The 287,526-nt window shown below is 30.7% G+C and overlaps 24 protein-coding genes and 4 long non-coding RNA genes across 43 annotated transcripts; 14 read left to right on the top strand and 14 right to left on the bottom strand.

Annotated features, from left to right (window-relative positions):
- The first annotated feature begins 25,105 nt into the window (after positions 1–25,105).
- Positions 25,106–26,708, top strand: LOC122534945 (28 kDa heat- and acid-stable phosphoprotein). The gene is made up of 5 exons (XM_043666052.1): positions 25,106–25,288; positions 25,437–25,534; positions 25,908–26,036; positions 26,107–26,237; positions 26,314–26,708. Exons 1-5 carry the CDS (start codon positions 25,279–25,281, stop codon positions 26,528–26,530), a joined length of 585 nt encoding a protein of 194 aa, XP_043521987.1. The 5' UTR covers positions 25,106–25,278; the 3' UTR covers positions 26,531–26,708.
- A 355-nt stretch (positions 26,709–27,063) lies between these two features.
- On the top strand, positions 27,064–29,764 carry LOC122534942 (lysophospholipid acyltransferase 7). Its single transcript, XM_043666047.1, has 6 exons — positions 27,064–27,331; positions 27,926–28,197; positions 28,271–28,422; positions 28,502–28,710; positions 28,785–29,103; positions 29,175–29,764. Exons 1-6 carry the CDS (start codon positions 27,123–27,125, stop codon positions 29,394–29,396), a joined length of 1,383 nt encoding a protein of 460 aa, XP_043521982.1. The 5' UTR covers positions 27,064–27,122; the 3' UTR covers positions 29,397–29,764.
- On the bottom strand, positions 29,760–34,657 carry LOC122534946 (serine/arginine-rich splicing factor 2). 2 transcript variants are annotated; one of them, XR_006308020.1, is made up of 5 exons: positions 34,341–34,657; positions 33,383–33,526; positions 32,541–32,738; positions 32,329–32,418; positions 29,760–30,774 (listed from the first exon to the last, which is right to left on the bottom strand). XR_006308020.1 is itself a non-coding variant. In XM_043666053.1 (4 exons), exons 1-4 carry the CDS (start codon positions 34,520–34,522, stop codon positions 32,412–32,414), a joined length of 531 nt encoding a protein of 176 aa, XP_043521988.1. In that variant the 5' UTR covers positions 34,523–34,657; the 3' UTR covers positions 32,233–32,411. The 2 variants fall into 2 exon arrangements, 1 of the variants encoding a protein (XP_043521988.1); XM_043666053.1 differs by lacking the exon at positions 29,760–30,774 and having other exon boundaries at positions 32,233–32,418.
- Positions 34,658–41,812: 7,155 nt separating this feature from the next.
- Positions 41,813–47,391, bottom strand: LOC122534939. Of its 3 annotated transcripts, none has more exons than XM_043666042.1 (8): positions 47,254–47,391; positions 46,282–46,437; positions 45,201–45,655; positions 44,548–44,794; positions 43,524–43,706; positions 43,195–43,444; positions 42,914–43,113; positions 41,813–42,831 (listed from the first exon to the last, which is right to left on the bottom strand). In XM_043666042.1, the coding sequence occupies exons 1-8, from the start codon at positions 47,389–47,391 to the stop codon at positions 42,697–42,699; spliced, it is 1,764 nt and encodes a 587-aa protein (XP_043521977.1). In that variant the 3' UTR covers positions 41,813–42,696. The 3 variants fall into 3 exon arrangements, with proteins under 3 accessions (XP_043521977.1, XP_043521978.1, XP_043521979.1); XM_043666043.1 differs by having other exon boundaries at positions 45,201–45,652; XM_043666044.1 differs by lacking the exon at positions 47,254–47,391 and adding an exon at positions 46,643–46,754.
- Positions 46,051–47,867, top strand: LOC122534949. Its single transcript, XR_006308022.1, has 2 exons — positions 46,051–46,320; positions 46,670–47,867. It is a non-coding gene; the product is annotated as an uncharacterized LOC122534949 (long non-coding RNA).
- Positions 47,868–48,568: 701 nt separating this feature from the next.
- On the bottom strand, positions 48,569–53,050 carry LOC122534938 (thioredoxin domain-containing protein 11). The gene is made up of 10 exons (XM_043666041.1): positions 52,836–53,050; positions 52,416–52,626; positions 52,114–52,344; positions 51,822–52,028; positions 51,507–51,704; positions 51,004–51,443; positions 50,639–50,948; positions 50,347–50,577; positions 50,053–50,246; positions 48,569–49,986 (listed from the first exon to the last, which is right to left on the bottom strand). Exons 1-10 carry the CDS (start codon positions 53,048–53,050, stop codon positions 49,488–49,490), a joined length of 2,736 nt encoding a protein of 911 aa, XP_043521976.1. The 3' UTR covers positions 48,569–49,487.
- A 168-nt stretch (positions 53,051–53,218) lies between these two features.
- LOC122534941 (phosphatidylinositol N-acetylglucosaminyltransferase subunit Q) lies at positions 53,219–55,401 on the top strand. Of its 2 annotated transcripts, none has more exons than XM_043666045.1 (5): positions 53,219–54,249; positions 54,316–54,596; positions 54,664–54,856; positions 54,941–55,055; positions 55,130–55,401. In XM_043666045.1, the coding sequence occupies exons 1-5, from the start codon at positions 53,392–53,394 to the stop codon at positions 55,318–55,320; spliced, it is 1,638 nt and encodes a 545-aa protein (XP_043521980.1). In that variant the 5' UTR covers positions 53,219–53,391; the 3' UTR covers positions 55,321–55,401. The 2 variants fall into 2 exon arrangements, 1 of the variants encoding a protein (XP_043521980.1); XR_006308019.1 differs by having other exon boundaries at positions 53,236–54,249; positions 54,928–55,055; positions 55,130–55,298.
- On the bottom strand, positions 55,387–56,144 carry LOC122534948. The gene is made up of 2 exons (XM_043666055.1): positions 55,877–56,144; positions 55,387–55,754 (listed from the first exon to the last, which is right to left on the bottom strand). The coding sequence occupies exons 1-2, from the start codon at positions 55,939–55,941 to the stop codon at positions 55,427–55,429; spliced, it is 393 nt and encodes a 130-aa protein (XP_043521990.1). The 5' UTR covers positions 55,942–56,144; the 3' UTR covers positions 55,387–55,426.
- Positions 56,145–56,291: 147 nt separating this feature from the next.
- LOC122534944 (myb-like protein X) lies at positions 56,292–57,514 on the top strand. Of its 2 annotated transcripts, none has more exons than XM_043666051.1 (4): positions 56,292–56,394; positions 56,492–56,723; positions 56,815–56,998; positions 57,101–57,514. In XM_043666051.1, the coding sequence occupies exons 1-4, from the start codon at positions 56,313–56,315 to the stop codon at positions 57,374–57,376; spliced, it is 774 nt and encodes a 257-aa protein (XP_043521986.1). In that variant the 5' UTR covers positions 56,292–56,312; the 3' UTR covers positions 57,377–57,514. The 2 variants fall into 2 exon arrangements, with proteins under 2 accessions (XP_043521986.1, XP_043521985.1); XM_043666050.1 differs by having other exon boundaries at positions 56,812–56,998.
- An 83-nt stretch (positions 57,515–57,597) lies between these two features.
- Positions 57,598–58,392, bottom strand: LOC122534947 (thioredoxin, mitochondrial-like). Its single transcript, XM_043666054.1, has 3 exons — positions 58,083–58,392; positions 57,897–58,020; positions 57,598–57,817 (listed from the first exon to the last, which is right to left on the bottom strand). Exons 1-3 carry the CDS (start codon positions 58,253–58,255, stop codon positions 57,704–57,706), a joined length of 411 nt encoding a protein of 136 aa, XP_043521989.1. The 5' UTR covers positions 58,256–58,392; the 3' UTR covers positions 57,598–57,703.
- A 4,762-nt stretch (positions 58,393–63,154) lies between these two features.
- LOC122534950 lies at positions 63,155–67,174 on the bottom strand. Its single transcript, XR_006308023.1, has 3 exons — positions 66,891–67,174; positions 64,102–64,241; positions 63,155–63,472 (listed from the first exon to the last, which is right to left on the bottom strand). It is a non-coding gene; the product is annotated as an uncharacterized LOC122534950 (long non-coding RNA).
- Positions 67,175–73,807: 6,633 nt separating this feature from the next.
- Positions 73,808–76,488, bottom strand: LOC122534951. The gene is made up of 3 exons (XR_006308024.1): positions 76,077–76,488; positions 75,757–75,954; positions 73,808–74,340 (listed from the first exon to the last, which is right to left on the bottom strand). It is a non-coding gene; the product is annotated as an uncharacterized LOC122534951 (long non-coding RNA).
- Positions 76,489–80,565: 4,077 nt separating this feature from the next.
- Positions 80,566–83,132, top strand: LOC122534943 (protein yellow-like). Of its 2 annotated transcripts, none has more exons than XM_043666049.1 (2): positions 80,566–82,256; positions 82,299–83,132. In XM_043666049.1, the coding sequence occupies exon 1, from the start codon at positions 80,945–80,947 to the stop codon at positions 82,238–82,240; it is 1,296 nt and encodes a 431-aa protein (XP_043521984.1). In that variant the 5' UTR covers positions 80,566–80,944; the 3' UTR covers positions 82,241–82,256; positions 82,299–83,132. The 2 variants fall into 2 exon arrangements, with proteins under 2 accessions (XP_043521984.1, XP_043521983.1); XM_043666048.1 differs by having other exon boundaries at positions 80,566–82,264; positions 82,305–83,132.
- Positions 83,133–93,480: 10,348 nt separating this feature from the next.
- LOC122534960 (ubiquitin carboxyl-terminal hydrolase 22) lies at positions 93,481–98,920 on the top strand. Its single transcript, XM_043666069.1, has 7 exons — positions 93,481–93,670; positions 93,788–94,471; positions 95,542–95,674; positions 95,768–95,983; positions 96,078–96,492; positions 96,570–97,136; positions 97,212–98,920. The coding sequence occupies exons 2-7, from the start codon at positions 94,352–94,354 to the stop codon at positions 97,267–97,269; spliced, it is 1,509 nt and encodes a 502-aa protein (XP_043522004.1). The 5' UTR covers positions 93,481–93,670; positions 93,788–94,351; the 3' UTR covers positions 97,270–98,920.
- A 411-nt stretch (positions 98,921–99,331) lies between these two features.
- LOC122534961 (hexosaminidase D-like) lies at positions 99,332–101,762 on the top strand. The gene is made up of 9 exons (XM_043666070.1): positions 99,332–99,421; positions 99,510–99,564; positions 99,962–100,177; positions 100,248–100,596; positions 100,669–100,743; positions 100,812–101,007; positions 101,064–101,339; positions 101,425–101,511; positions 101,588–101,762. Exons 1-9 carry the CDS (start codon positions 99,393–99,395, stop codon positions 101,760–101,762), a joined length of 1,458 nt encoding a protein of 485 aa, XP_043522005.1. The 5' UTR covers positions 99,332–99,392.
- Positions 101,704–104,811, top strand: LOC122534966 (ankyrin repeat domain-containing protein 26-like). The gene is made up of 6 exons (XM_043666079.1): positions 101,704–101,842; positions 103,346–103,478; positions 103,545–104,028; positions 104,099–104,311; positions 104,373–104,561; positions 104,649–104,811. The coding sequence occupies exons 1-6, from the start codon at positions 101,836–101,838 to the stop codon at positions 104,706–104,708; spliced, it is 1,086 nt and encodes a 361-aa protein (XP_043522014.1). The 5' UTR covers positions 101,704–101,835; the 3' UTR covers positions 104,709–104,811.
- LOC122534965 (centrosomal protein of 112 kDa-like) lies at positions 102,637–103,203 on the top strand. The gene has a single exon (XM_043666077.1). It carries the CDS (start codon positions 102,724–102,726, stop codon positions 103,054–103,056), a length of 333 nt encoding a protein of 110 aa, XP_043522012.1. The 5' UTR covers positions 102,637–102,723; the 3' UTR covers positions 103,057–103,203.
- A 255-nt stretch (positions 104,812–105,066) lies between the features above and the next one.
- On the top strand, positions 105,067–110,120 carry LOC122534959 (intraflagellar transport protein 140 homolog). Its single transcript, XM_043666068.1, has 6 exons — positions 105,067–105,459; positions 105,537–105,784; positions 105,879–106,197; positions 106,275–106,491; positions 106,611–109,581; positions 109,668–110,120. Exons 1-6 carry the CDS (start codon positions 105,196–105,198, stop codon positions 109,978–109,980), a joined length of 4,332 nt encoding a protein of 1,443 aa, XP_043522003.1. The 5' UTR covers positions 105,067–105,195; the 3' UTR covers positions 109,981–110,120.
- A 43-nt stretch (positions 110,121–110,163) lies between these two features.
- On the bottom strand, positions 110,164–127,630 carry LOC122534962 (nuclear autoantigenic sperm protein). 2 transcript variants are annotated; one of them, XM_043666073.1, is made up of 4 exons: positions 127,377–127,630; positions 111,498–112,238; positions 110,569–111,251; positions 110,164–110,498 (listed from the first exon to the last, which is right to left on the bottom strand). In XM_043666073.1, the coding sequence occupies exons 2-3, from the start codon at positions 112,236–112,238 to the stop codon at positions 110,598–110,600; spliced, it is 1,395 nt and encodes a 464-aa protein (XP_043522008.1). In that variant the 5' UTR covers positions 127,377–127,630; the 3' UTR covers positions 110,164–110,498; positions 110,569–110,597. The 2 variants fall into 2 exon arrangements, with proteins under 2 accessions (XP_043522008.1, XP_043522007.1); XM_043666072.1 differs by having other exon boundaries at positions 110,164–111,251; positions 127,377–127,629.
- On the top strand, positions 113,923–126,689 carry LOC122534964. Of its 2 annotated transcripts, XR_006308027.1 has the most exons (6): positions 113,923–114,324; positions 117,031–117,255; positions 123,624–123,731; positions 124,096–124,233; positions 125,005–125,683; positions 126,047–126,689. XR_006308027.1 is itself a non-coding variant. In XM_043666076.1 (5 exons), exons 1-5 carry the CDS (start codon positions 114,246–114,248, stop codon positions 125,262–125,264), a joined length of 810 nt encoding a protein of 269 aa, XP_043522011.1. In that variant the 5' UTR covers positions 113,923–114,245; the 3' UTR covers positions 125,265–126,689. The 2 variants fall into 2 exon arrangements, 1 of the variants encoding a protein (XP_043522011.1); XM_043666076.1 differs by having other exon boundaries at positions 125,005–126,689.
- A 1,512-nt stretch (positions 127,631–129,142) lies between the features above and the next one.
- LOC122534937 lies at positions 129,143–130,479 on the bottom strand. Its single transcript, XM_043666040.1, has 4 exons — positions 130,218–130,479; positions 129,995–130,136; positions 129,547–129,780; positions 129,143–129,465 (listed from the first exon to the last, which is right to left on the bottom strand). Exons 1-4 carry the CDS (start codon positions 130,308–130,310, stop codon positions 129,143–129,145), a joined length of 792 nt encoding a protein of 263 aa, XP_043521975.1. The 5' UTR covers positions 130,311–130,479.
- A 2,143-nt stretch (positions 130,480–132,622) lies between these two features.
- Positions 132,623–135,709, top strand: LOC122534958. Its single transcript, XM_043666067.1, has 4 exons — positions 132,623–132,664; positions 133,425–133,757; positions 133,960–134,113; positions 135,605–135,709. Exons 1-4 carry the CDS (start codon positions 132,623–132,625, stop codon positions 135,664–135,666), a joined length of 591 nt encoding a protein of 196 aa, XP_043522002.1. The 3' UTR covers positions 135,667–135,709.
- A 16-nt stretch (positions 135,710–135,725) lies between these two features.
- On the bottom strand, positions 135,726–141,153 carry LOC122534963. Of its 2 annotated transcripts, none has more exons than XM_043666074.1 (7): positions 140,799–141,153; positions 139,646–139,880; positions 137,007–137,139; positions 136,715–136,926; positions 136,509–136,655; positions 135,981–136,157; positions 135,726–135,902 (listed from the first exon to the last, which is right to left on the bottom strand). In XM_043666074.1, exons 1-7 carry the CDS (start codon positions 140,812–140,814, stop codon positions 135,794–135,796), a joined length of 1,029 nt encoding a protein of 342 aa, XP_043522009.1. In that variant the 5' UTR covers positions 140,815–141,153; the 3' UTR covers positions 135,726–135,793. The 2 variants fall into 2 exon arrangements, with proteins under 2 accessions (XP_043522009.1, XP_043522010.1); XM_043666075.1 differs by having other exon boundaries at positions 135,981–136,154; positions 140,799–141,138.
- Positions 141,154–144,179: 3,026 nt separating this feature from the next.
- LOC122534953 lies at positions 144,180–190,240 on the bottom strand. 4 transcript variants are annotated; one of them, XM_043666056.1, is made up of 4 exons: positions 189,999–190,240; positions 179,292–179,939; positions 151,866–152,923; positions 144,180–147,712 (listed from the first exon to the last, which is right to left on the bottom strand). In XM_043666056.1, the coding sequence occupies exons 2-4, from the start codon at positions 179,528–179,530 to the stop codon at positions 146,520–146,522; spliced, it is 2,490 nt and encodes an 829-aa protein (XP_043521991.1). In that variant the 5' UTR covers positions 179,531–179,939; positions 189,999–190,240; the 3' UTR covers positions 144,180–146,519. The 4 variants fall into 4 exon arrangements, with proteins under 4 accessions (XP_043521991.1, XP_043521992.1, XP_043521993.1 ...); XM_043666057.1 differs by lacking the exon at positions 189,999–190,240 and adding an exon at positions 189,829–189,846; XM_043666058.1 differs by lacking the exons at positions 179,292–179,939; positions 189,999–190,240 and adding exons at positions 161,314–161,679; positions 162,758–163,775.
- Positions 190,241–190,268: 28 nt separating this feature from the next.
- Positions 190,269–207,384, top strand: LOC122534957. Its single transcript, XR_006308026.1, has 2 exons — positions 190,269–190,397; positions 207,090–207,384. It is a non-coding gene; the product is annotated as an uncharacterized LOC122534957 (long non-coding RNA).
- Positions 206,837–254,732, bottom strand: LOC122534954 (inward rectifier potassium channel 2-like). Its single transcript, XM_043666061.1, is given in 11 exon segments — positions 206,837–207,172; positions 209,412–209,693; positions 209,696–209,708; positions 209,782–210,059; positions 213,649–213,884; positions 216,863–217,084; positions 218,913–219,105; positions 223,248–223,521; positions 226,213–226,451; positions 228,515–228,629; positions 252,162–254,732. Coding segments are annotated over 10 exon segments (2,133 nt in total). The 5' UTR covers positions 252,443–254,732; the 3' UTR covers positions 206,837–207,172.
- A 3,035-nt stretch (positions 254,733–257,767) lies between these two features.
- On the bottom strand, positions 257,768–260,145 carry LOC122534956 (oxidoreductase-like domain-containing protein 1). Of its 4 annotated transcripts, none has more exons than XM_043666063.1 (3): positions 259,724–260,115; positions 259,447–259,647; positions 257,768–258,234 (listed from the first exon to the last, which is right to left on the bottom strand). In XM_043666063.1, exons 2-3 carry the CDS (start codon positions 259,486–259,488, stop codon positions 257,848–257,850), a joined length of 429 nt encoding a protein of 142 aa, XP_043521998.1. In that variant the 5' UTR covers positions 259,489–259,647; positions 259,724–260,115; the 3' UTR covers positions 257,768–257,847. The 4 variants fall into 4 exon arrangements, 3 of the variants coding, with proteins under 3 accessions (XP_043521998.1, XP_043521999.1, XP_043522000.1); XR_006308025.1 differs by lacking the exons at positions 257,768–258,234; positions 259,724–260,115 and adding exons at positions 259,262–259,362; positions 260,122–260,139 and having other exon boundaries at positions 259,447–259,514; XM_043666064.1 differs by lacking the exons at positions 259,447–259,647; positions 259,724–260,115 and adding an exon at positions 260,122–260,145.
- Positions 260,146–260,556: 411 nt separating this feature from the next.
- Positions 260,557–262,471, bottom strand: LOC122534955. Its single transcript, XM_043666062.1, has 3 exons — positions 262,228–262,471; positions 261,053–261,209; positions 260,557–260,985 (listed from the first exon to the last, which is right to left on the bottom strand). The coding sequence occupies exons 1-3, from the start codon at positions 262,385–262,387 to the stop codon at positions 260,598–260,600; spliced, it is 705 nt and encodes a 234-aa protein (XP_043521997.1). The 5' UTR covers positions 262,388–262,471; the 3' UTR covers positions 260,557–260,597.
- Between the last annotated feature and the right edge of the window lie 25,055 nt (positions 262,472–287,526).

The raw sequence follows: 287,526 nt of genomic DNA, 5'->3' as shown, positions 1-287,526 counted from the left end.
ACTGGATAGAAATTATTGAGAAGTAATAAATTCATTATCTGTTTTGCCCGGGTTATACTTAAATATATTTAAAACTGAGAAAATATTGCAATTTTGGGCCAAATATTTCCGACGCGCGTGGCAAGAGGTTAACCTCCGGCAACTGATTGCGGACCACAACGAGTGATCAAACCGTACACAATAATTTGTCGCTTTCTTTTTCTTTTGAACTCGTCGGTATTATAATACTGGATAGAAATTATTGAGAAGTAATAAATTCATTATCTGTTTTGCCCGGGTTATACTTAAATATATTTAAAACTGAGAAAATATTGCAATTTTGGGCCAAATATTTCCGACGCGCGTGGCAAGAGGTTAACCTCTGGCAACTGATTGCGGACCACAACGAGTGACCAACCGTACACAATAATTCGTCGCTTTCTTTTTCTTTTGAACCCGTCGGTATTATAATACTGGATAGAAATTATTGAGAAGTAATAAATTCATTATCTGTTTTGCCCGGGTTATACTTAAATATATTTAAAACTGAGAAAATATTGCAATTTTGGGCCAAATATTTCCGACGCGCGTGGCAAGAGGTTAACCTCTGGCAACTGATTGCGGACCATAACGAGTGACTAAACCGTACACAATTATTCATCGCTTTCTTTTCCTTTTGAACCCGTCGGTATGATATCACTGGATAGAAATTATTGAGAAGTTATAAATTTATTATCTGTTTTGCCTGGGCTATACTTAAATATACTTAAAATTGAGAAAATATTGCAATTTTGAGACAAAAAGTTCTCGACGTGCGTGGCAAGAGATTAACAGATGAAATTTCGTTTTTGTTTCTTTGAATTTTTGTTCATTCATAAAACCGTGAATTTACGAATCATCGTAATATCCATTAATAATATAACGACTTGCGAAAGGAAACGGAGAACGATTGAGAGACAACGCCCGAGGAGGATTCGTCAAAGATGTTTAATAAATCTTTGAGAAGAGAAAGGACTCCCCTGGCGGTAAATATTAGGCGCACGTGACACGATCGCGGGCCGTATATCGGGCTTGTTGACTTTAATCTAGGTAACGAACAAGAAGAACGAGTTATCCTTTCTCCGAAAGGACCGTTAGCCCGATTTCCACCTCATTTCGGATATGTCGGAAGGGAAACAGGTGCCTGTTTGACGAGGCCATGCAAAACTCTCTCTCTCTTTTTCTCTTTCTCTTTTTCATCCTCAATTATATCTCATCGGCCCCCGACATTGTCCTTTCCGATCAAAAATCGATCTCCTTACTCGTCCTACTTTATCAAACGAAAGTAGTACGTACAACATGTTATTTTGCTTTCTGCACACTTCACACGCGCTAAATCTACATCGTATGTGTTCACTGATGCACGAAAGTATTCTCACAATAGAATCGTATGTATATACCGACTGAGTCACTTACAATTGAAGAAGGAAATCAAAAAGTATTTTGAACGAGATTTCTCAGATTACTCGGAAAGAGAAGTAATTTAATGTAATTAATTATTTTACAGTTAAACGCGTCAAGGAACGTGTGATAATCATAATGTGAAAATGAAGATACGTATGTGTTCGTTTGAACATTTAAAATCGTAATGTCTCAGAAACCACACGCAAAAATGTCAACACAAAAGTTACATGATTTCGAGGATGTAATACAAGTATCCTATTTGTGTTTTTCAATTAACCGACAGAATTCAGCTCTAGTCAAATATTAATCTATTTATGTTGTAAAATCAACATTTCAATCAAAATTGTAAAATTTTCAACATTTCAAATAAAATTCGTACCTAAAACTTATTATTATGGAAGATAAAGAAGACGATTTAATTATATAAATAATTTATATATATGACAATGCACTAAATATTAATAAAATAATTATTTAATACAATAAATAAAAATTATATTTTAATTACGTAAATTATTTATATAATCAAATTTTTATATGCTTCACTAACTTATATGCTATGTATATTATATACTTATATATAAAATTCAGTATTTAATAATATACACATATAATATACACTTATATTAAATATTAAGGTAAAAAAAGAATTATATTATAAATATAATAAATAAAGAATTATATTATAAATATAATAAATAAATAATTACATATAAAAATATTAATATATAATATAATAATAGCCATTTATAAATCTTATGATATATTAATAATTAAAATAATTAAATAATTAAAAATCTTGGGAAATATTAAATAATAAATATTTATGTATTTAAACCATACGTGTATCATAATGAAATATTATTCTAGTGTTATAGTATAAAAATTATATAAATAATTTATATATATATATATATATATATATTAATATAAAATTCAATATTTACGTATATTAAATATTAAATTAATAAAGAGACTATATTAATGTAGATAAATAATTACACATAAATAATAAGGACAACAAATACAATACTCGCGTGTTTTCTTATATTTCAATATGATCAGAATCCTAAGCACAACGAAAAGTATATTAAAGTATCCAGAATGAAATTTTAAATTTTAAATTAATCAGGAAATAACTATAATTTTATGACTAGTGTCTTTCCGAGAAAACTCTTATAGAATGCAGTGCATTAACTGAAATTTCTATTCCATGCATTTTAGTGTAAATAAGAAGCTTATATTTTCTTGAAGGCAAAAGAAAGTGTTAATTAAACAACAATATTTATTCAGCTCTGAAAAAGTTATGGCAGACAGTCATGCAGACTTCCTGGAAATGAGAAAGATGGATCTGATGTTGAAATCTTAAACTATTCGATAAAGATGATTTAAAAGTAAATATATTAAAATATTAAAAAATTGATGGAAGATTTAAAAGAACGTTTCCAAGTCATTAGTTCACAGTATTCGTGCAAGTTAACGAGGAACGAGCATTTTGTTGTTGTTTAATGAGAACAATTTGAAAAACATATTACTTCTTAAACTAAATTTCGAAGCTCTAAAAGTGGATATAAAATTTTTTGTTTTCTTTTCGTTTTTCTCACTGTTAATAAAACAGAACAATTATGTGAAAATCACAATGTGCTTTCTCCTCTGTATTTATCCCGCTTTCAATTTCTTAAATAACGATTAACTAAAAAAAATACTTAATTTTTATATTTTGTTTGTTAAATATCTGTTCAGAAATATATGATCCTCCAGAAGTTTTATTAATCGAGTATAAAATAATTGTTGAAACGTATCTCAACGGACAGTAGAGATAATGTGCAAAGTTGATTTAAAACAGAAAAATTAAAAGTTCGATAAATAACTTTTATATATAATATATTTAATATATAAAAAAACTTAACAATTATATATAAATATAAATATATATATATATATATATATATAATTATAATAATAAAACATATTATATATATATTTTATTCAATTCCTGATTATACGATCCACACAGAGTTAGAGTATCTCAATTTCATAAATTCCAAAACTATCCATTAATATCGACTCTTGAATTGCTAAAATAAACTGGAGAACAACTGAATGAAACTCATCCTACTTAATTATTTGGTAATTGAACCTAAAAGCTATTGTACAACAAGTATTAGAAAGCTGTCAAAATTGATTTGATTACAAAAAATATAATGACTTGAAAAATGAACGAACAAATTATTTATATAGAATATAAGTTTTAATTATCTAAAATATTTCTACTGTGTTCATTCTTTGTGCATCTTGCAATTAGCATACATTCACGGTAATAAGAAGATAAGTGTTTGCACGAAAACTGTGATTAGTAGTTCAATTATGTTCTGAAATTAACACTTTTTTATCGATAATACTGAGATGCATAAAAAATTATATGACTCTATAATTGACGGATGTGATTTTCACATGCTCTCTCTCATGTGCATACACATACAGAAATGCTCATTTTTTGTTTAAAACATTCTTCAACGTACTAATCAATAATTTCCATATTAAAATTTTTCAACTTCCAGTCTTTGGTAATTATTCCAGTATATTGTGTTTTAATCATAATAGATAATAAATGTTATACAATCTCCTATTACTAATGTTGATAAAAATCTCCTGAATTAATGATATTACCTAATAAATGGTTTAATATTTTTTTATAGGGAATGAAGATCAAAGAAAGTTTGACTTATATGCATTAATATTAAAAGATAATAATTATATCAATTAATGCTTTTCTAGAAATCATTTAATTTTTGTCTAAACACATTTTTTCTCTAATTCTCTCTAATTTTAATTTCAAATGATTTATCCACCTAAGCATCTTTAAATCTTGATTGCATTTTTAATTCTCAAAAATTACAAGATTACTTGTCTCAAACGTAAAATTCAGTAAAAAATTAATATACAACATGAACAGCATAAATATGTAAGATAGTATCACTAATTAATCAATATAATGATCTATTGTATTATTATCGTTTAAATATAATATTTTTGTATTAAATGCCTTGTAATTTTCATATATTGTATGTTTTCAAATTGGTCTCATACTTGTCAATATAATCATAATATTCAAATCCTACTACAATATTAATAAAAATTTGTCGAATAACACAGACAACGTTCTTACGTTGTGGCATGGCAACAGTAGATAACTGAATTATAATTTCAATTATTTAATAATTCTTTCTGTTATATCTTCTTGCAGTACCAACATTAGAATGTCTTAACATTTAATTTTTTATTGGTTTCACTGATAAAAAAAAAAACTAGAAAAAGTCTAGAATATCTATTATTTTTGCTTCCGACTAACTGAGAATGTTCATAGAGTTAACTATAAAAAAATACTAAATGAAAGTAGCTGAGTGAAGCGACCTTTTCACATTATTTCTATTCCGGATAGAATTTACTTTCGTTGGAAGGAAAAGCCAACGACCGAGCATCTTGCCCGGAGAAGAGAAATTTTGAAGATGAAGCGACGACCGCGCAGCTCTAAAAAAAAAAAAAAAAAGAAAAAAGAAAACGTTTTAGCCAGATTGGCAAAGTTAAAAACGGCAGCGCTTCTCGTGAATCAGTCTGTTCAAAGTTCGACGACACCGCCAGTCTAATTCGAGCAATTCCAATCGACTCACGGGGAAATTGCACCACCGGCGCCTGACACTGTCCCTGAAACGCTGCACTGTGTTTGAATCGAATAAAGCGCTCCCGAATTAGAATCCTCTGTGATGAATAATCCAAGAAAAACATATTTTTTCAACGTGGAAGATGGAGACCGGCAGTCTGATCCTTCAAATCGATAGTACAAACTAAAACGAAAACACTTACAAAAATATGGAAAATGTTACATAAAAACAGGATGAAAGAGGCCAATCGTTGTACAGAGATCAGAAATTTTTACACCGTAGTGAATAAAATACGTCTTATTCATTATCCAGAACCTGTTATGCCCAACGATCTTGTTGAAAATTATCCTTGTTGGATAGCGAAGAAGAAATCGTCTTCACCAATTATCATAAACCTACCTCTGTTTAAAATGATCTCCAAACATCAAGTTAGTTACAAAATACTACTCGTCAACTTCAAATTTCTATTAAAAACAATTCTCCAATTCGTTGTTCTGAGATTTCAAAATGCATTCGCTGCTTGAAACTTGTCAGCTAATTAGCCGAGAGAGCTAAAGAAAATTGCAGCCAAAGAAAATCCTGTCAACTAAAGACTCCCGAGTACATGGCTGGTGAATCCGGAGAAACTGTTGCAGCTGTTTCTAAGCATATCAAAGTAATCGTTAACCGAGGGCTAACAGGATGACATCGAGATTAGCAATGTGGATCGGTGTGTCAATGTTGCAGCTGGCAACGCGGCTGGTTGCCTCGGCGCTGCTACGTCGTGTCGGTGGTGTTATCGACTGGCTGAGAGGCGCATGCGTGCCAACCAGCCCCCGTCCTTACAACGGGGACGTCGACGAGAACATCGTCGTTTCTAGGAGACGACTTTTAAATAGTCCAAACAAATGGCACCTGAACCCTTCCATATCCTGCTCTGACTGCCACCATATCATCGCTTTAACACTCCTCTTCTTTTTTTTTTTTTCCTTCTTTTTGAACACTTCTCCGTCCCCGGACTGTAAACGTTCTCTGAACTTCATTTGATTTGGCGAATGCCTTTTTTCCTCGACGAGCATCCGTAGGATTGAACGAAGAATGAACGACAGCGGAGAATGTTCTCCGGCTGTTGCTCTTCATTAACCTCTTGCGCTGGAATTTTTTGTCCCGAATTGCAACATTTTCTGAGTTTTAAGTATATTTAAATGTAACCCAAAGGTAAAACAAATGATAAGTTGATTACTTCTCAATAATTTCTATCCAGTGATGTCATACCGACGAGTTCAAAAAGAAAGCGACGAATTATTGTGTACGGTTTGGTCACTCGTTATGGTCCGCAATCAGTTGCCAGGGGTTAACCTCTTGCCACGCACGTCGACAATATTTGGCCCAAAATTGCAATATTTTCTCAGTTTTAAGTATATTTAAGTATAACCCGGGCAAAACAAGTAATAAATTTGTTGCTTCTTAGTAATTTCTATCCAGTAATATACCGATGAATTCGAAAAGGAGACGAGTTATTGTATACGATTTGGTCACTCGTTATGGTCAGCAATTAGTTGCCAGCGTAAGGAGTTACCCTCTTGCCACGCACGTCGACAATATTTGGCCCAAAATTGCAATATTTTCTCATGTTTAAGTATATTTAAGTATAACCCGGGCAAAACAAATAATAAATTTGTTGCTTCTTAGTAATTTCTTCTAGTTACTAGCGCAAGAGGTTAATATTACGATGAACAGTACTTTTTAAATCGTCAGGATTTGAATTGACTGAATTTTAAATCTTGTCTTGAAAGAGAATTCTTCTTTAGCCTTTGCACTCTTCTCCTTTTTGACTGTACAGGTCAGGAAAAGTTTAATAACTGGCTCGAGATTCATAAGATGACAGGAGTTTCCTCCGTTGAGGAAGAATTCGTAAATGAAGACGAATTATTGTATACGATTTGGTCACTCGTTATGGTCCGCGAACCAGTTACTAGCGCAAGAGGTTAAATGCGAGTATCAGTCTCAAACGAACTGAAACACATTCGCGAACGTGAAAATTTTGGATAGGTTCGAACGATGATTGTCCGATCGGAATCGCGTTTATTGCTGACTACATCGGTAGTTGTAACGCAGCTCGTCGCCTGAAAATATTGATTTCCTATACATTCGCGTCGCGAAAATTGAAATAAACGATGGAAGTCTGTCTGTACTCAAGCCGACGTTCTATCTTCCACCCTTTCGGACTTGGGAAATTTTTGATTGAACTTTGTTTTGAGTTAACGCTGGAAATCGTCGCTTTTAATGCAATGTCCGCGTTTTAACACTTTTAAGTGTTCCGTCTCATTTTGAGAGTGTGCCCGTGTGCTCAATTATTTTTGAGCTGCGATGAGTATACTCGACAGGAGCAAACTACGTGCACTTGCCGTAAAATTGAAACAAATTACAATAATAAGTTGTTTTTTTAAATCATATTTTATCATAAATATTTACTACAAAATTGTATTATTTCGTTATATTACTTCACAAAAATTTTCTTTCTTTTTTTCTCCACGCATTCTAAAATCCTAAAGTATCCTAAAATATTCCTATCCCAATTATCCTACAACAATAATAAATCTAATAATAATCTAAAATAATAAAGTACTCTAAAATTCTAAAGTATTCCTATCCTAATTATCCTACAGTAATAACAAATCTAATAATAATCTAAAATAATAAAGTATTCTAAAATCCTAAATTATTCCGAAATGTTTTTTATATGTTTTTATATGTTTTATATATTTTTTATATGTTATTTTTTGAATTTTACTCTAACAGCAAATGTAAATTTTCTTTACTACACGACGAGACACTCGTCGTTAAGCAACCAAAAAAACCATCTCTTCATGACAAGTATACTACGACATAAACAGCAAAAATTAAAACTAGCAATTCTTGCACATCAGAAACTTTCATATTTTTTAAAGTCACGAAACGAAATTCAATCAGTGACAGTTACCGAATGAAAACATGAAGGTAAGAAATATTCTCATACAACGTCGTACGTGTCTAAGAAGCTACTTTATCACTGTATAAATTATCTTTCGGGTTAACGTATCGCCGAGTTATTCTTAAACAGAGCAAAACGTAAGGCGTGCCTCGAATTACATTTTCTACCTTCCACGGTAAAGATCTTCCCCAGGAACTGATAAATAGATCAAACATATTTATCAGTCGCTCCAAACGGGCGACTACAGGCCTCGAACATGTTTATCCAATCTGGTTCGAACTATAAATTAATAGGAGTCACGCTGAATTTATTTCCAACAAAACTTTGTTTCAATTTCTTTACTGAGCGTAAATAGATAAATAAATCAATTGACTTGATAAAAAATTTGTGGAATTTAATTTTGAAATTGATAGCCTGCGGATTTTTATGCATTTATGGAGAAAGAATGCAAAAATGCAGAGAACGCGATAACATAGGCAAAAAATAGAATGCTTTGTTATAATATTCAGCAACGAAAACAAATTACTATCTAATTCACAAATCCCAAGTCTAGAGAGAATAATAAATAAACTGCAAATTCTTATGCAAATTGGTATTTTTAAAAAAATAATTTGGAAAACGGTACTTTGAAAATTAGAAAATTATTTCATGTGTCAAACATTACTTTGGATATTTTATACATTTTTCATATGAAGTGCATCCTGTACAATTCTGCACGTCTATATTTTTTATAAATGCATAAAAATCCGCAGTCCAGTAGTAAAATTCAATTTAATTAAAAAATTCAAAATTAAGTAATCTAACAAATCCTCAAGTTATTATGATTAAAAAGCGGTTTCTAGATCAAACGAATAGCATCTAAAAAAAATTTGTTTCATCTACTATATATATATATATATATATTATATTATATATATCCAATTCTGTTTTTACGTGATACGAAATATTATATATAAAAAAATATATTAAATTATATACATTAAATTAATAAATAAATATATAAAATATATAAATATTTAAAAATAAATATATTAAATTAAATATATTATATATTATACTGTTTTTACATGATACAAAAAAAAAATCGCGTGAAAAAACTATATTCTATCTATGGAAAAACAAAAGATTGGATCTGAAAAATCGGCAAAAATAAGACAATGAATCATATAAAAAATTCTTGTTAGAATCTTATCATTTTTACACAATGTGCTTGTACATTTTATTTCATAAAGATTGCACATGTAATAGAAATTTATTATATAAAGTGATTTTTCCATTTTTATTTGACAATATCTCTTGTGTGCGATGATAACTTGATTTTGTTCTAAAACATACTGAAACTTCGTTTTCCTTAAGTTCATGTACAAGATGTAAAAAATTGAATTTCAATATGCAAAAAGATCGCTTTCCTTTTCCTCTTTCTTTTGAAGATGAATTAAGTGACATTATGTAAGGAGCAATTGAAAAATATTTCAATTGTAAGTAATCAAACAGAGGTTTGAAAAATTATGTGTAACAACTTCCCATTTATTGACTTACGAAATTCATATGTGCACGAATTTTATTTTAATATTTCATTAAATTCTTTTTAACGACAACATCGAAAAGATACTTTTCATTTCTCAACGTCAACTTCAAAACAAATTTCATATTGAGATTGTGCAGACGCAAATAGACATTGCAAATGTAACGAACACAATCAGGGTAAAAGCTCGACCAACTGCCTGAAATGTATTATTGTGTGTGATTGTGGAGAAGTGTAATACAGAAACATATTTTTTTCCTTAAAATTCAATCGTGTTAAATTAAAATTCGTGTAAAAAGAGAATGAAATTTTTTTTAATTCGTGTTAAAACCAAATCGTGTAAAAAATTGCATTATATGTACATTTTTACAGCTACGTATACTATTTTCTGCATAAATGCATAAAATCCTGCGTAGTTACGATTAATCATGGCTCAGTATCAGTTACTGAAGCATTCTGAGAACTTTTAACATTAGAGCACTACCGATGACTATAACATAAGATTTCTGTCGGAAACATTAAAGTAAAAAAAAAAAAAAGAATGGAAAAGCTTTATATTACAATAAATTAGACAAGCTTTTATTTCAAGGAAAATTTTACGAAAAATCATTTAAATTTTTAAAAATATATTATTTTATGTCTAACAAAATTTTTAACAAAAATTATAATAAGAATGATTATTTAATAAAATTTAGTAATTATTATTTAAAAACTATTTTTTTAATAAAATTTAAAATTATTTAAATTATTATTTAATAAAATTTTAATTTTATAATTATAATTTATAATTATAATTATTATTATATAATTATATATTATTATTATAATTTATAATTATATATTATTATTATTATAATTTACAATTATAATTATTATTTAATAAAATAATATATATACGATATATATGATATAATTATTATTAATAAAATTTTAATTTTATAATTATAATAATAATTAATATATTATTTTACGTCTAATAAAATTTCTAACAAAAATAATGAATTGGTCACTTTGATCATTTTGATAGCTCTAGTGTTTGGCAGTTCGATTGGCAAACACGGTGATCAAGAAACGCGTGAATCATGAAATTTCCGGCGGATCGATGACCGGATGATAGTCGTGTTTACAGAGGAAAAGCAATCTGGAAACTCCTTACCCGGTCAATGGGAGTTGGTAATCGAGAATCGCAACTCCAGACTGGGTTCTGTCGACCATCTAAGCAGAGATGTCGAGCCAGCGAATAAACCTGCTTCTCCGTTTCCGCTCTTCGTTCTCTGTATTGCGGCCAGAAGGGGATTCGATCATCGCCCAACTATCCACAAAACGGTTTTTGACAATATACTTTGTCAAAGTAAAGCTTATCATCTTGAAGTTTCACAAGACTACCGCCGCTTGCTTTACTATTTCTTGTGTTTTGCTTGTGTCAAAGCGTTTTATAAACTAATGATCTGTAACGTTTTATTTACATTAAATTTAATAATTTTTTAATTTTTAATTTAATAATTTCAAAATTTTTAATTTAACAATTTCAAAATTTTTAATTAAAAATTTTTATTTTTAACGTAAAATAGATACAAATTTACTTTCACACGATAAATTTTTAAACAAAAATGCCTAGTTTCCTTCTTTTAGAGATTTTTAAAAATCTTTTAATATTATTTGAAAATTGTTTTACAATATTCTGGAACATATTATTGTAAGAATATTGTCTCTCGATATTCTTTGGATGCAGATATTATAATTAAAGTATAAGTAATCTCTTCAGAAATTATGTACGTCTGACTTTTTTCAACGATCATGTACTGTGAACATTATTTTTTTTTTATGTGTATATATTCAGTTTTATTATATATTTTCTTGTGTATATTTTTATCTGTAATTCCTTTTTTTCTGTGTATATTTATAATTTTTTAAATCACTTTTTCTTTTGAACCAATCATTCTTTCTAAATCACTGAATTACTGTAAATATAAAATGAATAAACAATTATTTCTTTCTTCCTACTTTAAAAAATTTATCTCTCTAAAAAGGTTAAATTTGATTATATTCAAATTTCGCAAAAATGTTCCCAATCGCCGTGTTTGTTCGTAGACTAAACTTTTGAGGTCAGATTTTATTTGAAATTAACGGTGTGACAAAAAGTAATTGCTATTGATTTTACTATCTGATTTTCTAGATGACGTTCGTACGGTCCACGACCTCCTTTTTATTGAGTTATTAGACTTATCCGCACCTAGAGGGATCCCTTTGACTGTCTTATTTGTTTAACGGGACAGCGAGTTCGTGTCGTATTAAATTCTATTACATAAAGATTTCCGGCTCTAATTGGTCGCTGGATTATGCTTAATTACGCCCCCGAGATGATATCGACCAGGCGAAAACGTAGCCGACGAACGTAAAGATGAAAAATAAGTACGTATAATTTTGTAAATCTGTTTTAATCGAGAACGAAACGCTTGCTCTTCTCGCCTTTTATCTTTGCATCTGTTTCAAAGAAGAATTTTCGAAATACCGAAAGACTAAGAAACATTTAAAAAAAAGAATGTTTCGAAGTAATAAAAAGCCAAAAGGAAATTTCGAAGAGGGAGCAGCACCTCCAGGGAAAAAAATTTTAAAGCGGAGAGGGTATTCTTGGATTTATCACAAACAACGAAAAACTAACACTTGTAGAAGAGAGCTAAACAAATCTTAGACCATCCACTTGTTTCTCACCCTCGCTTGCTGGAGACAGCTTGACTTCTTCACACTTGGCCTGACCTTAACCCAGACGAGTTTTTCGAATAATTAAACAATTTACTTGCCCGTTGCATCAACTAGAACTACACAGAAAATATACAACACTTCGTTATTTATATTTTCCCTACTCGAGAGCTTTGCTCAACCTCTTACGCTGGAATGACGCACATCGAGAATTCTTTGTTCCAAAATTGCAATATTTCCTCAGTTTTAAGTATATTTAAGTATAACCCGGGTAAAACAAATGATAATAAATTTATTATTTTTTAACAATTTCTATCCAGTGATGTCATACCGACGAAGTTCAAAAGAAAAGGAAAGCGACGAATTATTGTATACGGTTTGGTCACTCGTTACGGTCCGCAATCAATTGCCAGCGCAAGGGGTTAACCTCTTGCCACGCACGTCGACAATATTTGTCTCAAAATTGCAATATTTTCTCAGTTTTAAGTATATTTAAGTATAACCCGGGCAAAACAAATAATAAATTTGTTGCTTCTTAGTAATTTCTATCCAGTAACATGCCGATGAATTCGAAAAGAAGACGAATTATTGTATACGGTTTGGTCACTCGTTACGGTCCGCAATCAGTTGCCAGCGCAAGTGGTTAAAAAACCATCTGAATCTACTATAACTTTTTAACAAAGCATTTAAAATGCCAACTAACATTTTTTCCTTATTTTTACTTGTAGAATAGGCTGATAAAATTTTGCGGAAAAAAACTGGGACAGCTTGTAACAGTCACTAAGGAGATAAACACGGAGTCGTCGAGCAATTAAAAAAGAAAGTTTGAGCAGTAGAGAGTAGTTAAGTTAATTCGTTGTGATTTACATTGTATAAGAATATATATTTTGTTGCATACATCTTATTTAACACGCATTCTAAAAACAAAATACATGCATTATTCTTTCTCTTTGCAATATGGTGATTGTACCAAGTTATGAAACAATATGAATATACACGAAATGAATCATTTGTTGTGTCATGTTTGCATGTACTTTTTCTGACCCAACTTTTATGATCCCAATTTTACATTTTAAGAATATAAAAAAAAAATAATTGTAAAATAAACGTATGTATTTAAATAATATATGACTAACGGAATATGTAATTGTTTGAGTGAATTGGCATTCACTTACGTCCAGTTCAAATGAGATTTGATGGAATTATGATCGATAAAATATTCCGGAGGCGCCTATAGGCGCTTCAACGGATCAATGTAGAGGTTAAGCCTTCAGCCCTCAATATCACAAGAGCAATTTTTAGGCGCCTACAGTATCGAACGCAAATTTACCGAGCGCCTTTAGGCGCCAATATCAGTCAAACAGTTAATTGCGACGTGATTACATTTGGAGTACATATAACATGTAATTTTGATAGAGAAACTGGCTTTTGAAATGTATATTAGCGTGGGTCAAAGAGACTCGGAACACACGTCGACATCCGCAAACATCGTTCGGAGGTTAACTGCGGCCAATAAAATTTAACTTCAGTTCTTAAAACGAAAAATTTCTCTTAGAGAATGAAACCAACAGTTCAAGTCACCGAGCTTCGGGTTCGACTTTCGAAAATTAAAAATTAATTTCGTATCCATCCCTAATTCTGATAATACTCGATGAACAGAAACGAGAATATAACAGTTGTGAGTGTCGGAATCTACTATTTTTTTTTTTTTTCTTCCTTATGTGTGTTGCAGTTCCTTGGGATTTGTGGTTCCCTATAACCTGCATTTAACATAAATACATTTGGTGTTGATTAATGAATGTTTTCTCGTTGATTTGTGTGAGTAAGAAGGTTGTAAGTTTTTGCAGGGGGAAAATTTTCAAAAACCTGCAGTGTGACTTGGTGTGATGATTCTTATAGTTGTGCATTTTTATGCAGTTATTTGTTGAGCATTGCGTGTTTTGGAAGTTTTGTCCTTATTTTTAGTGGGATTTTGTCTGTGTGATAGTCTCCGATAGCCCTGATTAAAAGGTTTTCATAATTGGGGTGGTATGCCTTTGCAATTGAGTTGTGTATGTACTCTTCTATTGGTGGTATGTTGGCAATTTGATGTAGTATTTTTACTGGTGTATCGTATGGTTTGTTTAGTATAATTCTTAAGAATTTGTTTCGCATCTTTTGAACTTTGTTAATGTGAGTTTTGGCAGCAGCCGCCCAAGTCGGAATCTATTAGTTTAACCTCTTGCGCTTAGTAACTGGTTCGCGGACCATAACGAGTGACCAAACCGTACACAATAATTCGTCTTCTTTTTGAATACATCGGTATACCACTGGATAGAAATTACTAAGAAGTAATAAATTTATTATTTGTTTTGCCTCGATTATATTTCAATATAACTTAAAACTGAGAAAATATTGCAATTTTGAGACGAATATTCTCGACATGCGTGACACGTCATTCCAGCGCAAGAGGTTAAAAGCTACGTGTTGTTGGAGTTTTGTAATTTTGAAATACTGCACTTTTCTTCGGTTTATGTGTATCATGTTGCCAATGTCTGAACAGTATCTCATATAATGGACATACAGCGTTAAATTGTATTAGAATCTGGTTCTCCAATTATTATTCAACTATCTAATTTAATAGAAAATAAAAAAATATGCGTAACAGTACTATATCCAAGGTAGATAGATTAGACAGGGTGTCTTGAATTTAAATAAAACGAAAAATTTCAGAATTGTAAGTGTAAAGGACTAACTTGAAAAACTTAGCCGTTTTTGCATTTTTGGGAAAATCTCGAAAAATAAGATAAAAGAAATTTTCGTTCCTTCACTCATTTACTTACACTTGTTCGTATTATTGTTTATGTTATTATCTTACAATATCATTTATTATTGAACATTGTTTACTCTGCTTGTATTTAGTGTAGTTTGTTTGTTCTCGTGATGTTTTTGGTGTACTGTTTGGTCTCAGTTGCTCTCTTGAGTTGAATAGCATCGAGTAATCTTACTGAATAAGCAAGAAAATGAAAACGTTTTTATGCTTCCATTTCCACAAGTTTCTCCAAAATGGAGCAAAAACGAGGAACTCTCTAAAGTTTTTTTTCTAAAGAACGGGTTTCCAAAGTTTTGACACTTAAATTTGCCATATCTTATTGCTTAATTTGATAAATTTTGCAGTCACAAATTGATTTATTATTTGAAATTTTACAAACTATTTATTTATTTATTACGTGATCCGACAAATAATAAAATTATCACTAGACCGCGGATTTTTATGCAAATTCCTATTTTTTTTTAGAGATAATTAAAGAAGTGAGATCTAGGTAGACTTTTTTTTCATAATAGCTATTGTATTTTGGATATTTAATATATTCTTGCGTATTTTATATATTTTATATATTTTATATATGTACGTTCGCATCATTTAATTTTTTCGTAAATGCACAAAAATTCGTGGATTCCAACACTCAAAACTGTTATATTTCATCTTCTTAAATATTTATCAATTACTATCAAACTGTAAAAAAAGATTCCAAAAATAGCGATGCTTTAAAACAAAGTTTAACCTGTATGTATAATAAGTTCAATTAGTCTTTACAAAATTCGAAATTCCGATACTTTTTAATCTTACGTTCAAATGGGTCTTAATATTCCCGTTCCCACAACGTCTATAGACACAAAAGAATTAATTAATTCTCGAGGAGCTGCTGCATAAATTTTAATTTACATCACAGATATCTTCATGTGATACATGATCGGTAACGGAATATAGTAGATACAGAGACACGTAATATAATTAAATTAATTCGATGCAGAAACACTGGGCACTTATCTGAATATGTATATCGTTTATCACTGTTGAGAGTTCCGAGAAAGTCCACCTTGAAATAAATAACTGAGAATCTTGTCCGAGCTAATCTAATCTAACACATCAATATCATATTCCACGATACAATTTATCGCTGATTTATGCACGTCAATAACCGAAGGACTAATCACTTGGGTCAGAGACGGCGAACTTCTTTCTCTTTTACTTTTTAATCATTGTCAGTCTGTCGGTTTCCTCACCATAGAAATTAATTTTTAATCTGTGCATTATTTCCCACCCAGCTATTCCGATCTTTAACCCCTTGAGCTGGCAACTGATTGCGGACCATAACGAGTGACCAAACCGTACACAATAATTCGTCGCTCTCTTTTTGAACTCGTCGGTATGATATCACTGGATAGAAATTATTGAGAAGACAATAAATTTATTATTTGTTTTGCCTGGGTTATACTTAAATATACTTAAAACTGAGAAAATATTGAAATTTAGGGACAAAACACGTGGCACGTCATTCCAGCGCAAGAGGTTAACCCCTTGCGTTGACAACTGATTACGGACCGTAACGAGTGACCAAACCGTATACAACAATTGGTCTTCCTTTTGAATTCATCGGTATATCACTGGATAGAAATTACTAAAAAGCGATAAATTTATTATTTGTTTTGCCTGGGTTATGTTTCAATATACTTAAAACTGAGAAAATATTGCAATTTTGGGCCAAATATTTCCGACGTGCATGGCAAGAGGTTAACCTCTAGCAACTGATTGCGGACCATAACGAGTGACCAAACCGGCAATAATTCGTCGCTCTCTTTTTGAACTCGTCGGTATATCACTGGATAGAAATTATTGAGAAGTAATAAATTTATTATTTGTTTTGCCTGGGTCATACTTAAATATACTTAAAACTGAGAACATATTGAAATTTTGGGACAAAACACGTGGCACGTTATTCCAGCGCAAGAGGTTAACCCCTTGCGTTGACAACTGATTGCGGACCGTAACGAGTGACCAAACCGTATACAACAATTCGTCTTCTTTTCGAATTCATCGGTATATCACTGGATAGAAATTAATAAAAAGTGATAAATTTATTATTTGTTTTGCCTGGGTTATGTTTCAATATACTTAAAACTGAGAAAATATTGCAATTTTGGGCCAAATATTCTCGACGTACGTGGCAAGGGGTTAACCCCTTGCGCTGGCAACTGATTGCGGACCATAACGAGTGACCAAACCGTATACAACAATTCGTCTTCTTTTTGAATTCATCGGTATATTACTGGATAGAAATTACTAAAAAGCGATAAATTTATTATTTGTTTTGCCTGGGTTATGTTTCAATATACTTAAAACTAAGAAAATATTGCAATTTTGGGCCAAATATTCTCGACGTACGTGGCAAGGGGTTAACCCCTTGCGCTGGCAACTGATTGCGGACCATAACGAGTGACCAAACCGTATGCAATAATTCGTCGCTTTCTTGTTCTTTTGAACTCGTCGGTATGATATCACTGGATAAAAATTATTAAAAAGCGATAAACTTGTCATTTATTTTGCCTTTAATGGTTATATTTAAATATACTTAAAGCTGAGAAAACATTGCAATTTGGGACAAAAAAATTCTCGACGAATGAATGTTAAATTCTATTTATCTAAAAATCTAAACCTCTTGTTTCGAGATGTCAAGGATAGAACGAAGAGCTGAACGTAATCTGCCGACTAAGGATTCGAGGAACAGAGAAAAAAGAATCACAGTTGACGTTTAACGCGTCATCCGTCAATTCACAAGCCTTTATCATCGTCGGAGGAAAGAAAAGGGCTGTATCCAATCTCTCTGACTCTTAACCCTGTGCCCGTGCATGTATGCAATATTCTTTGACTGGTGGTTTTAGTTGTGGAGCGTAATTATTGGAAATCCATTACTTCTGAATGAAAAGACTTGCGCGGGCTCGCATACCCGTGTCTTGCCTTCCTCGATAACGCCAAACCGACGAGTATATAACGTATTTACTTCCGACAAGATCACTCCGTGTTTCGCCACGATGAAATTCTTAAAATAAACGTGTCCTTCCATTAATCGCTCTGTCTTTCCATTAAAAGCTTACATTTCCCCCTTTTGGGGGGAATTTATGAGAAAAATAAGAATAGGAAAATTAACAACCAAGGATTCCTAATATTCTAAAAAGAATTTCTATGATAACAATTTTTGAAAAAATTTGTAATCTTTAATTGTAGTCGGAAATTATTCGAACGTTAATCTACTTCTAACTTAAATCGGTAACAAGTATGAAACAGTTTAATTCTCCAATGGCAACCGGAAATTCATATCGAAATCTGGTCTAATAAGATTGAAATTTCTGACACTCGGTTGCAACGTATCTACAGTTTTCAATACATATAATATATAATTCTAATATGTATATGTATATGTCTAATAATGTATGATGTATAATATAAATTTTTTAATAGGTATAATATATAATTTTAATATGTATAATAATGTATAATGTACATTTTTTAATACATTTAATATATAATTTTAATTATAAAAATATATTTAATTATAATTTTAAAAATCTCACCAAGGTCTCCGGCCTCTGGATTTCTTTTTTATGGGGGCATATTAAGAAACAAATTTATAAGGACAATATTTCAAATATTACACACTTTGAAGCAAAAGATTATAGAGGAATTTGAGAAATTAAAAAACGATACTTAGCTTACATTCTGTTAAGATATCATTAACAGTTCGTCGAGCAAACTTATGTATGCAGCAACGAGGAGGAAATTTTCAATAATAGTAATAGTTGTAATAGTGTACTGTATTGTAGTATTGCAACAGAAAGTAGTAATAAGGAATAAAAAATTAATTATCAGTAGGAACACTTTGTAACCACACAATAAATAATGTTTGTAAACACTATCTCCGACGGAGACAACCGCGGTAGAAGAATAGACAACTAAATCGTTCACAAACATGAACAAACTTTAATGTCGACTTTCTCGAAAACCGAGCCCCGGATAAAAAAATGTTATACCAAATTTTTTTCTTATTTTTTTGCTCGGTTGTCCTACGAATCCCGGCCTACCCTTTATTACAAGTATGTCGAAACTTCGGGAGTCTGTAGAAAATCGATAATGGAGCCAAAACGAGCAAATCTCCAAACGACTTTTTTCCCTGCAGTTTGTCAGTCACACGGAAGTTTTGATATTTAAATTTGAGACGTTGCATAATATATTAAACATTCTTAACTATATTGCCATAGGCAATAATATGAAATCATTCTGTACGTATCGTTCAACTGACCATTCGTCACTCTAACGCGGAGACAATACGCTCGTTACATTTATGAGAACAATTAAGGACAGGCTAGAACGTGGCGCAATTACTGTGACGAATATGCAGATGCGGCGCAACAATCAAAACATCGTAGCTATGACGAGACACGCACCGGCAAGAGGAAATGCTGTATCAATGACGAGAATGCATCATACGTGAGTATACATGTGCATACGTACTCGGTTCTTGGTGGTAAAGATGGTAAAGAAACGCAACAGAGAAGCGATAGCACGTGAAACGATGCTTAGCCGACGAGACGCGGCTTTATAGAACGGTTGAATATTTATAAAGCGCGACAATGACTCCAACCGAATGCTAAACGCATCCACGCTACGATAAGTTCATCTCCCTGGTAAATATGTCAGGGGGATGCTCTTACACGCGGGATTAAAATTGAATTATCGTTAGGAAGAATTATTCATATTTGCGTTGAATGTCCAGAAAAAAAATAATACTCGAACGTGGGATGTTATAAATTTCAATGTGTGTTTAAATTAATTTAAAGGTAAACGTGTATGTTTAAATCGATTTAAAGGTAAATTTCTAATTTGGCGGTTTTTTTCTAATTTTGACTATATATATATCGTTTACAATTTTTTCAATGTGATAAATATGATAAATATTACATGACAAATATGATAATATGATAAATATAATATAGCAAATATGATAATATGATATAATATAATATGACAAATATGATAATGTGATAAATATAATATGATAATATGATAAATATAATATGACAAATACGATAATGTGATAAATATAATATGACAAATATGATAATATGACAGATATGATAATGTGATAAATTTAATATGACAAATGTGATAATATGATAAATATAATATGACAAATACGATAATATGATAAATATAATATGACAAATACGATAATGTGATAAATATAATATGACAAATACGATAATGTGATAAATATAATATGACAAACACGATAATATGATAAATATAATATGACAAATATGATAAATTTTTTTACAAAGTAACAAGAACTGTACAACTCTTTCGATCTTCCTCGATTGATTTTCTATTTTAGTGACAAAATGCACCTTTTATTAAAGAAACGGTAGCAAAATAGCCAAAATTTGGAAAAGCTAAACTAAAAATTTATCCAAATTGAAAATATTTATAATATGCTTAACTTATTCAATAAATTGCAAATTAAATATAATATCGACAAAGAAGAGATTAATATACAACATATTAAATATACGAGATTCTTCACATTCTCATTTTATAGTTGTATGTGTAAAAAATTGATACCATTCAAGTCGAACAATTTAAAAATTCTAAATATATTTGACAAAACTGAAGAGTTGAAATAGTGATTAATATTTGGTAATAAACAGAAAGAGAAAGAGAACGTAAATTAATCTAAATTCTTTTTCAGATACAGAAAGTAACTAATCTATTTAGTAATAAATAAATAGAAACAGTTCTTACATCAAATTTAATTTAAAGTTGTTGCTACAAATGTAGAAACGAAATTTGTATTTGTCTGATGAATTTTGGATCAAACCTATTTATGTAAAAAATTAATAAAACGAAGGCAAATATACACATGCAACAAATATTTTAAATATTCACTTTATGTGTTAATTATAACAAATGAAAACCAATAGATGTTGCATGTTTATACATTATAAATACATTCTCTTTTAACACAATTATATATATAGGTTCCTGTAATTGATGGTACAACCCAGTAGGAAGTGATTCTAAAAAAAGAAGAATAAAATTTCTTCATTAAAGCCTTTGTTTTCAAGAGAATCGAGTTTGAAAATTTATGTGCTGGACAGGCGCGAATGATCGACACGATAATATTCTATGGGCAAAAATAAGTGAGAAGTAAGTGTAAAATGAAATTTTTTTATTTCGCGCCATTTTTACGAAAATAGATTTTGAATATATTTCTTGGTACACGTGTACTTGATAAATATTCAAACTTGATTTTCTCGAAAGCAAAGCGTCTTACAAGAAAAATTGATTCAATATTGTTTATTTATTTTCGCGCGTAGAATAATCTGCTGTTAATTATTTTTTTTCTGCCGCATCTAAAATTGGCTAAATCCAAGTATACTTGATAAATTTTCAAACTCGATTTTCTTGAAAATGAAGGCTTCGACGAAAAAATTTTATTCTTTCTTTTCGTTTCATTTTAATCACTTCCTATTCCGTTATACAAGTACGGAACACCCTGTATATAGCAAGAAGATAAAAGAACAAAAATATTTAATCGAAACTTCTTATTAGTCCGAATTTTCGTACACGGAATAATTAACAAAATGTCGAATTTTCAAATTCAATTTTTTTAAAAGCGACATCTTAAATGAAAACATATTCCTTTCTTTCGATTTATTTTTATACGCGGAACCATCCGTGATCGGTTGTACAACAATTTCAGAGACACGTGTGATTTTCTATTAAATACAGAATCCGATGATATTTCGAGTATTTTTTATAATGATTAAAGGGCAAGTAGAATAGGTGAGTACCCATTCATGAGGCATAGTGAAGGAAACGAAATAACCTTGACTCTACAAGACTGTCACATCGATGCACAAGCTCCTTTCAAGATTCATTCAAACGCGATTCTGGCGATCGAATTAATCCCCTGTCTTGTCAATATTTTTCTCTACACTACTCTCTTAATGTTAGCAATTCATTTCTTCAATTCTATACTAAGAACAAATAGATATGATATTAAATAATGTTATAATGTAATATTAAATAAATATTAATATTATGCAATATACTAATAATATAATATATATTATTAATTATATATTAATATACAGTATATACATATATATATTTAACGTAATATTTAAAACAACAAAATATTTGTTTGTATAAATGTAATGTATAATATAATATCCATTCGATGACCGATAATTTTACAATCCTGAATTAAGATTAGAAATTTTAATACAAATATCATTCATCGTCATTGTTCCTCTAATATATCAAGTAATGAATTCTTCTCGAATAATAATACATCATTTAAACGAAATATTGAATTCGCATATTGTGCGAATTCACTCATTTTACACTCGCTAATCCATGGTTATTCCGAATTAAAGTTAAACGTCAAATCTGTTTTCATTGTATGAAAATTTCATTGTATAAATTGATTGATTTCTTCCAAACAAGATATCATGTAATCATTTTTAAATAACACAAAGTCTAAAGCGAGATATTGAAACATTCAGCAATCCATAATACTGTGATTATCAATTCAAGTTAAATGTAAAATTAAATTTATCACAGTTAAACCTCATTCCACGTAACGAATGTGATGCTTGTGCAAATCATCAAATGTTTTTATAAATATTATAACAGGTGTTCTGCTACATATTTTACACATTTCCGGTATTATGTGTATTCTGTAGATTTTTTTTTAAAACCTTAAATTTCTCAGATACGGCAAGGGGATGAAAAATAGGACGAAATTTTTGACAACGATACACTTTGACAGCAGCGATGAAAATGATGATCAGGATGATTTCCTCCCCTGTGTTAGTTACATAACTGATGATTTCAGTATTATGAAATTCCAGGCAGAAGTTTTCGTGACTTACCATTTTTTATTGGAGAGGAACCGTATCCGAAACCCGTAGACACTTACAGCTACAATTGACTATGGACGCACAGAAACACGTTACATCGACTTTGACACACTTCTCGTGAACCACGGAAGAGCAATCGAATTATCGGTTTTGAACGCGACAGAAGTAAAAAACGACGTATTCCACGATTATAATACAACGAACACTGATGAACAAATAGAATACGTTTTCACGGCTTGTTCAAGTGAATGACAGAGCACACCAAAACAGTCGGGCACCGGCTAACACTCGAGAGTACGATCTATCTACATCCAACCAGTTTAAATACCCGAAACAGACTGGCTGCTTCCTTTTCGAATTGTAAAGTACTTTTTGAAAACGCCGCCAGATGGTAGTCCGGTACTGAAACGCGCCATATTGAATTGTCACTACGAGCGGTTTTATTCGAATGCTATTTGCAGCAAAACAATAAACGAATTTAATAAAATATAGATATTTGTTAAAAGGATTGCTTTGGTCTTGTAACAAATAATTTAATAACTAGCGATAGTTTTAATTTTAACTAGATACTTTATAAACATCGTAAAAGATCTTCGTTATTTCTTGAAAGATCTTTGTCATTCCTTCATACTGATTAATTAATCTATTGGAAAATAACTTTCGTCTTATAATATTATCAAACGATTAATTATTATTTTACAATTTTCTAAAAATAACAAAGAATGCATAACACAAAATAGCTGATATTAGCAATATTTCAAATCTTTTTGAAATTACGCAATATCAATAATTAATATATAATAACATCCAATAAAATTATGAATAAAATTAACAATTTATACTGAGATAAAAATGTACTGCAAGTTGTATAAAATATTGTACGAAATCATTTTACGTATGATTCTTTTGGTATTATAAACGGCCAGAACTCCCAATCGACCCCCCTAAAAAGCAACTAGCCAACCAATTATTCTTAAATAATATAAATTGAAGACTAAGAGAACGTCAGCCAGTAGTGACTAAGCAATGACAAGCAACCGCCTGTCATAACGTAATAAACGAAAGGAAGCAATACCAATCATTAAATAATTTTTTGCAAGACTCTCAAAGTAACCAGACACGAATCTTATATAAAACACTTCACAATAATCATATACAAATTTTGTTTCTCAGTTAAAAAAAAAAAATTACGCAACAAATGAAGCATTCAAAGTAGCAATAATTAAAATTAAAATGAAACCGACAACTAAATTTTGCAATTTAAATTTAATAATGGAAGTTTAACAACGTTTCAATTCAAATTCTAAAAAATTAAAATATTTTTGTAGGAAACTGAATTGCTATAATAGAGACAGTTGTTTAAATTAAAAATTAAAAAATTAGTCTACAAATTTAAATTGGAGACAGATGCATGATAAATTGCGTTTCGACGTGTTATGGAATAACTTATAATTGGTACTCAATGCAGACCGATTGGTACCCATTTGATGTGTAAAAATGTATTATTTTATATTGCAAAACGGAATAGGTTTAAGAAACCATTACAGTCACGTAATAGTTTTACTATCTGCAAAAAAATTAATTGGACTTGAATATCAAAAATGAAAAATAAACTGAACAATTTTAAAGGGGATTTTGAGAAAATAAATTTAATTTCTTCAGTTTTATTTGGCAATTGACGTTTATTAAGCGATTGAGCGATAACACATATCATTCGTTGAAGCATGAACTATGTTGTTCAAGACCAACAAACACGATGCAGTTCAAATTTCTGACACTGCAAAAATTATACAATCAAATTTATATATATTTTATAGCAAAAATTCTAATTGAAATGGCATTCAAATATAAATATTAATTATAGTAGATACATAAATAACTATGGAACTTATGTTAGTTATTAATATTTATCATAGATAGAAATAAGTATTAAATTCTAGCCAAGTCGTACAATATTTAAATAACTTTATATATTGTCACAAAAATAAGGATCAGTTTATTTATCTGTAACCATAATTAGATTGCATAAAAATTTGTTTCTATCCTTGAGTTATTTTAATGAATCTACAAATGTTACCAACCATACACGCAAATATTCTATGCAATGGTTTATGCCGCTAGAGCTCGTGGCTGACGACTAAATAAGCAGCAGCGCAGTATTAATTTGACGTTAAAAGTAATTCCTCTTTCTCTTTCTCAAAATAGAGAAGAGGAGTGTTTCTTCAAATTTTCGTATAGCCATTAAACTGCTGTGATCGAGCTGGTTCGAAAAAATGCCGCGCGGTAAGTAGACAAATTATTATTAATTTCACACTCCATATACAGTTAACATCATCTTTTCCCCACCACATTTTTGTGCGAGAAAAACGCAATTCCGTATGTTTTAACGTCAACGAACGAATTTCGATTTGACAAAATAATTTTCTTTCAGGTAAATATGTTAGTTACAAAGGCCGGAGTCGTCACTTCACTAACCCTGAGGAGCTGGAGGAGCAACGACGCCAGGAGGAAAAAAAGCTCCAATGGAGAGTCAGTATTTTTAAGTTAACCAACAGCACGACGGCTTAGATATTATTATTAAGTACGTAAGGTCGAATTATCCTTTGACGGTCGAGCGTGATTGTGTGCACCATATTACTGAGATTTTTCACGGAGCACAATACTCCATGTCGGTGCAACATACCGTTTGAGAGAACCGGGCACAAACCTTCAGAAAATTCTTAAGAGAATTCAAAAGCGATGGATAGAGCCTAAGATGATTTGTTTCATCTGTTCTCTCCACTTGCATTTATTCTTTCAAAAATGTTACATAAATTTTACTTAGGGGGCTGGTAAATAGAAATTCATTAATACAAACGAGATCTTTCATATTTAAAAGTTATAATAATATTGTTCTTTTTAGAAGAACAAAGGAAAGGACAGTTCTAGTGAAGAAGAAGATGAACCTAAAGCACATGGTGATTCAGTAAAAAATCATAGTTCATCGGGGACAGATACTGACAGTGAATCAGAATCAGAATCTGAAACTGAGGTAAATTAGTTGATAAGGGATTCGTGGCAATCAATAAGTGATAATTTTCCTTTTCTTTTTAAATTTACAGGGAAAGACGAAAGGTGTAGAAAATTTAATTCAAGTTGAAAATCCAAATAGAGTACAAAAAAAAGCAAAAAAATTATCCCAATTAAATCAATCTTTAGATTCGGCAAAACCAGATTTATCTCGCAGAGAACGGTAAAAATCAATGAAACACAAATTGAAATTTATGTATTATAAAGATTAGAAAATTCACTTTTCTGCTTTGTTTCAGAGAACAACTAGAAAGACAGAGAGCATATGCAAACTATCAAAAATTACATGCAGCAGGCAAAACGGAAGAAGCACGCGCGGATTTAGCACGATTAGCTATAGTTAAACAGCAACGAGAAGAGGCGGCTAGAAAACGAGAAGCCGAAAAGAAACAAAAGGAGCTTGCCCTGCAGAAAAAAACGGAACTTAGGCAAAAAGCACTCGGCAAAAAATCCTAGAACGTTTTAACTTGAGTCAATTAAGAACTATTTGATGTCACAGCTACTATTAACAATAATGAACAGTTAAAAATCTACTTTCATATTGATACTAATTGATTAAACGCATTTAAAATATGCGTTTAATGGAAATGTCCTTGTTTAATTATATATAAATATAATTATTAAAATAACTAAATTATATTTGTGTCGTTATTTAATATCTCGCCTTTCATGTATGATTTCATTTTACTAAATCATTGACTTAAAAGTCAAGAAAAAATCTGTAAGGAAAATATTTCTGTTATTTAAATTACACATCATTAAGATATAAGTAACATAAAATTTTATTTTACTAAATTGACAAGTTACGCAAAAAAAATTACGTTCGTCAGTAAAATTTGCAAAAACAATAAAAATATAACATTCCTATCATTTCCTGCAGCTGAAATTTAAATACAAAGGAAATCCAGTGTAAACAAGTGTAAATTACTAGAATTGTTTCGTAATAATATTTATTTACGTACAAAGTTCACCGATTGATTGTAGTCGGTGGGACAGGATAGGATACAAGTATAGGAGACATAGTAGTTTGTGCAGTTGAGTTGATACAATGTGGGCTGATGTAGTTTATGTTGCATTGCTGTTGTTCTGTGTATTTTTCGGATTTTATTATCGAAAAATTGAAGATCCAGAAGCAAAGAAATGGATTGGCACGATTATTGGCATCCTATTGACAGGAATTGTTTCTGGACGTCATATATTTTTTCCTTTGATTCTGACTATAATTAATGCGGTTATTATAACCAAGATTTCCTTAAAGTATGACATGTTAATTTATTAATTATATTTATTTATTAATCTAAGTTGAGAGTATTTTATCATTTATATAATGTGTTTCAAAATTAAGTTAATTTTAAGTGAAATAATTTTAAGATTATTTTCATAATATTTTTTAAGTCATTACTTATTTATTTAATCATAATGTTATCGTATTTTGCTTGATGTGATTTTGTTATTTAAAACTATAAATACATTACACAAGTGCGTCATTCATAAATATATATATATTTTTAAGAGACACAATCAGTACTTAAATATCAAATTACTATCAATTGCAATTTGATCGCCGACTGGCAATCTTAATATAATGAGTCATGATTTTCTTTTTTTAGTCTTAATCATGTGTACAAAAATGTATTATTATTATTGATTTATCATTAAATTATAAAAATTTATTAAATAGATGAAAAATTTTATTATTTATTGTATCCGATATTGAACGTAAAATATAAAAATTAATTTAATAAAAAATTATAATTTAAATATACTTAAATAACTTATATATTTTCTTTTTACATTCTATTCTTTTATATAAAATTTACTAATAATATTTCCAAATTTTACTATTTGCAGGAAATGTCACATAGTCAGCTTTATTTTTTCGTTTTTTTACCTACTTGTTATATGTCGATTAGGGGATTACATTGGTTTGCCTGTACCAGCAAATCATACAAATCTTATACTGATGATATTAACATTAAAATTATCTGGTCTAGCTTTTGAACTAAATGCATCTATTAATCCTCCAGTTGATGATTTAGAAGGTGTACGTAATGAAGCAATGAAAAATGTTGGATTCTTAGATGTCTTTCATTATGGCTTTGGATATATGGGACTTTTAACTGGTAATTCTATAATACTTTAACTATAATTAATCTAATTTTTATATAAAACTAAACACAATATTTCTCTCCATAGGACCATATTACCGATATAGAACGTATTGGGATCATCTATATAGACCATTTTCTAAAGTAGTAGATCCATGGCCATTTACATTATACAAACTGAAACAAGTTGCATGCTTTCTTGTGCTTTTTTTTATAATGGATTATTATTACCCCACTAGAGTAATATCAACTACTAAAATATAATATTGAAATCATGAGAACTATGAATGATGAACTATGATTCTACTTTATATTTCAGTATATTTTAACAGAGGAATATGCAGAAAGATCTTTTCTTTATAGACACTTTTATATGTATCCTACATTTGTACTTTTTCGAGCACGAATGTATATTGGAATGAGTTTAGCAGAATGTGGGTGTCAAATGGCTGGACTAGGAGCATATCCTACAAGATGTAAGCCTATACAAGGACTAGGACCTAAAGATTATAAAACAACAGAGGAACTGTAAGAACAACAAATTTATCATCTCTTGATAAATTTATCATTTGAAAGAAAAATAGAATATACAAATATTACAGATGTAAAACACCTGAGAAATTGGAAAATGAAGAATTGGATTTTGAAACTGTATACAACATGAATGTTTGGAAATTAGAAAAATGCAATTCGACAAGAACAGCTATGAAAATATGGAACAATTGTGTTCAATATTGGTTTGGTGTCTATATCTATAAACGATTGCCAATAAAAAGTATGCGAGCTGTCTTAACTTTGCTGCTTTCTGCTATCTGGCATGGTTGGTCAGCTGGTTATGTTGTTTGCTTTTGTCAAATTCCTCTTTTTATGTTATCCGAAGATATATTCATCAAATTTTATCAGCAAACAGAAAACAGTATTGTAAGTTCTATTCTCGATATTTGTTCATAATTATTAATTGAACTTTAAATTCATCTAACTTTCCTTTGTAGGCAAAAAAATTGTGGTACTTGCTAGGATGGTATGAGAAAACAACTTGCATGGCATACTTGGGAATGTCATTTTTACTATTAGATTTCAAAGAAAATCTGGTTTATTACAAACTTGTTCATTTCTCCGGGCATATTATAGCTCTTGTATTATATATTGTAGCTCTTTACTGCAAATTATATATTTGGAAGAAACCTACAGGAGATAAGATTAAAGATAAATAATTTGTAACATTTTTTATCTTATATATACATTTGCATGTCTTAATAGCATTTAGGAATATTTAAATGAAATATATATGATAAAGTTTTGCGTAATTTTACGCATCAAGCCATTTAAGATATTACATTTTTAATATAAATGATAGAAATATTTATCACAATTATGAATGATCATGCATGATTACAGTTAAGATTGTAAGAAAAATGTAATATATTTTTATTAATATTGTTAAATTATTCAACTTGTAGGACAATGGAAATTTTAGACTAATACTATTTAGAAAGTCGAGTAAAAGATTGTTCGTGGATATTGAGAGGACTTGTAATCTTCCATTTGTACAAATAAGAAATAAAAAATTCTATTTCTTCAATAAGAATTCTTTATTGATCGAACTCTTCATATATCTCTACAAAAATTTTCATTCTTCCCCTTAAAAAGAAATCCTTTATTTACTGTAACATTGCCTTACCTCTAAATAATACTTACTACTTTATTGATGTTTGCTGATACCTGAAAAAAAAAAGAGTACAGGAAAAACGAAAGGATCCCATTTGCCCACCCTTAAAATGTTCCCAATTATTTAAAATGTGGCGGCAAGTGTTTCAAGCGATGATCACTATACGAATAGTGATAAGATCCATGATAAGAACTGGAATCATTGCAGACTTTATAGAAAACGACGTTAACGAGTATTATGTTCTGAATTTTAATAACTATTTTTAGAAAAATAGAAATCAAAGTTAAAAGATTTGTTTTTAAAATTAGATTAGATCATGTTGGAAGAAATGAATTTAAAAAATGTATAAAACGAACCATTGAAATGAAATGAAATATATAGCTGACGTTACGTAATTTTGGAAAAGGATATTCGTACTTAGAAAATCGATATTTAAACATTCAACTTATGAATGAGACCTATAGCTGAAAATAAGATAATACATAGCTGATTTTGAATGGACCATTACTGGAGAAATTATTTGTTTCAAGAAATACGCGAAGCAATTGGTAGATATAACAGTTGAAATGTCGAGTCGTTGCTCGCGAGGTCTGGTGATGCTCACGTGCTACCTGCAAACCGGACGATGGTCGAGATCAGCAACCGCGTGTAGCTTTTCGTTGAGCTCTCTGCATATTTCTCTGCATTCTCGAGACCGTACCCTCTGCAATTTCTGCATGCCGACCCCCCACAGAGAGAGAAACAGCTTTCGCTCACACACTTTCTCTCTTTTTCTCGCCCTGATCGACTCGCGCGAACCTGCTTTCACCAGACCACCAACCGCTCGCTACTGCAAACTGCTTACAGCCCTGCTACTCGGCTTACTGCTTACTCTCAGCTACCCCATCATCAGCTACACTCGCCACGCCACTCCTTTCCACCGCCTGTGGCACCATAAAATTACAACTTAGTTATAAGGAATAAACGTGTTACATCCGTGTGTGAGGATTTTTATATCTTTCTCTCTCTCTCTCTCTCTCTTTTTTTTTTGTTGAAATATGTTTGATTATAATATTAAAGATAAGACCAATGGTTAAATGCTAAATTATCTTAAATTCTAGCATTTGGTTTATCTAAGCTTAACAATAGCGTACAAGATTCGAGGAAGTTAATGACATTCAGATATAAACAATTAAAATATTTTAACAGTAATAAGTAAACATAGAAGAGTCAAGTTTCTTAAATTTATAATTTTAATTGGGAACATTGCGTTTTTATAGTCTCATTGTACTCGATAGAAGAAAATCTATAATTACGATGTCGGAATATTTTCGTAGATAAATATAAATAATACAAAATTTTGCGAGTAACTTATCACTTTGCTAATAGTATTATCTGCATCTATGTATATGTGGTTTTTAAACACTCTGTAAAATTATGTGAATAGTTCCGTCTTCTGCATTTTATTATACTTTATTATAAATGGCAAACTTACATAAATAAACTTGTATACTGTTACAGAAACGCAGAACTTATGTCTACAATCTATATGTATCGCGACTTTTAATTTTTCATTTTCTTTCGTGTCATAATCGTAACTTGTCAAGTTATAATCACAAACAATAGAAAATTATTCAGAATGTTACGATTTAAAAATTTAGCTTAAACTTTGTACAGAAGTCGGACTCAAGTCGACCACATACAGTTTACATTACCTGCTAATTACCATATCAACACCCTCATGTATTTCCAGGAATATTTAATCCACCTTGCTTGGTTCGAATAATTTTATATAATAACGGAAACGATTTCACAATCGGTAATTTTATCGAAACAGTTGGTTTCATGTTATTACTTATGTATACGACATAGTTTAAACTATTCATTCAGCTACTCAAGAAACGGAAAAAAAAAGAATAAATTGTAACTGTAATCATTTATAACTCACTTATATCGAAATGTACTAAAAATTGTGCACGCTATATTTCAACATAAAATAAGAACAATGTGATCAAATCAATAACCATTTCTTTTATTTATTTATTCATAGAATGCATGAACTCGAATATTATTTGCTCTGTTTGAAGCGTCAAAATTCCAATTATTATTTCAGAGCAAAATGAAAGATCATAAGTGTTAGAAAATTTATTTCGAAGCTCTTAATAGGATAATAACAAACTTTAATTGATTGATTAAAACAAGCTGTTTCGGTCGCATCAACACGTTTACAGAAAAACACATTTACTTTCTTCTGATCAGAAATAAGTATTACTCGAGATAATATATCACTTAACAGAGCAAGAATAATTACGAAAACTTGTAAATGAAAATTTCCGTGAGCTTGTTAAACTCACAGTTTAGATACATTACATTAAAATTAGTATTGGGTTATTTTTTTTTCCAACCCAAATAGTGCATCGTCATAATTAATATGTAAGTGACAGAAGAAATGTGAACGTGCGACAGTGTTGCTCTAGATATAGAGGGTAATAGAATACCTTTTTGTTCTCAAGAAACGATTATTCTGCACTCGCGGCACGTGCATCTGTTCACAGTTGTACTTGTATATGGTTCAATTACTTCAGTCCCTGTATGAAAAAAAAAACGATTATGTTGTAAATATTTATCATTACATATAGTTAGTATCTTATATCACAAGTTTATAATTTATAACTAAATTTTACGAAACATTTATAGTTATAAAACTTACCTTGATTTGGAGCGACTGTCTTTTTGCCTATCTGGAGATTTGCTGCGAGAACGGGACTTTCCGCGCGAGCTCTTACTATCAGAACGCGAGCGACTACGACTACGGCTATACGAACGCCTACGATCTCTATCGCGACTCCTTGATCTACTACGTGATCTGGAACGTGAGCGTCTTCGATCCCTGCTTCTGCTACGTGATCTGTGAACAAAACGTAACAAAAAAAGAACTTTTTGATTTTATAATCTCTTTCGTATTTTTAATTACTAACATTTCCTGTGATTCGTAAATATTCAGATACTTCTTATAAGTATTACTTACTAGTAATAATATATTATATGTATGTATTATACAAGTCTTGAAATTTTATAAGTATAATTATACTTATAAAATTTCAGATTATACTTATGATTATAGCAATTAAACTTGAAACAGATCTGAAAATCTACATAGAAGTTAGAAGTCATTGCAAATATGCACACTGCAGAAATTACCAAAAAAATTCATAAAGTATCACTAATCAATTTTTCATTGCAATATTTACTGGAATCATTTTCAACACTAATTGTACGTTTAACTATTAATGCTATATATTAATTTTTTATTAAGCATATATTTGCAATAAATATCTTGTAACTTTTATGTAATTCCCAGATTTGTTTCAAATTTTACCAATATAAATAATTGTATTTCATTACAATGCCAATGAAATTTTAGAAAAATTACCACAATATATACACAAGTGTCTGAACGTTTTTATTAACGATGTATGCAACAGTGTTTGTCTGTATTCTAGCATAAACATAAAATAGATTGTGTATATAATAAAATTCAATAATAGTTACCTTCCTCGCCTACGGCTGCCACGACTTCGGTGTGGTGATGTTGGTCGTCCATACCGTGCCATTTGAACTCGAAGTTCCCTACCATCTAACAGCCTTCCATCCATAGCATCCAACGCATCTTCTGCATCACGCTTGTCATAAAATCTTAAATAATAATTGAGAATAATGAAAACATTATTGCTGATACATAGAACATATATATACAACACACACATAAGATGTCCCGTGACTCGTGATCAACCTACTGGGAGATGATTCTATATGCAAAATTATGTCAAAAAGAAAAAATGAAATTTTTTTATTAAAGCTTTCGTTTTCAAGAAAATTTATCGAGTATACTTGAATTTAACTAATTCTAGACTAAAAAAAAAAAAATAACAGGAGATTATTCTACGTGCCAAAATAAATAAACGTAGAATAAAGTTTTTCAGCAAGATGCTCCATCTTTCGAGAAAATCGAGTTTGATTACATGCGTACTTCAGGTAATCTTCAATAAAACATACATTCAAAGCATATTTCTTTGAAAATGGCGCTTTCAATGAAAAAATTTTACTCTACATCTTTATTTTTGCGCGCAGAATATTCTGATTATTCGCGTTTATCTGATATGGAGTTAGCCACATTCAAGTATAATTGATAAATTTTCAAACTCAATGTTCTCAAAAACCAAGACTTTAATGAAATAATTTTGTTCTTTCTTTTCCAACACATTCTTACATGTAGAATCTAATTGGTTGACCAAGAGTCGCAGGTCAGACCCTGTATAACATAAATAATTTATTAGATAATATATACAGTTTGTATAAAATGTTTGTTAGTAGATACAAGCTTTATTATCTAAATATGTACTAAAACATGTAGTAAAAGTGACGTCATATTGATAAATCGTAATTAGCAGAACATGGACGACGAATTAAGAAATAGGAAACAAAAATCTAGATTCTTTTGCATACGTACCTGACAAACGCGAATCCACGACTTTCTCGAGTAAATCGGTCCCTCGGTATGTAAATGTCGCCGACCTCGCCACATCTTTCGAACACGCGTCTCAGATCCTCCGGCGTCGTTCTGTACGTGAGATTGTCCACTTTTAAGGACACCATCCCATCAATTCGAGGCGGTGGTCTACCGTAACTCATCTTCTTCGATCGCTTGAAATCCTTAATTTGGACAGGAGCAACGCTCGGATCGGGAAAATCTGTTTCAAATCGAGGAACACAAATCTACACGCAACCTGCACAAGATGGCGAGTAGCGGAAGAACGAACTACGCGCAGTAAGGTTGGAAATGACGTATTAAAATTTCGTACTACGTGCATCAAATTACCATTGTATAAAATATTTTTTTCTCATCCGTAAAACAATCGAGAAAATGTTTTTATCAAATTCGGTAAAATAATGATCTTGTGGATAAAAAAATGACTGTTCATTAAAATTAAATTGCAATGAAAATTAAAACAGCGGGGATGATTATTCTCGATGAAAACAAAAGTGATCTATAAACAACGTTTGTTCCAATATTTGTTCCAGTATTTCATATGAATTAAACGTTTCTATATTTTTCTTTAATTTATCGTTTATAAAAATGTAAGATATATATATATATATATATATTTCTGTTTTCTTTTTGTTGTCGCGTAGAAGTGAAATGACTCACCTTGATCACTTCCGGTCAATTTCAAATTTAAACTCGTAGCAATCTGTCGAAGAAAAACTTGTCGAAAAAAAAAAAGAAAATATCTAAAATTGCTTTTAATTTGTCTAAAACAAAAGACAGTGCATGAAAATGTTGATAAAACAAAATTGTTTTACATAAAAAAAAGAAGTCATGAAAAAAAAGAAACAGACATGAATTTCGGTAAGAAAGACATCGACTCCTTTTTGATGTTTCATTTCTAAACAGATCTTTATATAAAAAAATTAAATTCCACGTACAATATCGGACACACGCGGTCAATGATGACATTGATCGCAACAAATCGTTAACGCATTACTTTTTTTAATTTAAGTTTCAATGAAGCTGCATCTGTGATATCACAACAATGCCCTTGCAGTAAGATGCCCCCCCGAAAATAATGTCAACATTTTTTCGCTTAAAAATCCATCAATACAATTACAGCTTCGATCTCGTTTCACACGTTTAACGAATCATACCAACCATAAGAATGGGCAAACACAGTTGTTGTACATTTTGGTCCTTTGCCCGCCGATCTGCTGTGTCTGTTGCATTGACACGTTTGCACGTTACGAGAAATGATGAAGAACAAACGTTAACTTTTGACATATTTAAAGGAGATTAGATGAAAAAAAATTTTTTTTTTTTTAATGAGTCGAAAGGCAAACGTGTTAACAACAAACACAGTACACACAATACTTCTTTGACTTAGCTAGGCGGTAGGTGCAAAAATAAGAGACGTCGAGTGATCGCAATTCTCGCTCTGTTCTTTTTTTATTTTTCTATCTTCCTTTTTTTTTTTTTTTTNTTTTTTTTTTTTTTTTTTTTTTTCCTTTTTTTTTTTTTTTTTTTTTTTTTTTTTTTCTAAAGAGATTCATCAATGAACCATTGGCAGAGTCACAGGTATGCATATGAAGCATGGTTTCGAAATAAAGACAAGAAAAACATGTAGAAAATAAGTCGTTGAAAGAATTTTTAACAAATTACATAGCAATATTCGATTCAATAAATAGCTTAAAAATATTCAATAAAGAAGAAGAGAAAAAGAAAAAGAAGAAGAAGAAGAAGAAGAAATTCAAAAATATGGTTCTGATTAAAAAAAGAAAAGAGAATGAGAATGATTTCGAAATCAGATAGAAACAGTATGCGTATAGAGTTACATGAAGAGTACGAAGTTTGAAAAAAATTAGACCCGTAAGTTAGATTCGTCTGTCATGGACAATAAATGTGCTTCACGGTAATTACAAATTAAAAAAAAAGACCCCAATGATCTCGTGTATGGGAGACACGACTTGTTACAAGTACAATTATTTTAAAAAATACATATACATGTTATATGTATATATATATAAAATACAAGTAAAATAAAATATGATCGATCGATACGGGACGAGAGTTTTAAATATCTTGGATGACGAAGAGAAAAAATGTATATCTGACAATTGTTGAAATATACTTGAGACCGAACTTGGACGACGCGACGTCTCCTCATGGTGCATTTTGTGGGCATGGGACGTCGCCCCGTTCAAGCCACCGCTTACACTAATTACTATTCAACAATTCAAAATACTTATAATGATACACACAACCATGAATAATCTCAACAGCTGCTGGCCTTAACCCGACTAACTTATTATCATAGATAACTGCGGATACAAAAGTAATTCATTTTCTTTTTATCATTTCCTTATCGTCGTTCTATTGCTGCATCATGTATGTAATTAACGTACAACACCGTTGTTACATATCGAATTCTCTTTCTTTGTTTTTGTTTTAAGTTAGTTTCCGGCCGATCAAAGCTTCGTATCGCAAAAAAAAAAAAAATTCTGGCATTCATCGGATCTTGCATCACGATCTTCCATCGTTAATTATTTATCTTTCTCCTTCTATTTCTTTGTCGCTTCTCTCAATTCGTTCGCAATTTTTTCTCACTTCGCGTTGTGGTTGTATACAAAATATTGTAATCAGGGCGCTCGCAATCATTAGTCGCATGCGTTTTCCTTCTCCTCTTTCCTTTTTCCTTTAAAATTTCATTTCTCTTTTTCTCCTTCTTTTTAGTCTTTTCAATTCGTGTTTAAACAGAAAAAAGAGAAAGTCGAAAGAAGAAAAAGAGAACGCATCTGTCATCTCGCTGTCTTTACAATAGTTTTCTCTCGGTTTTCGCGTACGATTCAACCCATCATTCTCTGTCTCGCGTTTTAATTTATATTAATTTTATTAATATTATTACGCTCGATATAAAAATAATACTCAGTCGATTAGTTCAGATTTAATACTCAGTATAAGAACTGGGAAAGGGGTCTTAGCGTTTCCAGTTTTTACTGCGTGTGTTTTACTCCTTTTTTTCTTTTTTTTTTTTTAACCTTTTTACAGTGTGTTTCACGATTTACGCCTCCGTTATCGCTTCTTCTCTTCACCGTTTATACATATGTAATTATCGTGTGTGTACATAAGTTTTCGCTTATGCATTAAAGTACGTACAATGTAAATTATGTACGCCTTTAATGCGTGCCTACACGTGCAACGTGTGTACATGTATGTACTTATGTATGACTTAGGATCTCAACGAGGGAAACTCGGTGAAATCAAAAAGTTCACGGTCGCGCAAACGGACGGAACAGTGCTGCGAGTTAATAATTAATTACTTCTCAAGCCGCAGAGAGACGATTGACGATTCACCCCTCATTTATTTTATTTTTCTTCGTCGTTCCGTGTAAATACCTTTTCTTTCTCCACCCCCCTCCACCCCACCCTCTCTCTCTCTCTCTCTCTCACGCATACATACACACTATACATTCTCACTCTTACTCTCTCTTGCTCTCTATCTGTCATGTACAATTATGCATTTCTTTGTCTCATTTCATTTTTGTTTCTTATCCTCGAGACTTTTTTTCGTATACACTTGTTCATTGTAGACACGAAATGCCTCGTAGCCACGATTTTTTTCTTTTTTCTTTTTAAATAAGTTACTTTTGTTTTATCGAAGATCTGCACGTGACGACGAAGCACTTCGAATTGATCTCGTCTATTCTCGATCCACCGCTTTGATCTCGTTCCTGCTCGTCATTTTGGTAATTAATTACCAAACACTGTACATAGTTACATACACAGTATACAGAATGTTCCAAATTTAAATATCAAAAACTTCAAAAACAGGAAGGCGATTGATAAACTGAGAAAAAATGTTCTTTGAGAGATTTGCTCTTTCTCGCTCCATTTTGGAGAAAAGCGAAAGAAAAACGTTCTCGTTCCAAAGCTTTTTTGTCAAACAAGACCGAGCAAATTTCTAAAGGATTTCTTTTTTTTTGGGGGGGGGGGGGGGTGTTTATCGACGTTCCACGCATTCTCGAAGTTCTGACATTTAAATTTGGGACAGTTTGCATAATCAGATCGTCATTGACCATTTTTCTTTTTTTTTCCTTCTTTTGTACCCGTTAATAAGCGATTTGAAATTGAAGAAATATTAGTAATATTAATTGTAGAGGCACACGTGTTTCGTCAAGACGAAAAGGGAAGCGAGTGGATCGAAAACAGAGAACTACTAGTTACAATAAACGGCGTCGTAGATGTACGCGTATCTGTATTCAACAAAATCTCCAGGCGAAGGCACCTAAAGCATTGACCGTCCGCGTCTCGTACCGCATAAAAACCGAGCGTGTCTCGCAGAAAATGAGGGAAATGACCATATGCATACTGCCTGATCATTATCAACTGATGTGTGTAAATGTTTTGTTTCTCTTTTTTTTTTTTTACAAAATAAAGGAAAAGAAAGAGAGAGAGAAAAAAAAGAAAGAAAGAAAAAGGAAAAAAAGAGAGCGAAACTCGTATAAAGTACAACGTAGAAACAATAAATTAAGCCAGTCGTTGCCAAAAAAGAAAAAAAGATGTCTTACATAAACGTTGGTGCAAAAAACGGTGAGTACAATAAATTATAGTTTAAATAATTACTTAGGGGATGGTCGCTTATGTAAAAATAGACGTACAAAACAAGGATGAAGGAAAAGGACGGGGGGGAAATATGGGTAATAAGGGCACAATAGGGACACAGGAGGGAAGATAACTAAATAATTTAATAATTAAGTAAGACAAATCTCGCCGTCGGGGATTTCTTTAAGTAGTGATGGTTAAAACTCTTAACAGCTAAAATCAAACGCGTAGAATACTGATACATAAAAAAAAAAAAATCTATAAGAAGCCTCAGCTTTTTTTTTCTTTCGTTCTCATTGTAAAAAAAAAAAAAAAAAAAAAAAAACGAACCGTGACGAGTGGCGCTTTTGCAACTAAATCTTATTTAAAAAAGATCGTTATATCGTTAACATTTAATGAAATCGATATATTAATTGTGTGTGTGTGTGTGTTTGTGTGTGTGGGGGGCGCGCGCGTATGTATGTTTTGTATATAAATATATATAATAGCAATACTCGATTTCTCAATTCTAATAATTATAAAAAATATGCTCTAGCTTCAGAATTAGTAGAGAGCTCAAACCTAATTCTACTTACGCGACTACAATGGTAATAATAATAATAATGATAATAATAATAATAATAAAAAATATAAGGATAATAATAATAGTTATACCGTTTTTGTTATTTAACAAGCTACCGCGAGCCAAATATTTATAACTGAGAGAAAAAAAATGCCTAACAAAATAACTGTCCATTGCTTTCACTTTTTAAAAAATCAATATTATTTCATAAATAAGTTCATTCTTCTCACGTATGGTACACTTAAAAGAATGGTATTTTACAGTGTTCTGTTAATAAAACTTTTAAAAACTGGCGTTTTATAACCTGACCAGAAGAAGTCAAACTCGTAGTATGTATTTTAATTCATTTTCGATTTCATCCGTTAGTAATGCGTGTAACTCTAAATATGTATCACGTATCTTTTAAATAAGTATAATATACCACTTAAAAATAACAGTTTTTTTTATCTGAAATATGAAAATTCACAATCAAACAATACGCAATGATGACTGCAAATAAGACATTCAAATTTTGAAAGATATTTACAAATTCGTTTTACAATAAAAGTAAATAAAATACATAGAATATACACTTGTTGAAACTTATTTAAAAGATATGTTACCTCTTAATCATTTTGTAAAAGAGGAAGTATACGAATATGTACTAAATGGAAGGATCATTTCAACGTACAAGAGAAAAGTTTAGCAATCTGTTATTCAGATTGCAACTAATGTGAAATTACATCATCAGTATATTCTCCAATACTCGTGATGCCATGTTTTCAATGCCATTCATATATAAAAGATATAAAGGAATATAACAATAGCTTCAAAATAAGTTAGCTTTTGTTATGTATTAAATATGTCTAGATTTTCATTGAAAATTCCAAAAAATTTTATTAGATAAAAATTTAAAAAAAGAAAGGGAATAACACTGATTTGTGGTACCATTCATATTCGTATAGTAGCGTAGAACACTGTATTTATGTATGTATGTAGTACTTATGTATGTAAGTTTATGTGTAATGTGTGTATGTCGTGTGTAAATATATATATATATATATATATAAATATATTGTATATAAATATTTGTTGTATTTATAAATATATTTGTTGTATTTATCAATATATTTATAAATATTTGTTGTATTTATATACAATGTATATATATATGTATATATACATATATATCTATACACACAAGTGAGTTCATAAGGCTCCTTTGATAACGACTAAAACTAAGTTGCTCCACCAATTACTGTAAGTGAATTTAAAAGCTCTGTAAAGCAATGTATGCCAAGAGATATCACTGATAAGAAGAGCTGTAAGAAGAGAGAGAAAAATAAAGGAGAAATATGTAAATGCTGTATATGAGGTTTGTAAAAGAGAAAGATAAAACATTAATTTTTATCGTATGCCCTTAACTATATTCTATGTTACATAGACTAAATCTATTTTTGGCAAAGTTGTTTAGGTATACAATGTTAGATATAACAATACATGAGTAGATGCACTGGCCATTGTATTAAGTGATATTTAATGTTGCTTAATACCTCTTTATTAATGTGTGATCTGTACATTCTGGAAAATATAGATCAGTGATAACCCTTAGGAAAACAAGTAATTTTGTTTATCTACATCAAAATATCATCAACATTTTCTTTGTTTTCTTCTTTTACAATATGAAAATAAAATGAAATAGATAGAGTTAAGGAAGAAATTTAAAGGGAAATTGTGGAATACCTACAGCAACTGTGGAGCAATAAAATTTGTTACTTTTAACGTCTGGTATAAATGAATGTTATCTAAGTATTAGTTCCTGAAATTCATGTATATTCAAATTGTCGTCGAGAGAGCACGCAAACGAGTATTGTATGACGACAATCTATCCTACGTACCATCGCGTTTTTATTGCTTTCGGAGTCTTAGCTTATATGGTGGTGTGCTGCTTTGCCTATTAAGTACAAATTCTTGGCAACTGTATAAACAGTCGAGAAGCTTGTCAACACATAGAGAAAAAGGAAGGAAGAATACGTAAATGGTAGAAAGAGTATTTAAAACCGAGTGTTTACACCGGCAGTTTCGTGCTCATGTAAAAAAGTATCTACGTCATCTAAATTAAGATTCGTAATTAAATTATCTGCACTTACTGCAATAAGAGCTAAAAAAAGGAAGAGAAAAGAGATGAATCACTGAAAGGCCACTAGAATATGATATTTAAAGATGATACTGGCAAAAATGTAATTTGACGGCGCTCAAATTACAGAATATGTATCGAATGTTTTTCTCTTTAATTTGTCACATTGTGCAACCGTTTTTCTGTTCCATTCATTTTTTTTCCATTTTTTTAGTGAATAATAAGATTCCACTCGTTATTAAAACAAATTAAAAAATAGGTTTTGTTTACTAATTAAGTTTAGCTGAGACGTTTGTTTTTTTTTTTAGATTAAATATTTCGCAAAACAACGAGACTATTATGATTGTAACATCACTGACAGCTAAAAGCCCGTGGAACAAAACGGTTAAATTTTGTTCACTAATTTTTTAGTGACAGATCATTTTTTGCTTCTTCTTCTTTATTTCTAAGCCTTCCCGAACAGTAATCTAGCACCGTTCTAAAAACTTTCACTGGTGATTAAATTTCTTACGTCACTAAAAAAACAGACAACTACCACCATTCTTTTTTAACGCGTAAAATACGTGCGACACCGAAAGAACAATTTGCGCGTGTATGTACAACGATCGCCCGTCGCTCTCCATAGCTGCAAGCGTAGAAAATTTTGTATAAAAATATTCTTCGTATTCGTGTATATTATATATGTACATATTTTGAATAACCACGTAATTAATACTGCGTACTTAATATCATCGTTCCTTCGTGCGCTCTGCACCACGGGCTTGGTAGCTCAAGGGATAAATACACATCCCAATATTCTACCATCTCAAATTTTTCGAGACCGTGGGAAGAGAGGGAAATAAAGGAGAAAACAATCCAAAAAAGAGGATTATGGACGAGAGTCAGTGAATGACTGAAAGGAGAAGAACAATCTCGTCTTTTAAACCCTGTGTATCGCCGGACAGACTGTTCTGTCTAGAGATTCCTTGTTATATATAACGACTTATATGTATATACCTATACAGATAGAAGTCGTTCTGAAGCTGGTCGGGTTTTCAATGTGCCACTTCGGATAACGATGTCGCAACTAAGTTTAATGGTACGTCTGAAACATTCTCTGCATCTCCTTCCTCTGTTTCTTCTGTTTCTGTAGATAAATGACATTGTTCTCGCCCTTCTGCCTTCACATGCTGTTACAATATATAAATATTAAAAAAATGCAACAAAAGTGTAAAACTGTTATACAATCACTGATCGTTGAATGATACTTACGTGCATCATATAACTAGGTAAGGGAAGAGGGTAATTGAGTTGAGCGGTTGGGGTTGGTGGATGGCCACCGGGTATATGCGGTGGCGTTAGTGCAGCCATCATTAAGTGGGGTTGAATTTGTCGCCGAAGCGCTGCTAACATGTCTGCACTTTCTGCATCCATTTGTTCTGACTGTGGTGCCAAAATTAAGTCACCTTTTTCTTAAAAAAAAAAAAAAAAAAAGTTATATTGAAAAAGAAACAAAATATTTGAAAACGTTATGATATGTATGTAAAGCCTACTTCTATGCCTCGTTGGTTTCTCGCCTTTGGGTCTACGTCTGCGTGTATGTATCGTATCCCTTCTCATAGTAACTGGACGATTTACCCCGTGAAGTTTATAATAGAGTCCACAAGCGTTGCAAACCATTTCCCCCTTCATATTCCTTCTCCAAATTGTTGTGGTCATAGTGCCACAATTTGTACACGACATATCTACTTTTTTTGTCATATTACCACTATGTTGATCAAATTGTTGTTTCTGATCCTCTACCTACACAAATAATCAACAAATATTATGACATAATCATGACAAATATATTTTGTTTTACATAATGAATTTCCGATCATACCTTCACTTTTATTTTATTTGACCATGCTGTAAAATCTTGTGCTTGTTCTTCGTTAGACTCGTGTTGATAATTAACATCTGGACTCATTGGAGCTTTACTAGGATAGCTTTGTTTTCTACGACCTTTGGTCTCTTTTCGACCAACACTGGCAGGACTCGACGGATTGCTATCCACAGATGTACCCTATAGATTAATAAAGAAATTATTACATATCTACTATATTACATTTTTAATTCATTCAGTAATTATTTTAATTTCGCATTTGTAGTTCGAAATTCTCTTGATATAGATAATTTGCCAACGAACAAAAATAATTTTCTCCGAGTATCCATTATCGGAATAAAACCATAAATAAAGCCAATAAAATGGAAAATAGTACAAAGGATAGTACAATCCTGTTTCATACCGGAAGAAATTGAAAAATTCCTCGGAACAAGACGCATTTAAAAATCTGTAGAAACCCAACTTATCTGAACATCTGTTAACAGCAGCTTGACATGGTGGACTTAGCGCTTATAGACTATCACAAAGACTTCTCAGTTATCTATTATCTACAAGGCCTACTACATTTCTTACCTGCAAGCAGATGGGACCTGAATAGGTTCCAAAGGGATCCCTTGACACCCAAGGGTCACCTGACCTATCTTCTTTTTTATACCTGCAGTTCTTTTCTAGTATTTGCATTGAACAAACTGCAAGGACTTCTCATGGAAAAACTTTTATTTGCAGGAAGATTTAGAGGTCAAAGGAGTATGAATAACAAAGAAAGTAAAGATTTTCCATTTTTCTATAAATCTCAGAATTTTGTTAAAAAGGTATAATTTCGAAAAAAGAGAATTTCAACTTTTATTACTATTTCTATATTAACGTTATATATTTTAAAAATATCCAAAATATATTTGAAAAATCTTAGCGAGAATTTGGCAGAAGTTTTTAATGACATTTTAGAACGCACTCAATCTGAACATGATAGCTACGATTTATATTATTGAAATATTCAAATATTATTTTAAAATTCACGAACCTTGTTTTCTATACAGGAGATATTAGTACGATTGCCGAGTACAGAACAATCAGGTATGGTACGTTCGATTGTTGTCCCTTGGGTGTCCCTATAAAACCTAATCTGGGGTGATACTCTGTCCGCATCAATCGGCGTAATACCAATTTGTCTGTTGTTGATCAAGGAACGCAGTAAATTAGTCGCTTCACCAGTAAAACCATTATTTAATTTATCACCATTTGTCCTGGTAATCTCTAAACTCCTGTTGCTGAAAACAAACACAAAGATTATATCGTTTCAAATCTAATAATATAAGTAGATACAGATGTAATATATCAGTAGTTAGTCAAGTATTATCTTTAAAGATACTCTAATTTCTAGACGAAAAAGTTACTGCAAACAGTAATTATTTTGAAAGTCCAAAGGTAAATATGTTAAGCACAAGACTATATTTACAATCTTAACAAAGAATAATATAAACTGTGAAGTACAGTGTAATGTGATAATGTAAACTTTACATTATCTATTTACATTATACATTAAATTGATTAAGTGAACATACGTATTAAATAAATAAGTACACACAAACAGAAACTGCTATACAATGTAGATTTATGCTCTCATACTCTATGAAATAAACTTCCTTACAAACAAATTTAAAATTTTGTACTTACTTTGCTAATGCTTGCCATAATTTTGTTGTTTCTTGATCAATATTTGTATCTGAACAGTTGCTTTCTGGTGTATCCATTCTATTTACTGGACTCCGATTAGGGGTACTTGTTTTTGATTCTTCATAGTTTGTTTCTACTTTTATTCTCTTGTTAATAGTCATATCATAACCATTTTCTTCCCCCTCAGTATCCTGCTCATCTCGATCTTCTATTTCTAATCTGTCTGGATCAGAGCTATTTGAACACGTGTCATCTTCTGGTCCACACTTAATATTATCATGTTCAGGCATGTCATTGGTGCACAACTCCAAATGATGTGTTTGAGTCTGAGGTATAACGTTTTGATTAATGCTGGCCGGAGAATTAGGCTCCTCATTGAACAATGTTTTGTTCAATTGGAGAAATGACTGTAGAGGATTTAAACCTGCTACTTTGGCAGTGGAGAAAGATTTCTTCTGAAACAAAACAAATTACTATTCATTAGAATTGTTTAAATAAAATATACAAATAAAAAATGTATTTAAAAATATCTATAAAAAGAAGACTATAATATTTAATACATTCATATGTCATTTTTATTAAAATTATACTGAGCAAACATTTATTGACTTCAGCATAAATTTTCATCTATTAGAACGAATTAAAAATATTTTCACATTTGTACTTTGTACCTGATCAGAATACACTCACAAAAAAATAATTAGCTATGTGCATAAATTTTTCTATTCTGTAATCACTATCAAATTAATCAGGTTAAAGGTGACTGCATTAAAGGAAACCTTGAAGTGTCTTACATAATTACTGATAGGCACAAAGGCATATAAATATCCTGTATGTATTAAATGTATGTTTACAATATGTGGAATGTACATGTGCCAAAGCACATTCTTATCTACAATCACATATTGCATGTTTTCAGTTGCATCATTACTTAGAATGGAATGACTGCTCATTGGTGCTACTGTGTTAAATTGTCTTATTCTTTTAACTGGAAAATGATGTGATTCATATTGTATAATCTGATTTATGTCAATAATATCTCTTTATCCATGGCATTCAAAAAAATATATTTAATAACTACCTGATCATCGTGTGATGATAACTGCTTGGCATAATCCAGGTACTGTTTGAGTATGACATCAGATTTGTGTGACACTTCACGAAAGTTGTGCAGTACATCCAACTTGTATACGCATCGGTGACAGATGTTTGGTGGCAAAGAATCCCCATCTTTTACCTGAATAAAACGCAATTGTGTCATTGGTTTTTTTTTGATCGACAAGTCTATAGCTACTTCTATAATATTTATGACAATATTCTCATTTGTATAACTTCAATTAATTTCTAATACTTCCTAAAAAAGATCAAATAACAATTACAAAATGAAGTTAACATAGAAAGCAATGCTAACCATTATTACATTTTTAATTACATATAAACACGTAAAACATATCTTAATTTCTGTTTAGGTGAAAATTCAAAATAAACTTCAGGGAGGAATAAAAGGAGCGACTTTTTTCTCTAAGTAGGTTGAACGGAAACGGAGTTTTCCTCCAGAAGAGACCGTATGTACCGTATATATGCGAAAACAGATCGCGGATTACGTGGACAGAGAAGAGATATATAGGATAGAATAAAATGTGACAGCGGCTCGTGGAATCCGCGTGTGAAACCTGATAACAGGCCGTCTAAATAAGGAGTTGCTCCCCTCTACCATGAGATCCGCACAACAGCGAGGAGCACACAGCTTATCACTGCCATTTTAAATCCCCCGTGAGTCGGCTTATCTCGCGGACACATCTCTTGCCAAACTTTCTCCCGTGGCACGCGCACATACACACACGCACCCTTGAGATAGTGAGGTTGAATAGAGATAGAAGACAATATACAGAGAGAGAGCAAGCGAAGAGCGAGCGAAACGAAGGAAAAGTGGATAGGAGTGCGCGTAGGAGAGAGGGAGACACACCGACGAGTGCGAGGACCACAGATGGTCGCGTCTGATTTATCTTCGTCTCGGCACGAGGACCCGGTGAAAACTCTAGACGAGACTCACCGTAATCGAGAGGCACGTCAGTATCTTATCGGCGAAGTTCCGCTGGGCGCCTTCCTCTTCGAATATGGACAATTTGACACCGTCCGACGATAAACAAAGGCGACACAGCTCGTAGAACTTGGGCGGTACATCGAACATAATTGTGAGCTCCGGCTACGTTGCGCCTTGCGTAAAGCGCGAGTCATCAAGAGGTAGACTCTTTTCTTGGCCGACGTACTATCTTTCTCCACTGCCACTACGCGTTTAGCGACAAGGAAGGGTACGCGATCACTTATCACAGTCACCGCCGCGGCTCATTGTCAGCGGCACAGTACACACGGTCATACAGTTATGTTTCCACATAGAAGGGAAACTACCAAGGGAAACCGAATGTTTCTCCGACTTCCTTTCTATGATCCTGCTCGCTAGGGGGCGTTGACGAACATTTCCGAGGTTACCGAATTTCACTGGAATCTCAGACTGAACCTGATCGAATCCATCTCTTGTTCCCTTTCTTGTCCCTCTCTATCTTGTCTTTTTTTATAGTAGTTATATTTATCAAGATAACTAACTAATCTTATGAATAATAAGAAAACGTACTTGATACTTGTGAATATATAATTAGAACTAATAACTTTGTTATTCGCATTTATTACACGATTATCAGTCCTGCCCTTCTCCTTCGCAGATTTTTTTCCGACTTCTTTCGTCGTGGCAATCGAGAAAAAAGATTCAGGTTCCAATTTTCAGATTACACTATTTATCTTATTCGCGTAAGAAATATTTCTATTTCGTGTCTGTATACGCCTTGTAAAATATAACTGTACTTTCGTGAATTATGAATTTAGGATATAGATTTGCGCTATAGATGCGAATCAATGATTAGCAGCAAAATGATTTAAATACATTTATTAAGTTTGTCGATCCATTTTTATATACAATAAAAAAGATTTGAAAATTTATTTCTTGTACAAAATGTATTGCGTTATTATTAACGAAGCGTATTAAATGATATAAAATCATTAAAATTATTCTATTCGCATAACATTATTGGAAATGATCAAAAACCCAAGTGACAATTCAATGCCGTGTACTGATCAAAGATCAGCAATTAAATCGCTAGAAAAAAACGAGTTTCTTATCACACGTCATTTTACTAGGAATTTCATTACATCGAATAAGTAGCCCAACCCATAAATAAATCAGGCAAACGGAGAGAATGACTAACGCAAGATTACGCGACCCATCGACCACTTTCGGCCCACGCTATTTTATCACTTTTAATCCGATCTTCGTACATATAAGGTCGTGGTACAGTAAATATAGATTTTTTTGAATTTTGTTATGAATTCATTATGCCACCAATAAGTCTTATACGATTAAAATCAGAGTTACAATAGTTACAAAATGATATGAATTAATATTTTAATTGTTCGTTGCAATCATTATATAATTGTAATTAATTATTTTACACTTCTTTTTCTCTATTCATAATCTTTTTATATTTTTTTTATATCAATGTATAGTTTTTATTCTTATAACGTATAACAATATTTACACAAATGTACAAGTTACATACATTTTTAATAAATGTATGCACGAATCACACAATAGAACCAAATAGAAACTCAAACTGATAATCTCACTTTGATGTAGAGATAGGACTTACTTAATATTGCCTAAATATCTTGTATTTTAAAATAAATTCTGAAAGTTAGAATTTACGTGCTTTGCTATTGTACATCTGCAATAATACATTTTGCTTCTCTGGTCTAACATTAAACATCATGAATATTAATGAAAGGTGAGTAAGTCTAATGTACGTACACTCCCTGTATAGGATCATGATGCACTGGAAAAAATAGTCTTATCAATGTGTTACTATCTTTGTTTGAACGATAGTTATAAATATCTTTTCCTTGCAAAATTTTTATAAAAATTTAAATAAAAAATAACGAATGTACATTTTTTACAAGTACATAGCAAAAATTGCATCCATAATATTTTCGCACCATTAAATGGGGAATGTTTTTTTTTCGCACTGAAGTGATAAGTATTTTCCTAATACATATTCACAAAAATATTTAAATAAGTTGTGATATCATTTGCGCATGATACATACAATTCAGCTGAATGTATTTTACATTCGTAAAATAAAACCGTTTGTGAGGTATATACTGTACATTTAGTACAAAGTCATAAAAGAACTTAGGTAAAATAACATTCATTGCAATATATCTATCTTTAAATCGATATCACAATTCGCTTCTAATCATTTTCCTTTCGAGAACATTTTGTTCTTGATATAAATCTTCCACTTGATTGCTATTTATTTTGCTATCTAACTCAAGTGACCTAATATTTTTATAATATTTTCTATATTTTTTTCTGATGAGTTTTACTTTGTATTGATCCTCTCTGAGGTCGATAGTGGAACTCAATATTAAGTGTATATCTTTAATGTGTGCCAATTTTAGTAAAATGACTTTTCTTTTATTCCTGGCACTTGTTCTTCCTAGTATAGCAATATGCCTTATTAATTTTCGATAATCTCGAAGCAATTGTTGAATAATATCTAAACACAGCCAACGAGTTCGAGCGATACACGCATCTGGAATCATACCGGCTCCAGACTGACAAATATTTACAAGCGCTTCAACATGCGAATCTTCGTCCAAATTTGCTAAAATAAAATTCACAAGATTCGGTATTGTAATTGACAAAGAAAATGGATACACCGTGCTATCCTCTTTTCTGAAATGAAAGAAACAAGAAAACTATTAAAGAATACAATACCAATAGCAATTCAATTCTACTTACCTTTTGGCAGGAAAAAAAAGAATGGATGGGAATCGATTCATATTATATTCCCACGGTAAATCATTATTATCACCGTCTACTCTTACAAATAACAGATGATCCATTTTGTGTAAGTAATGAGCTACTGTTAAGTATACATAAAATATTGCGCTACAAAATGCACAATAAGGAGAGTGGTACATTATGACCACATCCTAAAAAAAAAAATCATTCAATTTAATATCTCTTTTATCTTATAACTTTATCTCTTTTCTTATAAACTTTAAAACATGTTTATTATCCCTCTTAATTTACCTTCGTTGGATCTAATATAGTATCTAAGAATGTTTCAGTTGTTAATTCTGGTATGCATATATTTTGTACATTTTTCGTTTTACAACTAACTTTAGTTTTAAATTTTTGTACAAAACGTCTCGAATTATTAGAACGTAATGTACGTTGTAAAAAACCTTGAGTATAATTATTTATAAACTGTATAAGTGTATATCGATTAAAATCTTCCTGCATGACATATTGACTTTCATGCTAAAAGAAAAAATAACAAATTATTATATGTGACAATAAGAAAATACATTCAAATACTTACAACAACATCTAATATAACAACAGCAGTTTTATCTTTCCTTTTTAAAAGGTCTATGCCCAGGCCTTCCGCGAAATAAAAATAATGTAAACTATCAATTGCTATTAATGTCAATGTTTTATTAATTGTACACACTGATTTTGTTAAATTTATATTTGGATATTCGAGATTATCTCGCGGAAATATAGGTTGATGATATCTGTTTCCAATTATCCATCTTTTACACTCAGATCTTAAATGTGCTTGTTTTATTGCGTTTGCAGATCGTACATCCTCTTCGTTTGTAATAAATGCCGATATTTTGTATTTTTGACTGAAAAAATAAATATATTAGCTGATGAAATAATTACAATCAATTTCATTTATACCTCTTAAATTTAAAGTTGTCTTCGTATTTTACTATAGTAGGATCTTCATTACAACAAATTTCATATTTCTGTTGTGAATCATGTGTAGCTGAAACTTTGAAAATATCAACGCCTTCGCAAACGTGATTAAATTTATTACTATTCAGTTTACAAATAGACATTTTTTTGTTTGCGTTGCTGAATATATTCTTTTTACACAAAGAACATTTGTTCATTACAACATTAACACAGCAACTATCGTTAATCCATTTTTGGATTGAAGTGCTGGTAATGAAATCATTTCTTTGATTACTAATTTCCTTCAAAAGTTTCGCACAAAATTTGTTTTGCTCCGAATGCCTCGCAATAGCAGTACGACGCTTGAAACTGAGACGATTAATTATCTCCTTAGTTAAGATGTTATCTGCACAATTATAATATTGTAGTCCAATTTCTCTGATCTAAAAAATCAATGTAATTGTTATTATATATTGTTTCGCGTTTGAGTCTATAATATTACATACCAGGTTAAAATTATAATTTTCAGAATGCAAAGGATTACGAGGAGTGAAGAGAAAAAGCACAGGCCCTTCTCTCAAATATGGTGCTAATGTTAGTGCTTTTACTCCAGGAGGTTGCAGCCACAGAACTGGTTGGTGAATAAAGCTGCTAATCCAATTTAATATGTTTTCGGAAGTCCATTCAGAGTCTTCTGGATACCTCTACACATTTGAATTCTCAAACTCATTTAATTGTGCTATATATGCAAATGTTTCTGCTTTATGTATCCAATGTATTTACCATTACTCAAGTATAAGACTTTTGTTTTATGTACTTACTAGAGACTTGCTCCACATAAATAAATTTGCAGATGGAAATTTATAAATATTATAGTCCGTTTCACTAGATAGTGCACTAGTAACAATAGCAAAAGCCAATTCTCTATTAGGGTCCTCTTCTAATGTTCGTAAAGCAGCCTTATAAAATTCTTTGTAACCAGGAGTTTTATCTAACCGAGTGAAATTAAAATAACCTACTACTACAATCTGCAATGATAATAACGAACAATTCATCTCTTTATAAAAATATATGTCTAATTGTAGATTGTATGAATCATTTATTTATACTTACATCATAATTCACACGTAAATCTGTTAATTGTTCTTTATGTGTGATCCTAACAATTGGATTCATAACTGTATTAAGAAATTTTATCATATATGGCCATGTACGTATACCTCTGTATTCTATACCAGAATCTCTCGAAGGATAAAGCATTAGCACTGGATAGCTTTGTATTTTGTTATATTGAGCTTTACATTCTGAATTTGGATGCCAGCAATTAATAGCAGCAAAAAAAATCTAAAAATCATAAAAATATCTTGGTCTTGTTATGTGATTAAAAGAAGCACTTGTGAATATATATTTGGTACCTGTGAATGATAATATTGAGCAACTGTTTCAAATTCTTGGCGTACGGCTTGGCTTTCTGCGTCCCACGGGGCATAATACATAACAAAACTGAAGTCTGCTTCCGTAACTCTTTCTATCATAGCTCCTAAATGTCCTTTATAAAAATCCAAGACGATTGAACTTTGGTTGAAGAATGGTTTAGCTAATGGAGGTTTTGATACTTTGGGAGAACTGTAATAAAAATAATAACTATACAATACAACATACAAAATAATAAAAATACATAATACTATCAGACAGAAGTATGCTTTTATTATCAATACGGTACTTTCAAATTACCGCACATTATCACAATGTAAAGCCACGTTTCAGTGCGACAGCAACATGACATGAATGTTAATAAATTTTTAACTAGAAAATCGTTATAACCTAAAACTTACGAACTATGAAGAGCAGCTAAGGTGGTAAAAATAATTGCAAGGAAAAAACGAATGATTTTCCTGGCATATGAAAACATCTTGTTGGCTAGTCTCTCTTTTATCGCGATCTTCTGATGCGACTCTTTGGCCACGTCGTTACTTCCTGAGTCCGGTGTAGTCGTGTGCGAGTTATCACCATTTCTAGGCCTGCTCGCTTCAACCTCTTCTTTCAACATTATCCGTCCAAACCAAAAGGAAATTAAAAGGAAGAAGATACCACGCGCTAAAGCTTCATCACACGTTAGTTGTTTACTCCGGTGCTGCCGATCCAAATACTGCTTATTTAATTAAAACTAATTAGCCGGGATTTTCACAGATTCCTGTCGAGCCACCTGTATTTTTGCAAACCGGAAACAGCTGACCGCTTGTCAACATATCGTCAATGCACGATTTGAAAATGATTATAATTTAAAATAAAATGAAAGAGATTGTATTATTATAATGGAAGATTAACTGATGATATAAATAAAACATTTGAAAAAGTGGAATAAAGTATTAAAAGATTCATACATGATTAATGCATAAGAACAATATTTTCATTAAAGACATGAGTGTACCCTATACTAATGAAAAGTCTGCAATGAAAAGTGTATTAATTTTCTTACCAAACAGACTTTATAAAGAAAAGCCTGGATACATGTTTGGTAAAGTAATATATGATGATAATACAGGAGTAAAAAAGTTTTATGTCATCGGTGTACGTAAAGTAGACAATATAGAAACAATTAAATGCGTTAGTATAATTGGATATTACTTTGGTACAGAATACAAACGAGGATATGTGGATAAGAAATATTTAGATTGGATTAATGTGTGCTTGCATCCTACATTTTCCTCTAAAGACAATATCTATGACTACAGTTTGAAAAATATTATTGTGAATAATAAAAAAATTTCCACCTTACACTATCATACAGTCATTACAGTGTATGATCAGTCTGTATTCAGAGAAACAGAATTATTTGCTCAAAAAGCAATATCTGGAGACCACTTTTATGAGTTAATGAAAATCATACAAAACAAGCAAGTTGAAAGAGAAATACAGAAAAAAGGAAAATGTACTTATATAAAGGAAACACTGCTTGTGTATCATATGTTTGTATACTTTTATCCAGTTCTTTTTCTTGCCAAAATTACCAACAAATTACTACCAGTTTTAAAATATTCTTTTCTTGGCTTACATGTTAATGGATGGTTGAAGAATGTTAAATGGATGTTAATCACCGTAATAAAGAACAAAAGATTTACTTTGAAAACTGGCAACTATGTTTTTGCATTAATAATAGACATGTTACTGGGAATTTCTGTATTGCAATTGTTGTTGCACAACTTTGAATATATATCTCCATCTCAAATACTTTTGGATAATGCGGAGGTAATGTACATTAAAAATTACGTGAAATTAATAGTAAACTTAATGTAACCATATGTTATTTTATAGAAGGTAGTAACGTTTCTGAAAGATTTAATCAATTGGCTAATGGGTGTACCAGCTGGCTTAAAATTAAATCATGCCTTAAATAATATGCTTGGAAAATTTTTTTTATACCATATACATATGTGGTGGACATTCTTAATATTTATGAAACCTGTGATGGATTTTACATTTGAAGTATTGCTATTATTTGGAAAGCTTGGCATTACATTTCAAATAGCAATAGCAGCTGATCTTTTAGCACTTGTCAGTTTTCATGCTTATTGTATTTATGTATATGCTGCAAGGTATTAAATACATAAGTTACAGAAACTACAAAAATGCGATCAGATAATAACTTAATCTTTTCAACAGGCTTTTCAACATTCAGTTGAGAGGTATTACTGCTTTGTTTCGATTATTTTTGGGTAAGAAGAAAAATCCATTGAGAGAAAGAATCGATTCTTGCCAATATCAACCTGATCAGCTGTTTGTTGGAACTTTATTGTTTACTATTCTGCTATTCCTTATGCCAACAACTTGGGTTTATTATGTAGTTTTTACTATGGTACATTATAAATAATTATATTATATATATATAATAGATTATGACTATGATTGTTATTTAATAATTAATAGGTTCATTTTACAGCTCAGATTGGTATTAATTAGCTTTGGAGGTTTGTTGACAAGAATGAAGTTTTATTTTCAAGTTATGCCTGTATATGCATTTTTTAAGTGGTTATTCCATTCTTATAGCACATGCAGTAAGCAAATGTTATTGATTTACAATTGATTTATAATTGGATCACTTACAAATTATATAATTTATATATTCTAGGTGTCGTTAATATTGAAGTACATTCGTATAAAACAGAAGGGCCAATAGTATTAATAATGACAATGGTTATAGCATCATGGCATTATACATGGGACAAGTGTATACCAGATACAATTAATCGTCATCCACCAATAGAATGGAATAAAATAATAAATAATATAATATGGGGTGAATTACTTTATCCATTATAGATATTTACTTATGGTTTTATTTAATAAAGAATTTATTTATACATGTTATATTTAATTATTAAATAAACATTTTCAACTACATTATATTCTATTATATAATTCAATTTTATTTTACATTTTTCTGTTTTCCATATATATGTTCTACGACTGCCGGATCCATATTTTTTATCATAGCCTCATCGATATCATTTTCTTCCCTCAAGATACCAAAGTATATAAAAAAGACAGCTAAGCTTAAAGCTATAATTGTTGGTTGAAAAAATGGTTTATTTCTCGCTTCTGCACTTGTATATCTAGCAGAAAGTTTTGCTGCTTTAGATGTTGAAAATTTATAAGGTTTATCATAATCATCAACATCGTCATCATTTTTTGTTTTATTTTTCTCTGAACTGGCACTATATTTTAAAACGGAACATATTTGAGGAAAAGAAAGCCTAAAACAATTAAGTTTTTATTATAATTTTAAAATATTTAAATTATCTACCTAGCCTTCTCTAGTATACACAATTTAATGTTGTAGTACAAAAAAAAAGAAGTATTATATATTTAAACATACCTCTTTTCTAACAATGATTTATTATTTCTAAGTTGTAAAGCACTTTCAATCAATCTCGAACGCATTATTATTAAAAATAAAAATTGCACAATTTATGTATGAAATTTTTAAGTTTTAATATGTTAAAAAAACACCAAATGTTGTGTATATATTCTATTTGGTATTATTACTGTTCTCCTATATCCTTTTTATTTTGTAAAAGACAAACATTAATTAAAAGATTTTTTATAAATATTATTTTGATGTTCTTATATTATTCATTGTGTTGTTATTGTAATAAGTTGTGTGAGTAGATGTGCTCACACATGTGTACAACGGTAATTAAGTTTAGAATTCTTATTTGCTATTAATTGGAAGAATATTATTAATACTCTAAATGTTGCAATTTTATAAGTTTAAAATTATATTTATATAGAGTATCTAAGTGAGCAATAGAATGGAATTTGATAGTACGTCAAAATTTGGGGTTAGGAGTTCAAAATCGCATAAACGAACGAAGAAAGGGTATGAATCTAAAGGTAAATATTTAATAAATCTTATTTATATTTTTACATTATATATACAGTCCATTTAAATTTGTATAATACAAGTTTATCTTTAATTTATCATTTGCAGAAATTACAAGTAAAATAGATAAAACTATTACCTCAGAATCTGATACTAATCAAATGGAAAAAGTAAATAAGCAGGAGTTAAAATATACAAGACAAAAAAGAAAAAGAAAGATTTCAAATAATAATAACAACAATAATAATACTAATAAACGTACAATTAATGACAATGATGAGGAAAATGTCTTTGCTGAAATAAAAGAAAACCAGGATAAAAAAGATGAGAAAAAGACAAAGTAAATATGACTTTATATGCATATTTACATTCTGATTGTTTTGTAGCTTATGTAAGTTATATGTATATAAATATAAACTTTTTGTTAATAGTATATGCACAAGAACTAACTTAAATGATACAGAAAAGATTCACAAAAATGACGAAAAAAAGGTTCGGACAAAACAGCCTTCTAAGAGACAATTGAAGAGAGAAAAAGCTGAGAAAAAAGAGAATGAAAAAAGAATGAGCAATAGAATGGAAACAATGAAGAAAGGACTTAATTATGTTTCAAAGGTTTTAAAGATTTCTTTTATAATATTACTTTATTACTTAAAATGTAGATATTCGAGAACAAGGAACAGTTTCTAATTCTTTCTATGATAACATCATTTACAGTGGAAACATGCACGATCTGAATGGAAATTTGAAAAATTAAGGCAAATTTGGTTAATTGACAATTTACTGGATGAAACTTCTATACCAGATGACATTTTTCCAACAGTTTTGGAGTATTTTGAAGGGTGTAAAGGAATGGCTAGAGAACAACTTTTAAAAAAAGGCATGGATATTATAAGGAAGGTAGAAGAGAATGAAGAAAACAAAGACGAAGTAGAATCTATTGCTTATCAAAGGGCAAGGGAACTTCTACAAGCTTTACCTACGGAAACTTAATTAATTTGCAATTATACTTAAAATTTATCAACATTTGACAAAATGAAACATTCTTTTATATGTTGCTAATCATTGTTCTTTCATTCATAAAATAGTTGTATTAAATTTTGGTAAATAATTAAATTTATTTGTTTATTATGTTAAAAATAATTTATTTTAGAATTTCATATATATATCATATATATCATATATATGAAGTTTATAAAGTTAATGATATATAGAAATAAAAAATTATATATTGTACTATACACTTATAAGCATACGATATACAAATATCTCAATAACTACAAATACTCCATAACAAAATTACACTTAAAGTAAATTACATTATTCTGAATACTTGTCTACAAATTGTTTAAGTTTATCTACATCTTGAAGACCAACAATTCTGTCTAATACTTTTCCATCCTTCATTGCAATCAGAACTGGAACGGAACCAACCTATACATAACATTAATTTCTATTATTTTCATTACTTCAAAATAAATGAACAATTTAGAAAGATCAAAAATTATGTAACCTCGTAATCCAAAGCAAGATCACTATTTTCATCGATATCAACCTTCGCCAGCAAAACTTTCCCTTGTTTTTCCGCAATTACCGATTCTATGCGAGGAGTGAGCATCCGACATGGATTACACCACCTACGAATCAAATTGCATTTGACACATTCTGAAAATTATTTAACAGTATGACTTTTACTTACGTTGCGAAAAAATCGACAATAACAGGCACTTTGGAGTTCTTAACGCGATCATTGAAATCTTTCGGATCTTGAACTTTGAAGGCTGTTGAGACCGCTTGTTCTCGAGCCGGTGCATTCGCAAAAGCCTTGCTTCCTAAAGCGATACGTACAGTTCTCAAGCTAGTTCGGAACATTTTAATATTTTGTTGTGGAATAATCTACAATATGAATATGTAAGAGATGTGTAGTAATCTCGAGTAAATTCTGAAACGCAATAACAATTTGTCTAATCTAAACTCTCATTTGAAAGACTATATCATACTGTGGGCTGTACCAGGTTAAGTACAGAATAACCAACAACGCAAAAATAAATTTTCTACATATTATCTTTAAAGATAATATGTACATAATGTACAGTATGTATGCTACGATTTTTCATGGTCTGACAGAAAATGTTTCGGACAAAAGTTAATCTGTTTTTGGTGGGCTACAAACTACAATATCAAAAATTCTTTCCAAATTTTTTTTTTCAATAAAAAATATTAAGGTCACCTTGATTTTATGTATTTTTGCCTTTAGCATGTCTGCTGATATCAAAAAAAATTTGATTGTTTGCATTGTGATCTTGAGATGACCTTGAACTTAAAATGCGAACTCGGATAATGCGAATTCGTGTTACATGGCGCGAAGTTCGTCGTGACAGCATTATAGCAGCAACAAACACTAATTTACTTCCGCGGCTTGACTACGTTTACAAGAAAATGAACAGGGTTTAAACACTTATCATAACAGAATACATGAACATAGCTTTAGGTATGTAAAAACTAAGTTCCGTTTGGTAAAAATAAAATTTAACAATAATTCTTCTTTCGTTAAATTTCGTAAATTTCTAACTTTAAGATCATCTCAAGGTTATGATTTCTATGGGAGGAATTTGTCTTAATATCGTCTACAACATATAGTAACGAAATACGTGATACTATTTAAACGAAAATACATACTATTTAAAATAGCTCGACCTTAATTTTCTATCGAAAAAATTTTTTAAAGAAATTTTTTATATTGCAGTTTTATAGTCCATTAACATTAGATTATCTTTTTCTCGAAACATTCTTTTGTCAGATTATAAAATTTTTCCATATTTATACATTAATAACATACAGCATAATTTTATCTCATGGAATAATACATAATTAATATAACATTTAGTACTTTCAAATATAAATATAATTGAATATTCGAAAACAGTAATTTTACAAGAAATCATTAAAGAAAATAAAAAATTTAAAAAAATCGCATTGATTGGTAATATATGAAAAAGTATTAGATTTTGTTTAAAAAAATATGAATGATCAATCAAATTTTTTTGTTATGAACATGCATCGTTTACAATAGTGTAACATTGTTTTGAGAAGTAGTTTTTTCATACAACTAAGATAAATATTTATGTAGCTGAGAAATGAATTAGATAAATTATTTAAACTATATTCTGATAATCTTATTATTTGTAATGGAACTTGATATTTAATAATCTTGATATTGATAATATTATAATGGAACCTAATGGAACAGTAATTAAATTTTAATAAATTATATATTATTTTAATTGTATTCTGATAATCTTATTATTTATAATTGGATTTGATATAATAATGAAATTTTCTGATGAAATTGAATATAATAATGAAAAGTTTTGAAGCTTTTTAAAATCTCTTTAAAAAAAGAAAATATCCAAAAATTAATATTTTTCTATTTTACAAACATTTTCCGACATAGAACAAAAATGCAAAATATTTTGTATGGAAGCCATAATTCTAATCAAGGATAATACTTTGGAAACACTTGATATTTTAGAAATTATTAAAAAAATTTCTTGTTTCATTTAATACTTTTTCTTCATTTTTGAATGCGTAGAAAATATAGTCATATGAAACAAATAATAATTTATCATATTGCTATTTTTTTTACCTTATTCCTATTCTATTTTCCTAAAAAAATTGTCTATGAAAATGCAATTATATTATTTATTTATTTCAGATATCATGAGTTATTTTGCCAACAACTTACTCTCATTTTTAGATCTTGCACGTTTAGATCTCGATCATGTAATGTACTAATGCATGCAGATGTTATGATACTGAAATACCTAATAACGACGTATAATTGTTGTCCATCCCAATGTATAAAATAATACTTCCACTGCATCAAGTCTGTTGTCGACAGAATCTTCAGTGACTGTTTGTAATTTTTAAAATTACGAATTAAATTACCAATTTATATTCATTTAAATATGTAATGGAAAGAATGCAGCTGATGCCTGCAATGTGAATATTTCTTAAAAATTTATACGTACAAGAGGATAAATTCGATTATGATAAAATAGGATTTGAGTAATAATGCTTTTTCCGAGTGCAACACGATTTTTTGACAAACATTCAGAGAAATCAATTTTTCCAGCTTATTTTGGCATGTCGAAGTAATTAGTTTACAACATCGACGATTATTTACAATCGATAAATCTACTGTATCCAGCAACACGTTCTCTATTCATTGCCATTTATTATTGGATTCGCGACTAATGATGCAACGACAACGAGTAGATAAGAAGATATCGCGTGTTCTCACCTGATGAACGATGCATTGACTTAATTATCGAATTTCACGCCTGGATTGATATAACGAGCATAGAACACGAATGTTGGTCATAGAAGTTTCTACTGTATAGCGTGGTCTTAAATTAAAGCATCAAGTAGCGGCACCGATTGATGCTGTGACATTCAGACTCGGTTGGCAACATTCTACGTTTTTGAATAGCGATTAAATCAAGGCTGAGCTATACTTTATACGGTTCTAATTAAGGTTTCAAATCCTTATTGTATATTTTGAATTGCCTTGTACTAGAGGTCATTAAAGTCGCTTGAACACTTAGCATTCAACCAAGATTAAATTCTGGTTTACAAAGTGCCATATTAAGTAAATCATATTCAGGGTATTTTTGCAAAAAAAGCCTTCGTCTGTTTTTCCTGAAGTTTTCCTGCACGTACGTTTATTGATAACTAAATTATTTTTGTTAAAATAAGAATAATCAGAATTACATGAGTTACGTTTGGTTTAATAAAGGCTCTTTAAAAATGAGTGTTCATTCTTCTAGTTTGAAGCAAAAGAATGAAAAGATCTTGATTATGATTATGTGGCTATGGCGTGAACCAAAATGAAATGAAAATCTTGATTATTAAAATAACGACGACGATACTTTTAATCCGAAATATTGTTTTTTCAACATTTTTCAGCCTTTATTATGTTATAGTCTGTATTATATTAAAATTTTGTCAATTTGTCAATTAGGATTTCGAGGAAAATACATTTAAAGAAGAAATCTAAAGAAGAAATTTCCACATTCTCAATATACTTGTTTACATTAATCTCTCTTTTTAATGGGTTAAAACCAGAAACCAGGACACTTAAATAATGAATGTTACGCAAGAGAGAAAAATATAACTGCTACTTCAAACATTTACAATTAAGTTAATTTTGCGAAATCAAACAAATTCTTCTGCATACATCTTTTCAAACACGTATACCGTGAAGAAAGAAGAAATTAATTTTTTCTAACTTCTAAACCAGAATACATTCTTATAGAGATAGAAGTGATTCTAAAACTACTAAACCAGAATACCCTCTTAAGGAGAAGTGATTTCGAAATTTTTGAGAATTTTGCATTTCAGAGAAGTTGAATGTTATCTTTTGCTTTGGTCAGCAGTAGCAATCTGCAAATAATGATTATTTGATATCCTGTTTATAGGCAATATTTTTTCAAGTTATTCTTTACCATAATCGAATTGAAATTGAAAACTTGTATATTGGACTAATAGGAAAAGAGCCTTGGACAAAAACTTGGACGAGAAAAATTATTAGTAGGCAAGGAATATAACTAAATTGGAAGAATTTTCTAAAAAAAAATTCAACAAAGAACTCCACAAAAAAGAAAAAAGGAAAAATCAGCGATCAAGAAAGAAGTTTTAGCAATAAAAATGTATAAGATGTAAAAACAGAAATTGCAGTAATAAAGAAATAACAAGAATACTAAAAATGGAATTGTAACAACAAAAAGAGTACAAAGATACTTAAAAGAAAAGAGGAATTTCAACAATAAGAAATTATAGAAAGAAATTTGTGACAATGAAAAAGAGGAAAAATAAATTTATATAATTGATATGATTTGTGAATTTTATAATTTTTACAATCTGTAAATCGAATAATAAGTGCTTCGATTTGAAAAATGAAAATTTTCATACTGTGCAAACACGATTGACAAGTGAAACTAGATCAGATTGATTTCCTGACTTTGACTGAAGGATGATTCATTGCCGGCAATTTTGTAGTGATTGTTACGTAAAATGAAAATCCATTACGTCATCCGTGTTTATTCGCGTTGTTTAAGAGGGCGTACTCAGGAAAATAATAGATTTTCTCCATGGGAAAGTATTCATGGATCAGTACGATTCAACAAGAAGTAGACAATTGTGTTCGCTCCTTTTACATTGAAACAAAGTCGCGACACACTTTCGATTATTTATCAATTTCGCTGAACAAGATGTCTTATCAGCCACATCTTTAACCACTTGCGCTGGCAACTGATTGCGGACCATAACAAGTGACCAAACTATACAATAATTCGTCACTTTCTTTTTAAACTCGTCGGTATGATATCACTGAATAAAAATTATTGAGAAATAATAAATTTATTATTTATTTTGCCTATTTTGTTTTACTTAAATATATTTAAAACTGAGAAAATATTGCAATTTTGGGATAAAAAATTCTCGACGTGTGTGGCACGTCATTCCAACACACGAGGTTAACCACTTGCTGGCAATCGATTGCGGACCATAACGAGTGACCAAACCGTATACAATAATTCGTCGCTTTCTTTTTAAACTCGTCGGTATGATATCACTGGATAGAAATTATTGAGAAGTAATAAATTTATTACTTGTTTCACCTGGGTTATACTTAAATATACGCAAAAACTGAGAAAATATTGCAATTTTGGGACAAAAAGTTCTCGATGTGTGTGGCACGTCATTCCAGCGCAAGAGGTTAAAGCGATGTGTATGATAATAAAAATGAAAGTTTGGATCATCCGCGCAGTTAATAAATTTCTCGATGCTCAACGAAATTCGCCGATACAATTTTCAAATAAGTTAACAATAAAGATCAATTAAGGAAGAGGGGGATATTTGATTGAAATGAAGGAAGTTACGCAAGCGAAGCATTGTTGATCTATGACGCAGGCCATTATGTCCGAGACAGATGGTTTCTTTTAAACAACATGACCAACTTTTATCTTCAAGGTCTTGGCTGTCTTCGTCTCCGGAACACCTTTTTCTTGCGCGACAACGCCGTCGTTCCTAAACAGATAATTTTTTTTACAAACAGCCGCACACGTACCGATCTTGCCAAGAGACAACACCTTCGTGTTTCTACTTATTGCGTAAAAGCATCAAGCCTTTTCCTTATACAGCAACAGACGACTATTGCAGTGAAAATATACTATATCACGATAGAGCGACCTCCTTTAAAGTGCACTCACGCAAACCAAGGCTACGAGATGATTTTTCTTTCGTTCGTGTTTCTTTCTGTTTCGATATCTAGGATTCTCGATATTTATTTGGAGTTTCATATCGGCCACTCGCAGAGAAAATTTCTGAGAGAAATATCGTGAATTCACAAATGATTATCAATTTACGGAGTGGAACAACATGGATCCTTCCATTAACACATGACTAAGTTTTTCAAGATAAGTAATTTCAAGAATTAAGTAATTTTCAAGTTAAGTAATTTCAAGAATTAAGTAATTTTCAAGTTAAGTAATTTCAAGAATTAAGTAATTTTCAAGTTAAGTAATTTCAAGAATTAAGTAATTTTCAAGTTAAGTAATTTCAAGAATTAAGTAATTTTCAAGTTAAGTAATTTCAAGAATTAAGTAATTTTCAAGTTAAGTAATTTCAAGAATTGTAACGGGCCATACAACACTCACCGATCAAAAAATATCTCTTCAAAAAAGAATATCCTTCCCAAGATTTGTGCAAAGTTCAACTGACAGTGGAACATATTGGTCAACAAATAGAATCCATGAACAGATATTCACTAAACATGAGTCTTTCCCTAAATGACAACCTAAAGGATAAAGAATCAATCTTAAAACTAATACACTCTAACCACCTAAAACAATCTAACTTATACAATAAATTGTAAGATTTCATTTCAAGCCGCCAATAATCCCCGCAAGAAGTTGATGCGACTCTAAATAATGAAAATAAAAAGAAACCGTGGACGTACAATAATTTTAGTACGTCAAGTTGAATCGAGAAAATTAAAGAAAATTAAGAACAAAAAAGAGGAAAGAAAATACTTATATTTTATATTTTATTATATTATTATATCTATTATATTTATATCTATTTTATATCTATTTTATATCTTATATTTATATCTATTTTATATTTTACAATATATTTATATTTTATATTTTATTATATTACTTACATTTATTTTATAATTTTATAATATATTTATATTACGTTCATTCTAACACTACACTCTCTCTGCAGTTATTACAACTGTCGATGATTCATTATTTCACAGACAAACCGCTGTACCTTTCATCTTGTCCCTTTAATCGAGGGTTGAAAATGAGTTTTCGGAGATGGAGTCGAAATATGAATTGAAATACTATTACCGGTTCACGAGACGTTGGTACATTTCCCTCGTCGGTCGATTGAAATGAAATCTATTGCTGAATTGCTAGAAGCAGGTGGCAGGAATAGGAAACTCCGGAAAAAAAAAAAAATAAAAAAATAGAACGCCAGGGGTTCTGAATGCCTGTAATCGCAGACTGCGTGAAGGGTCGGGGAGATCTAGTTGAACTACTACGACGTTGAAGTAGGAAAATAAAGGGAGAACAGTTGGTCGTTATGGTAACCGTCGATCTACGATTTCATCTGGCTGACATCATGCTGACTAGAATAGGTGACCCACTGCTCCCGAGGAAATGTGTTTTAGGTTCCATGTAGAGTCCCTTACGTACCAAGGTATTTCAATCATCTATCCTTTAATGAAGTTATCTTGATTAATTTACAGATACGTTGATTCCGGGTTCGTTGAACCTTCTGTCAACTGGCAATACAACGTTCGACAGAAATTAATTTCTGATAGCAGCAATTATGTCTCATTATCTGTCCGTGTGTAATTGGAGCAGTGAAAGACGTGACTTGACACGAGATGAGCGAGAAAGTGTAAATGAATACGGACGAAGGAAACAAAATCAACAGAAAGTGTATAGTGTTAGAATGAACGTAATATAAATATATTATAAAATATGAAATACATGTAAGTAATATAATAAAATATAAAATAAAAATATATTATAAAATATGAAATAGATGTAAGTAATATAATAAAATATAAAATATAAATATATTATAAAATATAAAATAGATGTAAGTATAGTAATATAATAAAATATAAAATATAAAATAGCTGTAAGTATAGTAATATAATAAAATATAAAATATAAAATAGCTGTAAGTATAGTAATATAATAAAATATAAAATATAAAATAGCTGTAAGTATAGTAATATAATAAAATATAAAATATAAAATAGCTGTAAGTATAGTAATATAATAAAATATAAAATATAAAATAGCTGTAAGTATAGTAATATAATAAAATATAAAATATAAAATAGATGTAAGTATAGTAATATAATAAAATATAAAATATAAAATAGATGTAACTATAGTAATATAATAAAATATAAAATATAAATATATTATAAAATATAAAATAGATGTAAGTAATATAATAAAATATAAAATATAAATATATTATAAAATATAAAATAGATGTAAGTAATATAATAAAATATAAAATATAAATATATTATAAAATATAAAATAGATGTAAGTAATATAATAAAATATAAAATATAAATATATTGTAAAATATAAAATAGATGTAAGTAACAGCATGAAGTGTTAGTCAACGAGCTGAAGCATGAGAACAATAAAATAAGTTTCAATCTAAAAATTAAAAATTAATTGAAGAATTAATTATTAAAAACAAGGCAAATTTCAACAAACAAGGTAAACGATATGTATCATATTTCGATAAAAATTTTGTTTCACTTCGTCGCGTTAGGATACGAATCTCTATCTAAATTGTTCGATTTGAAAGGAACGAAGTTAGCGATCGATAGAGACTTTTTAATTCGTTTGCTCAAAGGCGTCGAGCTGTCTCGAAATTGGAGTTCACTGAACATTTCTCGCATGTTACGTAGCCTCCCATGAAACGTCGTTCAATTTAATTAAACGGCCTGCGTGCCCTGATGGAGCGTGAAAATCTTTGGAAGCGTTGAAACCTTTCCCTTTGGGCTCCGAAGTGGTAATGATGCAATCGCGGAGTTAACAACGTTTGCAAACGTGCTCGTTTACTGTATTATTCACCGGTTGGTCGCTTGGTAATTCTCGACCAGCATTTCTGCTACGTGACAAAGGAACCGTTTCAGTAACCTCGTTCAAGGATAACAGTAACATTAGACAACGTTGTTTTGTATATTTCCGCGATTGACAGCAACATTTAAAAAAATCATTTTCTAAGTACAAGCAGTTTAGCTTCTGTAACTGAGAGAAACTAAATTGAAAAAGAACCGTTCACGGCGAATTGCAGGAAAATTTAGAATGCAGCCTTCCATACAGAGAGTTAATACTCGTGATCGTTAATTGAGTGCGAAATGAGTTGAACTGTAAGTGAAAATGATTCTTACCCGAGGGCGTCAACCGTCCTAGTTTCTTTTTTCCCTTCTTTCCTGGTTTCGTACGTTTAAACGTACCTTTTATGATCGACGATTATCAACGACGATCGACGATCGAGTGTCACGAAAACTTTTTGTCACACAACGCGTCAGATCGTCCGGCTAATTTCGCGTCGTGCTAACAGCATTACCGCGAAGCCTTCGCATCAGTTTCCGCGATGTGTGACACCACGACCTGAATTAGCACCCATCAGGAATGTCGGAGAAACGTTTTATGCCTCCTCTACTGCAGAGTCGAAAACTACAGGGTATCCAGAAAGTCACTTTACAATTTCAAAAATTTATTACGAAGGCAAATGAAAGGACAGATGAGTGGAAATTATTACAAAATGAGACGTACATATTTAAGTTCTTTTCTGTCTCATTAATATACCTCTGTATGGGTACCATTAGTTGCACGAAGCACGTCAAGACACTACTCGATTTTTTGCCATGTTCGCTGTAGCATGCTCTCATCAATGGTGGCAATGGCATCAGTGATCCTCTGTTTTAGATTAGTGATGTCCCGTACCTTTGTTCGAAACACGATATCTTCAACATAACCCCATGTCGGTCTATGAAGTCTACAATTTCAAAAATTTATTACAAAGGCAGTTGATGAGATATTTTCATCAGATTTGTTCTATGTACTCGGTGATTGTCAAGATTTTTATCACATTGCATTTCAGGTACCTTGTTGTTGAATAAACTACATACTGTTAAATGAATCCCTTACAAAATGGCTACTCCTCAAGAGAAGGCACAGTGCGTATCATGGTTTATTGAAACCAAATTCGGTCTTAGCTTCAGAACTAAGTATGGAAGAGATCCACCGTCACGTCCATTAATTCGTGCATGGCACAAGAAATTTATGGAGACAGTGTTCGACAAAGGGAGGAGTGGACGACCAAGAACATCTGAGGAAAACATCGATCCTGTAAGAAATCGAGTAACGTCTTGATGTGCTTCGTGCAACTAATGGTGCCCATATAGGGGTGTATTAAATAAGGCAGAAGAAACTTAAATAAATGCGTGTCATTTTGTAATAATTTCCACTTACCTGCCTTTTCATTTGCCTTTGTAATAAATTTTTGAAATTGTAAAGAGACTTTATGGACACCCTGTATAACAATAGGATGTAATTTTAATACACTGATCATTTTGAAATGTTACAACGACTAGTTTTAGAATTACAAAAGAAACGGCGCGAAACTAATATTCGATAATATTCATTTTCAGAAAACTCTTCTTCATTCTAGATAATTTTTATTAATGCGATGCAGAAATAGCTTAACATAGAAATACGTTACTATCACGTAACATGAAATCATGTGGTATCACGTTTTGTGTGACATCATAGTTAGGATTTATTCGCATCACGTTATACATTGGAAACCGTTCAGCAATTATGTCATAATTTTCTGTTATAATAATAGAAGCCTCGGACGTAGAAAATTTTTGATTCAGATCAAATGAATGCAAAGAAAGTACATAAATATTACACGAATATACATAAATTTTTGCACGGTACGAATATGAAAATAATATAAAATATATAAAATATACAAAATATATAAAAATATAAAAAATATATAAAATACATAAAATATATAAAATATATAAAATACATAAAATATATAAAATATATAAAATACATAAAATACATAAAATATATAAAATATATAAAATATACAAAATATATAAAATACATCAAATATATAAAATATACAAAATATATAAAATACATAAAATATATAAAATATACAAAATATATAAAATATATAAAAAAAAAGAAAATACACTGTTTCGTAGAACGATTAGCAGCCGTGAAAGAATAAAATTGAATGTTTTCTTACATTTTCTATGAATAATTCTCCGGTGTTAAAATTGTGAATTAACACGAAATTATGGTTTTTACACGTGACGAAATGGTGTGAGCAGCGGTCTGACGTGGTTATCGAATTTATATCGATGAAAACGTGTCTGTTCATACTTTTCGTCGCGTAAATTCACGTAATATTGCGTGACGTGATATTAATGTGCTTCTAACTTTCATTTCTCTGAACTGTATAATGTTGGTGATTAATATTTGCGATCGTGTTACTCTCTGTACACGTGGCTGTTGCTCCACACTCTTCCGTCTCTTTCAAACTAATGAAATTACGCACGAGTAAAGTTGACAGGAACTTGTAGAGGTCTTTCAGCTCTTCATAGGCTGTGTTCGACACTCGAGAGACGTTGGAGAAGCTCAGCGGTTCGAAAAACGGCGGAAGCACAATTCCATGCACGTTACTTTCACTCCAGCACGAATTGTTGCCCTAGTGAAAATCATTGATCAATGATTTCACGGTTTTGGCTGCTTAAAATCAAAGGTAATCCGGTGCAGGCCTGAAGGCAATGTTTGGTTTAAAGAGAGGACTTTTTGCTCGATTAGATAATTCTATAGAATGATCAAGTACAATGGCTTCTACTAATATTCAGGTAGTACTGAATGTTTAAACTATTATAATTTTGTAAAAAAGAGAAATCATACGTCAATAAATCTGGACTTATTTTAAACCACGAAGCACGTTCGTTTTATTTTGAAATATCTATATATTAATTTTTTTCTCTGCTACAAATTGTTAAAGTATTGAGAAACTTTTTTGATAACTGAATCTATAATGAAAAACTTCACATATGATTTTTTTTATTGAATTTTAAATATTAGGCTTAAAACAAAAATTCAAGAAATTGTAACATTTTCGTTATTATATTCATTTTCGCCTGATGCTCAAAGTTTAATAAGTTAATGAAAAAAAAAATCGTGCAGCAAATTTTGAGGGATCATATGTTTTTTTACATACTATGACAATTTGTAGCAATTTCCGGGAAGAAAAATATCTTTATTTTGCCATCGTGCTGCGTCGTGTAAAAACATTTTAGAATGAAATGAACGATGCATTTTGAAGAGTTTTCTAGAGCTTCAAGCTTTAGAATTATACGATTAGTTTAGTATTATATGATTTTAAAAAAAAATCATAGCAGTTTCAATACTTATAGTGGTCAAATATTTAATGAGAAACAAGAGAGAGAGGAGGGGGGAGAAGGAGAGAGAGAGAGAAAGAGAGAGAAATCACTGTGTACATTACACATTTTTCTTGTAGAATGTTACATTATTTTACAACACAGAAATACTATACTTACATGTACTTAATATTGTTTGTAACTCTAGCAATATACTTTATTAAAAAAAAAAACAAAAAATACTTTATTAAAAATATAATTTATTAAAAATTAAATTTATGAAAAATATCAGAAATATATTCTGAAATGCTACAAATGTTACAAAACTGTATTTAATATATTTATAAGATATAGAATATATTTTGAATAATATTATTTTTAATATATATTAAATATATTTATACTTTTATACAATTGTATATTATTACATAATTATATTATATAATATATTTTTAATAATGTTGCCAGAGTTACAAATGATATTTCTTTTCAAGATAGACGTTACATTATCTTTCAATTATTACTACATCACATTTGATCTTTTCAGAAATACCACATTTATAATCTTGAACATAGTAACAAAATTAAATATCTATATGTGAGAAATATCTATTTGTACGAATCTTATACGCAATTGAAATTTAGTCTATTTCATTGCGTATCAATAAAATTTGCAAATTTAACTATTTATCTACCCATTATACAACAGACATTCATTTTCCATCATTCTGTCAATTTGAAACCAGGGGACAAATCAAGTTGGATTAAAGAATTAAAAAACTCACGAAGCTTCTTTTTTTAGATCTATAATTTTAGCTTCAGTTATATTAAAATTAGGAAGTTACGGAATATTACGAATTATATGTATAATAAAATTTATATTTAATAAATTTTATTTCTATTTAATAATAGTTAATTTATTTGGAACTTTATTTTTAACCTCTTGCGCTGGCAACTGATTGCGGACTATAACGAGTGACCAAACCGTACTTAATAATTCGTCGCTTTCTTTTTGAACTCGTCGGTATGATATCATTGGATAGAAATTATTGAGAAGTAATAAATTTATTATTTGTTTCGCCTGGGCTATACTTAAATATACGTAAAAACTGAGAAAATATTGCAATTTTGGGACAAAGAATTCTCGACGTGCACGGCATTCCAGCGCAAGAGCTTAAGAATTCTATGATTATGTTAATTAGACATAAAATTAATTGTTGCTATTTTTTTCAATTCTTCATACAGGAATTATATTATATTATATAAGAATAATTTTAATAACAAAAAATTAAGATTACACGGAGGATTATATTTTATAATAATTAGACATGGATTTGTTTCTTCTGGTTGATTTTATTTAATTAATTCAGTTTACATTCAAACTAATAGACGTGCGAATATGGCAAACGCGCAACGACTACAGCTCGGTATTATACAATATCCATTAGGTAAAGATCGAGAACGATAAGGAAGCCGATCATCCGACGTTCGACTGATTTCAATCGAGTATATTTCTTTCCCGTACGTCTGACCTATTGATAGGAATGCTATCATTCCTTCAGCCTGCCTTCCTGCCCCGCGTTTCTAAACCATCTAGCTTCTCCTCCTGCTTTGATGGTGTTATTTTCATCCACGGCGTGCGGACAGAGAGAACGAGAGAGAGAAAGAGAAGGTGGATTTTAGTAGGCCACTGGGAAACGGATGCGCAGGGCGCGGCCTTTGCCGATATGCTAGCTCGCGCACATTTATGCTCGTTAAATCAGCCTGACTTATTTCCCGCGCCACTTCCCATTTCACCCGTTTATGGGCTTGCATGCTAGCCGTGGCAGAATTAGGTCCAACACCTGAACGATTCGTGGAATATTATTCATCGTCCTTCGGCTCCTATACCTGTGTTTCTCCTAACGTGAAATAAGAGACAGTGGTCTTCGTTTAGCGAAAAATTAGCATAGAAAACGTTGACTGAACGATTTTCGCATGTCTCCAAGCTATTAACACTAGCGCTACTAAATCCGTCAATATGATGGATTTCGCATTTGTCTACAATTGAGTATTTCTGTCGAAATTTAATGTAACTCATTTTTTACACGCAGGATGAAATCGTTTTAGCGTAAGGCAGAAAGTAGCATGACCGAGAACAACCGAAAGAAAAAAATTGTTAGGTAACAAAGAAGTTAGGGTGTAAGTAATGAATAAATGAAAATATTATACATTTAGTAATTTAATAATTATATGATAATATTTAATACTTTAATAATAATATAATAATAATTTAATAATTTAATAATTATATATATATGATAAATATTATATATTTACAGGGTGCTTCCAAAATCGTTGATCAACCTATATAGCTTATTTACGATAGTATTACTTTTTTATTATTTATTTCATTATCATTTTTTTGTTATTTTGTATTATTATTGTTTTTCATTATTTAGCTAAACAAATGATAAATTTATTGCTTCTTAATAATTTCTATCCAGCGATATCATACCGACGAGTTCAAGAGAAAAGGAAAGCGACGAATTGTTGTATACGGTTCGGTCACTCGTTATGGTCCGCGAACCAGTTGCCAGCGCAAGGGGTTAAAAAAAAAACATAAAAATGAAAGTTGCAAAGACAGAAAAAGGGTATTCCGTCAGGGAAACTTTTCTATGATTTATGATCGCAATCTGACCGTCACCGAGGGTGAATCGTCATGTTTCGAGCTCGTCGAACTTTTAGTTTCGATACAGTAGTAAGAGCCGGAAGCTTAGTTGGAAAAGAATTGATCGATTGGCGAAGAACGAAGGGAGGCGTCGGTGGAAAAGAAATGTCTGAATAAATGACAGGCTGTCGCGTAAAAGTAAAATTTATCTCTATTGTCCGCGAGCAATTCGCCTTCTGTTTGCGCGATACATTAGCCATCTGTGCTGTTTACGATTCACATGCGTAAAGATTTAACTTTATTTCGAGCGCGTTGCGCGATCGTGTTTCCACGACTGAACGAATCCGAATTTTTAGCAATTTTACATTTTCTCCTTATGATCCGCGCTACGTCGACGTGACTCGAAGTGAAAGCTCCTACCGACGAAGGTTGCAGCTGATTGTGGCCGTGAATGTTTCGTGCTTGGAATTAGCAAACGGACGAGCGAGGAGGAAACGAGCAATGAGTAACAGGAATTAACGAATCAGGCGATGTGACACAACGATTCAATGAAAAAGCAAAGCCAGCGCGGCCGATTGATATTAATGAAAATGAAGGAAAAAAGTGGGCCGTGACACGGAATTATCAGCCGCAGAGGATGTGAAATTACGTCGGCGTAAAAACATGACAAGGCCACTGATTATTTTCAAGCCTACGGGCTATGGCGTATATGTATTTACTCATGGTTCTGAATAATTAGTCAAGTCAGTTTGCAATACTGCTCGGAATGTTCGTAACCACTTGCGCTGGCAACTGATTGCGGACCATAACGAGTGACCAAAACGTACACAATAATTCGTCACTTTTTTTTTGAACTCGTCGGTACGATGTCACTAAATTTATTATTTGTTTCGCCTGGGTTAGACTTAAATATACTTAAAATTGAGAAAATATTGCAATTTTGGGACAAACAAATTCTCAACGTACGTGGCACGTTATTCCAGCGCAAAAAGTTAACCTCTTGCGCTGGCAACTGATTGCGGACCATAACGAGCGACCAAAACGTACACAATAATTCGTCACTTTTTTTTTGAACTCGTCGGTACGATATCACTAAATTTATTATTTGTTTTGCCTGGGTTATACTTAAATATACTTAAATTATTTGTTTTGTCTGTGTTATACTTAAATATATTTAAAATTGAAAAAATATCGCAATATTCTCGACGTGCGTGGCACGTCATTCCAGCGCAAGAGGTTAATGTATGAATTCTGGTAATTTTCCAGAAAGTTCGCCATTGCTTGACGTATCGGTAATAAATTTTTTGCAAATCGCAAAAATTAGCAAGTTTACGTGCTACGACGCTCGTCATTATGCTCGAGACGTTGTTGATTTACGACTTGAAGAAAGACGATAAAAATGTTGTGTATTTGAAATGCTAAAGTGATTCATAGCGACTCGCCTTATGCATATATGTGGCTCTCGATTGACGTAGCTGTCAAATTATCAATTTTAGCTTAGTAATTTGCCACTATAGGTGCAAAGAGAGAAAACTGACGCGACTGTGGATGCAACGAAATGACGAAAGACGTGCACGTTGAATCCCTACGATACTTAAGACATTAACTTCTACGACAAAATCTCGAGAGGAAAATCTACGCAAATCTTGTGGTTTGTGTCTGACGAAGGTTACAGATGCAGACAGGCGTTGAGAAACACGTTGGAAGGAAATAACACGATGACTCTTAGCGCGTTTCCACTTGTTAGACTCATTTTCTGCATCTTTCCTATTAATTTAAAATTAAAAGTTTACTAATATAGTATACATAAATAAATTAAATTATTATACATAAATTATAATATAATATACATAAATAAATTAAATAATATAAAACTAAGATTAATAATTCTATTCAACATATATATATATATATATATATAATTAATAATAATAAATATACTAAATTAATTAAATTAAATAATATATTTCAATGTATAAAACCATATAAAATTATCTTTATAAACAATAAATTTATATATTCAGATAAAAGAATATAAATCAATAATCTTTTATAATATTCTAAATTAAAATCTGAAACTAATTCTGATTGATTCAATTAAATCAAAAGGAATACGATTTAGATCAATCAATAATCTAATAATAAATATAAAATATAAAGGATATAATGAAATAAAAATATTTAAATTTATTTGATAGAAAATTAAATTTATTAATTTAAAATCTTCAATTATTATTATAGTAATATATAAAATTAAAAATATTAAAATTCCAAATGAAATTATTAGAGAAATTAAACGTATTATTGAATAATTATTTATTGAAACCCACGTAATAATTAAAATTGAATAAACATTCGCTCTTTTAATAAGTAATATAGAAATTATTCTATATATTATATTATTATAAATTCATTGACAAATTAATCATAATATTGATTAAAATTAATCATAAAAATTAATCATAATATTGATGATACAGGAAACATAAATACAGATCTATAATAAAATATTGGAGAACAATTGTCACTTTACAATGTGTGAATCATAATTCCAATTGGTTAAACGAGTTTCGATCTGAGAGAAACGCGAATTCTTTGTTCAGTCTTAAATGATAATGTTGATAATCACAATGCATCGTTTTGAGTAGAGCGCAAACGTGCTAAATAATAATGGCTAACTAATAAATAGAAACTCAGCTGCACATAATACGCGAGAAGGCAGCAGTGTCGATTAAAGATACATTCTTACACGTTCAAGCGCTGAAAATGGCGCAGTATCAACTAGTCAACTACTATTAAATCCTATCAGCAATATTAATAAGCTGTCAATTAGCATAAATTTGTAATTCCGAGCCTCTTGTTAGTTTAGTCCTCTGCATGTTAATGCGACGTCCGGATACTCGAGATACATTTGATAGTTCCTAATCGTTTCTCTTCGCTACAGTTTGAAGCAAGAGTTAGGTAAGACCGTGTACTTGTAATGTTTAAAAATATTTGTACATTAGAGTACTTAGTGGAGTGAGAATAATTTTATCACTAAGATACTAATTAACCACGTCGAACCATGCAAATTCGAAACACAGAATGCGAATCCAGCGGAAAAATAATATTTAGTTGGCCAAGAATTTGTCGTGAGAAACAAAATTTTATTAGACTAGTATATCGATCATTTTGTTCGATTACCTTTTGGGCAACTTTGTGATTCCTCGTTCAAAAAAGTTTTTATCTTTTTTGACAAAGAAAAATTCCAAAAACGTAGTTTCAAGGTTTCTTTGTCGTACACGTTAGACAATTTTTCGCGAGCTTGCACAGCAATTTTTCTTCTTTCTGCAAGTGATACAAAATATTCTTTTTTAATTTTCCACTTTCAATCTTCTTTTTCTAAAACAAGTTTGAACAATCAGCTGTCAGATTACAAAATGTAAACCAAATAAATATACATAAAAAAAAAGTAAAATAAATTTGCCTATCCAATCTAACCCAAACCTCAATTCAATACATACTTCGAAGATTTAATCCTGAACGTTTAAACCAATGCGTTGACGAACGTTCGAGGATCGAGATGAAAACAGTTCGCCGCGATATTCGTCAAAGCAGCTACCATTAGTTTCGCTAAGAACTCAATGAACGATGAAACGAAAAAACTTTTGATCGCTAGGCATGACGGCGTCGTTGAATTAACGAGCACGTCAATAGCATCTAGTCTGCCAGTGACTCGTGAAGAATTATTTGGTTTACTTTGGATGACTGCCTTGTAAAGTAAGTCTGAAAATGTAATGCAAAAATAAGATCGTGACAAACTTCGCAATAAAAGTCGAGAATATTTCAGCTTTTCATGCTTAGACGAGAAAGCATGTTACGCAGAGAATCTGAAGTATGTATTAGAAATATCTGGAAGCGCTTTTCCAAAGAGGATCTTGGAAGCCTGGTTGTGAAACTTCATTTGACAGTCAACAGACGTCCGATTAATAGCATTCCTGTAATAGTCATACTAATGAATTACAAAAGACGAGCCACACAGTGTATTATATAATTGTAAAAAAAGTGGCGAATGTCTCAAGATTCTACACTGAATGAAAACAATGAATAAGATGGAAGTCCATCTGGATGACCATGATGTTGAAATAGCCGACAGCCATTATAGATGGAACTTCCAGTGCACACGTACTTTATTACTGTTATAACATTATGTTATACATCACATGATCGTGAGTCAACAGTTATGCCTCGTTCATCGTCGTTCTAATGGCCAATAAAACTCTCCTCCATAGATGTTTTGTCACAGGTGGCCTTTGAGATCTGCCTGATTTCTGTTCACGCTGACCAACGTTTGGAAGTTGGGTAGAATTTTCATTTCTTGAATTCCTTTAATCGTAACTTTAAGCGAATCTTTCTGATAGTTTTTGCTCGATCGTTTCTCACTTCGTTATACGCACAGTATAAAATGCACGTTGGCAAGATGCTGGTTTCGCGATAGAAAATTCATGTCGCGAGCCATACACGTGCTCGTCGATTCTATAGTCTTGATGAATTTTTATAGATACTTGAACGATTGCCAAACCATCATTCTACTCCTTTCACGTGCCGCGCGCCTCAAAAATACGACACGCATCATCCATTCATTGACTCGTAAAATCGTCGATCGTATATCAGTTGCCGACACGAACTATTTTTGAGCGTTACATGATTTAATATTTTTTGTCAAAAGTGTGTTCCATTTGATACAAAACATTAATTCATATATATATATATATATATATAGATGGAACAATTGTAAAATAATCAATAATAATCTAATAATTACCAAATAATTGTATAATAATCTTCATATTTTACAAACAAGATTCGAATCTGTAAAAAATGTTGTAAGTTCGTAAAATTACTCTAAAAAATTATGAATTGGTCATTTTGACCACTTTGGTAGTTCTAGTATTAACCACTTGCAACTGATTGCGGACCGTAACGAGTGACCAAACCGTATACAATAATTTGTCTTCTTTTCGAATTCATCGGTATATTACTGAATAGAAATTACTAAGAAGCAATAAGTTTATTATTTGTTTTGCCTGGATTATACTTAAATATACTTAAAAACTGAGAAAATATTGCAATTTTGGGAAAAAGAATTCTCGACGTACGTGACACGCCAGCGTAAAAAGTTAACCTATTGCACTGGCAACTGATTGCGGACCATAACGAGTGACCAAACCGTATACAATAATTCGTCTTCTTTCGAATTCATCGGTATATCACTGGATAGAAATTACTAAAAAGCGATAAATTTATTATCTGTTTTGCCTGGATTATACTTAAATATACTTAAAAACTGAGAAAATATTGCAATTTTGGGACAAAATATTTTCGACGTGCGTGGCAAGAGGTTAACACCTGGCAACTGATTGCGGACCATAACGAGTGACCAAACCGTATACAATAATTCGTCGCTTTCTTTTTGAAACTCGTCGGTATGATATACCACTGGATAGAAACTATTGAGAAGTAATAAGTTTATTATCTATTTTGCCTATTTTATTTTACTTAAATACACTTAAAACTGAGAAAATATTACAATTTTGGGACAAAAAATTCTACAAACATATAAAATATAATTTATATAAATATAATTTTTCTAATTTCTTGATTTTCTAATTTTTGACACGATAATAGTATCTTGGAACAACATGGATATTCTGGAGATCTGAATTGTTATTCATTGAACGACATCGTTCGTTGATTCATCTCGATTTAGATCAATGGATGTCACGCAACAAGAAAATGAATCCACTGCGGTCACTTGGATGACGTCGTCGACGAAATGTCAACACTTTGACGAAATATTTCTGGCCAACGCGTCTATTTTGAAATCGATAACGCAGTTTGTAAAACACGAGTACAAATTCACTGTCCTCTACATACATACTTACGGTGAATTATAAATTCCATTTGACTCGTTTTTTTTTAATCATCGACCTTCCTTAGCAAGAAAGAAAACGAGTTCAACGGAATTCTGCGCGACGCAATTCAAGGGGGCCAATTCGAAGGAGCAACCGTTGAATCGATTTTTCGGGGATCATCCCGGGCAAGATAAAGCGAAGCGTAACAGCCTTTTCTAAGCTCACCCTTTTCAGCGTTTCCTTTTCAAACAGATCCGGCCATACAATTCCGAGCCCAGTGCCATTCCATTCTCAACCGTCGTTTCGTTTAACGTAACAATGGACCTACGCGGAAAAAGATCGTACGACTCTAAAGGAGAATTGATCTGATCTCAGATCGACAGATCGTTGTGCTAAAATAGAAAATTAACTTAAGAAAATTAACAATAATCTTTCCTTGAATACCGATAACGACCGCAATTGTTTTTAATGTCAAGATCAATGTCGTTAGCCTCTTGCGCTGGCAACTGGTTCGCGGACCATAACGAGTGACCGAATCGTGTACAATAATTCGTCGCTTTCTTCTTCTTTTGAACTCGTCGGTACGATGGATAGAAATGATTAAGAAGTAACAAACTTGTCATTTGTTTTGCCTGGGTTACATTTAAGGAGGTATTCTGGTAATCCGACTTGTAAAAATCGACTTTTTGAGGATTTTTTAAGGAAACTATGATACATCTTTGGTATGCAGTTTTCGCACACAAAATTATTCATTCAATTATTTTTTAACGAAATTAATGGAAATTATATAGCCTTAGGTAAAGCATGTTTAAAAAAAAAAGGAAATTTTTAATCTTAATTAGTATAAATATGACCATCGCATGAACCACGGAAACAGCGAAATTTCGGAAATTAAAAAAATGGCAGCATTTTTGAAGTTTAAATATCGATTTTCCATGTGCTTTTCGTCTTTTGGGTGGTAAACAAAAATAGAAGAAAACATCAGACTTCGAAATCCGTGGTTCATGCGGTAAAGGTACATCTGGTCAACGTCTCCTCCAAATTTCAAGTCAATCGGTCAACTGAAACGTGAAATACCCCGTCAGCCAGTTTAAAAAGTATGGATTTGAGAGAAACACATTTGAAGTTTCTGTTACCCATTGTACAAAAATATTTATACTTACAATCAGTCGAGCAGTAGAAAAAATAAAATAATATAAACTAACAATAATATAAAAATAAATAATAATATGAAAAATAATATTATAAAATGAAATATTTCTTGAGAAAAACACATTTAAAGGTTTTGTTACCCGTTGTACAAAAATATTCATACTTACGTTGCGAGCAGTACACCGTTTCCTTTAACCATCTACAACTTTGCGAATTTTACGAATTCAAGCAAATCCTTTTACATCGACATTTTCGAAAGCATATACTTTGAGAAAAACAAAGTAAGAAACAAAATTGATTTTTTTTTTTAACCCGGATTGCCAGAATACTCCCTTAAATATACTTAAAACTGCGAGAAATGTCGCAATTTGGGGAAAAAAAAAAAAAAAAAATTCTCCCCGCGTGGCGCAAGAAGTTAAAACAGATGACGTAACAGCGTAAAGATCGAAATCGTCCATACTTTGGATTAATAATAAACGTGGAACGGAGTTTCAATTTCAATAACGATTCTGCAGATATCAAGTCTAATTTCCGTAATCTAGAAAAATGAGAGTGAACCTGAAGCCGACCTTGTGACTCACTCGTGGAAAGATACCGAAGAATAGAAACGAATCAATCGTGAGAGAGGTGTTGCTAAACCGCGGCGTAATTAATCGATAAAGAGTTGAAAACTCAAAGTATGACACGAGCGTCGTATGACGACGAATACTGATTCAAACAAGAATGTTAATTTGCATATCCATGATGCATCCTCGGCACGGTTAAGTAGCGTAGCCTACGTCTCGCGTGGGGATACCTTGCTGTTCCTGTTGCACGTACGATACCCACACGCGCCCTGCTCCACGTACGATCAGGCGTGTAGCGTGTGCACGTGCACGGACGATACGTAGTGTGCAAAATACACGGAACGGGGTCGGGTGGGGAGACGACGCCTCTCTAAGCGACGCTCCGCGTCTTCGTCAGTTAAACCGCGATCGTCTCCGCGTGACGGGGGCTAGGTGTTTGAGACCGCTTGGCAGAACGTCGCGAACATTAGATAGCCAATAGTAGTCTGTGTTGAATCAGTTGGTTGACAGAAGCAGGCCAGCCAACACAGTTGGCACGCACTTGGAATATTCGTCACACCGGTTCGTCGACGAGAATAGACGCTCTTCCGGATCCCTGGCGACACTTGCCGGGGCCCGCCGACACCCCCTGTGTGTTCCGGGTATCAGTTTTCAACTGGACAGTCCACGGGTCTTCGTCTCTTCCTGCCACGTGACTGGACTTGAAAAGAAAAAGTGAGACCACACCGGGAATACAGTGACCGAATACAGTGTACAACGATGAAGACTCTTGCGTTCGTGCTGCTTCTTATCACCGTGACCAAGTGCCACGAGCCGTTCCAGGTGATCTTTCAATGGAACTCGATCGACGTAACGTGGCCGTCGGAGGAGGAACAGCAGTTCGCGATCGACCACGGTGATTACGTAGCAGCCAACAATTTCATCGCCGGCATCAAGTTTTGGAAGGACAAGATGTACCTGACGTTGCCGAGATGGAAGGACGGTGTGCCAGTGACTTTGGGTGTCACATCTGCGACACCGGTGAACAAGGTTACCGCTCCCAAATTGGAAGCTTTCCCCAGCTGGGAGATGCAGAAGATCGGTGACTGCAGTGCCTTCCAGTTCGTTCAGAGTATGGAGATCGACCCTAAAGGGCGTATGTGGGTGCTCGATTCTGGAAAGATGTCGCCTCTCTCCGTAGAAGTGAAGACCACCTGCCCGCCCAGGCTGGTGATCCTCGATCTCGAGAACAAAAACGAGATTTTACGAGTCTACGAGTTCCCTGCGCAGGTGGCTCGCCACGGTACCGCCCATCTGAACGACATCGTCTTGGACCACGAGGACGGTGGCATGGCGTACATCACGGACAGCGATCGGGACGATCCAGGTATAATTGTCTACTCGTTGAGCAACAACACTTCCTGGAAAGTCAGGCACGATTCTATGAGAGCTAAACCCGAGGCGGTGAGATTCATGGTCGCCAAGACACCGATTAACATGCCGATACCTGTCGATGGGATTGCTCTGTCGCCGGCGAGCAGCACCGACAGACAGGTTTATTACTCGCCGTTGTCTTCCTTCCATCTGTACTCGATACCGACGTCGGTGTTGAAGAGCAACACGAGCAACGTGGACGAGCACGTGAAAGAGCTGGGAAGGAAAATCTCTCAGACCGACGGGATGATGATGTCGGCGAAGGGTGTGTTGTACTTTGGACTTTTGGCTGACGATGCCGTGGCCATGTGGGACACTAAACAAACAGCGTCGTTCGCCACTGGCCAGAGAGTCATCTCCAGAGATCACGAGAGGATGCAATGGCCGGACACGTTCGCGTACGACGCGGACGGCAACTTTTATTGTGTCACCAACTCCCTGCAAAATATACTGATCGACCGGGTCAACATCAGTACGCCGAACTATCGAGTAGTTAGAGCGAGAACCGGAGTCAAGAGTTATCAGTACTTGGAGGACGGTACCGCGCCGGAGCAGCCGGAGATACCCACTTCGGTTGCAAACAGGATTAGTCTCGCCGTTGCTGTCGGATTAACCATTCTGTTGGCTTTCGTCGTGCAGTAACGTCTTCCTCTCTCTCTCTCTCTCTCTCTCTCTCTCTCTCTCTCTCTCTCTCTCTTTCACGCTTGTTCCCCTTGTTTTCTTTCCCTCGGATACCAAAGACGTTCGGTTAAATAACACGCAAACGATCTGTCCAGTGTTTCTGATGGCCTTGAACATTTAGAGCACTAATTAGATAGGTAGTTTGGAGTGATTCCTGAGGAAAACGATAGAGGCCTTAAAAATTATTTTGACCATTCGGGATCCGCCATAACCATAAGTTAAAATATTCTTCTTTATGTTTCCTGTTAGAATCTTCGTATTTTAATTTAATTTCATAGGTACTTACGTGCGAGGGTATATCCGTTTGAAATGTAATCTGTAAAAATTATTATTGTTCCGGAAGATCGTTCGTTTTCTTATATGATGTATGTATCCCTGGTGAAGCAAGTGGCCTTGAATGGTCAATCGATTTTGGACAAAGCAAAGGTTTTCATTCATGTTGCTCGCGATGGCACTTGTAAAAACAGGCATTGTTGAAACGAAGCTGAAGAATCCTACTAACCAACGAGTAATTGGATCGTAAGATCAAACAGCATGTTTGTAATAAACGGCTTGTGACTTTTAGCGACTACAAAAATCAACTTGGCACACAACATTCATCGTGGCGTTTACGTTTTAGTTAATTAATCAAGTTCGAGTATATTAAACTACATATCATTTAGTGCTATTTTTACACGACTGCTAAAATTTAATAATATAAAAGTCTCACAAGGGTATGGTGCCAATAATTTTGCAGTCACTGTAAGTCTCACAAGTAACTATTTAGAATGAATTAGTTGATTTCTCGAGTTCTGTTGAGGAATGTGTCTGCTCAATACAATTTTCAATCACGATGTTACAGATTTTCATCGAAATTGATCTCCCCCAGTTTTTTATGGTACGGTTACAAGCATTTCTACATAATGGCCTTTAATAAACGTAGCTTTAATGGCCGTAATAACTATTTTTCTTTTTAACTTCAATAAGCGGTCTAACTTTCTTACCTTTTGCGCGTTTTGTATTAATTTTTAAAAGGAAGGAAATATTTTTCTAGACTCTTAATGAAACAATAGCAACACTGTGGCACTGTGTTTCTTCAGCAAGAAAAGGAAAACAGATGTCAAATAGAGCAGAGTCAAAACTCGAGAGAAACAAAACTTTCACTACTTACGAATGTATAGTATATTAACCTCTTGCGCTGGAATGACGTGCACGTCGAGAACTTTTTGTCCGAAAATTGCAATATTTCCTCAGTTTTCAAGTATATTTAAGTAAAACAAAATAGGAGAAAATAAAAATAATAAATTCGTTACTTCTCGAAAGCGACGAATTATTGTGCACGGTTTGGTCACTCGTTATGGTCCGCAATCAGTTGCCAGCGCAAGTGGTTAACACTAGAACTACCAAAGCGGTCAAAATGACCGGTTCATAATTGTTTAGAGTGATTTTTGCGAACTTACGAACGTTTTTTTTACAGATTTCTGTAAAATCATATATGAACAAAAGTTATATTATCTATAAATCTTTTCTTATTCCTTGCAGTCTAATTTCTTTGACTCAGTTTTATATACTTTAGTCGCCGGTAGTTCTAGCGTTAATGGTTTCATCAGTATTCGTTCTCTGTCTTCGTTAGCTCATTTAATCGGGCCACTTGAAATTGCTGAACGTCAACTCGGACCGCAATAGGCGGACAAAAAAAGAATTACATTTTTATAGAGAGCGGAACTTTCTGTCGCGGCACCATCGCGTTCGCACATAATTGACCTCGAATTAACATCGCCAATGGAGACTATTAAATCTGTCAGTGAAATTAAGACGTTTCCAGTCCGATTGCACGACTTCAATGGGAAATTGGAAGATGTCAGCCGCGTTACGCTTCTACGGTGTCGTGTACAAGTATTGAAAAGAAGATGAAAGTCAACACCGCGGAATGAAAGTTCCGGCCATCGAGGGCTCATCCCTTGAAAAAGAACGAAGTATCAACGAGAATTGAGTTTGGGATTATAGTTCAGCGACAATGAATGATCTTTTTTTCTTTTTTTCTTTTTGGTTCGAGAAGTTGATCCTCTGTAACGCTGATACCGACAACATTCCATGTCTTGGGTTTTCAGTCGCGAAGCGAAATTGTGATTTTTAACACGGCCTGTGCTACGTATTTATAGCTACTAGTTTTTAAATAAATTCCCTACCGAAAGGCATTTTTCTCATTCTCAGAATTAACATCTTGACGATCTATGTCGTATGTACAGAATCGTGGAAAGGAGGATATTCATTAGGCATTTAATCAGATGTTTATCGATCCTCTAGTTACTTTAATCAGTCTGTCACGCATCGGTCCTAGTTACACACGTGAGCACAGAGGATTTATTTCAAGAGATGTAGCCATTTATTATCAGCTAGTTATATCTGTTATTTATATCGACGATGTAATCAAAATTGAAAGAGGTATCTATTTTTTTGACGGTTTTATTTTCTTTTTTTTGTTTTCGTTAATCGACTAGTGAGAAGGAAGAAAGGCAAGGATCAATGAATTTATAAGAGTACCTTAGTCTCGTCGCCTTATGAATCGAACTGTGAATATATATACTATATATATATATATATATAAATGTATGTATGTATAATTAGTGTGTACGTTACATATGTAACATGTACAAGTAGCTTTAATACATATGGCCTTATTTGCGACGATGAATTGAAACTGTATACCACGTTCCGTTAGAAAACGCAGCGTTATGACTCATTTGTCTGTAATCGCTGGTGAACGCAACTTACCGCCATTTTGATGATATTTATTGCTTACAATTATTGTTGCCTTTCACGCAGCATCGTTGGAAATTTCGCGCGAGAATATCTCTGTATCATAAGTTAACGCATCAATGAAATTGTGCGTTGAATTGTATGCATATACATATACACATGATCGCGTGTCCTTTGGCTATCATATTCTAAACTCAAAATAAAGGAACGACATTGTAAAAAAATGTTTATGTATATTTAACATCTTGAAGATTTTGGTATACTAAATATATATATACAATTTTACAAGGAGCTTATTGAACTTTTAGAAAATATACATATATATGGTGAATTTAGAATTGTCACGTGTGTCGGTGTGAATTGAATTTTTCCGTACGATATCGTAGTTCATATTTACGTGTCCGGAGTTCGTGTTTTTGCGCGCGTTTGTTAATTGGAATGAAGAATATTTATATCCTACGTCCCATCGGTTTCAACTCCACAACGGTCGTTTAAAGAAAAGAAAAAAAAAAAAGGAAACTTGAGGACATTCACCAAAGAAGCATCACGGTAATCTCGCTTTCGACTTCTCTTCCCACAATTGTTTCTTCTTTCAGCACGCAGCGTCCCAGTTCTGCGGCGAAGTGAACCGCACGCACATTATTACGCGCCACAAACGGAGTCGGGACCTAGCCCTGAACCATGAGTCAATGAACGTCCAGGGAGAGGCTCGGAAGATTACAAAACTTTGCCGAGAACACTCGCTACACCTGAGATTAATCGCGCTAATCTGCTTGGATCATTCAGCTTTTCCTTGCAGATTGCGTCTATTCTTCAGTTTGTTTGATCAGAAATCCACGAGGTGGAGATTACGAACAAAAACAAGTCCTACTAATTTCCAGATTTTGGATCTTTTTCGAACATGGTGAAACGAGTGGATAAATTTGCGATCACTTGGGAAATTTTTATTATTGATACTTGTATCCTTCAAGCGTACACTATCGTACATAAGCATCTGGACACTTTTAAATTATTGCAATGCGAAATACAATGCAAATAAATCTTTTTTCACTTAATCTCGACATATGTAATTAATAGATGTTGATGAAAGGGATATTAGAATAGTCATGTCACTGATATCAAGTATATCGTCATTTGAGAACGATTAAAATACTAATCATATTGAAAAAAATATGGTTTTTCTAATCACACTAAAAAAATTTGTACAGATTTTTATGAGGCACAAGCCTCATTTTTATTAGAGAAGAATATGAAACTTGAAAATACAGTGAATTAACAGTAGAAGAATTGCAGTGAATTAATCAGTTCGTCAATCGTAATTGTCGAAATATCAATCTTTTAACTTCTTGCGCTGGAATGACGTGCCACGCACGTCGAGAATTTTTTGCTCCAAAATTGCGATATTTCCTCAATTTTAAGTATATTTCAGTATATTTAAGTATACCCAAGCAAAATAATAAATTTGTTACTTCTCAATAATTTCTATCCAGTGATATCATACCGACGAGTTCAAAAGAAAAAGAAAGCGACGAATTATTGTATACAGTTTGGTCACTCGTTATGGTCCGCAATCAAGTGGTTAACCTCTTGCGCTGGAATGACGTGCCACGCACGTCGTGAATATTTGGCCCAAAATTGCAATATTTTCTCAGTTTTTAAGTATATTTAAGTATAATCCAGGCGAAACAAATAATAAATTTATTGCTTTTTAGTAATTTCTATCCAGTGACGTACCGATGAATTCAAAAAGAAGACGAATTATCGTATACGGTTTGGTCACTCGTTATGGTCCGCAATCAGTTACCAGGGGTTAATCTCTTGCCACGCACGTCGTGAATATTTGGCCAAAAATTGCAATATTTTCTCAGTTTTTAAGTATACTTAAGTATAATCCAGGCGAAACAAATAATAAATTTATTGCTTTTTAGTAATTTCTATCCAGTGACGTACCGATGAATTCAAGAAGAAGACGAATTGTTGTATATGGTTTGGTCACTCGTTATGGTCCGCAATCAGTTGCCAGCGCGAGTGGTTAATGGAATTTCACCAATGGGTGTCCAACCGTGTATTTATGGACGGTAGTGTACACGAAAGAGAAGGTAATAACGGGAAAAAAAAAATCCACAATGGAATGAATCACACATGTATTGAACACGAACGTGTGCCTTCGAGAAGAAATCACGGCGATCAGTTGCGTTTACAACAAATGACGTCACCGTCACGCCATGTAAAGAATATTAAGTGTCTCTCTCGCCTCATGGACAGGGTTCGATGTTCAAAGTTGGTTGTTCAAGATGGTTTCCATTCTCTCGTCGGATGATCGAGCGCCGACCGAAATGTTCAGGAAGACCGATCGAAGACGAAAATTTGGCTAAAATTAAACGCATTGCCGCGCGATACTGGCTATCCGTGTGCAATTGCCGGTCGTACATTCCCTTTTTCTCATAGCAATTAAATCGTCGAATTAGATCGAACAGTTCTGAATGATGAACGAATATTAAGAACCCGAGAAAGATTGTATATTTAACAAGCAATCGAAGAATTCAAACAAACGTCTTCGTTTGTTTGGGAAGCCGCGTTCGATAGGGCTATACACCTAGCATGTTTACTCTTTTACTATTATAAGACGGTATCCATAAGATTGATCAACATAAGATCTGTTCATAATTACATTTCGATGATCGATCAGTCGCCCGTGATTTTTTAACTGCGGAAAGGGATATTCTATCGGATTAACAGTGGATTTAGGAAGTATGCTTTCTATTATGAGAGAGGCTGGTTGAAGTTTCGTTTGGTTTCGTCGAGGGTCTCGCTCAGTTGAGCCTGATTACAGCTAACTTTCAGGCTGGAACGCTTCACGTGTAAATCGTTTCCTGTTTAGAGTCCACTCTCTTCAATCTATATACAAAGAAAAAAACTCGCATTAGATCGTCATTAACACGATGGCAATTACGCCGACGATAATGGATTTGGCTAACCGATCTTCGTGAAACAAAACGGAACCGAGTAAAAGTAATAAAGTTGATTATGTTATTTCGACGTCGTTCTACGTATCAGTAAATCTCTGTACATTAAGAAGATTAATATATTTTCTATAGTAATAATAGTTCTTTAATGAATGTTAGCGGAAAAACGTACGAAAGGAATTCTTTCGCACGAGTTTCTGATTTTGAGAAAATTCATTCTGAAAGTTCGTGGAATGCGCCTACGATAATTTGCAGCGGAAAATGCTATTTTTGCGAATGGGAACAAATGATGGACTCCATTCGGGTCATGGATCTTTTCAAAACTTCATCAGAGATTCGTACGGAGGAATTTCACGAAGAATTGATCGTTTCTTATGGAACATCTTATATACATATATTATGTAGCGTAGAGATACAGATTCAAGTAAGAGATGTACTGCTACTCGTGTACAACTCAACAATGATTTATTACTTTGTGTATTAGAACAGTGTAATATTGCTATTGTATAGTGTTTATGTAAATTATGTCTTATTAATAAACAGATAAATGTTAGCAGCTCTTGGATTCTTTTTCCACTTTAGAGAGATTTTAGATATGTAAAGATTCAGTAGAAATATATATTTTGTATTCTTCTTGTTGTACAAATTGCTATATAAAGAGGTAAAATTAACTCCTAAAAATTCTCCATAAATTATAAAGAAGAAGCAAAATAATTTCGAGATAAAAGTAACTTCTTTTAGAAATATTTATAAAATTAGAAAAAGTAAAAAGAATATGAGCATATAACCCGTAATATATAATAAATAAGTATAATACATATAATGTAGGTATATAACATATAAATAACTTATAGTATACATAGTATCAAAAAGTTATAGTATAAATAAAAATGTTAAAAATTTTTAAAAAATTCATTTCTTTTACGTGAAATCTTAATTATTGATTTAATGATTATGAAACAGCATAATCCTTTTTGTTATATACTGCTGAAATGTGTTCTTTGACAATTGAGAAACTTTTGGATTTTATTGTATCATACATAACCCGATGAACGATGTTTTTCTAATATTTATTAAAAACCGATATCCAATATATAGTAAAACAGTAAAATAGTTAATAATATATCCTTTTGCTTTACTATAGTAGGTAAATAGATCAACTTTTTCTTTTTAATATAAATAATAAATTTTCCTCATATTTTCTCACCAAGCAGGTGATATAATAGTTTTTCAATAGTAAGCAATTCAAATAGATGTAGTTAGATAACTTTGGAAACAGTTATATAACATAAATATCAATTATTCATGGTAATGAAATTCCAATAAAATGTTTAAAGCGTAGTTTATTATATTATGCACATCATGACAGAATGGATCAACAAAACTTTTTTACTTTGAACAATTTTACTGTAAAAAAACAAAATCTATTGGATTCTTGAAATTATTTAGTTTTTCATCAATATGTGTATTTGTTATTTTTTTGCATTATAGTACAGTAGTACAGTAGAATTCTCTATTGTTATTCTTCGAATATTTTGTTATTCGAATAAATTTTATATGTATGTCATCATTATTACAATTATGTTTCTCCCAGCTAATGTCACATTAAGATAACCAATCAACCAAGGCATAATTGAATTTTAAACGACCTGATCAAACGATCAATGATACTGTTGAAGAAGTGATACAACTTCACAAACAATTAAATTTAAAGGATTGCTGTTATATTGCGGCTTATGTCTGGATGTAAAATGTGTAACATCACAAAGAGCATGGAGAAAGTATAATAATATTGAAGGAAAAAGTCACAGATAATAATATACAAGAAATTTGTTCTGCATTACATGCAATATCAGAATGCTGTGATTTTGTAGCCATTTTATTACATCGGCGTTATCATACTATTATGATAACGCCGATGTAATAAAATGGCTACAAAATGATGAAATTTTTTTTCAATTGACCACGGTGTCAGTGTTGTGCATACTCTGAATAATGAAATACAATATGAATATAATGACAATGAACGTATCACAACATTTTGAAGCATTTGAAGCCCCGGAAAAAGAGCTGAAATAGTACAAGGTACAGAAAGATTAATTAAGATATTAAAAGATTAATTTTACCGAATTATAGTTGCTAAAAAAAAGTATGTGATTTAGCAGTTAAAAAAATTCTTAACTTTTAACTAAATAATACACATTTAATTTCATGATATATTAATAATTGTTATTATTAATATTTTTGTTCTTTTTTGAGATATGAAAATTAGTATCAAAAAGCAAATTCTATAGGTTCTATCGTACTTTGGTAACAAATATTGATTATGAGTAAAACACTGTAATTTAAATTATTCAATATATTATTGTATTTTACTCCATAAATTAACATCGTGATTAAATAATACCACAAGATTGAAAAATTTTCCTACAAAATTTTTCCATACGCGGAATTCATCAAATAGTTGTAATTTCTTTTGATTTCGTAAATATTCGAACGTAAGAATTAGATCGTATGCTGTTTTGTAATGTGAACAGTGATCAGTTCGCAAGTATAATAATAAAACGAGACATTTTTAACCTTGTTGACTATTCAGTTTTTTTTTTAAATTATATATTCATTTTATATTTATCGTTGTAATGGAAGGCAAAAGAATATCATAAATTATTCCTGTTTCATTATGTATTTTATTACTATTTTTAAATAAATATTAAAAATATATTCGAAAAATAATGCAGCTTGCATATGTATGATATAATAATATCTAGAAATTCTTTGAACAAGGAACACAGTTCAGCAAAATAAACAAATTGTACTTTTACTGTTATATAATCATCTGAACTATTATTAGATTTCATGTAAGAAAATGAATTTTAGAAAAAATTATAAATATTTTTATTTATAATCTCTTTTTATTTTATAAACAATACATGAATTTAATTAAAATTTTTGCTTCCAAACTTTTTTTTCCTATTTGTTACAGTTTGCAAATTGCAAAATAAAATAAAAAAATAGTCGAATATTTTCGTAAGCATATTCTTGACATTAAGTTTAAGACCAATGTCTTAATACTTTTTTATTTGGAATTTAATACTATTTCGATTTATGATGAAAAAAATATATAATCCAATTAAAAACAATAAAAATGATCTTAAAAATTTCGAAACTCACAAAAAATTGATATGCCATAGTTTGCCTTTTTTAAAACCATTTTTTGTATTAAACAATTTTTAATTAGACGCATAATTTAAACGTTATTTCAAGTGTGCAAGTTATGTGAATCACTTTGTACGTAACAAACCAATTCTAAACTAAATATATTCAAACACTATTTTCTTGAAAACGAGGCTTTAAGCTGAAAAATTTTATTCTACATTTTTCATTTACTTTGCTTTACTACAGACAAAATATCTGTCTAATCCAAAGTTAATAAAATTTAAGTATACTTGATAAATTTTCAAAGTTGATTTTTTAAAAAACAAAGCTTTAACTGAAAAAAATCATTTTCTTTTATATCACTATATTGGAAGCATTATATATATGTTCTACAAATCTCCACAGTTTCATAATCTTCTGAATTTTCAACTTGAAGATAAATAATTAAATAATTACGTAATTAAACTATAAATATTTATGTAAATTTCTATTTTTATGGAAATAATTAAAGAGGTAAGACTCATATAAAGATTATTTTATTCTTTATGTTATGATGATTACTTCATTTTAGATATTTATTTTTTATATTTTTGCCTATTGCCATTCTCATATTTTTAAATTTCCAATAAATGAATAAAAATCCTCAATATAAATATAATTTCTCTATCATACCATCTTTTATTACGTACATTTTTTATTAACTTTATTTGTCTTTATTTTTAGCTGTCGATTATAATAAAGCTTCATTCGTGTCACTGTTTCAGATAATCTAAAACAAACTATTACATAAATTCTAAAAAAAGATGTCCGATGTTAGGAATAAAATTTTATGTGAAATGATGATGTAAATGAAACATTAAACATACAGATAGTACTACACTGTACACACTTTTATGTTATTTTTAATGTTATTTATTTTTTAATTTAATAAACTATGTTTTATATACTATATTCATTAAATATTAGTACATATACATGCAATAAAAATATGAAACATTTTTAAACTTGTTTTTTCCAACAAGCACTAAGTGGTTTTTAAATAATCCAAGAGATGACACTGAGTATCCTGTTTCATCTGGCTCAATAACCAGTCGATAATAGTAGGTTCGAGCACCGATCAGGTCTTTAAACGTTGACGAAAACATGAAACAATGATGAAAAATAAATAGTGATATATAATACCAAACAGATTTTTTTTCCTTTATCCAAATTTTCCTCAATTGCAAATCCACTATCAAAATTTTTAACATATTATGATATATCACTTTAGCAACATGTTACTCCAAATTTAAAAAAAAAATGATATAAAATTTTTATATATGCGTAAATATAGGAATAAAATGTGTTTCTTGGAAAAGTAACAAGAATATATAAAATCATTGATTCTCATTGAGGTTACAAGATAAGAGCCTGATCAAACTTTAATTTGATTGATACCATCGTCGATAGATAATGAAACAGAAAAATAACGTTAAATCTGAATAAATCACGCGATGAAGGAATTATCAGTCAGTGGTCTTGCTTTTGCGAGCCATCGGGAATGTGATTCCAAAGGGATGTATGTATATCGTGCGCAGCTGTTACTTTAGGGTAAGAGGAGTCAGGAAAGCGGGGATCTCAGGAACGTATACAGACTCTTGCAATCCCTTTTACAAAAATTACGAAGAACACGAAATCATGTTCTACAAATCCTGCGTGATTTCTACGTATTCAATATATATTCAATATTAAGTTAAATTTAACAAGTATAAAGAATTTAACAATGATATAACAGAGAAAGGTTGAGATATTTTTTAAATTTTATTTCTCGTATCGCTACCAATTCTTTTCGTATTTCTTTTTTGTAAATAAAATCGTGCATTTTTTTATAAATTATAAGTCTGTCGTTAAAAATAATATTTTATACAGATGCCACTTTAAGATGTTCAAATATGTCGTTATTGATAATGAAATAATTTCTGTTTAATAATACCAATAACAATAACAATAATAAGCGTTCAATGTTCATTTACTTATATTTCGTCTATATTTACTTCATTTCGCATCGAACGAAAACAATCATTTAAAGTTACGAGTGTTTCAAAATCGCGAAATTTGAAGAGATAAATCCTGATAGCCAATCACGAATTGCTACGTAACCTACGTAAACTTTATTAAAAAAAATTTGTTGTTTTGATATCCGATCTTATCTGATTTCGATTCTCGAAATTACCGATTCCACCAATCACGTATCACGTACGCAGGCGAACCAATATTGTAAAGTCTCGCTCGACTTTCTCCGTACGTTTCCAATTTAACCTTTAATAAATATCGATAACACATTCGACCATTGTCAGCATGGATTTTTTATCAAACGTTGAAAACTTAAGGAAAAATTGAGAAACCCGCAGCACCCTGAAACACTCGTCCCTGACAACGTTCCACAATTGATGGTGGGGATAAAGAGGGGCTGGCTTGTACCGGCGGCGCCTGCAGTGACCGGCTGGTGTCTGTGAGCACCCGGGTGTCAAAAACGTGAATACGGAAACTCGTAAGATTTCAAGTGTTATTTCCCTTGAAGAGAGACGTCGCGATCGTTCAACGATTGGCGATCCGTTTGGTATTTGATACCACGAAAGAGTTATCGTCATATTTATTTCGATTTCAGTCGGTGGCACGCGACGTGTATCTTGAGATCCTTGCTCGACTCTTCTCTCTCGAGCTGTCTGTCTCTAGTAAGCTCAAGGGACAGGTCAGTGTTGTGGTGTGACAGCGATCGACTGGCTACGATACTGCTGCACGGGCAACCCTTGCGCTCTTTTTCTCCAAGGCTCACGCGGTTTTCCATGTCAACGACACGCGCGCTCCTGCCAAGGCCAGCGTGCTACGCCCCGCACAGAGTAGCCTCTGTTGTCTTCGTCGTCGTCTTCGTCGTCGTCATCGTTGCTATTACTACTGCTGCTGCTGCTGCTGCTGCTACCGCCGCCGCCGCCGCCGCTGCTGTCGCCGCCGCCGTCGTCAATCGACAGCTCCACGTAATCGCGTCCACCGTTGACTGTCTGCCGCTGTCTGCTGCGCTGCGTCGGTGGTCAGACCGACTGCCTTCATCGTTGTGGTCATCATCCCGGTGGTGGTTAGTTTGGGAAAAGGTCGGCGAACTAGCGAGTATCTGTACGCTTATTACCAGGGTGAAGAGAAGGAGACACTGCAGCGTCGCTCACGCAGGCCTGAGATGAGCGACCATGGCTGCATACACTTGAATAATTTCAAAGCAGCCAAGGGTATCCAGCCGTACAAAGTGATACACTCCTATTTTGTGACCAGCACGTCCACCGAGGCACGCGTAAGAAAGGTGTGACTATCTTTTTCTTGCGTGATCCGTGGTCAAGGTTTTCTCTCTTCTTTTCTCTTCCCTTTTCCCTCTCTGCCCCTCTGTCTCTCATTTTCCTACATTGTGATGTTTCCCAACAATTTCCCATTTTCCATCGCGTCGACGTTAAACTGTAGTTTGTTTGTTTCATACATGGTAAAAGAACGATGGAAATGTGAGAAATCGTTGAGAACTCTTGAAACGCGAAAAGTGAGTGCATTCTCTTTCTTTGTCGCTTACGATACTTGGTCGCAATCTGAAATCATGGTCTATGCAAATTGTAGACAGAGTGACAACTCAATTTGCAAATTCGCGCATATCGTTTGGTAAACTTCGAAAGTAGTATCTCCACGCATTTCCAGTACAAAGATGTCTGTTGGACAATTCTGATGTTTTATTACAATTTTTAATTGCCTTCTACTTCGAGTATATTAGTATGGACGATCAGTTTTCTGTCTGTTAACCGACGCATCAAACGCTTACTACTAATCTGTTTCACATTTCTTTTTATTTTTTCTTTATCTCCCTTTTTATCATTTTTTGTAACATATTTTTGTTACTCCGAAGCGAAATAATCAAATTCTTAAATTTTTAAGTTACTTTGAAGTAATTTTTGAAAAAACACTAAAAAGATTAAAAAATTATTCGTATAAAGGTGAACGAAGAAGAAACCGTAAAATTTTGTATTGTATTACTCTATGGATGATTTGTTTAAAACGGATTTAAAAATGGCCGCTGTATAGAATTACTCTGTCGGTATAAAGTTCCGGTAGATCGTTACTCGGGTAAAGTAACGGTATCGTAGATTTACGATTCTACCGGTACTTTTGGAACAATGAATATTTGCATCGGCGTGTAGCCCGATAATGTAATTGTATATGTTTTATTAAATAAATCTTGGCGTCGTAGTTTTTGTAGGAAAGAAATTTGTATGATAATATTTTTTTCCTGGAACAATATCTTTATCTAATCTGTATGAATGTTCTTTAGTAATATATAATTTTTCATCTTTTCTTTATGATGCAATAAGTAAATGATTTCTGTATTTTTAGGCCGTTAGTTGTTTATGTCACACATGTAAGACTTATAAAGACCGCCTACATTCTTGTCTTCATTGTATATTCTTTGGCTGCTATGTAAAAGGTCATATACAAGAACATGCAAAGACAAAAAAACATTTTTTAGGTAATACATAAATTGTATAAAGTACATAAAATAGAATAATTGTTTAAAAAACACTTTTATTATGTATATATGTTTTTTTTTTTTTTGTTGCAGCTGTTGATCTTTGTTATGGAAATATTTTGTGCTTCCAATGTGGAGATTATGTATATGATAGGGAGCTATTAGCAGTTGCTAAAACACAGTGGAGCGAATCTGCAAAATCATTGAGCTTTGGAGAGTTTTATCGATCATGGGAACCAACGCAGATAGAAGCAGAATTATTGAGAAAACATCCACGCAGAAGGCGTGTGGTCGAGAATTCTACGATAGGTAAACTATACAAATACACTACTTGAGTATGAAATATAATTTGCAATTGCAAATGGAAGTTCAATCTATATTAATTAGTACTTCACGTTTTTAGGTTTAAGAGGACTTATAAATCTTGGAAGTACATGTTTTATGAACTGCATAGTGCAGGCACTCATACACACTCCACTGTTAAGAGATTATTTTCTTGCTGACCGTCATCACTGCCCACAGCCGACACGCTGCCTGGTCTGTGAAGTATCCCATCTTTTTCAGGAATTTTACTCGGGTAGCAAAGCACCGCTGACGCTTCATAAGCTTCTCCATTTGATCTGGACACATGCTAGACATTTAGCAGGTTACGAACAGCAGGATGCCCATGAGTTCTTTATAGCTACACTAGATGTTTTACATAAGCATTGTGAAGCAGCACCCATCTTAGTAAAAGATAATCCACATCACTGTAACTGTATCATTGATCAAATCTTTACCGGTGGACTTCAAAGTGACGTGGTTTGTCAGGCATGCAAGTATGATCGAAATGTACAATATGATGTAATATGTCTTGTATCATTGAAGAATCCGTGTTGATGTAATAATTTTTTAGCGGAGTGTCTACTACAATAGATCCGTTCTGGGATATATCTTTGGATTTGGGTCCAGGGGCTAGTGCATCAGGTTCCGATAGTTCTGGTCCTCCTACCTCGTTATTAGATTGTTTGGAAAGATTCACGCGTGCCGAACATTTGGGATCTAGCGCAAAAATAAAGTGCAGCAATTGTCAGACGTATCAAGAGAGTACCAAGCAATTAACTATGAGACAACTCCCTATCGTGGCCAGCTTTCACTTAAAAAGATTCGAGCACTCTAGTATACAGCATAAAAAAATTTGTACGTTTATCTCGTTCCCAGAACAATTAGACATGACTCCATTTATGTCGCATAGACGGAACGGCAATAATAACAGTGCAATGATAGATGGACTGCCAAAGAATGGAGAAGACATGGCGTTTAGCGACAATAGATATTCTCTATTCGCGGTAATAAATCATGAAGGATCTTTGGAGACTGGACACTACACTGCCTTCATACGGCAGCAGAGAGATCAATGGTTTAAATGTGACGATCATTTGATTACAAGAGCGAGGTTAAAAGACGTCTTGACTAGCGAAGGGTGAGTTCATGGCATTGGTCACAGTGCCATTAGTACCATTACCAAGGATCCAGTGAAAAAAGCTTTCCTTTTCAGGTATCTCCTTTTTTATCATAAACAAATTTTGGAGTATGGTCGAAACACGAAGGTGTAAAATTTTAGATTATGTAACTAATTTATTTATCATGATGAATTACGAGAGATAGATTTAAGTTTCTTTTAGCATTTTAAGAAAAAGAAACTTGTTCCTTCTGGAAACTATTTCGAGTCTTTAATCCAGCTCGTATGAATTTGCCTGTCAAATTATGCGACGGGAGACGAGTAATAAATCGAAGGCCTCAAAAATGAAATTTCAAACTTTTATTCGAAGTGATTGATAGAAAGTGATTATGGACGGAGATATTTTCAATGAAATTAAAAAAAAAGAGGAAGAAAATTTTGACAAATGGCTATACTATTATGCTTTGATCATGCGATTAGAAAGAAAGAATAAACTAGAGTCAGATCAAGATTGAACGGACGTTTATTAGCATAAATATGTTTGTCATGATATTAATCTTTAATTAACTTTCAGAAATGTATGTAAAAGAATTATGTTCGTTCTATTATTTACTATTTTTTCTTTCTATCGTTGTGTTAATTATATTTGACGAAATCTAGGCTGGTGCATACGGTTTCTCTATTCGTAAACGATTTCTGTATTCGTGTCCTAAAGTAACATAAGTGTAATTTTAAGATTAGCTCAATTTTTTTAAATGACCGATCGCATTTTTGTATATCGCTGACTGTTATTATATTCCTGCCCTGACACTTGTATACATGAAATCACCAAGGATGGATCACACGATTCGAAAGTATTGTAATTAATAAGTTTGATTTTTAAGTATGATCAAATTAAGAAAGCATTTTATTTACACGATCCATCGTGTAAGTCATCCTTTGGTAATTCAATTTTGTACAAACGAAATAATACATATAGCAGAAAAAAAGAGGGATATGATATTATTCATATACAAGATGAATTATTTCGCTCGACTGTGTATAATAAAAGAAGAATCACTGTTTGACAAATTTCTTTCTGGTGTTGCCCGGTTTTTCCTCAGAAAAAGAAAAAAACTAAAAAAAAAGAACTATAGAATGATTCAAAACTTAAAAAAAATTTCGAACGAAAGAAAGATATTAAAAAGATTCGTGCGTAGTGCTTTCAATGATATGTTAATTTTCTGTACGGCAGCCCCTGCAAAAAGTGCCAAGTGTTCATTGCACTTGTAGTTTGTAATTCTGTGTGCTTATAGTTGTAGCAATTCCCTACTTTGTGATGGATTTCTATTATTGTGTTCATTGGTGAAAAAGTGTTTCGTAATATTTCCACAAACACACGTAACTAGAGTAATCATTAATGACAAAAATAATATCTAAGAGACAAGATCGTAAACAGATACTTGTATCGTGTCGACGTGAAGAACGATTCGCTTATATGTATGTATGTAATAAAAATATACGATTTTTTGTTGAATTGTTAAGACCATTGAAAAGGTTTCGATGTATAATTAAATACAGGAAGCAGTAAAATGCTTTTACTTTATTTAATAAACTGCGAGGGAAGTGTAAAATTTACATCGTTGTATGTAAAGTTACGTCATTGTGTGCGTCGTAATAACTGCACTCGGGTGCCCATTCTCATGAGCACGTATCATGACCAATAGTACTATACATTTGGAAGTTCGTATTACGCGTGCAGTTGTAACATTTTGTATAAGGCTGAAGTAAATGTATACAGAAATAAAGTTATATTTCGTCGAGAATCCATTTCGAAAAAAATCAATCCTCTCTTTCCCTGAGATTTATGTCCGTTGCCGCGTATTTGATTAAAAGTTAAACTTTGCTATCGCTTGTATCAAACACTGAACATAAAGATAAGTTTATCATCACGTATGATGCAATCCCATCACGATTGTATACAACTTCAAATATAATAAAATTTATATTTTCTGTTATGAAATTTTCATTGAATTACTGAATAGATTTCCGGGTGAACTTTCAGTCTAGATATGTATGTATATCGTAAAGATAATCAAAGTTCAAAATTTGAATCCTGAACCGCGCATTTCAGACCAAACAAATACGTAATATATACGTATGTATAAAGAGAACAAAAATATCGGTAAGACAATAATGAATAAAAAATTATAAATATTAAAATATCCTTGGCCTAAAATATCAATTAAAATTGAATACTGTATTTTCTTCAATTAGCGTGGTAGTAACGTAGGAAAGATGGACGCCCTGACGTTTGGCTCTCACAGGTAAACGGCCGATCGGTTCACATAAATTTTCGAAAAACTTTCAATTAAGTAAGTGTTGCCTCACGGAATTCTATTTTGTTTTTTGTAGGCTAGTTCATTTAGATCTCAAGGGTGCCCCGCCGCGAGTCTGTTATTTCGAAAAGGTCTGTTACCTGAATAAATAAATCGAGCAAATAATCGAATAATTATTGTTTACACTTGTCTCTTATCTCCGCTCTGATAACAGTGTCATTGAATGAAAGTTAACAATGACACTCAGCTTTTTTTTTTTCTATAGCTTTTCGAATATCACCGACACTCGATTTTTTTTCGTACAATCAATACTTTTTCGTTTGTGATAAACATCTGGATTCAAAATGAACTTGCATGCGCAACACGGCACAATTTTCATATATGTATACTGTCATATGTATATGTATATGTGTACGTAGTTATCACTGTGCACAATAATCACATTAATGTGATGCTTGCGTATCTTGATTTTTGTCAGAGTCAGTTAATGATGATCTGATTGTTAAAAATTGATAATTAATATTGCAGTTGTTCCCATTATTAAGAACATGGGGTGCAACTGGGCTCTTACTAGAGTGGGAAGACACATTCCCATACAATCGGGAGCTTTCTCACATAGGAAGCAATGGATTAAGCAGTCTAATCAGTGGATATACGGTACAAGAGGCTAGACACATTCTACAAATCGCAGGGGATTGTGGTTTAGCAGTTGTCCCATTAGTACAAACATTTGGTCACATGGAGGTATTTAAAATTAAAATGATATTGATTAAAACTATAGATATTTGGAGATTAATAACAAAGATGATTGCAGTTTGTTTTGAAACACGATGAATGGAGATCCTTGAGAGAAGTGGAGCACTTCCCAAGCTCAATTTGTCCGTCTAATCCAAGAACATTGTCTTTGGTAAAGAACTTGATTCGACAAATAGTTAATTTTCATCCAGATATACAATATTTGCACATTGGTGCAGACGAAGTTTGGCATTTAGGTCTTTGCTCAGTTTGTATAAAACGTGCTGCCTCTAGTAAATATGGAAAACCGTCTCTGTACCTGGAACACGTTTTGGCTATTGCACAATATGTACAAGAAACATATCCATACTTAAAGATTATCATATGGGATGATATGTTAAGATCGATAGATTTACAAGTTTTGAACGGTATCTTGATGATTTATTCATTTTGTTTCATGTCACATATTATTTCATAAAAGTACTCCCTGTAAATTTCAGATCATTACATTGGGAAGTATGTGGAACCTATGATTTGGCACTATAATCCTAGAGATAATTTTTCTCTACCTCATGGTAAGGTTTCTACCATTTAATTTTACGAATATTGGTATTTTATTATTGTACATAGTATTGTTTATTAGAACTTTGGGACAAGTATACTGCAATTTTTCCCCATATTTGGGCGGCTACTGCATTTAAAGGTGCTACTGGATCTTCTCAGCATGTACCAATTATAAGGCATCATATAAGCAATCATGAAAAGTGGTTAGAGGAATTAAGTATACATGTGAATAAAGTTCATGAATTTCGAGGAGCAGTATTCACTGGGTGGTCAAGGTAATTTTTTTTTCAAACTCATAATTCAAACAAATTCTATCGATTTTCCATTCTAGGTATGATCACTATGCAACATTCTGCGAATTATTACCTACTGCAATACCATCGTTGGCATTATGCTTAAAAGTCTGGCTTCATGGTTATTCTGAACAAATTCATAATCAAGTGGCTAAAAATTTAGGGTATATAGATCATCCTTTGCACATAACGCCACAGCCTAGACCTGCTCCAATTCCCAGCAACCTACTTTTCCCTGGATGGCAAGTTGCAGTGGGAGTAGAATGGTTTTTAAATTTCCGAACTAAATTTCATAATATTGTTTCTAGTGAACAGTAAGTATAAGTTGAACGTAAGTAAGAAACACAATTACGATATTTCGTTTTTCGTCTTTCATGTTTCGTATATTAACTTCAACAGAATATCCACGTGGATGAATCCATGGCAAATCGCAAATAATTATACAAATCCTATGCAGTTAGAAAATTTAGTACCCGCTTTTACGGAGTAAGTTGATTTATTTTCACAGCAATTGAGATAAAAATAGTACAACATTAAAAATATCTGTTATTTTTTTTTACAGACTTCTATTAGAATTATCTTCCTTAGAGGGATATTTAAGATTTCAAATGGAAAGTATTTTCTTTCCATCAATGATCGATGAATGGATAGGTACAAATATTCAGCCCATGAAAGGGAAACTTGTGGAATTAAAACAAACTACAGAGAATCAAATCAAAATAAACAGTCGAGTTTAATATTTTAAATAAGTATTTGCAGAATTTCTGCTTTAGATCTCAATGACCAACTTTAATACGAAACGATAGGCTGATGAAAAGTACGAAAATATTTAGTAAATTATAAAATTTTATCTCGTAAATAGGTATAGGAAAGTAAAAGTAGATATTTAAAAGTGATACTTCGTGCGATATGCACAGGATATAATTTTATAAGAGAAGGAACGATTATTTTAATACTTAGGAACGAATAAACTTGTGACAATGATTTTGTCACTGAGCTTTGTCATTTTGTGAGCTGTTCTGTGATACTTGGCTATGAAAGGATTATTGTAATGTAATTAAGCTCAATAACCATATTTCTTGGTCATTGTGCTTATCACATGTGCTTCTAACTATCTACGTTTCTTATTATATTCATAGTATGTGCAAATATTTTTTGTACTCGATTTAAAGATATCTCTTTGAAAATTTTTCAAAACATATATTTATCAACTGCAACTAAAGAGATTTTATGTAATACCTCTGATACATTTCATGAAATCTTTTTTATCACTAAATTTTTAACTAGTCTGATAGTTGTTTGGGTGATACTCATCAGTTATCTATTAAATACAGTAACAAATTGAACATAGATGAACTATAAATAAAACTAATAGTAATTAATAATGAAATTAAATAAGTGTTTATGTATATGCACGTAATAATTATGCAACATGTAATTTTGTTTTGTACGATCTAAATTACTTTTAAAATCTTAATTACGAAGAAGAGAAAGATATTTTATACGTTTATTATTACGTTTATTTTTCACCTTTTTCTACGATCCGTGGCCATTACGCCATCTGTATCTATAACCGAGTGAGAAAACAAAAACGGCGAGCAATTAAAAGGCAAAGATTTCTCAAATAATGCCTTCTCTTAGTTTATATCGTATATCTTTGGTTAAATAAGTGAAATAGTTTTAAATGTAAAAAAAAACATGCCAAAAATTAGAGAGTATAATGATGAAGCTATGAAATTGGACGAATGTTTTAAAGAAACCTTATCGTGTGTCAGACCTTTTGTTTTAGCATTAACATCTCCTGAAAGTGCACAATTGTGCAAAATTTGGCTTAATAAATTAAATGCCGTTTCTTCGCAACGTCGTCTAAGAAATGAATATCTCGCGGAATTATTTAGGCAATTAAAGACAGGACATATTGGAGGAGTTTTTAGTAGGCCTCCACCTAATGGATTTCTTCTACCATTACCTAAATCGTATCATATGGTACCTATACTAGAAATTATGAAATTTATTATAATTGAAACATAATTAACGTCTAATACAGGTCTGTATTAGCTCATCTGTAAGTAACTTATCAGACTACACTATGAAATCTCATCATAGTTGTGTAAAACCAAATGCAAAGTGTACTCAGCATCAACGACGTAAAACATTATTAAAACACCGTACGATGGACATTACGAGTATGAATAAATGTTTCCATGCTATGAATCTCTTCCCCACTATTAGTTATCATGATCAAAGTATAGTAAAATAAAAAAAAGTCGATTAAATGCTTATGAGCGGCGTATTGATACACTGAGTACCATTATTGCAGAATTACAGGCTCAAAATGAATATCTAAGGAATCAGTTGTCAGAATACCGAGAAAATTGTAACAGAAATCCGAATGATTACTTATCTTCAAGTATTAGTCAATTAACTACCGATGTCACTACTTTAAAAGCTAAGTTAGTATGCCATTAAATGTAATTTCGACGAAGCAACAGATTTTAAATATTTGTAAATTGTTAAAGGCTAAAAGAAATGGAACAGTTGAAAAATTCTATGGATGAAAGTTACAAAGAGACTGTACAAGAATATCATTTCACAGTAGTAGAACAATTCACTGAATTAAAACAACAGTTGGACGAGTCTCGATTGAAAAGCGAGGCTCTGGACCATAGTATAGTTCTAATGGCTAAAAAGTTGGAACAAATCAGCTATGGTAAGGTAAGAAATAGAATCTTTATTTGTAAAATGAGAATTATATGGCATATTTTGAAGGATGAGCAAAGTAAAATAATGGAACAACAATGGATAGATAAAATAAAGACGATATGTGAACGATTTGATTCGTTTACAAAAGAGAAGAATAAAGAATTACAACTAAAGCAGGATTTACTTGAAAAGAAGGACACAGAATTATCAAAAAAGGATGTAAGAAGAAGGGAAGAAATTGAATTACTAATTAATAAAATACACAATTTAGAAACGAAATTGGAAATGAAAATTAGAGATGTATTTCTTTGTAATATTTAAATATGTTTAAATTTAAATACACTACTGAATAGTACTGTATTTCTCTCAGGAAGATAAATTACAAAAAATAATAAACGAGCAATATACCGTAATGAGGGAAGAGTTAAATAAAATGAGAATTGAAATGGATAATGAAACTCAGAAACAAAATCAAAATTTAACGTCTCAAGTTTCTGTTTTGAAAAAGGCTATTGTAAAATTAGCAAAATCGAAAGAGAAACTCGAATACAATTATGAAAAGAAGTTGTCGCACATAATCAAGGTAAATCAATCGAAATATCATACCGTTAGTAATTAGTTCTATTTTATTTGTTATATCATAGAATAAAGATACGGAAATCAAATTCTTGCATTTACAACTGCAAAAACAAAAGAACGAATTGTACACATCTCTTAGTACAGAAAAGCAAAATGAAATGGATAATATAGCCTCTGCGTTAGAGAAGCGATACAAAGCGCTTTTGGCAGAAACAGAAGCAATGTCAGAAACTAAAACTCAGGAGTATCTCATGGTATCGCACGCCGTTTAATTTTATTTAAAAAGTAAAGTCTATAAATACATGTACGCAATAATATATTAATAGAAGTAAATATTTTAGAGAATAGCTATTCTTGAAGATCAGATACTTAATATGAAGAAATTTGAGTCGAGCTTATAAAATAGTAAATCTCGTGGTAGTTTATAGGTACAATTATATTATAATTATATTACTGTATATTATATATATGTTTATTCTTAATAAAGGGTACAAAACAATGTAAGTGTACGTTTTTAAATGCTTTCAATACTTCAATATTTATTATTTCTGTTAGTCAAGAGATGGCGCTAAAGCTTCATATTGCTATGGTAACTATTTGTAAACGAAGTTCCGAGTTGTCAAATGTGACAGTAAGCTTCATTCAGTCAAATTTTTTAACAGATATTATAATTTCTAACTATTATTTAATATTTATACATACTAAATTTCTCATACACGTACATATATATGATTAAAATATTTTCCATGAAAATAAATTTTAAAAAGAATTAATGAACATGTAGTTATAAATAGCTATTTAAACAGACGTTTTTATTTATAAGTTTAAAAGAGCTAATTTAGATACTGCTTGCAACATCGATACTAATAAAATAATAATAATATAACAATGTCACTCTATTTTGATACGCGTGTACAAAATCCAGAAACAGCTTCAATAAGCACTCATGCAATTTGGCATATCAATTATCCATTATTGGCTGTCGCAGCATATTCTCAGGATAAAGGTGGCTTCGTGACAATTTATGACGATCAAGGAGAGCCTACTCAAGATGTAGAGTCACCTAAACATTCAGTTGCTCAGGTGACTGCTCTTGGATGGCATCCAGAGAAGCGATGGCTTACAGCAGGATGGGAAAATGGGAAATTATGGGTCAGCAATCGTTTAAATTTAATAATAGCCCAGAATGATGAAAATTGGGATATATTATTATAGATTATCACATATAGGTATGGCCAGGTGATACTGGTAGTACAGAATTTAACTTGGTAGTCACACCACATCGTGATCCTATTACAATTCTGCAATGGAGTCAACATGGAGGAAGATTAATATCTGCGGATTCAGCTGGATCTATAGTTGGTTGGAAGATTGATTCAAGAGGGCAATTATTAATGATGTTTCATCATGAGCTAAAAGATTCTTTTGCACAAATAGTATTCAAAACTGTTCCGCCAAAATCAATGATGGACATAAGGTGAACACAAAAATCATGTCTTACATTTCTATTTATTACAAAATAGAACTTTCTTTTTCTCTTTCATTCGTACATTGATTTAAATCTCTTTCAGTGGCCTAGCAAAGGCTGCAGTAGCAGGAGATGAAAGGGCATTAGATATATTTAGCTCTTGGCGTCCTAGAACAGCTGTACCAACAACAGTCGTAACGCAGAGAGATAACCATGCCTTTTACATTGGAACCACTAGTGGTGTAATATACTTTGTTGATAACCAAGGACAGTGTACAGAAGTTCTGAACACAAATGGTGCAACGTTGCAGTTCCTGTTGCACCATCAAACTAGAGATTCTCTAGTTGTTATGACAGAGGGTTTAAATATAGGGCATTTTCAGACAGATCCTATTACTGGTCGGCTGACCGAATTAACAAAAGTGACTACATTTTTTTTTTCTCTTGTCATTTTGATACAGTCTAATATGCAAAATTTATGAAATTATTTTTTACTCAGGTGAAACTTAGCAGTAGATACGATATATTGCGAACTGGTCCAGCGATGTGTTGGATTGGAACAAATACTTTAGCGATTCTTACAGGGGAATTGGGTGTTCGTTGTTGGGATCTTCACACTGGCGACAGTTACGTGTTATCTCCGCCAGATTCATCTACTGGGAATATGGCTACACCACAGGAAATTTGCACAAGCATATCTTTTTGTAAAAATAACGGTACCGTAACCACTTTACTTGCAAGCATGACATGTATTACTCAGAGACAAAGTCACAGATTCTCCATAGATTTCATAGATATGCGTTGTTTAATTGATAATTTTAATATTGTAAATTAGGTATTTTGGCTGCTGGAACAAATTTGGGAACAATCTATGTATGGAAGCGTAAAATTGAAATGGACTGTGATGAAAACAGTTGGCCAAATGTGCCAGAATCTTGCAGCATTCATGGCACGGTAAAGCAACTTACATGGGGTGCGGCATTTTTAAGAAGTCCGCTACTTGCTGTAAATTGCATTACCAATGTTTTTATATTACATCAACAACCAATGTGTGCTACATATAATGATGGCGTTTGCGCTAGTCAACTGAGTCCCTGTCAAATCTTAATAGAATTCAGTGAGCAGAATTATACTTTAAAAACTGAGATTCAAGTGCAGCTCGTCGCCATCAATAAACATTACATCGCCGTTTCTTCTGGTAGACAAATTGTGGTATATAAAATTTACGACGATGCATCTTTGTACACTAGCCTAATTTCCAGTTTTAGCTGCGACACCGAGAAATTATTGATTTATGATCATACTTTGGTCGTTCTAACTTCTGTAGTTATACAATTACGGTCAATGGAGGGCACTGTCATTCAGATACTGCCTACGTTACCAGAAGAGGGTGAACCAATTACTATGGATCTTACTGGACAATATTTAACAGTCGCATCTTTGAACGGTATCTTAAAAATTTGGGATTTAAGCAAGCGAGAGGCGAAGTTGCATACCAGAGCAATGCCAGCTTACGAAGCGATAAGTGATTTTGCTGAAATTATCGAAGCACAGTGCAATGCTGATTGTCGTTGTGTATCTATTACTGTTGCAATGGCTAATTTGATGCCCAGTTCTATTTTGTACGTCTGGGACATAGAAAGCGATCAGATACATGAGTTTGATTTTGCAGAGTCTAACGATATAGACGATGACGATACTGCTTTGTCTGTAAAGTGTAGAGGCAGGCTGGTTACTGCTCATTGTTGGGACGTGGAAGATCCCAGATTATTAGTATGTCGAGCACAAAGATTGGAGTTACGGGATTCTAAGCACTCCTCGAAGCAAAATAATGAAAACGATTACGATATCTCAAGGAGCACTGTGGTTTTGATATCGATGTTTGCGACATCAGATCACGGAATTGTTGTGCAGGATATAAAACCAATTAAAGATGAAAATTGCAGAATTTTGGGCGTTCATTCCCCACATATTATTATTTTAAGCTCCGAAAAATCAATAGAGAAAGCTAGTAAAGTAATACAATTGTTCATGAGAGATTTTGAGGAATTGGGTGTATGCGATCCTATCACGAAGAAAGCAGTACTAGATTTTAGTTTTCACATCAGCATTGCTAACATGGAGGAGGCCTTCAAGTCAATTAAATCCATCAAAAATGAAGGTATTTGGAAAAGTTTGGCAAGAATGTGCGTGAAAACGAAGCAATTGAACATGGCGCTTTTGTGTTTGGGCCATATGAAACAAGCCAGAGCAGCGAGGGCTCTCAGGGAAGCTATGCAAGACGACAGTTTAAACTTGGAAGCCAAAGTAGGAACGTTAGCAGTCGAATTAGGATTATATAATGATGCTGAACGACTTTTTCGTGAAGCAAAAAGATTAGATTTACTGGGCAAGCTTCTTGAAGCGCGTAATAAGTTTAAAGAAGCTATAGAGCTGGCGAAGAATGAGAATAAAATTTGTGAGAAAACAAGTTATTACAACTATGCGAAGGCTCTCGAGCAAGAAGGGAAAATAGGTGAAGCAATAGAGATGTATACCAAAGCAGAATGCCACAGATTCGAAGTGCCAAGGATGTTACTTGTGAGGCCCAGGGAACTATTGACGTATCTTAATAATTCTGAGGATCCAGAAATAAAGAATTGGCATGCACAGTATATAGAATCGACTGGAGATATGGAAAGAGCATTGAAATTGTACGAACAAGCTAAGAACACTCTAGCGATAACGAGATTGCTTTGTTATTTTGGTAGAGAGGATGAAGTTAGCGAACTGGTGTCGAGAACAAATCATGCTGCTTCTGCGTACCATCTAGCTGCACACTATGAGTCAAAAAACAATGTAGGTCAAGCTATTCACTTTTATACCATTGCTAAGGCTTACACAAATGCAATTCGACTGTGCAAAGAACATGATATGTTTGAGGAACTATGGCCTTTGGCTGTATTAGCTCCAAGACAATCCCAGATAGACGTCGCCAAGTATTATGAAGAAAACGATCAGTCGGATAAAGCGGTTTTGTTGTATCATAAAGCTGGTCTACTACACAAGGCATTGGATATTGCTTTCAACACAAAACAATACAGTGCTTTACAATTGATCATCATGGATGTCAACGCAGATTCTGATCCTGCTTTAATAGAGAAATGCGCTGACTATTTCGTTCAAAATGATCAGATTGAAAAAGCAGTGGATCTACTTGCAACAGGCAGAAAATACTTGGAAGCTTTGGAATTGATACAAAGGCATAATATTCTGCTAAATGAAGATTTAGCTGAAAAGATGACGTTGGATAAAATTGACAACGATGTAGATCACGAAAAAATACGAATCTCTATATTAGAAAGAATAGGCGAAATAGCTTTTGAGCAAGGAAATTATCATTTAGCAACCAAAAAATTCACTCAAGCTGGTAACAAACTGAGAGCTATGAAAGCCTTGTTGAAATCTGGCGATACAGAAAAAATTTGCTTCTTTGCACAAGTTTCTAGACAGAGAGAAATTTATATCATGGCTGGGAATTATTTACAATCGTTGGATTGGCAAAACCAACCAGAAATATTGAAGAATATAATTAACTTTTATTCCAAGGGAAAAGCAATGGATCTGTTGGCCAATTTCTATGTTGCTTGTGCACAAGTTGAAATTGATGAATTTCAAAATTATGAGAAAGCTCTCGATGCTCTAAATCAAGCAAGTAGATGTTTGGCAAAAGTGACTACTCCAAGAGATCCTGATATTCATAGAAGAGCAGTGGATTTGGTGAATAATAGAATAGCAACGGTTAAGCGTTATCTTGATATCAAGAAGTATATCACTTTATTTTATATATATATATAATAGAAAAAATTAAAAAATATAGATATCTATGAAATATTATTAATTCGTGTTACAGGTTGTTTGACAGAGGTGAAACTAACGCAGCAATGCAACAAGTGCGTCAATTGCTTGATTCTCAAGGAGCAGATTTGGAACAATCAGTTCGCCGTGGTGATTTATTTGCAACCATTACTCAACATTATGTCAACATAGGGGATACTGACAAAGCACGTGCTAGTGTAGAAGAATTGAAGCGTTTAGTACCTGGAATTAATCTTGCTTATTATTATAATATGGACGTGTTAGAAACACTTGGTTACAAGATGAAAATACAACGACAAGAAAGTTCTGACAAAGAAGACGATATCGAAGAGCTTCTAGGCGAATAGTTAAATATAATATATGTACAATGAAAACGGAATCCGTCCAAAAGTGTGATGATAGATGCTAAGTATATTTGAAAGAATTAATTATTACAAAATATTTGTATATTATAATTTGAAAAATATAGTATAGGTTTTATCTAAAATGTGATGTTTCATCATTCTGTGATCATAACACATTTAGAAAAAATCATTATTTAACGTTTATTAGTCCAACTTATACATAAACAGCCTTAAGTTTTAATGTTTGAATACGTTCTGAAAAATAAGAGTTTAAAAATGATTATAATTTCAATAACATAAATAGCAAATTAATCGCTTCCAATTTCTTACTGGGTATAAAATAAATATACGAATTATAGAAATAGCAAAGAAAGAAATGAAATACATAGACATAGCTGTAATTGACAAAATAGATAGAATCAAATTAGGATATTCTGTCCATTCCTATTAAAACATCTCCGACGTGCAGAGTCTGTCCAGGAGTTTGGGATTGCCGATATTTACCCTATTTTGGTCCAATGCTAAAAATTACATTTTTTTTTATAAAGGTTTTTCTTTTGAATTTTCACTGCGCTAAATAAAACAAGGTACCAAGAACATCTCAAATGCACCAAACTCATTCAAACAGTTTTCTCTGGAGTTGGTTTCTTGCATGGTGACGCGACCTCTGTCTCTAGCTCGTCGGCTTTTCGTTTCTTACGCACCAAATGAGATATATCACTAGCAGGTTTTTGAACTTTAGGTGCAGAATCATTACTACCACTTGGTCCGGCACTGTTCGAACAACCACCAGTTACTTTGCTTTTGATACCCTCTATGACGAGTTTACAAGCCTCCTGTTTAAAGTCCTTCATATCCGAGATCTTCTCTTGAATTTCTGGCAACAACTCTTTCAATTCCTGAATCTCCCCCTCCACCGTATAAAAAGAATCATCCGTTTTAGGAGGCTCTTTCATCTCTTCCAATTCTTTGATACGCGCCTCCAGCAATTCCGTGGCTTTGTTAAACTCCTCAATACTGGCATCGAATTCGTTACCTAAAGAATGAGCCAATGCAAGCTGATAGTGAATCTCAGCTATTGCCCTTGGTTCTTGTGGCTCAATCTGTTGCAGAAGTTCCAGACATCGGTGTAGATCGTTCAGGGCACCCTGAAAGTTTCCTCCCTCCATAGCCACTTCTCCCAATAGTCGATAAGCATCAGCTAATAACTTCCAACCAGCTTGACCGCGCTTTAACAACACCAGTTTCGCTAGCTCTAGCACTTCCCAAGCGACCTTTAATTTAACAGTAATCTTTCTTAAATTTCTTGAATTCCAACAGAAGTTTTATAAAATATTATTCAGTGAAAATTTAACAGTTTCTTTTTCTGAAACCACATATGATATATGTATATATATATATATATATAAACAACAAAAAGAAAGATCAATTTTTTTACAAGATATGACAAAATACAATGATTTAATATGATCGTGTATCAAAAATAAAAGGAAGAAACAAAATTAAATAATTTCAATTACCTGTAAATTGTTGACCTCATCCTCTTCATCTTCCTTCTCTATGTCCTCACTATCATTTTCTCCATTTTCCTTCACAACTCCGTTCTGTTCAGTGGAACAAGAAGGCCCATTAGCGTGACTTGTGTCCTTACTGGTGCCAGCAGCAGGTTTTTCATCTTCTTCCGGTTTTTCTACCGTTTGCTTCGCCGTTTTACTATCTTCAGTCTTATTAGAGTCTGTTTTTTCTACTTCTTTTTTTTCACTGCTCGTTTCTACTGTTTCCTCTTCTTTCTTCTCGGCTTCCGATTCTTTCTTCTCGGCTTCCGATTCTTTCTTAGGTTCTCGTTCAGCTTCCAACTCTTCAACTTTCCCTTCGGTTTTCTCTTTTTCCTCGCTGGTTGCTCCATTGTCCGCGTGCTCTTCATTCTCCTCCTCCTCCTTCTCGTCTATGTTGCTCAATTTTTCGTCCTCGGCTTCTTCCTCGTCCTCCTCATCGTCTTCCTCGGTTTCTTCTGTGCCTGGTACTCCGCCACCCAACACTGCAGCCTCCTCTCTCGCCAAACCAAGAAGAGCACGGCCGTACAGCAAATAAGGTTCGCCAAGCTCGTCCGCGGTGTCCCCGTGTTTTTCAACAAGTAGCTGGCAAGCTTGCGCCAACGCAGTTACAGCCATGGTATAATCCCGAACTAGCAGATGCCGTTTCCCATGAGAGATTGCGGTCGCTGGGTCAGTGAAGGCTGCGCTTTCAGCAATGTCGGCCATCTGCAATGTGAAACGTAAAAAATATATATCTGTGTATAAATATAAATGTATATTTAAATTAGTAAATATAAATATAATAAATTATAATAAATAAATAATAAATATAATAAACATAAACTAATTATAATAAATAAATTTATAATAAACATAAATATAAATATACATTTAATATTTTTCGTTGAATTTTCACGATTGCTATTTTATGAACAGATTGAATATATTTCATATATTTTACAGAGTTGTTGTGCATTTGTGAAAAATGTAAATATGCGAAAATATATGAAACTCCCGAAGTGAAGTGTTCTTTTAATAATAACAATATTTATATCTTGTTATAACATTAATATTTTACAAATTTTCACTCAAGTGGTTGCACGCAAACTCGCAATACATTACAAAATTTAATTTCTTCACCGTTTGATTTGTATAGATAATCAAGATTTAGCTAAAAAGAAAGAGATTTAATTATTTGCTCACGAGAATATTATTCTCGCATATTCAAATTTTTCACGAGAATAATCCGGCACCAGTAATGCAATTAGAACGTGTACAGAATATTCCACCTACGTGCGATACGTGTCGTGTTTTCTACATAGACGAGATATCTACTGTCATACGTGATATATATTTCTCATTATCAACGTTGACTAAATAACTAAATGAATTTCGTAGAGTGTCGCGCGAATTCGATTTGATAATCCGACGTGAGTACAACTTGTAGCTGAGCGGCGCGTGAGCAATTCGAGCATGTTTCGAATAAGAGGGAGACATTAATATGTTGAGTATTGCACTATTAACGTTACTATCATTAAAACAATGGTAAGCAGCTCGTTAAGCGACAACCGTAGTTTCTTAATTCTTTTGCTAACAAATAAAGATCTGTGAAATGATGTAATGACTAGTTTAATGACTAGGCTATAAATTTTTATGGGAAATTGAAAGTTGCAAAAATGCACGCAATGCGTGTAATATGCAAAGATACATAGAATATTATAATATTATAATATATAATAAATAAAATAAATTTCTAGGTTTTATTTTTTTAGTTATGTTTATAAAATTTTTAAATTTCTACTTCCTTAGTTGTGTTTATAAAATTCACAGTCTGTCAATAACATATAAGTTGAAGATTTACTGACTTTGTAATAATAAATTTTTATATATTATATTACATATAATATAAAATTTTATCTAATATTATATTATATAATTATACCGTATAATAAAATATTATATAATATAAAATTTTTGTTAGATAGAATATAATATAAAAGCTTTTACAATTCATACTGAACTTTCCAAATTATATAATTTTACAAGAAAATCAGGTATCACGGTTACACATAGTGGTTCGTTGACACTGAAACTTCTGAAAAAAAAAAAAGAAAAAAAGAAATATCCAATATAACTGTATCACTATATCTTTAACAACAGTTTCAATGAAAAGATAGAGAAAGTATCCCAGAGAGAATATTATTTCAAGAATCACACACTTGTTAGAAGAAAGAGTTCTTCACACTCTCAATGGCAGTAAAAAAGACCGATGCGAAAGAACCATAATTATTTTACTTGGCCAAGAAAAAAAAGAAAAAAAAAAAAAACTCCTAGAAAGGGGACAGTAATAATTAATAAACAATAGAAGAAACAGAGAAGAAACGAGCGTGGAGAGAGGGAAAGGAGAAGAGAAGAAAGAAAGAAGAAAAATGGAATGATGGAAGGAAACGAGAGAAGAAGGGCGAGGAACAAGGGAGAGCATCGTCAGAGCGGGTTGTCCGCAGCATCCGGGTGGGGTGGTCGGTTGGGTGGCACGTCGGTCGATTTTCGTGCGCTTCGACGCAGAGCGGAGAGGGCGTGCTGATCGTTTGCCCCCTCGTAACGGAAGAGAGTCGCCGAAAACACCACGAGCTCCGGGGGTGTCGATTGGCCAGTGCGTAACTGGCGACTGTCGGTACGGTTGTGCGGCTTTTAGTGGGCTGCCAGCGGTCGCCCTGGGCACCACCTGCATGGATGGAGCCTACCCGTGTACCCAGGGCCCCTGGTCCACGTCTCGTTTTCCTCGTCGCGACGCTGGCCCTCACTTTCGCAGGTAAATCGACACGCGTAACGAGTAATCGTGGTTCGATTACTTTTCGTTCGTTGTGTTTCCATATTACGACCGTGTAAACGATCGTCGAAACCGGCTTTTCAATTGACAAAATCCATCTTACGTAATGAATAAACGGATAATAAGTTGGCTCCGGTCGTTTCCATCGTTGGCTTCTTGAACGCGTGTCGAACGTGTTTCTTCTGATATCCTGTACGTGCACTTATTTTTTTTTCTTTAATCGGTCAGCTGATCCGGAGAACTGTGTCTCTGGGACGTTGCGAGGATTCGACGATCGAGGATATGTTTGTAGGTCTCCCAGAAGTGTAAAACTGTACGTACGTGCGACCGAACGGAGAAATAAATTCAATAAATATTTTGATACCGGGACGGGTGTTAAGTGAAAAAGCACGTGGATAATGACGCCTTTGTTCTCGATTCAAAACGAAAACGACATTTCTGATCGTACTTGCAGTTCACGTACGTAATGTCTATTCTCGGCATTGGCAATTTTCATCACATGTCTGTGTGTGATCGTGGCATCTGGAAACAGCGAACAACACAATCTGACGAAACTATCTACAAAAGTATACGTTGCTTTACGTATATCGTTGCTTTACCAAATCATCGCCCTACCATGTGACTTTCTTCGATAAACACTACTCGATCATCCTGTTCAATCATCTTCCGACTGTTCGTATCTTCTTTTAATACTTCTTCTCATTTGCTTGAAAGCTTCAGTAGGATGCTCAACAACCACTGGTTGAACCGTGCATTTTTTTTCCTTTTTTTTTTTTTTTCATTGGAGGGCCATGGTCACTCGTACGTTCTAGTGTACTCGAGAACTCTTGCTAATACCGGCTTTCTCGTGCAATAAAATATTCCATAGCGTGTATAGTTGAACGACGCCTCTTCTCAAAGCTTCTCATTAAATACGAAGATTTCTGCCACCTATTTTAAAATCTTCTTATCTTCCTTAAATAGAAGAGAACTGTGGTCACAGTGAAAGCGTGTTTTAAACGTTAAAAACATTTAATTTAAGATGACTATTTAAACGTAGAGTGCGGATAAAACATAATTAAATAAAAGTGGAAATTTGTTTCATCGATTAAATATCATGAAATATTCTTTACTTTATAATTTATATATTATATATAATTGTACATTCTGCAAATTTTTGTACTTTTGAATTTCATGTAAATGCACAAAAATCTATTATTTCGATGTATCCATAGCTGTAACTATAGCTCGAGCCGTATCTAACAAGAAAATTACCCCGGCATTTCACCAGCATGGCAGTTTGCTTCTTCAAGGAATTAAATGACACGCAGACACTACTATATTTTCACGAAACAATCATCATCAGTGAGAATCATTCTCTATAATTGACGCTTCAGGTATTAATCAGTATACAAAATCTTTACTGAAATATTCCATTATAAAATAAATACAGTGAAACTCCGCTTGTAAAAACTTGTCGAGAGTTCTCAAATATTTTAATTGAAGTCCACGGATCCTTTCCTCTGCTAGTGATACTTTCTTCAGATAATAAAAGTTCAGATTTCAATAAATGGATTCGACTAGCAGGAATTCATTTAATTAGGTATTGACTACAATTTGGTACAAACAAATGGAATCCATATAAGCGCAGTTCTGACTGAAAAACGATTTTTAATCCTTCAGTCCACGCGTTAAGTCATGAATATGTATTATTCACGTATCAATTGTTTATTCTTCCGTGCACTCAAGGACTAACATTAAAAACTCTTGATAAAAAGTATTGAAAAAATATCTTGCAAGAGAATTCTCAAAGAACAAAGAAAGAAACAATAGATGCTTCAAAAGAATGCTTCAAGGATATTGCATAATTCTTCATCCATTAGTCTTTGTTTCAAGCACACGCACACGTTGCCAAATTGTCGAACACCGAGGTTTAACCTCTTGCGCTGGAATGACGAGAACTTTTTGTCCCAAAATTGCATTATTTTCTCAGTTTCAAGTATATTTAACTGAAACAAAATAGGCAAAATAAATAATGAATTTATTACTTCTCAATAATTTCTATCCAGTGATGTCATACCGACGAGTTCAAAATGAAAGCGACGAATTATTGTGTACGGTTTGGTCACTCGTTATGGTCCGCAATCAGTTGCCAGCGCAAGTGGTTAACCTCTTGTGCTGGAATGACGTGCCACGCACGTCGAAAATTTTTTGTCCCAAAATTTCAATATTTTCTCTAGTTTTAAGTATAACCTTGGCAAAACAAATAATAAATTTATTACTTTTTAGTCATTTCTATCCAATAATATTACCGATGAATTCAAAAAGAAGACAAATTATTGTATACGGTTTGGTCACTCGTTATGGTCCGCAATCAGTTGCTAGGGGTTAACCTCTTGCCACGCACGTCGAAAATTTTTTGTTCCAAAATAGCATTTTCTCTATTATAAATTATTTTCTCTAGTTTTAAGCATATTTAAGTATAACCCTGGCAAAACAAATAATAAATTTATTACTTCTCAATAATTTCTATCCAGTGATGTCATACCGACGAGTTGAAAAAGAAAGCGACGAATTATTATGTACGGTTTGGTTACTCGTTATGGTCCGCAATCAGTTGCTAGCGCAAGTAGTTGAAGTAACGTGAACATTCTGGCACAGAGAGATGTCGATATAGAGATACAAAGACTCGTTTCGTCTCTGTTCCAGCGACCGGATTATTGTGTGGTGCCATAATGTCAGATCACTGGGAGGAAGTTGGCTGGGACAAGGAAGCTCTGACCCACGCGAATGTTACACTTAAGTGGTACTTGGATGGACAGGTGGCGATGCTCGAGCCGACCTCCGACTACAAAAATCATCATTCTAACAGACGAGCCACCTTCCTCGTGCCTATGTACGGCGGCATTTGGATCATGTGCGTCTCGCTTACTGGTAAGTACTGGATCTGATGGCTCTTGACTGAATTTTTATTTTATTATCACGAACTAGTGGGAATTTTAAGAATTTTTTGGAAAAATTTGGAATAATGAAACAATTGGAAACATGTTCAAGAATGTTTTATAATATCATTAAACAAAATAGTTGTACGAAATTAATTTTCATAAAATTCGAAATAACATTTTCGATAATTCTTAATAACAAAGTTATAGGTAAGAGTTAAATTTATTTCTGATGGATAAATTACTTTGTTGCAGCATAGAAAATAGTTTAATTTCCCACAGATCTATTAGTCGAGAGGATTTTTAAATTTATTGTTAGTTTCTAAATAAGTTTCGTTTGTAATTCTTAAAATTCATGCTGATTAAAAATTATGTTTTTTACGTTTTTGAATGTGTATCTTTAAGTTTTCACTTCTTTTGCAAATCAAGGTTCAAATAAAATCCAAGAGATTAAAAAAAAAAAATCGTTATTTTTGAACATTCTGAGTCATCAAATTCAAAAATAGCATTCTGAAACCTTTATTCAATAATGTCGTGGAAAATCGATAGTCAATTTCCCATGATATAAATGCGCACACTTTCCATGTAATCTATCTACGATATGCGATATGATGTATCTATGATGATCCAGTTCCATACGAACTACAAACAGTGTTCTATATCTGAATAAAGTGGCACAATATAACGAAATCATAAATTATACTCTTAAAAATCGACACCGATTTATAATATAGCATCCAGCACCGTAAGCTTGGCAAACATAATTGTGAATTTTTTCTTTCATATATTATATGAAATTATACGATATACTTGTATATTCAATGAAAATGATTCTGTGCGTGCGTGCGTGCATCATATTTAAATTTTATTTTCATATTTTATATATTTATATGCTGAATGAAACCTACCTTCATAAGATCCTGACTACAATAAGTACTTATTTACTTATCTAATTATGTTTCTGTCAATTTGGTACCACAGCGATTGAAATATATCTATTTTGATCCATCTCGCATCATATAATGACCAACATTAGTACAAACTTATGAGATAGACACTATCGTGTATAAATATTTGGACACTTTTAAATTATTGCAATATAGAATACAATTCAAATGAATCTCTTTGATTTAATTTTAACATGTATAGTTAAGAGATATTGATAATATTATGTAATTAGCTAACTGAAGACTCTGCAGAGTTTTTATTGAAATATATTATAATAAATTTCCATATAAAAGAAGTTTATAAATTTTATGAAGCTATTTATTACAAATGAATACGAAACTTGAAAATAGAAAAACGTTTGTCAATTATACATGTCGAATTTGTCGAAACATAACAAAAATGTGAATCTTTTATTGAAACAGCACCAACGATGAGTGTCCAATTATTACAACAGTGTACATCATATGACGATGTCTTCACTAGTATGCATTTAAAATTAAACAATTTTTTTATTGATTAATGTTATATGATCTTTTATACATTATTAACAAATGTGGATTTATATTTTTTAAAATACAATTTAAAAATAAAATTTTCGTAGAAAATTATATTATGTATATTTTTATACATAATTTTAACACACGTGTTTATTTTGTAGTACACAAATATACTTTGTACAGTTTATACATTTCTTCATATTGTATGTATTTTCTGCAATTTTGCAAACTTCAACATTTTCAACAGTTCACAAAAAAATTCGTAATTCAATTATTCGATTTCTAATTATCGTAGTAGAATGTCGTACTACGTATTTAAATATGATTCTTCAGCCATAAAGTATTTAAATATAACAAGATTGGGTTAATGCCTGGCCAATAATACAACCTTGCCTCGTGACCCAGACTATACTACCTTGACTCTGACCAAGTTGGAATACCTTATCTGATTAAGAATACCCTCCCTGACTGTGCACATCTCAAACGTGCATCGCCAAAGTTCATGGTTGTCCATGGAAATTTCACCATACTGAATCTTCAACTTCAACAAGAAAAATGAAAATGTGATGGGCCTACATCTTTTTTCGATTCTCAATTTGTGGATATTATTTTCAATATAAGTAGATAATGGACACTACAAAGATAAAATAGTAAATATAGATGATTTATATTTAAAAAATTCTTTGAGAAAATAAGGATTCAAATTACTATAATTTAAAATCTTATTACATATAAATAAATGCATTTGTTGCTTTGCTATCGTTTTAATGGTGATATATGCTACAACTTTGATAATATAAAGCATTGGTTAATTTTAAATTAAAACATTGATTAAATAATGACACTGACTGAAGCTATTATTCAAGAATTACGTAGGCAATGTTTTATTTTTTTTAATGGAGATTAAATTAAGACTACTACATATTTAATTTTTTCAAATTTTTTTTGTAAATTTATCAATAAACAAAGATTAATTTATTAATTAAATTATAATATTAATCCATTAATGGATCATATATGTCTCAAAGAAAGTGTAAAGTATTTTTAAAGTACTGGGAAATAAATATTAAAATATTATTTAATGAAATTACATTCACCAAGATAACATGTTGCTTAACTGCATATGACCATGTAATTCAGTTTACTATGATTAATTCTTTTATTAACATCATTTTTGGGTTATAGACAGTTTTAAAGTAATGTTCTTTAAAATAATATAACATCTATTTCAGTTATATATTCAGATATATTAAAATTTTGAAAAATATGTTTATCAAAATACAATACGTGATATAATATAACTCTATCTTATTACATATAAATATACAGTGTCACTTTGATTATTTTTCCGGAATTTTTTAAAAGCAATATTTTTTTATTTCCATTTAATATGAGAATATCTAATATCTAATATGAGAAGGACCTAATATTTAATATGTTTTAAGATTAAGATGTAACATCTACAATGAATGGTATGCATCATAAATGCAATGTCAAAAATGATAAATAAAGAAAGAAAATGAAATAAATAAAATATGTGTGTTATTAAAAAATATTTGAAAATTTTTGTCGACAATTAAATATCACGTCAAGATTTACAGAAGAAGTAAATAATTGTAAACAATTTTAAGGATAATTCGAATTTAATTCTTTAACCTCTTCTTTTCTCCCAAGTTCTTATAATTTCTGAAGCGTTTGAAATTGTTCTAACAATTATCAATTACCATTTTTATTGTGATAAAAATAAAGCTTAGAAAATTTTCTACTTAAAAAAAAAGAAGAATTTTAGCAATGAGAAAACTTTCCAAAGAGGAAGAAATTTCAGTAGTAGAGTGACAATAAAAAGATATCAAGTCTGCATTTCAAACAAGAAACAATATAAAGACACGAAAAAAAAAAATTATAATAAAAAAAAAAATAACACAAGAATATCAAAAAGAAAAATTCAGGGAAGAAGAAACAACGTGAAACAATATAAAAAGTTGCAGCAAATAAAAACCTAGCAAAGAGATGTCAATGTTACAAAAAGAAAGCATGAAGAAATGAATATGATGAATAGATTTGTCAACTTGTTAGTATTTTTCCTGACTATTTGGTGATATATATATATATATATATATATATATTTACATTCTTTATTTTCTTTAGAAAATTCTAAAAAAAGAAAAAAAGTGGCAGCTTGATAAAATCCAAAGAAAATATTGTATTCACGGAAAAATTGAGTTATTTTCTTGAGGAGAATAATCAAAGTGTTCTAGAAAAAGTTAATCGTGGAAAAGTATAAAAGGATGTGACGTAGACAACAAGCCAAACAAAATACCATACAAACTCCAGCACGGCTATAAATTAAATTAAGCCAAATCTCTTTGTCTTTTGACTAAACGAAATTGTTTCATAAAAAAAAAAAAAAAAAAAGTAATCAACGAAAGTTTTACGAAGCGAAGAAAATGAAAAAACTTTAAATATGCGAAGTGCATTATCATGGAGTACAATTGCTCAAGATAAACATTTTGATCGATAACCGTTAGTATCGACTTGTTTTGCCTTCATTTCTCTCGGAAAGTACAGTCGTGAAACTATTATCGTTCTACAATATGATGAGATCATCCGCTTTAACGATGTAATCTTTTTAATGAGAAAGTATATAACGTCAGATAGTCAATATGTAAAAAAAATCTATCTAGAGTGGATTCATCTTGTAAAATATTATTCAATCATTCTCTCGCATATCTATATACTTCCTTATCTTTGATAAAAAAGATAACTGTTGTTTCTCCTACCTGTTCAGTTTATAAAATCATGTTTAACAACAATTTCATTATTAATTTATATATTAATTTTACTAATATTTATATATTAATTTATATATTAATTTTACTAATATTTATATATTAACTTATATTTTTTGCATGTTATAATAATGCAATTATTTTACTTTTCAATAAGCGACGTTGGATGAAAAATTCCACGAATTTTCTCCACCTTTCCTTTTCTTTTTTTGCCTCATTTTTCACTTTCTTTTTTCATATGACGTAGTACAGTGTGCAAACGTGGTTATGTATCGATTTTCACACAATATAGTATAGCACGAAAAATTGTAACGTGGTTGCAAATTGGTTTTCTTTATTTCTTGACATTTCATCTCCGACTCATTTCTTTGTATCTTTGTCCCCATTGACAAAGTTTAATTGAAAAGAAAGTCCAACATCGCAATTGAAATTTCCATGTTTTTCTATTACTGACGATCGTGTCTTTTTTCGGTCGCGTGGGTGGATCGTTACTGTTGATCGTAGATTTTGAACGTTTCATTGGGAAAAGGATGAAATTGTGACTATCATTTTGATCTTGCACCACAAATTGAAGCGTCATTTCGACTGTTTGTTAAATATTTGCATTCATAAATCGCCGGTTTTTTTTTTTTACACTTGAAGGTTTACCACGCGAGAAAGTTTATAATGTATAACTTACATTTTGAAAAATGTTGAAGTTCTACAAAAAAAATTAGTAGCGTTCGAGATGAGTTTTTTTTTTTTAATTGTTGAATGAACTTGACCTTCGAAGATGTGCGCCTGTGTGTAATTTTGTTCGTTCAGTTGCTTTTTTTGAGGGGGAGGGAGGAGGCTTTCTCTGATGGTTTCTGGTCACGCCAAGCACGGAAAGTTGCTTATCAAACGGTGCGCTGGTTCTGCTTTGTGCACAGGCTCATCATGAAAATCAATCTAATATTCTCGACCTGTATATCCTGAAATTATCTTGTACCGGTTATTTTGTAAACGCTGCTTTGGTAAATATATTTTAGAAATCTAACAGTATCCGCCTTGAAATTTTTTCATGAAAGATTTTATACGTTAAATTTTTTTTTTGTTGTTATTTATCTTGAAATTCTTTCAATGAAAATGGAATCGCGAGGCAAACCTAGACCCGGTGAACTTGGGTTGATCTATTTCTGCTTCAGGATTTATTATTACTCAATTCTCCAAGTTTCCATGACCTTCTACCTCCGTTCTCTTCCTGACATTTCACGGAAATTCACGTTCAGGTTCATCCTCTTCAACGAGCCAATAGTATTCAGAATCTGATATCGAATCTTACGCTTCAACTATTCGACGCTCCGAGACTTAATTCGTCTACTGATATCTACAGTATCGAGTTAATCGATTATACCGTATGTAAATCCGTATAAATCAGTCTTCTTCGTCCAACAGTACAAATTTTGCTATTTCTGATAGAATATTTAAGCTCACTGCGTGTACTTAACCTTTTGCGTTAGTAACTGATTCGCGGACCATAACGAGTGACCAAACCGTATACAATAATTTCGTACTCTTTTTTGAATTCATCGGCATATCACTGGATAGAAATTACTAAGAAGTAACAAATGTATTATTTGTTTTGCCTGGGTTATACTTCAATATACTTAAAACTAAGAAAATATTGCAATTTTGGGCCAAATATTCTCGACGCGCGTGGCAAGAGGTTAATTGGAGCGTTTAATTCTTCGACTCTATACTTTTTTTAATTGTCCCGATTTCATTTTCGTTACGTGTTATTTTCTCATTGTTGACTCGAGAAATCCGAAAGTTTCCAATCAAATGTCAAAAGAATGTAAAGAATTAATAAAGATTTTCATAATTCAAGGACTCGCAAGAACATCGAATAAAAAGTTTTTCAGTGCAATTTGCTGCGATTTGATATTTTACAAGAAATGCTAGATCGAAAGTTTCCAGATCCTTTCAAATTTTTTAGCACGCGAAAAGGAGCTTTTAAAGATCGTTTAATTAAAGATTGAGCCAAGCAAATGCAAGTGAAAACGAGCGGAATCTACTCCCGTTCATAATTTTGTTCCATATAGTGCAAGGAACAGCGTGAAAAACGACGTCATTTCTTTTTTTTTTTTTCGCTTCTTGTGTTTTAGAGGAGGAAATACGACTACTAGGTCAGGTAGGTTTTCCGCAAGGGAGATGCATTAACTACTTGACACCCGACGAAGCACATGAAGAGATCCGTGCCGCGTGGCAGAATCGTGAGTACAGCCGTTTTTCCTTTCTTCTCTCTGTTTTATTTTCTCGATTGTCATGCTGTGATTATTGTGTCGTTAAACTGATTTGCAGTGACTGGAAATTAAATTTCTTGAACGTTGAAATATTACAAGTTTTCAATTGATTTCATCTAAAAAAAAAGAAGAGAATTTCATCTGTAATTCTTCATTTTCTTTAAAAATTTCAATATCTATTAAATACAAATACAAAATAATTATTTTGTTAAATCGAATAAAATAATAGTATTTTTTAAGCAATAGAAATTCATATTTTTCAGTAGATATTGCCTAGTTAAATTGAACAGAATAATTTTAGTATTTCTTTACAAAAATTCATGTTTTTTCATAGGGATGCAGAACTTGAGTATATCTTGTTCTCTAGTTTGCTTGATCATCCTGGGCACTGCGGTTCTCATTGGATTTTTTGGACTTTGTCGACATCAAATATCAGCAGTCCTCGTCACTGGTGTGATGTATCTTTTAGCAGGTAAATTTGTACTTGTTGATTGTAAAGTTCTTGAAGCGACGCTGTTCATCGCATGAACGGAATAAATTTTATTGACGCGGAGCATTGCGGTTGCAGGAAACCGCAATGATTTCTGCACACTCGAGAAATCGACCACAAAATAAGTTGTTCTAAGAGAGAAGTTTTAAAGCTCTTCATTTTTTGATGATAAAATAAGAGTAGCAATTACGGGGACTGAAACTATAAAGCAACATTCACTAACATTCAATTTCATTCATAAAATTTCATTTTAATTGTAACCTCGTGAATAATAAAGGTCTTTCTTATTCAACGAAAGAGCTTCCCTCTTGGAGTACGATAAAGACAAACACTTCTCATCTCTGATAAGACGTCTCCAAACACTTGCGGATTCACTGCTCTCTTTTTTTTTTAAATGTTCCTTCGCTCTAATTAAATCTTTTGTAACCAATGTTCCTTTTCCAACAATTCGCAGCTGGTTTCGTCCGCAGTTTAAAAACAAAATAATAAAAATTTATTTAATTTTTGACCTATTTAAAATTTTTTCGAATCATAAAAAAAAAAAAAATATATATATATATAATATAAAATGTTTAATTATATATATAATGTTTATATATATATATATGTTTATAATATTATAATATATAATATAATTAATAAATTATAATATTATAATATAATGTTTATAATATTATATATATAATGTATAATTATATATATATATAAAATGTTTTATGTTAATATTCTTCTAATATGAAACAACTATTTTAGCCACGTTCGCATTGTTCACCCTGACGATAATTCATTTCAAGAGAGCTCAGGATCGCGGAGCTCGAATACTAGACGGCCCTGAGGATGGTGTAATTGGTGGGCCGGTTCCCCGTAATGTTCTCAAGGCCAGACGATTTACTAGCTCCTGGAGCATGGACTTTGGATGGGGTGGCGTTATGCTTTGCGCCCTCGCCTCAGTTGCGTGGATCTTGCTCAGCAAAATAATGCGTTTCAGCCCTATTGCCACTATGATAGCGTAGCAGTGGGAGGCCTTCGAGGTCTAAGGTCGTTTCCAAAAGTTATAACAGAGCGTTTCGATGTCGTCGCCTCTTGAAGCGCGGGGATGATTGCGTTCGACAAAATGGGAAACAGGTTACAGGAGTCAATTGTGTAGTTTCTGGTTTGCACCGATTGCAAAGCAGGACAGTTTGACAGGCAGCTTAATACCATGAACTATTTTGCAAGCTTCAGAATTTTCATCATGCGGAGTAATCAATATGTATCAAGTTGTCATTCGCAGTCTGTAAAGTGAGGAAGTTTTAACAGAATGGAAGTTTGACACGATGAAGGAGAAAAGCAGGATACACGACATTGAGGCAAATTTTAAGAGTACTTTTTTCAAAAAAACGATATCAGAGTTGAAAATGACCACCTCGAAGGCAGTTTGTTTTATCAACAGGTAATGTGTGTTGCATAGTGTTTGTTTTTATGGAACCTACATTAGATCAGTCTAAAGCATGGAAAGATATAAGAAGCCTAATTTTTGACAAATCTTCTAAATGCAACATTTTGTACAATTTACCTAATAATTTCTAGTCTTTGAAAAAAAACATACACTGTTGAGTGAAGAACTATATGTTGAAGAGGGATATACAAGTTTTAAAATAATATTATATAATACAATGGAATATAATATCTCTTTGTATATTATGTATATTTGAGTTTCAAGCTTTAATGTTTTGCACAGATTTATTGTTTTATCAAGATGATTCAACGATCCCTTTTTCATATAGATCTTTACTATAAAGTAAAATATTTACAGATGCATGAATAATGGAATAATGCCTAGGAGGAGAGTAAGCTTTCTGGACTGAAGAAATATTATTCAACGATAAATAGAATAAAATACACGTTTATCACCTTTATTTGCAGACAGATTAGTCAATTAATGTACAAGTAAAGGAAGACCTTACTCGTCCTAGTCTGTCTTTTTAGACATACTTCTTTTTATACAGTTGCAATAGATACAATTAAATTTATGTAAGAATTCATTTGGAGTAAGAATACTTTTGTGTGTTGTAGAAGCTGAGACAATATATGTTGATCTTTGCTTCAAAATTTCAATACAGAATGTAACTTAATAGATGCCTATAGTATAATTCAATCGCCTTATAATTAGAAAGATAAGCATGTTTGTAATATGCATAGTATAGCAGTAAACTTGTTCGAGCCAATAAAAGCAACTATATGCGTGTTTGCAAGAAGAATTTAGCTTTTGCTACGACTTGTTACAGCAACAAAAAAAAAAAAAGAGGAGTTATGCCAACAAAATGTATAACATACAAAGGATTGTGAATTGCAATTCGTCCATTAACATTTAAGAGAAAAATAAGGATGCTTCAATGAAGAGCATCTTCTATATACCCGGAGACTAAGTTTTGCCAGTTCAAATAAATAAAATGATTCAAAAAAGAAAAAAAAAGACGAATACGCTTGCAAAACTATTCTCCGAGTGTTTATTTAAACATAACGCATTTTTCTGATAATATTTTCTTGATTGTCATATTTTTTACCTGACCCTTGTTATTTGTTACATTGAAATGAATGTATCGTAAATGCAATAAAAGAATAAGCTATGTATAAATAAAGAATAACCTTGTTTTTCCAGTTTTATTATTTATAACCTCTATGATATTAAAACGAGAAATGACTTCGTGACGTGAAAGGTTATGTTTCACACAAATGATATTCGCAAATGGTCGAGACAAGCACGTAGCGTCAATTTACGTATATATAAACTACACGGGACACGTGATCAGATATTGTAAGTAAATGCAACGCAAGGGATGCTATGTACAACACCTACCCACATATACACGTCTATCCGTAAATTCAACAGATTATAATTTTATGTTGTAGTGAATAACGAAAGTAGTACAAGTGTGAGCTCATTGTACTAAGAATGTATATGTATAAAAATAAATCACGCACCGCGTTACGATATTGTTCGACAAAACTGTTTAATACTTAGCTTATTTTTCACGAACATGTGAAATATCTCATCTAATAATATGGTTATTTAGTATTCATTTGTATACAGAAGAAAATAAACGTGTGATTAATGCATGTAGAGCACAAAGAAAGTTACGTACCTTTATTTTTCGTTCGAATTACTGGAAAGTTTGATGCTTTTTTAACGACGGACACGCTTTCACTATGCTGTTTTCCGGTTGCACGCAACGTTCGGAATATCGCGAACTTTACTTAACAGTTGTAAGTAAATTTATGTACAGAGACGCAGGGATTTAACAGAACGACCGTTATGCCAGACAACGGTTTATTACCGGCACGCGTACAACTTGTACGAACGTCAAGCACAACATGAGCACAATGATTTGATCTGCACCAATGTGAACGGAACTTCCATCTACGCATGTGTATTCATTTTACCGCCATTTCTACATTTAGGCGGGAACCGTTGATTTAGTTAACGTAATATTTCGGCTTTAGTAAATTCACAGAATATACATACACGCATTTCAACTATATTTTTGTAATATAATTGTTCATTGTGAATAAAATGCTTCTTATATTGAATAATTAAAGATATTACTCGTTAATTCAGCTATTTCTAATGTATTCTAAAAAATATATTATCGAGACAAATCTAAATCGATATATGATATAAATTAAAATTTAAAAATTAATTTTTATACTTTTTTTTCACTGTTGTAAAAAATGGTGGATATTAATATTAAAAATCGGGGACGTATGTTTGATATTCTAAAAAATTTAAAAAAAATATATGTGTAATGTATATATATTGTACATCGATTTTACAATCGATTTGACTCCATATTTTTAACCTGCGCAATGGGAACTTTTCAAATTAATGCGCAGTTTCGTTAAATGGCGTCTCGCGTCGTTCTGCGAATTTTCAAAGAATTTTGTTTCAGAGATTTGCAAACTGTAATATACTTGAAAATATTTTGTTAACATACGATTTTAATCTAAAAAAAGACACAGGTAAAAATTATTTTTTTCATTAGAGAAAGTTCTATATTTTAAATATTTTACATATTCTTGTATTCTATATGCATCTGCGCATATTTTTCCATTTTGGAATTTCCTATAAATTCATAAAAATTCTATTTATCACATAGTTACTAAAAAGCGTGCAAATTATGATATTTTAATATAAAATACTGATTTATAATTTAATAATTATAATTTTCAATGGATGTTCAACAAATTAAATTATTTATAATTACCAACCGCTATTTTGAATAATATAACGAGAGTTCTGTAAACTAAAATATTCGTTGTTTTTCAGGTGCAAAGATGTGTGGTGAAATTGTGAATTCTTTGATTTCAATGATTGTCCTTCTTTATTGGTAAGTAATGTTTGACTTTATTATCAGATCAATTTTTACAAAATTACTATGAAATATTTAAATTATTTATGATTACCAATCGCTATTTTGAATAATACAACAAAAGTTCTGTAAACTAAAATATTTGTTGTTTTTCAGGTGCAAAGATGTGTGGTGAAATTGTGAATTCTTTGATTTCAATGATTGTTCTTCTTCATTGGTAAGTAATGTTTGACTTTATCAGATCAATTTTTACAAAATTACTGTGAAATATTTAAATTATTTATGATTATCAATCGCTATTTTGAATAATATAACAAGTTTTCTGTAAAATAAAATTTTTGTTATTTTTCAAGATTTCAATGATTGTCCTTCTGGTAAGTAATATTTGATTTTATTATCAGATAAATTTTTACAAAATTGCTGTGAAATATTTACTACAAATAATATAATATAAAGAAGTAAAGAATTGAAATTCATGTATATGCGAATTAGAGATAATTAATATTACTCATAAATTATTATAAGCATCATTTAAAAATTAATTATCCAGTTATATCCAATAATTGATTCTGTATAAAATTATCATTATCTTTAGTGGCATTTTTAATCGGCCTTAAACGAATTTCAGTAGAAATTTGTTTGTTAATGTTGTCATAGAATTCGATCGGTTTTTTATCAGATTTCAACTTTTCAATACCAATATGTAGTTCGTTATTAACATTATTCTGACACATTAACTTTTTATTACGCGTGGTAAATAACTTCTCTTTTGTTTTTTCTATAACAGAAAGTTTTTCATTGTGATAATTCTCCCAGCAGTGTTGGAATTTTATGAATACATTATTCCAAATGTAAAGTTGTTCGACTGAAATGCATTTATATTAAAATTTATTAAAAAAATCTAGAAAAGTATAATATCACAAAAAGTGAATATATATTCATATACCATATAGAAAGAAAGTTATAAGTATAAAAGTTGCAGTGGGGAGAGTAATGTTAGGTAGAAGTACATTGGCCAAGCTTAAAAGCGCTGGTCCTTCACACAGAGCAATTCCTTTCATGGTATTCACTAACCATGGTAAATATAGGTAGGGAATATCGTATCTATCAGCGATAGTTATCATCAGAGTAGTTATAAGTCCTGTGAGTATGTTCGTTACTAGTATTACAATTTTTAAATCTGCGAACAAAGTTTTATTTTATTTAGGAAATCTAATTTTTCAATCTCATAAATTTTCAAATTTTAAAATTTAACATTTCCGCTTTCAAATTTCAAATTTTATATTATTTTATATTTAAGCATATTTTTCTTGAAATTCAAGAGATTGAGAACTTAAAGAGATGAAAGATTTTCGATAGAATTATAGATTCTATAATATTTATTTTATCATTACTATAATTTCGTCGAAAAAGAGCATTAAATGCCGCAGATTTGGTCATTAGTTTCCCGTGAGGAAAATGGTTTTTGGCTTCGAAAGTGATACAACTTAAACAGTATATCACGAAACACATCAGTCCCATATAGAACGTTTTTATCTGTCATAAAATTTATATAATGTAATATTAACATTAATATTAATTTAATTATAGTCTTGTTAAATTTTTAATTTTTTATACTTTCGAGAAATTCTTTTTATCTTGATTCTTTCCATTCTTTTTGTTACTCTGTGTGCATGTGTAAATAACATCTTTTTCAAATTTCCATGGCATCGTAACTGGATTTTATTAATTTATTCATACATAATAAAGATTTGAGGTTATGAACGAACTGCTAGCCACGTGTTTTTCAAATTACATGTGTACATATGTATGTACGTATGAATCAATAAACAAACGAAATTGTGGCACAGCACAATAAGTAGGCTGCAATTTCAGTCATTATACGTCGTATAATTATTTTTTATATATTACATATAATAAAAAATATATTTTATATTATATATTATATATATCACATATAGTAAAATATAAGATTTATATTATATTGTGTACGTTTTTTAAGATTTTAATTGTGTACAAGACTTTAATTTACATGAATTTTCTTTGACATTAAAAATTCCTAAAAATTCAACGAGATTGCCGAGCTTGTCTGTGGAACAAACAAAACACTTGAAGCCAATTATGTATGGTCAGCGCAGATAATAAAATCTCGTCGCGTTTTATGTGAAGCCCATCTAAGAATACTTTTACGCAGAATACAGTGACCTCTACGATAATCACGCATAATTGCATTAAGAGCCATGGTGTATGCAACATCGGATATTCCTAGAAAACAAACATCGTTTTATTTTAATACGTTGAACTTAAGGGAAATTTTCACGAATTACTCACTGTGATTGCTCCCAGCATGATCAAAGTGTAGTGTTCTATTCCCAGGATCGACGTCATTAGCTTTAGATCCCTTTCCACGTCTGTAGGTACTAATAATAGAACGATTAATTGTTATCAAATTATTTATTCTGACGTTAATAAGAGAAGTGAATGATTTACCAGTTTCATTGTTTCTGGTTTGTGAGGGTGATCTGACTGGCAGCTTGCAGTTTATTATTCGAACGATATCAAATGCTGTAATCACCTACATCATTAATTATTTAGTGTGACAGTGTATTTGTTAGATCGATTTTCTTTCAAATACAGTACTGTGGAAACTAATTTCATAATGTTGTATAGGAACGATATTTCTTTCGTAGTTTATATGTTCTTTGGCAATATTTCGATAAAAAATTATAAATTAAATGCATGGAACTACTTGCATTATAAAATAAATTAGTATTTCATTAATAAATCTGAAAAAGGAAGAAATAATGTGGAAAATAATAAAAAAATGAGTTTATTAAAAAATGATTTACTAGTATGTTTGAAATAATTCTTTGAAAAATCTTTTAGAATAACAAAAATATTAATTATTTATGTAAAATATGAATTATTTCAAATTAATCGACAATTTCTTGACTGCAAAAAGTTATGATAATTCTTGAAGCAAGTAAGTTTTTAAAACTTAACGACAAATTGAAAATAATCAAGTGTGTTCTCTCTTATCTGTAAAAGCAAAATATTTATTTATTAATTGGCCTAAAATTTTTCTTTGAAATAAAGTTAGACTTAATATTTGATGAATCAAATTTAGAAGTTCACGAATTATCAACTTCGTTTGAATGGTACAGATTCACGAACTCTGGTGTTCTATTATGCAGAAACAATTAAGGAGTATTACGATCGACTAACGGTCCCAATGAGGCCAAGTATGATCACGTAGATAGAATGTCCCATGATAGAATGGTCGCACACGGTACACGCCAGTTGTCCAATCCGCTGGAAATTATTAATCAAATTATCTATCTTTCAACATCACCTGATGAAAATGACAAAAACTAAAGAATACTAACTAAGTGTCCACTACGATCATTAATCTTTCGCCTACATCGAAATCTCATGGTTATGCTTGTCAAAAAATTTTACCAAAATAAGTCCAAATTTAATAAAAATAGGTAGAGAAGAATCATTAGAATTTCTATTACGCTTTTCTAGAATTTTGCAAGTTTGGATAATCGATTTATTTTAATTTCGACAATTTATAATTATTTCAACGAAGTTTCACGAATCGACGATCTGGTCCAATCAGTTTTTGATCGATTTGCATAACGATGAATGCAACGTTAACGACGTTATGTACACGCACGCACATGTGTTCATATTCTCACCGTATTTTTGTTTCCAATCACTGCTCTCAGATTGGAAAATCCCGAACGTTTCCAACGACGTGCCATTTCTTAAGTTCTCTTATACTTTTCATAGCTGATATATAAATATATACTGAAGCATTTTCCTATAAGTGAAAAATAACTTCAAGCCAAAATTTTTCTGGAAGGTTATACACAGTTTATTACCATATAATTTTAAATCGTCCCTTTGTGAACAATTTGAATAACGTTATTTTAATAACTCTGTTATGTACTGCGTTTCACTTCAAGGAGTCTAGTAATTTTTTTGACTTTTGTCGAGGAAAAAGGAAAATTTTCATCATGAACGCGTATTTTCATAAAATCCAGTCGATACGCGACAAAGTGAGTTAATAAATTCTTCGAAATTATTTAATTAATTACGATTTCATGAAGTTACTTTTTTCATTCGTTTCGCGAAGAGTTACAAAGATTCCATTTTCCATGGCTTATTTTTACATAATTTCATATTTTAACCTATTATAGTAACAATAAAATACATAATTTCATATTTTAACCTATTATAGTAACAATAAAATAATAGTTTAAATATACAAAAATATCTTACAAATGTTTTACAAATTGCTATAATGTATTAAATTTTAGTGCAATTTTCAATTACGGAATAAATATTATATTTATTCTAAAGCTTTAAAATGGTAATGTAACGTATAATTTATATTTTTCGATTTATGATCATAAAAAATTATAATCACGAAACAATTCAGTGAAAAAAATGTTTAATTTGGGAAATACTTATGATACGTTTGGAAATTATTCGTGTTTCGGGTCCTCCTTACTAATTTCAATGATCACGAAATATGTTCTTAAGGTCATTATTCTCGATATACATGTTACTGCCGCATAGCTTTATTTTCTAAGATATTTATAAAAATGTAGTTTATATTTTTTAAACGGCAAACTTCAACGATTTCAATGATTTTTAGATATTTGAGATTACACTCACAGTTATTTTGGTCTTTCTCACTGATTTCAATAACTCTGAATTATATTGTCAGAAATATACTTTCTTCCCAAAATTACATAAATTAGAATTAAATCAGAAATTAACCTAATAATACGAATATTTGAACCTCTTTTTTAGACAATCAATCATGGATTTCTAGCGCGGAAATTTAAAGCGAATTATTCTTCTTTAAACGAGAGAGACATGAAGGGAACGAAACTTGATTGTGTCCAGAGTTCTGAAAATGAAATACTAAGAATTTTTCAAGCTTTATTATTGTCTACTTGTATGCTACTTGTAAATTATCATAGCGTTCGTTATGGTCAAATAGAGTATAGCATTTTGGACACTGGCGAGATTGCTGAAGGTTACACTCATAAAGCTGTGATCACTTTGAGCTTAGGTTATTCCATGCCGTATGCAATTATTTCTTTCTTGGCTATTGGCATGCTTATTTATTCTCTGATTTCGGTAAGAAAGTTTTATTAGTTTTGTTATTTACATAGAGTGTTAATTATAATAATTCATCATGTTAATTACAATAATAGAATATTATTCGTTATAAATATTAATTACAATAATAGAATATTATTCATTATAAATATTAATTATATAGTAATAATATTTAATTTCTAATAAAATTTTAATTTTTAACAATCGCTAAATATTATAGGAAATTCCTCGATGGAGTCTGCCATCGATAGTTCTCTATCTGGCTGATTTTGTTTGTGGTATCAGTGAGGCTATTGTTGCTATTTGGTTATTTGTTTCCCATTTTCCTATATCAACAGCTTTGTCTTATACGACAGGAACAATTTTACTAATATGTATATACATCTTAATTCTACAACATAATATGTGAAGTATTCCTGAAATCGTGGTACAATCAGTACAATCGATTAGACTGTAATTCTACACGTAAAAATACGTCTAAAAGTAACACGAGAAAATGACATTTTTTCATTTAAAAATTTTTGTAAAAGTTGAGTTTAAAAATTCATCAAGTATATTTGAATTTCACTAATTGGAGCTTGTATTTTGCACAAAATAAGTAAAAAATATCGAATGAAATTTTGTCATAAGACGCTTTATTTCTAAGAACATTCAATTTTGAAAATTTACCAAGTATATGAAATATGTATCCTGAATCAAATCTTAAATATGTTTATACTATATTTTCTTAAAAACGAGGTCTTAAATTGAAAAATTTCATTCCATGTCACTGACTGTTTGTCATTATGATGCAGTGTGTTTAAAGTTTGTGATGTTTCTGTCTGAACATCAATTAGTAAAATAAGGACTATGAAAGAGTAAAAAATAGAGGTACCCATTTAAAAAATTTTAATGTTCACCTTAACAGGACGTAAATTGATAAAATGATTATATGTTCTTCTTGATACTATGCAGCTTTTATTTGAAACAATTTTTTGTATTATTCGTATTTTTCTCGATATTTGAGCGTTTTTAATTGAACTACAATATACAGGATAGGTCACCACATATTGCCATCTAGATTTACGTCATTATTATTACATTATTATTACATGTAGCGAAAAATGTTTCAGATGGTTTCGAGAGGTGCACATTTTGATGATACTAGCTTTCCTGTAGGTGGACGTGTAGAGGATATATGAAGGTCATTAACGTTTTCTTAAATGGAACTATATATTTTTTATTGCATCAGTTGATGCACCTTGATATTCTTTACAAAAAAGTATTAACCTATTTATGTTAAAAAATCATTAGTTTAGGAGATATTTTAATTTTAATTTCGTAAAATTATCGTGAAAGACATGGAAGAAGAAGAATAGTAGAATTCTTATATTTATACTGTCGTTGTCTTTTACGCATAGATTTTACAAAATTAAAATTAAAATGTCTCCTAAACTAATGATTTTTTAACACAAGTAGGTTAATACTTTTTTTGTAAAGAATACCAAGGTGCATCAACTGATGCAATAAGAAATATGATTCCATTCAAAAAAAACGTTAATGATTTTCATATGTCCTCTACACGTCCACCTACAAGAAAACTAGTATCATCAAAATGTGCCCCTCAGGAAACCTTCGATTCAACTTCATCTGAAACATTTTTTGCTACGCGTAATAATAATAATAAATCTAGATGGCAATATATGGTGACCTACCCTATATATCAGTACAATAACTCTTGTCCGATCGAAAATTAGTCAAATTTTTAAACTCGACTTTTGCAAAAGCGAAACACTCTTTTTTAGAATTATTTTTTAGCCGGTTTAGAAACATGCTGTACATTTGATTATACGTACAGTAATTGTATGGAAAATTTTGTTGTCTAGTTGGAGAAATTTGGATGTGGCTCGGTGTTCTTCGACTGTACGAACAGAGAACTTTCAAATGAAGCGTAGCATCGTCATTAAAACGAAAATAAAAGGAAAGATTCAAGAAAAGAAGCGAATGTATCTTTTGTTTAAAATTATATTTTATAACTTATGTGTGTACAGTTTTCTAATAAAATATATCGGCCGTCATGCGATGTGCATCAGTATACTCGAGTAGACGATAGGGCAGTTTAAACCATCCGTCGGACACTTTGGTTTCGAGTTCAGGATCCGGATTTCCGGGCAATAATACAGTCTACAAGGAAATACAATTATTTATATATCAAGATATATCAAGGCTTTTATAATCTCATTTTAATTAATTTAATTTTACCTTGGACAATATGTTTCCAACGCTTCTTTCAACGTGTATTTCCCATTGTGTTTGTTTCTCGATATTTCTTGGACCACAAACCCCATGAAAGCTTGACATGGTACTCCTGTTACCTGAATGTCATTTTCTGGCTCAATAGTTGCTAGCTTGTCTGGCAAACACTCGTTTTCATTGCTACTGTAAGAACAGAACACAATTTTATACATTATCATTGCACTGCCAATGTTTATGCAAATTCATATTTTCAAGCCAAACAATCTAACGAATTTTACTTTATTTTGTATTTTGCATAAGGCATGTATGCAAATGAAATAATCGATTCGAAAAATAAAGGTAGTAAAGAAACATTAAATTTATGTTAAATATCAATAACATGCTTTGGATTTTATAAACTTTTCCATATTATGTATATTCTACATAATATATTTTTATAATTTCATAATTTTTCATGAATGTATAAATATTCGTTTAGTTATTATACACAGAAATGCGTGTAAGATGAGACAGTTTCTGTAATTTCGTTCTTACTTGCAAAGAAAACTTTTCACCGAGTCTAAATTGCAGAACATGTTCGGTTTGAGCGCGACACCAGGGACGCTCCAAAGTAATTGTGCTTTGGCTGCGATCTCCAGAACTTCGTCGTCCAATTGTTTCGCAACTTTCGATAATTTCGAGCTACAAAGAGATCATTGAAACGACGAGAATAATAGAAAAAGTTTGTAGTCGATCCTCACCCCTTGAAGAATTTATCGATCGACACATTGATGTTCCTTATGTTTCCATTTCCAAATACCAATCGTTGCCTGAGCCTATCCTCTGGACTCGATACCGAAGAATGATAGTTATTCGGATCGTTCAGTTTAGATTCTAATCTTGTTCTATTAATACTCGACTGATTCAAGCTTTTCCTGTTCGGCTCTTCTTTTATTAAGTTTATCAGATACACCTATGGTAGAAATTGTCGTGTTACTAACATTTTAGACTGAACAAACTCTAAAGTTCCAAAGATTTACTTCGAGATCTTACATTGAAGTCTGGATGTCTTCTGGCTGCAGTTTCTATGTAGCAGTAATCTGTCGTGGACCAATTTTGATTAGCCAATTTGAAAAAATACACATTGGACGATGTTCTGACCTCTAGGATCGAGATTTCTTCCATTCTAAAATATCGGATGATTTATAGAATAATTTTAGTTTCATGTGAATTGATTTTGATAAATTTTCGTGTCGTCTATGGAAATCATTGAGCAAGTGTTCTTGGTAGAAAGAATACACCAATGTTGCGAAGTAAAAGTTTCAAAAGATCTAAGGAAACAAATGAGATAACTCATAACTAGAACTTGTATAATGACTAACGTTACTAAATTATTAAATGGAAATTGCGGATGTATAATATAATTGAAAAAAATAAGATCTAAGTAGGAAATTATTTTATTTACTCGATATTATAAGATATATTGTACTTTAAATATTTTATATATTTTTTCATATTATTTTATGCGTCCTTGCGTTTTCAAATTTTTCATAAATACATAAAAATCCATAATTTTAGTAATCGTTATAATGTGGAAAATTGTAAGCTTTAAATATATAATATTTAATACATAAGGAAGTTTTAAGTGCCAATACATAAATGAGTGAGAAGCCAAAAACTGATCAACTCCACTGTGTAATGTTATAAGTATTATTTTTTTAAATTTACTTTGGAATATTTATTTAAAGTAGGATTTCGACTAATCAGTGCAATCTAAGGACATAAAAATAATTGTCTTTTTATATAAAATTTATTTATATATATTTATATTTTTTATATTTGTTGAGTTTATATATACAATTAATTTATATCTTCATTGAATTTATAATATATAAGCAACAAACAAACTAGTGGAAGTAATTTATTTATTTTTTAGTAATTTTGATATCTGGTTAAGAAAGTTAGAGATAATGTTGATCAGTTTGGTGTTTGAAAAATTTAAATAATATTCGCAACTCGAGATTTAAGATATTTCCATTTTAGGATTCTTCTTTTAAACTAATAAAAATGTCTAATATATAATATGTATAATATGAGTTAACTGCTAATTAGATTAATCTCTTAGCGAATCTTGTATAGATTGTCGTTTCTTTACATTTTATCGTCCTCTACACATTATGTCTTCGAATTTTTTCTTATTTTATCTTTTTGTCAAACTAGTGCTAATAAACATCTGATTACAGTGAAGAGTATAAACCATAACTGAACAGATTTCATACAAATTCTTTTGTTTCATACAAAACCATTGATATTAAGATATACAAAGAATGAACATAACAAGAACATTTTAGAGAATCAAAACCAATACGTACAATTTTTTAATATTATGAATGTTTTCTTTAGTTTTTCGTATATTGTAAAAAAAAAATTTATTCATTTAATTTCTCGCAATCGAATATTTCAACTTTAATAACTTACTAACATTTATTTTAATGTACAGTTTACACAAAATTTTTTCGGTGATTGGAATGAAATTTCCATCGTTCTTTAATTTTTTTCAACTAAAACAAGGACTGGAGAAAAGTGATATAATTACATACATTGTCTATTATCTATTAAACAAAATTTTACGAAAAAAAATTTTTCTTATTTTGTGGTGTTGAGACCAATATTAAAGAAATTGATCTGAAAAGTGGAGAGTCAAATTGTCGAAAGTGAATTTAACCAAATATCAATATAGATAGACATTTACAGTACGTATCATTTTATAATCTCAATAGAATTGAAATCCGGATATTGCGAATTAAATCAGAAGAGCAAATTTTTCTGAGTTAATTTTGCGCACTTTTTGCATTAAGCTTAGGATTACAATTATGTTCAAATATAACAGCTTCTTTACAAAATATTTTCGACTATAAAATATTTTTACACAAGTGTTATTGTATCGTCCATTTGATGTGATAGACCAATTTTACTGGTATCACTGAATTAACGAATATTTTTTGTTGAACTTTTGAAAAGTTGCATTATTTTTGCAATATGTATTTTTTTGTATACCTTAATCTTCTTGTTGGTATAGTTATGCTCCTCACTATAATAAACTATAAAATAAGTAAATTCTTTGTAACACAAACAAATATAGCGTAAATTCTCAGATATAAGACAAGAAAAAAATTTATGTTTGAAATTTATATGACCAGAGAGATTCTACTGACAATGAGCCTAAGCAGAAAAGAATTGAATAGCGTTCTCGAATAAGGAGCTGATTACTTTTGAAATTGAATTAATGGTATGATTCTATAGTCTCTGGAGATTCTTTTAGTACATATAAAATATTCTTTAGTACATAGCAAATATTCTGTCACAAATCCATGTAGAATAGAAAAATAGAACTTTAACATACACGTTTGAAATTTTTGGAAGTATAATTTCAAATCTTGTTATCTTGCAACATATCAAATATAGTAAATATAGTAAATATACGTAACAAATCAAGATTTATCATTAAATTCTTCGAAATCACTGTACAATTGAAATATTTTTGTAGAATATCATATAAATTTCCTACACAGGGAGAAAATTATGACTCAGTCAGTCTTTGTCAATGTGTCCATCTGATGCTTTTTATTATCTCGCTATATTCTTTCTATTAAGAAGCAATAATTTTGCTGAAATGAAGATTGTCTAGACACCTGTTACCGATAACAGTGGGCACACAAATAGTCACCGTAAGGAAGATCAAGAAAACCAGACTTCCTATGATTAGACAGGCTGTCAGGAATGCGAAAAACATGTCTGCTGGCCATTTTCGTAATTGATTTACTACACCTTTGATTATCGGCGTTTCACAAGGTGTCTCGACGAACCTGGTGAACTTGTCACCGTGATTGTCCGGGTAAAGAAGCGACACGTCCTCTCCAAACGGATCTATAATTGTCGAAACGAAATGGTATAAAATGCTGGAAGATTCATTCTGTTTTGATTGATCTTAAATTAATTCGAATAAGAGAAATAAAAGTTCGTTTGCAGATTACTAGTTTTATCAAGAATGTCTAAATACTTGATAAAGGAGGAAATTTCTACAAAATTCTTTTGTTTTCAACTTTTAACTGACATTATTGATTTTAACTCTTCACTAACTATTGAGCTGTGGAGCATCATAACATGTCAGAGTTGAATTATTTAATTTTGAAATTTTTAATTTAATTAAATTATTAATCGCTATCATGGACGAGAAATAACATGAAACAAGAAATAAAATCGAGACCTCTAAATTTTAGTGATTCACAATTTTTTTTTTTATTGGCGGTCATTGTTAAATTATAATCTGTTATTAAAATAACGATAATTTTAGCAAAAAGAAACAATAACATACATAATATCTCAAAATAAGAATCCATAAATCTCCTTTATTCTCTGATCTGAATAATTCAAATAATACAAATTTCTATAATCATGTAATAAGTATTACGAAGGTTAATATCTTATTAGTTCCAATTATTTTATGAAAATTGTTGATTTTCATGTCAACTATAATATATAATTCTACGAGTTTGAAAATTAAAGCAAGAATAAAATAAAAAAAAATAAAATAATAATAAAATAAAATAAAATAAAGATTAAAGTAAGAATAATAATATACAATAAAATTCATTTGCTTGTTATTTTCTATTTTTCTATTGTTTTCAATGTGAAATAAATCTCGGAGCACTCTTGCCAAAAATTATTACGAGGTAAATTCGACCAGTAAATTCGGTTTTTGCCGAAGTTTCAAAGATTGCAAGGAAATGGACAGAAATTTGAAGAAAGTTTTTTTTTTGGAACGGTTTCTCTCTGATCACTTACCCTTCGTGTTCGGCATAATGTCGATACTTTCACACTACTAATGTCGTTCTCGTCTCCGGCTGTTTATGCAGTTAGTTCTGCTCGCCAAGTCAGCATTTCGCAATAATTGACCGTATTTAAATTGAGTCACGACGATTTGCCAGACTACGGAGGTGGACTGTGTCACGCGGTTGGCATAATGTTCAAAGCGGAGCATCGAAAATGTGTTTCGGCCAGCGAAAGGTACGCGAAATGGAGATGCTCGCGTGGTGAAATCATGGACGAAGGTTATTCTGTGATGTTCGCTTGTTTCTCGATACATTCTTTTTCCTTTTCGTTTATTACTCTGGTGATGTGTTTGTAATGCTCGTTCATCCTCACTCTGACAGATTCGTGCTCAGTTATTGTACCATCATTCGTTAAGGGCTGGTGAGACATAGATTTTTGAAATAAATATGTAAATGAGAATAAATAGAAATAAATATTTTTATTTCCTCAAGAGAGTAACGCCGAGTTTAGTAAATAATATACTTCATTGAAATAGTATTTCAAATTTATATTTTAATAACTTATACAAATATTTTATTAACTCATACAAATACTATTGTGAAATGAGTATTTCATTGAAATATAATATATACAAGATAATATTTCAAATAATAATATTTCCATTCATTTTTATTTCAAATAATAGTGTTGTACATATAAGATAATAATAATAATAATAATAATTATATCAAATAATATATATATCAAATAATAATATTTCATTTTTATTTCAAATAATAGTGTTGTAAGTTTCGAAACTTTATACTGCAATAGATGTTTATCGAAGCATAAGACTTTTATTTTATTTATAAATAACTAAAAATTTTTACAGAAAGTAAATTTTTACATACTTCTCTACATACTTCTATTTGCTTTTCATACATATTAACTTTTAAATAATCTTTTATTCAGAAATACAACTTACAAGAATGCAACTTATTTATCTGTATGTACGCGAACGTGATCTTGAGAAAATATTGTGCAAAATTTGGAAAATTTGTTTCGTTTCGAAATTTTTATTTTCCATTCCCTATTTTTTTTACACTTAAGTATCAGAGTATAAATAGTATTTGTTCATGATTTAAGCATTAAATAATAATATTTCCACATAGTATTTACTTACTGAAATATTGCCATTCTTTTTCGTAAAATAAAACAAACTTGTGTTTCTGTTTTTTCAAAACGTCGTGTCACTGCTGCGGTGATTTGCTGCAAACCACTTCTCTGCATCGGATTTTAGACCAAACGAACGAATGCTCGTTTATTTACTTCGACCGAATTTGTGCTTATATTTATTTATGTTCATTAAACAAGTTGTTAGTATAATAAATGAGCATAAATTCGTATTTATAAAATACATTCGTTCTGTAAGAGATTTGGCAGATAGAATTTAGTAAATGAAAGATACTTTAATTTTATTTACTTTTGCTACAATTCTTTTATTGTAATGTTTATATGTGTTGTAATTATATTTTATTGTAAAGTTTGATACCTACCTTAGTTTTCTATTTCATTTGGAAATTCATATCAATTTCGGGCAAAAATTTACATGCTGTAAATATTTTAATGGACTTTTAACGAAAAGGAGTTTTCTAAGATACCAGAACTTCTCTTTTAAATTAATAAGTAGATTGTTTATTCTTATGCATTTATAGAAAATGCAGAATTGCAAAATTGCACAGATTCTAGAAATTTGTAATTATGTTCTTAAAAATACAACTTTGCATAAAAAAACGCTAATAACTTTTATGGAACATAATAATTTTAAACTTTTAATCGCTAATGTTTATTAAGATATACAAAAAGTAAGATAAATCTGAAGAAATGTTTAAAACTTTTAGCAACTCATTAAAATATGATTATTATTTCGTTTAGAATTTTGTGATGTAAAATATCTATATATAGCATGTAATAAAAATGTCATCAATTGTAAAAAAATATAAAAAATTCATATTTTATACAAATAATAATCTAATTGTAAAATAAAATCTTCCTTGTTTTGTCATAGATAAATTTTTTCTTATGCTTCTATACATTTCATAAATTATTCCGTATATAGTATCTTTTCTAAATTTTCTGAATTTAATTTATTTAAAGTTTTCTCAGTAAAGTTCAAATCAAAATATTCTGATATTTTATATTTATTGCACATATAATTATTAATGTATTTTAATTAATAATTATTAATCTATTTTTTGCATATTCTGTACATAAGTATTAGCGCACCCTCTTTTTCGAAAATATCTTAACACATACAATATTTTCATTATAAACTGCACTATTCTCTTTGATGGAAATAGATCCGTAATAAAAAAACTTGATGAATTGGACTTTAAAAATTTTCGATAATAAAACACGTTATAGTTTCCGAGTGCCACAATGCATTTTGGGAATTGTACAATAGCAACGCACAATTTCAAAAAGATAAAAAAATAACTTACTTTATCAAGTACTTTCCTACACGTTCAAAAAGATAAAAAGTTGGTTACTTTATCTAATCAATTAAATACTTTATCTAATCAAACAATTTTCTACGGCATGCTAAACTTAAAAACTTAAAAAACAATCAATAGAAATGATTTGAAAAAGTAAATATTTCTTCAGATATTACAAAATTAATTCCGAATCGATTAATTACAAATAATGGTTATTTCCTTGAATATTTCGTCAGTACTACTAGAGTATTGTACAGATATTGTATAATAAGTAATGAAATATTCAGAGAGGATGACATGTTACGATATATTAAATAAATATATTAAAAGATAAATATTCAAAGTCTTAATTTGTCAAATTCTTAATTTGGTATATGTTCCTCGTTCACTATTAAATTTTTAAACTTTTGATAATAACATCTAAAGGGTCAATGTATTGAACAAAATATTAAATACTTTTTCTGTTTGTAGTAAATAAAATAAATGTATTTTCTTAAGTTACAAGCGCCAATACTTGTTTGACTATATAATCTTCGTTTCTTTTTAAAAACTTTCTTATACTATTTTATTGTATAATTGAGTATTTTGAAAGAATATATAATATGCATGTTAAAAGGTACTAAAAGGTATTGCTATTTGATACTGATAGATCACTTTAATATATAAAGATATTTAAAAAAAGGGAGGTATGCCAATGCTTCTTTGTTATATATATTTGTATAATATATATATATATATATATATATATATATTATAATATATATATTTATAACATTATATATATATTTGTTTATAATTTTGGCCAATTAATTATTATTAACTAATTATAACGTTCTGTATGTTACCATTCTAATACTATTCTAATATTTGTGAATAGAGAGATATTTAGAAAAAGGGGAAAAAGCAAATTTACACGTACGTTTCAAATGATCTTTATTACAAATAACATTTTCACAATTTACGCTAGAAGTCACGATGGCAGGTATCCATGTCCCGGAAGAACATGCGGAGCTACCACTCAATCGAGGTTTTTCTGCGCATTCCGTCTAAATAATATCAAAATAAATCGATTTGGTTCCCCCGTGCGGATTGATTGAAACACTGAAAACAGCTACCGATTTCGTGCAAACTTATTCTCGCGATCGACAGTGATTTTTTTTTAACTGGAAACGTTTCTATGTACAGTAGAACTTTATTTATACGATATTATTATTGTCAGGGTACAAATAGTTTATATAAGAGAAGTCCATTAATTTTCTCCTGTGTTAGTGATCTTTCTTGTTCATGTAACAACAGTTCAGGAGTTCAACCAGCAAGAATTCGTGTAATCGAATGTTAATAAAAATTTAGTCCAAATAAATCAAAGTAAATCAATATAAACGGAGTTCTACTGTACAAACATCGAGCTATTTACAATACCCTGGAAGCAATAAATATCAACTCTCTTAGTACTCAATATGCGAATCTCGCCGCAAATACTGAATTTTCTACTGAAAAGCAGTATTTTAAACGTGTTTGACAATGCAAATTGTAGATTACGATGCAGAAAAAAGTTGTAAGGCGCTAAGAGGGTTGAAGCTAACTTATTTCGACAAGGCACTTCTTTTCTTCGCAATTTTTCTTCTATTTCTCTTTATATTATAGTTACAAGTATCGTACATAAAATTTATTGTTTCCGCTATTTGTTGTTGATACAGTTGTACAGACTGTCGCATTAATCCATTGAAGACTATTTATTTGCAATATTTTTTTTCTCTTTCTTTTTTTGAAAGAATACCACTATATAATATTGTGATTTATTTCTTTTCATTTTATATTCAATTTTACGTACCATACAATGTTTCCCCAATAATGATACAGAATTTTTAACCACTGTATCAATACTTGATCTTTAATGGATTAATTTACCGAGATTGACATAATACTGGTAAATCTATATGGTTTTGTTTGAACATTGATGCTTTGTCAGGCATGGACGTAACTGATGTATGGCTTCAGTCACAATATCTTAACTTAACATTTAGTACGTACTAAATTGCAAAAAATATTCTCTCGACGGTTTTCTAGATACTCTTGTTACGTCTAGTCGATTTTCATACCTAAATCTATTATCAAGTATGCCAACTTTAAATAACTTAACCTTAGCTTTTCGTTCTTTCCTTTTTAATTCTGATTACTCAAATTTCAGTACTTACAATATCTCAATTCTAAAGTTTTACATTCTAAAGTTAGACCAGCGTATGCTTCACTCGCGGAATGACATCGTGAATATTTTTTTTTTTTATTCGAGCCTTTGAACAAAGACAGTTATACTCACGTTTCATTTCTAGATGATTAATTTTACTAAATTGGACACAATTTGATTGGCTCTTTCAATTGTTACACGTGAAAGCTCGTGACCGACCTGCGGTTTGGAGTGATTTACAATCATTGTAAAATGGCGAATCAGAAAATAATTGTGCGCGTATCTTCTACTTAATTTGTACAACGTAAATTTTGCAGATACTTATAGCATAGTTTGAAAAATGACGAGTATAAATTTTTTACAAATTTTCATCTTACACTGTAATATCTGGATTTTCTCACAACAACCAATTACAATTTTATATTATAATTTCAGTAAAATTGTGGATGATTCGTAAATTTGCAAAATTTATTAGTTTCTTTCTAATTTTACTATCGCACATGTTACTTGTTACATGCGACTTGCAAGATTTCGTTAAAATAATATTAGCTTGACTATGCTAATATTATGGCTATAATATATCATTAATCTGGCTAATATTGGAAAGAATCTGAATATAAAGAATAAATAGTACAAAATATTCATTTTTACCCAGAAGAATTTTAAGAAGCGACGACTGCATACATTCTAAGATATGTATATTGATTTTGCCAATTATCTAACAGAACTATATATCAGAACAAAAATGTGAGGATTTTAAATGAACCTGTTTGTACCTTTTACTCACTATTTGTAACAATATCTTTTAGATTTTACACGTTTATCCTTTCTCAATATTTAAATTTTCATAATTTAAATTATGAAATAATTAATTTGGATATTTTCCAAAAGCCTAATTTTAACAAGAACAATTCAAAGGAGTCCCGTGACTTTTGCATAAAATTAATAAAAAGTAAATGTTCAAATCCTCACATTATCAGCTAGAGGGTTGACTAACAACTTCGATCTTGCTTTGGAAAATACGCGAAACTCGATCTTTCTGTTCAATTGCACTGGCACTTAGAAGAAAGGCACTCAGACGCTCGTGTACGAGACTGTCTGCTTCCCGGCGACATTCTTTTCACCAAATTTACGAGAACCATGCTCGCTAGCTAAATTCTTCGATGCCTCGCTGTCCAACGAGCTGTTATCACTGTTACGTCCTGACAAAGCTTCGTTCACATCTTGAAGCTGCGCGTTCTCGTAACTTCTTCTGTTCCTCGCGATCACAGATTCATTGGGAATTTTTAGATCCCTCCTGACGTACTCGGGGCTGGAATTGCACTGCGTTCCTTCGTAGAAGCCCGACTCTGGCGACAGATCCGATATCGGCAACAAGTTTGAGGAATTCGATGGAACCGGAGACTTTGAAGGGGAAGCGTACCCGTTCGATGATAAATTAGGATGCGACAGTGAGGTACTACCGTCTTTAGTCAACGTCTCCTGCGGCTGATGCGACTTCGACGATTTCTCCATTTCTATTATCAATCTGTCGTCATTGGAGTTCAGTCTTCCTCTGGTGTCTGCGTCTTGGATTTCTTTGGACCCTTTCACGCAAATAGCCTTCCTCGTTGTATTGAAACACTCCTTGCCCTCCGCGTGTCTTCTGTTAACGGCAAAATTGTCCCTGTAGCCGGTCTCCGTCCCATTCTTATTGTCCCAAGGGATCAGTATATATTTCCTAGACCCGTTCAAATTTCTTCTAGATCCATCCAGAGACCTTTTATCCTCCTCCAAGCCTCGAATGACGTTTCTGTGATAGAGGCTTCTCTTGGAACTGTTCAACGATCTTCTTTCCTCATCCACGAGCGAATGCTTCCAGTTTTTCCGGTTGGTTGACTTTAGCAACAACGGGCTCCCCTCTCGCGACGTTTCTGGCTCCTCGAAGATGATCTCGCGGCTGTTCTTCAGGATTTCTCTGTTCACCAGTTCTGGCAAATGCTGTAGCTCGACCTCGCCCATCACTTGGATCCCGTCCGGGTCCAAATCCAGAATCTTGCAGTGGCCGTGGTCACGATTGGCAATCGCTGGCCCGTGATAGGACGAGTCTCTGTAAGAATTTCGACAAGTGGTCGCCTCGTCGGCGCTTGTCTCACTTCTGCCGCTGTCCACGTACGTTAAATGGTGATTTGGATGGTGGTGATGATGATTTAGGTGAGAACGGTGACCACAGTGGCACTGGCTGTCCTGACAGGATTCCGTTAGGAAATCCTCGTCGATTATCATACCTGGAAAATAGCCTTCTACTTAGAGGATTCTAATTTTTTTCGCCTCCTCGACTGTGTGAACGAGAGGATTTTGTTTTTTTTAAGGATTTTATAAATCTCGATGGTCAATTGTACGTGTTACGATGTAATCTCCTTTCTCGAAGAATTATTTTCTTATTGTCTTAGGATTACCTTAACCTCTTGCGCTGGAATGACGTGAACTTTTTGCCCCAAATTGCAACACTTTCTCAGTTTTAAGTATATTTAAATGTAACCCAGGCGAAACAAATAATGAATAAGTTTATTACTTCTTAATAATTTTTATACAGTGATATCATAAGCGACGAATTGTTATATACGGTTCGGTCACTCGTTATGGTCCGCGAATCAGTTGCCAGCGCAATCGGTTAAGAGAGCCAACAAATACCAGTTTGCTTAACTCTTCGTAAACAAGCGTTTATTTCACGCTCTATAATTAAATTTAGTGGTTCGTAACTTTTTGATTATTCTAGACTTTGACGAAATGTAAAAGAATTCTGAGACACTTACGAATATTTTAAATATCTTTCGATAGAAAGAAAAAACTGGAAAAGGGAGATATTCGAGGAATTGAAATTTCGCTTGTTCCTTCGTAATTCAGTTTGCTTACGAAGAGTTAACCCTTTGCTGTCCAAGCATTCGACACTTTATCTCAATTAATTTATTCAACAAGTGAGATTCGAAGATGTTTATAATTTGGTATTCTCATATTTTCATATCATCATTATATCATTAAGTTAAATTACGATGAGAAAGAGCATGTTTCGTGGGTTAAGATTGAAAGTAACGTGAAATTCAATTTGATGTAGGATTGCAAAGGGTTGTTAAAGATGATTCAGTAGATATGTGGTATCAGCGATTGTTTTGTACTTGTATATGATAACCCTTTACCGAAGAACGTCTCGATCATATCGCGGAACAGTTTCCGACGGGAATTAGGACAATACGAAAGACAGACATAAGCGCAAGACGGACAGGCTAACAGCATTTATATCAGCAACAGAAAATTTATTGTGGAAACTTTAGTTCGTCTTAAATTACGGTAGTGCTTCGCTAAATGGGATCAATTATCGAGACATATCTAATTTCAGAAAGTCTTGAATACATGTTTTTTTTCTCTTTTGTTTATTCTATAAACAAAAACTCACGAGAGCATCATAGGTATCAATGAAATTCCAAAATATAAGTTCTATTCAGACACTTTTGCAAAACAAAGCTATACAAGGTGTTCAATAATAGACGGACCAATATTTATTTGGTATGAAGAATCCAAAATATCTCCACAGTTTAACCTCTTGTCGAGAATTTTTTGTCCCAAAATTGCAATATTTTCTCAGTTTTAAATACATTTAGGTATAACCTAGGCAAAACAAATAATAAATTTATTACTGTTCAATAATTTCTATTGTTCAAGAGGAAAGCGACGTATTACTGTATACGGTTTGGTCACTCGTTACGGTCCGCAAACCAGTTGTCAGCGCAAGTGTTTAACAAAAAATTCTCTACGCAAAGAAATATAAGATAACTGAAACGAATGTGACGATATCAATCAATGACATGAATCAATGATAAATATCATTAATTAACAAAGCCTTGAACGTGATTTTGTTAGTTTTTGTTTTTGTTTTATCTTGGTTTGTAGAAATATCTTACACGTTATTGAACACTTTGTTTAATAGCAACGGAAGTAAATTAGAAAAGTTCCAAAAACTATCAGGGGATATACATAGTGACGGAAGCCAAATTGATCGATAACTTATTCTCAAAAAATAAATAACTTACTTTTATAAATCTACCGAACAGAACTAAATAAGTAACAGCTACGTAGAAATCTGTTTTACCTTATAGAAATTACACCGAACACTCCATTTTGGATATTTTCGTTTATACGCTTAACTTAACGGAATTTTTTCATCTGTAAATTCATAATAAACGCATGAAAATTTACAGTCCGATCGCCACGTTTTTCACTAATTTACGGGGCTGATCAATCCAGCTTCTGAACCCAATTAACGAAGCAAAAATCGGGGCCAATTAAACGCGGTGCTACGGCACACACCGTCATCGCTTATCGTTACGTCCAAGATGACGAGAATCTGTCTCGGTATATCCTCCGTACGATATTATTTCCCTCTCTATTTCAGTCTGTTCGTTCTACATTTCCCTTTCGAAACGGGGACACGTTTCCCCGGGTCAGTGGACACGCTCAGACACCCGAGCTCTCGTCGATCCATGGAATGTCAATTTGATGTTTCGGTGATCCGTGGGAAGAGTGTCCTTGAGAGGCAAGGAACTCCGGGGCGTCTGCTTGGTCGCTGGTCAATATCACTGGCGCGGATTTCGGCTCGCTAGGAATTTTCCGTAGACCTCCATCTACGATATACACCAGCACCAACAGGGTCAGAGAGACATTGAACAAAACTCGTTCGCAGAGTTGTCGACACGTATTAAAGGCTTGTCGTGTTGGTAACATGCAAAGGCTTTGCAGCGTTGCTTCGAAGCTTAAAGCGCGAGGCTGTAAGAGGAGATAATGGAGGCAAGCACGAGGCAGGCAGCTGACTCGATATCGATTAGTTTGATTCGCGTGTACATCCCAATTAACGCACGTGGCCGGCCTTGTTTTATCATTAGCTGTTGTTTTGCAACGTGTTATTGGCCAACGCATCGCGGAAATTTTTAATTACACCGGACATTCCGCTCTAGAAAAAAAATTGAATGGCCTTAGTGTCGTTGACGTACGTCGTAATGAAACACGGGTGAGCTGTATGATTTTACATTGAGTTTCGCAGTGTCTGATTTTAATGTAATACGTGAGGTACGATATGGAGCTGGGAAGAAGTATCGTGGGATGATTAACTATTTTGTAGGTATTCTGTTGGTCTCGCAAAATGAAAATATCTCGTTAGAGATTGAAGTTATAGAAAAAAAAGAAAAATATTCTTGTAAAAGTTGTTGGATATAAAAGAGCACATTATGTGATATTTTTGTGGATGGAGCGGTGGAGCAGATGTTTTTAAATGGATTCATATAATTTTGAATGCAGTAATCAATTTATTTAAAAAAAAAGATATTAATCTATTTAAGTTGGAAAACTATTGGTTTAGGAAATAATTTTTGATTCTTTTTAAGTTTGCGAAAGAGGAAGGAAAAATATGAGCGATATTCTTGTGTTTATGTTGTCCCTGTTTCTCATGCGATAAAATTGACATCTTGTGTATGATCTTGTTTTTATATACGTGATGTTTTCAGTTTGCATGATCGTATTAATCTGACATAACCAATTGCATTCTTCTCACGGGACTTTTTTCCAACTCCATGCAGTACGTGTGATAAGAAAGTAATGAGACTAATAAAAAATAAAATATATTAATATTTGCGAAGAGTATAATTGAATAACAATAACGCCAATAACAATGAAATAATTTAAATGTCAATCATATAAAAATCCACTTGATTCATTTCCACAGTCAAACTTTACATTATATACTGGCCGAAAAAAATAAGAAAACTTTTTTCCTCGAAAATTGTAAAAATTTAAACATCTCTAAAAGAGATAAATTAATAAATTTTTTTCACGATTACATTCATCATGATTTTGAAGATTGATTTCATCGTTATTGATTCAATTATGTTCTTCATTGTACGTAAAATAAAACATATATTTTTTTATTTCTTCCAAAATGTGATTTTCACTTTAATTTTTCCGCTGATTAAAATACCAGTTACGCAAAACAAATGATAAGTTTTACTCGTAATATTCACTGAAAAGTGAAAAAAAACAAGATAAAAAACTAATCTTTCGTTATACTAATTTAACATGTATGAAGATTTAAATATTTTCCTTCTCATTAAACAATTCGATTAACAATAAACATCACCTGAGATTCAGTCTCATTATTTTTATCATACCGTGTACAGAAAATGAACGTGAGATTCAAAAATCGCCAACGCAGCTAACTAGTCGCTAAATCTAAATATATATACACATATTTAATTTGTTTTTTTTTTTTAAAAACTCGTCCTACGAAAAAAAAGAACACCAAAAAAATAAAACTAAACAGACGAAGAAAAATAAAATTCCAATCCCAACTATTTATTTATGTTCATTCTCTAAAAATCGTCTGAACCCACTTACCGTTCCCATGACGAAGCTCCTCCTGCACCTTGTAAAATTCCGCGAGTTCCCTGCCGGAGCACAGAGGTGTCCCGACTTGCGCGGTGCTGTTGAACAAGGAGTAATCCACCTCGTAGCCCTGTCTCTCCTTCGAGTACGTGACCATCGGCTCGAACCTGTGCCCCCAGAGAATCTCCTGGGGCAAGTAACTAGATCTAGCCTGGGTAGTTTGCCCCGTCGATTCTATCGTGCCCTCGAGGATGGCCACGATCTCGAATCTCTCCGTCAGCATGTCCTCGGCGGACATATTGTAAAACGGAGATTCCGCGTTGATTCTGTGAACGATGGTAGTGGGCCAGATAAAGAACAGGTTTCCATTCTGGCCGTCGGTGCCTACGGCCAACTCCTGTTGATTCTGCGACAGTACCTCGCCTTCCTTGGTGGTCCTCGACCTAATTAACTGCGCCCTGATCGCCGCTCCAATTATGTGACTTTTCCTCATGTCACCGACGCGGAACATCAAACAGAGTTCGCCATCTCTCTGACAGATGACGGCGTTTCGTGAAAAGAGCAACGTTTGAGTTCTCTGCTTGGGCCTGCTCATCTTCGCGAACACTATCCCGACCATGAACGCTTGGATCATCACGCCGACGATGCTCTGGATGCACATGACGAAGATCGCCTCGGGGCACTCCTCGGTGGTGCCACGGCTCCCGTAACCGATCGTGTGCTGCGTTTCGATGCTGAACAGGAAGCAGCTCGTGAAGGAGAAGATGTTGTTGATGCAGGGTGTCCAGTTGTTCTCGATCTGATACGGCGGCAGGTGGTCCTTCTCGAAGTCACCGTGGCTGAACGCGATCAGCCACCAGATCACCGCGAAGCCCAGCCAGGAGAGCACGAAGCTCAGGCTGAAGCACAGCAACATCCATCGCCACTGCGTGTCCACCAGGGTCGTGAATATGTCCCGTAGGAAGCGTAACGAACGTCTGGAAATTCGGGACTGGAGCACGTTGCACTCGCCGTTTTTCAATACGGCGCGACGACGTAACTTTCGCGTTGGCCATGCTCTGTACCGGCTCCTGCAAGTTGGAATCACGATCATTCGTTGTTTGCATTTGAAAGCAGAATTTTGAGAATTTTGTTGTACGTTATGTACAGGATGGCCACCTAAATATCTTTTCGAATTGTGACGATGTGAAAACTAGTTTTTTGCCTAACAACGGTATCCGAAAGGCTAATAACTGGTAAGAATATCTTTTTCAAGGACTTTTCGAGATCATTGAAGTTTTTTATTTCATATAATTATATATTTTTTTGTTATATCGTAAAATAATAATTTTTTTTATTATATGGTAAAAGATGCGAAAATTTGAGTTTTACCTCTAATAAAATATATATATATGAAAAAAATAAAAAAATATATATATGAAAAACATCAATGATCTTGAAAATTATATGAAAAAAACATCAATGAAAAGTCCTCGAAAAAAATATTCTTACCAATTATTAGCCTTTTCTTGATACCATTCATTTTAGGCGAAAAATAGTTTTCACATCATCGCAATTCGAAAAGATATTTAGGTGGCTTCACACAATGAACTACCCTGTACAGGGCATCTGATGGTTATGTTAGGCTAGATGATACAATCGGTATTGATGCAAAGAGTGATTCGACATACAAAAAAAAAAAAAACAAGTCGAAAAGAAATAAAAAGAATAAAACTTTTTCATTTAAACCTTTATTTCTGAGAAAATCGAGTCCAAAAATTTGTTCAGTACGCGCACGTTTAATCAAGTCTCAACATCCGTGAATCTTTATTCATATATTTATGAATATACGACTGCCTTTATTAGTAACATTTATTAATATTTATTAACATTATACAGTCTACAATGAAATAGGAAGTTCAAATTTAATTAAGGATACGTTTAGCGAACAGATTTTCGAATTTGACCTCCTCAAAAACAGATTTTAACTTTAACTAGAAAAATGTTTTCTTTCTTAGGAGCTAATGGTAGTTGAGAATTTTAGATAACTCGAATGACGACAATGACGATAAAATAAGAAAAGTGTTTAATCTTTTATTACCTCAAAAATAATTGTGCAATGAGAAACTATTTAAATGAGAAGTATCAGTGTAAGATTCACTGTAATAGAAAAATTCATTAGTCATTGCAATCTCCGGACCTATTAACCATTACACATTTATTTGTGGGATCATTTTGTCGAATATTAAAAGTTAAAAAAAAGAGTACAACATGATTATGTATGCAAAGTCATTTCTAATTCTTAAATTAATAGTAAATTCTTGAACTAATAAAATTCCTGAAGATTAAGCACTTTCTTTTATTTTATGCCCTCATTCGAGTTATTTGAAATTATTAACTATTATTAGGAATGTCTACTATTAATGTTAATTAAAGAAATCCATGGGAATTGAGACATAGTTGAGTGCATATGTATCAAACAAATTTTCTCAAAAAACAAAGTTTTGAATGAAACAATTTTATTCTCTTTTGATTTATTTTTTCACGTTACTAAGCATCTATTATTATTATAGACTTTTGTTCTCTGTATAATTGTAATAGACTTTTCTTAATTTTTAGTGTGTATGTATTTTGTTTATAACCGTTTGAGTGAGACATTTCTGCATTATGCTCTCGTAATTCATAATTCATGATCAATTGTAATTGAAATCAAGTCATTTAATTAAGAACAGACAGAAGCTTCAAAACAACATTGCAAATGAAGAACGCAACAAAGGAAAGAAATATATATTCTGCAAATCAGTAACAGAAATTAAAACATACTGTTTTTAATGGTCGCCAGTTTTAATGGATTATTTCTATAACTGATAATAAATAAATATATTATATTTATTATATTTATATACTATAATTTCGTATCATATATTTTATATACTGCATATCCCATTTTACATAAACATATAAAGAATCTTCTTTTTGTTTTAGTTTACAAAAATTATGAATTCGATTATGGAAAAAAATGCAAAGCTATGACAATCATTTGTCATGATGAAGGTTTATGGCCATTTAATAAGATGATTATAGTACTCCTTATAAGAATGATAATCGTTTTAATTGAAATATTTGTTTTAATTGAATTACACTTATAAATAAATGCCGGATACATTTCTCGGTAGCATTTTTATTAATTTTAAAGCAATCAGTTAATCGAAAATTTTTGCAGCACGCGTTAGTGAACAGAATTACATTATTTTTTTTTTAATGACTATTGACTCTGAGTTTACGTAAAATAGCAATCACATTTGCACATTGATTATTTAACGATGACATTGCCTTACACTGAAGTTACTACTGTCGTATTGTTGGACAGACAGACACGTGAGACGCGCTTCAAAATTGTTATCAACGTTTCGTCGACTTTGTACATACAACGTAACATCGCTCTTCGCGGCGACCTTGCAGGATTTGAATAACAAATTCTAGTTAGGTGTTTATTGCAACGCATCCAATTGCATTCCTTATTTAATATTCGTTATGAAAATTTAATGAACGATTTGCAAATCGTGTTTTTTTTTTTTGCGATGTACATGTTTTGTGAGATGCATAGACTTATTAGAATTCAGAGACACGTTTTTATTATGCTAAGCGGATGATCGTCCGTATGGAGATGGCGGAGGATGGAAAATTTTGTTGTGGAATTTGTTTCAAGTGAACGCTCCAAACCTTTATTTTTTGTCGAACGTACAAAATTTTACTTTCTGGCTGCTTGAACGTTTCTTCTGTACGCATGAATTTTTACTCTCTGTTTATGTGGAAATTTCTTTTAGAGGCATAGGTTTTTGTTTCAACCGCTGTTTCTTGACGATTTTTTTCACACGCGCATGAATTTTTATTTTTTGTCGATGTGAATATTTCCTCCGTATTTTCATTTTTCTATCGTATCGAGAAAAGTACTCACGATGGATTTCTTCGCATTTTACACGATCCCTCTTGAACCTTTCCATGACAAAGTATCAATCAATCGTCTTAACAGTTCACTGATTATTCCTCTCGATGACACACGCACAATCACAAACGGATATTTACAATCATATTTACAATCCCTTACACCAAGCTTCACTTTGAAATTCTCCAAAAGACAAACAACTATTTTTATTTATTTGTTCAATTTCCATTTCGGAAACTGTGTGCAACTTATCCCTCGTAACTACGATCGATTAAATTTCCATTAAAGAAAATAATTCTCACTAATTGTAAAGAACTCGAATAGTTATTTCATCGCTGTTAATAATTAATATTTTTGCTTAAAGCAAAATTTCTTGGCCAGTCATCGATAATTCGAACGAACTGCGATTCGAGGCACAAAGCTGATAGATCCGATTTGGAAACTGACGAGAACCGTGCGTATGGCAAACCGTAAAACGACTAGTAGAATACATCGACGCGACCAGTTCGATGATCTGTCTGAGACCTTCGCGTTCGCCACCCTTTCATATGGCCAAAAGGAAGTCGCCATTTTGACTCCGTACGATAACCGAGCAACTGTTATCTACCAATTTATTTATTACCACGCGTAAATTAATAGCCGACACGCGGTGAACTCCGCGATCTCGTTTGTTCGTCCATTCGTCCATTCGTCCATCTACCTTTAAGATCGACCCACCTATTTCACAATGTTAATAATTTGTTAGTATCAACATTTGTTGCTTGCAAAAAGCATGGAACAAGGAGAGAAAAATAGATAGAACGATAAATAAGAGAGGAGACTAATATTGACGCAGATAGTTCGTAGAACGTGTTTAATCCATTGAAGATTATAACGTTACAAATACTTTAATTTCTTTTAATTTCATCAAATTACGATATATAAGTGAACAAATAGCGAAAGTAAAGATTAAGGAAATCCTTGGAATTCTTTTATTTAACAACAAAGTTAGGGAAACAGAATTTCAAATAAGATATTGATCTTTACTGGATTAAATAAATTAAAATATTGATCTTTATTAGATTAAATAAATTAAAATATTGATCTTTATTAGATTAAATAAAGTAGAGAAATTATTTTTAAATGTCAATAGTGTTGTAGAAATATTTAGCATTCGAGCCATAGAAAGTGTGATGAAACTTAGAAAGGAGAAGAACATGATTTCTGCACAACTAGATCATGTACAAAAGTATAGAAATTTAATTTCTGTAAAATGTCAGAAAAGGATAAAAATTGGAAATTAATTTACCAGATAGTTCTTTAATAAATCAATGACAATGTTATGCATTGATATCACTATGTCCATCATGTTCTTCTTTTCTATCTCTTCAAAGTGATAAGATGGGAACAAATGTAATAAATATTCTAAACGTATTTGTACTATTTATAGAATACATGGATTGTACCTGAATTATAACGAATGATAAGCAACAAGTGTGTTTGAATGTCATAAATGCACTGGCTTTTCTTTAACGATTGTGTAAACAAGGGTCTACTGATAGAGGAACAAAAATATTTAATTGAAAAATCTATTTTTAATAATATAATTAGATGATTTATCATGTGAATAACAAGAAACTTCTATAAATAAGGAATTAAATTGAATGAAGATAAATCAGTGTTACGTAATTAAGTTGATTTCATTTTTTATAAATATAAATGAAGATCAATTAGCAAATATTTGTTACTTTTTTGATTTTTACATCACTTAGTCACTTAGTGATTAAAAAAAAGTATTTTAACATGAGTTTGCTAAATGTGCAAAAATATTTTAAAAATAAGTGATAAATACTAATCACTGTAATACTACTAAATACTACTAATAAAGTGAGAAGTTTCGTATAAAACTACAACAATCAAAGACAATTATAACTATTACTATCAATATTTTCTAAATGTCCAAGAGCAAAAGTACATATTTATGATATAACTAATTTTTAATAAAAATATGACTTAAATATAATACAAGATCTCTAAATACAGATTTTATTACAAAGTCAAACATTGGTAATTAGTCTTCATTAACGAATTGAAATATAAGTCAATACTTATGGTTTGGATGCTCGACAAGTGTTAAATCATTCTGAATGAGATATTACATGACTTTGAGAAATTTGTCGAGATAACAGTTGATCTAGGTTCTATTGCTATCAGGGAACAGACGATAAGAAATAGTTGACAATAAAGATAATTTTTATCCTTCATCTATTTTTCTGGCGAGAACAAATGAAGTGAAATGATCAAAATAGTCTGATTATCTAGATTGGGCTTTGAAAATTAATTTCAAGGTTGTTTGCCAGTTTTCTTCCGAAATATCCAACGACTGATAAATAAGTATTCGTTGAATTAACACATAGCGGAGCTGAGGAAGAAGACAGCGATGCGAGTCTAATTGGTTGTTATAAATAAATTTAATGCAATCTTAGATGTAAGACTGAGCTCAGACAGACAGTAAAATTGTCGTGACAGTGTGATATTTGAATAAGGATTTGAGAAATAAAAAAAATGCATGTAACATGGTAATAATTGTAATATGGTATATATTGATAAGAAGGGAATCTGTTATATAACACAAAGGAGTAATATATATGTGATAATGATAATTTAATTGTTTTATTATAATGTAAAACGATATATAGTAAAAAAAGATAAAACGTCATGTTATTGTCATTAATAAGCTAATTCTAAATCAGGGAAATCAAACCTTTTAGAAGTATCTCGAATTCTATACCAATTTTATTTTTCATACTTTCAAAATCTCTATTTTATATTTTGTTGCTTTTGATCATTTTAATCAAGTTACGATTACTAATGGATTTCACTAAAAAAAAAAAAAAAAGTAAATAACATCCAGTATAGCAGTTCGTAGCAGAAAAAATCATGTAAGCAATGTAATGCAATACGTTCATTGATACAGAAATCAATTACAGAATGACTTTTTTCTTTGAATGCTTTTGAAAGAAAAAGCAAAATTCTTAAATTGAAGATTAGATCTTTATTCACATTTTCTTTATTTGAAATGTAACAAACATTATTTAATGAAAATTAACAAAGAAAAATGCGTGATTAATAAGCGAGCTAATTTCCAAACTGATTAGACTGACGATTTTTACCAATCCTGTATTGATTCTTCATTTGAAAATTATTTTTTACATTTTTATTATTTACATTGGCAGATGACATCATCGAATAATAAAATCAAAATTGAATAAATAATGAGTATGTATTCCGATTATTGTTCACTGTCTCGTGTACTCGTCGTCAGTCCTAATTAATCTAATCACAACAAGAAACAAACGAAATAAATTCTATAATCGCATGCACATTGGCAACGTCGGTATTCGTCAGTCGCATTATTTGAAATTCAAGCCAGCTTGTTTTTTGTTCCATCGGCCGCTCGACATTTATAACGGAAGCGAGCAATTTCATGGTAATTTTCTATTACAATTTGTGAAATAGAAGATCAGCCTGCCTTGTGAATTAAATGGGCCGACATTGTCGAAAACATCTTAGAAATTTATCGATCATTATCGACTGATATTGATATTGGACACTTTCGCATTGTCGTCCGACGATTTTTGTCGCTATAATGATATACTTATTGTTAGTTCATGTATGGGGATTCTCGTGAATAGTCGATCCTCTGGGATAGTTTCGGGAGTTTTGAAAATTTTTCGACAACCTAATTGTTGTTTAAAGACTTTTCAATTGTTTTTTTCTGTGACTTTCAAAAGCCAAATTATGAAATTTATTTATTCACTTGTTATTTAAATTATTAACATCTTGCGCTGGAATGACGTCGAGAATTTTTTGTCTCAAATTGCAAACATTTTCTCAGTTTTAAGTATATTTAAATGTAACCCAGACGAAACAAATAAATTCATTACTTCTTAATCATTTCATACCGACGAGTTCAAAAGAAGAAGAAAGCGACGAATTATTGTATGCGGTTCGGTCACTCGTTATGGTCCGCAATCAGTTGCCAGCGCAAGGTGTTAATCATAGAATTGTAAAATTTGGGCCAGTAGGAAACGTGCACTAGATATGTATGTAATGAACACTCTATTCAAGACTCCCGAAACATTCGAGAATATTGGCCATTCACAGGAATCTCAACAACACTTGGCAACTCGATATAAAATTTCTCTTGGGTTCCCAATAATTTTGAGATCTCGCGTACTTTTAGTGACAGGCCAACGACACGCCATAATCCTGATGTTTGTTTGATAATGAATTCAGTCTAAAGAGAGATCTATTGACAAAAAATGCCAAAAATTGACAAACAAACGAGATAATACAACACAGGGTGTTATTAAATATTGGGAGACAATCACTTTTTACTAATCTTCTTTTTAGTTCCATATATTTAATATCTAACATTCTAGTTTCATGAAACATTAATTATTAATCAATATTCTCAGTAATCATTTAGACGTCTGATTTAAATGCTAATTGAAATCTTGAAATGCTAATTTGTTATCAAGGTAACAAGACGCCTTTGTTTTTTCTTCCTTCCATGTTCTTCCCCTTCTTCTCTTAGGCAACTTATTTATCAATTATTTTTGTGAATTACTTGAAAATTCTAACAATTTTATTTCTTTTTAAAGAGAGCTAATCATTTTTTAAAAAATGAGCATTTGAGGTAGCAAGTGCAACCTTCTGATTCTAAATAATTATCATATTGAATAAGCTCTAAAATCTGAATAATTTTCAAATTGTGTTTACTATGCAGAAATGAAAATTCCCTAAAAGGAATGAAGGTCTGGCAGATCGTTTCAACATAAGAACACCTATCGACCAAAAGAAAAATTTTATAAAGATGTTTCTAAGCTACAATTTGAAAATAATTAATTTACTAATATCATTTTAATTACTAAATTGTCACGTAACAGAGTTCAGAGATTTTTATATCAATTTACAGAAACGAGATATTTTCATTTCTCAAATGGCCTGAGACTTCATAGCTTTTAAACATGGCCGATTGAAGATCATATCTATGAGTCATTCCGAGATTTTAGATTCAGTTGTACACTTCAACTTTTAAGAGTACAATGGTATCTCATTTCCTTTACCATTAATTAAATTACAGTCTTATCATTTTCAAGATTTGAAAAAATATAAGCAACGAATCTTTTGAATCAATAAACGCAGAATATTTTACAAAAATGAAATTGGACTGATTTTACAGCACTGTGATTCATGGCTCTTCGTGTAACAGATTACTGCTTGTGAAATATCTATTCATTAATTGTTTTAGTATTGTGTCGTTTGAATAATCGAGGGTAACCAGTTATAACCAGAAATATAGTCGTTTGTCGAATTAACTTGTCAGCCATAAATGTACCTGCACAGATACGTACAAGTGGACTCCAAATGTCGGTATGTTATTAATTCAGCGGTAATTAATGCATAATCCCACGATTTCTTAATATGGAAGCCAATTACGCTGTTCGATCGCTCATCACGTTAAATATAGTTGAAATACCATTTTTTTACCTGCTCTTAAACGAAGAATTCGTACTCTTGGACACTTTTACTATGACAGGTGCAGGTCCGTTCAACGATGGCAACAGATTTTGTTTTTCGCTTTTGTCCAGGGAGGTTGACGTCACGTTCGATTTTGGATCGTTTGCAACATTTCCATTCATTTTTACTCCTTCTTTTCCCTTTTTCGTTCAACACAAACACTCGCGGGATATTTGATTTCGAAGAATATCTTTTATTCAGAGATAATACCGCACAATGGTCTTCATATCTCGTTTGAAAGCTTTTACTTGAAGGATTCTTAATCACACAGGTAGTCAGCTTTATCACAGTTGCTCGTGAGATACTGTACGACGCACTTTGACGAAGCTGCAATTTCTTCAAAAAGATGTGCAACTTACCAACACGCGGAACAATTTGACTTCTACAGGTTGTACACTGCTGTTTGCAAACGAAAAACAAGATAGCCTACTGGCCACGTGCATTTTCAATTTCAGTTTGTACAGTGTTCAAAGTTTGGGATCAAGGATTGAATGAAACTGTTAACTTTTGCAAACAAGTGTCACCTATGTTTAATTTTTAAATCATTCCTTTTCAAATTAACTTCAAGCTAACTTTGTATGTTAACGTTACAGGGTTAAAATAATTAAATATAGGTGACACTTGTTATAGGTAAATAAGTGTCACCTATGTTTAATTTTTAAATCATTCCTTTTCAAATTAACTTCAAGCTAACTTTGTATGTTAACGTTACAGGGTTAAAATAATTAAACATAGGTCACACTTGTTATAGGTAAAAAAATGTCACCTATGTTTAATTTTTAAATCATTCCTTTTCAAATTAACTTCAAGCCAACTTTGTATGTTAACGTTTTAATTTTGTTACAACAATTATTTTGTAATTGATTATCTTTCTATATTAGATCTTGAGGCATCATATACTACTGAATAGATATTTATTGATAGAATATAAGAATCAAGAATATCCTTTAATTATCATTATTTAAAGCAAATTAGCAAAAAGAGAAAAAAAATCGTGACTTTTATCAATTTTGTCAATTTTGAAAAGAGTATTTTAAATTCTCTCTTTTTCCCTGGTATATACTTGTAAATTATTATATATTTATAAATAGAACTGTTTATGTTTCAACTTCGATGCTATATATCCTGTAACATTTTCCTTGTCACGACTTTTTCAGGGCAGAATGAACGTTTTCTAAAAATCTTTTTACGTTTGATGACAATGATAGTTCGTCGTCATTGCAATAATTTGAACGAGTTGTACAATTCTTAAAGAACAATCTGACGATAATCTGACATATTATTTCCTCAAAAAATTTAAAAATTGTACAAATTATTGCATGTTACGTAACAAGCTTGACTGTCGTTTCAAGCACGAAATTCGTAATCACCTCCCGTTCATTGGTTTCTCACTAGTTTCATTAATCATACTCACAATCAGACTAAAAATGTTTGACTTCTCTCTTTATAAATTATTTTACAACTTGGAACACTGTTGAGAAAACACCGGCGATCACTCCTACTTTCAAAATCTGATTTTTATGAATCAACCAAACTTATCGATCAAATTTGTCTTCGTTTGTTCAATGGCGATCCCATCAAATCCTTATAATCCACTTTTAAACCTCGAAGATTCGTCCAAGATTTCTTCAAGAAATTGAACTCTTTCTCATCCAGTTTGTTCCGTTCCAAGATCTCGTTTCATTTTACTGTGTATTGTCGCCGAGACGAAAAGGTTCGCGGCGCTCGCGGAATAATTGGACTAACAGTTGCATGAATGGGTGTCAAGTTTGATGGCGGAGGATCTACTGATGCGTGAGCAATGATGTAGGACGTCTTATAACAGCCGACACCTGGCCAGCGGTCTTCACTTATCAGCTACTAACAATAACGTTTGCTCTTTTCATTTGCGAGAAAATGGACTGATTACGTCACGCGGAATTCTTTTTTTCTTGATCTTTATCAACGACGATCGAGACGTTTCGCCGGCCGCACTTTCGAGTCTCTTTCCTTTAGAATCGCGACTGATTATCACAAATTCTTAATCAAGCTCTTTACGTCTTTCACACTTCCTCTTGTTAACTTCAGTTTCGAACGAACACCGACTACACTTTGGAGAATTTTTCTCACAACTGTTGTCCTGCTTCTGACTATCATTCGATCTCGATGCTACAGCGCTCGAACCTTCCTGGTGCGCGAGAGCGGCATCGAGTCTACTATTATTTGTTTTTATTGCCGCGACGAAAGCACAAACTCTCGTCGGGAGATCCGGTGAAAAACAACGTTCATGTGACACACTGAATGCCTCCTTCAATTAGCATTATCTGTTTCTCGCTTATAGCGCGGTGCACTCGGTTCACCGATAACGTTTTCCACGAGCGTGTCATCGCAAAGCGACAAATTTCAGCGAGAGCAAACCAAGATTCGCGATGCTCCGCCGACTTTGACTTCGTTTGACTGATTGAAAGTCCGGGGGCATGTCTTATCACCGGGCAGCCATCTCCTTATCGGCGACGTTCTTGACGAACCGTCGTGCGAAATCACCGATCGTGTGTTTTCAACTCGTACGGCGCTTTGCTTGCAAATTTTTTTCACAGTTTTGTCGAACTTTCCAGTATCGGTAGTTAATTTTATCTCCGGGACGGTTGGAGATCGGTGTTTGTTCGAATTCGAGGAAATTGCTCCATACGTGGAGATAGATAGATATGCGATGTTTTAGCATCGAAAGGTTAGAAGTTGTTGGAGATTTCTTTTTACGAGTTCGATATTTCGAATTAATAGGTTTGATAAACTTTTACTGTTGATACGAATGCGTAATTAGCACGTACGTCGCGGACAAAATATTTCAAATATTATTTACAATGTCAGATTGTACAGTTTAAATAAAATAAGTATTTTCAATTTTGACGTAACATATCTTCATTTCAATGATCATATTATGTATAAATTAAATTTATTAAAAAAAACTAGATATTAATAAATACATTTAATTTCTAAATATATATTTATTTTTTTATTTAACAAAATATATATATATATTTATTTAGATCATTTACTTTCGAGATAATTAAAAAATTTTATTTATTTATTTTTTTAAAAATTCATTTTTATTATTTTTAACTGTAAATAATACTATTAATTTTTAATTATTACTAAAATATATTTTTATTATAAAATTTTATTTTATTATACTAATTTTAAGTTATATAAAGCATAAAATATTTTAATCTCGTACGTATTTGAAATATATTCTTTAGTTATGAGAATAAATTGAAGAAACAATTGAAATCAGTGGAATGTTTGCTCCAAGTATTGCAATTTATCAACATTTTAATAAATTTGTATGACAATAGTTGTACGATACGTTTATAAGTATCTGTAACACAATGATATGAATATCCTTATTCCAACATTATATTGATAAGTACATATAGAGTATATATACGTTTCTTCCAGTTTGTTCAGAAACATACGTTTCAAGTCTTACCACATTAATAATATGTTACTGATATATAACGAAACATTAAAAAATATTTAATATATATCTTCGTCAATAATTCTTGAAATAAGTAAGATAAATTAACATAAATATAATATTTCTAGACGAAGTGTAAATATATAAGTAAATATAAATATTTCAGCATTGTTCAAATAAAATAATATTTTTAAATAGATGCATGTAATTCAAAATAAAATAGATTATTTTTTATTTATTTGTAACAATACTTTGGAAGATACGTATTTATGTGGGGATAAAGAATGTATATAGGGTGTCTTTAAGTATAATTCTCAAATATCTTTCTTAATTGTGAAGATGCAAAAAATATTCTATAATATTTTTTAATTAAGTAAGTAAGAAAATGCTTTTTATATTACCAGATATATTATCCAGATGACTTGGTCACGAAATTTGTCAAAAAGATATTTATCACTAACTTTATTTAACATTTCATCAATTTCATGTTGGGTGTTTAAAATGTCGTCTTTTTACAGTAGTTTTTGCAACTCGCGTTCTTCTCAGTTATAAATTTTAAGTTTAGTTATTTAAAGATCATATCATAGTACACGTCTGAATATATTATTTACAAATTATACAAATTATGCAGTGTAAAAGGAAAAAAAATGTATTTATTTATACCATTCAAGTTACGTATAGAATATTTTTTGCATCCTCACAATTAGAAAAGATATTTGAGGGTTGCACTTAAATGAGACATCCTGTACTTATATAAATAAACTTTTAAAATGAATTTTTTTCTATTCCAAAAATTTTTCATATTCTTTAACATCCTGTATAGTTGTAGATAAAGTAATAAACGCAATAGAAAGTTTAGTTCAGAAGATAATGATTTCTATTAGGAGGATGAGAATAAAGATGTTAGATAATAATTAAAGGACGAATGGCAGCAAATAAAAAGAGGATGAAGCATTTAGATATAATACTGGATAATAGGCTTACTCTTGGGATGCAGGTTGAAAGAAATACATACAAATTAAGTTGCAATGATAATGTTTAATTTAAATGGGCAAAAAGAATCTAGAAGGCGTATTTTGGTATCGATGGAGAGATTTGTTTTATCAGGTGCACGATGCCAGTGTATCTCTTTGGAATAGAGAGCTCATGAGAAGAAAGTAGAAAAGGTACAGAAGAAAGCAGTGATTCTGTCTGGATTGGAAAAACTGAGAAAAAACTAATTAAAAGATGAAACAGAAACTTTTATCTGTTGTATAACATACGAAGTTGTAGTGATTAGGTACTTCATTTTCCAAATAAACACAAAATGCAACTTATAACTGACCGAGATAATTTTATGATTTTAAGCTTCAACGCGTCTTACTTACAACAACAGCTTTTCTTACTATGTTGGAGGATGTAGGTAGAAATATAGATACATAAAATAACACAAATTCGTCACAGTTTTTTTCTGCTTGCTCAAAGAAGATAAATTTTCAGGAAAGAGCTGAATAATATTTGAAAAAAGGAGGCGATAAGCCAAATAAATTTGGGAACCTCTGATTTAATAAATTAGTTATAATATTCTTAAGTGACATATCCATCCTACATATTGAATAAATAGAAGCTTAAAATGAATCCATGGATAGTAGAAGCAAACGAAATAATAATGCAAAACATGATAAATGAGAAAGAGATAGAAGATAATGGAAAGTTGAAAAAACTGAGTTTTAGAGAGATTAGATCGCTTAATTTATTATCCTGTTTGAATATATCAATTTGAATAATTTTACAATTATTGTATAATCATCTCCTAGAAATTCTCTCTGTTCAATAGTTTCTGCTATTCACTATTAAATACCGATAACTTTGGAATTGTTAAGTTACCGATTTTGATCAAGTTTAATCGTTCAGTTACTGCTTATCGTCAACAGTGTATAATAGGTCTTACTTCGCTTATTTACAACCACCAAATTTTTCGAAATCAGGAAATTAACACAAATAAATAAGTTATTTTCGAATACTCTTCGTTTCAACATGGCATAGCTCAAAAATGAAAACAATTCATTAGGTCTAAAGATATTGTCTTCTTAAAAATAACTTAAGCTGCAGTAAAATTTGAGTATTCAATATTATACTAAATATATAATATATATTATAAATATATATTAATGATATTAATATTAATATAAATAATATATATAAATATTGTTATATTATATTGTTGAAGCAAGCAATTTTAAAACTCAGTACCTCTTCATAATTTTGAAAATATTACTCATTATAATATTAAATACTAAATATAACAATATAATATATATAAATATATATAAATATATATTATATTGTTATATTTAGTATTTAATATTATAATGAGTAATACTTTCAAAATTATGAAGAGGTACTGAGTTTTAAAATTGCTTGCTACTAAAAATTAAAATTGTGTTTGTCTTCGACGACGTTCAAGCGACCTGAAGCTTTCAGAAAAGGATTTGACAGTTGCAACGAATGAAAGAAATTCGAGCCGGAAGGACTCGATCAACACCGGCAACGTTGAATCGCATTAGCTGTTAGTAATTTATTCGGTGCGCATTATAATGGCGCTATCCCATAGTAGAAGAGGTCGTATCGTTTGTAGGCGTCAATTGAGAACAATATTAATTCTACAAAAGACAGCTGTGTGTTCGCACAATCATACCAACGAGATATTCGATTAAATTCTTTCAAAAATATTAATCTCACAAATATCCAGGATATTTCGCTTTTCTGCCTTTTTTTAACGAAAACGATAGAATTCCATTTAGTATACATAGTGAGTTAACTATGTTTAACTGTTTCAAGCAACACTTTTTAAAAAAATATTAAAAATTTACTTACTTGAAAAGAAATCATATTTAATATAATTAGATTGATATTAAATTAAAAAATTTAACGTATTTTATAGATAATTGTTTGAAAATGATTCTATATGAAATAAATATTACATAATGCATTATAAAATTAAAAATGTTATTAAATTTCATTACCTTATAATAACAGAAAGCAGAACGATATAATTAGGAAAAGGATATACTTAAGAAATATTCGAAATTGAGAATTATGGATGAAAAAATTCTATCCTTTGGTTTTTAACTGATTTCTACATGGAGGATCACCTTCCAATCGGTTGTCTACGAGTCATAGGACACCCTGTATATTCAGGAGACATATTTACAGGAAATTAAACGCAGAATTTCGTTTTGTGAATTTAAATGTACGCTGGGAAATTCTAGTAACGTTTAATCTCATGCAAATCCTGTCTGCGAAGAAATTCTATGAATTAAACAGAGAAATATAGTTATCATAGATTGCTAATTGTTTTTCTCTACCATTCGACACATGCAATATTATAATTAAAAAAAAACAACTAATCTTATAGACATATTTGCATCTAATTTTCTTTCTCTTCTCTTTGACACATTTCTCATCAGATAATCAATTGAGAATTTAGTTTATAAATCAACAGACATATTTAACTTGAAAGAGTATTTTTACGAACATTTTTAAACCACTTTAAAGTTTCATTAGCGCTGTGTATAATAGAGGTCAGAAAAACATTTAAACAATCAATTAAATCTCAATATTTTACACTTTTAATAATTATACATTTGAAACGTCCACTCATACTGGATACTAACTTTTTGTCGAACGTATGCTCGCAATAAACATCTCGTAACTTCTTCAGATTAGAATTATAGTTTCACTTCACTAGTATCACGCTACGATATTTAAAAAATTTTTTTCAAAATTGCTCAAATATTGTAGTCGTTTGATAAAAAGAATAACACGTATTCTACCTCCTTGAACAACACCAACCAGCTGTCTCGTTTCCCACTGTGTTTGCTCGAGCCGAGTCTTGTTCTCCTTCCGGCCGAAACGCTCGATTTCCTCCGGTTCGACATGAGGTAGCTGGCCGATCTCCGACAGACACTTTTCGAGGCGTTTTTCAACGATTAAAAATCGGCGTGTTAATATCATCGGGCGTACGCACACTGTGGGTCGGGCTCTTATTGCGAGCTATCTAACCGCACCGTCCACCGCTTCGATAACGAGCTTTTAATTAACGAGCTTTTAACTAACGAGACGAGACGAGTCACGAGCTCCGGCCTCACCAAGTTTTTACTTCTCGACTGTCGAATCTTCTATAAAATTTTCACGCGACGTTCCAGAGAGTTTGCTCGGCTTGGAGGCAACGGGCCAATATTGAGATGAGAGTCAATTATTCTTCAAGCGTCTCTTGATCACGTTAACGAGATTAGTTAACACCAGAAGTATACAGGATGTTCCACGCAACTGGGCGAAGCTGTATCTTTAGAACTGTTGAAGGTAGAAGAAAATGTCAGAGGACAAAAGTAAATGGCAATTGCACATTCTACATTTCTGTGCCATTCATATAAATACATTCTTATTATATTATATTACATTTATTATATTATTACATTGTATTACATTTGTTATATTATTATATTATATTACATTTATTATATTATTATTTATTATATTTATTATACAGAGGACAAAAGTAAATGGTAATTGCACGTTCTACATTTCTGTGCCATTCTTATAAATACATTCTTATTATATTATATTACATTTATTATATTATTATATTGTATTACATTGTATTATATTATTATATTATATTACATTTATTGTATTATTATTTATTATATTTATTATACAGAGGGCAAAAGTAAATAGTAATTGCACTTTTTACATTTTTGTGCCATTCTTATAAATACGTTCTTATATTATATTACATTTATTATATTATTATATTGTATTACATTTGTTATATTATTATTTATTATATTTATTATACAGAGGGCAAAAGTAAATGGTAATTGCACGTTCTACATTTCTGTGCCATTCTTATAAATACATTTTTATTATATTATATCACATCTTATGAAACTATATAGAATATTTCAGATCTCAACAGTCTCAGACTTTGTCAACGTGTTTGGGAGGTCATTCTGAGTAAAAAAATGGATCGAGTCGTCTTCGTTTTTGAAATACAGACGAAATTATCGAGTTAGAACATAATTCGTGTATTCATTGAAATGTATGCAATTTTTTTATATGAAGTTAATTTAGATACAAGAACAACAGTACACGTTATGAAACACGTATTGATAACAAAAATCAGAGAGACAGCTATTGTCATCAACAACAATTTTGCTAATATTATAGGTAAATGCTTACTTATCATGATCAATTTGAACAATTTGCGTGAATCAGTTTGTGCCAGCATAAATCAGTGTAAAAGAATGGCTTAATAAATGGTTATCATTAGAAATTTAGTAGGTGAGTGTATCTGATTATTTGCGATTTACATTACTTTTCCTCTCATATCAACTTATGATGTATATTCTGACTTTTTTCTTTTTACATAAAATCGATTTTTTGGATTATTTTACGTACGAAAATGTGTCACGATCGTTAAATTAAGCAGTTTACAAGATATTTTGATCTTCTTAATTGTACGTATCTTTGAGCATTTTCTTATTTGTACGATATTCATGTTTGTTCATGCTTATTGTCAGTATCAACTGCGTAATGCTTGCAACGAATAATTCCACAATCGCAAATACCCAGCTAAAATTTCAAAATCAGTCTTATCGGAGTTAACATTCAGTACAGAATCGTGTTATTCTCAAACTTTCAAAAAATTGATATGACACACTTGCTAAAGTTAAAAAACAGTCTAGTTATATATGTATATAATATTATATATGTGTAAATATATATATTTATGTAATATTTTATATGTAAACATATATTATATTTAAATATAATTATATATACATAATAATTTTGTTATACATACATGTGAATAATCGTTGTATATGTTGAAGTACAAGAAAAATGTACAAATTTTTGCAATGGCAATGTTCATGATAATAAATAGAATCCTAAACTAAAAAATTCTTGCTTGTTAATGCAAATAAAAGGAAACTGTATAGTATTTTAATCTCTTGTAAAATCATATACTACATGATTTTACATTTATTCAAAAAAGGATGTTAACGAAATAGTTATTTCACAACGAATAATACTAAAGTAGCTACTAAAGTAATTGTACTAGAAAATATTAACGTAATCAAGGAGCCAAATAGAACACTTATGAAATTATATTAAACATCAGAGTACATTATTTTATCATACCATCTGAATTTTCTGTTAGATTAATTGAATCTCGTAAATGCTGTCTAATTATGAAAATTGACAGGTTTTTCAATGCAGCATTGGAACTTCACGAAAATAGTAAATAATTATATTATTAAAACGTATTTTTATCAAATCATTCGTGTTTTTACTAAATTGAATTCGTATGAATTATATTTCTACTATGTAGTTTTTGATTTTTGTCACAAGTATTTCTGACTTTTTGTTTTAATATTAATTTTAACTACAAAACGTACTCGTGTCTTGTTAATGTACGACACTATTTTTCTTTCCAATTTATAAACCTCTGAAATTAAAAAACAAACAGTCGTTTCTTGAAGAACACGTTGTTTTTTAATTTTTATCAGTAAGTGTATTTATCTTTGCTAAATGTAATCTGAATTTAAAATGTGCCATGGTACACGTGTTCAACCAGCTGACACGTATTTTGGAAAATTACAGATTCAAGAAGGATCTATAGAAACCAAAACTCAGAAATATTATTCATTTCTATTTTCTACCGGATACATGCTAAAGTTTGAAGATGAAATTCGAAAGATTATTCGCTGTCAACATTTTCTTTTAGGAAAATAAAAAAAAACAAAATTTTTATTAAATAATTTTATTATTATTAATTAATTGATAATCTATAGTTAATCAAATACGAACACTAAACAATTAAGGTTAATCAAATACGAACACTAAACAATCTAAATTGTTTATTGCAGTATCTTTATTAACTTAAGTATTTTCTCAACGATTTTTGTAATGTAATTTATCTTCTGCACACGATTGGAATATATTATCAAATGAAATTAAGCCAATGAAATCAAGTCAAAGTCAAAATCAATTCTCAACAAGATGATGTTTTGACACATAATATCAAAATATCAAAATTATATATTACTAAAATGACTGGGATGATTATATTAAATTGGGACACGATGACCTATACATTGAAATAATACCAGCTGGAATAAATGATGTTATTAGCAATAAAAAAAATATGAATTTAGAATATGATGAATAACATACAAACTGTGTGATGGCGTGATCAAAGTCGTAGACATAAGGCCAGGGCCATGTAGGGCTACAAATAACGTATGTTGCAATGAAAAGAGCAGTTGAGGGCACGTATCATTAAGAAAACTGAAACTACGTTATATTTTGTTACGTAGAATAATTCAGAAAATCAATTGAGATAAGAACAATTATATAGTTCCATTTTAAAAAAAGATGCAATTGCATCTTGCAAGTGTATCAATACACAAAAACGCATAAGAGTGGTAAGGCATATAATACCATTTACTTTTGTTCTCTGACATTTTTTTTTCCATATTTTAAAGACACAGTTTCGTTCAGCTGTGTGAGACATTTTATATATACAAACGACTAGTATAAATCTTACTCTCTAAATGAAAGAAATTGAAATATGACCATGAATATGTTAAGAAAAAAACCTTTCATTACAAGTATATTAGATGGGTTTATAAGAGAAAATCAGATTTTTAAAAAGTTACTTTTCTACGAAAATGTTATGGATATTTGTTGCATTGATTTTAAAACAATAAAATTATTAAAACCTACGTACAATCGGAAAAGTAATTCTAAATTTTTGGACAATAGCGTATACTTCATAAAAAATCTATAGTTATTTGTAAGAGATATGGTAGTTGAAACTGTTGATTTGTAGAAACAAAATATTAAGATTGGGCTTGAAAGTTCGAACAATTTTTTTAAAATTCTTTGGTAATCTGTAATTTCTCGATAATGTAGAAGACAATTTGACTTTTTGAATAAAAGGAAAATAATTGTGCAATTACTTACAGAATAAATATTATTAAATAATAATATATATTTATATTAAATTTATATTAAAAATATAATAATATATAAAAATATAAATATACATTATTAAAAATATAATAATATATAAAGATATAAATATACATTATTAAAAATATAATAATATACAAAAATATGAATATACATTATTAAAAATAAAATAATATATAAAAATATGAATGTACAGTATTAAAAATATAATAATATATAAAAATGTGAATGTACATTATTAAAAATATAATAATATATAAAAATATAAATATACATTACTAAAAATATAATAATATAATAATATACATTATTAAATATATACATTATTAATAAATACGTTTCTTCTTAAGTAAAAAAAAAAGATGCATATTGTGAAGTTAGAGGAATATACGTACAATGAATATTTGTCCCTCATAACTGTCGCCACGATTTTTTCAGGCATTTTCGTTGGTTTGGCAAAAAAATGGTTTTGAGTAAAAATTGATCAGTTACATGTTCCAATACATAAAATTCCCAAAAAAAGTTTTTCCAATAACAGGTTAAAGTCACTTTGACATTTTTGAGTTTATAGTGATGTACTCGACATAAAGATAAATTCAATAAAAACTAGAAATTGACGAATGAGAATGTCGAACAACTTAATAGATGCATTATCATTCAAGATTACATCACAACATTTTATTATAATATTTCCTTTAATTTTCTCGATATTTCTAAATACATTTCAATTTTATGATAGAGTAAGTCATTGAATTCGATTAGAATTCCTTGACAAATATGGACATATAGGTGACACGATTTTTTTGTTGGAGAAAGCTCTTTTGGAAATTTTGTATATTGCGACATGTAGCTGACTAAAAGTTGATCAACTTTTGTTCGAAATATTTTTTTTAGCAGATCATTACAAGTGCCTGAAAAAATGTACTGACATGACAGTTATGTAGGACACGCTGAATAGTGATCTGACCATACACCGCTTGTATATAGTACTTGTATAGTATACTTGTACATATAAAACTACTCGTTATCGAAGAAAAATTATCGGGATAAACATTAAGCTTTAAAATAATTTTTTAAAATAATATCTCTTTACTACATGGTACATACACATACATATGTATATCTACTACACGTTATACCAGCTACAAGATATCTATTGCAGGTTTAATCCACGCAATAAATACAGCGGATTAATGAGGCAGTAATAATTGGATTATTAGTTTATATGAATCCAATGCGTGTTTTCTATCATCTTAGATAATACACATCTCTTCACACCTGTTAATTACTTTTAAGAAGATTGACCGTATCTCGAATGAAATGATAATTTTAAAAATCTCGAATAAAATGGTAATCTAAAAAATCTTAAATACGACAATATGTTAGTTTATAAGTGTTTAAAAAAATTATTTTAAATTAGTTTAAAAAAAATGTTCAAATTTTCTTTTATTCAACAATGACTTTAAAAAAAGAAAAGAACAATTTGTCGATGAAACGAAGGGCCTTTAATATGAATAATCTTAAAAATCTTCAATACAATATAGTTATGAAATTAATATATTAAAGTTAGAAAAATAGAAAATACTGTAACATTGATATATCATAATCTTGAATCAAGAAAAGTTTAAAAATTTTTTCCTATCCATAAATATTTCACTATTCTATAGTTTATTGGTTTAATATTTATTATTTTTTCTTAGTTATATAATAATACTTATAATAATTACAAAAATAGAAAATATCGTAATATTACCTCGAACTAAAATAAAAGGTCTCAAGAATTTTTTTTAGTCATAATCATTCTGATATTTATTTGCTCGTGCATATATACCAGGAAACGGAAGTACTTTCAAAAAAAGATTGTGAACGTTTGTAATCTGGATCATCTTTCGTCCAGGAAACGGGAAATCCGATACAGCTTGAAAAATTGTTAAGAGTTTCCGTAATTACAGATTATTTCGTTACTGCAGTGACCTTTCGAGCTTCGCAAGGTGAATTGCTACGCTCGTTTAACATTTTCTAAATTAACCCTCAAATGCGGTTGCAAATTTGCAACGTTTCGTATCATTGGTAATTCTAACTGCACGACTTGCAAAAAATTATACATATAACCACTTGCGCTGGCAATTGATTGCGGACCATAACGAGTGACCAAACCGTATACGATAATTCGTCGCTTTTTTTTGAACTCGTCAGTATATCAGTGGACAGAAATGATTGAGAAGTAATAAATTTATTGTTTTGCCTGGATTATACTTAAATGTACTTAGAACTGAGGAGATATTGCAATTTTGGGACAAAGAATTCTCGACGTGCGTGGCACGTTTAACGCAATTTTTCAAGTATCGAGTCAGCAAATGAGATGTATACTTCTATATAGTGTATTAAATGAGGCAGAGAGAATTTAAATATATACGTCTCGTTTTATAATAATTTCTACTTTTCTATCTTCTCATTTGCCTTTGTAATAAATTTTTGAAATTGTAAAGACACTTTATGAACACCCTGTATAATCGTCTATGTCGCACAAAATATTCTTCAAGAAATGCTTTGCAGAAACATTTCGTTCGATACTTTATTTCATTTGACACATTCGAAACTCACTCCGAGGTTCTCTTTCTGAGAACTGATGGAAATAGCGACGAAACAGTTACAAATCGGTTTCCTCTACTGTATATCAATGTCTTATCATTTGCATCTCGTAAAACACAAAGTTTCGAATATATTTTTCTTAACCTCTTGCCACGCACGTCGAGAATTTTTTTTGTTCTCAAAATTGCAATATTTCCTCAGTTTTAAGTATATTTAAGTACAACCTAGGAACAAAACAAACAATAAAATTACTTCTCAATAATTTCTATCCAGTGATGTACCGACGAGTTCAAAAAGAAAAAGAAAGCGACGAATTATTGTGTACGGTATTGGTCACTCGTTATGGTCTGCAATCAGTTGATAGGGGTTAACCTCTTGCCACGCACGTCGAGAATTTTTTGTTCCCAAAATTGCAATATTTCCTCAGTTTCAAGTATATTTAAGTACAACCCAGGCAAAACAAATAATAAATTTGTTACCTCTCAATAATTTCTATCCAGTGATGTATCGACGAGTTCAAAAAGAAAAAGAAAGCGACGAATTGTTGTGTACGGTATTGGTCACTCGTTATGGTCTGCAATCAGTTGCCAGCGCAAGTGGTTAAGGACCACGTATAATTGAGACGAACGTGTAAGTAAATTAACGACGAAGGTTAGCCGTGTTTTCTGTGAATTTCACAATTGCCGTGTTTGCAACACGTTTTCCAGTCTTCTGATAAATGGGCATGACGATAGACTTAGCGATAGTTGAATTAGAGCCAAAAGGGTAAACAGTGGTGTGGCGTAAACGCAGTGGATACGGACGTCGTTAGTCAGTACCACAATGCCACGTGGAATATATTACATCCCGTTTCACGTTAATAGACCTTCTGTCTCTATAAATTCTATCTAACTTTGACGATAGGCACCTGGTAAATATCCTGGCGCAATAATTATGAAAATACTAATAACGATTCAGCATTCCTGTTAATTCAGACTATTATGACGCCAGGTTAAAGGAAAAACTTCCGACAGACGATTAGAAAGAATTACAAACTACAGAGATTAGAAATTTTGTGCAGTGTCAGAATCGCGCAATTTTTTCAGACGAAAGGCTCACAAAATAGAATAATTTCAAGAAATATTGACTTTCTATTGAGTATATGAGTACTTTTTACATTCACTGTATGTCACTCGAATGTAAGTAGACTGATTTTTATGCATTTTAAAATATTTTTGATTACAACCAAAGAAGAAAAGAGAATCTAAATGAAAATTCATGTCATTTATTGAATATTTATTATATATGAAATATTTAATATGAATTGTAATATGAAATATTTAAATATTAAATATTATAATAAATATTTCCGATATTTTTGCATATTATATGCGCTGCGTGCATAAAAATACATGTAGTGAAAACTTTCCAGAAAAATTCTCGTTGAAATGATCTTGGAAATCGATCCGATACTTTTCTACTATTCTTGTTCGGTTATTTCAAATACTGAATGCAGCATCTGGCGCCAGAAGACGTCGAGAATGACTTCCTCAAACAAAACATAACCGGATTTTGCTGAGAATGATCTAGCTAAGATACATTGCCTTGGGAAACTGGCCACGTGATTCGCCGACGTTTTGTTCGGTAATTGTCGTGCAATTATACTATGCTTTACTACCGTCACCGATATGCTAACTCTTTTCCATGCAAAATAAATGTTTCCGGTTTCACGCAGGTTTAGAGAGAATAAAATTAATTTTGGGTAAAGATCTGAGTATCACTTTATCTTTAGAATAACCTACGGTTTAAATTATTTATAATTGTCGATTATTGAAAAATATTATTCTGAATGATTTTATTTTTAAAATCTTTGATAATAATCGATTAACAACTTTTGCAATAATAATTATTAAAATGAAATATTAATAATAAATTAATTAATAAATTAATAATAAAATAAATCATTAATAATAAATTAATTAATATATTAACCATTAAATAAATCATTAATAATAAATTAATTAATTAAATTAATCATTAAAATGAAAGATTAATAATAATCATTAAAAATTAAATATTTTCTTCAAAGAAGAGAAAGATTCTTGTTTCAAGGAAAGATTTTCTATAAAAATAAAATCAAATAACATTTTTTGTGTTATATTGTCAAGGAAGAATACAAAGAGATAAAGCTTCATTCGATCTTAATTCTCAGTTGGATTATAGGATTCTAGCTGACTTACAACTTTAGGCTAAGTTATTTAGTTAAGTTAGCTTAGTTTAAAGTAGTCTAAGACCTTGCAACTACTAATTAGAAAATTTTTTAAGTATAAGAAGATAAAAGGAGATCAAAACTCTTTTTAAGAATAGAAAATATAATTTCAAGTATAATCTATATTATTATAGTTTTCTATGATCGAATAATATCAGGAATTAAGTATCCTGCACTTCAAGCCACCATTTTTTTCAACAACATTTGAAGTCGTAACGACTCATTCTACTTATTCTATTATTGTATGTATTATTATTTCTTTTATGAAATCTAAAAAAGACAGTAAGCATAATTTCGTATGAAAAAATACATTTAAAAATCTTTTCCATGATCAATATCAAGTAACAATTAACTATTAATTATTAAATTAAATTCCAGAAACTGCAGTTAGACTGCAAATTTTTTATGCAAATTCATATTTTTGAGAATGTAAATTAAAAAGATAAAAGCTGGAAGAAAATGGAAAATTGTTTTAAAAGTTCTAAAGAAATAAGCTAAATATTACAAATATGCTAAATATAAATATAAATAATTATTACGAGCACAAAACTTTGAATATTTTCTATATTTTTTCCATATTAAGTTCTTTTGCAATTTTGTACCAGGCATAAAATTAAAAATCCGCATTTCAACAAAACAGTAATAATAATGTTATTAATTACAATTAATTATTATATAATTACAATTGTAATTAATTATTATATACTTACAATTGTAATTAATTATTATATAATTACAATTGTAATTAATTATTATATACTTACAATTGTAATTAATTATTATATAATTACAATTGTAATTAATTATTATATACTTACAATTGTAATTAATTATTATATAATTACAATTGTAATTAATTATTATATACTTACAATTGTAATTAATTATTATATAATTACAATTGTAATTAATTATACAATTACAATTGTAATTAATTATTATACAATTACAATTATAATTATATTATATAATTACAATTATAATTAATTATTATATAATCACAATTATAATTAATGATTATATAATTACAATTATAATTAATGATTATATAATTATAATTATAATCAATTATTATATAATTACAATTATAATCAATGACTATATAATTACAACTATAATTAATGATTATATAATTAGAATTATATAATTATTAATTAATTATTGTATAATTATAATTAATGATTATATAATTACAACTATAATTAATGATTGTATAATTAGAATTATAATTAATTATTGTATAATTACAACTATAATTAATGATTATATAATTAGAATTATAATTAATTATTGTATAATTATAATCAATGATTATACAATTACAATTATAATTAATTATTATATAATTATAATCATTATATTAATTATTATATATAATCATTATATTAATTATTATATATAATTATTATATAATTATAATCTTTATATTAATTATTATATATAATTATTATATAATTAGAATTATTACTATTATTTATTTTTCAATATATCATTTATTATATATTATTTATTTTTCAATTATTATTAAGTGATGCAAATAATAATTAATAAATAATTAGTGATACAAATGAAAAACAGTAAAATAAATGTATAATAAATAGTAAAATAATAGTAAAATAAAGAGGAACTCACCTGGTAGAATCTTGCCGACCGACACCACCGATGCTGCTACCCTGGGTGCTGACCCTGACCAGGGTGACGTACCTAGGCAAGTTGGACAAGGTTCCTGTGTTCCTCTGTCCAAGCAAAGGTGAGTCGGCTGTGTTCGGGTTCTCTGGAAGCGGTGACTGGTGATTTTGAGCCTCGTTGTCCTTTTCCTCCTCCTCCTCGATGGTACCCGGAAGGCGGAACAGCTTCTGTGGCTCCTCCATGCCACTCGATTTTCTCACTTCACGTCTTACAAACGAACCTCCATTGAGAATATCAAACTCATCTTTCTACTCGTTCACCTTTTTCTCTTTCTGTTCTGTCTTTTCTTTTTTTTTTTTCTCAATCTCTGTTTTATCTTTGCTCACTTGCTCCTTTATTCCTCTTTTCTCGTCACTTTTTGTTTTTCTTTTTTTTTCAAGTTTCTTAAGTTAACTCGGAATCACGAACGGCGACGAGTTTTTTCGTTCCGTATCCAGAATGAATGAAGTCGCTGGAAGTGACCACGCGACGATGACTCACGGCCGTTGAGGAGCAAAGATTTGTTTTCTGCCATCGTTCCTTCGTTTCCTCTCGCTTTACTCCGACATTCACACCGCCCTTCCGTTCGCGGAATCCCACTATACCTCGTCCCTACGGTACACAATGAATTTCAGTGTTAAATCCCATACAGGCCAGCAGCTTTTTCTCGCTTGTCGTTTTACTCGCAATCAGTAAGAAACAACGTATGTACACGTGAGAGCGTAATAATAAAATTTATTGCAAGATACATGACAATCATATCTACGTATAAATATACGTAAGATGACTTGTTATAATTTGACTAAATATGAATTATCAGAGGTGTGCGAGATTTCGAAATTGTCGGAGCGTATTGTATCCCATAAATGAGAGTTTTGAAAAACTCGACGAGAAATCGACTCGTTTAAAGACACGTTTCAGCGATTTCAAATTTTCGATTTCGACAGCCAAATTATAAAATTTATTTTATTTATTTGTGCACTTATTATTTAAATTATTAGTCATAGAATTCTGTGAGTGATTTCAAATTTTCGATTTCGACAGCCAAATTATAAAATTTATTTTATTTATTTGTGCACTTATTATTTAAATTATTAGTCATAGAATTCTGTGAGTGATTTCAAATTTTCGATTTCGACAGCCAAATTATAAAATTTATTTTATTTATTTGTGCACTTATTATTTAAATTATTAGTCATAGAATTATAAAATTCTATGACTATCTGTAATGTAAAAAAATAATTCAGATAAAAAGTGAGTGATTTCAAAAAAATTCACAATCTGAAGTAAACAGTTCTTCTTTATCATTTTCTAGATGAATACGTACATTTCCTTAAATGTACTGACATTTGATAGTATTAAATTTATAATTTTTGATAGGTAAAATAATTTTCTACCTAGGTTACATTTCTTTTAATTATCTTTATAAAAATATAAAATTGCACAATATTATATTATTTTAATTCAAAAATATTATATAAATTTACGTTCATGTTAGAGATCATAGTCACAGAACCGGTAAACATAGTTGCAAGATACTTACTGTGAACATTTAATAAAAAATGAGAATATAACATGAAGAATTATTTTGAATATTCAATAAATATGATACCACTGAATATCAATCTTGTTAATATGGACAGTTTAAATACTTTTCTGCGAAATATGTATCTATTTATAATATTAATATAATATTCTAAAATTATTATATAATATAATATTCTATAATATTCTATAATACTACATGATACTACATAAAACTTGTAATTACTGAAGGTTTGTATTATACAAGTGTTTTGTACAAATGAATTCTGACTTATCTATCAAAACATTATAAATAGAGTATGAATTTTTACGTATTTATAGGAAATCTTAAAATGCAAAATTACACAGAACATACAGTATAAAAAGAAGTACATAAAAATATCCAAAGTATAGTGTTTCCTACACTTTGATAAACAAACAAATTTTTCACCGAGATCTTATCTTTTTAATTCATATTTTCAAGGATATGAATTTGCAAAAAAATCTACTTATAGAGAAAGAGTATTTATCCAGTTCACGTGTTTTATATGTTTATTATAACTTTTTATGAACTTTTAATGAATTTTTATAAACTTTTTCGTTACATAATATTTAAGACTTCAGTTTCAGTTATAGTAAAGTATAAGATATTCATGTGCACATCACATTTCAGTCTTAATAATTCAAAATTTAATTTTGTTAAAAATTCCTGAATGTTTTTAGTAATTTTTAAATTGAAGAGTAAGAGTTTTTAGTAATTTTCAAATTTGTTAATTTTTTTTAAACTTGGACTCAAAACACGATTGACATTTAAAAAAATGTAAACATATTACATACATATTAACTTATTGTCGAATGAAAATTAACCGGTTCTTTCTTATGATCTCCACAACATTGTGAGTTAATTAAATGTATCTCCTCCGTGATATAATTACAGACATACTTATAAAAATTATATAACATAATGAGTAGGTTGTTTTAAAAAATCGAACTACATTTGGCAGAAATTGAAGATGACAATTCACTTTTTTGAAGGTGATTATAACGATCTGAAACGAACTGATTTTTAATTAATCTCATAGGTTAAATGTCAATTGATTGTTACGACTTGCGCGAAAATGTCTTTTCTAGTATACTCTGGCCAGTCGTCGAATTTCCATTTTCTTCTTCATCCTTGAAGAATGAAAAACTGTGCGAAGAATACGCGCAGAGAAGCGACGAGATTCTCGCGATTCTTGCGATTGTCCGGGAGAGAAAAAAACGAGGTAATGACGGAAAACGAGCATAAAAGTGCTGGTCAGGTTAGACCATCGATGAGCCATTGCATCATTATTTCGCAGATTTTACCGATTACGCCGCGTCGTAATCTCTGAATCGCGAAATAACGAAGCGAAGCATGTAACGCTTGAAACGAAATTTTCGCCGGCGATTAACGAAGATCGCACGCCGAGAATATTTGGCCCAAAATTGCAATATCTTCTCAGTTTTCAAGTATATTGAAATATAATCCAGGCAAAGCAATAAATTTATTAAATAATTAAATATTAATAAATTTATTAAATATCAATTTATTAAATATTAATTTATTAAATTTAATAAATTTATTAAATATTAATAAATTATTAAATTTTGTTATTAAATAATAAATTTATATATAAAAATAATAAATTTATTACTTCTCAGTAATTTCTGTCCAGCAATATACCGATGAATTCAAAAAAGGAGGCGAATCATTGTATACGGTTTGGTCACTCGTTATGGTCCGCAATCAATTGCCAGCGCAAGAGGTTAAAACCAATTGTCTTTTCTCCGTCCAACTGTATTTTCTCTATTACCGAGCTGAACGATCTCGAGTAGCTTTATCGAGCTGGAAGTAGTATTATAATTAAGCTCCGACGAAATACTTGTAGCTGGTATCTTGACAGACACGACGCGAAATTGTAAATACCGGTTGTCTGGCACGGTGACATAAATTATATTCTCTGTGATTCGCGATTCACTGAATTTTCCCTGGCAAATGCGTCGTTATCGCGCGTTTGTCAGCTCGTAAATGCTTCAGGCGAAAATAAGTTTAAAAAAAATGGCACGTACTTTTTTATGAGCAGACGATCGAAACGTTCGAGAGCAGAAAAAAGTGATGTTATCAGATTAGTTTACGCGATGACAAAAAATATGTGACTCACTGAATCCAAATTTATGTATTGTGTATTAGATTTAACAGTGAATTTATGCGAGTTTAACAGTGTAACAACATCTAAGAAAGTATGTACAGTGAGTATAAAAAATACTCGTACACTTGATGAAGAATTGTCGACATCTCGAACGTTTGTAACTTCGTGACAAAGAATTATACAAAAAATTTTAAAGGATTTCACACTATGGTAGATTCAGGCACGAAAAAAAATTATTCAGTGTCCTCGTAGAAATGTTTGAATTTGCAAGATTTTCGAGAGAGGAAATAGTATAAAAATATCATTGAAGAAAATGGATTCAGTATCGTACAAATAGAATAGCAATTGAATTTTTTTTACAATGTTATAACGTTACGTCGATTTAATAATAAATTTATCGATTTAAACTATTATAACTTCATCCAAAAATTCACCTACGCTTATTTTAAATCGTGAACTCTACTTTTACACTACTGAATTCCTTTTTCTTCCAAGATGTTTTCACTTTGGAATGCGATAAATAATGATGCTTTTTCTTTCGAAAATTTTGTTTAAACTTCTTTAAATTTTATGGACATTGAACATCTTTTTTCATAACGAAATCCACTGTGATACCAAAGATAGAAATCTCCCTTTCACAACGATCTCCTAAAATTTGTTTTTACGATACTATAAGCATTTAAAATATCGATTGTTTTCAAAATATCGAAAAACAGAATGTTTGTTACGATATTTGATGAAAAAATTTCTTACTTTAGTTTATAAAAATACAAAATATTTCGAAATATCAATAAATATATATATATTTAGATTCATTTATTTTCGAGATAACTAAAATTATTAAAATAAATTAATTAACCCTGATAGAAAAGGTACAAAATAAATTTTACTTATTTATTTAAAAAAAAAATTCATTTTCATTGCTTTTAACTATAAATAATATTATTAATTTTTAATTATTACTAAAACATACTTTTATTATAAAACTTTATTTTGCTATGTTAATTTAAAATTATATACATACATACATACATATATATATATATATATATATATATATATATATATATACACACATAAATAAATTTATATTACATTATATTTCGAAATATTAGCGATCAGCCTCGTAAATTCAAATTTCAGAATTGAGAAGATCTAGCGAAAAAGAGAGAGATTTCAAAAAGATCAATTTTCAGACGAGATCAAAACAATCGATGACAAATCTCGTGAACTCTGCCCGAAGATGATGGAACGAAGCAGAAGTATAAAACGGATAGATTCTCACTGAGATTGGTCTCGTTCGAACGTTTTTTTTTTTTTTTCCCGCGTTTTCCAGCTGGAGCAGCGGACGTAAGCGCGTCGCACTCGCAACTGTTTCAGATTCCCGGCCGTTGCACGAGATTGTGTCAACGGATGCCATGGCGTTTGCCTCTTATGGCGGGGATAATATGGCACGGTGGCACATACGCGCTAACACGCGTTACATACAGTCTGGCACGTGTGCGAAACATACTGATTATTCGCGAATTTCGCCGGATGTGAAATACGAGAGCTTGGCTCTCATTCACATTCTTTTTTTAGTCGGCTCGTCTTTCAATCATGTTCTTACACGTTCTACGGTACGATATTTTTTTTTTGTAAATAATGTTAGCTTTTTCGGAACTATATATATTACTATATATATTATTATATTACTATGTAGTATATAGTAATTATTATATAATATATAACTACTATACTATGTAGTATATAGTAATAGTAGTATAGTATATACTATATAGTATATATATAATAGTTATATACTACTATTACTATATAGTATATAGTAATATATAACTACTATATATATATATTACTATATTACTATATGGTATATAGTAATTACTATATATAACTACTATACTATATAGTAATAGTAGTATATAGTAGTATAGTAATAGTAGTATATAGTATAGTAATAGTAGTATATAGTAGTATAGTAATAGTAGTATATAGTACATAGTAATAGTAGTAATAGTAGTATATAGTACATAGTAATAGTAGTAATAGTAGTATATAGTACATAGTAATAGTAGTAATAGTAGTATATAGTACATAGTAATAGTAGTAATAGTAGTATATAGTACATAGTAATAGTAGTAATAGTAGTATATAGTACATAGTAATAGTAGTAATAGTAGTATATAGTACATAGTAATAGTAGTAATAGTAGTACATAGTACATAGTAATAGTAGTAATAGTAGTATATAGTACATAGTAATAGTAGTATAGTAGTAGTATGCATACTATATAGTAATAGTAGTACTATAGTAACTACTATATATATTACTATATTACTATGTAGTATATTCTGCATTAGACATATTTGGTAGGATCAGAGGAAAAGATACCTGTCGCGAATTTCTCTCAAACATTCAATTTAAATTTAAAATAAACATCGATTTTGTTTCGAAAAAGAAGTTGGAATTAATGAACCACTGGCGAGAAATCTCACTTCATAACACTATTTCTACAATTCTACTTCATTAGTAATATTTCACAGTTGTAGCGAAGTATCTCGTCCAAGGTAGCGAAAGGATTGAAAAGATTGCAGTTGCATTTGTTTTCATTCAAAGGATTTTCAACCAAGGAGGCATTTCACGATTTTGAAAGTGAATCGCCGTTTTGTCACTTATTATATTTCTTACTATTAGTCGACCGAGATACTCGTGTATATATGGAAAAAAAAAACAATCGTAGGTTTCTCATTAACTATGATCTTCATTAGAATTAAATGTACTTTTTTTTATTTAATAAAGTAAATTTGTGTGAAATACTGATATCCTAAAATGGAAAAAATCTCTATACCTTAAAGAAAAGTGAAGAATGATGTTCTGATATACTATGGAAAGGGATAAAAATCATCATCCATTAAATATAGGACACCATCATGATCATTTACTCCTGTTTTTCAATTTTTTTTTTTCAATGATACAAAGTCAACTTAAACAGGTCATAAGATTTAAAAATCTTTAATAAGTATTCGAAGAGTGAAAAGACTTTTTTTTTTTAGAAATGTAAAATTTCGTAATATATAACAAGAAGTATTAATAAAATAATATATAACAAGAAATATATAATATTAAATATTTCTTAATAAAAAATATATAATATATAATATGTATAAATGTAATATATAACAAGAAATTTAATAAATAAGCAGCAGAGAAAATTTTGAAGTGCAAAATTGCAATATAAAATGCATAAAAGTTAATATATAAAATATCAATACTACAAAAGCAATATCAAAACTACAAACACAATTTTTTGTTACCATTTACCATGAATTTTCTAACAGAAATTGGAAGAGCGATAAAACATTCTGAAAGACGATGAGGTCTCGTTAACGAAACTTTGTTTTTGGATTATAACAATTCAATACTTTCGATGACGTGAATTCTAAAAAGTGACGATGCTGCAAATATAAGTTTTTAAAATTGTTGCTTGTAGCATCTTCTCACTCGAACAGATTGATGGAAATAAATCACACGTACGAAATTCAAGATCAATGTTGACCTATTTTCAACCTTTCAAGCTTTCGTCTTCTTCTAAAACATGAAAAATTCATACAGAAGATCGTTCGTGCAATTCAGAAGACACTGAAACAAATTTGGAGTGTTTGTTAACGAGCAATCGAATCATCTTCGTCGTGTATCCCATCGTCTTACCTGTTTTTAATGGTTGTTTGTTTTAATGCAACGACGAAGAGCAAACAGAGGTTGAATACCCATAAATATCACGAATCTCACTGGTAGCGAAGGATTAATCGTGCGTGATCATTGTCACGGGAGCAGAAGAGGGACGTTTCCGGTAGGGAGAGCGCAGAAACTTGCGCAGGTGAGCATTCCAACCGCGATGGTTAAGTTAATCGCTTGCGCTGGCATTGCGGACCATAACGAGTGACCGGTTCTCAATATTTCGAAATTTCGTGAAATTTTAAGTTTCCAGGTTTCTGGAGATTCTAAAAATTTCTAGAAATCTACGATCAAACAAAGAATCTAAGGGATCTTGAAAAGAATGTAGATTACTGCGAGTCACTCATTTGGAACCATAAATCGCGCGAAGATCTAATGATTATTCTATTGACCTGAAATTTGCGTATCTCAGATTCCCCAAACTTCAAAGATTAAACGAGTAATCAATATTCAAGAATTCAAATGACCCGATGATAATTCCACGATCCTTCGATAACTTTGAAGCTGTGCCACGATCTTCAATTCGTCCCGTGGCCGTCCCTTAACCCCTTCTGTTGGCAACTGATTGCGGACCGTAACGAGTGACCGAACCGTATACAATAATTCGTCGCTTTCTTCTTCTATTGAAAACTCGTCGGTACGATATCACTGGATAAAGATTATTATTATTAGGAAGATTTATTATTAAGGAGTAATAAACTTATCATTTGTTTTGCCTGGATTACATTTAAGTATACTTGAGACTGAGGAAATGTGACAATTTTGGGACAAAAAATTCCAGCGCAAAAGATTAAGCCGGCCGGTACGATGCGATTCTTGCAGTTGAATTCGCATGAGCTGCCGCAGATGATCCATATCCGTCAATCGAATAATTGGCTAATCGTGTTACACACCAGGTTTGTCATTGCAGAATCTTACTGGAACGTCCGTTTACGTTCAAATATTCGGAGGCAACTGTATGCTTCCAACAGAATAACGAACAATGTGCGTAAATGGAGGAAAAGTTAAAGATTAAATTTTTTAGCAGACGAGAAGAATGAATATACTGATATTACAAGTGTTAGAATTGGACTTTAACAAACGAAATGTTTGAATTTTGCGAGATGAATTGATGATTTTTACGTGGAGATGTTCGTATTTTTATTAGGATTATGAATTACAATGCACGAGTTGTTACAAACTAAAAATAACTTTTCAAATTATCGTAGAATTATAGTAGAGCTAACATCGTGAGCTAATATTTCTTCGTTACACTGAATATTTCCTCTTAATATTTTATTTCTCTTAATATTAATATTTTCTCTTTTCCTTTTTCAACTTGACGATTGAATTTGTTCGTATTGACTCGAGCGTAAGAAATCACCTTGAACTTGCAAAGGATTATAGTTGGTTTCTACTGAAATCGTGGAGACAATTGATAAAGAAACGAAGAAAAGGAGTTTTCTCTGTGTAAAAATGTAATAATAAGAAACCGATACCTCGAGAAATATTATTACGAATATACCGTATGTGTTGCATATCAGATTTCACAAGATTTACGACAAACGTATTGCAAAAGCAATTAATAAAAGACGTAGAAGCCCAAGAATTCCCGACTTCCTGCTACCTTTTTTTCATTAATTCCAACCTGGCGTTTAAATTTCTCTGCTCGAGCATTTTTCAACTGCTGACACAGTAAATTGCCCACGGAAAGTATATCAGAATTCAAATTACTTAACTGACGTACTTTGAGCTGTTACGTATTTAATTTCCACGTTTCGAGAGAGAAAGCAATAAAAGTATCTATTGACTTCTTTATCGATCGATGATTTAACACGTTAATTCTCATTGAAGTTGAACGTAAATGTCAGAGAAACGACTTACAACCTATTCGAGAAACTGTACGTTAGTTACGTTCGTTGTCGCTTGCGTCTACGCAGCGAGCAAAATGTGTTTATCGATAATATCTCGAGTAGGATAGAAAGGGGACTATTCATCGTCAAAATTAAAAAAAAGATCTTGAGAAAGCCTCTGTTATCTTCTCGTCATAATATACGACGCGAATTTCTTCAGGCGAAGAAAGAAGCAGTGTTGTAAATCTTCAGAAATAATAATAATACATTAGGATAATAGCTAAGATTCGTGGAAACAGCTCTCAATTTAAATTCATATACTTTGTCTTCTCTCTTGAAGAATAAAATTACCATTTTAAGAGAAAATAAAATACAATAAAATACAATAAATTAAATACAATTAATTAAAATAAAATTACAATTTTAAAAGAAAATACTTGATGAAATACTTCTAAGGGAAATAAAAGTTAAAGCTTTCGCTAATTACGAAATTACATGAAATAATAATATATTATATTAATTATATTATAATATATATAGTACCAGTATTAATTATATTATAATAATTATATATGTAGGTACCAATATTATATATAATTATATATATATATATACTAGTAGTGCTATATGTATAATTATATATATAATATTATATATATAGTACTAGTATTATAATAATTATATATATCGGTTCCAGTATTATATATAATTATATATATAGTATATATAGTAATTATATAATTATATGTATAGTATCAGTATTAATTATATTATAATAATTATATATATAGGTACCAGTATTATATATAATTATATATATAGTATATATAGTAGTTATACAATTATATGTATAGTACCAGTATTAATTATATTATAATAATTACATATATAGTACTAGTAGTAATATATATTATAATAATATAACATCGTAATATTAATTACATTACACTATAATAATATAAAATCCATTGAATGAAGGAAAAGATTCTTAGAAAAAACTAGCGTGATACTTCAAACAAAAATCGAGGCTTCCGTGAGCATCGAAACCGTGCGCGATGCTAATTCGTGTCGAGGGAAGGAAGGAGGCTGACACGCGATCGGATGTTGGAAAATTCGCGTCCTGCTGGCGATTAATCGTCGATCATCTGACCGACCGCTTCGTTGTCTTTCCGTTGTGGATCACGCGAGCCGAACGATCGCCGATCAATTAACGCATTCTCTCACGTTATCGACGTTTACCTTTCGAACGAGCCAGGGATACCAACGACAGGGGCGAAAACTCGCTCGATCCTCTCTTCATTCATTTGCACGAGCTCTCTCTCTCTTTCTCACACTTCGACGAGCTTCGTCGACTGTTTCACAATATTCGAATCGAAAAACGAGGGAACACGCGCGAGATTCGTACTTACGGTGTTGGATTTCAAGTTCAAGTCGTTGACACGGTTGGCCACGTGATCCTCGCCGCTCGTACAGATGTCGTTCGATCAACTACGTCACTTTTCGAATTTCCCGCCACGGAGATGCACCGTTTTCCCGATGGTCGAAACGTTCAGCCGCGGCTCGTCGCGCGTGGCTCGCGAAGATTTTCTGGTGCACGATCGAAAAAACGATCGGAGAGCAGCGAGGTCGGCGTTGAAACCTCGTGAAACTGCGATCGCGTTGCCAACGACTGTACCGAGCAGCGAGCTTATCCAGTGACGTCAACGCACCTTCCTCGCCCCCCTTTATCCCTTCCATTTTCTCTCTTACCTAGCCTTTTCCTCCTACTTCTCAACGAAATCGAGGATCGTCGATCAGCATTGAGTCACGTAAGTACACACTCGCGAACCAAGCGTCTTGCCTGACAACCTGTGCCGTTGCCTCATCATCCTGTGAGGCGAGTCTTCTCTTTCATAAATTTCGAGTCGTTCGGTCATTTTGAATTTACCTGAACCTAACCTAGACCTGTTGCGCTGGGATGACGTGCCACGCACGTCGAGAATTTTTTGTTCCAAAATTGTAATATTTTCTCAGTTGCAAGTATTATTTAAGTAAAATAGGCAGAACAAGTAATTTATTACTTCTCAGTAATTTCTATCCAGTGATAGCGTACCGACGAGTTCAAAAGAAGAAGAAAGCGACAAATTATTGTATATATGGTTTGGTCACTCGTTATGGTCCGCAATCAGTGGCCAGCATAATTGGTTAAGCACTGGAGAATTTATTATTTGATATTCCAGTACTGATAAAATAATTTTGGTTTAATTAATACTAGAACTACCGACGAAAAAGTATAACATTGGTATAAGCCAAAGAAATAAGTATAATATAAGTACCAAAGGAAAAAGCATAATATTGGTATAAGTGCCAAAGAAATTAAAGTGCAGGCTACAAGAAAAAGTTAATAATACAATGTACAAAGAATACGAGCTTTTATTAATAAATTTTATTAAAAATCACTCGAGTATGTGAAAATACATTGTTGCAAATATATAAAATTTCTGTAGGAAATTATAAATTAGTCAGTTTTGACCACTTTGGTAGTTCTAATGTAATGTTAATTAGAGCTCTTTTGGACGATGATTCATTACGATAACAGTAAATGAATTGGTAAACGAGAGTTATGAAGTTCTATTTCATAATTTTATAATTCTCATCAACTACGATAATTACACAATTTCTAATTTATAAAATTTGATTTGAAAATTTTATTTATCCCGTATTTTTTTCAAATTTGTTACTGTTATGTATACTGCCGGTGAGTCTTGATTTAAAAAATTTCGAGTTAGACCGAGCATTTTTATATATCTATGTAAGAAAATTTAGGCATTTATGAAAAATAAATGTATAATATGAATATAGAGAATATACAAAGTACAGCAATATTTTATAAACGAGAAATATAGAGAATATACAAGGTACAGCAATATTTTATAAACGAGACAAATTTCTGTCAAAATTATTATAAAAGTATGACATTGCATCCATAGTTAAATTTCATTGATATTAATCTGTGATTTCAAAAATTTCGCTAATAATCTTACATAATTACGCAGAACAATTCAAATATTAATCTCTTTTTAAAAAGTTATGATATTATACTTTATCTTAGAGCGATTTAATAATACACTAACTTTATACCAGAATTATTATGTTAACAAATTTAAACAGTTGTTCGTTGTTTCGATAGTACTTTGTAAAGAAAATAACGATTAAAATATTAAACTGATCAGTAAGAAAAGTTAATTGTCCAGATTTTATTTAAATAAAGCAAAAATAATTATTGAAGGACATTGATTATCGAATGGACAAGTTATAGTGAAAATTGATCTATTAAAATTCGATCGTGTGTAACAAAAATATTGTTAGGTTAACGAATCCTGTTCTACGATCGAGAAAAATTATTTATTTATTGGTTAAGCTCGACTCGCTTGACGCATTTATGAGAATTTATACACACAATACGTCTGAGATGGTGCGCATATTCGATGAGATTTAAATATGCAGACCATGAATGTTGATCCGGACATTGGGTTTTTCGATGTATAGTATACTAATCGAGTAGTCCTCAGTTACATCGTTCCTCCGAGTATAAGTCATCACAACTGTTACGTGTCTTCTCCCATCTTAAATGGTGTTTTAAAATCTTATTTCGATTAATCAAGTTATCTGAATCGATGCAATTTAAATTCGAGTAATTTGAAATTCTTTTTCCAAAGCGAATTGTCATTTGTCTGATGTGAAATATATTTCAAAATTATATACTTTAAAAATAAAAAAAATAAAAATAAAATGTACTTTAAAGATGTTATTTAAAAAAGTGTTTTCAAGTTTTTATGATTATATTACAATTTATAATTATTCTTAGACTTGGAAAAGATAACGCGTTTGTAATTATAATTAACATATACATATACGCTGTCGTACATAAATCTGAATAATTTCATCAGAAGTATTTATATTTTTGTTTCATTTCAGAAATTACGATCGACAAATATTTTTTACTATTATACTATTAAATTTAATTTGAGACAAGGAAAATACACATGTATATATACACACATAATTTGATATATATATATATATTATTCATATTCTATATCATTTATTTTTAATAAATAGTTGACAATTCATAAAATTTATACATACGTTTTGAAGGTTTTCAATATTTTTTAACATATTTTTGAACATATTTCAATATTTTATTTTTATTTTTATTTTGTGGCTAAAAACATATTTTAATCCTTTTAATATTTCAACATTACTCAAACATTTAACTTGCTATCTCTGCAAAATTAATCTTCAGCCATATTAAATTATTATTTTTTTATTTATATTAATTAATATTGTATATTACCAATTCATATTGTATATTGTATATTGATATTGTACACATCTAAACTAAATTAATTTATGTGATTTGTATTCCATATATTTGCAATAATTTATAATTGCCCAAATACTTATGTATGTATGATATTGTACATACATTATTATTTTTGTTTCACTTTTCCTTAGATAATTTGTAATCAAATTACTTGAACTTACGCGAACTTGTGAATTCAAGTAACTTGACTAATCTGGACAACGTTTTTTTTCGAAGTATAATATCTTTGTAAATATCTCAACGAAAAAAGTTAATATTTCTTTCTCTGAAAATCCAACTCTCATACATATGTATGTCTATTTCCTTTGTTTATTTTTTTTATCTATTTTGCTATTTGCAATATATAGTATAATTAATATTATATATAATTTTAATATTAATATTATATATAATTAAACATAATTTTAATATATATAATTAGACATGATTTTAATATTAATATTATATATAATTAAACATAATTTTAATATATATAATTAGACATAATTTTAATATTAATATTATATATAATTAAATAGACAACAAAACGAAATTTAAAAACAAAATTCGACAATGTGAATTTAATTGAGAAAGAATTGCGAACGAAAGTACCGATTACCGATATACAAGTTGTGTCATAGCAAGTTAAATAAAGCAAAGAGAGAGAGAGAGAGAGAGAGAGAGAGAGAGTGTGTCATTCGTTGAATCAACAATTTCCAATGACGATTGACCCGCTAAAATTCGATCGTGCAGGCTGGTTCCCAACAATGGTTCCCACCTATTATCTCATTCGCGTAACGTGCTCGTTAGATTGAATTTTTCGTTGATCGCGAGATCGTTTCGCGAGCAGAGCACGTGCGTTCACGATGCATCGGCTTGTGTGCACACCGTACACGCTAATGCGCACTAACAGGGGCCAGTGTGTACACTAGTATCCACTAATAGGGGACACACTTCGCCGTGATAATAACCAATTACGTCAACGAGGCCGGAGGGCACGACCGTGACGTTTCGATGAGTACCATCAGCGGTCGTCATCTGGTCGTCGAAATATTCCCTCGCCAAGTTTTGCATTTTATTATTATTAGGGGAAAGTTCCCTAATTTGGATCAATTCCGCAATTGGACAGTAACCTTTATGTAAATTAACTTACGCGACACCGCTTGCAATTAGTATGACGTGATATCGTGCTTTTGCAAAGAAAACAACTCGAAAAAAAAATACTCTTTCAGTAAAAGTGAGAAATATTTATTATTTTGTTAATTAAAGGAACAACGCAATTATCGATATGCATTTTTTCAGAATAAGAAGTATTTGTAGAACACAGTGTCGCATGAATCAGAAAGGATTACATAATTCCTTTTTACCGGTTATTAAATTATAAGGATCAGTGAGTAATTTTTCACAATTGGTCGAGGACTGTTTTTATAACATTTTTTACAATGATAATTCGAAAACTGGTTATTTTGTTTGGCAAAAATACATATTTAGGTTTTTTTTTTTTTTAGTGAAAAATAAATAGCTTCTTAAAGCTATAAAAAGTGCTTCTTAAAGCTATAAATAGCTTCTTTTATAGCTTCTTAAAGCTATAAAATGCTTCTTATTTTGTTATTTTTTAATAGTGTTTATCTAAGTATGCTTATCTAAATATATTTATCTAAGCAAATAAAAGTTTATATAAAATAATACAGAATAAACATGATTCAATTCGATTGATTAGGATACCTATGATGCAAATTAGGAAACTAGTTTCCTAGATTAGAAAATTTATTTATTTTTCATTAAAATTTATTATTTAGTTGTTTTGAAAGTGGTTTTTTTGTAACAATTCAGGTAATAATTTCACTCAATTTTAAGAAAATTTATTTCTTATTTAGAGAAATTTTATTTCTTATTTCTTATTTCTTATAAGAAAATAGATTTATGTTTTGTCAAGAAAATAGATTTATGTTTTAAAAATTGTCTTGTGTACACGTGACAGTAAACTATCAATGAGTTGATAAATTTTCAAATCCAATTTTCTCGAAAACAAAGCAATTTACAAAATTTGTATAAATTACTGTAACTAGTCATCTATGACCCAACAATACTATAATATTTGAGAACTGATATTAAAATTAATGTAGAGATAAAAATTATTAATTTGTATAATGTTTCATTAAAATTTTATAGATTTGCAACAGTTGCATTTTTGTAAATTTAATTGTCTCAACTTAAGCAAATTGAATGTTGCAATTGAATGCCCAATAAGCAATGAGTATCATTCATATTTAATTCAAAGTTCGAAATTTTAAGGAATTTCTTAATTAGTTTTAGTTTAGTATTGATTCTATGTTACCAATTTGCAATTCAAAATTGAAAAGTTCTTTTGAGAAATTAAAGGATGAGAAAATATATCTTAGAAATCAATCAAGTTGTACATACAAGAAGCAATTTTTCAAATTAGCAGAATCATTCTTACGCTCATTCCCACAGATGATTCACAAATTATATGAAAATGCATATGCATTCAAATTTCCTAGACAGTTGATTCACTGTTAAATGAAATTCATGTGAAAATTGATAACTGACGTATGTTTCGCGGCTGATTCAAATTAATTACATGTGTTTTCACGGAAGATTCGTCATTTTCCTGTTATTTCTCGTAAATTCTACGATATAATGATACGTTTTGTATAATGGTACGAAAAATGCGTATAATGGTATATTGTTATCGAAACGCTCAAGCTAAGTTGGTTTTAAAAGTGTGACGACCTTCGGGCACAGCTATCTTAGATCGCGATTGCCGTGAAAATGAGGCAAACAAGCACGTAATAAAAGTGTTTTTCAAGTAATCATTCTTTTTCTCGCCCTCGAAGATCGACAATAATTTTATCGCGAGAAAGTATCCGTGCTTTGTCGTGGATCGACGAGGTCACCATTTCACCTTGTGATACTCTTCCTCGTCTTTAAAAGCGTTTCTCGCCGTTAAATGGTTTCGTAATATTCCATTTCGATTCTTTATGAAAATTTACGATGAAAAGATTTTGTTTAATACAAATCGTATTCTGTCGTATTTCCTTATATTTTAAAGTGCGAAACCTTTTATATATTTATTTTATTTATTTTAATCGTGATGTTTTTACATCGTGCAGTGAGCGGGAAAGTAAAAATACTCTTCTCGAAAATGCGAAAATTTCAAAATCATTAAAAATTTTTCTCTTCAATTAGATTCATAATCTTGAAAATTAAAATTTCTCTTTTACGACGAATTCTTAAAAATTGCTGCGCGATTTTTTTCGCCATTCTACTGAATTTTAAATAACAAACATTCAAGGAATTTTAACTCTAACACGAACGTATGATTGTTAAAGTAGAAGTTTTATTTTTTAAAATGAGATCAAACTGATTTGTTTTCACAAAATTACAATTTAAAATATCCACAATTTTTCACCAAGTATATAAACAATTTTGTAAGCGATTATGTTTTGTATCCCTTTAATTTTATTTATATTTATATTATTTTTATTTGTATTATTATTTTTATATTATTTTTATTTATATTATTATTTTTATATTATTTTTATTTGTATTATTATTTTTATATTATTTTTATTTATTTATATTATTATTATTTATATTAAATAAACAGTGATTGATCTTAATCCAAAAATGTATAAAATATATGACACAAAGTACTTAAATTTAATTACACGAAAAAATGCAATTTTTATTTACATTTAAATAAAAATGAAATGGAATAATTTTTATTCCCATTTAAAATGGAAAAAATGTACTCTTCGTTGCATTGAAATTTTCTTTACGATAAGTACTACGAATTAACTACTTTCTTGTTCATCGTTTGTCTTTCTCTAAAAAAAAAATCTGAGACCAAAGATCATTTGTACTAACATTGCTAGTAAAATTTCACAAATGTTATAAATTTCCTAACATTGCTAGTAAAATTTCACAAATGTTATAAATTTCCTAACATTGCTAGTAAAATTTCACAAATGTTATAAATTTCCTAACATTGCTAGTAAAATTTCACAAATGTTATAAATTTCCTAACATTGCTAGTAAAATTTCACAAATGTTATAAATTTCCTAACATTGCTAGTAAAATTTCACAAAAGTTACAAATTTCTTTCAACAATTTTTAAATTGCAAACTTCATCAAATTATAAATCTTATTCAACCTAAAGTTGTAACAATCAAAAAAGAGAATATTATTTATTATTATTATTTATTATTAGATAAGAGATCTCTTATCAGTTTGCTAATACTAATTAGATAAATCAGAGACAAGAGCAAACCTATCTGTAGTACCAAAGATTCGAGAAATGCCTTCCAATCAACTTTTCAAAGAGTCAATGAACAGAATTACGCGTGGTTTGCCAGGTGTAACTGCAATTGTCACGTTCCATAATCACGTTATCGCGAATCTCTCAGTTTCTTATTCAAAACAGACATTGTCTGGGGCAACAATGAGCAGTGTCTAGAATGACGGCACGAAGCTGGAGAACAGAAAAACGACGAAGCGTATCACCTTGCGACGTGAATTGCGACATCCTCTTCTGGGACTGTCCTCGGTCTGATATACTGATTATGCGTTTGCACTCAGCTTTACATATTCTTCTATTCACACCTTCAATTGCAATCGAGCTCTTCCTTCAATTAACAGTGAACTACGATCTGTGATTTAAAGTTAGGTTGTCTTCAACTAACTAGTCATTGAATTTCAAGATTATGTTATTTCGAGTAACTATTTATCGGATATTTATTGGATAATACATTGTTGGACTTTTATGAAGGTAGATTATTTTGATTTGTATTAACTTACAATTTGAAGTTAAATTAACGTTTATTTTATTTTTATTTCATTTTGTTCTACATTGTATATTACATTTTGCATTTTTTTTTCATTTTTTCTGTACTTCGTACATTGCATTCTGATAATATTAGTAGATAGAATTAAATAGGAAAGGATCTAATCGTAAATGTTTAGAGTAAAGTTAGTTTAGGATATCAAAATCTAATAATAATTATTATTATTATTATTAGTTGTCCGACAAGTTTCAGTCATTTTTCATTTTTCTAACAGTGAACAAGTCGTAAATCTGATAAAGTTTCGTACACTGATTACAAATTTGAAATTAATTTTTCTCCGCCATCTTTAGTTTTCGAAAAGATCAATTTTGGAAAAGAAAGCATTTTCAACTTTGAATTCTGTTTTCTGTTTGTGAAAGGCTATTCAATTAAGCATACCTTCAGCAACTATTAAAGTGACTTTCATCTCATCCTAATCTTTGCGAATATTTTTCAATTCATCTCAAAAATTAAAGCGCGAAATTTTTTTTGCATTAGCCGATGAATTTGATTTGAAGGAAAGTGACTTGGGCAATATTAAAAACTGTTTTTAACAGTTTCTTGATACTTTAATTACTTGCGCTGGCAACTGATATTGCGGACCATAACGAGTGACCGAACCGTGTACAATAAATCCGTCGTTTTCTTCTTCTTTTGAACTCGTCGGTACGATATCACTGGACAGAGATTATTAAGAAGTAATAAACTTATCATTTGTTTTGCCTGGATTACATTTGAATATACTTGAGACCGAGAAAATGTTACAATTTTGGGGCAAGAAATTCTCGACGTGAGTGGCACGTCGTTCCAGCGCAAGAGGCTGAAAGAAACCAGATGAAACTGTCGTTTCACAGAAAAGATTACGAAACTTCAACTTAGTACAAATGTATTATCATTTTATGTAACTAGTCTACTTTCGGTCTCGATTGTCCAAGAGACACAGAAAGATATGTGTAGCGTCCGAGTGTCGCGAGCTTTCGCGAGGCAGGTGAAATGTGTCTGGAAAACAAGGACACAGCCGATGTGTGTACTTGTACGAAGCTACGTGATCGAGGAACTTGATAGCCGGTTTAGCGTGTTTCGCGTGGTGTCATGGCTCGTGTGTGTGGAAACCTGGCCCAAGAAGTAGGGGCGAAGAGGGAAGGAGTTAGGCCGAGATTAAACAATTGACTGGCGTGATAACGAGGGCACTTCCCGCCACTAAACTCATCCTGTCGTGTCGTGTCGTCTAACCTACGGCTCTCTGAATCCACTTAATCCAATACTCATCCATCTGCCCTTCAGGCCATCGCGTGTTGCATCATAACGCACACCTCGTTACGAATTGCCTTCGTTCCAGGTATCGTCTAAAAGCCTGAATGAAGCTGGCCAGAAGCTTCTTGCACACGACGATTTAATAGAATGTGTCCAATCTTTCCTATTTTATTTATTAAATAAATTATTTTCTATTTATTATTTTTCATATTTCACTTATTTAATAAAATATCTTCTATTATCTGTATTTATTAAATGTAGGTTCAGTGTGTAAACAGATCGCAGTACATAGGCTGTTTCAGTTTTCATGATATCGAGATAAAAGAAATATTTAATTATAGGAAGTATTTAAATATTTATTTCCTGGCATGACGCTTCGTTTTCGAAAGAAATCAAGTTTGAAGATTTGTTAGATATACATACACTTAGGTATTTGAATTAGAATACTTCACGTATAGCAGTGAAGAATGGACAGAAGGGAAAATTTTGTTCTACGTGGAAAACTGAAAAAATAGAATTAAATTTATTCTTTTTTCAAAATTTATCAGGGCAACTTTTATTTAAGATCTATATTCTTGGAGACAAAGCTTTAAATTAAAAAATTTTCTTTTTCTATATTTCTTACTTATTCGTATATTATTGCGTGTAGAATATCGGCACGACTATTAACCAAATTCAAGTGCATTTAAAAAATTTTCAAACTCGAAAACCAAGTCTTCAACGAAAAACTGTTCTTTCCTTTTGGCTTACTTTTGCATGTAGAATCATTCCATTCTCGATTGTGTTATACAAACTGTATATTAAAATGAAAATAATGAAATCGACATTGGTTTTTTTCACGAATTTATTTTATGCGAGACAGATAGATAAACTGTGCACCAAACTGATTCAAAGATCCTACAGCGGGCAATAAAAATGAGAATCTCTGTAAAAAGGTCAGACGGTGTCTGACCTTTAAAAAAGCACTGAAACATCGGTCGTGGTTAAATTCCATTGATCTAATTTGTATAGCATGACCCTTTAGAAAGGTTCACGATAAAAAAAAGCCATTATCCATGTTTTTCTGTTTCCAGAAAAAGAAAAGAATACTTTAGCTTTTCCTTTTTTAACAAAACGTTTAGCATATTACATAATGTATAGATAACAATGCATGCAACTTTATATTTTTATGAAGAAAGTAAATCTTATTAGATAGAAAATTATTTTGCTGAATAATGTTCCTTAATTTAATTATATATAAAAGATATTTGGACAAAAATATCTCATATATATAAAAATTCAATTTTCTTAGTATAAAAGAATATGATGATCCAAAGGAATATAAAAGTTTATAAAAGCTTGTAAAAAAGCTATATATACCAATGCTTTATATACCAATAACTTTTTATTTTATTGAATTGTATTTATAATAAGTTTTACATGTTTTAAAATAATGTTTCTTGCAAATTTTGTACAAATTAATATAAGTTTTTTTGCTTTTTAACATGCGTTAATAAATATATATATATATATATATATATATATATATATTTTTTTTAATTGTATTTGATATAGTTGAAACGCTTTCTTTTTTTTCTGTTAATATTATTGTTCAACAAATATAAGTGCATATTTCGAATAAAAATTTATTTTTTAATATTATTAACAGAATAAAATATATTTCGTCTTTTTTATATAATCTTTATCTGTATTTATAAATGACTATTTATGATTTTAGTTATTTAAGAGTTGCGTTTGTATTGAAACAAAAATCTCTACAGAATCTTTTTCTATATTATTCTTATTTTATATTTTATATTTGCTATTCTATTATTATATTTAATTATATATTTTATATTTGTTATTCTATTATTATATTTTATTATAATTATATATTTTATATTTGCTATTCTATTATTATATTTTATTATAATTATATATTTTATATTTGCTATTCTATTATTATATTTTATTATAATTATATATTTTATATTTGCTATTCTATTATTATATTTTATTATAATTATATATTTTATATTTGCTATTTTATTATTATATTTTATTCTTTCTTTATATAATATTTTTATAATAACAATGTAGTCAAGGACTGCGAAGTCTTAAGTGTCACATATTGCAAAGTGTTCCGCAAAAATTTCGTTTTTACAAGGTATCTCTGTTAAATAAGAACATCTAAATATCTACTTTTTAGTGCACGAAAAAACTTCTGAAAACAAAGTTGCTATTTCAAAGGCTATTGATATTCAAAGACTATATTGAACGACAGAAAAAAAAATTATTTTCAAGGTCGTTCCTTTACGAGATCGCAAAGTAATCAGTAATTTTTCAATGGATTTATCTGTATATTTTCTTTCGATATTCTTACAGAGCATAAAAAAAAATAAATTCAACGACCCCGATAACGATACTAATTCAAAATTCTCATTTAATCTCACAAGATATTTGTGCCTGAAGGCAACCACAATTTGCTAAGTACATATTTACACAACGGGACGAGTTGCACGTTCATGACCTAATATGAACATCAGACACTATTGATTCAATGAATGATTGGTTAGTTTTTGTTCAGTTCTATATTCGAAACTATAAAAATGTATCGAACGTATAACTCGATCTATTGCCTTTTCAAACGCAAAGTATCTCGAGATTAAATGATCTGAATAGCATGGGGATTCATTGAATATATTTTTCAATCTCTATAGGGATATCAGGAAAAATATACAGTTTCATTTAAAAAATTATTGACGATCTGGAAATCTCGGGAGAAAAATTCATTTCCATTATTTAATGCAGTTGAGAAACTTTTTCACACAATGATAAATAAGATAGGTATTCCTGTGACCTCATTTAGTTGAGATATCTTGCGTGTTCGAAGAATTTGAAAAATTATATTAAAATAAATCCACGACAAAACTATCCCAAGGATATCCATGGTTAAATCGGGTTAAATATATTATACTTTAAATATTTTATATATTTTCGCATATTACGTGCATTGTGTGCATTTTTGTACTTCCGTCACCCATTCATGCTGATTGTCATTTTTTGTTGAAATTTTCATTTCTTTGCCTTCAAAATCAACCGAAGGTCATGGTAATACTAGGTCACTGAATTCGTCTAGATACAAGTCACAATAATATTAAGTCAAAAATGAAGTGCCATTTAAGAAAACAAAGGTGACCTTGACAATTATCGAAAAAAAAAAAAAAAAAAAAAAAAAAAAGTTTTTTGAAATTTTCTTTTGTCGCACTGTATAGCCAATCGAAAATTGATCAACGTTTGTTTAAAATATTTTTTCGTCAGATTATCACAAGTACTTGAAAAATCGTGAAAAATGTTACGTGAGACACCCTGCATTAAATACAAATTTTCTACGATACTTCCGTGAGTCATTGTACGTTATTCCTCATAATACATGTTCGTTTCTGACTACTAAAATATATCGTTATCTAAAGGTCGAAAAATTCGACATCTGCTTTTTTTTTAAGATACGAGACAAATGACAAATTACGATCAGTGCGCGGCTCGTTGATGCGAATTTGTACCAAAGAGATGAGTTTAAACGAGCCCGGAAATCGTCAGTTAAATGACACGGTAGAACGATCTTAATGGCGATAGGCTAAAAGAAATTATCCCTTTCATTCAATTTAAGTCTACAGTTCTCATCGAGAGAGCAACACCGTGTATTGATCGGTTGCCTCGCCGAAACAAATCGTATATTTGTATACAATTCAAATCTTTCTCTGACAGTGAATGAATACTGAGTAAATGATAGAGACGAAGCTAGGGAGCAAAAGAAGCTAGACAGTGTCTGGAACTTTTGTATCTCAATTTCATTTCCGTTTGAAATGATTCCTTGAATGCTTGAAATTACTAAAAATCTAAAAGTTTAATACTGAATGAGGAGAATAACAAATTGAGAATTCACTCATCTTTAAACATACACCTTTTGATATATTTATTTTATATATTGCACTTTTGTATCTCGATTTCCTTCTCTGTTTGAACCCTTTGAATGCTTGAAATTACTAAAAGCCTAAAAGTTTAACACTGAATGAGGAGAATAACAAATTAAGAATTCACTCATCTTTAAACATACACCTTTTGATATATTTACTCTATATATTGCACTTTTGTATCTCGATTTCCTTCTGTTTGAACCCCTTGAATGCTTGAAATTACTAAAAGCCTAAAAGTTTGATACTGAATGAGGAGAATAACAAATTAAGAATTCACTCATCTTTAAACATATATCTTTTGATATGTTTATTCTATGTATACTCTCTCTCTCTCTCTATATATATATATACATATGTGTGTGTGTGTGTGCGCGCGCGCGCGCGCGCGCGTGTGTATTTATTTATTCTATACATTGCAATATGTTATCCTTTTTGAACCTCCAACAAGTAAACCAATTATTTTATTATTAGTTATTCATTATTTTATTTTTTAAGACTATTTGTATATCGTGTATAATGTACTGTGTACATTGTGCGTATATATAATTATTTTATTAAGATTATACAGTACTCTAGAATGCTATAGAATAAACTTTTAAAGCTTAACTAAATCAAAAAGGATGAAGATTTCCAATCATTTACAATTACAGACATGTTTTCCTTATTTTACTGTGTATTAAAAATAAAAAAAAATTGGAGGATTCAATCTAATATTGGAAATTCCTAGTTAAAGAATATGTATTTCGATTGCTAAATGAATGTTGGAGGGATTTGAATTTGTGTATATGCATATTTGTGAGATTGATAATTTAATTATTTAATTTATTGTTGATGTATAATGGTAATGATATCATAATTGACAAGAATATGTGAATTTAGAATAATTATTTACAAAGAAGCATATCTCACGGATTTTGATGTCCTTGATACATGTATGACATATAGTATCAATATCAATATTCTCAATGACTGCTTGTACACGTATAAAAACATTTCTGATACATCATACCTACTGTATGTTTTGGGTTTAAATTCTAATTTAACTTATTGTTAGATATGTATGATATTAGAATAATTTAAGTGAGCTAAAAAAGGAAAGAAAAAACTATTTATATGAAACTGTATGATAATAATGTAGAAAAAAGCACACTTGTAGCTAACATTATGACGACTATATACATAGTGAAATTTTTGTTTCATTAGTGATACAACTATTATATATAAAAAATTATATATTAATATATATATAATTTGTAATTATATTTTTATATTTTATTACATAATTTAATACCGAAAATTTTCCAATAATTATGTATTATAGAATTCCATTATAATTATTTTATTTATTTATTACTTAAGCAAAATCTGATATAAACCCAATTTAAATTCTGAATTAGATAATTTTTACATATACTATTGTGAATAAGTACTTAAACACCTTTAAATTGTCACACTATAAAATACAATTCAATCTCTTTAATTTAATTTTAACATATACATATAACATATATCTAATCTTAACATAGTTAATAAATATTAACAAAAAGAATAGCTAATATTATAATAATTAATTGTAATACTTATAGAAGATTTTATAGTGATTTTAAGTAGTAAAATTTGTTGATTGTTAAAATTTTAAAACAATTGAAATGTGTTGAATGTTAAAATTTTATCAATTGAAAATTTGTTGATTGTTAAAATTTTAAAACAATTGAAATGTGTTTTTAACCACGTTGAAAAAATTTATAGAGATTTTATAAAGTATTTATAACTATTTATTTTATAAAGTATTTATCAACTATTTATCAGGAATATGAAACTTGAAAATTGTTAATCGTAACTATTGAAATATCAATCTTTAATGGAATTATATGTGTTCAATTGTGTTTCTGCACATATGTTTAAACTTAACATCAAGCACTAGTTATACAGGGTGTCTCATTAGAAGTGAGCTACGTGATTATCTTTTAAATTATTCATTATAGAAAATATGTAAATAAAATTTACTTTATTTTAAGGGCGACATCTTATGATGGCCATCAATCTTGTTTAGGTAAACGTAGTTCTGAGATTTCAAATTTCGGATTTGGTTGAAAATAATGTAATGAACGTAGGAGGAGGTTTGTTACTCATCTTCGAGTCATTCTTATGATTTAAATAAATCAATGATTCAACCGATTAAAGATTAAGCAATAATTTACCGTACTATAAATACCTCAATTTTATTAAATTTGTGAATATTATTAAATTCTAGATGGAAGACGTAATGCTCAAAGAATATTTAACGAATCCCTTCCACAGTTGCAATATTTAAAAAACAAAATTTCAAAAATCCTGTGATCAAGCTCGGCAAACAAACTCAGCAGTCAAAGCTCACTATAGTTTTTTAGTACGTTTGCCAAAAAGTTGTTTATCATGTAAACGTTTACATTTGTTTCAATACATTTCATTTGTTATGGCAACGGACAGTCGTTCATGAGTTGTTTGTATTTTCATAGTTGTTGGCGACTCAATGACAAAATGTGTAAATAAAATTCCATATACATATTTTCTTAAGTCTATTGCTCATCGAGTAAAATAACATATAAGATCTTACCAGAGATCCAAATAATGTTTTGCGAAATATTTCAAATACTATTTAATATCTAAACTCTATTTGTTGGGCTGTAGGATTTAATAAATAACATTTTCATTTTAATAGTCTGAAACTAAAATAATAATCTGAAAATAAAATATTTTCACTTTAATAATTTAAAAGATAAAATAAAATATTTTATTTTAATAATCTGGCATAAAAAAAATACTTTAATCTCGTTTGAAGCAATGGCCGTCGCATAAGTAATGTGGATTTTTCAATTTATTCTTTCATGTAAATCTTAGAATTTCCGGGGTACATAATTTCCGGAAAATCATCGGGACATGATTGAAAAAAATTAAAGTAAGAACAATATAAATATGGCGATAAAAAATATCTTTGATAATGTCAAATGCTTCTTTTTAAGTTGATTTAAAACTCTGAGAACTGATCTAATGTTTCTTTAATAGATATATTCTATATTATTGTATTCTTTTATTTTATTTTTGCACATAGAAAAGTCATCCATTGTATCACTATTTTCTATCAGGAGATTAGGGAACTATTTATGCTCATAAAGAAAAGGGCAAAGAAATAAATAAAATATTTCAAGATAAAATCCAAATACTTTCAATACTCTTCAATAAAAATATTATTTTCAAATACTATTTTGAAGCCTTATTTTGTATCAAATAAAATATTTTATTTTCCAAGTTATATGTATTCTTTAAAATATACTATATATATTTCTGTACTATATATATTTTATTCTCCAAGTTATATGTATTCTTTAAAATATACTATATATATAAAATAGTATTTTATCCAGTCTTGAAATTTACAATATATTTCATATACAATATATTTACTATTTACTATTTCAAATAGCATTTTTACAATATACTATATATATTTATTATTTACTATTTCAAATAGTATTTTATTCAGTCGTGAACCTTACACATTTACAATATATTTAATATGTAGTATATTTACAATATACTATACTATATATATTTACTATTTCAAATAGTATTTTTACAATATATTATATATATTTATTATTTACTATTTCAATTATTCTTTTACGACATTGGTCGTGACAAACAAAATGTATTGAATCAAATGCAAGTGTTCATACGATAGGCAATTTTTCGACAAACTAGATGTATTAAGAAGCTATAATGAGCTTTGATGGCCGAGTTTGATTGTCGAATTTAGTCACCAAGTTTGGTCATCAAACTTTTAAGTCGCTGAATATGGTCGCCGGGTTTTTTGTCAACTGGTCGACAGTGTATATCGTGTAATGGCTCTTAGTTAGTTGAACTTAAAGCCAACAGCGCATATGTATGAAAACTACGCGGCATGACGTCTTTGTGCTCCATTTAGGACAATTTAGAAGCTCAGTGTACGGTGAAGTCAAGTTGTTTTAAGAGGGCACGATCGTTGCAAATCGTCCGGCAAGTAATTGATCTTCCTCTAAGGCAATTTAGCGAAATTTAAAGCTTCTGGCTCATTTTAGGTCTCGTGGCTCATCGATAGCGAAACGGAAATCCAGTCAATTAGATGCCAGAGATTTTCTGCTCTTTTCGCCTCCCTCTGAGCCTGCTGACGCAAATGGTATATATGCGAATGGAATAGTAAATGAACGAGGGGATCGTCGATTGATTTTAATGCAATTCCACCGTTTAAAGGAGCATTCTATTCTAAAATTTTCAAACGATTGCTTCTTGTATTTGATAAAAGTGTATAGCGTCCAGAAATTACATCTGTAAAAAGACTTTGTAAAATTAATCCTCCGAGTGCTTAAAATTACCCAAAAAATACTGTATAGGGAACATGTAACAAATTAAGAATGCATTTATCTTTAAACGTGTATCTCTTGATATTTATTCAATATGTTGTACTCTTTGAACTTCTAAGTGAACCAATTATTTTATTGTTGATTAAAAAATTATCTGTACGCACAATATTCTAGTACAGACTCAAAAGATTAATGGAGTCACTAATTTTTAATCTTTGCGGTCAATAATAATATTCAAAGTATAGATTGTAGATCATCAATTGAGAATCTAGTTTTCAGTTATGAACATTTTAATTTATAGTTTGAATTTATGAAAATCGATGGCTAAAATTATTGGTTGAACTAAAACCAACATAGATATTTCAGTTTATAAGATATTGTAATTTGAATTCATAAAATTCAACGTCAAAAATAATTAATCTAACTAGAATTAATCTACATGCAAGAGCGAAAACTAAATATCTAATTTATTTTTATATTACGAAAAATGTTTTTCGTTACGATTTAACTCTTTGGAGCTACTTAGTATACCAATATTGATCTTTGAAGGTCTGAAATTTTATTTTTAATTGTACCACCTAGTTTTTATAATAATATAATTTATAAATGATTGCAAATTACAGAAATATTAAAAATCATAGAAGGAATAAGAATTGTTTTGGAATTATTTTTTTCAGAATCATCATCATTTTACATTTAGGAAGCGTATTATACTATGTAACAAACAAAAAAGTACATTTGAATATGCCTGAATCATGACATTTATCACGTGATCATAATTAAAAAATAAGCCAATGTCAAGATATATGATGTTATTGATGTTATTGATATTGATGATATTTATGATGTTAAACATTTGAAGTAATGTTCGAATAATCACTGACTATATTAATATTATTAATATATTAATATTTTTACTATTATTATTTATTATTTTTACTATTATTATTTATTATTTTTACTATTATTATTTATTATTTTTACTATTTGGTGGACTAGCAAAAAATGTCTTCTGAAGTGGTTGCTGTTGGTAAACTTCTTACTCTAGTTTTCTCAAAAGAAAAATTACATCCAGTTCAACGATTTAAGAATTTTCTATTGTAACATTTGACGAGCTGCAAATTCGACAATGACACACATGTACTGACATCACGTGTATTCGTATATACGTCATTCATTGATTCATTTCTCAACAATTCTTTCAGATCACTCGACAAAATTTTCGCGTGTTTTTTACCATTTAATGATATGTTAATAAAACAGGGACCAATTCATTTATCTCAATGTGTGATCAGGATCATGTGAAGATCACGACAATTAGGCGTATTTGTATTGTTTCGTCTACTACAAAATGCGAACAGAAAAACTACATGCTATCTAGATAAAAAAAATGACGATCTCAAAACAGATTAAAGACAATTAGTCAACAAAAAACTTTTTCTTCCACGATATTTTTCTTTGTAAATGTTTTGAATTATAACTAAAAATATTTTTCATAACATTAAAAATAAGAAAAACATAAGTGGCTAATAATCAGCTGGGATACATCACATTTGAATATATTACATATATTATATAATATAAATATATATTTATAGTGTTATAAATTTATAAATATAATGTAAATAATAATTATTATATATAAATTATTAATATAAATTATTAATATAGTAAATTATAAAATTTACAAATACCATATACCATATACATATATACAAATACCAAATACCAAATATACAAATAAATATCTATATACAATGTACATATGTACATATTTACAAAATTACATACAATATTACATGTAAAATTATCCAGAATATTACACATTATGTAATATTATATTATATGTAATTAATATGTGATATAATATTATACACATCTAATAAATATGTAATATAATACTATACATATGTAATATTATATTATATGTAATTAATATAATATTATATAATATTATTATAATATAATATTATATGTAATATCATAAATATATAAACATATCAATATTTGCGTTAATTATGATGATCCACATTTGCTTACCTACACTTGTTCCTGAGGAAGACCAAGAGTGTTCTTAGGATGATGATTCGCCTTGGATGAATCAACGTCCAACACCTCTGGAACTGGCGGCACCTTCGTTAGCTCCATATTTAACACGTGGTGTTCCTCGTCGCCTAAAACGAAGCTGGTCTTTTTCTGCAAGCCCTTCTGATTCTCTCCTAGGCTGGATGTTCTCGAAGACGAAAGTGGATGAGGCAGAGGTTCTCGATACGAGGTTTCCAAGGGTTCTACGAACTTGCTATGTCTGAATAGATCAAACACAGATTAGCATCGTTTCTGTAATTAAATGGAGACTTTAAATTTCTTTTTTTTTTTGGAACTGCGATACGAAGAGATAAGTTTAGGGTACCTGGTATCTAAATGCTGTCGCGAGGGTGATCTTGGCGGGGGGTTGATGACTGGAATTTGATCCATCGCTGTTCTAGAACCGGATCTTCTTATTACGTCTCTGGACTCGCTTTTCCTAGAATCTAAGGTACACTTGGACGGTTCTCTGTGTATTTTCTTGTCCTCTTTGTTGCATCCTCGACTCTTTCTCAAGGACGCGTTTATGTCTTCTAGTACGCGATCGTAATCTTCTTCCTCTTGTGCATGATGGTTTAAAGCGTGTGGATCATTGTCCAGAAACTGCACAAAAAATTGAAAATATTTCAATTTTTAAACTATTCGGTACAAAAAAAATACAATAATGGAATAATAATGACTTTATTTGTAAGTTTCGTTTTGAAGATTTCGAGGTCATTACTATTTTCTTTAGATGTGATTATATATTTTTTGATTCACTAATCAATACTGTTCGATATTCTCGTACATTACATATTAGTTTAAAAAATTTATCAGTTTAAATTAGTTTAAAAAATTATTAGTTTAGAAAATTAAAGTTAACGTGCAAAGTTAATTTGTAAATTAATTTGCAAAGTTAAATTAATTTATAAAATTAAAGTATAAAATAAAAGCATAAATTATTAAATTAATCATTTTTTGATATATATTTTTCGTTATTGATGATTTCTTTCCTTAACAACTTTTTACTAATAGTTTATAATATGCACACCTGTTTTTATTTTTCATTTTTTACTTTTTAATCAAAAACAAGTCATAAATTTTATTTTTACAGACGTCATTATTATTTACATAACATTTATATTTAATACTTTGACTGCGGAAATTGCCATACTGGCGTCATTGAAGTTAAAACAGGATGCGAGCAGTGCAATATAACTTTATGCATTCCTGAATATTTCAAAATCTATCGTGCTAATCAACATTTTCGATTATGATTTTTATATCTCAGTTTCCTCTTTCTCTGAATAAATTAGTTTTCATAACATTTAAACTTTTTCAATCTCAGAATGATCTGGAAATAATTTAGCCAATCCGTGAACCAATATCTTGAAAGTTCTGTCAATGCAAACGTTCCTAATCATAAATTCTAATTCCACATTATAATAATAATAAAAAAGTATTTTAACGAAAAATAATCTTTCCGGAGCTCGAAGGATTAGACTAATGTCTGCAGAAAATAAATACAAGTTTCACTGTTATTATTCCAAGTACACATTGAATGTACGATCGATCATAAATAAAATGTGAGTGTACGTATGAATGAAAGTTATGTACTATTCATAATATAGTGCGATAATCTATCAAGAAGATGTATAGTCGTCTTGAACGTTCATCCGCAACTGTATGTACCTAATAAACGTAATAAATATTAGCGAACAGTCGTGTAAATTTCAATGTCTACTTAAAAGTTAGAGAAATGAAGGCACATTACATGTAGCAATCTAATAATTATAAAATAACTAATAAAAATCCATTATATCAAGATCATTCAGAATGTACAAAATTTTATATGTTTTCGGTAAAATTAAAAGATTTGGACGAAATTGAATTCAAATATTAGATAATCAAAAAAGTTCGTGCTTCTCAGAATAAGAATTAAGTACAAAAACATTTATAAAAATTTTTATTTATTAAAGTAAATACTTCCACAATTCACAACGATTTTCCAAATACACATAAGCAGAGGTTGAACGAAACTGTTAAAATTTTTAATTAATTATGAAATAATTGTCATTTTATGATTGTTATTATTTTTGTTCCGGAAAAAACTGTTATACAATGCAATCTATTAACTTCTAGTTGATGTATTAATTGAAACTTTTGTATATTTTTGTGTGAATAAGAAACTTTTATTATCTTGAAAAAAGTTTAGTTAAACAGAAACATTTATTCTGCTATGAAAAAGTTAATATTGTTAATATTGTGGCAAGCAGATTTTCTGGGATTGTCTTTTAATTGGAATGGTCTTTTGTGAAAAAAAATTATTTACTCTGTATTTAATTCCTTAAATTGTGCCAATTAAAAGAATTTTTAATTTTTATATTTTACCCTTAAATATCTAGGCCGAAAGTATACCTTCTAGAACTTTTATTAATTAAATATACAAAAGAGCTTATATTAACACCTTAATTCTTTTACAAGCTCTGTCTTTTAAAACAACTAAAAAGTTAAAACCGGAAAGAAACGATATAAAAGTTAAAAGTTGAATAAATAGCTTTTAATTGTAGAAATTTCATTTAAACTCTGCATACAAGCTCGCAAGATTCTGCTTTTATAAAACTTCTATCTTTAGAAATAAAAAATTCAGCAATATCCGCTTTAATATCTGCTTTACTAGTAAATCATCTATTGTACATGATCGTGTAATTTATTGTAAAAAAGAGATAAAGAGTCGCTGGAAAAAAATTATAATACAGAAGCACATACTTGGTTAAAATCACATAATTTATGCTATGTGACATACATACAGAATTTGGATTCTGCTAGTTATTACTTGTTATAATAAATTGTGGCAGCAAATTCTAGAAAAACGCACGATATTTTTTAATTATTTATTATATTATTATTATATTATATTTATTATATTACACACATATTATCTCTTACACGTTTTTCCAGATCTTAACCGTCAGACTCTGTTAATGTGTTTGGAAAGTTATTTTGAGTAAAAAATATTATATATACCGAATCGACCGATATACACTGAATCGATTCGTCATCGATTGTTGGGTTATATGGACTATAATATTTAGATTACATGAACATAGTAATTTAGGAATTAGATTATATGACTATAGTAATTTAGATTACTATAGATGGATTATAGACTATAATAGATTATAATAAGACTGTAATAGATTATGTGACTATGGTAATTTAGTAATTTAGTAATAGTAAGTTACACCGATAAATTTACGATATTTCATTTTATTTAGTATTTTATACTCTCCATAATAAAGACTAGTAAAGACTAGCAAATGAAATAAAATAAAATAAGTTAAAAAATCGACTGATTTAAATTGTTGTTGCCTCCAATAATTCAACGATACCAGTCAAAGGTTAATAATTTGTGTATTATCATATACTGAGTATTATCATACGTGACAAATGATTGAACCCTGAGCGAATGTTTATATATATATTACAATATGTATATGTATATGTAGAAAGAATGCAACATTTGTTATTGTAAAAAAAAAACTGAAAAGAAAAAGTAGAACTGATAAAGCAGTGTATGTGGAGTATATTGAAAAAAGTGCATGCCGTAATGAAAGCAAAGGAAAGAAATACAGCTGTTAATGTGTATATTTGACTCTTCAATTTTACTGAAAACTCACAAGATATTGAAAATTATAGTCGTAATCATTCATAAGTAATTTACGGCCTACAAGTTATTTGAATTCTAAGCGTAATTTTATTCGTGAATTCTTTTGAAATAAATTTTAATTCTTATTGAAAAATCTTGGAGATTCATTGTATAATACAATAAAAATTTACTGAATTAAGGTAACTTAAGAAAGTTTTTTGATAGCCAGAATAAAGGCCAAAAGTTAGATGATAGCCCGTTAATGTTCTTGCTTGTGAGGGGTTAACCTCTTGCGCTGGAATGACGCACATTGAGAATTTTTTATTCCAAAATTGCAACATTTTCTCAGTTTTAAGTATATTTAAGTAAAAACAAAATAGGCAAAACAAATAATAAATTTATTACTTCTCAATAATTTCTATCCAGTGATATCATACCGCCGAGATCAAAAGAAAAAGAAAGCAACGAATTATTGTATACGGTTTGGTCACTCGTTATGGTCCGCGAACCAGTTGCCAGCGTAATAGGTTAAGTCAGTGGCCAGAGGTTATACGTGTTTAGTACCTCGTTTTGCGTGTAAAATATCGGCTGTTTCACGTCAGTTTGCATGCTTTGCATGCTCTCACGTCTGAGAGAACCGTCAGGGCCGGTGATCATAACTGGGATCGGAGTGAGCGGCGTCATTGGCACGTTCATGTGCAATCCGCCTGTGGACGACGCTAGACTGGAACCGGATCCGGTAGTCAGAGAACTGCTCGATGCATCGCGGTAATGAGTGAACCCGCTACTGCTCATACGTTCTAAAATAAGGGAATTCAAAATTAATTTGAGAAATAAATTATGACGTTCATATACAGGGTGGTCCACGCAATTTGTGCACCTTCTATAACTTCCGAACTCTGCGTTGCACAAAAAAATTTTGTATACAAAAGTTGCATGGTTTAAAGAGGTACACTACGTAGTGCGTTTATGTTTTCTATAGGTGGAGGCGTTTCGGAGATTTGAAGGTCAACTTTGTTTTCTTTAAATGGAATCTTTAAACTTTTATCAAATTTATCAAATCTTTAAATTTATATCAAAATATGGAAGAATATCGAATTCTGAGTAAAAAAGTATTGACCTTTATTAGCCCTAAACCTAATTTCACTTGAATCGCTATAAACGTGAAGAAAATTTTCAAGAAATAAAGTGAAATTACTCGTTAGCTATTAGATACATTTTTACTTAAAATTCGACATTCTTCCATATTTTTATATAAAAAATTTAGTATTCCATTTAAAAAAACAAAGTTGACTTTCAAATCTTTACACCTCCACTTATAGAAAACATAAATGCACTATATAGTGTACCCCTTTAAACCATGCAACCTTTGTGTGCAAAAGTTTTTTGTGCAACGCATAGTTTGGAGAAGTTATGGGAGGTGCACACGTTGCGTGGACCATCCTGTATATGCAAAGAAGTATATGTCAGAATTAATTTCACAGAAAAGCGCCTGTAACATTTAAACTTAAATTGCATTGTAAAAATGAAATGTTAAATTTTGAGCGTGAAACATATTAACAAAAAATATGTTTGATAACGATGACTTATATTATTTTAATTAGAATTTGACTTATACTGTTCTGTCCATTCACCAGAGTATATAGTGTGTACTAAGAATTGCTGGCTTCGTGAGAATGAATCAAGTTTCATTGAAGTCAATTGATAGGTCTGTGATAAATGATTTTTTAGTCAAACGATTGATTATCATAAAACTTTTAATCATCAGTGCAAACGTACTTAATATTAGAAACTAATACTTCTGATGGAATTTAGCAGCAATCATTCTGTTTGAGCCTTTTATACATGAAAAGTTTCTGAAATATTCTTTTCCTCCAATACGATATATTTAAAGCAAAAAATCATGAAATAAGATTTATTGTTAGAACTATTGTAATGACGATTAAAATATAAAAACTTACGTCAAGGAAATTAAAATAAGTAGGTATAAGAAGGAAACAAGCTTTGGTCATAAACATAGATTGACTGGATATTTTTCTGGAAATCAAAAATTTAAAGATCCGTAGAAACAGGAAATGAATACATTAATTTCAGTATATGACAAAATCAACAAAAGAATTTTATATAAACGTAAGTGACAAAATGATTTGAAATTGTCAATAAAGTTGTTTAAATTCCATCATTTTAGGCCTACTAAAATTTATTAGGAAATATATATTTATTATTAATTATTTCATATATATTAATTATTATATAATAATTTTATTAATTATATGTAATTAATTAATTATAATTATTTATAATTAATTATTTATTATATATTATAAAATAAATTGGAAATTTTAGCTACTTTGGTTATCTTAATGTTGAAATTGATAAATTGTCAATCCAAGTTTTAGCAAAAGATCATTCAAATCTCTAAAGATTGCAGATCCACAAAATTCCTGCGATAAATTATTAAAAATTATTGCTAATTTTAACTCTTTCGATAAGGCTGGCATCTTCGATTTAATTGTAAGATGATTTTTGTCGAAATAATTTATTATTATTAGTAATTAATTTAATTTATTTTAATATATAAATTTATTTTATATAAATTATATAAAACTTTACTTAATTATTTTTAAGATATAAGATAATAAGAATATAAAAAATAAAATGTAATTATGGTTGAATTATTAATTAAATTAATATTTTATATATAATTTATTAAAAATTATTTTATTTAATAAATATAAATTTATTATAAATAAAATAAAATTAATAAAAAATTCTTTATATATAAATTAATGAAAATTAAATAAGGGAATTAAAATTAATAATTAATAGTCCAACGTATAGCGAGACTACAACTGGGATCTTTTCTTGGTTCAAGGTTTGAACAATTGGCACTCGTCGGAAAGTGAAGTGCCAGATATTCGATCGTTAACAAAAGGCACAACGTATACGATGCATGAAAAATAGTTTGCATCGCGAAATGCGTCTCGTGTCGCGGACACTATCGCGGGCAGATTCAATAAACTTGATTCATGTTAACGAGAGGTCAATCACATTTCACAGTCGGCGCACGATTAAAGAAATAGAATCAGAGCACAAATTTCTTTCACCTATTACTATAATTAGATGGCGAATTTTTATGCATTTAGAAGGATTTGGAAAAATACAAATAACATAAAAAAATATGTATAGTATGTAAAATATAATTCTTCTCGATGAGTAAATAATAAGTAAATTAATTTTCTATCTAGGTTCCAATTTTTAAGATCATTTTCGCAAAAATATAAAAATACGTAACATCCACATTCTAATTATAACGAAAACACGTTATAGTTTGGATATTTCACATATTTCATATATATTGTTTTATACATTTTTTATATTTAATTTTAAATTTGAAAATTAAAATAATTAAATAAATTAAGTAAAATTGAAAAATTAAAATTAAATAAATTTGAAATATAATTTTATATTTTAAATCTATTGAGCTGCTGGCCTCTTAATAAAAAAAGAAAAAGAAATTAAAAATTATGAAAGGCAAAGCAGTTTCCATTAGATTGTTTTCAGTTCTTGTAAAAATGAATTTCTCAATCATTAATAATTAATTAATCAATGAGATTTATAATTCGTACTCGATTCGAACAAATAGATGAATTTTCGCATAAAAATCCGCAGTCTAATTTTAAGGGACGACGCTTCGAAGAGCTTTGATCTTTTAATGAACTGTCTAATGAGCCTGGAAATCTACGCTTGTTAAAACTTTCTCCGAGCTCGCTCGTACCTCCTTTCGCCCGTTGCATCGCTCTGATTTTGTCCAGATCAGCCGCTGAACATAATGGCGTATCAACTTCGTAGGTGTTGTTGAACAACGTGTAGTTTACTTCGTATTCTCCAGTCTCCTTCTTGAACGTGATTATGTGCTCGAATCTGTGCCCCCATAAAATTTCAGACGGCAGATAGGAGCTTCTGGCTTGAGTTGTCATGCCAGTTGATTCGATAACGCCTGAAATTAATGTGAAATTGTAGTTTGTTTGACTTCTCGAGACATTAAGTGTATTTCGTAATTAATGGTGCAAGATGATTTTACATGGAAGAATCTTCCCTTTCAAGAAACTAGGATTTTATCAATTGAAAATCATTCAGCGTATTTGATAAATTTTTAAATTCGTTTTCCTCAGAAAAGAAAGATTTTCCAGATTTTCAAGTTATTTCATTATACATTTAATTTAATTATTCTTATTATGATGATTGTAACAATAAAATCGCCGGATACTTATAAAAATGAAAATGACTGCGAAAGCCATGCTATAATCTTATCGTGTTATTACTGTTTTCTAAACCCTAAATAATTTGTAGAAACTTATTAATTATTAACCTTTACACAATATTGTGTGATTGCATATCGTTCTTTCTTTTAAATTTCTTCAATTTCCATTTTAAATAAAATAAATAAATAAATAAGTCATAGTTAGATATCAAATTTTGGATCACGTCAATAGATAACAATTTATTTAAATTACGTATGTACACATATTGTTAATTTTTCATCAAGATATTGTTAACTGTATAAACGCAGTATAATAAAATTAAATAACAAAATCATGAGGGAGAGCTATATTAATATTGTAATAATCATTCTGTTCAAAATAACCAAGTGTTCGACGAATTATGAATTATATGTCTTTTATTGATTACCTATCCGTTTTCAATCGAAATTAATTAAGTGCCATGCATAAATAATTGAACAATTAATATCGTTAAAAACATTGATACATTTTTTACGATTCGACAGTTACAATTGACGAATATCTTTCTGCCGTATCTTCCTCTGCATTTTCAAATTTATTTTTAACAAATAGCAAATGTTTCATGAAATATATACAGATTTTTCCAGTGTGATTGAAAACATATATTTCAACAATGAACAGACAGTTAAAGTCACTCTGTAAAAATAATTATTTTTATAATTATACACATAATTACAACGTAAGACAGTTGTAAACACAAGAATACTTGTCTTTTCTTGTCATTCATACGATCAATTTTATTAGAATTAAAGTTAAAATACCTTTTTAACTAATAATTTTTTGATATACATAGTTAATACTTAATGTATTATGTATGATATAATAATTATATTATATACGATAATAATTATATATAATACAATAATATAACTATAGTTAATACTTGATCTGCATCGATTAATTGATAAAAAAACATATTCTATTTAACCTCTTGCGCTGGAATGACGTGCCACGCACATCGAGAATTTTTTGTTCAAAAATTTATTTAATATTTTCTCAGTTTTAAGTATATTTAGGTGAAACAAAATAGGCAAAACAAATAATAAATTTATCACTTCTCAATAATTTCTATCCAGTGATATCGTACCGACGAGTTCAAAAAAAAAAGCGACGAATTTCTTTGGTCACTCGTTATGGTCCGCAATCAGTTGCCAGCGCAAACATAGAGATGACGTCGAAATATTTTTAAAATGGAACGAAACCGATGGAAAAATCATTACCGCATTATCGTGGGAGTATCTGCACTGAATAATCTCTGTTAAGATTTTTTCATATCTCCAAAAACAACGGAGATACATATTTGTTATATAATTTACATGAAACTGTCTGTCTGTATGTTACAATTAAATTAAAGAGATTCGTTTGAAAGAAAGAAATTCACTTTGTATTTAATTGAGAAGTGTCCAAGTAATTATGCACGGTACTATTTTCTTCAAATACAAGAATTTTCTCTAGAAACGGAGCTTCAAATGGATGAATTTCCTTTTATACTTTCATCTGGGAACATCCTGTATGTAAAGTTACCTTCCAATATCACCACGATTTCGAATCGTTCCCTGAGCATGTCGCTGGCTGATATATGATAAAGGGGTGACTGTTCGTCAATCTTGTGAACGATTGTCGTTGGCCAAATAAAGAGTATCTTGTCCTCCTCGCCATCGCCGCCCACTTTCAGTTCCGTTTGGAAGAATGGCAACAGTTCTCCTTCTCTGGTAACCTGAAAGTTTAGTCACACGCTTTCAGACCATAGTGAAAATACTGAATCTCGTGAAAATTGACTGGGGGATCTTGTAACTTTAAACTTCTGACGAGTAGACTGCGGGGATTTTTATGCATTTGAAGATAAAATACGGCACATAATACAGGAAAATGTGTAAAATATCTGTAATATAGTAATACATATTGTAAATAAAGTAAATATAGTAGATGTAATATTTTTTTTAATACGTCAATTTTTAAATAGCCAAATCTATTTTTTAAATTATTTTCACAAAAATTTGCCTGAGTTCTATTTTTTAAATTATCTTCACAAAAATTTATCTAAGTCCTATTATTACCTATTTAAATTATCTTCACAAAAATTTGCCTAAGTCCTGTTTTTTAAATTATCTTCATAAAAATTTGTCCGAGTCCTATTTTTTAAATTATCTTCATAAAAATTTGCCCGAGTCCTATTTTTTAAATTATCTTCACAAAAATTTACCTAAGTCTTATTATTACCTATTTAAATTATCTTCACAAAAATTTTCCTGAGTTCTATTCTTTAAATTATCTTCACAAAAATTTGTCTAAGTCCTATTTTTTAAATTATCTTCATAAAAATTTGCCCGAGTCCTATTTTTTAAATTATCTTCATAAAAATTTGCCCGAGTCCTATTTTTTAAATTATCTTCATAAAAATTTTCCCGAATTCTATTTTTTAAATTATCTTCACAAAAATTTACCTAAGTCTTATTATTACCTATTTAAATTATCTTCACAAAAATTTTCCTGAGTTCTATTTTTTAAATTATCTTCATAAAAATTTGCCCGAGTCCTATTCTTTAAATTATCTTCACAAAAATTTGTCCGAGTCCTATTTTTTAAATTATCTTCACAAAAATTTGCCTAAGTCCTATTTTTTAAATTATCTTCACAAAAATTTGTCCGAGTCCTATTTTTGAAATTATCTTCACAAATATACGCAGCCTAACGATAAGACGTCAGTCACATCGAATAACAAATCGATCCATTGTTTGTTTTTACTTCGACTTTAGAATTGAATTTTCACATCAAACGATAGCTTCTGATGACGCATAAATCATAATTTAACTTTCAAATTGAGTCGACAATTGTTTCCTCACACAGAAACTCGTATCTATTAATGCGTCACTCCGTGCGAACTTTTGTATCGTAACTGTTTCACAACTCAAGCGCGATATCATTGTAACAATATCCTTCGTATGATGCCAACGAATTATTCCTCGACTCAATATCGTTCATTCGATGTTATGGGACGAGATATCTCACGTGACGAGAGGTCTGATTCGAAGAAAAATTCGCTTAGCGTTCCTTCTTGTTCGATCACATGACAAAACACATATATTTGTGTAAAGAGCATAATTTATGTTAGAGAACTAATTACTTTTCGTAAAAATTGTGTCATAACGTTACATGTCGCTTCATTCTGTCTAAATTATGTTATACGCGAGAAAAGTGAATAGAATCGTGCCTGAAAGTGATCTGTGATATAATATCCTAATGCGATTTTGTGTATTGATCTTTCTTCGAACCAGAGCTTTCGAAACATACATATGTGCTATCTCGAACGATATTGTGTTGCAAGATATCTCGTCAGTGGTGGGATAAAAAAATTGTCCCCTGGGATTTTGCTGACTGTCAACGATCAATTTGAACTTCGATCTTCTGCGATTGATGTCTCGTCGGAAGCTTCATCATTTGGCATCGAATTTAATTCCAACACTAAAAGTAAACGATGTTTTTCGATCGTGCAGAGCAAAACAATTTCATACGGATCTAAGCATGTTTAAAAGTAACAAAAAATGAATTTTTTGAAAGGAGTTTGGATTAAAAGGAGAGTAAATTGCAGGCATTATATTAGGGTGGTTTGTTGCAATGACAACAAAAAATATTTTCTACGTAATTTGAATATTTTCTATTTTAAATTATAAAGCAAAGTATTATGTTATATATTATTTTATTGATTAATATATTATATTTACTTATTAATAAATAATTATGTATTATTTTTATTAATTATTACTATATTATATTTATCAATATATTTTACATTTATATTTTAATATTTTTGAAGCAATATCCTGCAATAATTATGTTTTCTTTCACAGTTTTTTTTTATATATATAATTGTATATTTTTTTCTGTTATATCATCCAACGAATGAAAAAATACATTCAATGTATGTACAACAACATAAATTGACCTCGAATATTGCAATCCTTTGGCTTCTGAATCATTTTTTTATTGAAATTAATTTTTTTTTATTATTATTTAGGTGTTGACAATTCAGAATAGATAAATAAGGGTTAAAGAGATGAAAAGGAAAAGAAAGTTTTTATCACCATGTGAAAGTAGTGAATATACGTGTTAGTAATTTTTGTAAGTATGCAATATGCATATAATCTTCAAAATTGAAATTTTTTTTCTCTATAACAACCCCTTGAAACTTGCTGTATGATTTTTCTTTTTACTATTTTATTGAACTTTGAACATTGGAATTAGATGACGTAATTTTTAATTCTTTTCAATATTATTTAAATAAAAATAAATAATTTTATAAACTTTAATGTTATTAAAGTTCAGTAGAATGAAAAAAAAATCATATACAAGTTTTAAGGGATCTTTATAGAGAAGAAACTACAATCTTCAAAATAATGATGGATCTAACTATGAAACAAAATTTATTAATGTTTTTACACACGTTTGAATTTCCACAATTTTCAAGAGAAAAGTTCTCTCACTTTCCTATTCGTTGCATAGTGTAGAATCATTTTTGTAAAAAAAAAAAAAAAAAAAAAGAACTCGTGACTGTTAAAATAGAGGTTTTACACTTTAAGGTGAGACCAAACAGATTATTGTTGATTATTGACTTTTTATGAAGTTATAACAGTTTAAAGTGTCGACAATTTTTCAATTATGCTCTTCACTCTAAGTAAAAATAATAAGAACGATTACAATAAAGGTTGTTTATGATATACGCCACGTATAATATTGACCAAAACAACAAATGTAAATATATTACAACTATACTCTTGAAACACTTAATAAACCAATATAATTGGTATTATATTACATACCAGATGTCTATAAAGTCCCTTTACGATTTCAAAAATTTATTACAAAAGCAAATGAAAAGACAGATAAGTGGAAATTATTAAAAAATGAGACGTATATATTTAAGTTTTTTTCTGCCTCATTTAATACATCTCTATATGGGCACCATTAGTTTTACGAAGCACATCAAGACGATACTCGAGTTTTTGCCATGTTCGCTGTTGCATACCCTCATCAATGGTGTCAATGGCATCAGTAATCCTCTGCTTTAGATTAGTGATGTTCCGTACCTTTGTTCGATACACGATATCTTTAACATAACCCCATGCGGGTGTTCATGAAGTCTCTTTACAATTTCAAAAATTTATTACAAAGGCACTTGATGAGATATCTTCATCAGATTTGTTCTGTGTATTCGGTTGTTATCAAGGTTTTTATCATATTCAATTTCATCAAGGTTTTGATCACATTCAATTTTTATCACATTCAATTTCAGGTAATAAATAAGATACTGTTAAATGAACCCCTTACAAAATGACTATTCCTCAAGAGAAGGCACAGTGTGTGTCATGGTTTATCCAAATCGGATCTGCAGACTTCAAAGCGAAACTTCAAAACTAAGTATGGAAGAGATCCACCGTCACGTCCATTAATTCGTGCATGTCATAAGAAATTTATGGAGACAGTGTTCGATAAAGGGAGGAGTGGACGACCAAGAATATCTGAGGAAAACATCGATGGTGTAAGAAATAAAGTACCATCTTGATGTGCTTCGTGCAATTAATGGTGTTCACATAGGAGTGTGAGAAAACTTAAATATATACGTCTCATTTTGTAATAATTTCCGCTTATCTGTCTTCTCATTTGCCTTTGTAGTAAATTTTTGAAATTGTAAAGAGACTTTATGGACACCCTGTATTTTAGATAGTCAATCTCAAGGAAACAGAGACCTTTCTCATCTCTCCTTCGATCATTTGTTGGTAAATGTACTAACCAAGGGTCAAACGGATCATCCAATGTTACATTACACGTTTTAGAAAGCCAATCTCAAATGAGAGATCTCACCTTCCTTTTGATCATTTGCGCTCGAACGTGAGCCTCGATGATATGACTCTTCCTCATGTCACCGACACGGAACATCAGACAGGGCTGGCCATCTCTCTGACAAATCACAGCATTCCTTGAGAACAGCAACGTCTGCGTTCTTTTCTTCGGTCGGGAGAGTTTCGCGAACACTATGCCAACCATAAAGGCCTGCAGGATCACACCTGTCATCGACTGGATACACATCACAAACACTGCCTCTGGACATTCGTCTGTTGGGTATTTCGACCCGTATCTACAATTATTTATTCATCATCGTTAGAACTGTATCATACTGAAATGGTCGGAAGAATGGAGTTGCAGAAAAATGACACCGGCGTAATTGAATTTGAAGAGAATTATCTGAAGGAACGAGACTCAAACTCCAACGACCTTGATCTTGGAATACTGTTCTAGAAAGAAGAGTTTTGAATAATGTGCATTTCGCCTGAACGATCGTAGCTTAAAAGTTATGACAAAAATTTACATTTAAATAAAATTGCACGTGTATTTATACGATCTCTATTGAAAAGTTGTAAATTTCACTTTGATCGAGTAATTTAGAGAAATTATTTAATTAATTTAATTATTATTTAAAATATAATTATTTATATTTTTGTTTAAAATATTTAATAATTAATTATTATTTAAAATATTATTCTTTATATTTTTGTTTAAAATATTTAATTATTAATTGTTATATTTTAATAAAAATATTTAATATTATTGTTTATATTTTTATTTAAAATATTTAGTTATTAATTATTATTTAAAATATAATTCTTTATATTTTTGTTTAGAATGTTTAATTATTAATTATTAATTTAATTAATTTAAAATTATTTAGTAGTAATTTAGAAATATTTTTAAAAAAATATAAACGTTGACTCGATCTTCCAAACAAAGTCAATAACGAAAGGAACTATTTATATTGGACCAAGTATAGTATAGCAAATACAATTTTTGCTTAAAATACTTAATTATTAATTATTATTTAAAATATTATTGTTTATATTTTTATTTAAAATATTTAATTATTAATTATTATTTAAAATACTATTGTTCATATTTTTATTTAAAATATTTAATTATTAATTATTGTTTAAAATGTTTAATTATTAATTATTAATTTAATTAATTTAAAATTATTTAGTAGTAATTTAGAAATATTTTTAAAAAAATATAAACGTTGACTCGATCTTCCAAGCAAGATCAATAACAAAAGGAACTATTTATATTGGACCAAGTATAGTATAGCAAATACAATTTTTGCTTAAAATACTTAATTATTAATTATTATTTAAAATATTATTGTTTATATTTTTATTTAAAATATTTAATTATTAATTATTATTTAAAATACTATTGTTCATATTTTTATTTAAAATATTCAATTATTAATTATTATTTAAAATATTATTGTTCATATTTTTATTTAAAATGTTTACTATTAAAATTATTTAGAAATATTTTTAACAAAATATAAACGTTGACTCGATCTTCCAAGCAAGGTCAATAACAAAAGGAACTATTTATATTGAACCAAGTATAGCATAGCAAATACAATATTCTTTTCATTAGTCACGGTCCTCGAATAAAGTGCATGTCAATCAAAGACATTGGAGCTGAGATCTCTTTCTTCGCATAATATAGACCAAACATAATTACCAATTTAAAGATATATAAACATTTTTCAATTACATTTTTGAAAGTTGCGTTAAATTAAAATTTAGGAAGCCCGGTTAAGAATCTTAACCACTTGCGCTGGAACGACGTGCCACGCACGTCGAGAACTTTTTGTCCCAAATTGCAACAGTTTTAAGTAAATATTGTCAATGTAACCCAGGAAAAACAAATAGATAAGTTCTATTACTTCTTAATAATTTCTATCCAGTGATATCATACCGACGTGAGTTCAAAAAGAAATAGAAAGCGACGAATTATTGTATACGGTTCGGTCACTCGTTATGGTCCGCGACCCAGTTGCCAGCGTAAGGGGTTAAGGATGGCCATGGATACGATTGAAGATTACGTGGCACAACTTCAGAGTTATCAAGAGATCGTAGGATTATCATCGTGTCATTTGAATTTTTGAATATTGATCACTCGTTTGGCCTAATCTTTGAAGTTCGAGGAATCTAAGATGAGCAAATTCCAGGTGAATAGAATAGGATCTTCGCGCGATTTATGATCCCAAATGATCGAATCGCAGTAATCTAAATCCTCTTCAAGATCCTTAAATCGCTAAAACTAACCCTAAGCTCGTTTAGATTCTTTGTTTAGATCGTAGATTTCGAAAAGAAACCTGGAAACTTAAAATTTCGCGACTTTTGAAATATTGAGAGTTAAGTCTTGGGATTCGAGGGTTTTTTAACATTTTTGGGACTTCTCATCTCTCGTTCGTGAATAAATTCGCTACTTCGCTAATAATGTGCAATACATTCACTTCATCTGTATATAAACTCGTGATCTCTAGCCGATTCAAGCAGCGATCTCTCGACGAAGTGGTACCACAACATCGACGTGTGACCAAAGATTATTAAGATTAAATTCTTCAACGTCGCTCTAGGTCAGAGTTCTTCAACTCCGTCAGTCGGAATGCTTGGAAGGACAATGTACACCGCTGTTATACCTTGTGAAAGCTACGAATACATCGTATATACGATTTTTTAAATAACATGCACGATAACCGAACAGTGTCCATGAGTTCGACGTGTTCCCTATTCTCCTCTCGTTCGTTATATCACTAAGAAAATTACCGACGATCGGCAGCGAGGCTCAACGTTATCGCACGAGTAGTTAACTCAAGTAATTAATCAAGGGGGGGGGGGAGGGATATAGTTCTTCCAAAGCGGCCGTGTTGTTAATAGCGTCTGAAATTCGTTCGAATCACTGATCCGACATAGATTGATGACTCGATGACAACTAGAAGATAATCAGTAGTCACCCGATCGTGTGCTGGGTCTCGATGGAAAATAGAAACGAGCTGGTGAATCCGCGAATGTTCATGATACACGGCGTGAACGTCAAGTTTGAATTGTTGTAACTTTCCGGATCGAGATCGCCGTGGCTGTACGCGATCAACCACCATATCAAGGCGAATCCTAGCCATGAGAGCAGGAAGTTCATCGAGAACACCAGGAGAGTCCAGCGCCATTGTGCGTCCACCAGCGTCGTGAAAATATCCTGAAGACAGTGCACGCATATTATGAGATTATGTACGACCGTAACGACGACGCAGATATGGTCAGCGGTTTTTCCAAATTTTGGTTATTCCGTTTCTTTAACAACAGATTCATTTTGTCACTAAAACCAAGAAACCAAGAGGCCGGAAAAATTAAGTAATTCTTATTGTTTGTTTTTTTTTTTTATTTATAATAGGCAGAAACAGCCAAAATTAGGGAAAGCCTCTAAACAAGAAATTTACCTAAATATGAATTTTTTTGAGGTGTAGCCATTCAAGAAAGTATTCGAATGCTTGTTTGACCTTTTTTTATAAATAAACAAGATGTTTCTGATTCAATTGTGGAAGAAAAGGGATGATACTACATAAAAAGATAAATCGAAAATAAAGAACAAAGTTTGAAAATTTATCGCGTTTATTAATTCTGGATAGAAATGAATAATTAACAGGAGATTATTCTACGCGGGAAAAATAAATTAAAAGTGTGGAATAATATTTTTTTCATTTTTCAAGAATTCAAATTCGATTTTCCCCAAAAAGGAAGCATATACAGAATAAAAAAAAATTTTATTTTACATTTTTCACATATAGAATAACTTTTTGTTAATTATTATTTTCTTTCTAAAATTTTCTAAAATTCAAGTATACAAAATCTTAGATAAAAAAAACCTTTATTCTTTATTTTCAACTTATTTTTTTACATGGAGTATTTGTCTTTTCTTCGGTTATACTTTTGGAAGCATCCTGATTTTTGTGTGTTATGTATAATATTTTGTTAACACTACAGTGAAGACCAATTGTCATAATTATATTGATCAAATTTGAAACAAATCTAAAAATATATATAAACATTACAAGATATTCAATAGAAGTATACAAATATTATTTATAAATGTAAATATAAATATTAATAATATTTAATAATAATAAACATAATATAAATATGTAACATACAGAGTGTGTCCTTAATGTAAATACCAATACTTAGGGAGCGTATCGAGCATTAATAAACTAGAAAGAGAACAATTTTTTAAATATTTGCTTCTTTTTGCTTCGTTTTGAAGAAAATCATCTATTATCGTCTATATAATTTATTTAATGAAGATATTGTTTAAAATTCTGGCCTCTTGCAACAGCACATCATCATTGTTATTACATCAAACACTGCTCGCATTGATTGCAGCTAGATTTGATGCATTTCAGCTGCAGTTTGATCTCTCTTGAGTTGATTGACATCGAATAAACTTTCTGAATAAATGGAAAAACAAAAACGTTTTTCTTTTCTTTTTCTTAGTTTATCTCTCATATTCTCCCGAAATTTTGATTCATTCTATATAAATTCAAACATGTTTACAAACTCATTCGAACAATTTTTTAGCACATAAAAGAAACAAGAAAAACTTTTCTTTAAGAAGAAAAAAGGAGAGGAAAGAATTTAACATCAAAATTGAAAATTCACATAAATCTAGAATAATAAAACTAATCAGCTTTAGTATAATAAAATTATTTAAAAAGTGCATCGAATGATGAAAAAAATTACTTTCGTAGTGTGACAGTGAAGGAAAAAGGAAATTTCACATGCACCAACTTAATTTTTAATAAATAAATTTTAATAAATTTTAAAAAATTTTAAAAAAATTTTTTAAATTTCAAAAAATTGTAAATTTCAAATTTTAATAAATTTTAAAAAATTAAAAAAAATTTTTAATAAATAAATAATTATAAATTCGAACGTATTATAGAAGGATCGCTAGGAGAATCGAGGAAAGTGTAACAATTGTGCTAATTTTAACACGTTCGAAAAATAAACGTTTCTAGAGAATCGGAATATAGCAAGACAATTTGGCAAGTAATTGCACTCGAAAAATAGACCGAGACAAATCAAGTTCATCTTTCTGTGTTGAGTGAAACGACGATTTCGAACAAATTTCGTACGAAAAGAAATCGCGAAACTTGTTGTTAAGTGATTGTTAAGCTATCGTTGGTGGAAATTCGTGAAATCGCCTTCATTCAGATCGTAACAGGCTGCCGCAAGCGGACTCTTCTAGAAATACTTTAAAATTACCTGAAGGTAACGGCGACGTCTCTTGGCGACATTTCCTTGCACGACATTGCAATCGCCGTGCTTGAAAACCACCCTTTTACGTATCCTTCGTGAGCTGAATCTTGTTTGCCGATATCTGAAAGCAGAAAGCTTCTTCAGTGTCTTGCAATTAAATTTGAAATTATATTAATTATGTAGAATATTTCGTTGCTGTGTCATAAATTATTTCTTTGCTTCAATCTGTAAACCATCGAGCTTTTATAGACTGTCAGATAATTATGTATATCATCTAACAGTTTAGTTATAAACATAATAAACTCTTGGATAATTATATATATATATATATATATATACATATATATATATCATCTAACAGTTTAGTTATAAACATAATAAACTCTTGGATAATTATATATATATATATATCATCTAACAGTTTAGTTATAAACATAATAAAATGTTGGATAATTATATATATATATCATCTAACAGTTTAGTTATAAACATAATAAACTGTTATATATATATTTAAAAGCAGTATTATGTCTAAAATTTAAAAACAGTATTACGTCTAATTATAATTACAAAAAAATAAATAGACTAATAACAATATTAAACATGGATTATTTTGTAATTATAATTAGACATAATACTGTTTTTAAATATTATATCATCTAACAGATTAATACAATATTATAAAAATTTGAAAATAATCGAGCTGAGATGAATTGCCTTTACTCTGTGAATTATTTCGTTTTTTCTTGATTTGTATAAAAGTTTATAAAATATTCGATGAAATATTGTTGCAATATATTACAAAAATCTGAAAACTGATCAATTATTTTATTCGTGGATCGAATATTGGAACAATATAAAAAATTTTATACATGTGACATTGATAAAGTAATTCATATAATATCGTCAGAATAGAAAATATATCCAATGGACACTTTATAAACTTCATATGTATGAATATCAAAGGCATGAAACATTTCCTACTTTATGTATAATAAGTTTAAATTCTCTCAAAATTTCATAAAACCGTAAATTCAGTGTAAAAGAAATAGCAGTGAAGAAAAGATTGCATTTTCGCAGTTTAATAATTTGTTTCTGTATCGAATTGACAATTAATATCTACGATGCAAGTTAATCTCGTAAATCTTTTTATTAACAGCAAATGAATTAATAGCAAATGAATTAAATTTCGAGTTACTTGCGCATAAATATCTGCACATAGATGTTCAATTTTATTGTACACTGTGATCTTATATATTTCATAAAAAAAAATGTGTCGAATTGACTCGAAAGAGATGGACGAAAATTAAAAATAAAAAAAAAAAAACATACAATTCAAGACAAATTGCACGATACTGGATGAAATTTAAACAGTGTACGTACTATTTCTGTTCTCCATGTGCCCCTCTATTCTAAATCAGGCAGTCGTTTTCTAAGAAGGTCATCGACACCTTTCGTTTTTTTTTTTTTTTTTTTTTTTTTTTTTTAATCGAGTTTCCACGTCGGCCTATTGAAACCGTATGCCGAATCGAAAGAGATCACGTCGCACAAACGTTAAGTTTCGCGCGAGACGGAGAACGAGACGCCAGCTAAAAGCCTCCCACGGTTTCCCTAAAGGCCGTTTAAAACGATCGTGTGGTCTGCTCCGAAATACACCGAGGCTGGTGCCAAAGGACATAATTTACCGTCGAGTGACTTTCGTTTCGCGCCAGGATGGCCTGATCGAGGGCAATCTGCCAGAAAATCGACGAACGAACGAAGTCCTGATGGTCTTCCGCCTCTCCGTAAATCTACCTAATCGAGGAACTTAAAAGAGCATAACTTTCGAAAGCATCGCGTTATAACCGACAATTTGCACGTGATAACCACGAATCACGGCTTCGAGTGATCACAGTGCCGTTTAACTCTCGAATTTTCATTTTTATTTTTATTTTTACGCTTCAGGGCAAATAAAATTGAACAAAAAGTCGCGCGCATCGACAAAGACTCTTTTCGAGGACAGAAAAATAAAACATCGAGAGAACGCGATAAAGTATTTTTTTAAATGTAAGCGAAATTTTACTTCGCGTGACGGTTTTTTTTTTGTTTATTTTATTAATAAATGTTTTTCTTGCAGGAATGTTTTTTTCATTATATTCTTAACTGACTGAAAAGATTTAAATTATAATTATTACAGTTGGAATTAAAATATAAATATCATTAATGACCCGAATTAAAATAATAATTACAGTGGTGAAAACTCGTTCATAATAAGTAACGTTAATCATGCAATAGTATTTGAAAGTATAGAATTTATTTTCGAACTAATCAAATCGTGTGACATAGTGAAATTAGTTGCTACACTGAATATTCCACGCTCATGTCTATTTTAGATATCGAATTACTCAATGTATCTCACATTCAGCATGACTCTGCATTCTTTGACTCATTTTCGACCAAATTATGTCTTTTAATCCGAGAAAATTCTTTAAATTTTAAGGAGAACACAAACGCAACATAGTAATACGCAGTAATAAGCATAACTTTTTATATGTTCAACCTTAAAGTTGAAAGTTTAAAAACTTTTATATTTCACATGTTCAGTTTTGTATTTTAAAGATCTCCGTCAAACATTCCAAATTTTGTTTCTATATTGCAATTACGGAGATTGAAGCATCAAAAAATTCCATCGTAATTAGAAATTAAATTTTCAAATATTAGTTTTCGTCGTTCTGTTTTTGAAGTTATTTTTCAAGCAGAAGCCAGCCGAGACACGTGGCATATTGCGTTTTGTCTGTCCTCCGTTATATTTTCGGCGACGCATAGTTTTCGTATTTTCATAGTTATTTAGAAAGTGTTTTACCATCGAATGCATACTTCGTATCTTTGAATCGAAACTTCATCGCAGAAAATGAGTTTATCGAATAATAATAATAATAATATAATAATATATATAAAATAATATAATAAAATAATAATAATATAATAGAATAATAATAATAATACAATAATATAATAGAATAATAATAATATAATAATATAATAGAATAATAATAATAATATAATAACCAGTCCTGTTTAATTCGAAAATATCAGTAAATTTGATTAAATCCTTATTCACATGCTTTTTCGCCAATGTGAAAATAAGTATTATGAAACCTGATGTCCAAATATTTGGTCGATTCTACTTTATATACTTTTGGATCGCTAACATTAACTGAAATATTCATAATGCACTAAAATCTAATTAATATGTATTATTGTGCATTTTTCCATATTGAATCCCATTCTATAATTGATAAAAAGATCAATGACCTTGAAATATGTAATCAAGATTATCACCACGAACAGTATCATAAAAGTTTCATTCGACGATCGCCATTTGTTAAAAAGTTGCAAGTAAAAATGGTTTAGGTAGATTTGACCAGTTCTCTCGTCGATTTTTCAATATTCTGATACCTTTCTTCTTTTTACAAATGCAAATGCTGGTGATCTACACATCTAAGAGTGATCAGTTACATAGTGTCTGCAGAATATAAAAAATGTGAAATATGAAACATGTTTTACAAAACTATCTGTTAAGTGAAAATATAAATATACAAATTCAATAGACTATTTCAGAAATACTTTTCTTGTTAACAACTTTTTGGAAAAAACAACCGTCGAGTAAAACTTTCACGATACTACTCTCAGGATGATGATAATACGTTTCAGTATCATTGAAATCAGAGGCTGTTGCCAGTTTGTAAAAACTTTTACCCTGCAATTTAACCACTTGCGCTGACAACCGATTGCGGACCATAACGAGTGACCCAACCGTATATAATTCGTCGCTTTCCTTTTGAACTCGTCGGTACGACATCACTGGATAGAAATTATCGAGAAGTAATAAATTTATCATTTGTTTCGTCTGGATTATACTTAAGTATACTTAAAACTGAGAAAATATTGCAATTTTGGGAACAAAAAATTCTCGACGTGCGCGGCACGTCAAGAGGTTAACCTCTTGCGCTGGCAGCTGATTGCGGACCATAACGAGTGACCAAACCGTATACAATAATTCGTTACTTTCTTTTTCTTTTGAACTCGGCGGTATGATATCACTGGATAGTAATTATTGAGAAGTAATAAATTTATTATTTACTTTGCCTATTTTGTTTTACTTAAATGTACTTAAAACTGAGAAAATATTCCAATTTTGGGGACAAAAATTCTTCACGTCAAGAGGTTAACCTCTTGCGCTGGCAGCTGATTGCGGACCAAACCGTATACAATAATTCGTTGCTTTCTTTTTCTTTTGAACTCGGCGGTATGATATCACTGGATAGTAATTATTGAGAAGTAATAAATTTATTATTTACTTTGCCTATTTTGTTTTACTTAAATGTACTTAAAACTGAGAAAATATTCCAATTTTGGGGACAAAAATTCTTCACGTCAAGAGGTTAACCTCTTGCGCTGGCAGCTGATTGCGGACCAAACCGTATACAATAATTCGTTGCTTTCTTTTTCTTTTGAACTCGGCGGTATGATATCACTGGATAGTAATTATTGAGAAGTAATAAATTTATTATTTACTTTGCCTATTTTGTTTTACTTAAATATACTTAAAACCGAGAAAATATTCCAATTTTGGGGACAAAAATTCTTCACGTCAAGAGGTTAACCCCTTGCGCTGGCAGTTAATTGCGGACCATAAAGAGTGACCAAACCGTATACAATTCGTCGCTTTCCTTTCAAACTCGTCGGTATGACATCACTGGATAGAAATTATTGAGAAGTAATAAATTTATCATTTGTTTCGCCTGGGTTATACTTAAATATACTTAAAATTGAGAAAATATTGCAATTTTAGGAACAAAAAATTCGTCGCTTTCCTTTCATGGTTGATTTTCTCGTCATTTATCGAGAAAATTTAGTCGTAGGTTTGATTTGTAGTTTCAGCGGCTAGATTAGCTTCTATGTAGTTTAATTTTAAATGATAGGGGCGGGGAAAACCGAGATACTGGGAGAAACTCAAACGTCATTAGAGCCGGGGAACAGGAATTACTGAATTTATAATAATTTTATTACCGATTCTCGTTAATATTCAGACACACATTAAACATTTGACCTATTGTAATTTCGTAGAGTAACATCGAACAATAATAAAACCTGGATTCACTTCAAAGCTTGAATCTTCTATTTTAAAATTGTGTCAATGACTCTCATTAATATTTGAATACTAAATATTTAAATTGCCATAGTTTCCTAGAGTAAAGTTGAGCAGCAATAAACCTGGACTCGTTTCAAAACTTGAAGCTTCTATTTTCAAAATGTATCGTTCATTTTATCATAAGATATTTTTGCATCGTATAAATCGTTGGGATTAGGTGACAAAAAATTCCAGAAATTCGTAACATATTCGTCGTTATATGTATTCATTTTTGTCTGATGTACAATAAAATGGCGGAAAAATAATCAAGTTCTCGGAAGTCATTGTGAAGAGGAGGCACAATCTTCAAATACATTGTAAATTCAGTTAAAAAATATTTTTCAATATTCTTATATTAATATACTGTGACAATTTAAAATTTCACTTTCCCAACCGCATGATGTAAAAACATCTGGAATAAAACGAATGATATGCTTTGAAAATAGAGATTTTAAACTATAAAATAAATAAAATAAATTTATAAACTATAAAATAAATAAGTTTATTGTTGTTCGATTTGATCTTACGAAATTATAACAGTATTTAGTGTTTAAATATTTGAATATTCTGAATATTAATGGAAGCCACTATAAATTGATACTATATATTAATTTGATAAAATCTTGCAAGTATTCTTACAAATGTTACATCCTTCAAGTATTTCTAGAATTAAATTAATTTTAATTTAAATTGAATGAAATTTTTTAACTTAAATTAAAAAGATACTTTCTAATTTTTAAAAATCCTTTTAATCTTCTATGAGATTCTAGATTTATTCCAACTTTTACAAAAATCCTGAAACTTTTAACACTGTCTGTTTAAATTTTCCTCCGTGGATATACGTCGAGCGATTTCAAATTTTTAGAATATTTCAAACATAGAAATCTAACGTGTTGATTGACTATTATTAGATATTTGAACAGGATGTTTCCCAGGCCAAATATTTCAGGAAATTATCAATCATCTTTATTTAGGATATATTCTAGGAGATATAGTTTTTTACTCTGTCGAACAAAATCAGCTCTCCAAATGTTAATGAGCATATCCCAATAAGCATAAAAAATACAAAAATTGATTGAAATTATTATTAATTTAATTTATATTTTTCAATTTCTTACAATATTTCTTAATAATTATTAATCATTATTATTTTATAATTAATGTATATAACTATATATATATATATATATATTAAAAAATAAAAAATATTTTTTCCGAGAAAATTTGCAATTTAGATTTGTATGTATTGATCCACTATTTTTCTTCACGTGTCAATCGGCGCTCTACTTCTTTAGGATATTTTTTTCAAATATTTTCAAATTGTCTATTTTCTTCATTATCCACTAATTTACTCCAACAGTTTTCAATTACGTTTAAATCGAGGAAGCAGGTTGAAAATTCAGATATTTTCTAAATATATAAATAATAAAAAATATTCTTTCACGAATTTGGCAGTGTATACTGCAGACAAAATTTTCAGTAGGAATACACATTGTGTACTTATCAATTTGGTTTCGAATTAAATTTCTGGAAAAGGGAAAACATTCTTTTTAAATGAAATTATGTAATTTTTAATACACTGAGTGATACACAACTGATTTGTGAGAAAACAATTTTAGTAGATATTTTAACCTATCGCATGAAAATAGGGGAAAAAATAACTTTCCTCATTTTGCATTTCCTCAAAATCATTCAATTTCTATGTGAATTATTTTTTTCTAATAAATTAATTTTAATTAACTTTAATTAAAATTAATTCAAATTTTTACTCTAACTCTAATTTTATCTGTGCATGAAGGACAAGAGGAATATATACAAAAATAATACGATAGATTTTACAGAATTAGGATTAAAATATCTCTTAAGCTAATAGTTTTTCACAATACATAAATTGATATTTTTTTTTATAGAAAATGTCGAGTTACATCGACAGGATTATTAACATAACATTCTATTTAAATACTTGAAGATGATCTTCATTATTATTTTTATTATTATTTAACAACGATGAAACAAATATTATATGTTCTCCTAGAAATTATAAAATTTTTATTTGAAACATTTTTTCGTATTTCCAGTTAAAATAATAATATATAATATACTATAATATTATAAATAATAGTGTAATAGTGAATAAGTAGTAATAGTGAATAAAATTACAGACATGTAGATTAAAATGGAACACCTGATAATATATATAATTTGTAAATATGATAATATATGCAATATTAATACTTCTAAATATCATGGTGATTCTCAATTGTACCATGTTGGAACACATTTAAAAATACTATGAATAAGGCAAACTGGTTGACCTCTTCCAAACTTAACTCCAAGCTTTTTGCTAAAAATACATTATACCAGTTCTGTGCCTGTGAAAATTCATCTTTGCCACGACATAGGCCACTCTATTTCTAAATTTCGTTTATCCAATATCAGTAAAATTAGTTTTTAAAAATTGACAAATTTTAAGGAAAATAAAATCGATTTTAATTCAAACAATAAAGTAGATTAATTTTAACTCTCATCTGTCCCTCATTTTTCTAACTCAGTCTGTTCTTTTATATCAAATTGACATAAAATGAAATGATGAGAATTAATGAATTAAGTGAAAAATTAATGCTTATGATAGCAAATCGTTCTATTCTTTTATTAATGATAAACAGAACAAATTTTTATTTAGCAATTACAACTTGTTACAACTTCTTATTCTTCGAGAGAAGAGTTGGGTAAAACATAATCCGATTAATGATTGACGATTACAATTAATGTAGAATCAGAATATTAATTATGATTACTGATTACTTGATAATAATTATCAATTGTGATGATAATAATTACAATGATCAATAATCAGTAATCACTGAAAAGTTTTTGGCATTTTTTATATTGTACTTCGTAACCAATTAGAAACTGATTAATTTTTGTTCAAAACATTTTTTGTCACATAATCAGAAGTGCCTGAAAAAGTGGCGACATCCTGCAGAGTGTTTCGTAACTTGTGAGGCCCATTTCGGGAGCTGATTATACGCCTAAAAATAATGAAAAAAAGGCATATAAATATATGTCCTATCTGTCTTCGTTTATGAGATATAATGAATTTTATAAACAGAGCAAACTCTAGTAAGCTAGTTTTACCAGGGATGGTATATTCAATTTTCATAATAATCATAATTNATGCATGATGGAGCTCCGCCGCATTTTAGCCGAGTGGCTAGGCAATTTTTAAATCAACACTTTGCAAATAAATGGATTGGTTGTGGAGGTCCTATTGCATGGCCTGCTCGTTCTCCGGATTTGAATCCATTAGATTTTCATTTGTGGGGACATTTAAAATCTATTGTATACGCAATATCGATTGAAAATGCTAAAATACTACGAAATAGAATAGAGCAAGGCTACGGACAAATTCGAGAAACACCAGGAATGATAGAGAGAGTAACCAGATCAATGACAAGACGCGTGCAGGTTTGTCTTCAAATGCAAGGTGGTCATTTTGAGCATCTTTTGTAAAAATAATTAAAACAGAAAATTCATTATATTTCATAAACAAAGACAGATGAGACATATATTTATATGACTTTTTTTCATTATTTTTAGGCGTATAATCAGCTCCCGAAATGGGTTCCACAAGTTACGAAACACCCTGTATAGTTCTTGAATCATTATTGGTATAATCTTCTGTATGACTTCAATGAAATTTGCTGAATGATCAAAATTTTAAGATTCTCCATTATGATACACATTCGTTCTTATACTAAAAATATATCAGACTTTAACAGATTATTCTAAATTCAGCAAATACAGATACTATTATGCGACAAAGAATACGTGTAAATATTATCTCTAGTCTTGATCTACTACTCAAACTGCAAGTGGTTTAATAATTAATAATAACGTTTAGTTATATCGAATATCATGACCCTATGTTTAAACCAGAATTGGATTAATCATTAGAAATTTTTTTGTTGGATTTACTGATTACAAATAAAAGTAAATCGCCAAATAGTTGGTGATTGTCTTCATCGATGAACAATAGTCAATAGTCAATCTGATTAAAGAAAGTTAATTGTCGAAAAATCGACAACTGATCTAATTGATTAATTATTGACCAAAAATAATTTTAGCTAGTTAATCGTTAAAGTCTCCAATTGGCGATTAAAATTGAAAGGGACTTAATTGTTAATGACAATTAACGATTGAAGTAAGAATTTAATCGTTATTTATGTTTAACAATAAAGTTGGAATGTAATTATTAATCATGATTAAAGATTATTGGGAAAACTTAATTGTTAATTGCTGATTTATTTTTATTTTATTATTTGCCCAACGCTGATTTGAACGTATGAACATATTATTGTACAAATCCTTTTTTAACTTTTTTTAAATAAAAACGTTAAAATATAAGAAAATTTTATTAACTTTAAATTAAATTTAAATTCATTATTTTTCATTATCTTTTAAAAATTTGTAAAACAAAATTTTTTTAAATATATAATAAGAAAGTCACAGATTTATTTTAGTAGAAAGTGATTTTTGGCCTATTCTGTATAAGTTGATCACTTAATGATTTAAAAATTGATTGCAACTATAAAAAAAAATTATAAAAGCTAATCAAGGTTACCGATTTATTTATTTTTATTTTAACATGATTAAGTTTGATTTAATTTGTTATTAAATTAATTGTAGAAATGATTACAAAGTAATTGATTATTACCCAATTCTGTTCGAAAGGATCATTGAGAAACTGGTACAGTGCATAACTATGGTATAATAATTGCAAGACGATGCGCTCTGCTCGTCAAATACTCTGAAAACAAATATTATCTACAATTCTGGTGGCCTCGTTTTATTATCAAAAATGTCATATGTGTCACATGTTGAAAAATAAATGTCAGTTTTTCATACTTATACTTTCGTGTGAAGAAAGCAACGTAATATTTTTTAAGAAAAATGTGTTAAATTGACACACAAGGGATAGAAAAGGGTTAATCGACGAGAAATGATCATTGAGTCATCATTCGAACAGATGAAGATTTAGTATAGTTCGAATGATATAGCAAGTTTTGGCACAGAATTGGCCGATCGAAGATAAAGTGGAAGTTCCAAGCAAGTACACATCGAAGTTAAGTTACATTAAAATTCTGACGTTACTTGAAATACAGCGCAAAGTACACAATTTGGCAACTGATAGCGTTCCAATATAAATGTCTACTACTTGCGAAGGGGAAACTGGCTTGTTATAACGCTCGATGATGCCGTAGAAAACAAATAGAAGGTCTCAGAATATTGAGATGATATTAGATTTTATAATTAGAACGATATTTCGGTGTTAATATTAACATGGACACCTGGTGATACTGATCAGCTTAAGACAGTTAGCTCTTAAAACTCTTTTCTTTTTCAAATTATTAGTCAGATTTAGAAAATCAAAATTCGCATTTAAAAGCAAGGATCAAAAATAACACTTATCCCAAGAATTTTAGCTGAAACTTGTTTATTATTATTGACTTGTTTGTTATTTTAACTGAGAGTTGTTTATTATTTGTTTAAGTTGAGGATGTTGATCACGAAATGCAAAGAAGATTTTTCAAACAATTCAAACTGATCAGAAATTTAGAAAGTTCGAGCTGGAAAATTATTATTTTGAAAGATTTCAAAAATTAAAATTTCGATGCTCATAAATTTACAAATTTGAACCTGGAATACGCAAAAATTTAATATCTTGCATTGAAAGCGTTCAGAAAATTATAAATTCAAATTCAAACTTGACTTTGTCCCTTGACTAATTCATTTGAATCGTAGATGACTATCATTGTTTAAATTGTATTTGAGTTTTACTTAATCGAGATATTTCATTTATTTCATAGAATTGTGAATTTTGAATAAAAATATGTGCAATTTTTTTATATTTTAAGATGTTAAGATACTTCCATACATAATAAAAAATGTTTTTTTACAAGTTTTTTTCTCCTATCAATTAATATTGAACACATTATAACATTAGTTTAATTCTCTTTACAATTTATATACATTTCATACACAATAATCTCAAAGTATTAAAATATCAACTGTAAAATATCGAAAATATAAACTGTTTGCTACTTGATAATCTTCCAGAGTTTCAATCGCCATAAACTGTTTTCAAATTTAGGTTAAGCAACTCTAAGTTTCTAATGTTAAATATCTATATAGATAACAAAAAGAATGTTTCAGATTTAAAAAAAATTAGAGCGTTTTAACCTTATTCTAAACCATTTATGAGTCATGTTGCGACGCTTAAAATTTTAAGTATTTAAGTATTTTCAGTAAATAATAAAACGTTAAACTTGCATGTATATTTTATAATATATTATATATATATTACAACATACTATATATTTATATTAATATAATATAAACATATATATTATAATACACCATATATTTATATTATATAATATATATAAAATATATATATTTTTTATAATATGTATATTAATAATAATATTATATATATATTATAACATATATTATATATTAAATTATATATTTATATAAAATATTTATATATTTTTTAATAATAATATTGTGTATATATATATTATATATATACATAATATATATATAATATATATTATAACATGCTACATATTTATATAATATATATATGTATATTATATATATATTTATATTATATTATAAACTGTATATTTTATAATAAAATTTTTAACATATTAACACTTTGCAGATTCTTTAAATTCTACATTCGCAGATTCTTGAAATATCATTTCATTTTTCCACTACTGAAATAAATACGCTGCTAATTCTAACCGAGGGTTTTAAAAATCCCCGAAAATCTTGCGGAATCCTAATCGAATCCTATCGTACCATCGACTATCTTCGCTAGTCACCGAGAGAGCCACGAACTTTCCCTCGAACTTTCTACCGAACCAATTTCAAGTTACTCAAGATAATTAACTAACTTTCGGGACTCTGTAACGCGAATAGAGAAAAGCTCACGTCCGTCAGGCCGTCGTAAATTCCAGTGACCAAACGATGCGCGCGTATTTCTAATCCGCCAGAAATAAGCAGACGGCCACGTGGAAAGCTCACTTGGAGAATTTACGCCCAAGCCAGACAAATCAGACGGAGATCGTGGCGTTTCGAAATAGTGTTCAGGTGGACAATCGTGTTGCATAGTCGCGGATTATTCGAATCTTGGAAATCTCGCTAAAGCTATTGGCAATGTCGACGAATGTCACGCACGATCTCTTTGAACTTGGATCTTTTTCTTTGCCCCTGATAGGCTCTGCGACGAGAGACAGAGACGGTTTAGACTTCGTCGGATCCTCGCGTCTCTGCTCGACGTCAGAGTTGATGTATACTTGGACGTGTATGCGTCGAGTAAACGGCAGGATGTTTGTCTTACGGATGTAGAAAGATGACGAGAGGTCTTGGTTTGCTTTGTTATCATATTTGCTTGATGGAGCGATTATTTATTTAAAAAACAAGCATCCGTCCATGTACTTCATTCGTATCCCCGAAAAATGCACCCCTGCTTTATACAAAATGTATTATAAAATTACTTTCATCGCTTTACTAGTATACTTTACAGATAGTTCTTGTAGAAGAAGATAAGAAAATTCGCATAATTGCACGGTTGAAATGAAAGTTGTAATATTTTCAACTGCTATTAAATATAATATTTCTATATTATCAAATATAGTTTCTTTCTAAGTTTGTAAAAGATTATAATACAAAATAAAAGATTATAATTCTATCCTGTTATAACCCTATATCCTAATTATGAAAGATTATAATTATATGTTATAATATATAATAAAAGATAATATAAGATTATATATACTATGATATAATAAGATTATATAGTACTAATATAAGACTATATATACTATAATATAATATAAGATTATATATAATAAGATAATATAAGATTAAATATAAAAGATCATGTAATATATAATGAAAGATAATATAAGATTATATATCAGATCATATAATATATAATAAAAGATTATAATCCTTTGTTTATGTAAATATATTTTCTATATTACTTTTCTATATATTTTCTATAATACATTTCTGTATTGTCAAATATGTTGAACTAAATATAGTTTCAAATTTATGTAACACTCACAGTAATAAATATCCAAAATTGAAAGTTAATTATACTATTAATGACATTAACAAGTTCACTAAAATATAATATAATTAATCTTCGAGTTTGAATATTTATTACTGTAAGTGTTGATATATAACCGGTTCTTATTTCTATAAATATTTTAGAACGATTAAAATAAGAATGAATATTACTGAAAGATAATTATTTTCCTTCGGAAATTGAAAATTTGCGAATTTGCTCTTTAGGAAATGTTAATTTGTTAATGTCTCAAAATGACTTAACTAATCTTTAATTAAAAAAAAAAAGAAAAAAAAAACGTTACAATATATCACAGTTTAAACTTATCACCAAATCTTAGAAAATGTTCAAGTCATTAATGATTTTTTAACAAAACAATCTATTTTTTAAGAGTCGTCCTACTTTTTGAATTTATCGTTTCGCCCTTTCACCTGCTAAGTATTCTCGAAAAATAAATATTTAAAGTTATTCCCTATTTTTCTTAAGTTACTCTGTTCTCGTGTGAAAATTTTTCGAAAATATAGCGAAGAACATAACTGAACAAATAACGATAAGAAATTGTCGATATTCCAAGCTGTTACAACTTTATTAAAAAAAAATTCATACAACAATTTTGGCTTCACTTTCAGGCTGTATGGCAATTTATTTGACAACCATCATGATCTTGAAAACTGAAATTTCCTTTTTATACTTGCTGCGCAATTTTTTATTCAACTTTAAGCAATTTTATTCAGCTTAAACAATGAAATGGAATTTGTTCAATTTAACCTCACTATTCAAAGTAATAAAAGAAATTGTATAGCAAGTTTTAAAGATTCGTAAAGAGAAAATTTCGATCTTCAAACCCACGGTGGATCTAAAATATTCTTTCTGGAGACATTCGAGTTTTTATAGTTCTCAAGAATAAGAGCAAACGATGTAAAAACATCTCTGAGAAGAATCATCTTTGACAGTCAAACTAGATCAGTCCACCTACGTTTTAAAACGAGACCAAGTGGATTGTTACATAATTTTCTTTTACGAAGTTACGAAATTTTAAAATATCGAAGAATTTTTCGCCGTTACGTAGTTCATCACTGATGCTCTTCGCTGTGTCTCCATGGATGAGAATGATAATTTTTAGAACCGAGAATGATAATTTTTATCTATAAATTTCCGGGATGAAACAAGCCAGGATACAAGCCCGATAAATCGTGCTTTTTCGCTACCGGTTTTCTCGAACAGCTAGACCTAGACCGCTGTTCGATTTGGCTTGGTTTGTTCGTTTGGCAAATAACGTTCTAAATTCGTGTGGTTCGGTTCCGTTTTAACCCTGACATATTGACCCAAGATAAAAATAGATTAAGACTTCCACACCTGTTTAGACTACTGTTGCTGGCGGAGCTGGAAAATCGAAGAGATTTCCTCATCTCCGGTGGAACCTGTCCGTTCTAATGAGGAATCTCAAACTTGACAACTTTTGACCTTGACGCTCGTGAGAAACTTGTAAGATAATCACTTAAACTTTGCTTCGGTTTATTCAATTCATTTCCTTATATTTATTTTATTTAAAACAATTTCCAGTAATTTCAAGATGCTTCGTGGTCGAGAAGGAAGGATTCTTCGAGAACGTATAGAATAAGATTTGTTTCTATACGAGACGTTGTTTCGAAGAAGATTTACGAAAACTAATGTGTTCATTAGATATTGGAGAACACCCGTTGACGCGAAGAGTTTAATAATTTCAAAAACTGTTAAAAAATATTATCCAGTCCATTTTTTGTTTCATATATCAAGAAATTGTAGAATCTCTTTCATTGGAAAAATATTAATTAATTTTGTGTGAACATTCTGTTGAATTATTATCCAATTACGTGCAATATAAATATAAATAAAATTAATAATTTATATTAATTTAACATAAATAAAATTAATAATTTATATTAATTTAATATAATTAAATTAATAAATATAAATTAATATAAATTATCATTAGTGTTAATATTATTAATATTAAATTAATAATTATAGTAATATAAATGTAAATAAAATTGATTAAATATATTAATTTAATATAAATTAATATAAATTATCATTAGTGTTAATATTATTAATATTAAATTAATAATTATAGTAATATAAATATAAATGAAATTAATTAAATATATTAAATTAATATAAATTATAAAATTAATTAAATATATTAAATTAATATAAATTATTAAATTAATAATTATAGTAATATAAGTATAAATAAAATTAATTATACATATTAAATTAATAATTATAGTAATATAAATGTAAATAAAATTAATTAAATATATTAAATTAATATAAATTAATTAAATATATTAAATTAATATAAATTAATTAAATATATTAAATTAATATAAATTATTAAATTACTATTAAATTCATATAAATTATCAAATTAATATTAAATTAATATAAATATAAATAAAAATACTAGTCTAAAGAGCAGAGGACTAGCTTTAAATGTATTAATTAAATACAGATAAATCAGGCGAAGCAAACAAACTTACGAGGAAATGTTATTCTATATTCCCGACTTTTTCATGTGGAATCGCATTTTTCCCGATTAAATCGCTATTGTTAATTAATAAATATACTTCGTATCTTGGAAATTTTAAACATTTCGAGAGTGATTTTACACTGCGCCTAATTCGAGTCTGTTTAAGATTAAAACGACCGTGAAATGGTCGTTATTCAGATATCACAGGTAATAATTGACTGCTAGAACGATCGATTAGGAAACAGAGTTTGCACAAGGTTTGCAAAAGGTCCGACCCACGCGGCTGGCAAAACGGAACGATTCAGAGCAGACGAGAAAGTGCCTGTGATTATGATAACTAGCCGCAATAAACCTAATGATATAAACCGTTCAGAGAGATTGTTGTTTAAAGAATGTTGCCGACGAGATGGTACGAGCTTTAACTCGGCTATTGGAAGTCGTCTTTGATTCAGACACTTCCATCCTCGCAATTTCGAGATGTTGCATCAGATGACGATGACCGTTACACGTACATCATTCTCGCCAGTATCTGATATTTTATACACTGCAGTCTTCAGAAAGATTATCCGAAACTATTGAAAGGAATTTCAATCACGACAAAATTGTTTTCCACAGCAAAACAGATTAATTCTTCATTCACGTAAATTTTTCTTCTCTTTTGTAGAGAACGACTTCGTATTTACACAATTCTTGATTAAGACTGATTACATTTATGTAACTCTTCGCTGAAGATACAAGTCAATTTCGAAGATTCCCCTACGTCTTACAAAATGTGTGTTTTCATTGGAATAAATCACAGTCATACTACTAAATCATCTGAAAGAGATCAAATAATATTAACTTATCAACGAGATACATTATTCTACCGAAAAATATTCAAACCATTTAAATCGAAATGAAATTCTGCGCGAATGAATTTTTTGTTATCTCAATGTTAATAATTTTCAATATACTAATATTTCGTTCTTATTTTGCCCCTTATTTTAATCCGCCTGGCAAAGAGCGAGACTACGTGTAATACAGATTGAAATTTGTAATTTTATATTCCAATTAACATTCGATTTTCGCGAACTTTTTCTCGTATAACGAATAACGTTTTATTATGCTCTCTTACGTAATGAAACGCGAAGGAACGACATACTTTTGCAATTCTTCCCTCCAAGCAGTTTCCCCCGACGTGGTCGCCTTAACGACCAGCATCGACACTTGAGAGAGCGCTCTCCGCAGACCGGATAATGCCATTCCATCGCCTAAGTGGATCTTTCCGGATCCCGAGGAACTCGGCGAAAGCGTTTTCGACGTCGAACCATCCATATTTGTTACTTGCAGCCTTCCTGCTTCACAGGCACTACTACACGATCCGTGCACATGATTGTATCAATTAGACGTCTCCAATCGGTCGGACGAAATGTATCATCCTTCTCCTTCTTTTCACCCACTTTCTCTAACAATTTACGATGAAAGTCGACGACGAAAGGTAAAGTCGGCGATCGGTAAAAATAAATGCTCACAAATCTAGCCACAACCGTGGGCTCTCCCTGTTCTATTTAAGGCTAGCTACTCGCGTTATAAATAAATAAATAAAAAAAAAAAGAAGAAGAAGAGGAGAAAGAAGAAAATGGAAAGCTGATGATTCCCGTGCAACGACACCGGTGTTTAAGCACGCTTGAAATCTGGCTGGTATTTCGGCTGAAGTTGTAACGGAATCTCGGCGTCTAAGTTTAAGCTTCAAACGAGGGCCAAGAACACCGCACCAGCGGATGCTCTTAAGGCGCAACGAATAAAGAAACTCATCGTCAGAGCCAGATATCGCAGCCTGTCCAGAGCCACTGAAAAATCCAGATCAATCGTTTGCACCACATCCGTTTCTCGATCTTGCCGCGTCTTCTTTGTCCCGCGATCCGTTTGGATCACCGCGCACGCACCGATCTTCCTCACCCTCACTCTGTCACTCCCGAGATCTTCCCGATGCCCCTTTTTTTTTTTTTTTATCGTTCGGATCTGAAACCTCGCGCTGATCTTACATCGGCTGTAATTGCGCGTCACTCGCGTTTCTGTCGTTTCTGTCGCGCCAGGGGGGAAAAAGAGACTCGAGATTTCTGGAGTTGCTTTCACGAAGGCACCACCGATTTACGCACTTTTGACGGACTATTTATAAGAACGTCGCGTCACCGGGCGAAATCATTGAAAAAAAAATCCAAGGTAGCGCGAAGGAAGAAGAAAAGGGGCGCTGGCGAGCAGCAGCTGAATCGGGGGGGATTCGTTCGATTAACGGGCCCGTTGACGAACTGAGGCTCGGCCGACACTGAGGCGATCCAATTTTGACCCTTGCCGTCTACGATTTCCCTTTTGTCTTCGCATACGCCAGTTTGGCAACGGACGCAGAATCGGCCCCAGATTCGTGCCATCCGCTAGAGATGGAGCCTCAATGACAAGCGACACTGTCTTCGAACGTGTCAATGCACCGATTCTCCCGCTCGATGATTTGGAAATTTGTCGTCTATGGGGAGGTTTCGCAGATCTGCGCAGTGGGCGTGCATTTACGGGGCATCTAACTTACTCTGAAGAAAAGTTTAATCTCTTGCGCTGAAAGAGAATTTTTTTGTCCCCAAAATTGCGATATTCTCTCAGTTCTGTGTGTGTATATTTAAGTATAAAACGAAATAGGCAAAGCAAATAATAAGTTTATCGCTTCTCGATAATTTCTGTCCGGTGATATCGTACCGACGAGTTCAAAGAGAAAGCGGCCAGTACTATTGTACACGGTTTGGTCACTCGTTATGGTCCGCAATCAGCTGCTAGCGAAACTTGAGGAAAAAGTTCGAGAAACTTTAACTTCAAAGAAAAGTTGGAGAATTTAGAAAATCAAAAAATTGTATGTTCATTCACGTGTAATTCGTGTGAAAACTCGCACTTTAATTTTTTTCGCGCCATAGTTTGGTTCCAATCACTCCTTGAAAAAAAATGCGAAAATTTTCTTTACAACGAAATGTCTCGAGAATGGTTGACATTCAAATTAAAAGTTTTGGTATAGAAAATGAAGATAACTAGTTTCACATTTAAATTCGTCTTTCATTTTTTTTCGTCAACTGTATCAATATTTCATTATATTATATTTAATGCAATATATTTAATATATAATATAATATATAATAATATATAATATTAATATGATATATATATTTTTTTTGTGATAAAATAATAAAATAATTTCTTCATCAATTATATCAATATTTCATTATATTTCATTATATATCATTAACTATATCTAATTAATATTAGAGCATATTTCACATACAAATATTCCGTTTTTTGCTCAAATCCACTACCACTGACAGTAGTTCAAAAAAGACTGAAATAACGAGTAGACATCGATCGATTTCCAATCACACCACTGGAATGTAACCGCTTGATTCAGAGATTGGACTAATGTAAACCCGGCGCAATAAATTTAAGTATTAATTTGAGATTTTTATTAATAAATTTAAGTATTAACTTGAGATTTTTCTACATACTATGTACAAATCATTGTCACAGAAACAGAACATGTAATGATCTCGATAGCATATTCCCTTTGAAACAATCTCTATTATAAAAAATTCTCATTTTGTAGAAATAAGATGCATTTATCTGTGGCAAAAATCGAGAAGTCGACATATCGGTTAATGACTGAATTGATCAAAGTGAACAACTTCATACACTGGTGCCAATAAAACGTAACCGCAAGAACAGAAGTTGTTCTACTGAAAGATTGACCAAGAGAAAATGGATTGGTTTCTTCACCACTGGAACCTGTGGTATTCGTGGCATTTGTAATACTTCGTCCGTTTCTTTGAGATATTAGCACCGTTGGAAAGAAGGAATTCAGAGGCAGTAAAATGTGGCTATCAGTTTAAGTATGGTAACTTTCACAAATTAATTACAATGGAGGTTAATCCCGTGCAATGATTCCTCTAGATTAAATTGCAATTAAATAGAGCAGCGTTTCTAAATCTATGAGCCAGTTCAGGTCTTTAATAGATCGTGATGGATAATAGCGAAAATTCTTACAAAAAATAAGTGCATTAAATAATTATTAATTTCTGGAAAAAAATTAATCAGTTGGTATTAATTTTAATATAGTAAATTAAAATAATACAGTAATACTTTGATAAATAAAATTCATACTTTGGAATAGAAGTGATTTTCATGCCTTTGGAACAGTCTGTTTTGCTTCAAATGATTAATTAAATTTAAATGATGAATAATAGAATTGAAGCACTTGTTATAAATAGAAATTCGTCTGAACTGTTCTCAATAAAAATGCACGAAATGTAAATTAATAAATTAATCAAATTTCATTTGTTCAAAAATTATCTTCAAATAACTATTATTAACAATCATCAAATTATTGTGCAAAATTTTATTTATTCATATAACATATAATGGCTCCAGTCTACCAGGTTTTTCAAAATTTTTGTACGGTAAAGTGGTTACAAAATGTTAGTGTAGAGTACACTAGATAATCATTAATGGACTGTGGATGTGTATTCACTTTTTTTCTTTTTACAGGTGTGTGCTGATAAGAAATAGAAACGTAAATGTACTGTTATCTACAAAAGTTCTCATATATCGCATAAAAGATCTATTTTTATTTAAAACTTTAATGACATAAGAGCACAGAAATATAAAAATGTAACAGATACATGATATAAATGATAATTTATGATCATTTCTAATATGATTTTCATGATCATTTTTAATACATAAATTTTATTTGAATAGAAATAAATTTTCATTAAAAATATTCATCCAAATCATTCATCTAAATATTATTGTATATACAATAACTTGTATATACAATTTTATTTTTAATATTATATAAATAATTTGTTTCTAGTTGTTTCATTTTTAGATATTTCCACATTTCTCACAAACAGAATCTAATCTAAGACTAACAGAATCATCTAACAGAATCTAATAATTCTTCTCATTAAAAGAAGAAGAAGATGAGCGTGTATTATATCAAGATTGGTTCGAAATAGTTTTCGACACTTTTGATTATCAAATGATTCCATAAAATTGGTAGGAAATCATAAAGAAATGAAAAATTAGCATTTCAAATTAAAACAAATTCGCTCTCTGTGTGTAATACAAAAAGTTTAAAAAAAATTCACGTAATATAAAAGTAAAAGAAAACGAACATTTCCGTTGCCTAAACCAACAAATACAATAATTCTACTTTATCGTTGATGTTAATTGCATGAAAAATACATATTACAGAAAACATTTTGCACAATTAACGCTAATTTCACCAATTTTTCAAAGCTGCGAATATTTTTTAGTTGTTTGTAACAAGAAATATTCATTGGCTGAGTTTCGTATGGCACGAGTAAGTTTATTACATTGGTGTTAATTTTTTATTCATTGCATCACACAGAAGCAGTAAGTATATGAAGGAAATGTTGAATTATGATACATAACATTTCTTTTCTATGCTCTTATTTATCACAGTCGCATTGCGAATTAAAATTTTCTTAATAATTTTACAATTTATTTTATCATATAAAAAAATATGAAGTTGTGGCATTATACATTACAAAATAAATTCTCGTTCTCTGAGAAATGTTAAAACTTCATATTTTTCGTTGATCTTTCATATGTACAAAGATATTTTATGGAGCAATTAATTATATATATTAATTAATTAGGTACAATTAAAAATATATCTTGAAGAAACCATTATATTTCAATATTATAGTGTGCAAAGTTAACATAGAATACGAAAATCTGCTGTGTCTAGATCTCGATTCTATTATAAAATTCTGAAGATTTTTAAAACGAAAAGTATGAGATTCAAAAATGGATCAAACTATGCAGGAACTTTCAAACTTGCAAATCTCACAGAACAACTCTTGCATTCTATAGTTGCTGAAACTATTAAACGATAATTACGCGCCAGATTTATTTACTCACTATACTATTCTACTGTCTGTTCTATTTACTACTAAACAAGTCATTAAAAAACGCTGAGAAGCAAAAATAAAAAATAAAATATATACAACAGAAATAAGGCTCTTTTCTCCTTTTAACTTCTGGCGCTGACAACTGATTCGCGGACCATAACGAGCGACCGAACCGTATACAATAATTCGTCGCTTTCTTTTTCTTTTGAACTCGTCGATACGATATCACTGGATAGAAATGATTAAGAAGTAATAAACCTTATCGTTTGTTTTGCCTGGGTTACATTTAAATATACTTAAAACTGAGAAAATGTTGCAGACATCTTGTGACAAAAAGTTCTCGACGTGCAAGGCACGTCATTCCAGCGCAAGAGGTTAAATTAAAATCACCAAACTAAATTTGCAAAATTGTGCAAAATCGTCGTTATGTGGTTGAGTTACGTTCTCCGCTGTACGCAACAGATTTTATCTGTACATGCGCGGACAGAGATCGAAGACGCTGACGTCGTGAATCCCTGCTTCAGGCGTCTTCCGCAATTAGGCGATTCTATTCTCGTCCCGAAAAGCAAGATTTCTGCCGATCGTGGCAAGGAAACGAGAGCGACGCTATTTTCGCGGAGTCGCGCGGGCCTCGTATTGTGATCCAGTTTTCACGACGACGTCGCGTGTATTTTTGACGGCACTGCCGAAAATCACGTGGCGCCATCCACGCAATTATCTCTGTGTTCCCGAATGAATCCTCGAGGGATCGGTTCCAAATGGCTCCCCCGCTGATTTCGACGATCGTGCGTGAATTATTTTTGTTTCGCAACGTTCAACGTTTAGTGAGACGTTAAAAGAGAAGCGTTTATAATGTGGATTACAGTGGCTACGAAATGACTTCAGGCTCATAACAAGAGAGACGTATTTTGTAAATTTTATGTGTTTCTGCATGTTATAGACAACATATTGCTGCGTATCCTAGTTTTCTAAAAATGTAGTCAAACGCAATCTAACTACTAACGCATTCATATACTGATAATAATTAGGTCCATGTCAACCTTTAAATGAATAATTAAATTCGAATATCTACTCTAAGCTATAAAAAAATTGCTTGATTTTGAAATCTTCGATTTCAGTTAATTTTATTGCTAATCTCTAATGTCGGAGAAAATATAAAACACAAAACAAAATTAAATAGTTTAAACTTTCATAATGTAATACAAATTACTATAGTCACCTGACCCTGTGATACCATTTTACAAAGAATTTTTAAAAAGTGTACTATTTTATTAAAAGTTTTATAAAATATATTATATTCAATCAATTTCTCTACTTTTCTCTTGTATAGTTAATTGATTTGGTAAACGAACGGCTCAACTATTGAATATAACAAACAAAAAAAAAAAAAATGTGTCTTAACACTTTTACGGCAGCCACTTTCACATATATATTTGACATTGGTTAATAAGAATATTAATTTATTATAAAAGATCTACTAACACTAGAACAACCATGTCAAAATATTCTACATATAAATTTTTATAATTTAAATGATAATTGAAATAAATGAATCTATACAACTGTATTTCTATCCAAACAGAAATGAATATTAATTTTGACAAGAATATTTAAGCACTTTTGAGAAAGGAAAGTCTGAAATCAATTATATTGATGAGTTCAATTCTTGTTAAAATAGTAATTCACGTTAAAATAACTGAATTATACAATTATTTATAAAACGTCTACAATGATAAATAAGTTCTAATAAATAATACATGTTTCTTACACGCAACTATCGTTTTAAAGTGTTAAGATTCTCGAGCGCCAGTGTATATGTGTATACATAGAAATGTCTATGTACATATGAATAAAAAAAGAAAACGAAATAAAAAATGCACCTGCTCAGTAAAGGACCAGTCTCTCCCTTGAAGCTGATTCTGCTGAAAGTCCTTCTCTGGAAGTTGCTGAGGATACCGCGTTTCTGTTTCTCGTTGTTGCTTCTTTCGGTCTCGTCTGCAGAGACATCGCACACTTTTATTGCAACCGCGGTCGTAGGTCGCGTCGAGTTCACCAGCAGATCGTTCAATGGCACTGTGTTGTTGTCGGTGGCGATCGTATGCTCATCCGATTCCTCGTTGATTCCTTCTTTCGTTAAAGAACCCTTTTCGGTTATGAGCATTTCGTTCGACAATCTCTAGTCCCCTCCCGTGTCTCTTTTCCTCCTTTATTTACAACTTGCTCGTCAATTCTATCAATACAATAAGAAGCAAGATCTCGTCTCACATCTAGAAACTGTTGAACTTCTCTGTTTGAACGCTCAAAAATTCTACGAGGTTCAAAGGTGATCAAAAAACAATAGATCTTACTAGCACTGAACACAAAGGAGATGGAAAAAGTTTACAAAACACGCGTTCGATGAGAATCTAGAAATTCACAATCCTTTTGCCAAAGCATTGATTAATTGATGACCGTTTCCTATTGACGGTGTTCATTCTCCTTTTTCCTTGTTGAATTCTACGCATTTCAAGAAACATTTAGAGATCAATCGAACCATTGATTCGATGGTGTTCGAAGAAGATGTGGAAATTAATGATTCTACCTAGTTAATTTTCTTTTTCTCGAAAATCATCTAATGTTTCTATTCGAACTCATTGGAGGAAAATTTTATAAGAGATTCAGAGTTATAAACTTTTCCACAGCTTTCAGCAACGAGATACCACCTTATCAATGGTCATAAAGTTTTAACGATGATTTTTGTTGCCAGAACGACTGATTCACAAACTGTAAATCGGACGATAATCTGAAACACGTTTCTCAAACGTCGAGCACCATCGCGTTGTACGTCAATCGTATTTACAATTCGCCACGAATGCCACTCACGGTACACTTCTACCCAATGAGATTATTTCAAATCATTTTTCTGTTATGTTACCATATTTCCTGGTTACGACATGTGGATATAATTTTCTATTGAATTGAGCACCGTCGATTATGTTAGTTGAACCTACAGCGAAATAGTCGATAGCACTATCGTTAAGTCAATGAATTGAAACAACGTTCGTTCATCTACAATGCAAACCGAGCACTCTTAAAATTCACACTTGCGTCTGAAGTTCCACGGCCACGTCCACGCGTCGTACGATTTCTCGTACAACCGCGACCGTACATACATATGCTATCATTTATTCTCGTCCCGCTTCGTCATTCTTATCACTGTTCCGGATCCGTCCGACCATGATCATCGCGATAATCAAATTTCTTTCAATTCGCATTCGCGCAACAATCCTCGGATCGATAAGAAAAACAAATTTCACTGGTTGGCTCTCGTATAACAAATTTTCATTTCGAATGAAATGGTCTGAGGTTCTCCTTCGTCGCGACTCGATGAAAGCGACTTGACGCGCGGTACGTTTGCACAAGAATCCTCAAACGAGATGAGAAGAAGAAGAATTTTAATTAATGTCATAATCGATTTTCACCGTGAATACTTATACAACCGGTCTAAGGTTCCTGTTTGTCACGATTGAACGATAGCACGTTGACGCACAGCGAACGAAGCGAGGAACAAACGTATTTGTCCAGTTGTCGACGTCTCCGTGCGCAGATTGCACGCTATTTCCAGCAACCGGGTACACGGGGCCGGCTCGCCATCATCCTCGTACCGAGGATCATTCATAATTCCCCACGACAGGGATTCTTTCTCTCTTTCTCTTTGACGTTGACCTAAGCACCAGCAAAGCGTGCATCACGTTCTGCACGCGTTGTACAAGAATTCCTCCGCGTGTTACGTTTCCTATTAAACGCGATCTCTCCTTTCTACTGGATTTCACGGCGAAAAGATGTTTGCAACCGATGTTTCGTCAAAAACGTTGATCAGTCTGGTCTTTCATCTCAACGATGACGGTCATTCTTCTTACACCAGTGAATCCCACTGTTCAGGAAAAATTTAGAAAGTATCGGACTCATTAGCCGAGTTTAAAAAGGATTGATACGCGGAATTTCACGATGTTCGAAGAGGATCCAGACATCAATAGTTCTTTCCTGAAGCGTTAGAGTCTATCAAGTGTTCGAAGTGACAGCGATGATTGATTCTCTCTTTTTCTGGTAGATATCACATTGTTTCGAAGTGAATTCAGGACACTTTGTTCCCTCTGGTCTAAAATTCTCGATCTCTCTAAATACTGAAATTCCCACGATGATCGATCGAATCGAAAAATCGCCGGTGGCGTCGAATTTGACAATGTTCGAGGAGAATCTAGAAATCGTGAATCCCTTGTTCGAAGCACTAGCCGATCGGGGCTCGATGCCGGCGAAAACTCGCTCGGAACCTGTCAACGCGAGAACCACTTCTGAGATTGCGTGCGCCGCGGTATAAGCGAAAATAATCCACGCACACGCGCGCGCGCGCGCGCGCGATCGCACACCGACGAAGTAGAATGTGTTTAAAATCGTTGCTGTTGAATGTGTGCGCTACTTTGCGAACATTGTTTGAACGTGTGGTATATCGGTGTGCGAAGAGGTACGCGTGAACGCGCCTACCAAATGGTGAATATATTTATGTGTACGTGTTTGTGTACATGTGGGAAGAAAATACGTCACATTGACACACGTACCGCATAGAAATAGAGCCGTGCGTGAATGTACTGGCGATAGAAAGACTTGACATGTGGGAGAACCGGAGATAAGATTATGTGAAGCCGCTCTAACCAATGTTTTCGACCTGGATATTTGCTGTAATTTAAAAAAATTTTTTTTGTGCAAGTCCTATTGCTACACCATTATATAGAACATATTGTGAGTCTAATTTTCTGATACAAATGAACTCTACGCTTCAATGAGATTGTCGAGAAAATCAAATTTGAACATTTCTTGTATATGCATACGTGAACTTACGTGAATTTCTATATCGATAAGTATAGACGAGTAATAAAAGGTTGTTTTATAATATGTTATAATATGTATGGAAACTACAGAAGAAAATTTTTCCATTTAGAGATTTGTTTTCGAAAAAATTAAATTTTGAATCGTTTGTTTATGGTATATTACATTTTATTTCAAACGAGGTCTGATTTTTACGTATAGAGTGACATCCAATCATTTGTTCATTTCTGAAAACTATGTCTCCAATTTAATTGTAATTTTGTTATACTTTACCATCATCTTATCTTGAGCTATAAAATTTCGCTTCATTTATATCATTAATGAAACAATAAAAAATGACACGTTAAAAAATTGCAATAAAAATTCATTTTACAGACATAGCGCTTCTATTCCCTATTTTAAACCATAGATTCGTCCTGAATTTTACGACTTACACGAATTTAAGCCCATGGTGTATGTAAGTTTCAAGATTGTAAATTTCATCTGTGTAAGAGGGAATCTGATACTCGTCGATAAGAACAATTAGATTGTTGTAAGACGATATTTTTATAGCGTAATGCACTGTATTTTTGATGAATAGAAAATGGCAGTTGCACAAATGATTCTGAGAGAATTTCGGAAAATGGCTTCTACGTGACTCTAAAACTGACTTTTGTTTGATGACCAGGGAAAATCGCTCGCTGTGAAATTGTTTTGCTTGTTGCAACAAGCGACTTTGTACTCTGTACGCCTATAGTTTGCACGTGTGCTCTTAAAGCTGTAAAATTTGTTTGACCCGCTATGTTCTCTTAGCACACAATTTTAAAACGAAAACAAAGAGAGAATTCTTCAATAATGGAAATACACTGTTCACATAAATTAGGGGATATTTCAAAATGAATATGAAGCCATAAAAAAAGAAGACAAATAAATTATATATATATATTATTAAATAATTTATATATATAATATAAATAATTTAAAAGAAGACAAATAAATTATATATATATATATATATTATTAAATAATTTATATATATATAATATTATATATAATATTATTAAATAATTTAAAAATATAAAAAAAATAATAATTTATATATATAATATAAATAATTTATATATATATATTATTAAATTATATATATATATATATATATATATATATATATATATATATATACGTCGTTTGCTTTTCTTGTTTAATAAAAAAAAAAAAAAATCAAATGCTTTTTTTTAGTGAGCAGTATATTATATATTTCGCAAGAAGGTTAGTAAGGAAGCGATGATATTCAATATCTTGCAAAGCACAAGCCATTTTTCTATTCGTTTACATAATTATCCGCTCATGCTAGCAGTGACCCATATCGCTTTGCTATATAAACAATCCTCTGCTCTGTTTATGTTCATGACAAATAGAAATCTCCCGAGGTACATCGATTAGAAATTTTCAGGTTGCAATAATCTAACCGACTTAATTGTAGGAGAAATCGAATGGCATGTTTGCCGAATTTTTTCCGCTGATTTCCATGCTACCAGCTGCAGGAATAGGAAAAAAAAAGAGAGCGCTACATAAGTGCACCTCCTCGTTCGCCAACACGTCAGTACGTGTCACACTACATTCTCCTGACTGGCGTAAGCGGCACAAGTGGCTTTATACATATGTATGCAATGTAAATAAGCGTGCACGTAATGTAAGCGGTGCGCGAAAATACTTGTAATACTAGATTATCGGTACGAACGGTACTAACACACATTGGTGATCAATCTAAACTTATTTTAATTAGTCCCATTAAAGAGCGTGAAAGTCTTGCCGCGTTGCTAACACCGAAACGTTTCAGATGCCGATTGAAATTCAACTCGTATCAAACGAAAATACAAAGTTATCATATCATGTGACAGCATACTATTTGCTTTCCAACACATAGTCATAAGTAGTATTTATCGTCCTATTGTTATTTTGCCCTTTTTGTATTGCTTTTTTATTCCTCATTTTTTTTTTCATACTTGTTAAATTTATAAATGTATTAACAGAACGTCTTGCATTTCAATTTACAATTTCGAATGATTGTATAACAGCAATGCTTGGGTTTCTTTTACCTTTTAATGAAGAAACTGGTTATCACGTCTCGGGAATCTTGTAAACGGAACGAGTTGGATAAATAGTAATAAAAAGATACAAATGGAAACTCTGGACTTGAAATATTCGTTACTTTTGTTGCAATTACAAGGCAATTGTAAGGGGTATTACAAAATCAAGTCGCTTTCGTACATCTACCGCCATCTGGAAACACGTAGTAAACCTTTGCAAATGGCGCTGCAGTAGTTTCGAAAATTTCAAGCAGCTGAAATTCGCGGCTGAATGTTCAAGGTGAAACTTCTTGCGAAAAAAAGGTGAGTAATTATGAAATCGTTTGCAATTGTGACAAATTATTGATCTATATGTAGAAAGTATATTTAAAACAATAAGAGTTTCCAGAAATAATGCAAAACTACATAACACGTATATATAGCATAGACGAAGTATCTGTATCTGTGCATATAGTTTCATTTTCATAGCCTATTTCGATTACATAGTAATTGGAAGAGATTCAAAAATCGTTATTGCAAGACGAGAATGAATAGTCAATTAAATGAATAGTCAATTAAATTAACATAAGGATTTATTGTCTAAAATTTCAACATTGTATATGTACATATATACAGTATTTTATATACAATATCTTTAATCTTTAATAATATTTCTAAATCGGAGCTCCATGGAAAGAAACGCTTTCATGTTAGGATCCTGTACTTTGTCCATGATTAATTTCTGCACATCTACATCGCTCTTTTCAAGAGTGGCGCTCAATTTTTCTGCATATTGAATCCATACGCAATTTGCGCATCCGGACATGCAGCAATTCGTAGGTTCTGACATATCATCTATTGTGGAAACGTCGCTTTCGTTTTTCTCAGTGGATTTTTCTTCAGATGATAATATTGACGATGTTCCATAAATACGTTCTTTAAATATGAAATGTATTTGTTGACAACTACGCCTTTGATTTTTGGTAATCAATCGGGAAGATTGAGCTAGGTTCATCCCTTTTATTACACCTTGTAAAAATACCTAGTCATTAAAAAAAAAAAAGTATGTAAGTATCTAGGGACAAGACCAATGTTAATTGATACACAATGTATAACGAAGTTTTGATGTAATAAATTAGTAAATAGTCGAAATAAATGTTTAGTAACTAATAACGTTAGATATTTTCTAACCTCGTTGCACGATAATCATAGACGAGATACAACATAAATTTAACCTCAGTGCAGTTTTCGTATTGAAAGACCTTAGAGCCCTCTTACAACTTTTAATATAACTATTAGCATTACCGACAGTATAAAACAAGATTGTGGTAATTAGTCAATGATTGCAGATATTAACTAAGGACAAAATAGATATAAGATACGAAGTCTCGTATCTTATGTTCTGAAGCACCAAATTTGAGAAAATCAGATTTTTTTATACCTCATGCGATTTTTTATATCAAACATGAGAATTATATTCAACCACCAAAGAATCAAAATAGACTTCTCATTCACTGCATTTTTGTGTGATGTTTTGAGAGCTTTGAAGCTTTCTTTTGTTTTGTAGAAAAAAAATGACTTTCTACCTTGTATATTAACTTATTATACAATTTCATTAATTCATTCTGCATTATGCAAATACAAATAACGTCGAGTAATATAATTAATTCAATTGATATTTCAAGAAGCAGAATGATATTTTTATACATCTACTGAAATACATATAATGCTTTACATAGAGATCTATAAAATATAAATTTATTAATCATCATTTATAGCTTTTTTAAAGATCACTAATATATGTACGTATAATGTATATACTCTAATTAAACTGTTTAAGGTTTTACATTAGAATATTTGGAATTTAAATCAATATGATTGTAATTGATATAAAATAATAAATATTTACTATTTGTTTATTATTTATTATTTTCTTAACTTAACAAAAACATAAGGAAAAAAGAAAGAACAAAGTAATATTATTATGTAAAGAAATTATGATTTTTAGAATATAGATTAAAAAGTAATTGAAAGGATTGAACTGCCGTTTTGTTGATTGATACAATTACTTCAAACAGAAGTTATTTGCTCTTTCTCTTTCTTTTTAAATATATTATAATTACTCAGCTTTGATATCTGAAGAATTTAGTTCTTGCGTTGCTCGTTATATCTAATATAAGTACAAGTTTTATTGTTATGAAAATTTATTAGAATTTTTATTATTATTAATGTTTTAAATTTAACAAAGTTTTACCTTTTTTTTATACAGATTTTTTATAATCTTCACTTTCACCATAGAATTCTACATCTCCCCGATGACTTCTGAACAAAGATCATATATTAATGAATTTTTTTATCTAAAAGTTGTAATTTTTATTTCTTCTAATAATTTAATTCTGCCTCCCAGTTTGAGTGTAAACTGCTTGAGCACAAAATATATTAAACACAAGCTTCGCTATAATTTTAAATAAAATAACATAGATTAATTTTTGTCATACAGAAATACCACATTAAATGTAAAAAACACTTACATATTAAAAGGCACAAAGGCACATTTTGTAATTAAGACAAAATTGAATACAACTTCAATATTGATTTCAAAAATGTAGTTTGATAAAGAATTAATCTATAATTATTTCCACTTTCAATCAATTGTATTCAATCTGTTTTTATTCTCAGTGATAAAATTTTCATAGTTTATCAAAGTAATAAAATTATAATAATTTAAAATAAAATAAGGGATCATTAGTTTGTAAGATATCTTTTAGTTTAGAATTTTGAGGTTAAACTCTATTTGTATCCATTATTAGAAATTTGTTCTCATGCCCAGGTACTGGTGAAATAAATATCTATTGATAATGGGTATAATAACTATAAACTTAATAATTTGATGATTAATGTATCATACACAATGTACATAAATACATACTTTTCTCATTCTAGTTAAAGTAGTATTTCTTATACGTATCAGATGCAAACGTATCTCGATATATGTGTGCGTCAGAGTTTCGGCTAGACGCAGTATTTACTCGCAGATAGAATTTTCTACGAGAGAGAGAGATAGAGAGAGTGAATCATATATACGTACATACATATTCAGGTAAACAGAGTTTAATAGAGTTCAGTATTGAAATGAGAATAAAATCTTTTAAAATGAACCACGATTTACTATTCTTACTGTTAAAAGAACAAGATAAGGAAATTCTTTTAATACTTTCAAAAAAATAAACAGGTATAAATAAGAGTTTATACGGTTAGATTAAATAAAAGTAAATTGATTTTGGTTTTAAATATTAACGATAAATTTAGAAAAAAACATCATCTAGAAAGGCGAAATATCCAATTTTAAAAAAATTCAGGCAAATTAATTATTTAAAAATAATTTTATTTCACTTATATCACACGCTATTGTTCTAATGGCTTTTTTTCTAATTCATTGATTATTTCAAAAACTCGATATTTTGCCTCTGCAATTAAATGTGGTGGAAATGTTTTTACAGTCATCGCCATACTTTTGAAAAATGTACAAACAGGATCGGTATCTTCTACTATTATTTTATTAATATTTTCTATTAATGTCTGTCTTTCAAGTGCTCTTTTTTCTAGTAAGTCTAAAATTTTAGTTAATTCGTGTTTGAATTTTTTCGTTACATTTGTGTTTTGTGTATGATGTAATTTTCTTTTTCTCAAAGGCGGTACATATGGTGTCGAAGTAATTGTTGATGTTTCTATTGAAACTTTTTCTTCGATACTGTTTTCTGAATCCTCTTGCAAATCATCCATATTACTATTACTATTATAAAGTAAAGTGGCTAAATTATTGTATTTTAGAACTTATATCGTGCACACGAGATATTTACCTTTTCTCAGAAGTTACATTATCTAAAAAACCTAATTGCTGCAATAATGGCCATTTGGATTTCGGTTTCGCTGTCGACCCCCTGCCATGTTTGTTACCCCGTTTTATTTTCATAAATGTGTCTCTAATATTCCGCCATCTTTTTTTACAATCAGCAGCTAAAATAAATTGATAACATATTTTTTTTTTATAGATTTCTTGTTGGAGAAATGTTCAAATTTTTGTAGTGACATTTTCAAAAAATCCATGACAAATTCGTTTAAGAAAATTTCTTTTTCCTATTATAAAATTATAATGATACTATATTTCAAAAATCAACTTACACGAAATACCTTACACGAAAAAAACACAATTTTCGATTATAATGCCAGAAGGGTATCTGAAAATGCCTTTGCAATTTTAATTCAGGATTTTCAAATATTTTATTCTGGAATAGAACTACTACCAGAAATTACAAATTTAATCATTCACGTAACGAATATCTTAATATTAATGACATCTGTCGATAGCATAATTATAAAATGAACATATATATATATATATGTATATATGTATATATATATATATATATGTTATTCTTGCTTTGGCTAGATCAAGTGGTTTCACTAATGTTTCGAGACAGATGTATTTTAATACATTGCGAGAGATTCACTGCGATGACAAATAAGTATAACATACAAACTTTTATGAGCATAATTTGAACAACTATAGTTGTTGGCTCTCGAACAATTTAATTATGATTGTAGATTTAGTTATATATGCACTTTTTACTGATTGAATATTATGAGTTTCCTCGGTTACCGTATAATTTTTTTAGTAACATTTCTTTTCTCTAACTTATTTTATTATAAGAATAGAGTAATATATATAATATATAGTGTATATATTACATAATTTTTTTAGTAACATTTCTTTTCTTTAATTTATTTTATTATAAGACTAGAGTAATATATATAATATATAGTATATATATTATATAATATATATATGTAAAATAAAATTAATTAAATTTTAGAATAATTAAATTTCTGGAGAGACAAAAATTATACACAAATTTTCAGCGGGATATCTGTGTCTCTAATTCCCGCGTTACTCGAAGATCAATTAACTGTTAATTATTATTATTTATTACCAACTGTATTTATTATAAAAAAAATATAATTATCGAATATTTACCTGTTCTTCTCAATTCATATGATATTTCTTTCCAAACGTTTTCTTTTAGTTCATGATTCTTATAATTTTCATCGCATATATTATAAAGGAAAGGGTAATTTGCGACATTTTCTATTAATTTTTCGTCCTCCTTGGAAGAAAATTGAAATTTTGCCGTCATGTATATCCGTATTATTATTGAAACTGACTGCAATGCGTTTGCGTCTAGACTGCTGCTGACGCAGGCGAACGCCAGACGCGTACGTCTGACGCGGACGCAACAGCAATACGCATGCGTCAGACGCATTTGTAGTGATGGTATGTTCGGACCAAATGAACGAATGCATACCGTCCCCCACTTCGAAGAAATTCTTGTGCTTATTTATTACACCAACACCCGTTTAATATAATTGACACGAATACGAACGCGAATTTGATCGAAGTGAAAGGCGAGCATTCGGTCGTTTTGCCTGAACGCAGCATGATACAATGCACATGTTTTTCTAAAGGCGGTTATCGAACGTTGCGTCTGTGCCAGACGCAAGCGTCTGACGATCGCCTACTTTAGAAGCAAGCTAGACGTAACCGCAGCCTGACGCTTCAGTCGCGATTTATTAATAAAATAATATATAAAAAAATAATACTTATCTAACATATCAAAATTTGTAGTAAAATTGTATTGTACAACAACAAAACTTATTTTTGATCAATTAATTTACTTCACTGTTAAAAAGTGCAATTTTTCCTTCGAAATGAAATATTTTACACAGAATAACACTTTCTTTAGATTATTATTAACAGGTTCTACAATAAAACCTACTGGTTTTATATTTGTGGCCTAAGTCATACATTTTTCGTTTCGAGATATTTAAAGGTTTGCGGTTGAATAAATTAAAAAAATATTTTTATACTATGAAACAAAATATTTCAGGAAATATTTGGTCTTGTAAGATAAGAATTTATTATGACTGTAAAATTTTGTATGTAGCTCATAAGGAAATATGATTTTTGAAGCTTGAAATGATTTAAACCATTTTCAAAATTAACTGAATGTCTTAAAACTGATTTACAATAATAAAAAAACAACGAATTTTATCATGAAAAATAATTCAAGTCAAATCTATTAATTCATATTTTTTAATTATGTTTCTAAGTAATTAATTCTTATCATTTTTTATTTTCTTCTCATCTTTCGGAAATGGGATTTTGAGTGATTTAAAATATTTCTGGTAAATTAATAGGATATAGAGTAATAAATCCTTAATATCTTTATATTTTTCTTCTGCTATTGCTCTAATAGTGGTGTATAATGGAGCTAGATGGATATTTTCGTATATTTTTTGTTCTTCTTGTTACTGAATTTTCCAGCTGTTTTACTGAAATAAAATTCTTCTGCTTCATTCGTTGTACCAAAAATGGATTCTTTTTTTCTACATAGATCTGTTAGTTCAAAATAATGTTCAAGAATGTATAAGTAATTCGTTTTTCTTTTCATTCTCATTTCTAACGAGCCAAAATCACAGTCATTCTGCAAAAATGAATGGCCAGATACCAAAAATTTATGATCATACATACATTAGTTAATCAGAAAAATCCCTAGAATAATTATCATGACCAATAAAAATCGGCAACAATTTTTCTGGATACGTGATAGTAAAATAATTAATTATTTTTCCATAAACAACTGACTTAGTCCATTATCAAAATGAACATTAACTGAATTCCGTTTAACGACGCAACAACTAACTCAATTTGACGGTTCAATTTTTACAGCTTTTTAGAAATTATATCAAATTATTTTATTTTGAAAAAATATAACGCCACTTATTTTTTTTTTAATTCTTGACTTAAACTACTTTTATAATTACCGGTACATTTAATCTAAAAAACATATTTCTTCATCATTCTGCAATAATCTTTTCCAATTTTTATATATGTATTTTATCTGCTTTGTTTTTCTTTTTTTTTTTATTAAGGACTAGTATCGATTTCAGTTTTTGAAATAATTGCGAAGAATTGGAAAAATATCATAACTATTCAATTCTAGGTTCTAATTCTATAGCACTATATAGTTAAATAGTGCTAATAGTTAATATATAATATTGTTATATGTTCTTTACGTTTCCTTTTTCTTTTCATAACTTCTTTCGATTCGTATTTAGCTAATAGCAACTCGCTTATATGGCAGTATCTGTATGAATCCACGTTTTTGCAATGCTCGAGTTTCTTTTCTCTGTTTTTCTTGCTTTTATCCATTTTTTCTTGGTTTTCATTTTTCTTTTCAAGAAAACCGTATTTTAGCCAAAAAACAATCTTTTTCGAGATTTTAACTACACTTGAATTTCAATGTCATTAATGTTTAATGTCAGTATTGATGTTTATATTATTATATAATTTAATTTTTTAATATTAGTAGTTAGTATTATAATGTTAATGTTAATAATAATCATATTGTATAAAGAATAAAGAATAATACATATGTTATTAACAATTATTACGATGAGCAAGAAAAAGTGTGATATTGTTCGTTTGAAAATATTTCGAAACGTATGATGCTGAAAGAAAATTACGATATTTGATTTCATTTCAATAATTTCGGGGCTGTGTACCAATATATATAATATAATGATTATATATTATTAGAATTGAAACACAGAATTAAAGTACAGAAATATACAGAAATGTACAGAACAGAAGAAATTAAAGTTACAGAACCGATATAGAACTAATATAATATCGCTCAGAACCGAAATGTTTTTTCCGATTTTTATATTTTTATATCTTTTCGAAATATATAACAGTTTGAAACAGTTATTTTCAGGATTATTTTAATCTCTTTATATTATTTAAAGAATTTTTATTTAATTTAATTTTAATTTAATTATGTTAAAAGAATTTCCCCTATCAGCGAAAGTAAATTTTCATTCATTGCAAAAATTGATTTGATTTCGACTTCTTTACACAACTTTCGTTTTGACAGATGATAGCATACTACGTGTAATATTGTATACTGAACAATTGAGCGACTGGCACAGATGCGTTTGTACCGATGTAATGAAAAAGGATATTTTTGTTTTTGCGATTCTCATACCATTGCACTTGTGCCAGATAAAAAATTATACATTTTAACACTCATTTTACTTATGTACATATATACGTATATCATATTTCAGACAAGAATTATGATTTAAAAAGAGCATTATAAGATATGTCAATAGATGTCTCATCGATTTTGATTTTTAAATATGTTTTGAATAATTTTTTTCTTATACATGTATCCACTGGCGTTTTCACAAGTAGCGACATAAAGATGTGTACATTTTCTATAAATATTGATGTAACTTCTTCGCAAAGAAATTGCAAAAAGCAACTTTTTGCTTAATAAATGTCGGTGGTGTCTATATTAATCAAAATGCAAATTCTACAAGAGAATTAATTTCTGTTATTTCTGTTGATCAAAGGCTCAGCAAGTTAAATGTACTGTTGCACAAAACAACAATTACTTTAAAAAGGAAAATAGGAAAGTATGAATCAGAAATTAAATACTGGAAAGATTTGAACTTGGTGTTTATGAAATATTATTATTTAAACTCTAGATGATCAAAGTGATCTTGAATACCTTTTAGAACTTGTAGGCTCTAAGATAATGAAAAGCAAAACAAAAATGTGTCGTACAATTTCGGCAGCAGAAGATAAAATTGAGAATTTTAGCAATGGGTAAATTTAAAAATTAAGCTAAACTATTATATGTATTTCAAAAATATAGTATACATTATATTAGTAAATATATAGTATATATTAGTAATAAATTAATAATAAATATATACAGATGATTAATAAATGTATTTTCATACTCTCATTCATGAATCTACATAGTAAAAAAATAATCATATATGTCTATATTTATATCCTAACTTAGTCTTCGAATTATAGATGATTGAAGAAAATGTTCGATGTGACCCATCTCGTACTTCAGTACATGCTACAGATGTGTTAAACTCAGCAGAAAGACTTTTTAATGTATGTTTTTTTATTAATTTTGTTTCCTTATTTTAGAGTTGTGGTAGAAGTTCTCGTCGTAAGACTTTCATCGAAAAACTTCGTCCAGAATTTCTTCGTCATATTTCTTCTTCGATGAAATTCGCCTCATGGCAAATATTTCCGACACATTACTGTTCGATACATGTAATATGAAATAGTGTTTACATGTCATAGCACTACCTGAGAGCAATCATCGCAAGTCGATTATTTATCAGTCTCTATCTGACATATTTATATATGTTACGAAACTCGTTGTGTCACATTGAGAATAGACCATAACTGTTCAAATATCAGTCATGAAATAAAAATCTCTTTACAAGAGGAATACAGATAATTGTCAATTTAATATAGGAAACAGTATACAAAATAACTTTTAGATAATAAAGGGAAAAAATTGTATATTTTATATAAATAATATAATTTTAAATAATTTCAATTTTAAATAATAAATAATAATATAATTCTGAATATAAATAATAAATAATTAATTTTAAATAACAATTTTAATTGCTACATTTTCATTTTTTTTATGAGAGTTAATTAAATAAACGAAAAATAATAATAACAACTCGATATTGAATCATCTATCTGTTTTCCCCTCGGGATAGAACGAATCTCCTTTGAAATCTTTTTTCAATATAATTAACAATTTCAAAAATATTGTAATTCCAGTCTTAAATGGTTCACCCAGTATATAACAAGTAATGTTAGAACGATATAAAAAAGAAAACAAACGGTATAAGGTGCTGTACTCTGTTATGTTTTTTCTTTCTTACGCCTAAAACGAAAAAAAGACGCGTGGAAGATGTATGTTTTATATTTTGTTTATTGTTTTTGTCCTCTTACCAGGCATACCGTGTCGTATCTTATTTCGTGTGTATTACAATATTTAATTTTAATTGTTGTATTAAAATAATAAAATAAGATTATAGATTAAAATAATAAAATAAATAATTAAAAAGTTGATTAACTTTATTGTTTATTGTTTAATTTTATTGTTTATTTATTGTATAACTTTATTATTACTGTTGATTAACTTTATTGATTAACTTAATTGTATATTTACTACATGTTAAGGAATATATTTATGTCATCGTAAAGATGGATATACATATAATTCCATGTATATTATTCGAGTGAAATATTATTCGAATAAAATTTTATATAAATATCGAGAATGAAATTTTATTCGACTAATGAACAAAAAAATAAAATAAAAGTTACGAGTAAAACAAGTTATTTGAAAATAAAAAATGATTTTTTATTCGAATAAGGATATGAAGGTTAATTAGCATTAAACAAAATTAGACGATTGCTTAAGATAAGCAAAAGATGTTTATGAAATTTTACGAAACTAATTAAAAAAAAATTGAAAGTAGAAACTAGAAAATTAATTTATCTATTATATATTATATATTAAATATATAATGAATATACTTAGTTATCTATTATATATTATATATATAATGAACAAAGTTATCTATTATATATATAATGAGTATACTTTGAACATTTTATATACGCATTTGTACGTATGCACGTTCATTTAAAAAATTTTATCTCTTTGTACTGTTAAAAATTTAATTAAATCTTCTGCACAATAAATTTATCTGAAACACATAAATCGTTATCACTATCTTGAAAAGGGTATCTTTTATTTACTTCATATAATGTATCTCTCATTTTACATTTCTCGGATTCTCAAATGTTATCCTTGAGGATTCTCGAATGTTATGTGATGTTTATTTCGAACATATTTATTTACAGCAAATAATAAATAAAACTTTATCCTTAAATTCCTAAATAATAAATAAATATAAATTTATTTATAATCAACGAATAATTTCTTGCCAAATAAAATTATTTCTTATTTTGCGTGTGCAAAGAAATTTGATATATAACGGATTGAACGAGAGAGATACATGCATCAAATGAAAGTTGTCGAAATACGTGAATACGAAGAATTATGATTCCCAGAAACGGAAATCCATAGGTTGGCATTGTTGCCAGCGCAACTTTCCTCGTCACTCGTGAGTCGTAAGGAAGAATATAAATGCCAGGACTCAGCCATTAGAAATTTAGATCTCGAGCTGTGCGGACGTGAAATAACGAACGTTCAGTTTCTTGACTATATTGAAAGACTGTTTTTTATTTTAGTCTTATTCATATATTTAGTTTCTAATTTTCTTACACATATGTATTTTATTTTATGTGATTATAGTAAGAAAATAACTATTGTGAAAAGAGTGAGAAAAAGGTAATAAAATAATTATACTTTATTGCGTTTGGAAAAATATAGCTTTGAAAAAATAAGAAGTATAAAAATTAACTATGAGTGTTTAATCAATCAATTAAGTATCAATAAAAATTATTTTCTTTATATTCTCGATTTTGTCTATTAAAATATATTGAAGAGAATAGTATATTTTTGGTTTGTAAGTCACATGTTCTTGAAATTTTCTACTAACATACAAATTACAAAAGTATTAAAGTTTCACGTTTTTGCGATTTTTTTTTTCGTAATCTTTACTTTAATTATTTAATTAATATTATAAGCAGAGTGACATAATATTTTTATAAAGTGATCGAGTGTGTCTTATAATTAACTAATTAATTATAATTAACTAATATAATTATTATTAATATGATTAAGTAATATTATTACAATATATCTTATGATAATTAACTTATATAACATCGTATTTTAAAATATCTAATTCAATTTAATTTATTTACAGGAAAAGTCTTAGTCTATTGTCCTGTAGTATGTACAAGGAAATACATCATGATAGCATGAAAAAATCAGCAAGGTAAGATGCAAAAAGACAAGTAATAAATATTAGATATAAAATAATATTAAATAAAATAATATTAAACTAATATTAAATAATAATAATATATTTTAATAATAATAATATTAAATTATATATATATATATATATATGCATGTATATACATAATATGTTATATTATATATACTTACGTGATTTGTGCATAAATTATATATATATATATATTTTAGATTTTTTTGAAGACTTTTAAAATCAATAAGTAGTGAAAATGGGACGTAAAATACATATATTTCATAAGTTTATATATAATATATGTTATTTACGTTTTTAATAGTTTATGGTAAACGTACAAACGTTTACACAGTTTACAAGTTAAATTACAAAGTTAAGTTAAGTTTAATTACAAAGTTAAAGTACAAGGGTATTATGTGTGTACAGCCTTCGTGTATCTGAAGTAAACCTGTGTTTACATATCTTTCACACATCCGCGTTAAGGATAAGTTTGAACGGTAAACGGTGACCTATAAACAGTAAACACAATGTCACTGTGTCTTGTGCAAAAACAGTCATAACAGGGATTTGTATTTGCAAATGACGAAGATATTGGGATGAACAAGCAACATATATATATATACACTCAGTTACAAAAGTTTTCATATACCATAAATTTATCCCCATAAATTTTAATTATTCTAACAAATATTTAAGCTATTCTACATAAAATTGTGTGTTAATTAAATTTAGACACATGTTAAAGAAATAATTGTTTATTAAACTTATTAACAAAAAAAATGTAAAATACAAAACCATAAAAGTGTTCATACACTTGTAATATTTACGTAAAATTAAAAAAAACTGAACTTAATATTGTATTAATGTCTTGTAGGTCCTCCTTTTTTTATCAATAACGGCCTGTAATCTTCTCGGCATCGACAAAATTAATGTTTTTCTGGAATAATTTCGTTCAAAGTTTTTTGTAAATGAATTTTTAAAGATTTTTCATCTGTAATATGATATTTTTTGATTCTATTACTTAACTCTGCCCAAATATGCTTGATAGAGTTGATCTGGGATGGTGTAACGATGAAAACCAGTTTTTCTCAATATTTTTCTCACAGTTTCTGAATGACAATTCTTGCCCATGGTTTCCACAATGTTGCGTTAATTTTGGTGCACTAATTACTTTGAATTATTTTGCACTAATTACTTTGAATTATTTTGCACTTTACGAATTATAGTACAAATATCACGAGCATTTAATTTTGTTGGACGGCCAGATCTAGATTTATTAGAGGTTGTACCTCTCAAATTAAAATTTTTTATTATTGATTGTGCTGTTGCATGACTTATTTTAACCGTATTAGTGATTTTTTTACAACATTTTCTTCTCGTAGTTGTACCACTAAACTGCGAGTATCTAAAGGAATTTGTTTTCTTGTCGATACAGTCTATTGTATATTATAACAAAGTATGTACTTATTATCGAGGTCGTTTTACACTCTAACTGAAGCTATGAAGCCAAAAGTCTGTATTTATAATACAAATCATTATGTTTTTATAAGGTGGTTCAAGTGTATGAAGACTTCTGTGATCTACTAGTTTACGTTTTCTTTAATTTACTTCGGAAATAGGTAAATGCATATATTGACGCAAATTGCTTGTGTTAATATGCGAATATAAACAATTCCTTGACAGTATATCTTCTTAAATTTTTTTATTAAGCTATAGCAAGCTATATAAGTATAGCAAATTTTGTGAGTGTATGAAAACTTTCGTGACTGACTGTATCTACCTACTATTCTATATTCATATACATCTAAAACTTATATTCAGTACTATATTATATTATTTTTATATTATATTATTTTTATATTTATACAAGCTGTTTCCAAAATCGTGGTATAACTGGCCAGGAAGTAATTCTACCTGAAAAAAAAATGGTCTTTTTCAAATTCATGCTGTGCTTTCGAGAAAGTCGAAACTTTACTAATTTTAAACTTGAATTTACTAATTCTAAATGTGACAGAATCTCATTAATAAGAGGGTATCCTATATTCAGAAATAAATAAAAAATATACAATAAAAGTTTTTCATTCACAGTTTCATTTCTAAAAAATGGATTGAATATGTTTTGTTAGAAGTTGGTAGACACGTATACTAAATTTTCGAACTCGATTTTCTCAAAAACAGAGTACTTTACAAAAAAAATCTTATTCCACGTTTCTTATTTATTTTCGCACGAAGGTTAATTGTTAATTATTCCTTTCTGTCACGTTTAGAATTAGCAAAATTCAAGCGTATCTTGTAAAATTTTCAAACTCAATTTTCAGGAAAATCGAAGCATCATATGGAAAAATCTTCCTTTTCTTTTCGATTTATTTTTAAATGTAGAATCGCTATTTTGCTTGTAGCACGATTTCGGAAACCTGCATATGTTACATTACTTTATATTATTTTATTATACGCGTTACTTGCAAAACCTGTTACGTGGTTAAGTTATGTTCTCCACTGTACGCAACAGATTTTATCTGTACATGCGCGGACAGAGATCGAAGACGCTGACGTCGGGAATCCCTGCTTCAGGTGTCTTCCGCAATTAGGCGATTCTATTCTTGTCCCGAAAAGCAGGATTTCTGCCGATCGTGGCAGGGAAACGAGAGAGACGCTATTTTCGCAGGGTCGCGCGGATCTCGTATTGTAATCCAGTTTTCACGACGACGTCGCGTGTATTTTTGACGGCACTGCCGAAAATCACGTGGCGCCTTCCACGCAATTATCTCTGTGTTCCCGAATGAATCCTCGAGGTATCGGTTCCAAATGGATCCCCCGCTGATTTCGACGATCGTGCGTCAATTATTTTTTTGTTTCGCAACGTTCAACGTTTAATGAGACGTTAAAAGAGAAGCGTTTATAATGTGGATTATAGTGGCTACGAAATGACTTCAGGCTCATAACAAGAGAGACGTATTTTGTAAATTTTATGTGTTTCTGCATGTTATAGACAACATATTGCTGCGTATCCTAGTTTTCTAAAAATGTACAAACGCAATCTAACTACTAAAGCATTTATATACTGATTAATTAGATCCATATCAACCTTTAAATGACTAATTAAATTCGTATATCTACTTCAAGCTATAAAAATTGCTTAATTTTGAAACCTTTGATTTTAGTTAATGTTATCGCTAATCTCCAATATCAGAGAAAAGATAAAATACAAATTTACGTAATTTAAATTTTTATAATATAATACAAATTACTATAATCATCTGACCTCGTGATAACATTTGAAACTTGAATTTCGTATCATTTAGTAGTATTTTTTATTTGAAATGAATATACGCTATAAAAGAGAAATGCAAAATGATGCTTTATTAGAAAAAAAAAAAAAAAAAAATAGAAAATATATTACTTCTTTCATTTCAAAAAATATATACTATATGCGAATTTCATATTTCGCAACATACTATATGTATGAAAGCACCAATATCTTTGAAATATCTGTATTTAAAGAATATATTTTGATCGAAAATATAATAAATTTAGGGCTTTACATAGTCTTCTCTTGTCTGGAAGTCTAAATCTTTCTAACTTATCTAATGTTTTAAAGGATTTAAGCAGAAAATTATTGATACAAAATTCAATAACATTCTGTCTTTGACAGAATTTATCTCTTGTTCTCAAAATATTCTGCTAGAAAAAACATATTTTTGATTCAATTTTATTTCAAACAGTTTCTTCGAAATGTTCAAGTTATTTAAGTTTCAAATATTTAAGTTATTCAAGAATACTTTTTCAAAAAAAAATCCATAAAATTTACAATTGAGCAATTGTAAAATTTTTACAAAGAATTATAGATTAGTCGTAAATTGACCATTACTCTAATAATTCTTTTTATTTCTCTTTTATTTTTTTTATCTTTTTTTGTGATTTCTTACCAGAAAAAAGTTTTTTCAGTTTGGTTTCTACAGATTTTTCGAAATCTAGTTTAAACGCTCGAAAGTTCTACAAAGTTCAAAAATGATCTAGAAACTGTCGATCTTGCTGTTGAAGCACTGAATTCCACAAAGTGTTCAAAGGAGAAGAAGAAAGTTTACAAATCACGCGTTCGATGAGAATCTAGAAATTTACAATCCTTTTGTCGAAGCTTTGATTAATTAATGGCCGTTTGCTATTGATGGTGTTCATTCTTCTTTTTCCGTTGAATTCTACGCTTTTCAAGAAATATTTAGAGATCTATCGAACCATTGATTCGATGGTGTTCGAAGAAGATGTGGAAATTAATGATTCCTTCTACCAGTTAATTTTCTTTTTCTCGAAAATCATCTAATGTTTCTATTCGAACTCATTGGAGGAAAATTTTATAAAAGATTCAGAATTATAAATTTTTCCACAGCTTTCAGCAACGAGGTACCACAATGGTCATAATTATCAATGGTCATAAAGTTTTAACGATGATTTTTGTCGCCAGAACGACTGATTCACGATAATCTGAAACACTTTTCTCAAAACGTCGAGCACCATCGCATTGTACGTCAATCGTATTTACAATTCGCCACGAATCCCATTCACGGTACACTTCTACCCAATGAGATTATTTCAAATCATTTTTCTGTTATGTTACAATATTTCCTGGTTACGACATGTGGAAATAATTTTCTGTTGAATTGAGCACCGTCGATTATGTTAGTTGAACCTACAGCGAAACAGTCGATAGCACTATCGTTAAGTCAATGAATTGAAACAACGTTCTTTCATCTACAATGCAAACCGAGCACTCTTAAAATTCACACTTGCGTCTGAAGTTCCACGGCCACGTCCACGCGTCGTACGATTTCTCGTACAACCGCGACCGTACATACATATGCTATCATTTATTCTCGTCCCGCTTCGTCATTCTTATCACTGTTCCGGATCCGTCCAACCATGATCATCGCGATAATCAAATTTCTTTCAATTCGCATTCGCGCAACATTCCTTGGATCGATAAGAAAAACAAATTTCACTGGTTGGCTCTCGTATAACAAATTTTCATTTCGAATGAAATGGTCTGAGGTTCTCCTTCGTCACTCGTCGAAAGCATTTGATGCGCGGTTCGTTTGCACAAGAATTCTCAAACGAGATGAGAAGAAGGAGAATTTAATTAATTTTATTAATGTCATAATCGATTTTCACTGTGAATACTTATACAACCGGTCCAAGGTTCTTGTTCGTCACGATTCAATGTTCGTGCACTGCAATCAACAGGCCTATTTGTCCAGTTGTCAGTATCAGTTGTCGATTTGCGATCTCTTCCTCGGATCAACGATTTTCCTGTTGCTGTTGTTGTTGTTGTTACTTTCTCTGAGTGACCAACATAGGATTTTCTACTGCGACGCTCGTCTTGAAGTAATTTCTCAACGTAAAAGAGTTGGTAGGCGCTTGTATCTTTCCGATTTGTATTTTGGGTTCGTTAGAACCTTGACCGAGCCTTAACACGTTTGACTGTCACGATGAGTAATTGTAATAATAATGAATATCAAAAAAATTTCTAAAGTCTGTACCAGTATTATTTCCGTCTGTTTTTGAAACATGAAATGGTTCCATTTCTTGCATTTAACTGACGGAATGTATAGTTTGCTCCCACATTTCTCCCATTCGTGATTAAATTCATGTCCTGAAACTTCGGCATCGCATTTCTCCGTCAATGCAGTCTCAATTCGCATAACAGCAGTAACAATGAAAGTTACAAAGATTTACAACTTTCTTGAGAATATGTTTGTTTCTTGCCGATACTGTCTCTCTCTCGAGAGTTGCTCGATCCACAAACTGGCGTTGCCAATCATTGTCCTATGAATTAACATCTTATGGAGTGAGAAACTTGTGAAGTACCATCAGTCGAATGTATTTATCGAAACAATATATTGGCATATAATAGTTGTTTTATATTTATTTTAAGATCAATTAAGGTTGCTTTAAATCTCCAATTCATTTCGTTTTAATTCAAATACCTAATTGAAATACTGTATACAACATATTTTCGCACCAGAAATCGGACGCGTGATATACAAACCTATGGCAGATCTAAAAAAATTTTACAGTTGATGATAGTATCAATCTTATCTATATCTCCCGAACACGTTGTGCTTTTTGTACGTGCTGAGAAAGACATAAATTTTTAAGGCTCGATGCTATGAACATTGCCCACCCTCAAAGTGAATTGATACAAAAATGTATAATATCCTTTTTTGATATTACTTCTGCCTGTTCCTTATAAAGTGCTCTTGCGATCACATTTTCCTGTTCTTCATTCGTAAATGGTAAATGGCAAAGTGGTCTCATTTCTACAGAGGAAATGTAGTTTACCTCGATATTTCTCCCATTTAAGAATTCGAGTGCCCGCGCCAAGCAACGAACTTTGGGCAGATGGTTAAAAGGTGTTCTACAGTTGTTTATACGTTACATGTCGCAGGCATTAGGCATTGATTTCATAATAAAATGTGTCGGTGAGATTTGTGTGTCCGATTCTAAGTCTTGTTATGACTGTTTGATACTTTCTGTTTAAAAACGTTGCTGAGTTCTTATCTGAGACTTTTGTGGATGCTAGTCGGTTTCGATGTTTGCCATTTTTTGCTCCACGATTCTTTTATCGTTCTGAGGGTGTGATTTTGGAGATCTTTGAGACAGACTGGCACGTTGTTTGCATCGGCATTGTTGTTTACTATCTGTTTTACTGCTAGATCAGCCTCTTCATTTCCTTTAATGCCGACGTGTGCGAGGACCCATGAGTATATAATATGTTTTTGATCACTTGTAAGTATTTCTGTCTGCTCTATAATTCTCTGTATAAGTGTGTTCTTTGGTTTCTGGGTTGCATATTGATGACAGGATGCTCTTGGAGTCCGTGAGAATGATGAATTTGTTGGGTGTCACTTTTCTTGCATATTTTGATGTTTAAAGGACAGCGTAGGCTTCAGTAGACATCACTGAGAAGGTTTGGAAGCTTGAACTGTAGTTTTTCTTCTGGGGTGCATACTGCACATGCTGTCCCCTCATTTGATTTGGAAGCCTCCGTGAGGATTTGCTGATGTTCTGTTATAAATTTGTTTATAAATTCGTAGAAGGAGGATCGAGTATACTTTGTTGTTCATCTTCGGATTTGCTCGGGATTTTGTCTGTGACAGTGGTGGGCTCTTTTCTTCGTAGCATGTCTTTTGATAATTTGTAAGTTGAAGAGAGCAGCAAAGAAGTCTGGATGACCAATCTGGACTCATTCCTTTGCCTTCTTATCATGTCTTATCCTGGTACATTGCCCAACAGTGCGTTACCATACGAAGATTCGACGAGGAAAAGGTTTCACCCTGGCTGAAGTAACAGCCAGTTAAATAGAAGATTAGCCACAACCATCGAAATTGCCCAAAAAGAAGCAACGGTCAGTTGAGTCTTGGCAAACAAACTCTCAAAGATTTAAAGACTATAAGTCTGGACTGATTTTTTTTTGAACGAGAAGATAATGAATATTGATGAATAGCTTGACTGTTCTTTCATTAGTAAATCGATTGGATGCGTTTTATGCAATCTCCTTGATATTGATATTTTGTAACCATCGTTGGCTACATCATTTGGGTGATTATCTACTCTGATCTTGATTTTTCGCAGTATCGTTCTATCTCTTCCTTAACTGTAGGAAATGATACTTTAATCGTCGATATATTGGTCTACAATATCTTCATTAAGAATTAAACAATACTTGCCATTCAACTTTTACAGTTGTCTAAAAATGTTAGACAAAATTTGCGAATAAATATACGTATATAACAAATTTTATAATATGATATATTAGTATTAACATAGCTTCTGTTCATTCGAATCAATAAAAATCGATCTGGGATCGATTTCAACTGAGATCTATTTTTTTTCTTTTCTCTTGCTGTACATGTATTGTGACCTTTCGATTTCGCGTGATGCTTGATAGTCTGCATTCTAATATTCTTACTATTCCCAACAACAAACGAAGTACGTATTTTTGGGATGGAATCACTCCATTTTTGCAATATTTGCAGAACATTAAGTTTTTTTTGGTCACATTCGAGCCATGAATAGATTTCTAGCCATTGCTTGTTAAATTTGCCGCTTCTGTTGAAATGGAGGTCTTCATCCCCTTCGACTCCACGGTCTGTCAACAAAGAAGGACAGAGTATGTGTTTAATCAACACATTTTTGATTTTGTCTTTTAGCGAATCAATTTTGTATCTCTATTTAGATTTCTCTCCCTTTCCATGTCTGTTTGGATCGAGCAGTTGTAGAAAAATAGTGATTGATTTTCAAACTCAAGTCTAAAATTGCCATTCCCAGCAGCGGAACACTCACAAAATCGAAATTTTTCGCAGCGATTCGTCGAAAATTTTGACAAAAACCTTGACTAGACCTCGCAGTAAATGATGTGCCTGTTTCAGAAATCGAATCACTGCATTTTCTTTGGTATTTGCAGATCATAAGATTTGACGATTCATCATATTGAAGCCACGAAGACATGTCCAAGCATCCAGTTTTCAATTTAATTGTTGTTTTTCAATTGAATAACTGGGTTAGTAGAGTCCATACCTTCAATTTTGTTTATTTCGATGACTGGAAGTGAGTCCTACAAGGACGTTGACCATTTTCTAGAGGCGACAATTTTGAATTTGTCCTCGTTATGTTTACGCTTTGTTGCAATTGCCCATAAGAAAGTTCTTTCTGCAATTGCGCAGGCCTGTTTCTACTATGCTTGGTATCAGCACTATCTTAACACTAATGCTCAGCAATCCACTCTATGCATCAATATTGAATCAGAAGTAGCCAAGATTCTTAATTTGGCAACGGAAAGACAAAAAAAGTTTGTCAAATTTACTGAACAACTGAACAAAATACATGTTCTTAGTAAACAATTAACTAAATGCCATTTCCTTTTGAATCAAACTCTGCAAAGCCTTGAAACTTTGAACAACTTTTTACCAGTAGTGGATAGGTTAGAACCATTTGTACTATAAAGAATAAAATTGATGTTAAAAAGTATATCGAATGATAGTTTAAGAAATATTATAAGTACATTGCATTGGTGCCAAGATATTCTCTAACTCGATGCAACAACCCGTTAAGAGATTTGTTCTGTTTCTTTTTTTAAATACAATGAATTTTTACTATTAATCCTTAGGAAAAAATTTCTACTACCTATACGTGTTGCACAGAGATTTTTGTCTATGAGATTATATATTATATACACATACACATATATTTAATAAGTGTATAATCGTATAAAAAAAATACAATGTTTAAGTTTAAAAATACACACATGATAAAATGATTGTACATTTTATGAAAATGAAAATAAACAATTCCGCGATAAAATATTTCATAGCATCTTTGCAATATAAAAAAAATTATATAATATACATAAAAATGTTTCATAATTTCATAATTTTTTACATACCCTAGTTGTCAAGATCACCAGATCGTTGTACTTTTAATATTCTATATGTTGCAATGATATTACTTTGCTGCTTTTCTAGCTGTCTTCTTTCTCCAACTGATTCTTACATTTCCCTGATATATCTGTGGATACAATCTTTTCATTATTCATTTTTACTTTGTCACTTTTCTTATCGAATGAAGGAGAAGTTCCTTCTTACCAGGCTATAACCAAAAATAAATTAATTTTATTTAGTAGTTAAATCTATTGTAAGATTAAGAGATACAATATAAAGTACAAAGTATACCTTACTGGTACTTAGAGCATTTGCATATTTTGATTTGACTTTTAATTGCAGTGATTCATGAGCAACTTCTGCAAATTTAACTTGGTCTTTAAAATTATTAAATTCATATATTCTCTCTTGTTTTCTCATTTGTTTTTGTTTCTTCAATTTCTGTTTCTCCATTCTCTTTTCCAACAGTCATTTTAGGCTCATCCGTATTCTTTTTCTTCTTTTTCCTTCTAATATTTCTGTCTTTCATTCTGCCTTATCATTTCCATTTCGATTTTTTTATAAAAACACTAAAGTTTAGGTTTCGCGTGAGTGACTCGCGGGTATACCGAATGTTGCGGTTTTCTACCTATGACTTCTTAATTAATTTTTATCGATTCATTTCTAAATATCACATGTCTATTGCTCGAATCAAACTCTTGTGAATTCCTCGTTCATTACGATTTAAGACATCAAAGAATTTGAACTAGTACTGTAGTACTTCATCTGGCCGAGTGCTCTTTCCTTCTTAGCATGTCTTTTTATAATTTGTAAATCGAAGGGAGAAGGAAAGAAGCGTGGATGACCAACCTGGGCTCTTTCCTTTGCTTGTCTCCCCTCTTATCCTGTAGGTCGTATTTTTCGCCTCCTCCATCATCCTTTTGGTGGTTTTTCTCCGCTTTTTCACAAATTGCGCGCCGCAAATTCACAGAAGCGATTTTTTATTTTTGTTTTAGTTCAAACTATGGAAAAGGGAAACAACATAATTCCCAATTTTAATAAAAAATGGCAAACACGTGTTAGAACACAATTCAACCAACCGGCGATTAAATGTCGTCGGGAAAAAAATCGTATGGCGAAAGCTTATGTTGTTGCGCCAAAGTATATAATACACTTTTATTTTATTTAAATTATTTATTTAAATTATTTAAATTAATTTTAATAAATTTTTAGACCTATGAACTTGCTCAGACCTGTGGTCCGACAAAAATTAGAACAGGAAAAGGAAAAGGTTTTAGGAATTAAAAACCAGTCGCATCGTAAAAAACAAAACTTGGCCTTCGGATTTTCATAGAATATCTGCGTGAGTCGCAGTCTCCTAGCTTTTCTTGCCGTAGAAAGACAACTTTCTCCGACATTTGCTAGACGCTATACTACTGTATTACTACTAGTGTTGTTTCTTGAAATTGGCGTAACAGTGATGATGTTTTCTATTTTGTAACCCCGTTTTACAATTAACAAAGTTGTTTTAGTGAACATTTGGTTAATTTTTTTAGCATTTGGCATTTTGTTTAGTTAGCACGTAGATACATTCCCATTGGAACGTATCTGACTTAGATATTTTGTTAGCTTGACTGTTCTTTCATCAGTAAATCGATTGGATGCGTTTTATGCAATCTCCTTGATATTGATATTTTGTAACGATCGTTGGCTACATCATTTGGGTGATTATCTACTCTGATTTTGTATTTTTCGCAGTATCGTTCTATCTCTTCTTTGATTGTCGAGATGCTTAGGTCTTTCCTAAGTTCCTCATTGCGCATGTACGGTTCGTTGACTATCGTGCAAATTATTATTGACTGGGTCGATTCTTTTTTTTGAACGTGACTGTTAGCCTAATGCCATAGGTCCAGATCGCTTTGATAATTGTTTTATATATCAATAGCTCGTTTTCAGGGTTTAACTTGGATGCTCTTCCCAATGTAAGCCAGTACATAGATCTTCTCCTTATTTTTATATGCTCCAGTTTCATTTGTATGTGATATTTCCACGTTAATTTCATCGAGATACATACCAATGTATTTTACCACATCTGTTTGTGGTATATACCTATTGTTTGCGCGTATCGAGTGGTCCAAGATCCATGATCGTTATTCGTTGTTAGTGGACTGTATGTTTGTAATGCGCTTGAGATATCAGGGGTTTTCTCGTCTGTGGTAATGGTAATATCACGATAGATGACCTGTATCGCTTGTCGGAACCTCGGAAGTCGGACCAATTCTGTTTTGCAAGCCGAAGGAAACCAGGGAAGCTCTCTCGGTTCCCTTTCCATCGGCTTCGGGAAATTGCGGCAACAGTCTTTATAAAGAAATGCCCAAAGACTCAGACATAGATATGGATCTAAATTGATTCTCTCCTACTAAACGAGAAGAAAGTTTATACTGTCAGAGGACTTTTAAAAATTCAAAAACTAAAAATTGTTTTCGAAATGTATACATTTCACAAAGGTCAATCACCAACTGACTGTTGTCTCCCTTCGGACGTGGCGGGTGAGCTATACACTTCTTTGCTTCCATTGTTAGTACAATACAATATTTATCGTAAACGGACAGTTGGTAATTTGACAAACACGTTTTTAGAGAAAGACGGAACGTAAGACAGACTAATGGTTTGGTACGAATTATTATTTATCATTTCCGTATTTCCGAATCCGGTATTTCAGTACCGAATTTTGAATACCCCCTCCGTCTTTCTTTTTTTAAATTTTGCTGGGATAGAAAACGGCGGAAATAACTCGTCAAGCCTACAAATCTTTGCATCTTTTTCGTAGTGCGGCGGACAGAGTAATTTCAAACCGACTCGACGTTTTTTTTAGGTCTAATATCCTGTTCGTCGATTAGATAACTCATGTACGTGATTTGCATGTATAAAAACGACCTGTACAACTAGTGTTCTGCATACAACACATCACACCAGAAATCGGACACGTGATATACAAATCGATGGCAGATTTAAAAATTTTATAGTTGATAATGGTATCTATCTTATCAATATCTCCCGAATACGTTGTTCTTTCTTCACGTGCTGAGAAAGGCATAAATTTTAAGGCTCGATGCTATGAACATTGCCCACCCTCAACGTGAATTGATACAAAAATGTATAATCTCCTTTCTTGATATTACTTTTGCTTGTTCCTTATAAAACGTTCTTGCGATCACATTTTCTTTTTCTACATTCATAACTAAATTTATATTTCGAAACCGCGGCGCTGCATTTCCTTGTCAACGTCAGTTTCGATCTGAACTATGTTGCGCAACCGCAATGATAATAGTAATTAGAAAAATTTATAGAGACTTTATAAAAACTGTTTTCACTGGTGAAATGGTCCCGTTTCTTACGGTTAGATGGAGGAATTTATGGTCTATAAACCGCATGTTTTTCCCATTCGCAATAAAATCCGTGTCAAGAAATCAAATTTAGCCTTATTACCATATATAATAAAATTGAAAATTTAGTCTATTTAGTCAATATTATCTTTTGCTTAGACGTTGCCCCGTTTCGTACTTACATACTCGTATAGTGTTATGTTTCTTCGATGTTTCTCTCTACGTCATTTTGTTTTTTTTTTCGGCATTCCGATAATTTGATTCGCCATGATTTTGTATTGCCATCTCTGCCTCCTCTTCGCAGACATTATTCACCCTTCTCATCTTACTAACTGCACGTATCTATAATTTCTCAGTCGTGACAGATTCAACAACGTTGATGTAGCCTTAAGTTTGCATTTTTCTAATAAAATTCGCATTTTCTCGTCGATACAGTCTCGTCTAGACTCAGTTCGCATAATTGCAATAATAACGAACATTAAGAAAATTTCTCAAAAGTCTGTCTATCAACGTTATTTCCACGAAATGGTAAATGGTAAATGGCAAAGTGGTCTCATTTCTACGAAGAAAATGTAGTTTGCCTCGATATTCCTCCCATTCAAGATTGAATTCGAGTGCCAGTTACGTTATATAACGATGTGCCCGCGCCAAGCAGCGAAGAGCCAATATTTGGCCAAAACGTTCGTATCTTGTCGTCGGTTAGTTCGCTTTGGAAATGTTTTCGAATAGCTACACATTGTTATAATCACTGTTGGGTGGACTCTTGTGACACACTTTCGTCGACTAAAGTCCTATTTGGAAAGGATAATATTAATATTGCCTTGATGGAGAATATTAAATGGGCACTATTATCCCATGAACGAATCGCTGCAACTTATCTGGCTTCAGGCTTGGCCGACTTGGCTAACTTTGTTGCGTGTCATCGTGACCTGGAGAAATGTTAGCACTCACTGCTCTAGAAGACGATTCGCTCGTGATGAACGAGATTTTATCGGCTCATATGGAAAAACATAAAACCAGTGTAGCGTGCCTTCAGCGTTAGTGAAGGGCAGCTGGTTCAAAGTTAGTGGGTTGATTAGTTAGGTTTGACTGGATTTTAGTCTACACTTCAAGGCTGAAGATTGAACGAGCTTGAGTTGGATCTCAATTCACTCGTTAGGAAGTTTGTTTTGAATGGTTTGAATGATCTAACGAACGTAAGAATGTTGCGGAAGTACTGAACACACTGAAAGTGTTGAATATATACACTCTGCCTTCGTGATCCTGGATTCTTTTGAACCCACTCTTTTGGTGAACTACTAAAAACTGTGAGTAAGATGAACGTAAGAGTACTGTGAAAATACTGAACACGCTGAAAATATTGAATATACACGCTCTGTCTTCGTGATCCTGGACTCTTTTGAACTCTCTTGATGGGCTATTAATCTAGACCTTCCTCTTTGTGAATTAGTCTTATATACATGTAGACTCTATTGTGTTTTTCACGGTCACGGGATTAGGCAAGTAAGCTAATTAAGTCAAGAAGTACCGTTGAATGGAATCGGTTCCATAAAGTAATATTTACAGTTACTTTATGGACCTACTGTTCAGGGATGCATCCTTTACATTATATTTCATAATGATTCCCTACGCTCTTGGTCTGAATTTTATTCTTATTTTACGTTTATTTATGGTGAGGTCGTTGCGAGCTCACGAAGCCTCGTGCTACACTCGACATTATAATTACTCGTCAGAGAAACTAAAAATATTTTTTCTTCCCAGGCGATAACTCCACGGAGTAATGGTAAAAATGTTAGAAGTGGAAAATGTATTTTCTATCGCCTACCCGAAGATTCTTTCGTCCATCTTGTCGACATAGAGGATTCATTCGCGACCAAACCTAATCAGATAAACTTTTGTGTCATAAACAAAAGTCTCATTCCAAGAAATCTCAAATTACGTATCTCTTAGGAGAGTTACGTATGTAGCTGTAAATTGGAATAACAGTCCTTACAATTTTTTTCATAACAATATTTCTATAGCATATGTATAAGGTGCTGAGAAATCATTTTTCCTTGAATTGAGCTACTAGTCACTTTCTATTGATTTATGGGCAACACAAACATTTGTAACAATGATTATTGATTAGAGTATAATAGAGTGGAGTGTATAAACTTGCTTTAATCAAAACTAACTGACATTTCCTAAAACTGCTTGATTTCGCTATTCGTTTGTCTATATTTCTGTTTTAAGAAAAATTCATTCCAATCCAGTGGCCTCCTGACTTCAGGCTCTAAAAGCTCTATTTCATCCTCGTTCATTTAGCATAAGTTGCTTGACTTTGCAATGATAACAAACTGCAACCGTATTCGTTGTAAAATACGTTGTAAATCACAAACTAGTAAATACCAAAAGTTATATTTGCAAGTATTTCTCCCCTCTCCTCTGTTGCTTTTGTTTTTTGAAACTACAGCAAAAAAAAGTATTGTACTGTATATATTATCATCTGCATGTCAAAGATTTTTTTCACGTGAATATACCACGGATGACCTACGCGAATAAAATATTTAAAAAAAAATTGTACAGTATATTATTATATATTATTGTTAAAATTAATAACAATATATTTATATTATTGTTATAATTATTTATATTATTATACTTCTCCAGTCTTCACTAGAGATTTCACATGGCACATATCTTCCCTGTAACCTGTCATTTCATCTCTTCTAGAAAAAATGATTTAAAAAAAAATGTTCTGTTAGTTCTAAGAATATTGTAAATCTCTCTTATTAAAAATTGCTTGTAAAACTTGAAAGCTATCAAGAAATTTAATAGAGATGTGCTTATATATAAGCAGGTAGTTCAGATTAATTAATTTATTAAATAAGAAAATGAAAGTTGAACCTGCACGTGAAGGATAGGTAGAAACATAAACTGAATAGATAAATAGAAATATCATAATGTAAAGGATGGCAGCAATATTCAAATACAATATGGACATATTGTAATCGAAGGAAGCGTCCAGTATGAATAGAAGTATAAAATGAAACTACGTCATGAAGCCAAAGACGAATCAACAGAATGCATCTGCTGCGGGGAAGAACATAATTATAAAGAATAGTCTTACCAAAAATCTCAAAAAATCTTCAGTAGACAAAGACAGCTTAACTACGTTCATTAAAAATGAATTGTCATATGCACAAATGGCAGCTAGTAAAAAACTCTTGAAGAAAGAGTTGAGTTATTAAAAAAGGGTATAACGAAAAATACTTGCCGTATTAAAAATTCAAATAAAAGAGAACGTAATAATTTTTATATATAGAAATGTGGAACAGGCAACATAGACTGTCTGATTGTAACTAGTATGTCGGATAATTTTGAAAAATCGATGCAGTGTCGATATTAGAAATGCATTTCAGAAATTTTGCTTTAAAATATACGATTATTTGTGACACCCAGAGAAAGAAAACACCACTAAACGATAAGGATAAATACAATGCATTTTTTTCAACTTTAGAACCAAGATACATCACAAGTGCTGATTGGAAAAAGATGCAAGTACGTAAGAAACATTATTATCAAAGCGATTTTCCACCATCAACGTTATTAGCGCATAAAATAGAATAGACATACTAGGTTTCTTTATTACTGACTGAGAGTTATATAAATTGGACAAAATGATTCTCCATTGGATTATACTCCAGTCGTCGCATCCACGAGATAAAACTGGCTCTCTAGCCGGTCTGAAAACCTAAGAAAAGCAATAAAGAACGAATCTCTTCATTCATTATCTAAAAAATCTATTAGCAGACAAAGAAATCAATTATTCTTCGTGGAAAGCAATTTAAAAGAAAATTAAAGGACTAAAAATATAATCTCTCAATAAGATAATGCAATAAATTTGTTTTGAAGCAATGTGCTTGGTCATCAATTCTTATCCTATTAATTAATGCAGTGCTGACACCGAGAGTGCTAATACTTTCTCTTCAAAGTTACTTGCGAATTCTCATTCAAAGGGTAAAGTTCAATATTTATGCCCTTTCTTCTCTTTTTTTCCTGTGATAAGTCAAAGTATAAAGAAATGCCCTGCGATGACATTATTCACTCTATAATGGTTTCCCGACAGTTCTTCTCTGTAACAATCTTTTGAGATTGTTATTGAAGTCATTTTGTGTCCTCAAGACTGTTATAGAAGACATCATGTGCGACTTTTCAGTTCACGAACAGCAATAGTATAAACCTCAGAAAATATAAAATGTTTCCTTCACGTTAATTGAGGTTTTTGCTAAATATCTTGAAAATGTTTCTGAATCTCCCACTTGATTACAAGTCACACATACATTAAGTTAATAATATGTATTGTCAAGTGAGCTAAAAAATATGTTATCAACTGAAGAAAGAAGAAGCATGGACCCCCCCCCCCCCCAAAAAAAAAATTGTGATCTCGTTATGGCATACGTATTGAAGAAAACGACTAATAATCAAAAAAATGCTATAATAGCGATGAGGAACGTCTTTAACACGGCAATAAAAAAGAAATATTTTCCACTATCATGGAAAATAGCAGAAATAATGATACTTAAGCCTGCTAAACTGTTGCTCAAAGGACTCTGATTATCGACCAACGGAATTTGTATATTCAAATCATCAATTCGGTTTGAGAATTATATCATATACTGCTTAAATAAAGCAACAAATATTATCAAAAAATACTTTGAAAATAGAAAACAATCTGTTTAGCAATTCTGAACGTGTCACAGGTACTCGAGAAGACTAAGTCCCTAATTAAATCTCTTAGAAGAACTAAGTAAAACTAACTAAATCTCCTACAGAAATTAAAACAAATACTGCAAGTTGATAAAATCATTTCTAACCAACTGTAGAATGAAAGTAAGAAATAAATAAACTAATCTTTTTAGTTTCTCTAGAGAAGTATTGAGAGTATTGTATTTTCTGTACATTTGCGACAAAATATAACAATGGCAACGTTCGTCAATAACACAATTATACTATTAGTAAGCGAAAATTCAGGATGCAAGAAGTGAACTGCAAGTAACAGCCGACGAAATAAATAACTCAATCAAATAAAACCAAACGAAATCAGTCTATGTGTACTATATATATGATATTTATATTGAAAAAGAAAGAAGATCCACTGATTATATTAAATGAAAACATATTATTGCATAATAATTGCGTAAAATATCGGAGGATGCACTTGGGCTCAAAATTTAAATGAAAAATGAATTAGATGTAAAATACAAAAAAGTATATTGACTATTAAATAAACAATCAGAATTGTACACTAAACTACTATTGTCCATAATAGCGTTAAAATACGTGTGGACTTTTGACATTCAACTGTTGCAGAAGTAAGTCGAATCCTATCCCACACAGGAATTGAAATGAACGAAAGAGCGGACAAAGCAGCAAATTCGACACTCCCGTACCACAACACAAACCTACCTATTTGTCCACCTAAAGAAAAAAAATCAATCACAGAAAACTCCGCCAAAAAACAACGATTCTCCAAACACACATCCATCCTTACCGCTGAAGGATACGCGATACTTGAAGCACTACGGCACATCCATGAAAACAAATAGGAATCAACGGTAATCTATACGGATTCGTTGACTGCAATAAACGCGACAACAAACATCAATAGCAACAAAAAGAACGAAGTCATACAAATGA

The sequence above is a fragment of the Frieseomelitta varia genome, unplaced genomic scaffold (assembly GCF_011392965.1).
Source record: "Frieseomelitta varia isolate USP_RPSP 00005682 unplaced genomic scaffold, Fvar_1.2 scaffold_650, whole genome shotgun sequence".
Lineage (NCBI taxonomy): Eukaryota > Metazoa > Arthropoda > Insecta > Hymenoptera > Apidae > Frieseomelitta > Frieseomelitta varia.
This window is presented reverse-complemented; position numbering and strand designations above follow the sequence as displayed.

Excerpts from the sequence above, each read along its gene's own strand:
- LOC122534939 (XM_043666042.1), bottom strand. The coding sequence starts at position 47,391 with ATGTTCGATGTACCGCCCAAGTTCTACGAGCTGTGTCGCCTTTGTTTA. Across the intron at positions 46,438-47,253 it reads TGACGTGCCTCTCGATTACG|GTAAAAGATGGGGATTCTTT; the intron begins GTGAGTCTCGTC and ends CGTTTTATTCAG. Across the intron at positions 43,707-44,547 it reads TCTCCTGTATAGAAAACAAG|GGTACATCTGTGGATAGCAA; the intron begins GTTCGTGAATTT and ends ATTAATCTATAG.
- LOC122534946 (XM_043666053.1), bottom strand. The coding sequence starts at position 34,522 with ATGAGTTACGGTAGACCACCGCCTCGAATTGATGGGATGGTGTCCTTA. Across the intron at positions 33,527-34,340 it reads CGTGGATTCGCGTTTGTCAG|ATTTTATGACAAGCGTGATG; the intron begins GTACGTATGCAA and ends TTATTATTTAAG. Across the intron at positions 32,739-33,382 it reads GGCAGCCGTAGGCGAGGAAG|ATCACGTAGCAGAAGCAGGG; the intron begins GTAACTATTATT and ends TTTTGTTCACAG.
- LOC122534965 (XM_043666077.1), top strand. The coding sequence starts at position 102,724 with ATGCCAAAAATTAGAGAGTATAATGATGAAGCTATGAAATTGGACGAA.
- LOC122534962 (XM_043666073.1), bottom strand. The coding sequence starts at position 112,238 with ATGGCCGACATTGCTGAAAGCGCAGCCTTCACTGACCCAGCGACCGCA. Across the intron at positions 111,252-111,497 it reads ATGAGGTCAACAATTTACAG|GTCGCTTGGGAAGTGCTAGA; the intron begins GTAATTGAAATT and ends GTTAAATTAAAG.
- LOC122534937 (XM_043666040.1), bottom strand. The coding sequence starts at position 130,310 with ATGCCATGGAAATTTGAAAAAGATGTTATTTACACATGCACACAGAGT. Across the intron at positions 130,137-130,217 it reads ATAAAAAGAATTTCTCGAAA|ATAAAAACGTTCTATATGGG; the intron begins GTATAAAAAATT and ends ATTTTATGACAG. Across the intron at positions 129,466-129,546 it reads TATAACTTTCTTTCTATATG|TCGAACAACTTTACATTTGG; the intron begins GTATATGAATAT and ends AATGCATTTCAG.
- LOC122534956 (XM_043666063.1), bottom strand. The coding sequence starts at position 259,488 with ATGGTGAAAGTGAAGATTATAAAAAATCTGTATAAAAAAAAG. Across the intron at positions 258,235-259,446 it reads AAAATCTGTATAAAAAAAAG|GTATTTTTACAAGGTGTAAT; the intron begins GTAAAACTTTGT and ends TTTAATGACTAG.
- LOC122534958 (XM_043666067.1), top strand. The coding sequence starts at position 132,623 with ATGAACGCGTATTTTCATAAAATCCAGTCGATACGCGACAAA. Across the intron at positions 133,758-133,959 it reads TTATTTATTCTCTGATTTCG|GAAATTCCTCGATGGAGTCT; the intron begins GTAAGAAAGTTT and ends TAAATATTATAG. Across the intron at positions 134,114-135,604 it reads AGGAACAATTTTACTAATAT|TTGGAGAAATTTGGATGTGG; the intron begins GTATATACATCT and ends TTTGTTGTCTAG.
- LOC122534963 (XM_043666074.1), bottom strand. Across the intron at positions 137,140-139,645 it reads CCCACTGTTATCGGTAACAG|AATGGAAGAAATCTCGATCC; the intron begins GTGTCTAGACAA and ends CCGATATTTTAG. Across the intron at positions 136,927-137,006 it reads GAAGACATCCAGACTTCAAT|GTGTATCTGATAAACTTAAT; the intron begins GTAAGATCTCGA and ends TTTCTACCATAG.
- LOC122534964 (XM_043666076.1), top strand. The coding sequence starts at position 114,246 with ATGGAGCCTACCCGTGTACCCAGGGCCCCTGGTCCACGTCTCGTTTTC. Across the intron at positions 123,732-124,095 it reads CCGTGCCGCGTGGCAGAATC|GGATGCAGAACTTGAGTATA; the intron begins GTGAGTACAGCC and ends GTTTTTTCATAG. Across the intron at positions 124,234-125,004 it reads TGTGATGTATCTTTTAGCAG|CCACGTTCGCATTGTTCACC; the intron begins GTAAATTTGTAC and ends CAACTATTTTAG.
- LOC122534944 (XM_043666050.1), top strand. The coding sequence starts at position 56,313 with ATGGAATTTGATAGTACGTCAAAATTTGGGGTTAGGAGTTCAAAATCG. Across the intron at positions 56,395-56,491 it reads GAAAGGGTATGAATCTAAAG|AAATTACAAGTAAAATAGAT; the intron begins GTAAATATTTAA and ends TATCATTTGCAG. Across the intron at positions 56,999-57,100 it reads GACTTAATTATGTTTCAAAG|TGGAAACATGCACGATCTGA; the intron begins GTTTTAAAGATT and ends CATCATTTACAG.
- LOC122534947 (XM_043666054.1), bottom strand. The coding sequence starts at position 58,255 with ATGTTCCGAACTAGCTTGAGAACTGTACGTATCGCTTTAGGAAGCAAG. Across the intron at positions 58,021-58,082 it reads ATTGTCGATTTTTTCGCAAC|GTGGTGTAATCCATGTCGGA; the intron begins GTAAGTAAAAGT and ends TTTGATTCGTAG. Across the intron at positions 57,818-57,896 it reads ATCTTGCTTTGGATTACGAG|GTTGGTTCCGTTCCAGTTCT; the intron begins GTTACATAATTT and ends TGTTATGTATAG.
- LOC122534966 (XM_043666079.1), top strand. Across the intron at positions 104,312-104,372 it reads AGTTGTCGCACATAATCAAG|AATAAAGATACGGAAATCAA; the intron begins GTAAATCAATCG and ends GTTATATCATAG. Across the intron at positions 104,562-104,648 it reads AAACTCAGGAGTATCTCATG|AGAATAGCTATTCTTGAAGA; the intron begins GTATCGCACGCC and ends TAAATATTTTAG.
- LOC122534943 (XM_043666049.1), top strand. The coding sequence starts at position 80,945 with ATGAAGACTCTTGCGTTCGTGCTGCTTCTTATCACCGTGACCAAGTGC.
- LOC122534941 (XM_043666045.1), top strand. The coding sequence starts at position 53,392 with ATGCATAAGAACAATATTTTCATTAAAGACATGAGTGTACCCTATACT. Across the intron at positions 54,250-54,315 it reads TACTTTTGGATAATGCGGAG|AAGGTAGTAACGTTTCTGAA; the intron begins GTAATGTACATT and ends GTTATTTTATAG. Across the intron at positions 55,056-55,129 it reads CCATTCTTATAGCACATGCA|GTGTCGTTAATATTGAAGTA; the intron begins GTAAGCAAATGT and ends TATATATTCTAG.
- LOC122534961 (XM_043666070.1), top strand. The coding sequence starts at position 99,393 with ATGGACGCCCTGACGTTTGGCTCTCACAG. Across the intron at positions 99,565-99,961 it reads GAGTCTGTTATTTCGAAAAG|TTGTTCCCATTATTAAGAAC; the intron begins GTCTGTTACCTG and ends TTAATATTGCAG. Across the intron at positions 101,512-101,587 it reads TTAGTACCCGCTTTTACGGA|ACTTCTATTAGAATTATCTT; the intron begins GTAAGTTGATTT and ends TTTTTTTTACAG.
- LOC122534960 (XM_043666069.1), top strand. The coding sequence starts at position 94,352 with ATGAGCGACCATGGCTGCATACACTTGAATAATTTCAAAGCAGCCAAG. Across the intron at positions 94,472-95,541 it reads CCGAGGCACGCGTAAGAAAG|GCCGTTAGTTGTTTATGTCA; the intron begins GTGTGACTATCT and ends CTGTATTTTTAG. Across the intron at positions 95,984-96,077 it reads GGTCGAGAATTCTACGATAG|GTTTAAGAGGACTTATAAAT; the intron begins GTAAACTATACA and ends TCACGTTTTTAG.
- LOC122534938 (XM_043666041.1), bottom strand. The coding sequence starts at position 53,050 with ATGTTGAAAGAAGAGGTTGAAGCGAGCAGGCCTAGAAATGGTGATAAC. Across the intron at positions 52,627-52,835 it reads TTAGCTGCTCTTCATAGTTC|TTCTCCCAAAGTATCAAAAC; the intron begins GTAAGTTTTAGG and ends TTTTTATTACAG. Across the intron at positions 51,705-51,821 it reads TTATGTGGAGCAAGTCTCTA|AGGTATCCAGAAGACTCTGA; the intron begins GTAAGTACATAA and ends TCAAATGTGTAG.
- LOC122534955 (XM_043666062.1), bottom strand. The coding sequence starts at position 262,387 with ATGACGGCAAAATTTCAATTTTCTTCCAAGGAGGACGAAAAATTAATA. Across the intron at positions 261,210-262,227 it reads ATATGAATTGAGAAGAACAG|CTGCTGATTGTAAAAAAAGA; the intron begins GTAAATATTCGA and ends AATTTATTTTAG. Across the intron at positions 260,986-261,052 it reads AATGTAACTTCTGAGAAAAG|TAATAGTAATATGGATGATT; the intron begins GTAAATATCTCG and ends ACTTTATAATAG.
- LOC122534948 (XM_043666055.1), bottom strand. The coding sequence starts at position 55,941 with ATGCGTTCGAGATTGATTGAAAGTGCTTTACAACTTAGAAATAATAAA. Across the intron at positions 55,755-55,876 it reads AAATCATTGTTAGAAAAGAG|GCTTTCTTTTCCTCAAATAT; the intron begins GTATGTTTAAAT and ends TAATTGTTTTAG.
- LOC122534942 (XM_043666047.1), top strand. The coding sequence starts at position 27,123 with ATGTGGGCTGATGTAGTTTATGTTGCATTGCTGTTGTTCTGTGTATTT. Across the intron at positions 27,332-27,925 it reads ATAACCAAGATTTCCTTAAA|GAAATGTCACATAGTCAGCT; the intron begins GTATGACATGTT and ends TACTATTTGCAG. Across the intron at positions 28,198-28,270 it reads ATATATGGGACTTTTAACTG|GACCATATTACCGATATAGA; the intron begins GTAATTCTATAA and ends TTCTCTCCATAG.
- LOC122534959 (XM_043666068.1), top strand. The coding sequence starts at position 105,196 with ATGTCACTCTATTTTGATACGCGTGTACAAAATCCAGAAACAGCTTCA. Across the intron at positions 106,198-106,274 it reads GGCTGACCGAATTAACAAAA|GTGAAACTTAGCAGTAGATA; the intron begins GTGACTACATTT and ends TTTTTTACTCAG. Across the intron at positions 106,492-106,610 it reads ATCTTTTTGTAAAAATAACG|GTATTTTGGCTGCTGGAACA; the intron begins GTACCGTAACCA and ends ATTGTAAATTAG.
- LOC122534945 (XM_043666052.1), top strand. Across the intron at positions 25,535-25,907 it reads AAAAAAAGCTCCAATGGAGA|AAGAACAAAGGAAAGGACAG; the intron begins GTCAGTATTTTT and ends TGTTCTTTTTAG. Across the intron at positions 26,037-26,106 it reads AATCAGAATCTGAAACTGAG|GGAAAGACGAAAGGTGTAGA; the intron begins GTAAATTAGTTG and ends TTAAATTTACAG.
- LOC122534953 (XM_043666056.1), bottom strand. The coding sequence starts at position 179,530 with ATGGAGGAGCCACAGAAGCTGTTCCGCCTTCCGGGTACCATCGAGGAG. Across the intron at positions 152,924-179,291 it reads GGTCGGCAAGATTCTACCAG|GAGCCGGTACAGAGCATGGC; the intron begins GTGAGTTCCTCT and ends TCCAACTTGCAG. Across the intron at positions 147,713-151,865 it reads GGAGCTTCGTCATGGGAACG|GTATGATAATCGACGAGGAT; the intron begins GTAAGTGGGTTC and ends GCTATTTTCCAG.